The sequence below is a fragment of the Pinus tabuliformis genome, chromosome 1_1 (genome assembly GCF_031772625.1).
Source record: "Pinus tabuliformis cultivar Carrire ecotype Pingquan chromosome 1_1, CPIR1, whole genome shotgun sequence".
NCBI lineage: Eukaryota > Viridiplantae > Streptophyta > Pinopsida > Pinales > Pinaceae > Pinus > Pinus tabuliformis.
This window is the reverse complement of record NC_142297.1, coordinates 485,208,289-485,496,646: the sequence shown is the minus strand read 5'-3', so window position 1 is coordinate 485,496,646 and position 288,358 is coordinate 485,208,289. Positions and strand designations below refer to the sequence as shown.

At 38.3% G+C, this 288,358-nt stretch overlaps 1 protein-coding gene and 1 pseudogene across 1 annotated transcript; one reads left to right on the top strand and one right to left on the bottom strand.

The window, feature by feature from the left end:
* The first annotated feature begins 66,185 nt into the window (after nt 1–66,185).
* LOC149213886 (alpha/beta-Hydrolases superfamily protein) lies at nt 66,186–249,557 on the top strand. The gene is made up of 5 exons (XM_089392124.1): nt 66,186–66,643; nt 125,831–126,069; nt 209,193–209,305; nt 248,648–248,797; nt 248,980–249,557. The coding sequence occupies exons 1-5, from the start codon at nt 66,349–66,351 to the stop codon at nt 249,236–249,238; spliced, it is 1,056 nt and encodes a 351-aa protein (XP_089248250.1). The 5' UTR covers nt 66,186–66,348; the 3' UTR covers nt 249,239–249,557.
* On the bottom strand, nt 154,035–156,265 carry LOC149213887 (NADP-dependent D-sorbitol-6-phosphate dehydrogenase pseudogene; annotated as a pseudogene).
* Nucleotides 249,558–288,358: the final 38,801 nt, after the last annotated feature.

Here is a 288,358-nt window from a genome sequence, read left to right as displayed (position 1 = left end):
AATAATAAATGGAAATTGATTTAGATGTAGAGTTTTTGAATTAATTAGAATTGTTTCGTAAAATTTTATTGGTGGGTGTAAGTTAATGATGATTTCTTATAATACATTAGTGACAGTATGATTTTGGAAAAACAATAATTTGTTAACTTCAAAGAATGTTTAGATAAGTTCAAATAATAAATTCAAAAATAATCTAAAAAGATGAAATGTAAGCAAATGAATTAATTTTTCAAATAAATATTTTTAGTTATAGAAATAGTATTTATGTGAATTTTGAGTATATGTTATTTTTTTATTTAAAATATAATACATTTATTTGTTAGTACGATTTTTGAGTATCTAAATGATGGAATCTTGTTACAAAAATTTGTACAATTATAAAGAAGAGACTTCACAACTATTTTTTTTTCAAAATTAATAAATATTAATTTTGTATAATTTTTAAACCCAAAAGTTATTTTATCCTTGGAATTATTTTAAATGAATCACTTTCTTGAATATCTATTATTTCTCTTAAACTTAACTAGCTCTATCATTATAGAATATTTAGGTGTCATAACACCATTAAACCTCTATGCCAAAATCACTTTTGTTTCCATAAAAGAAAGTTTCATTCCATCTTGTAAATCCTTCTGTATATCCAAATATATTAACAATTCACAATCATTGGGCATGCTACTAATTACACAATTTTACGTTGATGAGCCTCTTGCAAAGAGAATATGGTGTAGACATAGATGTAAAAATTTTTAACAATCTAAAATTCTTTTGTATAGCTTTATCAGTAGGTGCAAGTTAATGATGATATCTCATGATACATTAGTGGCAATGTGGACCGAAGAAGATACATGTTTATATTCATATAACCCTTTTGGACGGATCCGCGATCGATTCCGGAGATGGCCTCGACTGTTTGCGCCTGTTGTTCCTTGGGCTCTCTAGAGGGTTTAGCGCATGGAGGATCCAGATCCATAGTCGATCGTCCGCCTCTACAATCCCTGGCTCAAACGAACCCGGATCAAAACGAACCCCCTGTCCGCCAAGATCTGACAGATACGGTTAACACCCTGAAGACGAAGATCGCCGACAATCTTTGGGTTGAAACAAGCGGTTCGAACGGCCACTCAGGATACCACCAGGACTCAGCTGACGAGAACAAGCTCGGCGGAGAAGCGGTCTTCTGCAATAATGGAACTCGCAGGATGGAAAATCGTAGTTTTTGTTCAAGGTATGGAAGAAAAACCCCTTTCATTGAATTTCAGAACGCTGCTCTGTCCATTATTGGCGTAGATCTGGGTTCCCTCCTACCATGGAGCTCGAATTTGGAGCTTTTCCCACCGATCCGTGGCATCCTGTACAGAGCATGCCCTGAACTAACAGATCTAGACCCTATTATGGCATATCGACCCCATTTTGTCCCGATCCAGGGGAATATGCGCAGATCGAGACCTGGGATCGTCAAACCAGATACCAACATGGCAGATCGGACCCATCGGACTCAAACCATATCAGATCTGGTCGCCCATCCATTGATATGGGACATGAAAAAGCCACAGAACAAAATCTCTGCATCAGATCCATCAATTACAAGAGTTGGAACTCCGGCAAGAGGGTTCCAAGTATTTTTAAAACTACCTGAAGGAAAATCGAAATTTATCTGGGTACAAAAATCGGATACTGTTAAGCAAGTGCAGGAAATGATCATGAAACAATTAGGATTCCCCATCAGATCACAAAATCTGATATATGAGGGCAGAGCCCTTCAAGATACTAAATATCTCTGGGAATATCAGATTGAACCCCTGTCAACAATCATACTCAATCTGAGATTGAGAGGGGGAGCATCTGTCAATGGCAGAAACAATAATAGAGCTGAAGGGAGTGGCACAGGTGCAGGGAAAAAACCAAGTAACACCTCCTTCAAAGACATCCTGCAAGGGAAAAACAAAGAAGGAACAACGCCAAATCAAACAGGGATGGTCGCCAGGCCATATATTGTGGAACAGCTGGATCATACCCCAGTATATAACATAGACACACCAGAAACAGAGGAGTACTGTAATATATATGAAAGGCAAGCAGTTATATGCAGATTTAACAGCTTTTGGCCCAAACCAGTTGATTTATTCCACTGGATCTTCACGAACTGGACCATGCAATGCGAAATACACCTCTGCTCCAAAGGATTCTTTATAGTAAACTTCTTATCAGCATCTGACAGGGACACAGTAATGCAGGAAGGACCATGGTTCTGGGGATCCACAGGACTTTTCATCACACCTTGGTTTCCAGAATTTGACGCAAATTCAATGGTTGTTACAAAAATGCCGGTTTGGGTGCATCTACACAACCTCCCAATACATCTCTAGACTGATCAAGTACTAGCTGGAATTGGAAATACCATCGGACGCTACATCAAATGGGACACACAGCGATTGGAGGAAAGAATTTACACATATGCTCGGATATGTGTAGAAGTAGACCTCAGCAAAGGCCTGCCAGACCAGATTCAGCTGAAGCATGGGCAGAGGAGCTGGACTCAAGGTTTAGACTTCGAAAATACTGCCTTCAGATGTCGAATATGTAGACAAACAGGACACCTACAAAGCACATGTCCATCAGCCAAAAAAGACAATCGAAGAAAGAAGAAAACAGAAAAACAAGTGAAGGGATGGCAATTCTCCTCACCTGATTCAGATGACGAGGAGGAAGAAGAGATGGAGACCACAAATCCCAAACAGCCCAGCCAGACGAACGAAGTACCAACAGCGGAAGACAAAAGACCACAGGAACAATCAGAAATAACACAGGCAAATACAATAGATACTATGGACATGAGCAGAAACAAGCGACATCACATATCAGATTCTTCAGACTCTGACAAAGAAAATCCACAACCTGTGGCTGAAACTGCACTGGCATTGATAAGTCCAACAGAACCACAGGGGGTTTGGAAAAAAGTTGAGAAGAAAAAGGGGCGAAAACTATGATTTTCCCCCACATGTACATAATCATATATGCATAACATGATATTTTCTTGCACTCGTACACCCTGCGTGGTGTTGACGGATCACTGCTTTCTTTTAAAAAAGCACCATTTTTGACGGATCACTGCTTACAGCATATGCCGATGTCATCTACAACATGTAATTTTTCAATATTAATGAAAGATTACGATTTTTCCAGTGGAAAAAAATTAGTGGCAATGTGGACTTGGAAAACAACAATCTATTAACTTTGAGAAATGATTAGAGATATTTACATAATGAATTTGAAGGTGGTGTAAAATGATGAAATATAAAGGAATGAGCTTTCCAAATATATATGTGTGTGTGTGTGTGTGTGTGTGTGTGTGTGTGTGTGTGTGAATCTTTAATTTTCCTAATAGTGGTATGTTATTTTTCATTCAAAATATAATGCATCTGTTTTTGTCAGTGCAAATTTGGAGTATCTAAATGATGGGATCTTGTTACAAATTTTTTTAGAGTTATATAGAACAAATTATTTTTGTGGAAAACTATTTTTTTCAAAATTTATAACCTTAATTTTATATATTTTTCTAAACATGAAAGTCATTTTATTCTTCATAGCACCTTAAATGAAACACTCTTTTCATTATTTTTTATTTCTCTTACACTCACCTATATCTATCATTATAAAATATTTAGGTGTTACAACACCATTAAGATTTTATGCTAAAATCATTTTTCTTTTCATAAAAAAAACTTCATTCCATCTTGTAAATCATGTTGTACATCCAATTATATCAACAAATTCACAATCAATATGCACCTTACTAATTACACAATTTTATGTTGATGGGCCTATGGCAAAATGAATATGATTATTTTTCATATATGTGTTTTATGTTGTGTTAATGTGCATGTACACCAACATAGAGCTCTATTCAATAATAAAATGATGATTGGTAGACATTCAATGCATTGTTGTTCTAGACATCCATGTTATTCCCATCCATGACCTCCAAACCATTGTTAGAAAGCTATACTATGCAAGGATTGGTCATCATTATGGGTTCATAGAGGGAGTCCCACATGCATCTGATAACAAGGCAGAACAACAAATTTTAAATTCAAATGGGCACCAGGAGGGGGTAATATGCATTAAAACTTTGCATGTGAAGTATGACCTTTCAATTATAGATAATAAATTAGAGGTACTCCAAACTTGGCGAACCCTATCCATTCTCATGCATAGAATGCATCATCAGAAAGCAATACCATGCACTAAGTCAATGATTGGTTTAGTGCATACAGAATAATCTTAGAGTTACTCCAAACTTGCCTAACCATATCCATTCTCATGAATGGCATCATGCACTATGTTAATGATTGGTTTAGTGCATAATGAATAATCTTAGAGGTACTCCAAACTTAGCAAACCATCCATTCTCATGCATGGCATGCATGATTATTCTCGATACCTTATCGTCACTAGACACATGTATGACTATCCATCAGAAAGAAATACCATGCACTAATTCAATGATTAGTTTAGTGCATAGAGAATAATATTTACTAGGAAGCACACTATGCATGACATGCATGATTATTCTCAAAACCTTTTCCTCACCAGACACATGTATGACTATCCATCAGAAAGAATTACCATGCACTAAGTCAATGATTAGTTTAGGGCATAGAGAATAATATTTACGAGGAAGCACACTATAGGTATGATATAGCTTGTAGCTATTGGCACATTTGGAGGTTCTTTCAGTCATACTCTATCCATTATACATTTTGGAGGTTTTTTTATATATTTTCTCGTATAATTTGCTAGGAATCCAACATGGATTTGTTGGAATCATAAATTTAAGCTATGAACTCTCCACACTTCAAGTTCCCCAAGAATTTTTTAAGGTGTCGAATCCATATATACAATCAACAACTAATTTTAAGTAACAAAGAGTCAACAACTAATTTTAAGTAGATCAAATTTAACAAAAACAAATCAATAAAATTTAGTAAAAAACTCTAAAATGCATAATGATTAAACAATAGTCCACTACTAACCAGGCAACCAAAAAAAATGTCCATCATATTTTCATTTAAGAGTCATTTTCTATACCTTTTTATTTCCATTTTTGACAAATTAAGGACTAAGTGATGAAACATAATTCAATTGATCAATTCTAATTATCGTATATTATTAAGAGATGAAATGTAATTTAGTTGATAATTATGTTCTCTATATATTCTTTAAATTAAGAATCAAAATTGAAGTTATCATTATTCTTCCCACCCCTTTTTATTTTCTTTACTAATTAAAGACCTAGAAATAAAGCATAATTCAATCGATCAATTATGTTCCCTCAAATATTTAGTGGATCAATTCTATTTTCCATAGGTTTTTTTCCTTAAACGAACGATCAAAATTGAAATTTTCTTTTTCTTTTTAGTGTTAAATTATTTTATTATCTTTCAAGTCCATAGTGTAAAATTGTTTACCATATAAAAATGATTCATCACCTTTTAAATGAAAATTATAAAATTATTTACCATATAAAATGATTCATCACTCTTAAAATGAAAATTATATTATAACACATATTTTTTTATTCATGATGTAAAAATGCATTAAAAATTACATTAGATTCTAATTAAAATTATAGAAATGTAGAACATACCATAATAAATTTAATAAAAACTAATAAATAAATTAACCTAATTTATTTTATTTTCGAATGTACCAAGAGCAAAGAGGGATCAAATTTCTTCACTTTAAAAGAGATTTGCTACTTCAAGAGATTTCATCCTTCTTTACTCTAAGTAGATCTGAGATTAAGATAGATCTAAGCTAGTTATATTTTGGTTAAGTTTTAGCAGATGGAGAGTGGTAGAATATAAGTTTCAAATCTAGTTGGTTAATTATAACAAGATTTAAACTCAATTATTAAAAAATAGTGTAATATAATGATAATGTGTTTTTCCCTTATAGCTTTTTCTCTCTCACACACCACTTTCCTCAATTGAATCTACGTAGAAAGGTGTTGAAGGCTCGAAAATCGGGTCGACAACAAGGGGGATACCCACCCGGTCCGGACCTTGGTTGGCAGCTCCTTATCCATTTGGTATAGCGGGTCCGACTGGGGATAATGGGACCAGTTTCCCAATCTAAGGGTGTGTGTGTGTGTGTGCAGAGTTGGATGTTGCTGATCTAAGAATACTTAAAGCTAATCTAATTCAAACTTTTAAACTAACTTTATGCTATTGTAATCTAATGAAAAACAGCACATCTAATCTATGCTAACCCGAGATGTATTTCTTCTATTATGAGATCTAAAAAGATTTCAGACAATAACTAGTAATAAAGATCATTCAGCTATCATAAGAATGGAAATCAATTAAGATAAACCACTTTGCATAAAAAGTTAGGAAAAACAGTTGTGAACAGCATATCGCATAATAAGTTATTCATATATCAGACATAAATAAATGGCTCCACCGTACAAAAGTGCCAAATGGTAACTCACACATTCATGCAATAACATATAAACAACTACAGACTGTATATCACTTTAGGAATATAAGCAGAAATGGCCAAGAGATAAAAGTACCATTTATGACTGGTTCTACTCATAAGCTTCAAGCAACAATGATCTATCTCTCCTTGCTCTAACATCTACTAAGAGTACAGAAGTGCAACATCAGTAGCAGATATCAAATGCAAGCATTAATAAACCTTGATCCATCCATTCATCAAAACCCCCTCCGAGGGTGCAAAAGTGCATGTTCTGAGGACAAGTTTTTGACAAATTTCTGGACCCTTCTCCAAATGCATGAGAAGGGTTTAAATACTGCTAACTAAAATAACTTAATTACATAAATTTCGGATACGGTTTAAATGACCGCCCTTTTTCTTAAGAAAAACTATTTCTAAAAATTGAATCTAATTCCTAACTATTTCTGTATTTGCTCCTCAGTGCTGCGAGCATGCAACATTCGCCTGGGAAGAGTCGGCTGGTCATCTTCTGCTTTTGTTTAAGCTATGAAAATAGAAATGGCAAGCGTTGGCACCACTTTCTAGTAAACTAGAAGATATTTTTGAGAATCTTCCTTTGGCTGGGTGGATTTACTGCGTGTATACTTGGTAATAACCCAAATTTCTCTCAAACTGCTTCTGCTTTTGCTATTTCGGTTTCCGGCCTTGCGAATGACTAAGCAAGTTAGGGACTTTGCTTTCTGAACAATTTTCTTAGCGATGCGCGATTAGCGCTAGGCGCTAATCGCGCATCGAAAACTGCCTCTGTTCTTTGTTCCGGGCTTTTCTGGTGCATTTTCCGCCTTTAGCGCTTTTTCCTTCACCGGGTAGAAGTTTTAGGATTTTTTGTAAACATGCTGCTTGTTTGGTCAATTTAGTGAAGTCTAAATTGCAACTTTTAAATGTCAACCCCGGGCTCGTAAGCTGATGAAGTGAGGTGTACTATATGTACTTAGATAACCGTTTTCTTAGTCTTTTGTCGTTTTTAGCTTTTTTAAGTTTGTTTTCGAATGTATCTTTCCTACTGTGATGTGATGGAAATGTAATAAAGCAAGTGAAATGTGGATGATTGTGGTGATCTCTAAATGATTTCTCAAAACTTAAAAGTATTCTACAAGAAATCTTGAACAACAACTGCAATAAAATCAACTCTTAAAGGAAAATAAAGACATCAAATAAAATACTAATGACATCGGCCCAGTATCTCTGCTGCTGAGTGAAAATGAAAATGAAATCTATATTAAATCCAACTAAAAGTAAGAACAACTATCTCACACTATTTCAACTCTTCAACTTAATCTTCTCTATGAAAAGATATCATGAAATGTTAAGCAATGTGAAATCTAAGTGAAACTACATAAAAGAGACTAGTCACAATACTTTAACTTTCTCTTAACCTTTTGCCTTTCAGCTAAATTTATCATGTAAGAAATAGTTATGAATAAGTCAAGTAATGTGAGTTCTAAAGCAAACTAAATCAAGCTATACTAAGTGATATTTTGGCTCCCAATAAAGTTATTTGATTATGGAAAAGGAACCATCAATAGATGAACAACTTGATATCTAAGAGCAGAAAGTAAATATGCAAGTTAAAGAAATGACAGTAAGGAAAACCAAAACTGCAAAACAATGAAGGTAAGGAACATAGACAAGATGATCACGCATGCCACTAGTTATGAAAAGAAAAGAAGGAAAACTGTCCCGGGCTTGCCTAAGAAACCTGCATAACACACTGATCAGTCATGAACATAAAAGTGCAGAAATATAAATCAACAGAAATCAAAGTTTATGTACAGCTAATATACATGTTGAAAAGAAATAAAAACGCAGCAATTTAAAAGACATCTGTACAGCTAATATACATGAAACAAGAAAAACAAATGCAGGAAATTAAAGGTTATTGTACAGGGCTTCAGCAAACAGGGGCCCTCTGCCTACTTCAGTCGGTTCAAGGAGCAGTTATACGCTTAAATGCAAAACAGTCTTCTCATGTATTGACAGCAAATGTAAAAGTACAGTGGGGAGCTCAAAATTACATACAAAAATGATTACCAAACGACTAACTCTACAGCGTTCAAGGACGCTTTATTTATAAGGAGAAAGCAAACTACTTTAACGAGATCTATGCTATTCAACCAGCTGTTTAAAAACACGTGAATCCTCTGCGTCCCCGGATTTAGGTAACTGTCATCGTGTTCATTCAATCTGGAGAGTATGGCTGTTGGATTCGTGCTTCTAGATTGTCTCCGTGGCTGAGGATGATGCCACCTAGCTTCTCGTGCCCAAAAACAGAGCAACGCAGAGCCGTGCCACCGCTAAACACTTCTGTTGACCGGTATTTGCCTCCTCGTTGACCGCGGGCTTTTATGGCTATTCTGGGTGATCTGGAGGGACACGTGCCATGTCCTTGACCCCTGGAACTTGCCCATGTGGCTCATCTTCTCAGAGGACACCTGTAACATATCGTTTAATAAAACAGCTGCGGAATCCTGTGCTAGCTGCAGAAACCTGGATCAGCTGCGGAAACCTGTGTTGGCTGCGGAAACGCAGCACCCTAAACCAAAATTCTAAACCAAACAACAGTCACTTAGCATAGTTAGAAAACCATGTAAAAAGTCCTAAAATACAATGATTTAATCAACTTGGTGGATGAAATGAGTGGGAAAAGAAGGAAATGAATGGGAAAAGAAGGATGAGAGGGTGTGTAAGGAGGTACAGGTTCAAGGCTCTACACTGCTTTTGTGAGCTTTCTGACCCTGAATGTTGAATCACCTATTAACATCAGCATCTGTTGAGTGATACTCTGGAATCTGCGGTTCTGTTGCCTGCGGCATCCGTTTATGGGGGCATGTCTTCTCCGTTCTCCGAGCATTGACGCTTTCCCCTTTTCCTTAGATGTTTCCTGCTCATTGCTTCATATTGTTTCCTGTTTTTCATTCCTGCAGTTCACGCAAAGGAAAAGAGTAATGATAATAAATACTGATACGAAAGCTCTAACCTCTATGAATGTATAAAATCATGACACTCATCGTGAACTGACTCTTCGAAAAACACAAAACTGTCTTTCTTGAATACTTTGGGGTACATTCATTAATTTCTTTTAAGGTGCACGCCCAATTTTGGTTTATAGACAGCTTTTCTTGAATGTTGAGCCGAGGAAATTTGCGATGGGCGATAGCAGCATCGCGTCATCGCATTACCTAGATGTGTCATCGCAACTTTTTCAGATTAGATTATCGCAGATCGCAGATCGCGACGAGTCGTTAAATCATTGGGTGCTGCTTATGTGATATTGCGATATGCGACGTCGCACATCGGCCGTCGGAGATTTCTTAAGATTTTCATTTAAGAGCGCTTCATAATGTACGCGATGCGATGAATTTCACGTCGCCTCTTTGCAGTTTATTATGCTCATAAGGAAATGCTTTATTCTCTTCTCGCGATGCGATATAGTTTTAAGGAGTTAAATACAAAAGTTTTTATAAAAATGTTTTTTGGATTTGCTTAGTGTTATTGCTAATACTAAACAAAGAGGGCAGTTGTTGGTGGCCACAACAATGGCGATTCACCTGGAAGAACCAGTTATCTCTGTTTTTCTATTGAATTCTAACTTCCAAAACAGAAAAAATTTCATAAGTCTAAATTTTGTTATGGACAGATAGAGTACATTATGCCTTATCTTATTAATGATATTTTGTTTCAACCTTTTTCTATTCTAATTGCTTGCTTCCTCAGACTTTGTCCTTGTATTTACATCAGCCATTACTTGGTCTTGTAAAGGTAAAATAAAGTCTTCTCTGTGTGCCGGCTTTTAAAATATGCTCATTTGTCGTAGGTAGAGCCTCTGATGCCAGCATGCGTCCATAGCCTCGACAGGGTTACCTTTTACCCAGCAATGATCCTTTATCCTGCCTAAGGCTATCTACAACGTTCGAAGAAAAATCCACATTGACACTTTTTCCTTTTTTATTCTCTAAAGAACAATGTCTTGGTTTGGTAGCCAAATTATGACACAGTCATTCACTTGATTTACACTTTTGCTAAACAAGCTTGCTCGTGATGAGACCCCTTGTCTTTTGATTGCAACAATCTTGAGTCATTGCCCTGTTTTGGTAGACAGTATTGGCAAAGTCAGCAAGTTATAATATCTGTGATCATGATAAGCCGGCTCGTGATGAGACCTCTTATTCTTTTAAGAAATAGTGTTTCTTGGATTGTTCCTCTGAATGCTGCGATTTTCTTTAGCGGGGAGGAAGTCATTGTTTTTCCTTAAGAAAGCTCTGGACGACAATAATAGAGTTTGAAAACAGCAGTTTTACAGAGAACCCTTATTTTGCTATTGATACCTTTCATTGTGCTGATATAAAACAATTTCTTCGCTAAAGGTTGCTTTCATCAAATTTTTGAAGTTGAAACTAGCATCATATCTAGGCTAAAGTTTTTTAACTCTATCTGTCTATAATAAAGATCAGATTTATGAAAATTTTTGTTATTTATACAAGCGAAAAGCTCAAAATCTGAAAGAGAATTGGTGTCTTTTCCGTGAATACCTGTAGTAACCATTTACAACTGGTTTTATTATGCAAAAGAAAAGAAAAACCAAAACTATTCTACAAAATAGAAGAATAATATTCTATGGAAAATATTTTTTGAGGATTTGTCCATTAACAGGCAAAGAATCGCCACGGTAGGGGGAGACCTTCGAACCGGTACCTGAGGAACTTCAAACTGGTACCTGAGGAACGAGGACATCGGGAACGAATGATGAATTGAGTAACAGAAGTAGGGAAGCGCGATGCGAGGGTAGATCTCATCGAAGTTCTTGGATTTCAGCGGATTTGATCCTCTTGGGTTTACTTATTGGGGGGGGGGCTGACGGTCGAGCACCCTAAAGGGTCCTTAACAGTCGAGCCACTAGCAGGGAACCTGAACCGACTACTGAGGGCCCAATTCTAAAGCCCTCTCTTTAACAGTCGAGCGTACTTACGTACCCTTTGATGATGGTACGCTTTCGCTCCTCGGAGGAGCTACAGCGCTCCGGGACAGGATTTCGAGAGAAGAGTGACTCGACCTGGATCTAAATTTGAGTGATCGAAATCCTTGCCCCTCCGACCTGATGTCTACAGTTCGGCTCGAGTGGATCACCTCTTTGGCCGGCACTTTACCTCATAGCCGAGCCGATCATGCTGGGGTGAAGCGATGGGCTTGACCGAACTCAAGGTCCGTTAGGCCCCTCCCATAGCGATTCTATAAGAATTCCTATGACCAAGGTAATTGATAATGAAATGACGGCGGGGAGGACGGATTCACCGAGGGCTAGGCACTATGGGTAGCAACACAAACGTTGATGGACCTATGACTTCAACAATCTGAAAAGGACCAAGCCACATCTTTTGAAAGTTCGTATGTTTGCCCTTTTCTTCATGAGCCTTATCCCATTTCAAAACTAAATCTCCCATCTGAAAAAAAATTCTGGTCATTATGCTTGAATCAAAAGAGGAATTTATCAGCGCTTGGTGATGAGCATGGGTTTTCTTAGCTTGTTCTCGTTGTTCTTCTAATTTAATTATTTCCATTTGTCTTAGTTGCATGGAGGAAGTAGATACTTCATCAATGTATTGTACTAAAGACAAAGAGGGGATGACTAAGTGAGTTGGAAGAACCACTTCCTTCCCATAAACTAAATTAAAGGGAGAAGTGTCGATTGAAGCTTTCTTCGTTATTCTATCTGCCCATAAAGTATTTACCAAAGCTTTGTGCCAATTCTTTTGGTTCTGGTCAACTGTTCTTTTAATAATCCTGATTAGGGTTTTATTTGTTGACTCAGCTAACCCATTACCTTATGGATAGTAGTTGGCCGAATATTTCAGTTTGAACCCTCTTTTAAGTGCAAACTCAGTCATTGCATTCCCAGAAAAGTATGATGCATTATCCAACATTAAAGCCGTTGGTAATCCAAACCTAGTGATTATAAATTGATCTATGAATTCAATAATATTTTCAGAATTAGCTGTCTTGAGGGGAACTGCTTCTACCCATTTAGTAAAATAATCTATTGCCGTGAGGATGTATCTATGCTGCTTAGAAGAGTGAGGAACGATCTCACCTATTATGTCCAAGCCCCACTGACTGAATGGTTGCTCGATGTTTACTGGCTGTAGTGGCAGGGACGACTTCTTTTGTCTTCCAGCAGTTGTTTGGCAGACTTGACATTTCCTTACGTAACTGTGTGAGTCTTTGAACAACGTAGGTCAGTAATATCTTGCACGTAAGATCTTATGTGCAGTAGCATCTCCAGCATAATGTCCACCTGCTGGTCCGTCGTGGAGTTCCTGCAAAACTTTTTCAGCTTCAGTTTTCTCAAGACATCTAAGAAGAACAGAATCATAATTCTTTCTAAAAGAACATCATTTATGAGCTGATATTGTTTAGCTTTCAATCTCAGAGCTCTTTTCTTAGTGTGATCTAGGTGTGATGGAGCATATCCGTTCTTAAGATAATAAATGATGTCAGCATATAATGATTCTGCATTGTTTAGGCTTACCTCATACAGTTGTACCTCTTCAGATGGGACTTCAGGAATTTGCGGTGCTCCAGCCAACATTTTGCAGAAGCCTTGACCTCTTACAATGTTTGTTGGTTTGATCTCAAGGTCGTATTCTTGTAAAGCAGTGATCCAATTTGCTCTTTTCTCACCCACATCCTTCTGTACTAGAAGATTTCTTACCACTGGAAACGGTACTATGATCTTAGTATGGGTTTTAAGTAAGAAAGGTCTAAAATATTTGACCGCTTTGAAAACAGCATAGGCCTGTTTCTCCACGTCTGAATAATTGAGTTCAGCACCTTGTAAATTTGAGCTAAAAAACGCAATTGGAGCTTCCGCTTTTTCTTGATTTGCTTGAGTTAGAATCGCAGCATAAGATTTCTCTAAGGCAAATGTGTATAAGATAAAAGATTCTGAAAAATTCGGGGTTGCTAAAGATGGAGCATTAATAATAGCTTGTTTGATCAGGTTGAATGCTTCATGTTCATCTTGACCCCATTTAAAATTTGAATTCTTTTTAATCATGGTTTGCAAAGGAGACACAATTCGTGAAAAATCTGGGACAAATCTCTTTACAAAATTGATTTGACCAAGGAAAGATTGCATGGATTTTTTATTATGAGGTAGGGATATTTCATAAATTTCTTTGATTCTATCAGGCTCAATGTGAATACCGGATTTTGACACTATGAATCCTAGAAGTTTTCCTTCACTTAATGCGAAAAAATATTTCTTTGGGTTAAGTGAAATCCCATACCTTAAACATCGTTGAAAGATCTGTTTTAAGTCTCTGAGATGGTCGCTTCGCTTCTTGGAGTACACTGTTATATCATCCAAATAAATTACTACGGATTTATTGACTAAACCCTTAAATGCGATGTCCATGGCTCTCTGAAATGTAGCGCCGGCATTGATCAAACCAAATGGCATCTTCCGATATGCGTATGTGCCCCATTTAGTTCTGAATGTGGTTTTCAACTGATCATCGGGATGTACCAGCACTTGATTATATCCTGAAAATCCATCCAAGAAAGACATCAGTTCTGAGCCTGCTACTGCCTGTAATATCTGTTCCATAGGTGGGAGAGGAAAATTGTCTTTTTGACAGGCTTTGTTGAGATTCCGAAAATCGATACAGATTCTAATATCTCCGCTTTTCTTTCTAACGGGTACCATATTGGAAACCCATTTGGAATGTCTGAAGGGGAAAATTATTATGGCTTTTAATAACTTGTTTAGCTCAGTTTTTATCTAATTTTCTAAATTGGGGTGGATCTTTCTCAGTTTCTGTTGGACAGGTTTTTCGTTGTCAATCATAGGAATAGTGTGCTGAATGATAGAAGTGTCGTACGTCTTCAGCTCATCGTAATTCCAGGCAAAGACATTTTTATATTGTCTCAAAAGATAAATATACGCTAGTTTTTCTTCCGGGGCCAGGCCTATGCCTAGAGTAACGTTTTGTGGTTTATCATCGGTCCCTAGGTTTACTAATTCATAGTTCAGAGTTGAACTGTAGAGCTTTGAATTGGCAGGCCTTTTAAACCGATTTTTCAAATCGTATAAGTCTTCTAACTTAACCACCGATTTAGGTATAGCATTATCAGTGCCATTTTGTTGTATTTGTCGATCGTGATGGTCTTCGTCAATTATCTGATTGGAGTAGGATCCTTCGGAAGTGAGGAAATTTACAATATCAAGATCGTCGTTGAATACTCTCCAATTTGTAATGTTGTCAGGGATGGATGGTCTAAAGATCAATTCTATTGAGAATCTATCTGGACTAAACTCTTCGGAGGGAATAAGCCTAGAGGCTACGTTAGCCAAAAGGTCTGCGCTTGCGTTTTGGAGTCTTAAGATTGAAGAAATATTGAATGCTATGAAATGCTCAGTCAGATCTTGTACTAAAGATTGATAGTGTTTTAAATGACTTGATAGGCAATGTATAGTATTACGTACCTGTTTGACGACAATCTTAGAGTCTCTGAAGACTTGAAGATACTTGACATTCAACCCGATTGCTTTGTATAGGCCTTGCACCAAGGCTTCATATTCTGTTGTATTGTTTGTGCAATCGAATTCGAGTCTGCACGTAAGCATGGTCTTATTTCCTTCTGGACTAATCAAAACGCATCCTGCTCCTGCTCCTTCGTTAGATTTAGAGCCATCAAAATATAATTTCCAAAACAAAGATGTATTTACAGGTTTATCTACAAAATTAACACACTTTGAATTATCAGTTTCGGAAAAAATTTCGACTTGGGATAAAACTGAATTTTCTAAGTAAGGTGATGTATGAGCATTGAAATTGTCGAGAAAAGAATCTACCGAGTAATTGCCTATGATACTGCTGTTATACGCTATTGCTTCATTTTCTCCCTCCAATTCCGTTACTATGTACTTCTGGTGTAATTCTCGTTCAACCTTTATTTGATTCGGTTTGCCATTATAGGGTAACCACATGTGTGACCAGTCGGTTGAAAAGTACCCATGGAGTTTCTCGGACCAATCCCTGCTAAGAATCAAGCCAAGAATTCTGGGATATCAGCCACTAGAATGTCAATAACCTGACATACCTTCGAGTTAGATGACAATCTTATGGTTACTTGATTAAGTTCACCAATCACTTCGAATTGAGATCGATCAAGCTGAACTATGCGCACTGCGGATTTTTGTGGTTGAACATTTAACTTGGCACATATTGATCTGGATAAAATATTCGTTGAAGCACCAGAATCTATCAAACAATTGTGCACATTTTTATTGAAAATTTCATAAGTGAGAAGAAAAGGGGGAGTGTGAGATCTTTATCTTCCTCCAATCAAGGCGATGTCATTCGGATCAATCTTATTGGTCGTGTTGGTTGGAGGTCTTCCCATGTTGTGGGAAGCTACAGCTGTAGGCAAAGATGTAATAGGCACAGCATGTAATTCTTTCATCATTATCTTCTGTTGATGTTTCAATTTGCTCAATTCGTAAAGGGTAATATTAGCCCTAGTCTTTTTCATGTCGTCAATAATATTGTATTCCATTTCATCTGACACTATCAATGTTCTTGATGGAGTTGTTTGATCTGGTTGGACTGGGCTAGATTGAGTCGCTTTAGCGGTCGTTTTTTTTGTTGCGACTTTATCTTTTATTGCAGAGCTTGCGCTCTTCTGCTTAGGGGTAGTTTGGGGAGGATCAAGTTGATTTTTGCTTCGTGTGCTAACCGGAAATGCTTCTTGATCTTCTTCTTGTGGGAGGATGAAATCCCACATTCCTTGTAATTCCACAACTTCTTCGTCATCAGCCTGTCCTTCAGTGGTACTGTCTTCTTCTTCCTCTTCTTCGGATTCGACATTTGAAATAGCATTGGGTGGTTTCACATCCATTGAAGAACCTCTTTTAAATGCTCTGTAGGGCTTTTTTGAAGAAGTTTCTGCTACTTGTTTTTTTATGTCAATCATCTCATTGGACATGGTCTTTAATACTTTCTGCAATCCTTCCAAATCGAAAGGGTATTTTGTTTGTTTCTTCTTGGAGTCTTCTTTGAAGGTGACTTTTTTAGACTTGCGTTCCTCTAACGCAGATCTTTTTTCCAGGGCTATTACGCATTTCTCTACTGCTATCACTTCTGTCAAGTTTTCAACTAAGGTTGTTTTATTTGCCCTATCCACGAAGATTGCTAAGTTTGATGGTAAGGCCGTAATATACCATTCACATCGTACTTCTTCGCTGGTTGGGAAGCAGTGGGAATTTTGTTGAGGATCTTATTGAACCGTAAATTGAAATCTTTGATGGGTTCTCTAGCCTTGGCTTTAAGGTTGGATAGGTCATTGATTAACGTTGTCGTTGATCTATCATCACCAAACTTGGTGAGGAATTGACTTTGAAGAATGTCCCAACTTGTGATAGACCCGAAGGGTAATGAAAAGTACCATGACCTGGCTGTTCCTTGCATTGTATAGGGAAAAAGCCAAACAACAGCATCTTCGTTAGTAACTCCGTTGAGATTGACAGAAAGCATGAAATTGTTTATGTGTTCTTCTACTAGCATGCCTGCTTCTGGATTGAATTTGGGTAGCCATTTCTCAGGATGGGCTGGTATTTGACTCAAGGGTGGAGGCATTAAAACTGCCCCAGGATTATTCCATGGAGACTGGGCCATCGTCGAGTTGCTAGTGAATGAAAGCGCAGAAGATGATCCCTGTGGCTGGGAAGATGAGGATACTATGATCGTAGATGATTGAAGAAGGGTTGTGGGAGTTCCAGTAAGCGGATGAATGATGGTTTGGAATGAAGATGTGGGTGGCTGACTTCGCGGTGAGGGAGTTGAAATGGACGATGTAGATGAAAGAGTCTCACTGTCAGACTCTTGTGGTGTTTTCCTTGCTCTTTTCCTGGTGGGGAGAGGGAATTCAGTTGGCTGGATGCCAAATTTTTCACTCTTTAATCTGGTCAGGGGATGAGCAGGATTGTACTGCGAAGTCACGCTGCTTTGAGATTTATCAGACCTCTGAGTAGAAATGGAAAATCCCTGGAGTTTGTGAATCAGAGTTTGAACTTCAGGGGGTTCAATGGTAGATTGGTCTGAAATATTAGGGTGTGTAGCAACGGTTAATACTCGAGCGACTTCTGACTCAGGATTTAAACTTGCTGGGGAAGTCGGGGGAGTTGATGAGGGCGATTTACTCTTAGAATGGTATTCAGATTTTGATTTAGGTGCCATTCATAGTTCGGGCCCTCCTTCTAGCGCCAAATATGTTGAAGGCCCAAAAATCAGGTCGACAACAAGGGGGATACCCACCTGGTCCGGACATTGGTTGGCAGCTCCTTATCCGTTTGGTATAGCGGATCCGATTGGGGATAATGGGACCAGTTTCCCAATCTAAGGGTGTGTGTGTGTGTGTGCATAGTTAGATGTTGCTGATCTAAGAATACTTAAAGCTAATCTAATTCAAACTTTTAAACTAACTTTATGCTATTGTAATCTAATGAAAAACAGCACATCTAATCTATGCTAACCCGGGATGTATTTCTTCTATTATGCGATCTAAAAAGATTTCAGACAATAACTGGTAATAAAGATCATTCAGCTATCATAAGAATGAAAATCAATTAAGATAAACCACTTTGCATAAAAAGTTAGGCAAAACAGTTGTGAACAGCATATCGCATAATAAGTTATTCATATATCAGACATAAATAAATGGCTCCACCGTACAAAAGTGCCAAATGGTAACTCACACATTCATGCAATAACATATAAACAACTACAGACTGTATATCACTTTAGGAATATAAGCAGAAATGGCCAAGAGATAAAAGTACCATTTATGACTGGTTCTACTCATAAGCTTCAAGCAACAATGATCTATCTCTCCTTTCTCTAACATCTACTAAGAGTACATAAGTGCAACATCAGTAGCAGACATCAAATGCAAGCATTAATAAACCTTGATCCATCCATTCATCAAAACCCCCTCCGAGGGTCCAAAAGTGCATGTTCTGAGGACAAGTTTTTGACAAATTTATGGACCCTTCTCCAAATGCATGAGAAGGGTTTAAATACTGCTAACTAAAATAACTTAATTACATAAATTTCGGATACGGTTTAAATGACCGCCCTTTTTCTTAAGCAAAACTATTTCTAAAAATTGAATCTAATTCCTAACTATTTCTGTATTTTCTCCTCAGTGCTGCGAGCATGCAACATTCGCCTGGGAAGAGTCGGCTGGTCGTCTTATGCTTTTGTTTGAGCTATGAAAATAGAAATGGCAAGCGCTGGCACCACTTTCTAGTAAACTAGAAGATATTTTTGAGAATCTTCCTTTGGTTGGGTGGATTTACTGCGTGTATACTTGGTAATAACCCAAATTTCTCTCAAACTGCTTCTGCTTTTGCTATTTCGGTTTCCGGCCTTGCGAATGACTAAGCAAGTTAGGGACTTTGCTTTCTGAACAATTTTCTTAGCGATGCGTGATTAGCGCTAGGTGCTAATCGCGCATCGAAAACTGCCTCCGTTCTTTGTTCCGGGCTTTTTTGGTGCATTTTCCGCCTTTAGCGCTTTTTCCTTCACCGGGTAGAAGTTTCAGGATTTTTCGTAAACATGCTGCTTTTGTGAGCTTTCTGACCCTGAATGTTGAATCACCTATTGACATCAGCATCTGTTGAGTGATACTCTGGAATCTGCGGTTCTGTTGCATGCGGCATCCGTTTATGGGGGCATGTCTTCTCCGTTCTCCGAGCATTGACGCTTTCCCCTTTTCCTTAGATGTTTCCTGCTCATTGCTTCATATTGTTTCCTGTTTTTCATTCCTGCAGTTCATGCAAAGGAAAAGAGTAATGATAATAAATACTGATACGAAAGCTCTAACCTCTATGAGTGTATAAAATCATGACACTATCGTGAACTGACTCTTCGAAAAACACAAAACTGTCTTTCTTGAATACTTTGGGGTACATTCATTAATTTCTTTTAAGGCGCACGCCCAATTTTGGTTTATAGACAGCTTTTCTTGAATGTTGAGCCGAGGAAATTTGCGATGGGCGATAGCAGCATCGCGTCATCGCATTACCTAGATGTGTCATCGCAACTTTTTCAGATTAGATTATCGCAAATCGCAGATCGCGACGAGTCGTTAAATCATTGGGTGTTGCTTATGTGATATTGCGATATGCGACGTCGCACATCGGCCGTCAGAGATTTCTTAAGATTTTCATTTAAGAGCGCTTCATAATCTACGCGATGCGATGAATTTCGCGTCGCCTCTTTGCAGTTTATTATGCTCATAAGGAAATGCTTTATTCTCTTCTCGCGATGCGATATAGTTTTAAGGAGTTAAATACAAAAGTTTTTATAAAAATGTTTTTTGGATTTTTTATTAAGGGTCCCCATTTGCTTAGTGTTATTGCTAATACTAAACAAAGAGGGGGGTTGTTGGTGGCCACAACAAAAGGATAATAATCATTCCTTTCAACCAATAAGAGAACATTCAGAATGTAGAAAACTACAAATTTCCTAAAAAAATTGCAGGATTGGGAGAAACAATATTATATATTTTAAAATATAAAAATTATTTTGAACCTTCACCGAAGCTAATAAAAAAAACCCTATTTTTACAAAATTCTTTATTTTATACCCTCTAATACCTATAATTCCTCTCTGTCCCGCATCTCTCCCTTTGAATACATACAATTTATTGACTTCATTTTTGACGATTTAAAAACCCCTTATAAATAAATGAAATAAAATATTTATGAACATAATGAAATTAGTGTGAAATATTAATTTATAAAATGAATATATATATATATATATATATATATATATATATAAACTTTATAATTTCACATATAAAAACTTTAAATATATTATTCTTCTAGATTGAAAAAATAAAACACAAAATACAATTACGTCAATAATATAAAAATACAATAAAAATCAACTATATAATTATTTGATACCAATAACTGATCTGAAATGGGGCACTAAAGGCTTCTTGTAAGCTTACAAGAACCTTTCGCACTCCAAAGCTTATATATTCCCAGATCTATGCTTATAATTGACAATTTGCGGAATAAATAACTTGAAATAGGTGTATGCTTGTGTTTGTACTTTAACTGTTAAGTGTTTATGTTCATTTGCTTAACTGATATGAAATGCATATAACAATAAATAAAGCAGCAAATAAGCAAACCATAGGAGACAACAATATAATATGGAGTTCACCCTGATATCTTGGGCTACGTCTCGTTGAGCACTAATCAACTCGACTAGCCTCTTTGGGATTATGGTAATGCTTCTTTTACAAGTTCCACACTTAAATCCATAGGTTTACCACTGTACGTATGGGCTTAGAATATCGTCTTACCCCTGGCTGTCCTTACTCTGCAGACAGAAATAGGCTTCTCTGGACTAGACTCCTTCAATCAATGCTCTGTGCTATCTTGAGCTCTAGCTTGAACCAACTCCCTCAGAATTCTTTTACTGTCTCTGGAATTCCTTCTTATATCTTCAGCACACTTTGGACATCAGCAATAGCTTGATCATTTGATCTCTTTGTTGTTCTGAAACTTCATTACCGCTCCATGGCTCTTAGAAGTCTTCAGGATTTTTTGAACTCCATCTCAATGGATTCAGCGGTCCCCTACAGTCACCTTGACTATTGGAACCTTAAGAATGAACATTGGCTCTATTCTCTGCAACTACCTCCAACCTCTGGCAGCCTCTGCTTCTACTCTCGGCTCTGGCTCTCACAAGCTTCTGGTTTCACTCGACCTCCAAGCGACTCCAAAACTTCCTCTTTCAATTGTGCTCTCTGGCTTTTGTGAGGCATCCCTCCAGCTCTGCGGCTTCCTGTCTATTTCTCTGTGTGTAATCATTCCTCTGTCTCTTCGACTAGCCCTCTAGCTCTCTAGCTCTGTGGCTTTGCGACTGGCCATCTGGCTCTGTGGCTCTCTGCGTATAATGCATTCATGTTACCACGCATCATTGTTACAAAACGCCCTCTTACAGCGTGGCACAAATGATTTAAGAACAGAGACAATTTACAAAGGAATCGACGGGCACAGGCAACCCGGTCGTTTTTCCTTCCTCTGGCCTTCACTCTCGGATTAGCCAAATAACGGAAATACACAGGAAACGCATGAAAACACATCATGAGCTTTAAGCCCGGACTTCAAATGGCCTTCAATCACATCTATATCCCTCTCAAGTCCATCCTGTCATCACAAATCATGATCGCACAGGCATATGGCCAAAAACCCAATACACGGGAAAATACAAAGAAATCCTGTAAATTTGGATTTCAAATGATATGAAATCGCGCTTATAAAACTATCGGGTCTGCGCCCTGATCTCAAATCACAATCACATATGTCAACGGCCCTTTATATTGGGGATCCACCAATCGTCGATATGGCCGCATCGCATATCGTTATCGGTCCCATCGCATCGGCGTATTGCTATCGGCCCCCTTGCATCGGCACTATTTCTGATCGGCGCAATCGCATATAGCAATCGCAACGGCCTGAGGCCTATATATATTGCCGATCCGCTTTGTCGCAATCGCTCTATCAGCTCACCCGGGTTTCGATATCGCATGGCAGCCTACCTCCGATGCGATACGTCAGAGATCGCAATCGGGGATTCTTAAGGCCCACTGCTTCGCCCTTTATCATTGCGGTGCGATTCCTTTAAGGAGCCCTTAAGTCCCATTTAGGAAAAATTGCCTCATTTTCAAAGGACAATGGACAAATTTCTTTTTACAATAACTTCTTCATCTGAAGTCCGTTTTCGTCCATTCAAATTGCGTTAGATTCAGAATGAAGAAATCTATGCAATGAGACTATTTCCAAGAGCATCCTTTGACTTTCATTTTTCCTCTGTGAAGAAAATTCATAAACTTAAAACTCTATGTTAGATCCATTTTGGATCAATAACACACTTGAATATTAATTTATTTTCGCATTGATTCCTAAATATTTGAAAATCATATGCTATATTCTATAAAGGTCTAAATAATTCCAATAATTAAAAACGTTTAGTTGCCATTCCTAAACTTCCAAAAACATTAAAATTAATGAAAATGAAGTTAAAAAATATTATAAACGATTCTCTTATTTTAATTTTTTTTATATGCAAATAATTTTATATCTTTATTTAATAAATTAGAAATTTCTTACTAACACGGATGGCTTGAAATTTATTTGTAATATTATAAGACTATTATCTAATATAATTATATATATACATTATATTTATAAATATAATAATATAAAAATATTTAAAATTGTGAATATATATTTTGTTGTTAGGTGTATATATATGAATTTTAAATGGAAGGAGGTTTGTTGACTTTTTTTTAATTGAAGCCCACATTGATTCTCAAGGGAATATGTTCAACATATGCTTATTCTTAATTTGTATCAACAACTCTAGTGTATTACAGAGATTGTTAGGTTGCATTGACTTTTAATAAATTTAAAAAATTAAATTGTACCACATGGCTCCCCACCCCACCAATTTCCTAGAGATTTGAGATTATTCCAATTCTAGTAAGTTCCTTATTATTATTTATAACATTCATTTATGTATAAAACAATTTTATTTAGTAAAATGGTCCATTACTTTTAATATATTAAAAAAAAAAAATTGTCAGGTGGCTCCTCACCCACCAATTTCCTAGGGATTGGAGATTATTTCAATTCTAATAAGTTCCTCCATGTTGAAATTATACCAATTCTAATAAGTTCCTTTTTATTATCTATAAAATTCATTTATATATAAGCCAATTTTATATAGCAAAATGGTCCATTACTTTTAATAAATTTAAAAAATTATATTTGTGTCACATGGCTCCCCATTCACCAATTTGCTAGGGATTTGAGATTATTCCAATTCTAATAAGTTCCTCCATGTTGAGATTATTTTAATTCTAATAAGTTCCTCATTATTATTTATAACATTCATTTATATAAAAGCAAATTTTATTTAGCAAAATGGTCCATTACTTTTAATAAATTTAAAAAATCATATTCGTGCCACATGGCTTCCCATCCACCAATTTCCTAGGGATTTGAGATTATTCCAATTCTAATAAGTTCCTCATTATTATTTATAACATTCATTTATATATAATAATAAAAAATTATTTAGCAAGCAGGTCTTTCCCCTATTGAGAGCCTAGCTATGATTAGGTTTCTGTTGTACAAGCACAAACTCAATAACATAGACGATCATAGACTTCCTAAGCTAGCTTTAAATTCCAGCCAAAACCACCTAAGGCTCAATCGGGGGTGGCATAAAGACACAAGGGCCTGGTTAAACTATTGGGAGATCAACGAGAATGATGCGTTGCAAAACATTAATAACATTTAAGATATTGTTACTTCTAAGTTCAAAGAAAAAATGTGGTGTGAGAAAGATTTAGCAGCTAAAAGAAAATTAAGTTATTATAAGAAGGTCATCAACCCCACCCTAGAAGATCAAAAGTATCTCTCTATTTTAACTAGCTCAAAGAAGAAAATTAATATAGCAAAGATTAGAACGAATTCTCATGAGCTCCATAGTGAAACAGGTCGTTGGGCAGTTCCTAAAACACCATGGATGGAAAGGATCTGCCATATATGTGAGACTAGGAACATCGAGGATGAAAACCACTTCCTCTTAGCGTGTCTCGCATATAATCACATTAGATCTCAGTTTCACAATCTTTGTTACAATACTGACCTTCCTAGCCTTTTACAATGTCAAAATTATAGTGAGCGCGGGAGGCTTCTCTCCAAGCTTTTTGAGCATAGGAATAAAATCTTAAATCAAAATAAATAATTTGTTTCTTTAGGTCCGATAGACCAATGTTTGGTCTCAGTGGACGTTAACCACCATCATCATCATCATCAATAAATTTAAAAAATTAGATTCATGTCATGTCCCTCCCCACCCAACAATTTCCTAGGGATTTGAGATTATTTCAATTCTAATAAGTTCCTCCATGTTGAGATTATTCCAATTCTAATAAGTTACTCATTATTATTTATAACATTCATTTATATATAAGCAAATTTTATTTAGCAAAATGATCCATTACTTTTAATAAATTTAAAAAATTATATTCATGCCACGTGGATCCCCACCTACCAACTTTCTAGGGACTTGAGATTATTCCAATTGTAATAACTTCCTCCATGATAAGTTCCTCATTATTATTTATAACATTCATTTATATATAACCAAATATATAACAAGGTATTTTCCTACGTCTTCACTATGCTGCAAATAAATTTCATCCATTTCGGTGTTAAGATGTCTGTCAATGTATTCGAAGATCATATTGTCTACTCCAATATTCTGCCCACATTGGAAGAATGTGGGCTAAAAGTTGTGAATGCTACGTCTTCTTCGATTAATAACAATTTTGTCCATATCATATATAACAAGGTATTTTCTTATAATCGTGGCAACAACTTACTTCCATGTTTGCTTTATAAGTATCTAAACATACATATATTTGTACACTTCCACAGCCATATGATAATGGCAATTTTAACAGCCCCACGGGGGTAGGCGAGTTGGTAATCACATCGCGGGAAGTCATTAGAAAGGCGACTCCGCACTGAAGGTCACGAGATCAAATCCCCCGGACTAAAACGGTGTTGTGGAGAGGGGCGGGCGCATGCTCCCAGTGGTTATATAGGTAGCGGTCAGAATCGACCCCGTGTAACGCGAGTCGCGAGGCTGCCCCTGTTGCCGATTCCACTGCATAAAAAAAAAAAAGATAATGGCAATTTTAACATGGACAACCTTGATGAGAAGCTTGCGCATTTGATATTGGATCATGAGGCTAACTTACGGGCCCTTGAATCTCTAGAGGAATATGTGTCGCCAAACAAATGAGGAATAAATGAGGAGTAGAAGGTTTGACCGGCTTATGCCACAAATCTCCACGAGATCAATTATGTGTCCATTATAAATTTAGTAACTGAGTGTGGTTTAGATGTTCCTGATTTGGAGTGCTTTATGGAAGATTGCTTTACTTTTCAAATACAAATGTATAAAAGTATCTCAACTGTGAATTTGGTATGTCCTAGGTTTTCAGTGTAGGATTATTGTAGAATTAAGTAAAGTAGCATGAATGAATTTGTGCTCTAAAATTAATTAGCAATCATTCAATAAAAAAAAAAAAAAAAAATCAAATTGCAAGATCATCTTATTAGTTTTTTCTTTAAAGATCAATATTGATCTATTTTAATCACAAATCTAAGAAGTGTTTAGAGTGATATAATTTCTTCTTGTGTAATTCTTTTTTTAAATGCAAAATTTGAAAAAAAAAATGTTTTGCATTTCAAAGATAAAATTGACAAAAAAATATAGCCCAAATATAAAATAATAACATTACTTGAAATGCTTTAAAATATTTTAACCATGAAAATATATTTCTTTTCATTGTACATATTAGTTGACATTGAAATATTTTACTTATCAAGTGCATTGTTTATATTAATAAGTTCTATGATAAGTTCCTCCATGATTAATAAATTATAAAATTTATTAATCCCCTCGATTTATTATTCCCTTTGGGTTTATAATATTTATCTTAGGGTTTATATACCTTGGGTTTATTGTATTATTCCCTTGAGTTTAATATTATTCTCTTGGGTTTATATTATCAATCTGTTGGATTTTTAATCCCTTGGGGTTTTAGTATTAATCCATTAGATTTATTATTCCATTGGATTTATTATTCCCTTGGATTTATAATATCAATCATTTTAGGGTTTATATACCTTGCATTTATAATGTTAATCCCTTGGGTTTATAATACCTTTGGGTTCAATCGTGGTCAACCATGGTCACATTGTGACAAAGACTATCTCTTGGTCCAACGTTACATTGTCACAACCATGGTCATCCATATTCAACCATGGTCCAAGGATGCATTATGACAAATATTGTCTCAATATGGAGATCGACCATGGTCAGCCATTGTCCAACATCGCATTGTGAAAAGCGTTATCTCAATATGAAAATCAATCATGGTCAACCATATTTCAATGTCGCATTGTTAGAAATATTTATCTTAGAATTTATAATATTTATCTTAGTGTTTATATTCATTGGGTTTATAATATTTATCCTTGGGGTTTAATATTATTCCCTTACATTTATAATCCCATGGGTTTATCATATTTATCTTATGTTTATATACCTTGGGTTTAATATTAATCCCTTGGGTTTATATTATCAATCTTTTGGGTTTTTAATCCCTTGGGTTTATATTATCAATCCCTTTAGGGTCTATATACCTTGCATTTATAATATTAATACCTTGGGTTTAATATTATTCCCTTGGGTTTATAATACCTTTGGGTTCAATCATGGTCAACCATGGTCACATTGTGACAAAGACTATCTCTTGGTCCAACATCACATTGACACAATAAAGGTAAACCATGGTCCAACGTTACATTGTCACAACGATGGTAAACCATGGTCCAACGTCGCATTGTGACAAATATTGTGTCAATATGGAGATCAACCATGGCCAAAGATGGTCAACCATTGTCCAACGTCGCATTGTGACAAATGTTGTCTCAATATGGAAATCAACCATGGTTAACCATATTCCAACGTCGCATTGTGACAAATATTTGTCTTGCACTTTATAATATTTATCTTAGGGTATATATCCCTTGGGTTTATAATATATTTTAGGGCTTGGGTTTATAATATTATTCCCTTGGGTTTATATTATCAATCCATTTAGTTTTTAATACCTTGGGTTTTTAGTATTAATCCATTGGGTTTATTATTCACTTGGGTTTATTATTCCTTTGGATTTTTAATATCAATCTATTTAGGATTTATATACCTTGCATTTATAATATTAATCCCTTAATATACCTTGCGATCTGTGGTATAATTCAAATTCATGTTAATACTTGTGCTGTCAATTGAACCCCGCCCAAGAACCTTGGGATTGTAGAGTTCTGGGCACATATTTCGGACTAAGGACGGCCCTTCTTTTCGATTATCTCCCTGAACTGCTATTTCATGTGGACTAGAATTCAATTGTTTCCAGAAGTCTACAACCTACTTGTATCCCCTGCTCTGATAGAGCTCCTGGTCCGCGTTCGCTATCTGAGACACTCTTCCCTCAATCTACCATGGGGGATCTCTATCCATTTATATTTATTGTTGCTTTTAGCACAGAGTACATCTTCATTAGCTAAAATGTCCGCTAATTTGTTGGTTGTACGGCGCACATGAGTGAAACTTAGAGTTCTCATGTTCTACGGGTGGGATTGAATCCTTTGATAGACTTGAAGAAGCCTCCAATGTCTCGAAACTTTTTCCGGAGCTAAGCCATAGCAAATTTTCTTAATCTAATTGATAATCAATTTGGAATCAGCTTCAATTATAATGTTATGAAGATTTGAGTCCCGCAAGATTTCTAAACATTGCTCGAGGGCCATGAGCTGCCATATTGTTTGTGGCTTTCCCCAAATTACTATGAAAGATGATTTTCACACAACTCTTTTCATCCCTTATCACTCCTCCATAACCAGCCACGCCCGGGTTTCCTTTTGAGGCCCCATCAATATTGCATTTCATAAAACCTTGAGGGGGAGGTTGCCAGAAATATTTATCAGCAATTATGTGATTTGCATTTTTGTTTTTTTCCCTTTGGGGTGAGCCCCTACAGACCCAACTGTATTAGTATCTTCACATCAGAATATTTGGGTTGGTTCTCAGGAGGGTTTTTAATGAGGGTTCCTACCGTCTCATTGAGCTGTCTTAAAATCTATGCCATGATGCTCTGGGAAGAACCTTTCCTGTTTTTGAATATTATGTTGTTGCGTTCTTTCCAGACATCCCAGATTAGAAAGCTTGGAGCTAAAGCCCAAGCTTTGTTGACTATTTCATTATTAGAGAAATTTTTCCTCCACTTCTTTAAGGTGTTTGTAATGCTACCCATGTCCCTGTCTATTTGTCTGAATATTGAAGCAATCCAATTCCACAATGTGGATGTGAAAGGGCAGAGATTGAGAAAGTGATCCATAGTTTCTTCTTGTAATTCACATATCTAGCATTTAGATGGACTTGCTACCCCTCTTTTCCTAAGGTTTTCCCAAGTTAGAATTTTTTTATGCTACACTAACCACATGAACAGTTTGATCTTCATCCAACTTTGGTTCTGCCATAGGTCCTTCCAAACCCAATCAAGGTTTTGAAAGTCAAGCCCAAAGGCTATGCGCTTGGCCTCTTTGAGGTTAAAGGTGCCTTCATTATTATTGCCCCATCTCAGCTGATATGAATATGTTGATCCCATAAGTCATTTACTTTGAGTAACCTTTTGTTGTCAGTATTGTTCTTGAGATTTGCAAATTCTTCTCTTAACAATTTGGGTTCCTGTTGCCACCTATCCTCCCAAAACCATGCAAGTTTTCCATCTCTAATTTCCTAGAAACTGTGTTTCTGAACAATGGCTCTATTCTCCCAAGCTTTTTTCCAAATGTGGGATTCTTCGATGATCCCGGACATTCTAATGTGATCCCTGTCTTGCCAATTGTTTGCATATTTCTGTTTCCAAATTTGGGCCCAAGGCGAAGCTGAATCTTTTAGCCATCTCCACCATAGTTTTTCCGCCAAAACTTTGTTAGCACTTCAGGATCATCCAGTCCCAAACCTCCATGTGACTTAGGTTTACAGATTTTTTCCCAGGCTACCAAGGCCCATTTTTCTTTCTCTTCCCCTTTGCCCCAAAGAAAATATCTTTGGATATTTCTACATAGTTGCATGACTCCTTTAGGAGCTGGAAGGGTTGAAAACATAAAGATGGGGACAGTTTGTAGGACAGCTTTTGTGAGCACAAGTCATCCTGCTAAGTTCAAAGACCTACTTGTCCATTTCCGTATTTTGTCCTGTAGCTTATTAATCACAGGCTCCCACACCTTCTTGCTCAGAGGTTTATCAGTTAGTGGTACTCCCAGATATTTGGAGGGTAGCATATCTCTTTGAAAGCCTAGAATTCTGGATATATTTCTCTGAATAGAAATGTCAATATTAAAAATGAAAATCTTTGATTTGGTAAGGCTTACCTCTGTGCCCGCAGCCATTACAAAGTCTTTCAGGATTTGTTTGTAGGCTAGAGCTTCCCTGGCCATAGGTGTACCTTGTAGGATAGTATCATCCACAAATTGTTGATGGGTCAAAGCATCTCTATTCATGGTGAGTTTGAGACACTGGATTTTGCCTTCTGCTTTGGCAGATTTGATCGCTTTTCCTAGCCCTTCCATCATGAGAATAAAGAGGAAGGGTGAGAGAGGATCTACTTGTCTAAGCCCTCTTGTCGGATTAAAGGGCTTGGATGGTGAACCATTCACCAGGATTGGAAAACTAGAGGTATTTACAAGGGCCATCACCCATCTTACCCAGTTATGGTCAAATCCATAAGCTATAAGAACTCTCCTTATGTAAGCCCAACTTATCTTATCATAAGCCTTTTCTAGGTCCAGTTGCATAATCATTCCCGCCTGCCTATTGCTTATCAGTGAGTGAACCACCTCATGTGCTTGAATGATATTGTTGAGAATTTGTCTTCCTTCCACAAACCTCGTTTGTTCCTCAGAAACAAGAGTTGGAAGAAGGGGTTTAAGCCTGTTGGCTATTATTTTGGAAATTATTTTGTACACCACATTGCATAATGCTACTGGTTTGAGTCTGTGTGGTGTCATAGCATTATCCTGTTTTGGAATTAAGGATATGAAAGAGGTATTTGTTGGGTTGTGTTATATTCTTTCCATGTAGTTAATAGGGGGTTTGAAGGGCACCCGTAACCCCACTTTATGGGGTTCGGGGCAGTGCCTCGGAAAATTTTGGTTTTGGACCATATGTTAGGTTGGGCGGACCCACCTATGGTTTTGTGCATGATTTTCGCACATGTTTTTTGGACGCGGTGGTTTTTGGTCCATGGTATTGGACGCGATGGTTTTCGGTCCATGGTATTGGACGCGATGGTTTTCGGTCCATGGTATTGGATGCTTCGGCATGTATAAATATGTATTGTAACATTGAAAGGAAAATAATGAAAAATCAAGCTGGTAGTCCCAGTTTTGGGATCCAGGGAAAAATCTCTGTGCATATGTGTTTTATGGGTTATGCTCTCGCATTGTTTATTTTCTTTGATTAAGAATTCGTATGCAGGTAATTTCTGTACAGGGTTAAAACCTACATTTGGTATCAGAGCTGTTTTGGCTTCAAGGGGACGCCTTTGTTGCTGAGGGGTTTCGCTCGGGCCTGTGGTAGACCCTGTTCAGTGGGAGATCTGCGAGATCGATTCTGGTGGTGAAAGAAGATGGCGAGCAGTGGAAAGATAGAGATTGAGAAGTTCAATGGTCAGAATTTTGAGTTGTGGAAACTCAAGATGGAGGATCTGTTGGTGGATAAAGATCAGTGGATCGCGGTAGATCCGGGTACTAAACCATCAGGAGTGACCGATAAAGAATGGAAGAAGTTGGATCGGAAGGCAAAGAGCACAATATGATTGTGTGTCTCGGATTCAGTATTGCTGAATGTATCAGGGGAAGCTACGACAAAGGCTTTGTGGGTTAAGTTAGGGACTTTGTACCAATCTAAGTCTCTGGTGAATAAACTGTTCCTGCGGAAAAAACTATATAACCTGAGGATGAAAGATGGAGACTCGGTGAGAGAGCATCTGAATGCGTTTAATACTGTGGTAGGTCAGTTATTATCTGTTGATATTAAAATTTCAGATGAAGATAAGTGCATCAGTATGTTGTGTTCTCTACCAGATTCGTGGGATAGTCTGGTTATTGCAATAGGTAGCAATGCAACTGCTTTGCAGTTTGATGAAATAGTCTCAGCCTTGCTGACGGAGGAGATGAGATAGAAAAATATGGACAACCAGAATGGTGATGCCTTGTCTGTACGAGGACGGTCCCAGAACAGAAACAAAAATAAGTCATCGAGTGGGAGATCTAAATCTAGAGGGAGATCTAAATCTCCAGGAAAACCTACAAAGGTGGTGTGCTGGAAATGCGGAAAGGAAGGGCACTTCAGAAGGGATTATAAATCTAAAGCTCCTGATAAAGGAAAGGGATCTGATGATGCTCCTTCTGCAGAGGCGAAAACCACCTCAGATGAAGGTGGGGATGTGTACTTGGCTTCTTCAAGTACACATGTAGATCATGAGGCATGGTTGATTGACTCAGGTGCATCCTTTCACTTCACTCCCCATAGAGACTGGTTCTGCGAGTATGAGAAATACGATGGTGGTGATGTCTTCTTAGGAGATGATAGGAAGGCTAGAATCATTGGTCGGGGAAAAGTAAAGTTGAAGTTGCAAGGTGGAAGGGTTAGAACACTTCCGGGTGTTCTACATATTCCTGCATTGGCCAGAAATCTGATTTCTGTAAGCAAGTTGGATGATGCAGGTGTAAAGACGGTGTTCGAGAAAGATACCTGCAAGATGGTTCGAGGAGCACTGATATTAATGCGGGGAGTTTGGATTGGAACTATGTACAAGCTGCAAGGTAGCACTGTTGTTGATGGGTGCAACAGTTCTATGGTTCCTGAAAATGGAGTAGAGAATCTAGTGGTCTCTGGAGAGAAGACCATGTTGTGGCATCAAAGGCTTGGACATATTGGAGATAAGGGCCTTCTAATACTTCATGGTAAAGGTATGGTAGAAGGTATGAATAACAGCTCTTTGGATTTTGATTTCTGTGAAAATTGTGTATATGGGAAGCAGAATCGGGTGAGTTTCCCCTCTGGTGGTAAGAGGACGAAACATATATTAGAGCTTGTGCACAGTGATGTGTTTGGACCTGTGAAGGTTCCATCACTGGGTAAGTCTGTGTACTATGTATCATTCATAGATGACTTCTCAAGGAATACATGGATATATTTTCTTAAGAAGAAATCTGAAGTCTTTGACAGGTTTAAAGAATTTAAGGCTCTGGTGGAAAACCAGACAGAGAAGAAGATAAAGGTGCTGAGGACAGATAATGGTGGAGAATTTTGTAAGAAGTGTGGTATAGCACGGCAGAAGACTACTCCATGTACACCTCAGCAAAATGGAGTCGCAGAAAGAATGAACAAGACGTTGATGGAAAGGGCAAGAAGAATGCTCAGTGGTGCCGGGTTAGGACAGGAATTCTGGGCAGAGGCGGTGGATACTGCATGTTACCTGATCAACAGATCACCTTCATCAGCGTTGGAGGATAAGACTCCACAAGAAGTATGGACTGGTAAGAAACCCTCTCTTTCACATTTAAGGGTATTTGGATGTGATGCATATGTACATGTTCCAAAGGAGAAACGAACCAAGTTGGATAGTAAATCTGAAAAGTGCATCTTTATTGGGTATAAGGATGGTTTAAAGGGTTATAAGCTTTGGAACCCAGTCACACGGAAGGTTGTGTATAGCCGAGATGTGTTGTTCAGAGAGGTAAAAGATGTTATTCAACATGAAGTCCAACCAAAGGAACCTGAGAAGATAGAGTTTGAGCCAAAGGAGGAAGAATCAGACTCTGCAGTAGAGGAGGAATCAGAAGATGAAGAGCCACAAACTCCGGCTGTGAGAAGATCAGTTCGAGAAAGAAGGCAGCCAGAAAGGTGTAGTCCATCTGCTTTCAGTTCAAATTTTGCTTTGTCTGTTACCGATAATGATCCCAGAACTGTGAAGAAGCAGTGGATTCAGAGGATGGAAAACTCTGGAAAGAGGCCATGGTCGATGAAATGGCACCTTTGCACAAAAATGAGGCTTGGGATCTGGTGGAGTTGCCGGCTGGAAGGAAACCCATTGGCAGCAAATGGGTGTTCAAGAAGAAGACAAATGCAGAAGGAAAGGTGGAGAAATACAAAGCTCGATTGGTAGCAAAAGGTTATTCCCAGGTGCCGGGAATTGATTTTGGTGATATTTTTTCTCCTGTTGCCAAGGTAACTTCTATTAGATTACTTTTATCTGTTGCTGCTGCTTTTGATTTTGAGGTAGAACAGATGGATGTGAAGACAACATTTCTTCACGGGGATTTGGAAGAGGAAATCTACATGAAGCAACCTGAAGGCTTTGCGGTGAAGGGTAAGAAAGAACTGGTATGCAAGTTAAAGAAGTCTCTATATGGGTTAAAACAGTCACCAAGGATGTGGTATCAGAAATTTGATACATTTATACGGGGACTTGGCTTCACCAGAAGCAAAGCAGATCATTGTGTGTATTTTAAATTAATTGGTGACCGTATTATTTATCTGGTCTTGTATGTGGATGATATGTTGCTGGTTGGAAATGACAAAGAAATTATCCAGGATTTGAAGACCCAATTGTCCTCCAAATTCGACATGAAAGATCTTGGTGCTGCAAACTATATTTTGGGCATGGAAATTAAAAGAGATCGATCAAAGAGGAAGCTCTGGTTAAACCAGAGGAAGTATGTCGAGACAATACTCCAGAGGTTTAATATGCAGGATAGTAAACCGGTGAAGGTTCCTATTCCTGTAGGTGTGAGGTTATCTGCTGAACAGTGTCCCAAGACACAAGAAGAGGAAGAGGACATGTCCAGTGTTCCATATGCAAGTGCAGTGGGTAGCCTGATGTATGCAATGGTCTGTACTAGACCAGACATTGCACATGCAGTGGGAGTATTGAGCAAGTTTATGTCAAAACCTGGGAAGGAGCACTGGACAGCAGTGAAGCGGGTTTTCAGGTATTTGCGTGGCACTAGTGATTATGGTTTGTGCTACCAAGGAAGACCAGGATTGGACAGAGTGTTGGATATTCATGGCTTTGTTGATGCAGACTGGGCTGGAGATCTGGATCAGAGAAGATCTACAAGTGGGTATGTGTTTAACCTATTTGGAGGTGCAGTCAGTTGGATGAGTAAGAAACAATCTGTAGTGGCACTATCAACTACAGAGGCAGAATACATGGCAGCCACTCATGCAAGCAAGGAAGCAGTTTGGTTGCAGAGATTGTGTTCAAGTATGGGGTTAGTACAGGGAGCTATAAGAATAGACTGTGACAGCCAAAGTGCAATTTTCTTGGCAAAGAACCCTGCTTATCATTCAAAGACAAAGCACATTGATGTTCAGTATCACTTTGTGAGGGATATGATAGAAGACAGAAAGGTGTTGCTGGTAAAGGTGGACAATTTGAAGAATACTGCAGATGCATTGACAAAATCTGTGAGCTCTGAGAAGTTCTCTTGGTGTAGAGAAGCAATGGGAATCTCAGGGCTAAAAAAATGACTAAGCTCTCCTGTGGCCCCCTGTGGAAAGAAAACAAAAAGTGGGAGATTGTTGGGTTGTTTTATATTCTTTCCACGTAGTTAATAGGGGGTTTGAAGGGCACCCGTAACCCCACTTTATGGGGTCCGGGGCAGCGCCCTGGAAATTTTGGTTTTGCACCATATGTTAGGTTGGGCGGACCCACCTATGGTTTTGTGCATGATTTTCGCACATGTTTTTTGGACGCGATGGTTTTCGGTCCATGGTATTGGACGCGATGGTTTTCGGTCCATGGTATTGGATGCTTCGGCATGTATAAATATGTATTGTAACATTGAAAGGAAAATAATGAAAAATCAAGCTGGTAGTCCCAGTTTTGGGATCCAGGGAAAAATCTCTGTGCATATGTGTTTTATGGGTTATGCTCTCACATTGTTTATTTTCTTTGTTTAAGAATTCGTATGCAGGTAATTTCTGTACAGGGTTAAAACCTACAGTATTGAGAACCTTCAAAACAATTCTATTTTTCCTAGAGTCCTCCACCACATTGAGGATATCCTGCTTGATTATTCCCCAACATGCTTTAAAGAAGTCAACATTAAAACCATCTGGACCTGGTGCCTTCCCATTTTGCATTTCTTTGATGACTTCGCTGACCTCCTCTTCATTCACAGTCCTGTTTAGATTATAATTATCTTCTCTTGTCACGATCTTAGGAATGTGCTTTGTAAAGTCTTTGATGAATTGTGATCTGTCTAAGAGAGGTTCCTCTGCTATGCCTTGGAAATGTTGAACCAGCTCAGCTTCTATTTCTTTGTGGGTATCGAGTTGATTTCCTTGAGAATATTTGATTTTTGAGATTCTGTTATGAGACCTGTGATCCATGGTAGATTTGTGAAAAAACCTTGTGTTCCTTTCTCCTTCTTTTAACCATTGTACCCTTGATTTCTGTTTCCATAATATTTCCTCTTGTTTGCATAATTCTTCCCATTCCTGTTGATGGTAGTCAGCTTGTTCCTTTCTTCCCCCATTGAAGCCATCTGTAATGAGGATTTGGTTAATTTCATGTAGCTTCCATTCTGCCACTTTTTTGGCTTCAAAAATGTTGCCAAACTCATTCTTATTCCAATCTTTAAGCCTGATTTTGATATGTTTCAATCTTTTATGCAGGAGGAACATTTTAGTGCCCTGAACTTGCATATCCTTTGTCCACCATTTTTCAATATTGTTGATAAAGTCCGGATGGGTAAGCCAAATGTTTTCAAACCTGAAAGGTCTGTTTCTTGGAGTTCCTATAAAGGACGCTTCAAGTTGAACAGGCCAATGATCTGAGCCACCAAAAGGGAGTATCATCACTGACAAGTCAAGGCCTATTAGGATAAGGTCCTCCGAGATAATAAATCTGTCTAGTTTTGAGGCCACCTGAGACTCTCCTCCCCTTTTGTTATTCCAAGTAAAGATGCCATTACTTGTCTCTGTGTCTACTAGCCTCATATTGTTTATAAAATTCTGAAATGCTATGGAGTCTCTGCCTAGTGATCTGGTTCCACCTTTTTTTTTCCGAGAGGGACCTAATCATATTAAAGTCCCCTCCCAAAATCCAGGGGATGCCCGAATGTCTGTCTCTTAGATCCTCCAATGAAGTAAGAAGTATTAGTTTGTCTTCAGGCTTCTATGGACCATAAACATTTGTGAATAAATAAACTTCCCTGTCCCCCAAAGGTTGAATCACCACTGATAAGTAGTTCCTAGATGCTTCAACATCTAGGATTCCTAGTTTTTGAGGGTTCCAAAGTGTGAGAATTCCTCCTGCTGTTTTTTCTGCTTTAACTTCTAGATATTCATATTTAGTCAGCCATTTACTGTGTATTTCTCTTATTTTTTCTACTGAACATTTTCTTTCCTATATAAAAATCATTTCTGGTTTTTCTTCATTCATTATATTGTTAAGATTCCTTTGTTTCCTTTTACTCCCTAGACCCCTAATATTCCATGTTGTGAGCTTCATTAAGAAAGATTTGTAAATGAGTAATTGGTTAGGTCCTTCATCTTACTTGAATCGATCATGAGTTTTCCACACTCTATCAGCAGCTCATTCTATTTTCTCCTACCTCTTTTCTTGCCTGGGTTCCTAGGAGCTAGTCTTGATGCTGCCTTTATTGTTTTCACCCCTTCATTGTCCTAATTATCATGGTTTCTTTTGACTCCCGAACCTTTTTCCTGAGTTCTCCATAGGAACAATTGTTGCACTCTATTGAACTCCTCTTGTGGTAACAAATCCATTCCTTTGGTGGTTCCCTACTCTAGGAACTTTTCCAGATTTAGATGCTCCCTATCAAGAATATCCTGCAGTTCATGATCCTCTGTTCCCACCTCGCTCGGGGTCATCTCTTGGTCCCTATCAAGTTCCATAGTGTTCAGCAGATCCTCCTTTTGTTGGTTGTTGTCATGTGTGTCCTCCATACTCACTTCCTTTTCCTTCTCCACAGGGCTTACCTCCAGAGTCTGATTTGCTTTATCTTGCTCCTCTTCTTCTTCTAGTACCTTGTACCTATTCTGACTTGGCTGCTTTTCCTCGTTGATTTTCTTTTGGTACTTTCTCCCTCCTTTACCTCTGTTTCCCACTTTGCTAAAGCTTTCAGTTTCTTTCCTTGAGGTAGCTTTAGTTATGTTTTCCATTTTTTTAAGGGGAGATCCCTGAATAGATGCCCATGTTCTTGGCATTTGCGGCATCTGAAAGGAACATGCTCTTAGTCCATCGTTTGTACCCATTCTTCATCAAAAACTTCCAAAATTACTTCATTCGGTAGAGCTCCAGAGAAATCCATCTCTACGCAAATCCAGGCAAAGGAGGTATACTTTCCCCGCCTAGTGGCCTATGATATTTTAACAAAATTCCCTAGTTTATTTCCTATTGCTTTTAATGATTTCGGCTACCAATAATCTAGTGGTAAGGAGTAGAGCCTTACCCAAACCGGGACCGAAGTGAATCTCTCGCGCTCCGGGTCAAAATTCATCACCCAAGGTCGCATATAGAGGCCTGCAACAGCATAGAAGTAGGGCCCTCCTTCAAACACCCTGTCTTTATCCTCAATGTTAGTAAAAACTACAGTGAAGAAACCCTTTGATCCAAGGTGTAGATCTATATCCCCCTTAGGTTTCCAATGATTCTTTATCCATGCCTATAAAGCCTTCTCTATTGGCCATAACCCCATGAATTTACAAATGACTGCGTAAGTCGCCATGTGTTCCCTATGCGCCTGTAGTGCTGGATCACTTAACACCACTCTGGGTGTGATAGTTGCCCTAGGCTTACACGGTCCAGTTCGATTTCTGGTATCCACATTCTGATTTTCTCCTTCTATTCTTTTTTCTTTTCTGACTTCTTCCTGCATATTTTCCTGCCCCTGTGTACCCCTGTTTTCCTGTTTCCCTCCTCCTAAAATTCTGATTTCAGCCTCCAGAGGTTTCTTGAATCGATTGGAGACTACCTAACTGTAGGAGGGAGTGGGACTCCCCCCCTCTCGCCTCTCCATGGTGCCCAACGCTTAACTTCTGCTGCAAACCCTAGCTCTCTCCATTGTTCTTCCAACTTCTTTCTCCCCTCCCATCTCTATAACATTCATTTATATATAAGAAAATTTTATTAGCAAAATGGTCCATTACTTTTAATAAATTTAAAAAATCATATTCGTGCCACGTGGCTCCCCATCCACCAATTTCCTAGGGATTTGAGATTATTGCAATTCTAATAAGTTCCTCATTATTATTTATAACATTCATTTATATATAATAATAATAAAATATTTAGCAAAATGGTGCATTAATTTTAATAAATTTAAAAAATTAGATTTATGTCACGTTGCTCCCCACCCAAAGATTTCCAAGGGATTTGAAATTATTTCAATTCTAATAAGTTCCTCCATGTTGAGGTTATTCCAATTCTAATAAGTTACTCATTATTATAATTTATAACATTCATTTATATATAAGAAAATTTTATTTAGCAAAATGATCCATTACTTTTAATAAATTTAAAAAATTATATTCATGCCACGTGGACCCCACCTACCAACTTTCTAGGGATTTGAGCACCTGCCAATTTTTTAGGGATTTGAGATTATTCCAATTGTAATAACTTCCTCCATGATAAGTTCCTCATTATTATTTATAACATTCATTTATATATAACCAAATATATAACAAAGTATTTTCCTACGTCTTCACTATGCTGCAAATAAATTTCATCATTTCGGTGTTAAGATGTCTGTCAATGTATTCGAAGATCATATTATCTACTCTTATGTTCGAAGATCATATTGTCTACTCTAATATTCTGCCCACGTTGGAAGAATGTGGGCTAACAGTTGTGAATGCTACGTCTTCTTCAATTAATAACAATTTTTTCCATATCATATATAACAAGGTATTTTCCTATAATCGTGGCAACAACTTACTTCCCAGTTTGCTTTATCAATATCTAAACATACATATATTTGTACACTTTCACAGCCATATGATAATGGCAATTTTAACGTGGACAACCTCGATGAGAAGCATGCACATTTGATATTGGATCACAAGGCTAACTTACGGGCCCTTGACTCTCTAGAGGAATATGTGTCGCCAAACAAATGAGGAGTAAATGAGGAGTAGAAGGTTTTACCAGCTTATGCCACAAATCTCCACGAGATCAATTATGTGTCCACTATAAATTTAGTAACTAAGTGTGGTTTAGATGTTCATGATTTGAAGGAGTGCTCTATGGAAGATTGCTTTACTTTTCAAATACAAATGTATAAAAGTATCTCAGCTGTGAATTTGGTCTGTCCTAGGTTTTCAGTGTAGGATTAGTGTAGAATTAGGTAAAGTAGCATGAATGAATTTGTGCTCTAAAACTAATTAGCAATCATTCAATAAAAAAAAAAAAAACAAATTGCAAGATCATCTTATTAGTTTTTTCTTTAAAGATCAATATTGATCTATTTTAATCACAAATCTAAGAAGTGTTTAGAGTGATATAATTTCTTCTTGTGTAATTCTTTTTTTAAATGCAAATTTTGAAAAAAAAAATTGTTTTGCATTTCAAAGATAAAATTGACAAAAAAATATAGCCCAAATATAAAATAATAACATTACTTGAAATGCTTTAAAATGTTTTAACCATGAAAATTTATTTCTTTTCATTGTACATATTAGTTGACATTGAAATATTTTACTTAATATGGGATTGAAATATTTTACTTATGAAGTGCATTATTTATATTAATAAGTTCTATGATAAGTTCCTCCATGATTAATAAATTATGAAATTTATTAATCCCCTCAGTTTATTATTCCCTTTGGGTTTATAATATTTATCTTAGGGTTTATATACCTTGGGTTTATAGTATTATTCCCTTGAGTTTAATATTATTCTCTTGGGTTTATATTATCAATCTATTGGATTTTTAATCCCTTGGGGTTTAGTATTAATCCATTGGATTTATTATTCCCTTGGATTTATAATATCAATCATTTTAGGGTTTATATACCTTGCATTTATAATATTAATCCCTTGGGTTTATAATACCTTTGGGTTCAATCGTGGTCAACCACGGTCACATTGTGACAAAGACTATCTCTTGGTCCAACGTTACATTGTCACAACCATGGTCATCCATATTCAACCATGGTCCAACGATGCATTATGACAAATATTGTCTCAATATGGAGATCGACCATGGTCAGCCATTGTCCAACATCGCATTGTGAAAAGCGTTGTCTCAATATGAAAATCAATCACGATCAACCATATTCCAATGTTGCATTGTGACAAATATTTATCTTAGAGTTTATAATATTTATCTTAGTGTTTATATTCATTGGGTTTATAATATTTATCCTTGAGATTTAATATTATTCCCTTGCATTTATAATCCCTTGGGTTTATTATATTTATCTTATGGTTTATATACCTTGGGTTTATAATATTAATCCCTTAGGTTTAATATTAATTCCTTGGGTTTAATATTATTCTGTTGCGTTTATATTATCAATCTTTTGGGTTTTTAATCCCTTGGGTTTATAATATTAATCCCTTTAGGGTCTATATACCTTGTATTTATAATATTAATACCTTGGGTTTAATATTATTCCCTTGGGTTTATAATACCTTTGGGTTCAATCATGGTCAACCATGGTCACATTGTGACAAAGACTATCTCTTGGTCCAACGTCACACTTACACAATGAAGGTAAACCATGGTCCAACGTTACATTGTCACAATGATGGTAAACCATAGGTCCAACATTGCATTGTGACAAATATTGTCTCAATATGGAGATCAACCATGGTCAACAATGGTCAACCATTGTCCAACGTCGCATTGTGACAAATGTTGTCTCAATATGGAAATAAATCATGGTTAACCATATTCCAACGTCACATTGTGACAAATATTTATCTTGTGGTTTATAATATTTATCTTAGGGTATATATCCCTTGGGTTTAATATTATTCCCTTGGGTTTATAATATATATTTTAGGGCTTGGGTTTATAATATTATTCCCTTGGGTTTATATTATCAATCCATTGGGTTTTTAATACCTTGGGTTTTTAGTATTAATCCATTGGGTTTATTATTCCCTTGGGTTTATTATTCCTTTCGCTTTATAATATCAATCCCTTAGGTTTATTTGGTTCATATTCATAGGGTACAATATTATTTATAAGGTTTATAATATTAATCCTAGGGTTTAATATAAATCCCTTGGGTTTACAATCATGGTCAAAATGGTCCAATATCACAATGTGCCAAAGATTGTCTCAATATAAAAATCACCATGGTCAACCATGTTTATTTTAGATCTCTATGGGGGTGTCCAATTAAGGAGACAGGTGGTTGTGGGTTGAAGCATGGAGCTAGTTGCGCCTCCACGTGCAACACGTCCGACTTAATGGCTATTGGGAGTTGGGCTCTCCCGTGAGAGTTACTTAATGCAGGAAAGAGACAACAGGGTGGTCATTTGCAGTAGGTGGTCGATGAGGAGGGAGTGTTGGGTGAGGGAGAGCAACGAGGTATTGGCATCCTGGCTCAGGCGAAGGCTAGGGGCGACGGTGGAGGATGGGTTCAAGATTGAAGGGTGTGTGGGGGACTGGAACTGGTAAGATCTTTGGCCGTGGGATCTGGGAGAGCACAGGACAAACTACATCGACAAGAATTGCAGTCCCGGGGCTGGTATGAGTGGGTGGTGGGCTTTTGCTTCCCCTGCCTCACTCTGGGTCTTCTTCCAGCAAGGAATTGCCCCTCTAGAGCAGCAGTTAGGTGGAGAACGTGGGGCGTGGCACTTCCACGGGAGTGGCTCATCTACCTTCGTGACCTGCAACGTGCCACCTAGCTCACCAACAAACAGTGGGGAGGTGCATGGGAATTGCACTAGGAAATCTAAGAACTTCAACGCAGGGGAGGTAAGCCATGTTTTTTTGTGTTTGGTTCATATTTGATTGGTGCGATGAGTTGCTCTAGGCAGCCAGGTTCATGTAACGGGCGGAGGAGGATTTGGTTGCATGCCGCGACAGCGAGGTCGTGCCCGCAAAGGAGGAGTCGGTCATTGTATGAAGAATCCTCTGCCACAAGACATACCTAGCTCGGGCTCGGAGTCAACTGAGAGTCGCCACTCTGATGCAGAGGAAACCATATCCCCAGATCGCTCCTAGGGCCACATAGAGGCCCCGACTACCTTGGACTCCATAGCGGCTCAACTGAACACTCTCCATATGAGCATGGAAACTCTGAGGGAGCAGTGCTACGATGATCAGAATGAATTGGTGGCCTACATCAACGACCTCCAACACATGCAGAATGAACTCCTGGACTCTCTAGATGGCCTTCAATAGTAGCTTCAGTGAACAAATGACCACCTCCATGCATTGGAGACCCGGTAGAGCATATCAACTACCACACGCATGAGAGGGCAGCGTTCTTTGCAGCCCTGCCACCTTTCCCCCCAACCCTCCTCCGTAATGTTGGGTCCCTATAATACTAGTGATTACCCCATTACTATTGTAGTTATACCCCTTATTTATATTGTTGTGCCCCTATTACCCCCATATTGTTATTTATGTGCCCCATAGAATCCCTCTATTGTTATTTTTGTGGCTTTATATTATTATTGTTAGGTCGGCTGGCTTATATTGTGACTCCTTAGACTCCTATATATAGAAAGGAGGTTTTGTCATTTGTATCATCCAAGAATTGTTCATTTATGTAATGTAAAGGAGGTTGCCCCCTCGAAGAGGCTGAATTCTAAGGCGTTGATCTATCTTTTCTATCTTTTCTTGAGCTGGTTTCATAACATTTGGTATCAGAGCTTTGGATTCTAGGGTTTCGCTACTCCAAACAGGTCATCGTGGCATTTTCGCTATAACTTTTTTTTCTGTGACGTTTTATTAGTCGCAAAAAAAACCCATTTGAGAAGAAATCGCGCTGAACCTTGGGTCCGAATTTCAGACCCTTTCGCGCGATATTTGCGGAGATATGATCTGAGGAAGTTGGTCTTTTTGTAGACTCCTGAATTACATTCAAAACAGGTGACCTGGGGAAAATCGTCCTAACTTTCTCTCTGGGGATCGGATTGAAATTTTGTAAGAAGGTACAGAAAGAGGACGGATTGTGGTTTCTTGTGTGTGTGTTTCAGATTCAAAGGTTGAAATAGTGACTCTTGGCATGTCGTACAAGTTCGCTCTACTGAACTAGTCTAAAAGCAAGTCACTGTGGGAGATTTCACATAACTCTTCCTTGGAGAATGCAATTTGGCTCAGACTTGTGGCATTGGAAAGAGGACGCAGAAGGCTACTACAGGTATCAATTTCAGAACTGGATGATCCGAAATTACAGAGATACATCAGATTCAATATTAGGCTTCTATAAAGTGAAAAAAAGGTGTGTAGTTTTTTTTTAAATTTTTGTGTAAGCTCAGTTTAACGGAATTCAAAGGGCATAGTAAAGCATTATTATCGGTAACTGATGCCCCGAGGAAAGAAAATGAAAGCACCTAGTAAGGAACCTGAAAGCTCTAGCATGACTCATGAAGAAGAGGAAAAAATGCTACATGATATATCAAAATTACAAGAACAAGTGCAACAAATGTCACGCTCACAAAAGCTAACAGAAGCTAAGATAAGTGGCGTGGAATCTAAGATAAAGGGCATGGAAGCTAAGATGGATGATTCGAAGACAGATTTGAAGAGAGACATGGCAGATTTGAAGATAGATTTGAAGACAGACATGGAAGAATTGAAGAAGTTGCTACAAGAAAGGGTCACTAATGGTGAAAAGGTAGTAAAGGAAACTCATGATGAGAACAAAAGAAATGTTAATCATGATTCCATAGACGCTAATGTTGGATCGAAGAATCACCATATTCCAAAAATCGATATGAGGAAGTTTGATGGCAAGGATCCCGCCACATGGATATTACAGATGGAGCAATTCTTCGATCTCAATAATGTGCAAAACGCACAAAAGGTACGTATGGAAACTGTATATTTGGAACCAAATCAGTTTGTATGGTATCAATGGCTTTTCTCTCGTAAACAATTTATCACTTGGGCAATTTTTACGGAAGAATTGATAGCACATTATGAAGATACAAAAAGCAACACTTTTTTTAGCCAATTGATAAGTCTCAAACAAAAGGGTTCAGTAATGGAGCACATTAGGAGTTCCAAAAATTGAACATAAGGGTAAAAGATATTCCAGAGGAGCATAGGATTGATGTGTTCATAGGGTCTTTAAAGGATAATATCCAACATGATGTTCGCCTTTGGGAACCTGATTCATTAGAGAAGACATTCAGGTTAGCAAGAAAAATGGAAAGCAAAATTATGGCAACCAGGAAGCATACCACTCACAACTATAAAGACGGAAGTGTTGTTGCCCCTAGTCTTCCACAACCTATAAGGTTGACACCACAACAATTGGAAGAAAAAAGAGCAAAAGGGCTTTGTTACAGTTGTGATAGCAAATACACTAAAGGTCATAAGTGTGCTGAGAAGAAATTATTCTACATAGATTTTGAAGAGGAAGAAGAAAAGGAGCAAGAAAGGTCAAAAGAAGAAGATATACTCCAGGAACAAAGCCTAGATGAAGAACAATAAATCCGACCATATCTTGTAATGCATTGGCGGGAATTACCACTCCTCAAACCATCAAGATAGAAGGACAAATCAAGAAGAAAAAGGTAATAGTGTTGATTGATTCAAGAAGCACCCACAATTTTATTCATTGTAGGGTAGCAAAAGAATTGAATTGCTTCCTATATCCAGCACCAGAGTGTCAAGTGATGATTGCAAATGGAGGAACAATAAATTGCTCTGGAAAGTGCCATAATATCAAGCTATCCATGGGAGAATATCTATTGACTAGCCCAATGCTTTCCATTCCAATGGGAGGTGTTGATGTTGTACTAGGAGTTCAATGGCTACAATCCTTGGGTACAATAGCTTATAATTTTCAAGAACTTTTCATCAAATTTTCTACGGAAGGAAAGGAAGTTGAATTAAGGGGTATTGCAGGGAAACCAGGAAAGATAATCAGCTCTAATGGCATGACAAAGCTTCTAAAAAAGGAGCAAAGAGGTGTAATTGCACAATTATGTTCGCTAGATGTTTCCACATTGGAATCATCTATTTCTCCAGATCTCCAAAAAGTCCTGGACAATCATTCCAAGGTATTTGAGACTTCAAAAGGTCTCCCACCTATGCGTGATCATGATCATGCTATTCATCTGATTCCAGGAAGTGTTCCTCCAAACATTAGGCCATACAGATATCCCTATGTCCAAAAAAGTGAAATTGAACGTATGGTTGCAGAAATGCTAGAGGCTGGTATAATTCAACCGAGTCAAAGTTCTTTCTCAGCTCCAGTAGTATTGGTGCACAAGAAGGATGGATCATGGCGCATGTGTCCGGATTATAGGGAGCTCAACAAGCTCACTATTAAAGATAAGTTCCCCATTCCTGTTATTGATGAATTACTGGATGAATTGCATGGATCAATTTACTTCACCAAGTTGGATCTTTGTTCGGGATATCATCAAATCAGAATGAAGATTGAAGACATTCCGAAAATGACATTTAGAACTCATGAGGGTCATTATGAATTTTTGGTCATGCCTTTTGGCCTTACCAATGCACCTTCAACATTTCAAGGTTTGATGAATTCAATTTTCAAACCATTCCTTAGAAAATTTGTGTTAGTATTTTTTGATGATATACTAATCTACAGCAAGTCTTGGAAGGATCATGTTGAACATGTTGACAGGGTGCTACAACTATTGGAGGAGAAACAATTATATGCAAAAAGATCCAAATGTTTCTTTGGAGTCCAGGAGGTGGAATATTTGGGTCATATTGTATCTCATGAAGGAGTTAAGGTAGACCCTAGCAAAATTAAAGCCATTAAGGAATGGAAAATCCCCACATCCATAAAGCATCTGCGAGGATTTCTTGGGTTGACAGGGTATTATCGCAAGTTTGTTAAGAATTATGGGAGAATAGTAGCACCTCTAACAACATTATTGAAGAAAGATTCATTTTCATGGACTCTGGAAGCAACAAAGGCCTTTGAACATCTTAAAGAGGCAATGTGCCAAGCACCGGTCTTAGCTACACCGGACTTCACAAAAACCTTTATTGTGGAATGTGATGCTTCAGGAAATGGAATTGGTGTTGTTCTAATGCAAGATGAAAGACCCATTGCTTTTGAAAGTCGTCCAATCAAGGGAAAGTTTTTAAGCAAAGCTATTTATGAGAAGGAAATGTTGGCAATACTCCATGCACTTAAGAAATGGCAACCCTACCTAATGGGAAGACACTTCAAGGTAAAAACGGATCATGATAGCCTTAAATACTTTTTAGAACAAAGATTATCCTCTGAAGAGCAACAAAAGTGGGTCACAAAGATGTTGGGTTATGACTTTGAAATCATCTACAAAAAAGGGAAGCAAAATGTGGTGGCAGATGCACTCTCAAGAAAGGATGAGGATGTGGAAGCATTGTTGTGTGCCATTTCTATTATCCAACCAAATTGGATAAACGAAGCAAGGGAGGAATGGAAGAATGACGAAGAAGTGTGGGCATTTATTCGAAAGCTACAACAAGATTCCAGTACTTCTGATACATTTAGCTGGCAAAATGATTCGTTATGGTACAAAGATCGCTTATACCTTTGTAAGAATTCCCAGCTAAAACAAAAGATTCTTATGGAATTGCACACTTCTCTCTTAGGAGGGCACTCAAGATTTTTAAAAACGTACCACAGGGTTAAGAAGGAATTTTTTTGGGATGGCCTTAAATCATATATTCAAAAGTTTGTGGCGGAATGTTTGGTTTGCCAGCAAAATAAAGTTGAAACAATTAAGACACCGGGTCTATTACAACCTTTATCCATTCCAAGCCAACGTTGGGAGGAGGTTTCAATGGATTTTATCACAGGTTTACCCAAGTCTGAGGGAAAGAGTGTCATCATGGTGGTAGTTGACAGACTTACCAAGTATGCACACTTTTGTGCATTATCACATCCATTTAAAGCCAGTACAGTTTCTACTGCATTTATGGAAACAGTTCAAAAGCTACATGGAAACCCAAAGATTATTGTAAGTGACAGAGATCCCATTTTCACTGGAAATTTTTGGACAGAATTATTTTCTTGTCTTGGTACTCAGTTAGCTCATAGCTCATCTTATCATCCTCAATCTGATGGGCAAACTGAGATAGTAAACAAATGTTTGGAAGGATATCTTCGTTGCTTTGTATCTGATAAACAGACACAATGGGTCAAATGGTTGCCTCTGGCTGAATGGTGGTATATCACTTCCTTCCATACAACAACAAAAATGACCCCATTTATGGCACTTTATGGGTATCAACCACCATCCATCACATCATATTTAAGAGAAAATTCTAAGGTTCAGGTAGTGGAACATCACATCGAACATCAACAACAAGTCCTCCAACTCTTAAAGGATAACCTTGTGTTGGCACAAAATAGAATGAAACAACAGGCAGATCAACATCGCAGTGAAAGAAGTTTTGATGTACGTGATGGGGTATTCCTACGGCTACAACCATATAAGCAAATGTCCCTAAAGCAAGCTAAGAAGGATAATAAATTATCACCAAAGTATTATGGTCCATACAAGGTGTTGCAAAAGATTGGTACTATGGCATACAAATTGGAGCTTCCTGCAGCTTCTCGATTGCACCCAGTTTTCCATGTTTCATGTTTAAAGAAGGTTATAGGTGACAAGCTCCCAATTCAAACAATATTGCTAGAACTTGACGAGGAAGGAAAAATTATATTGGAACCGGAAGCAGCCACAGAAACAAGAACTCGAGAGCTACAAAATCGATCAATTTCAGAGTATCTTATCAAGTGGAAGAACTTATCCGCTGAAGATTCCACATGGGAGGATGAGAATTTTGTGCAGAAGTATCCAGAACTACTCAAGCGTTGAGGACAACACTTTTTTGAAGGAGAGGGGCATGTTGGGTCCCTATAATACTAGTGATTACCCCATTACTATTGTAGTTATACCCCTTATTTATATTGTTGTGCCCCTATTACCCCCATATTGTTATTTCTGTGCCCCATAGAATCCCTCTATTGTTATTTTTGTGGCTTTATATTATTATTGTTAGGTCGGCTGGATTATATTGTGACTCCTTAGACTCCTATATATAGAAAGGAGGTTTTGTCATTTGTATCATCCAAGAATTGTTCATTTATGTAATGTAAAGGAGGTTGCCCCCTCGAAGAGGCTGAATTCTAAGGCGTTGATCTATCTTTTCTATCTTTTCTTGAGCTGGTTTCATAACACGTAATGTGTAATTCTAGAAAATTCTCTTATTGTGCTACTTTTGTTTTGGAAATAACCAAAGACATGGGTTCTCTTGGCTTTCTTACAGGGTCAATCTTGTTCAGAGCAACTCGCTTGTTAGCTCTTAAGCCTGTTATTTTGCCTGGTGTGGCAACAACGATGTATACAGTTCAACTGTTGATATACGATGTTTTTGAATTTTTAAAATATAATACAATTACCTTGACTAATAAAAAAAACCATGTTTATTTCAGGGTTTATAATATTTATCTTAGGGTTTTTATACCTTGGATTTATAATTTTTATCTTTTGGGTTTAATATTATTCCTTTGCAATGAGCTATTGTCGATATTGGAGACAGAGAGAGGCAGGGTGTGACATTTACAACTATATCAAGAGTGAAATCAATAAATGGTTTGCAGATTTCATCGCCTTTTCCTTTTCAACATTACGCAAAAATGCAAGATAGTGCGAGAAGAGATTCGTTGGAAAGTGTGAATGGTCAAGATTATTATCTTGTTGATTTGAATTGGTGCATTTTTTTTCATTGATCTCGGAGTGTTTTAAAAGAAGCTAGGATTTAATAACTGTGTTTGGCTCAAATGTTCAAAGTTTAAATGGTTGTTTGATTTTTATTAAATGTTTATTTCATAATTACTTCATTATTATTTATTAATATAAATTATTATAATAGTAATAATATAATATTAATTATTATTTATTAATATAATTTATTAAATTATTATAATAGTAATAATATAATATTAATTATTATTAATATGGTTATATTTATATTATTGATAATTGATCCATGTATTTGATATGGATTTATCAGCCGTTTTGAGCGAAATTGATATAATCGCATCCCATAACATATTGGGTTGCTTCTTTTTGTATATTCTAGCTTGTACACAAATTTTTAACTTTTTATATAGTTAACATTACTTCTATATATAATTTTTTTGACGCCGCGCATGCCCGCTTTGTTAGTCGATGCATGCCGTCATTTTTTTTCGTCCCTCCATGCCCTTGGGTTTGTTGCGGCATAAATGTGACCAGTAAGCTTGCTGCTACATAAATGTGACTGGTAAGCATGCCTTACTCAAGGCCCGAGGTTGTCGTCAACCGTTGATCGTTTATGTGTACGAGAGAACGGTGCGATCTACATGTGAGATCTATGTGTGTATGGGAGATTTGTGAGATCTATGACTAGGAGATTTCTTCTTCATTACTCGGTTTCCAGCATGACCAACTTGGTCAATTGGTGTCCGAAATTTCCCTAAATTGGAGGTTGGAATATGTTTTCAGTCTTCAAAAGAAGGAAACCCTGTATGAAAAAGTTGCACCGTAGCAAAAAGCGACTTATCATGCAAGAAACTCTAAAGAGGAACACCATTTTTGTTTTTGCTTGACAACGTCGGGGTTGCTTGGGTGCTCGTAGATTTGAGCAAGAAAATGATTGTTGTAGTTAGATCAGATGGGATTTTCTACATTTGTCTTAAACAATTTCAAAAGGATCGATTCTTACTTGGTTATGCAATTCGTAGGTTGCAACTTTTAATATTTTATTTGCTCTGTGTTTATCTCTACTGTTGAGGGCTTGGGGAAAAGAATGAAGCTCGTTCATTTGGGCTCACAGGTTTTGGCATTGAGGAGATACTGTCTGAACTCTGCTGCTGGAGCCTATTTATCTACATCTGAAGCAAGGTGTGTGTGTCATCTTTGTATTCTAATCTTCAATTCGCATGTGGGTTGGGTTTTAAATTTACTGCTCAACTTACGCAAACTGCAATGTAATGTCATGTGAACAAGAAGCAACAAGAAAAATGAATCTCTCTCGGCCTTGCTCTTCCGCTTCGCTCTTTACGTAACTTTGTGCAAACTTCTTCTGTACTTTTCCCAATTTTTTTATTATTACCATGTCAAGGATCAAGGAACTATTATTATGAATATCTGTGTCGTGTTGTTATCGTTCACCTCTGTTTTTATTTTGTGGATTATAATGATCCATCTGTAGTAGTTTGCATTGTGTGCTATTTAAGAGAGATGAAATCCCTGGACTATTTTTTTTTTAATCATTTCTTACTGTATTTTGCTATTAAGAATAATTAACGCCATGGAGTCTTTCTCTGTAACCATTTATTTTATGATGCGAATTTTTAGCTGTATGTGTAATCATTGGACCAATTAAAATGAAATCGGCCTGGCCGAAGAATAAGGATTGCATTTAACGTTACAGCTAAGTTTCTTCCAATTGAATTCGGTATCCCGATGAGACACATTTAAATTTTTGTAAACCTGACAGGAAGTCATGTTAGTATAGCCTCCAATGTTGTAAAAATCTGTTGGCTTCGGCTATATGATGATTTCTCTCTGAAAAAATAGCCTCCAATGCAAGTTGTTTGCATACATTTTTAACATTTTTGTAAACCTAACAGTAAGTTTTGTAAACCTGACAGTAAGTCATGTTAGTATAGTTTCCAATGTTGTAAAAATCTGCTGGCTTCGGCCATATGATGATTTCTCTCTGAAAAAATAGCCTCCAATGCAAATTGTTTGCATACATTTTTAACTGGCGGGATTGTAAAACTTTGCTTTGAAATTGTCTGCAAACTTTCCCAGAATTCTTAGTGTAACGAGGTCATGACCATTGTGCGCGGACGAGAGCATAATACTGATATTAGATTAGTTTGTGTATCATAAAATTATTTTATGAGAGTGGGAGAAAATATTATGTTCCAGTCCAGTTTGCAGATTATCAGTCTGACACTGTTCCATAGTAAAATTTCAAATGCTACGCCGTTTCATTATCCTCACGCGTCTGGCTTGCATATGGTACCATATATAATTACATTATCAGCCTTGGCTTTTTCTCCCTTGGTGGGATTATAATATTTTACAGAATCTAAAGTAATTAATTGAAATCCGAAAAGTTGGAAACTGAAATGCTTCTGAGACCATTGTGCGCGGACGAGAGCATAATACTGATATTAGATTAGTTTGTGTATCATAAAATTATTTTATGAGAGTGGGAGAAAATATTATGTTCCAGTCCAGTTTGCAGATTATCAGTCTGACACTGTTCCATAGTAAAATTTCAAATGCTACGCCGTTTCATTATCCTCACGCGTCTGGCTTGCATATGGTACCATATATAATTACATTATCAGCCTTGGCTTTTTCTCCCTTGGTGGGATTATAATATTTTACAGAATCTAAAGTAATTAATTGAAATCCGAAAAGTTGGAAACTGAAATGCTTCTGAGGCCAGTGTCTTAGTTGTTTAAACGTTAAAAATTAGATAATCAAGGAATGTATATATTTTTGAAAGTATTTTCTTTTTTAAGTTGGGTAACAATGTTGGTTAAGATTGTAAATTGTTAAATATGTTTTTAAATGTATACATATGTTTTAATTTTAAATAAGTTTTTTTTGGATATTCAAAATTTATAAATCACACCGTTATAAATTACATTATTTATTTTTTTAATTTAGATAAATATCTTAAAAAAATAAAAATGATCAATACTCAGATTACAGTTATTGGATAAAATTTGGATTTAAAATATACCAAAAAAAATCAATAGTTAGAGTAATTTTATTCGATACATTGATATAAAATGTATTTGATAAATCTTTAAGTCTTTCAAATTTTACAAATTACTTCATTCAAATTTACAATTTTAAGTCTAAATTACATTATTCAAATTTACAATTTTGAGTCTATGAGGTCTTGGATAGATAGTGATATGATCATCCATTGTATTGTTAAAGCACTCTTTGATGTGAAGTCACGGATCTGGGTGATACATTGGACATGATGAAGATATAGTTAGGCCAAACTTACAAAAAAAATACAATTTTAAAATATAAAAATTAAATTAAATTAACCTGAAATATATAAAAAACAAAAAAAATTGACCATAAATATTACACTTATTAGAACTACCTATGTATTATAACTCAATTATCAAAATAGAAGCATTATCACACAAATGAAACCACACCACATAAAATTTAATATTAAATAACACATAATAATATATTTATTTAATAATTTTACATAAACTTTAATGTTAAATAAGATATAATAAAAAAATTAATAGTTAAATTATATTTATTTATTTGATAAATTAACATAAAATTTTACCTTATATACGATATAAGAAAGTCATTCATCTATGACCATTTCCATGAGAGGTAGTCGTAACTGACTAATTTCTCATGTTTCTTGAATAGTCCACTTAGCACTCATTGCATCGAGTGATGCTCACAAGGGTGAAGAAGTGGGATTGAAACTAGTGAAATGAATCACATAGCGTGAATCATTAATTAATTAACAGAAGATAAATAAACTAAATCAATTAGAATAATAGTTTCTAGTTTATTACAATTGTGGTTTTTTCACACTTCTGAAGCTAGATAGCTTCACATGTGGCCATGTTAGCTACCATGTATTTTACCTTTGCAAAACTCAGTTCCATGGACTTCTACTTTGTATTGCACCAAGAGAAAACTCCTGATCCAATGTTGAAGCAACACCCCAATGTGTTTTTCTAATCTACTGAATTCTCTGGCCAGTTTGCATCTTTATAACCACATAACCTAATACCATCACCTCGAGTATATCTCAACCCATACTTGAATTTGCCATGCAAGTACCTCAATATATGTCTCGTCATTTTCTAATGCACTCTCTTAAGTCCCACCATAAACTGGTTGAGAGTGTTGTTTGTGAAACAAATGTTTGGCCTAGTGTTGACGAGATACATGAGTGAAGCGATGAGTTATCTATACAAGGTTGGGTCAACATCCTTGTCCTCCAATGCATCTATCTCCCTCAAGTTAGCAATCATAGGTGTGGACATAGGTCTAAAAATTTGGCATCCTAAACCTCTTCAGGATCTCTATAGTATATCTCCCTTGACAAAGAAAGATCTCCTCGTCCTTCTGCCATACCTCCAAGATAAGGAAGTAATGCATCAGACCCAAATCCTTAATGTCAATTTCTACTGCCAAGTTCCTCTTGTAGTCCTCTATGAGCCTTAATGACTCTATCAAGAAGAGGGTATCCACATACAACACTAGGATGAGTATCTCATCATTTTTCATTAGATAGTAAAGGTTGGGATCCACATCACTCTTCACAAATCTCATTTGCTGCAAGTAGCTATCAATCTGGCCATACTGTTCCCTGGGAGCTCGTTTGATCCCATATAGTGCTCCCTTTAGCCTACACATGTGTGTTCCCCTCTCATGTGTCTTGAAGCCCTTTGGTTTTTTTATGTATACCTCCTCCTCTATCACCTTGCTCAAGAACATTTTCTTGATGTCCATCTAGTGAATTTTCCATCCCATTTCGCTGCTAGAGATATCATTGATCGGATAGAAGTATATTTGGCTACTGGGGCAAAGATTTCCTCATAATCTCTAGCTTCTTTCTGCACATACCCCTTGATCATGAACATAGCCTTGTACTTCTCCATATTGTTGTCTGCAACGTACTTGATCTTATAGATCCACCTCAGGCCTACAACTAATGTATTCACAGGCTTAGGCACTACCACCCATACATCGTTTGTCATTATGGAGCTATACTCCTCCACCATGGCATCCTACCACACATGATGTTGTGCAACCTCTTGATAGTTGGAAGGTTCAATAACATGTGCCACCAATGCTTGGTACCTTTTTGGATATTTGCGCTCCCTCTTACCTATACTAGGAGCCCCCATAAGCTCCAACACATCCTTCAACATCTGATGAATTTCTTTGCTGGTTCAACCGCTAGTGGTGGGTGGTTAAACTAGCTCCTCATCCTGCTTTTGTTGCTTTGTCTACTGCAAACTCGTTGGATCCTCTGCACTTGTGTTAGTGCTCGTACTAGTGACTATACTAGAACCTTGTGATTGTCCTTGTTGTTGGAATAATGGAGCTTCTACTGGCTCACTCTGATCACCTGTCGACATCTCGCAAGACCTCCCAAAGGCCTTCTCCTCCATGAACTTCACATCCCATCTCACGATAATCTTCCTACTACTAGGAATGTAGATCTTGTATGCCTTTGAGATTTTTCTATACCCATAGAAGTACCCCTTATCTATAGTCTAATATAGTTTAGTGCATTTCTCATTTGGCACATGGCAGTATGTTATACTACCAAAGATTCTAAAGTGATTAACTCTAGTTTATTCCCTGAGAAAACCTCCTCTAGTGTTATCTTTCCCAACGCCCTGTGAGGAACCATGTAATTAGTTGTGCTACACGCCTCAACCCATAAAAACTTGAGCAAGTCCTAATCATATAGCATCGTCTTTACCACCTCAATGATACTCTTGTTTTTCTACTTCGCTACTCAATTATGTTGTGTATTGTATGGAGATATCCACTCTCCCTTGAGGCCCTACTTCGCATAGTAATAAGTAAAACCATTGTCTGGGTGCTCTCCTTTGTTATCCATGCAAAGTACCTTGATCTTTTTCCTTGTTAGGCTTTCCACTAGAGCCTTGAACTCTTGGAACTAACTGAAGACCTCATCCTTGGTCTTCAAAAAGTAGATCCAGGTCTTCCTGGAGTAGTAATCTATGAATGTGACAAAGTACTCGTACCCTTTGAGAGATCTGGTGGACATTGGCCTACAAATATCTGAATGTACAAGTTGTAACACCCCATATAATATACTATCAATTCTTGGGAATGTTGCCTTAGCATATTTCCCAAGTATGCACCTCTTGCACACATCATCGTGTTTCATGTTTAATTCAAGAACACCCGTCACTGTCTCCTTCAACATCCTCAGTGCTCCATGGTGTAGATGACATGTTCTCCTATGCCAAAATTCATTCAGATCTCTCCCATTTCGATTGGTGATGTTGATTAGTGTCTTTGGAGAATCAAGCTACAACTTATACAACATGTTGCTTCAAACCCCAATTTGCTTTACCTTCTTCTAGTTTTATTGTTTGATGAACACCTTATTCCCTACAAAGTGGACATCATATCCATTGTCTTGTAGTTTTGAGACTGAAATTAGGTTCATACCTAAGGCTAGCACATGCAACACATCTATAGCTCTAGTTCTTACTCCTGAATCTGTTTAAATCTTAGTGGTACCTATCCCAACTGGAGTACACAGTTTTGTTTCCCATATGAATTTGGAAGTCCATCTGCTCCTCCCTATAGTTGTAGAAGTAGTCTCTAAATCATGTCATGTGCATTGGTGTCCACTATATATATATTAGACACCCTGTCGAGTCAAGCTAAAGAGGCAAGTTATTTGAGCGAATTCATTTTCCACTCTTGAAGTTAAATCTGTAGCACCCTGTTTTCTGAGTCTTTTTGTGGCCATATTGGAAAATATAAGAAACTCAAATACACTTGAGAAGTCCTAGGTATAATTCTTCGTGTGCTTTCTCTTCCTTTGCCCTGTGTTGATCGACTACTACAAAACCCTTATGTTGCAAACATTTGTGTTGGATCTACTATGTGAATCTCTGATTTGCTCATTGGAAACCCTTTCTGGCAATCCTCACAACCTGCTGCTACTGCTATGAGACAATCCACACTTTTCCTCTGAACTTGACTGGAATTCGAACTACTGCCTTTCTACAATTCACAATACCTAGCTAGTCCTATGCAGATATGGAATTGTGTGCTTCAGATCTCCCTTTGAACTGCACAAATCTCCCTTCCTTCGCTCTAGAGCTTCTGATCTAATCTTTTTTTTCTCGAATACCATGTGAAAATTCCTTGAATGAAATAACCAAATATTTATCTTCTAACTATTAGCAATTTATTTGTCTTCTGAATTATTATTCAGCAAATAACGATAAGTTCATTACTGCATTCTTCACAAATAAAGCGCTATGGAATATAAAATTGGAACTGAGAAAATATGCACACACACAAAGATATAACATCGTTGTTTTTGGACAATTGTCACTGGAAAAACCTGAAGGGAAAACTAGTGCAACAGATGAAGGTTTTATTATTTTTCTTCAACAATTCTATAGTACAATGATCTGCTTGCCAAATTGGCAAAGCTTTAGCAATATCTATTGGTAAAATAAACCGAAAGACACCCTATCTCCTTCTACAATTGATCTGGTTCTCTCTCTTGGCAACTTGCACTTTTAGGCTATCTGCACTGCTTGGCTGGAAATGTGCACTACTGCTCATAGAAAATTCGTACATCCCCAGAATCACCTTCCTACAAGTCGTCTTACCTCCCTCAGCCCCTAAAACCCACTCAATTTACCTTCGAGACACTGATATGGAAACTAACAACAACAACATGGCTCATCTAGCAACTTGCACTAGGAAATCTACATAACTCGCACTATTGTATTTGGCCTCCTCTGCAGATAAATGTAGCCTCCTATTTCCTATCTCTGGACACTAGAAGATATCAAGGAAAATTCCTTTGAAATCCTACTCTTGTATCTCTGTTGAAACCCTTGCTCTTATGCTTTCCCTAGATTCAACTATGCCCATGTTGAATACCTACAATTGTGTAGTCGAACTACTCAACTCACACATTATGTCTTCTCCAATCCCTTCAACCTACTCTTCTAATCTCTCGTTGGAGTCTCAATGGCCACAATTACATCTCAACTAATGGTTAAAATCAATTTGACTTCATAAATAGAATCCACTAGAGAAAAATGAAACTTCCTTGATTAATTCCATTTAATTAACTAATTTTCCTAAATTAGACTTAGTAACTTTTTAATTATTAGCTGATTAATTTAATTAAGGCGACTCTAAGTCTTTTCTCGTGAAACCTTTTATGGGTTTTGGATATCTCATGTTCCTTAGCCTCTTAGACACACTCTGAGACTAGAACACATGTATGTTGTTACCATATTAGAAAACTAACATAAATATGAGTCAATTTAATTGTACCAAGCTCTTGGAGCTTGCTTCAATCCATATAAGGCTTCTTCAACTCGTACACTTTGTACTCTTTACTTTTTGCTTCAAATATTGGTGGCTGATGAACATACACCTCCACTTCTATTTTTCCATTCAATAATATTGACTTCACATCCATCTAGTAAATTGGTTATTTTTTTTGGATTGCAATGGCTAACACAACTCTAATAGTATTCAAACTTGCTTCTCAAGCAAAGGTTTCACCATAGCCAATCCTTAGTTGCTAAGGAAATCCTTTGGAAACTAGCCTTACCTTATATTTATGTATCTTTCCTTTCTCATCTAGTTTTGTTTTATACACCCACTTAACACCACTATTGGTTTTTATCAGCTAGGAGTTCAATAAGTTACCATGTATCATTCCTTTCAATAGATTCAATCTCTTCATTATGACTTGTTGTCGCTCAAATTATACATGCAATGTGTGACAACACTCAGGGTGGAGGTTGTCACTATGATCCACGCCCTCTCCATTCTAGTTTTCACTCTACAACAAGCTATGGGGGGTGGTCCCTATGAAATGTGAAGATGAGAGACTTGTTGGCAACCAACAAGTCTGGGAGACACAACTGAATGGCCTAGCAACTTGTTTAAATTAGCAAGTTAAATGATTTGATATGATTATCGTGGAAGACCAATGCCTTAAATGGAGTCAATTACTTGCTTAAGATAGATTATTTACCAAGTCACCGAATGAACAATTGTTGTTGTTATGCTCTTGACCTGCGAGAAATTCCAGAATACCAAATATGCGAAGAAATACAACCCAGAACATAGAACAAAATGAGAAAAACAGCAAGTATTTTATTATTAAGAGATGAAAGCAATGTTCACTTGCCTCTTTGAGGGAGCAACCTCCAACAGAGCAGAGCTCGATTACAAAATAAGACTCGATATGTCTCAATGGGGAGTCTCTATCCTTTATATAGGATTCATACATACAATACCATGGGTCATTACCATGGTTCTCTCAATACCATCTATCTAATACCATGGCCCATTTGCAACTAATTGTGGTCCCTTTCTTAAATGCGGGTCAACCACTTACAATTATTAATACAGGCTTTATTGACTCTTTAACTAACTATAACTATGACTTGACCCTATTACATAAATAAAGGGGTTAGGGTTGGACCCTAACATGCCCTCCCCCATCAAAAGCAGCCTTGTCCTCAAGGCTGAAGCTGCGGAAACTGCTGAAGAATAGTGGTTGGTTCCCAGGTCGCATCTTCTGGAGAGGTGTCTTTCCACTTGACGAGGACTTCCTTGATCGTGCGACCACGCAGATGTCGTTCTTGCATATCGAGGACTTGTTCAGGTTGGAGCTAGAGTGAACCTTCTTCATCCAATTCAGGTAGACTGGTTTGAATTCTACAATTATTCCCCACCACTTTCTTGAGGCATGATACATGGAAGACTGAATGGATTTTTGAAGTTGGTGGCAAGGCTAGCTTGTAGGCTACTGCTCCAATGCGTTGAAGTATTTGATAAGGTTCGTAGAATTTTGGAGCTAGCCCTTTTCTTTTAGCGATGTTTGCTTATATGGTTGCAGTTACATGAATATCTGATCCCCTTCTTGAAATGTGTGCTCTGAACAATGTTGGTTTGCCTGTTGCTTCATTCGATTATGAGCTTGACGAAGATTAGCTTTGAGACAAACTAGCATGGCTGCACGGTTCTGTAGGAGTTAATCCACAGCTTGCACCTTAGAGCATCCAGGGATATAAGAAATAGGTGAAGGTGGGAGTTGGCCATACACTGATTCATATGGAGTCATCTTGGTGGCTTCATGATAGTTAGTATTATACCACCATTCAGCTAAAGGTAGCCACTGTACCCATTGATGTTTCTTTTTTGAAGTGAAACACCTTAGGTATGTCTCCAAACATTTGTTGATTGCTTCAGTTTGACCATCAGTTTGGGGATGATAGGAAGTACTTAGTTGGAGTTGGGTGCCTTGTAGCTTGAAAAGTTCCTGCCAAAAGTTACTGGTGAAAGTCAAGTCACGATCAGACACAATGGAAGTGGGCATGCCATGCAGTTTGAAGATCTGGTCCATGAAAGTTTGAGCCACCAAAGTAGGGGCAAATGGGTGGGGTAAAGCGCAAAAATGAGCATATTTAGAAAGTCTGTCCACAACCACCATGATGACTAATTTGTTGCCTCACTTCGGGAGACCTGTAATGAAATCCATAGAAACATTCATCCAGACAAAGGTAGGGATTGGCAATGGTTGTAAGGTGCCTGGTAACTTGATTGTTTCTCCTTTGTGGCATTGACACACATCACATTCAGCTACAAAAGTAAGAATGTCAGTTTTCATGCCTGTCCAAAAGAAAGAACGATGAGTGCGAGCATAAGTCTTCTGAAAGCCTGCATGGCCTGCAGTGGGAGATGAGTGCAACTCTGACAAGATGTGCGTTTTAAGGTTGGATGTCGGTGATATAACTACTCTATCCCTATAGTGAATAATCTCATCGTTCCAAGAGTATCCAACTGAGGAATTAGGATCTTCTCTCAAGTTATTAATGAGTTGGGAGAGAGAGGGGTGTGAAAGCCATTCCTTACAGGCTTCTTCAATCCAATCTGGTATGGGAAGAGAAATTGATAGCAGGGTGCTTTCATCCTCAAATTGGCATGATAAAGCATCTGCTACTACATTGTCACACCCTTTTTTGTAAATTATCTCATAATCATATCCCAACATTTTGGCCAGCCATTTATTTTGTTGGGGCGAGGATAGACATTGCTCCAAAAAATATTTGAGGCTTTGATGGTCTGTGCGGATTTGGAAACGTTGCCCCAATAAGTATGGTCGTCAGGTATTTGTTGCATGTAAGATGGCCATCATCTCCTTCTCATAGGTAGAGTGTCCTAGATGTTTCCCACTCAGTTGTTGGTTGGCGAAAGCCAAGGGCCAACCTTCCTACATTAAAACAACACCAATACTGGTACCTGAAGCATCACATTCAATCACAAAAGATTTGGTGAAGTCGGGCAGTGCCAATACGAGAGTGGAACACATGTCTTGTTTGAGAGCCATAAACGCATGTTATGCTACATCAGTCCAGAGGAATGAGTTTTTCTTGAGAAGGTTAGTGAGGGGTCTAGCAATGTGACCATAATTGCGAACAAATTTGCAATAGTAGCCGGTGAGACCCAAGAATCCCCTCAAAATCTTCATTATTTTTGGTTGGGGCCAATCTTGCATTGCCTATATCTTTTTGGGATCCACCTGGACACCTTCGCGACCCACAATGTGTCCCAAATACTCGACTTCTTTCATGCCAAAAGAGCACTTGGAAAATTTGATGAATAATTTGTGAGTCTGGAGCATTTTAAAGAGCAGGTCTACATGCTGAAGATGTTTTTCCCAGGTTAGGTTGTAGATGAGAATGTCATCAAAGAAAAAGAGGACAAATTTTCTGAGATATGGTTTCAGCAGGTGATTCATGAGGCTTTGGAAAGTGGATGGGGCATTACAGAGACCAAATGGCATGACCAAGAATTCATAATGGTTGTCATGAGTTCGAAAAGAAGCCTTGGGAATGTCTACTTCTTTCATGCATATTTGGTGATAGCCTGAGCAAAGATCTAGCTTAGTAAAGAATTGGGCCTGATGTAGTTCATCAAGCAGATCATCAACAACTGGGATAGGGAATTTGTCTTTGACAGTGAGCTTGTTGAGGGCCTGGAAGTCTGGACACATGCGTCATTCCCTATCTTTATTAAGCACCATGACCACTGGTGATGAATAAGGACTGATGCTAGGACGAATAACAACGGCTTCAAGGAGTTCCTTGATGATTTTTTCAATTTCATTCTTTTGGGCAAAAGTATATCGATATGGGTTCACATTTGGCGATTGTGCCCCTGGGACCAAAGTGATGCTATGATCATGTTCCCTCTAGAGGGTGGAAGCTCTTTAGGTTTTTCAAGTACCTATTGGTGGCAGTTTAAGACTTGTTGCATCTCAGGATGAATATGAGGAGTAGTGGGTTCTATGGCCTGTATGGAATTAAACTGGGCGATAACTCCATGATGGCCCTTTTTCAACAACTTTTCCATTCGATGTGAGCTGATGATAGAAGGAGCCCCTGCCTGGAGTCCATGGAGGGTATGCATGTGGTCATTTTGCTTAAAGCTCATATATAACTCTTGGAAATCGATTGTGATTGGGCCGAGTGTTCAAAGCCATTCAACACCCAAGACAACATCACAACCACCCATGTTAATCGCAAACATGTGGGTCTTTAGGTGGTAGTCTCCCATTTGAAGTTTGATATTTTCGCAGTGGCCTTCACATTTCATTGTCCCCCCATCAGCAATCTGGACCTGGAAATTAGAGACTGCCCTGACAAAACAATGAACAGCTTCAGTGACTCACTAATGGATAAAGTTATGAGTGCTAATACTATCAATCAATACTACTACATGGCGATGTTTAATAAAGCCTCTGATTTTGAGAGTTTGGAGCACAGAAATGCCCACCAAAGCATGTAGCGAGATAACTGGTTCCTTTGGCGTAGCTGGGAGCTCATTGTCCTATTGGCTTTCCTTAATTTTGTCCTCTGGTCCCTCAAGGGGTGGATCTTCCTCAGATGAGTTGTGATCAATAACATCAATTTGAAGGAATTGGGTTCCTTGCATTTATGCCCCGGGGAGTATTTGTCATCACAGTAGTAGCACAATCCTTGTTTTCTTCTTTCAGCCATTTCTTCTGGAGACACCTTTTGAACCTTAAGTGTTTGGGTAGGGCCCTAAGCCTGGGTGGGGTGTCCCTTGGCTATGAAATTTGGACGAGGAGACTGGGTATCTAAAGCATGTTCCACTTCAATATCTTTGTTGCAAGCGTCTATCCATGTACGTGGGTGGTGCATCCAGACATGTGCTTGGATGGCTTCTTTGAGACCACTTATAAAACATTCCAAGTAGAATTCGTCTCCTAGACCTTCTGTGCAGATGGCCGATGTCTCAAAGGCTACAATGTATTCTTTTACTATGCCTGTTTGTCGGAGCTTGGTAAGATGGCCCAAAAAATTAGAGTCTCTGACAAAGCGATCACAAAGAGATTTTGAGAACACCTGCCAAGTTATGTTCCTGGGATAGAATTTCCTATGCCATTGCCACCATTTCCATCTCTCATGGTCCAAGTAAAGGGCTCCCACACGTAGCCTAGTTTGATCATCTCGGATATCATTAAGAATGAAATATTGTTCCATTTGTGCTACCCATACTGCCAGATTAGAGCCATAAAATTTATACATGTCCAGCTTGGGTGGCCGAGGGTGGGAATGTTGGTGATTTCCATGGAAGTGAATATGATGGTTATATTCTCCTTTAAGGTCTTCATTAAGACCATGTGCCTCTGGATGCAACGCCGACGTGCCCACTTTGAATTGATCCATGAATTTTTGCATCTGGTCTGCTAGGTCCTTGAAAGAATCCAACTATTTTTCAAGGCGCTCGATCTTCTCGTTGGCCATGGCTTGAGCTCTGGTTTCTACCATACACAGATCTTGGTCACTTGTCGTCACTTTGAAAAAAATTGGGACCGCCCAAAAATTGAGGTGACAAGTGAATGGTACCACTGCGATTAGCTCGTCGTCCTGAATCTGATGGGCTAAATCTCTTGTATTTTTTTTTTTGTTTTTTTGTTTTCTTTAATCTTTTAATACTCCAAACGAAGTTTTACTCCCCATTGATCAATACGGCAATGGCCAACTTCCAGAAAACTTGATCTTGCCCGAAAATTGACACTGACAACTTGAATGGTACCACTATGATCAACACGTGGTCCTGAATCTGATGGGCTAAATCTCTTGTATTTTTTATTTTATTTTTATTTTTTTATACTCCGAACGAAGTTTTACTCCCCGTTGATCAATACTGCAGTGGCCAACTTCCAGAAAACTTGATCTTGCCCAATGTCCTATGAAAATCAGTCCAGACTATAGGAACCACAAGCCTCACTGCGCAGATGGTCTAATCTGCCTGCGAAACCCCAATGGCTGAATGTGAGTTGGAATGCGACGACTACATAACCCCAACTACTAGATCTGAATGTTATTGTTGCGGTAGAACCTCAACTGGTGGATTTGATTGTTGCGACGACGATAAAATCCCAACTGCTAGATCTGAATCATACTACGGTAATAGAACCCCAACTAGTGGATTTGATCTGGCAAATAAAATAATGGGCGATCTTTAGAGGGTCCAGGGAGCTATGGTCATAAAGGAGTGCCAGGTGCTACAGATCGCAATATACATAAGGGTCCAACAATAGTACTCGGCCCAATCTTTCAGGGCACTAACTAAGGAGGATCAACCGTACCCTTAGCCGTACTACCCAACTACCCTATCGTACGTGCGAGTAATCTCCCCGAGTGTTGTTCTCAGTGTACTGTAGCAGCAAGACGGTCGACGACTTATCTAAGGTGAGGTTTCAGGTGAGCCTAGGGGGCTTTCGATATACCCAGAGGGTACGTGGAAGGCAGTCCATGCGCGATTCTGTCTAATGTGCTACTACTCGAAGGGATACACACATGGGTTATAAGGGAGTCCAACAAGCGTGACCACCTCTTGTATTTCCTACGTGCATGCCTCCCCAAATCCGCAGGTTATGTGCTCAATGACAGATCCCATGGTTTAAAGACGCCGGAACACGTCTCTAGCCTAAAAACATTCTGGCAAAAATGGAGGTACCATCGGCCCTGGAAAGTGCTCTGATACCACTTATTATGCTCTTGACCTGCGAGAAATTCCAGAATACCAAATATGCGAAGAAATACAACCCAGAACACAGAACAAAATGAGAAAAACATCAAGTATTTTATTATTAAGAGATTAAAGCAATGTTCACTTGCCTCTTTGAGGGGGCAACCTCCAACAGAGCAAAGCTCGATTACAAAATAAGACTCGATATGTCTCAATGGGGAGTCTCTATCCTTTATATAGGATTCATACATACAATACCATGGGTCATTACCATGGTTCTCTCAATACCATATATCTAATACCATGGCCCATTTGCAACTAACTGTGGTCCCTTTCTTAAATGTAGGTCAACCACTTACAATTATTAATACATGCTTTATTGACTCTTTGACTAACTATAACTATGACTCGACCCTATTACATAAATAAAGGGGTTAGGTTTGGACCCTAACAGTTGCTTAGGGATGCTCTCCTATCCTAAATGAGATGCAAATCCTATAATCTAGGTGAGATGTAAAATCTTGGTTTATTTTAATATATATGCCTATTCTAAGTGTATCCTTCAGCTTAACTGTTTTGAAGCTAGTCTCTAGAGTAGGTTGTGAGAGAGAAGCAAAGGGGAAGCAACCTAAAGCTTTATTAATGATACATCCCCTTAAGTTCTAACCACCCAATGCCCCCGACGTTGCAAAGATTGTGGCTCTAACGATTGCAAGGTCATTGTGTTAACCACTAAAGAGATGTTAAGCTCCTCAAGCTAGATGAGAAATGTGGGTCTATCTCTCTATCAGCCAAGCTTATGTCTGGAAAGTTGATTAATTAGTGCAAGCGTTTATTCCTTAAGTGAAAATGCAATGTATGAGTGATCTTAAGGTGAGATTATTTAAGTTTATTAAGTACTTTATTACAAGGATCTTCAATTATGAACAATGGAGTACTTAAACAATACATGAATGATGATCTCAACCACAAGAGAAAGTGCTCAAACTTAACGGTGCCAGAAAATGTTGCCAATAACACAAATAGACAATTGCTTAAGAGACAAAACATATAAGATCAATGCTACTTAATACAATTAGCAATCTTCAAGATTTTAACAATGGGTCACCAATATGCCAATTAGATACCATTAGATCTGTTATCCCAATTACAATCAAATTTAATTAATGTGCTTCAAGAGTGATTTAGATCATAAAAAAATGAAGAGAAATGTATCACCTAAGCATGAATTCAAAGAAAAATTTGTAAAAAAAATATATTAGTTTAAATTTAGGTTGGTTTAGTTTCTTTTTTTAAATATGTTATATTTCGCATAAATATTATGGATTATATCATAAAATTATTTTTATTTTAATGTTATTTTTTATGATTTTTATTTTATTTTGGTAAAAAATATTTTTAAGTAGAATTATTTTTATTCTATTTTATTTTTACCTAATTAAAATGTTTACATTACTTTACCTATCTTTATTTTGTTTTAGTTAATTTTATTTTTAAACAAAAGAGTTATTGTAAGATTAAATTATGTTATGTAATGTGATAATCTGTTTGAAAAAAAAAATGATATTATGTAAACATTTTGATTTAATCAAATTACAAAACAATAAAAAAATTATAAAAATAAAATTAATAAATATAATGATTAATTAAAATATTTTAATATTTTTTTTTAAATAAATCAAAAATTGAAATAAATCTAACTAAGTATAAATTATTTTTAATTTAATTTTAAGAAATCAAAAAATTTACAAAACATAACTCACTAAATTATTTTTAATGTAATTTAACGAAATCAAAAAATTTACACAACTTCCAACATCTCCGCCCTAAAATAATTTTAAATTTAATTCAAAACGAGAAAGAAATGCAAATTTAATTCAAAACGAGAAAGAAATGAAAGTAGACTATCAAGGAATTTTCATCCAAACAATAGCGAAATGCAAAGTGTAGTTAAACTAGCTGCTTCAATTTTATTGGTTAGATTGCTTGATCTATATGGTAAACGGGTATAGATTCTAAATTCAAATCTCTGAAGCATCAAGGAGAACGAGGAACATGTATTCCAGAATTGCCTGTCGTCTCAGAGGCAATGAGACCCGGGTTCGAACCACGTTGCCATCTATTTGGCCTTTCTCCACATGCTTTCAAAGCGAAAGAAAAATGGCGACTCTCGCATACGAGGATATCGTTGTGAAGCCCTCTGAGGAAGAAGAAGCAGCGACGTCAAATGTCAGCCGCAGTTTCAGAGCAATTATATTGCACGGTCTCATGGGGTCTGGCAGGAACTGGAGGAGTTTCTCCCATCAGCTTGGATCTGCAACACTCCAACGGAATTCTCGGGGTTCTGCAGGTTAGATTTCAGTTCAAGAACGAATCCTGGGAATATTTGTTATTCATCCTCAAGGAAATTAAATATGGTTAGGGTTTATTTCTTTTCTTATTCTCACTGGCTGTAGTCTGCCTTATCTGGATGATAATATGAAGGCCGGGTGCAAACCACGGTTGACTTTGGGTAATTGATATTCCTCAGACACGGATCTGTCATCGAAGTTGTAGGAAGTCACTTTTTACTGTGCAGTTCTGGAGGCTAAATTACCTGATTCATGTCTGTGTTTGGATTCGTAAAAGATATCAACAGTGGAAAAGAATAAATATACTAACATTTCGAATTAAATTTTAAAAAGAGAGTAAATTTTTTTTGTTATACTTTGATTTGCTTTATTTTTTAAATTTACAAGGAAAAAAAGTCCTCTAACTTTAGTTATGGATACAAAATTATATTGTCAGATGCAGTAGAACATTCCGGTTTACTTCAGGTCCGCAGCACATAGTACCTGTAACTGTTCCTTTATATATGAACAACTAAAAACTTTAGAGTCTAGACATGATGACATTACACTATTCTTTCCCTCCAAAAATATTTTCCTCCCATTTTTTCAGAGATTACATCCCTTTTGTTAAATTCATCAAAAAAATATCAGACACCATTCCATAATTGTCTCATTCACCACCCATGAGATATATTCAAAAAGTGATCCACAGAACTGGGTTGGATGAGTAAAAATTATATCCAAGGATCATGCAAATATTTTGAATTTAGCCCTCAGTGATTCTTGAAGACTTTCTAGACTTCTCTGTCCAGCTCTAATCTTGCTTTGATAAACCGTTTGCTGTTTTATTTCAATCTTGGAGACACGTTCAAAGGAAATATGAGTGAAGGCTGACTGTAAAAATATAACATCAAGAAAAAATGTTACAGCCTGAAATTTTTCAAGATCGACTCTTGTTTCATCCACTGAATTACAAGCAGTGAATCCCCAAATATCTGAATATGTGTTACTCCATGTTCTTGAGTCAGCATCAAAACCAATTTGGATGCCATTAATTCACAGAAGTTATTTGATGCTTGGCAAACTCCAGCTTTGAAAGATATGCTATGTAACATAGAAATATGAAGGATTTCCCCTTTGAAGCTTTCATTTCCACTTGATTCCTTTAATGATATTCTGAGACCTTCTGCAACTAGGAAGGAAAATGAGGGGGAATAATTGGCATCCTTGTCCAAGCTCTCTTTCTAGCTTGAAGAAGGGAGATGCTGCACCATTTATAAGGATAGCAAAAGGGGCAAAGTTGATACAATTCTTTATTCAAACAACAAGAAGAGGACAAAAATCTAGATGGCTAACGATTAGACTTACATATTGGCAACATAACTTGTCATATGCTTTGGATAAATCCACAGTTATTTCCATAGATTTTAAGGTTCTTACCTTTTAATAGAATGTAATCATTCTTGCACAACCCCTGCTGTCTCATGAATTTGTCTCCGCCAAAAAATGTACTGTTTAACGGAGATTTGCTAAGACAGGACCCTTTCAACCTTCTAGCAATAATATTTGATAATAAATTTTAGATTCAATGACATATTGATATAGGTTGGAAATTTTCAAAGCTTGTCAGATTATTAGTCTTGGGAATCAAGGCTGTGAATGTTGTGTTGAATGCTGCCAGAGTTTTTCTAGTGGTTCTTGATGATTCAACTACCCTCCTTTAATACCCTTCAATAAAATCATAGCACCCTAGGAAGAATTCCACTAGAGTCCATATGGACTTGTACCTTTATCCTTTTCAAAGCTTTGAAGTATCATATGTAAATCCTTACCTACTTCTTTCATTAGTGCCTGATTGTCTTCTAGATTAGCGAAGATTGCGAAGGAATTGGACAATCTAATTACCTCGGGTATTGTAGCTTCATTCTCAACCTTAAATAAATATTTGAAGTAGTTAACTCCTGTTGATTTGGGGTAGCATCAAATGTGCTCTAGCCATGAAAATTGGTGGAGAGGCTAAAGCACATGAGATCTCCAAGACCCATAAATGGTTTGGGCAGATTCTAACCGGTTTGAGAGATATTAAAATAATTAATATTTTTAATGGAGTTGCTAAGTCTAAATTTAGGAAAAAAATAAAATATTAATGGGTATTAATATAAAACTGGGTTAGAAGGTTCCAAAAGTCATGGATCAAATCAAATCTAATCTTAGCCGTTGATTAGAGATTTAATTTTGGCCGTTGAAGGACCAACGAGAAAAGTATAAGAAGAGGCTTGGGGGTTAGTTGGAAGACACACTAGAGTGATCAGTCATTCGATTTGTTAGAGTGGGGTTGTTAAACAAAGTCGAGTTAGTGATCAGCGGCGAGGGGTAGTGTGTACTAGACAAAGAGGCAGAGATAGTGCCGAGAGACTAGCGGAGACACAGAGAGCGAGAAGCAACAACCAGAGCAGGCCACGCAAAGCCCAGCGGAGACAGTGCAGAGCCCAGAGGGACTACGTCATCCACGTAGAGGGCAGAGGGAGTGACGTAGAGGGTCCCAGAGGCTGCGCAGTGCCTCAGAGGGTTGACACAGAGAGGTTTGAGGCTGACGTAGAGGCCAGAAGGGCCAACGCAGAGCTTCAGATTCGCTGGAGAGGGTTTCGTGGGATAGGTTTTTTGAATACCTGTTTCTGAATAGAGAGGTATTGTTGCCATGTATTTTTTTCTCTGTCAGGTAAGCCGGTTAAGCACCCAGTTGTACTCATGGAAATACTGTATAATAATAAACCCTCAGAATAGCTGCACCGGTTTTCCCGCATTGGATTTTTCCGGGGACATTTGTCCAAAAATAACAGTGTCACTTGTGTGTTTGTTTTCTTTTAGCTGATGATCTGTAGATGTTGAGACTGTGTTGTTTCTTCCGTTATTTATATGTTTTAAATAACTTGTTTAGAATTTACAAGTAGAAGAAATAAACCAGCAGAATTGATCCGAATTGGATCCATGAAAATTATTAGAGTTCTATGACTGTATCAAATCAGGACAGACTTCAAAAACTTGTGAACAAAGAGCTATCAGGAAGACCTCTGGACAGTGGCAGTTTGTAGCTAGCAAGGAACGACGAGGACCTCGGTCAAAGTGTGCTGACCAAGGCCCATGGAGACCGCGCAGGACGCAAACTAGCAGTTAGGAAGTCTGGATCAGAAAATGGAGGCCGTTTCTGATGCGCGATTAGCGCATCGCTGGGCAAAACCCCTTGAAATGGAAAGGCCCCGAGCGCTCGGTCACAAGGAAAAGCCGAAAACTGTGGGAAAAGCGCTAAAGCAAAAGGCGGGCCATGTGCTCCAAAACTGGCAGAATATCGGAGGCATGTTGGGCGGTAAGCAGATTTGGCAGGAGAACGAGCGATTCCATACATTGCACGACGCGTGTCTAGCGAATGAGAGAGAAAACCGCCTCTCATCGCGGGCTAATGGTTGAGCAAGTCAACCACGCGATAAGAGCGAACACCATAGGATCTCGGGTTCCAGATCTGACGGCGGAGATTGCGCCTGATGAATGACCGAATCTGGAGGGAGAATTAAGTTGTGGCGTATAAAAGTCTGAAGTCCGATTTGACTACTGAGTTGGCGGATGAATCATTACATAGCGTAACCGAAATACCGAACTGTTTGAGGAAGAGCTGGTGCAGTTCGTGAGAGGACAAGTGGCCACTTCCCTGCAAGACGTTACACAGTGGCGATGACGCAGAGGCAGGGAACTCCAAGCAAACAGCAGTAGGCGATTCGAAGGGGCGGAAGAGGAAGTGAACAGTCATGAGACAAATTGGCTTTAAGCCATGAATAGACAGAGACAGAGATAAGGAGAGTGCGAAGCGAGCACTGTAAGAAAGAAGGAGACAGTGAGACAGAGAGACAGAACAGAGAATAAGCAAGAAGTAGAAAACAAAGAGCTGAGCTAACCTGCAGAGCAAGGTAGCATCAAGAAGACAAAAGGCTTGAGAGGTTCGAGCAATCCTTGAGAGGATATCTGTCGGGAACTGGGTACCAAATTGGACTCATCCCATTCAAGACCAGTTGAGGTCGAGACTTAGTAAGGAAGAGTCTGTGCACTCTAGTGGCTTGGGGAATCCAAGAACCACCCTGCTAAGCATCATCTGTTTCAGGAGACTCAAATTGAGCTCCTCATTGTAAAAACTCTGCTTTAAAGACACAATAAAAAAAGGCCACCATTGAAAGCTGGACCAGAGACATAGCCTTGGAGGATTGGGTGAACTCCTTGTTAATTTGTTGTGTTCTTGTATTTGCTTACTGTGTTTCTCTTACTGTTTTCCATTTTCTAGTGTTTGTGTATTTTGCAATCTGATCGATCCGTTGCCTAAGATAACATAGACACACACCAGCACATGAGTTTGTAATACCTTCATTCATTAATTAATTAACTGAGATCACTCACGAGTGATTTTCAGATCAAGTGGTATCAGAGCTCAAGGCTGTTAAGGTTAGACAAGCTTGTGTTGGGTTTAGCTGTTGAATGCTAACTAGATCAAAGCTCAAATTAGGAGAAGGAGAGTTGGTCGAAACTAATCTTGAAATTGGGAGAGTCTATCCTCAGAAGACAATGTCAGAGGAAGGTTCTATGGGGCTAGACCCTCAATTCATAGATAGTTTCCTAGCCATAAAGTCCATGGTAGAGGAAATGTATAGGGATTTTAGAAAACACAAAGATGAAGATTCATCAGGCTCCAAACAAGATAAAGGAGAAGACGAGTTTCACTTCCATGACCACTCAATAGGTAAGGGGAAAGAAGAAAGCTTTCTCACACTTCCTAATAGCCCTGAACATAAAAAGAAGGCATCTTTGATTAAACTGGATGTTAAATTTGATTTACCTATATATGATGGAGAGTTGAATGTAGAAAAGCTGGACAATTGGATTAGACAAATTGATGTTTATTGCAGAGTGCAAAATATCGATTCAGACAAGAGCAAGATTCAGCTGGCAAGCCTACGCCTTGGAGGCACTGCTTTAGTTTGGTGGGAAGGCAGGACCCAAGCTGACATGAAGAGACATAGTAAGACTATCTCTGTCTGGAGTGAATTTGTTTCTGCAATCAAAAAGCAATTCTATCCATTGGCCTACATGCAACAAGCCATGATGAGCTGACAAACTCTTCGACAGTTGAAAGGGCAAAGTGTACAGGGATACACTCAAGAATTTAGAAAGAGAGCATTGATTATAGGAATCTCATTACTCACCTGAGACTCTGTTGATGTACATTGGTGGTTTACACAACTACATGAGGCACACCATCCTCATGTTTAATCCCACTAGTATAGATGAGGTATCTGTTCAAGCTACTCATCTAGAAGCTAGAGGAAAGAATGGAAGTCCAGAAGTTGGGGGATCATCCCAACCCACTACAAGCAAGAATAAGGAGAAAAGAAAGCAGAAATGGAAAGCAAGGAAGGCTAACATTGCATAGAAAAGCAAAACTTCATGCACTCACTGTAAAAAGGATGGGTATGATGATGAGCATTGCTGGATTCTGCATCCGGAGCTGAGACTTAAGAAGTTCGAGGGCAAGAAGAAGAAGACTGCTGCAGCTATTCAGAAAGATTTGGGGTCAGACTCAGGAGATGAAACAACTATTGCAGCCACAGGTATAAGAGGTAAGAATTCTGAAGCATCTACTAGTAATTCTGCACAATCTACTATTGATGAAGAAAATGAGAGAAAAAGACATGAGCTTTTCCATATTCGAGTTATTTCCAAACATCAAAAGATTGATACTTTGTTTGATAGTGGCTCACAAGTAAATTTAATTTTTGAGGCAATTGTAAAGAAGTTGGGATTAGTGACTACACCTCACAAGAAATCATACCCATTAGGATGGTTAAATGATAAAGCACAACTACAAGTGACTAGACAATGCAAACTCAAGTTTTCTTTTGGGTCAGCATTTGTAGATGAGGTTGAGTTAGACATAATTATTTTGGATATATGTGGAATTGTTTTAGGAAGTCCTTACTTGTATGACAGAAAATCTATTTTCTATAGAGCTGAGAACAAGTATCTACTTGTTAAAGATGGAATCGAATACTTTGTAAGAGCTCATAAGCTCAAGAACAATTATACTCTCATAAACTCAGGGCAGATGAAACGAATGATAAATTCATGCAAACAATTCTTATTGATGGTTGTAAAGGAAAGGAAACCTGATAAGACCAATGTATTTGAGGGCTGTAATGCTAAACAACAAGCTGATTTAGAAAAGGTTGTTTCAGAGTATGATATCTTGTTTCAAGAACCTAAAGGTTTGCCACCCAAAAAGGAAATAGTGCATGATATTATTTTGCAGCAAGATGCTCCATTGCCTAACATTGGAATGTACAGGTTGTCTGCTTTAGAGAACGCATAAATCAAGAAGCAGGTGTAGGAGTTGCTCGAGAAGGGGTTCATCAGACCTAGCACATCACCATGTGGGTCACCAATCGTTTTGGTGAGAAAGAAAGATGGCTCGTGGAGAATGTGCATTGATTACCGAGCACTGAATAAGATAACAATAAAAAATCGTTATCCCCTTCCTCGCATCGATGATATTTTAGATCAATTGAAAGAAGCTGTTTATTTTTCCAAGCTAGACTTGCATAGTGGATACCATCAGGTCAGAGTTGCAACACAAGATGCATAGAAGACTGCTTTCAAAACAAAGCAGGGATTGTATGAGTGGCTGGTTATGCCTTTTGGCTTAACTAATGCTCCTGCTACTTTCATGAGATTAATGAATGATGTACTCAAACCTTTTCTTGATGATTTTGTTATTGTGTATCTGGATGACATTCTGATATTTAGCAAAACGTGGGAAGAACACTTAAAGCATGTTAAGCAGACACTAGATGTTTTGAAAAGGGAAAAACTTTATCTTAAACTCTCAAAATGTGAATTTGGCAAAACATCTTTGAATTATTTGGGTCATATAGTAGGGGTGGTGAATTGAAGATAGATCCCTCTAAGGTGGCAGTCATTGTGAACTGGCCTAAACCCAAATCTGCTACAGAAGTTAGAAGCTTCTTAGGAGCAACACAATATTGGAGGAAGTTCATTTCTAACTTTTCCTTAATTGCAGCTCCCTTACATGCTTTAATAGGATTGAACAAGGTGTTTCAGTGGGGAGGCAAACAGCAGAAAGCCTTCGACACCTTGAAAGAAAAGATTAGTACAACACCTGTACTAGCACTGCCTGATCTTCAAAGACCATTTGAGATCCAAACGGATGCCAATGACTATGCCATGGGAGCAGTGTTGACACAACACAGTGAACCCATATGTTATCACTCTGAGACATTTAATTCTGCAGTAGTTAACTATCCTACATACGATAAAGAATTGTATGCATTAGTACAGAGTGTGAAAAAGTGGAAACATTACTTAATGGGAAAATAGACAGTAATACATACTGATCATCAACCACTTCAATATCTACATTCCCAAACTAAGTTGCAACAATCAAGACACTATAGATGGATGGGTTTTCTACAACAGTTTCATTTAGTTATCAGATATAAAAAGGGCATACATAACAAAGTTGCAGATATGTTATCTAGACCCATTATAAATGCATCTACTATAGTTAAGCATAATTCTGTGTTACATGAGAATTACATTGAACAATATGCTCAAGATATAGACTTTAAAGATGTATATGCAACTTTAAGTCAAGGCAAACGAGTAGAAGAATTGGATTATCATGTAAATGACCGACTCTTATATCATTGTGGGAAGTTATGCATTCCACAAACTGAAAGAGTAAAGATAATTCGAGAAGCACACACTTCTCTAATATCAGGTCACTTTGGGGTAGTAAAACAGTTGCACAGCTGCAAAAATTTTGTTATTGGCCAAAAATGAACGAGACAATTTCTAGATATGTAAGAGGTTGTACTATGTATGCAAAAAGCAAGCCCAACAACAGAAAACTAGGCTTGTACACTCCATTACCAGTTCCTTCTCATCCTTGGGAAAGTGTTTCCATGGACTTTATTGGAGGACTGCCTAAATTTAGGAAAGGTCATGATTATTTTTATGTTGTTGTGGATAGGTTCAGAAAAATGTGTATTTTGATACCTTGTAATAAACAGATTATAGCTGAACAAACTGCAAAACTGTTCTTTCAACATGTATGGGTTCATTTTGGATTACCCACTTCCATTGTATCTGATCGAGACAACCGATTTGTGGGGAAGTTTTGGTCAAGTCTGTGGGAACTGATGGACACCAAACTGAACAAAAGCACAGTTTTTCATCCACAAACTGATGGCCAGACAGAGGTAGTTAATATGACAGTGATCCAGTTACTCAGGGGATATTGCAGCAAGCATCCTAAGCTTTGGGATGAACATTTATGTTATGTGCAACATGCTTACAACAGAGCAAAACATTCTTCTACACAAAGATCTCCTTTTGAGACCTGTTTTGGTTTCACCTGAAGGTTTCCTTTGGATTTCATCTTTGGTAAAGACACCATAGTTTAGGGACACAATGATGTGGATAGGGCAACTAGGTTCATTGAACAGATCCAAGAGATCCACCAGGCAGTACAGGAACAATTGGAAAAGGGCTAAGCCAAATACAAGGCAAGACATGACAAACATCGGATGGAGCATAGTTTCCAAGTTGGTGACCAAGTCTCGCTGTATATCAGCAAGGACAAGATGCAAGGTGAAGGTAAAAAGTTAAAGTCTATCAGGTATGGACCCTTCTAGATACTTGAGAAGATTGGTGAGAATGCTTTTCGCCTTGATCTACTAGCTTACATGCACATCTACTCAGTCGTAAATGCAGATTGCTTGAGATTGTTGGAACCTTCACTAATTGAAGATCCCGAAGAGCAGAGTCAGTTGCCTTCTATTGATGACCTGTTACTTGAATATCTTAATGAATTGCAGGAAGACATAGTTCTAGACAGAAAGGTGAGGAAGATGCGCAGGGGAGATGTTGAGTACCTCAGAGTTGGGCTCATGGGTTCAAAGCCGAGCAGTGAAAAGTGGATAGGGATTGGACAAGTGAGACAATTGTACCCTCACTTAGTCGATGCTTGAAAACCAACTTTTGGTGGTCCAAAAGCTTTTTCAGTGGGAAGGCCGTGATCCGAATTGGATCCATGAAAATTATTAGAGTTCTATGACTGTATCAAATCAGGACAGACTTCAAAAACTTGTGAACAAAGAGCTATCAGGAAGACCTCTGGACAGTGGCAGTTTGTAGCCAGCAAGGAACAACGAGGACCTTGGTCAAAGCACGCTGACCAAGGCTCATAGAGACCGCGCAGGACGTAAACTAGCAGCTAGGAAGTCCAGATCAGAAAACGGAGGCCATTTCTGATGCGCGATTAGCGCGTGCTAAAGAGGGCAAAACCCCTCGAAATGAAAAGGCCCCGAGCGTTCGGTCACAAGGAAAAGCCGAGCGTTCGGTCACAAGGAAAAGTTGAAAATCGTGGGAAAAGAGCTAAAGCAAAAGGCGGGCCTGCGCTCCAAAACTGGCGGAATATCGGAGGCATGTTGGGCGGTAAGCGGATTTGGTAGGAGAATGAGCGATTCCATACATTGCACGATAAAACCGCCTCTCATTGCGGGCTAACAGTTGAGCAAGTCAACCGCGTGATAAGAGTGAACACCGTAGGATTTGGGGGCTCCAGATTTGACGGCGGAGATTGCGCCCGATGAATGACCGGATCTGGAGGGAGAATTAAGTTGCAGCGTATAAAAGTTTGAAGTTCGATTTGACCGCTGAGTTGGCGAATGAATCATTACATAGCGTAATTGAAATACCGAACCGTTTGAGGAAGAGCTAGCGCAATTCGTGAGAGGACAAGTGGCCACTTCCCTGCGAGACGTTACACAGTGGCGATGACGCAGAGGCAGGGAACTCCAAGCAAACAACAGCAGACGATCTGAAGGGGTGGAAGAGGAAGCGAACAGTCATGAGACAAATTGGCTTTAAGCCATGAACAGACAGAGACAGAGATAAGGAGAGCGCGAAGCGAGCACTGTAAGAAAGAAGGAGACAGTGAGACAGAGAGACAGAACAGAGAATAAGCAAGAAGTAGAAAACAGAGAGCCGAGCTAACCTGCAGAGTAAGGTAGCATCGAGCAGACAGAAGGCTTGAGAGGTTTGAGCAATCCCTGAGAGGATATCTGTTGGGAACTGGGTACCAAATTGGACTCATCCCATTCAAGACCAGTTGAGGTCGAGACTTAGTAAGGAAGAGTCTGTGCACTCTAGTGGCTTGGGGAATCCAAGAACCACCCTGCTAAGCATCATCTGTTTCAGGAGACTCAAATTGAGCTCCTCATTGTAAAAACTCTGCTTTAAAGACACAATAAGAAAAGGCCACCACTGAAAGCTGGACCAGAGACGTAGCCCAGGAGGATTGGGTGAACTCCTTGTTAATTTGTTGTGTTCTTGTATTTTCTTACTGTGTTTCTCTTACTGTTTTCCATTTTCTAGTGTCTGTGTATTTTGCAATCTGATTGATCCATTGCCTAAGATAACATAGACACACACCAACACGAGTCTGTAGTACCTTCATTCATTAATTAATTGAGATCATTCACAAGTGATTTTCAGATCAAGAATACAGATTAATTTTCTAACGGATAGACTTAGAAAATTCAACATGGGATCTGTTGACCACTACCAGTCAACTACCCATGCAGTACACCCCCTTTTCTTTGCAAGAAAGGGGCAGCACCTGATCAGCGTGTCCGTGCCATCCAGCAGTCATCAGCAGCTTGATCAATCTAATTGTAAACCCAGTCTGCATGTATTAATTGTAAATAATCTTAGCAAATATGAGTCGTGTATGTGAATTGCTTAGGTGGACCTAACTTTCTAGTGGTAATCTACGTCCCGGAAGGTTTTTCGTCTCACTGATCCATGGATCGGCAGAGTTTTCCTTCAAACCTGACTCCAAAGCCGGGATGGATTTTGTCATTGGAATTTTAGGAGAATCCTAGTGTGTTGATCTGCTAGATTATAGTTGTGTTGCAGAACTGGGTGTTTTGTGAGGGTCTGTATTAAGTGGGTTTGTCCCCTTGAGATGTAAATTGTAAAAAGTCATCATGAAATGTGTCTTGAGGGTTGAAAATGTTTTAAATCCCCTCGTGAGTCCTAAGTCCTAGGTCCTAGGTGATGTTTCCGAAGGCTTAGTTCGATGATCCATTTAAAAAATGAAATAAAATAATAAAATAAATAAAAATTAAGAAATTTAAAAATTTAAAAAATGAAATAAAATAATAAATAATAAAAAATTTAAAAATTTAAAAAATGAAATAAATAAAAAAATAATAAAAAATTAAAAAAATAAAGCAAAAACCCTAACTAATAAAATAATAATATTTTAAGTGAATAAATCGACGGATGAGATCAAGAGATGTCTTGATCCTCATCAACGATCGAGATCATTTCTACATGGATCATTCGAACTAGCCGTTGGGATCATTTCCTTTATATAGGGTCTTAGGTGGTCATTTCAGATGATGGGATCTGTGAGTCTAAGACTGAAGAAGCTCTCTTGTAAATCTTTTTCTGGTTAATAAAAGAAGACTTTGGGGTCCATATCTTGCTGGTGTTACTCTCTTGAAATGCTGTGAGATTGTTTAAATTTTCTGCATATTTTCTTTTCAGCCATTAATAATAGCTTTTTTGTAGAGTAGTGTGGGCACATGTATCTTGTCCACTTGCTAGGGTTTGAGTGCTGTTAGGGTTTCTGAAGTAATGGCAGGTATCTCCATTACTGTTTGAGATCTAGCAGCATTTTTGCCCTCTTTATTGACGGTTGTTTTGAGCTGTGCAGAAAGCATGTTCTGAAGGAATTTTGTGGGCGTTCGGGGAAGTTCTCGGCTGAACCAGCCAACTCCCGCAAGCATTTTTTGCTGAGCCCAGTTGGATTTGATCCTGGGTCTATCATTCGGTTTATTTTTCTAATTTGCATGAGAGATTTTCTGAAGTTCCTCACAGTGAAAACCTCAAATTTTTATTCTTAAAATATTTTCTGTGCTTACTGCTAAATCTGGCTGTTAAGGGGCCAAATTTGTAAATTAATCAGCTGTTTTAGGGTTTCAAAATTTTCTGATCTAGGGTTTCAAATTTCAAGAGTTTGCTTTGTACAGTTTTCATTAGGGTGTTGTTTTCTTGTACAGGGTTTTCAGAAACAATCTGTCAGAGCATAGCTGCAAATCAGTTTTCAAAGGCTGTCAGCGTGGGTAATATACGTGGATCTGGTCAAGAGATTCAGTGTCACAAATAACGCAGCCGTCAATCTCCAGTGCGGCCAGCATATGCATCCGTGTAAGATTTAAAACCCGCTGCCATCAAGGGTATCCCATGACAGAGCTGCCCTCAGCGTGAGTTCCGGGTTTGATGGTGCGTTCGGAGTTGTGAAGCTTGATTGAAAACGCCAGCAAATTGAATGCAATGCTCAGTCGAAAATCGAAAGCCCAGATTTGACCGATCCATTTACAAGCGTTCAGATCGAAAGCAAAAGTGTGGTCTCCAAATCGACTTCAAATATTCCCTGTCCGCCTGTAGCAAGAACGCCTTCCTTCCATTATGCAGACGTTTTTCAAATCGACGTTCAGTTTAGTCACAGTTGTATTTCACGCAGAGCAGGGTTGCTAACGCGCTTGAATGAGTTTCGATTTCTGAAAGGTGATTCGCCAGGGTTACGTCGAGGCCTCATGGGCAATACTCTTCATGTATCGTGAGAGCTGCTCTCTGCGTGCACCTGAAGGGTTATTTTCGGTGTCCTCAAACGTGACTGCGGTTTGTGGCGTGCACCCGAAGAATTTTTCCTTGTATTTCATGACTGCGTTCCAGCTTTGGCCTTTCAGGTATGCGGACAGGTATTTTCATTCAACGCTGATTCGGGTTCTTTCCCTGCCGCCGTCGAGTTCTAGAATAGTGCGTGGGTTCGATTCAGGTAAACGTATTGTACAGGTAAGCTTCAAAACCAATCCGCATTCTGTCCGCCGCTCAGCAGGTAAATCGAATCTGCGTATTTGTATCGGATTTTTGACTGTTTCATTGCCGCCGTCTTTCGATTTTTTGGGTCGCCGCGTCTCACATTTTCAATCTCCTGAGCCATATCGCGTTTATGCAGTGGACTGTTCTAATATATGGTTGCGTTTTGGTTACTTTAGGGTTCCCTTAGGTTAGCAATAGTTTTTATTTGAAATTCGATTTTAGTTTAGATTTGTTTTATAAATTTTTTAAAGTTCAGTAAGTTTAGATTTAAAATTTTCATAGTTTTGATTTATCTTTAAAATAGATTTTATGTTAAGTTTTTTTTTTTAGATGTAAATCTTGTATAGTTTTCTTTTATATTTAAAATAGATTTTAGATTTAGATCTTAATTAGATTTGAATTAGATTTTTTTTGATTTTGTTTTGACTTAGATTTTAATTTAGGTTTTAGGTTTTATTTTTTAGTCTTTTAAATTTAAATTAGATTTTAAATATAGTTTGATTAATTTTTTATTTTTAGGTTTTGCTTGATATTTAAAAAAAAAAAATTTTTTTTTGGGAAAAATTTCTTTTTCGGATCCAGTTTCAGTTGTTTATCACGTTATATCTTTCATGCTGAGATCTAAAATTTTCAAGTCGAGATACGAATACGATATCTGGTTAATGATTCTTGTGGTGGTTTTAAAGTATTCATCTTTTCGAAATTTTCAGTTTGGATATCGTTTTGGTCATTTTAAGAGCATTGTGATTTAGCTGATGATAGATGATTGCTGTTCATGGTCCATATTTTTTATATCATTTAACAAGTAATCGTTTTAAACACAATCTCTTAAGGCACTGGTCTGCTAAATTAATCAAATCCATCTAGTGCTTTTCATATCGTGTCTCGTGTCTCCCAACCAACTGGTCGACAGTTGGTCTCATCATCTCACAGGGACTACCCCCCTTAGCCGCGGGAGACAGGCTTAAAAGGAGGGATCGGGGATCAGAGTGACAGCCCCTGGTCTGAGCGTTGTCGTGTCAATCTGCGCGACAACAGGATCAAAGCGTGGTTGCAGATCACAGGAAAGCTGAAGCCATCAACTAAGCAGAGCATTTGCAGCAGAATCAGCTGTCCCGAGTAACAAAAGCTAATCTTTGCAAGCAACAGTGGAAGGGTTGAGCAGAGGAACTGCGTCATCAGTCCGGGCCAAAGAGAGGCCAACACAGAGGCTGAGGAAGGCAGAGAAAGGCTCACGCAGAGACTAGGAGGGTTGACGTAGTGGTTGAGGGAGCTGTTTTTGCCAGTGCCGGGATTGCACAGAGCCTAGAGGCTCATTTATTCAGTTGTTAGGGCATAGGTAGCTGTGGGTAGTTTGTGGGGTATTGTGGTCAAAACAATACCTAACAGGGCAAAACCAAGGTAGAGGGAGTTGCTGCCGAGGTAGATTTCTAGCCAAGGAATCTAGATCAGTGTTGCGGGTGCACAGACGATTGGAGAGGGGCAACTTGACGATTGGCAGAAGGATTTCCAGGAGGGAAATCGAGACTCAGAGGGAGTCCAGTAGAGAACTTCCAAGCGGGAAGTAGAGAGACTCAGCAGGAGTCGAAAGGAGAACTTCCAGAGGGAAGTAGAGAGACTCGGAGGAGTCGACAGAAGAGCAGCGAGATGGCCGTGAATGGGCTGAGGGATCAAGACAGGCTGGACGGGGCGTCCAACTTTGTGGTCTGGAAGGCCAGGATCTTGTCCATTCTAGATAGACATCGCATCAAGGGCTTCACCTTGAGAGTAATGGCTATCCAAGTTGACCCGGTAGCTAATGAGAAGTACGAGGAGGCAATGGCCAAGGCAAAATGCATCATCTTTGATGGGGTCAAGGATCATGTGGTCCAACATATTGCCGAGAAGGAGTCAACAAGGGAAATGTGGGACACCTAGAAGATGTTGTACCAACATACTTCTGTGCAGAGGAAGATGTTACTAGAGAATCAATTATGGTTATACCAGATGCAAAAGGGGGAGGAGATAGATCACTTCCTCGTTCGGTTGAAGGAGATCTGGGACCAGTTGACTTCCATAGGAGCCACACCGGATGAAGAGATGATGGTAAGGACCGCACTTAACGCAGTCTTCGAGGATTGGGAGACATTTGTCTAGGGCATACTGGGCAGGACGGATCTTCCAGATGGGGAAGAAGTGTGGGTGGCTCTTCGCCAAGAGGAGATCAGGCGGTTGAGCAAGGCGGGAAGTAGCAGCAAAGGAGTTCGAATCAAGAAGGAAGAGGAAGAGGATGTGGCTTTGGCATCTGCGAGAAAGCAGGAGAAGAGGAAGAAGAAGGACCTCTCCAAGGTCAAGTGCTTCCACTGTGGGGAACTGGGTCATTATGCGAACCAGTGTCTGAGGAAGAAGAACAAGGGAGAGGTGTCTGACTCTAAGGCAGTGCCAGCGAAGGTGGAGAAAGAAGTCAAGGAAGATGACGATTGTGCCATGAGTGCTCATATACCTCTAGAGAAGAGGTGGGGAGACATCGAGTTGTAGTCAGGAGGACTACAGGTGATGAGGGGCAGGATCCTTGAGGTACCCAACCTCTTGGATTATACCTTGCTATAGGAGCCCCAAAGAGGAGTAGCAGGACTGGCAGATGTCGGTAGAGACGGATGCGAATGAAGCGACAGAGAGTGCTACAGTGCAGGAGTCCCCGGGCAGCGCGAGGCTAGCAGGCTGCAACAATGTGAGAGGCACAGAGACTGTTGCACCAGTGCATGATGGCACAGAGAGGTGTGCAATGGTGCGAGATGCAGGGAGTTGTTGCAGCAGTGCAAAGGTCAGAAGAGGGAGCACTTGTTAGTGATAGAGGGAGCTTCAACATCGGGAGTGTTTCTAGCCTGACAGGGATGTCAGAAGTTGGGAGGATTAGTTACTTACTTTTCAGTAACTAAGTTGTAGTGCAGTAGCAGTTAGCAGTAGCTCGATGTAGCATGATGAGAGGGGGTTGCAGTGCAGATGCAGTGTTGGGAGGATGGACTAGCAGTAGCACGGATGCAAAGGGAGCTGCCGTACGGATGCAACAGTGGTAGTGGCAGAGCCATGGGCAGCAGTACAGGATGCAACAGTGTAGAGGATGTTGGGCGGGGAGGCCTAGCATCAGCACAGGTACTGGTGCCGTATAATCAGAGTGATGCTCAATGTGGAGTATTACTAGGGCATAATCCTCGCTAAGAGGGAGTGTTGATTTGGGGTAGCATCGAATGTGCTCTAGCCATGAAAATTGGTGGAGAGGCTAAAGCACATGAGATCTCTAAGACCCAGAAATGGTTTGGGCAGATTCTAACCGGTTTGGGAGATATTAAAATAATTATTATTTTTAATGGAGTTCCTAAGTTTAAACTTAGGAAAAAATAAAATATTAATGGGTATTAATATAAAACTGGGTTAGAAGGTTCCAAAAGTCATTGATCAAGCCAAACCTAATCTTAGCCGTTGATTAGAGATTTAATCTCGGCTGTTGAAGGACCAACGAAAAAAGTATAAGAAGAGGCTTGAGGGTCAGTTGGAAGACACACGAGAGTGATCAGTCATTCGATTTGCTAAAGCGGGGTTGCTAAGCAAAGTCGAGTCAGTGATCAACAACGAGGGGCAGTGAGTACGAGACATAGAGGCAGAGACAGTGCTGAGAGACCATTGCAGAGGTAGAGAGTGAGAAGTAGCAACTAGAGCAGGCCACGCAAAGCCCGAAGGGACTGCGTCATCCACGCAAAGGGCAGAGGGAGTGACGCAGAGGGTCTCAGAGGTTGCGTAGTGCCTCAGAGGGCTGACACAGAGTAGCAGGAGGTTGACGCAGAGGCCAGAAGGGCCAACGCAGAGCTTCAGAGTCGCTGGAGAGGGTTTCGTGGGATAGGTTTTCTGAATACTTGTTTCCGAATAGAGAGGTATTGCTGCCGTGTATTTTTTTCTCTGTTGGGTAAGCAATTAGGCACCCAGTTGTACTCAAGGAAATACTGCATATTAATAAACCCTCTGAATAGCTGCATCGGTTTTCCCACATTGGATTTTTCCGGGGACATTTGTCCAAAAATAACGGTGTCATTTGTGTGTTTGTTTTCTTTCAGCTGATGATCTATAGATGTTGAGACTGTATTGTGTTTATTTCGTTATTTATATGTTTTAAATAACTTGTTCATAATTTACAAGTAGAAGAAATAAACCAACAGAATACAGATCAATTTTTTAACGGATAGACTTAGAAAATTCAACAACTCCTTCTGCCATATCATTAAAATTTGTCATTATTATCCATCTTCCTTTTCAATCTTCCATAGAGTTTATGTTTTTCCTACAATTGGAATATCTATGAAAAAATGTGTGTTTTCATTGCTCCTTTAGAGCCAGATAGCCTTCCTTTTTAGTTTCTTCTCTTTCTCTTTGTCACTAAGGATTTATCTCTTTTTATCTTTTATATGTTTTATTTTGGCTTTTGATTCTTTGAGTTATAACCAAAACCCTCACTATCATAGTAAGATGCTATAGTTTCCTCCACCTCCCAGAAGATATTGTCATCTCTCTATTTTCTTTCTTTTGACAATATCACTACAATTTGCTCTGCCATATTTAGATTCTGTTAAAATTGAGCAAGGGTTGATTCGCTTCTTTCTCTTCCTTCCAGGGCTTCTTGTCCGTTGGAGCTTCCAATTAATGCAATCCACTGACATATTTTAAGAACATTCAAAGACTGATGTTGACATCAATGACAACACTATTCAACAGACTCCCCACACTCAAAATTGCTGTAGATAAGAAAATTAGATAGATGAGATGTGTTAAGTGGCCAGCAGATTATTTATATCCCAAAATAGCGTTTGGAGACCATCGATTACATGATACAATTTATTGACATACGATGGTTCTATGTTGCTTTAAATGCTTTCTCTTGAAACAGCGATGTCATTCACATAGAGTATTCCAATACCGTGTTATTGTATTCTCAAGTATGAGTAGATATGGTCACTGAATTAGTGCAAAGTAATCACGAACTTATGTTCGAAAACCTAACGTGAATAATAAATTGTTAAAGCAATTGAGTCTGACAATTATGACAGTTATCAGTTTGATTACTGTAAGACAAATTCAAGCATGAATTTGATCACTGGATGTACAGCAATGTATCCATTTACTTGTCATGAAATATTTAAAATCTCAGTGCCCAGAAAATTCAATGTATACTGCCAGCAAGCATTAAACCAGAATTAGGTGCATTCAAGAGATATAAAGTGGGTCGTTGATGGACCTTCAAGTCTGTCTTAGTGAAATAATTGAGAACCTCAGATTAGTGAACATTTAAGAAATATTGTGATGCTTATTTATAAGCGGACCATTTAAACCTTACACAATGAACTGTAGATAGGCTAACCAGTGAGTTGTCATCATAAATTGTTCAAGGGATTAAAAATATTAATACGTGTATATCATATTACCAAATGGCTTGGATCCAATGAGTGTGAAATCTAGATTGATTATGCTTAAAAGTGTTCATCTCATGAGAGGTATCCACTTCAAACAACTTTTGTGAACTTTTAATACCAGCTTTGATTTGATTTTTCTAGCTGTTTATTTTATTCATAGAAATCAATTCACCCAGAAAAATGATTTTCTGAAAACTGCTGAAAATAAATACACTGGTTTTTCAAATTTAAAATTAACTTGCAGTGGAAAATTAATGGGAAACCAGTCACATAACACAGCAGAAAGATATGCTCAACAATTTTTCCTTCACTTTTTATTACTTTGGAAAATCAGGGCCTCCTTTAACAAGGAATTCGACCCACAGAGAATACACAAAAATTACAGCAATAGATCCTGGCAATTTGGCCTGTGGAAACTTGATCTGCATTTATGTTGGTTGTCTCCACAATTTTGGCACACCTGAAGCTGTCTGCCCCCTCTGCAAATGCTGTCCCAACCTTCACGGCCTCCCCACATTCACTGTCTGCTTGCTGGAGTTCGGCTTCAACACTCTCAGCCACCTGTGCGAAGCAAATTCTTGGCCTTGACCCCAAGCAAACTCGGCCCCTTCACCTGTGTGCTCAATCTGCAAAACTCTTGCTCGTTCAAACAGTGTCCTTGAACCTTTCTTTTCTCTTCAGTTTTGACTTTTGAGTCTCTCACTCTCTTGAGAAAATCACTTTCTGTTAATTTTAGGTAACAATGGTATGTTCTATGCTTAAGAGCAATTTACTTCAATTTCTTTATTAGCCCAGTATCAATATCCAGTTTAGCAATCACATCAGCGTGATAGTAAAGTGCAGATAGAACATAAACATAAACAGTAGAAGACAAGCCAAGACAAGAGGACACAAGATGTGGCACTAGCCAGGGACAAACCCCAATGTGGGGAAACCCTTGATCAATTCTTCTTATATTCTTCAATAGTTCAGCAGAGAGAGATAGTACAATTTACAAATTTGATAATTTATGACAGCAGTAGAAAAGCCCTAACCAAAAAAGTCAATGCTGGTCAAACGGGGCAGAATTCTTCCTCTAATCAGCTCGGTGCAACCCAGTCAACTTTGGCCTCCAACAGCAAGTTCAATCAACCCAAAACAGTCCGAAAAAGTCCAGTCAAAAACTGGTCAACGAAAGTCAAACTGCGGCCAGCCCTAGGGCAGTCAACGTTGGTCAAATGAGAGGTCAGATTGCCTCGATTTCAGTGCCCAGATCTGCGGCCTGCTAGGACAGAGACACCTCACCCAAACGCAGTCAAAGCAGGTCAATGCTAGAGGTCAACGCAGCCAAACGACAATCCTGCAACTCGGTCAACGCAGTCAACAAAATCCGTCCTTCCTTCGCACGTGTGAGAGACAGCTGCCCAGATATGCATACCCAATCAGAAGAGGAGAGAGAGATGAGTGAAGATGAGATGATGATAAAATGACTTGAGGTCTCCTTTTATATGCAACGTTGAGGATGAGTTGGGTGTTTGAATACCTGTTTTGCTCGCTGGCTGACCTTGACAATTTGTCCATAATATAAATAAATTCATATCTTCATTTGTACATGTCGGAATCGGATGATCTTTAGATCAATTCTACACCTCTTGGAGAGAGGAATCCAAAAAAAAATCAGCTGTCATAAATAAGATGACCCATGTGGAGTTTGGCCCTAGTTGCCAATTTTAACACTCCCTCTCAACTAGAGAGAACTCCATCTGCCAATCTGTACTATCTCTGCCATCAATGCACTGCTCTGCTGAACTATGAAGAAAAAAAAGTGATCGAGAATGTATCATACCATTCTCCACTGACCCAAAGTCAGTCCCAGATAAAAGAGAATGTCTCATACCACTCTTATTGACCTGAAGTAAGTTCCAATTGATCCCAGGTCAATATCGGTCATCCTAGCATAAGGAGTACGGTAGCACACGATGCGTCCATGTTAAATTATGGTATGTTCTATGCTTAGAGCAATTTACATCAATTCTTCTTATTAGCCCAATGTCAATTCTCAATATAGTAATCACATTAACATATAAGTAAAACGCTGATAGAACATAAATAAAATCGACAGAAGACAAGCCAAGACAAGAGGCACAAGATGTGGCATCTAGCCAGGGACAAACCCCAATGCGGGGAAACCCTTTGATCAATTCTTATATATTCTTCAATAATTCCGCAAAGAGAGAGAGAGTACAATATCACAAATCTGTGATTTATAACAACAGCAACATAAATCAAATCAACAAGGTCAAAGCTGGTCAAACAACTCACCAATGACCTTAAGATATCCTAGGAGAACTCGGCCTCCAACAGCAAGTATGTGCAGCCCAAAACAATTCAAGTAAGAGGGACAAATCAACAATGAAAGCTACAACAACCTGTAGCCAGCCCTAACTAGCCAACGCTGTCCCAAATCAACCCTCCAAAAGTCAACGCAGCACTTCGTCTAGCCTAGGAGAGGCTGCCCATGTAAAGTCGCAGTCAAAGAGGGTAAGACGCTAGTCAAAGCAACCCTAAATCACCCCAAACAGATGGCTGTACCCTCCTGTGTCCTCGCTGCCCTAATCTGCGTCCTCACAATGATGCCCTAGAGATCTGCGTCCTTCTTCAAAGCTGCCCAAGAGATCTGTGTCCTCCTTCCTTGTGTATACCCAAGAGACAAGGAAGAGATGAGAGGATGAGAGTGAGTGAAATGAGACACAATGTCTCCTCCTTTTATATGCAACATTGAGGTTAGTTGGGGGTGTGCAACACAACTTAACTCGCTGGTCGACCTTGACAAATTGTCAAGAAATACAAATAAATTCATATCTCCATGAATACATGTCGGAATCAGATGATCGTTAGATCAATCCTACACCTCTTGACGAGAGGAATCCAAGAAAAATATCAGCTGCCATAAATAAGATGACCCACATGGAGTTTGGCCCTAGTTGCCAATTTTAACACTCCCTCTCAACTAGGGAGAATTCCATCTGCTAATCCATCTGTCTGTCAGTACCATCTCTGCCATCAAATGCACTGCCCTGCACTGCTCGGCTCTGCCCTGCTGAACTATGAAGAAGAAGAAATGATCGAGAATGTATCATACCATCCTCTACAGACACGAAGTCGGTCTTAGATAAAAGAGAGTGTCTCATACCACTCTTACTGACCCGAAGTAAGTTCCAATGAAGAGAGTGTGTCATACCACTCTTACTGATCCCATATCAGATCCAAAAGAGAGTGAGTTATATCACTCTTACTGATTCAAAGTCAGTTCCAATTGATCCCAAATCAATGTTATCCTAACATAGGGAGTACGGTAGATACACAATGCGTCCATCGGTACTACTATGGTCCCTATCCTCATTTCTCTATTCATTGGCCAGATGAGAGGTACTTCCCATGAGTCCCAGACTGCATGGGTAGGATGTCTCGGCAGGAGAAGGATGAACCACTGATCTTGCCTACATGTCGCCATGGGGTATCACAGGGGAGGGCTGAACCATTCACCCTGTACACAGCGCACCACTAGGGGAGGTGAGTCACCAATCCAATGTGAGTGATGAGGCTCAACCATATATTGGTTCAACGTGTTGACTGCAAAACATATATCCGGACGAGAGTTCACCAAGAACATCAATGCTCCTATGAGTTGATGATACTCAGAAGCATTTCCCAAAGCAGGTTCGACAACACTACCGCATAACTTCTTGAAGTTAAGCTCCATCGGGGTAGTCACAGGCTTGTAGTCCACCATACCGAATCTCTCCAATATCTTCACCACGTATTTTCCTTGAGATAGGAAAATCTCTCCTGACTTTTGCCAGACCTCCAACCCTAGGAAATAGTGCATCAGTCCTAGGTCCTTCATCTCAAATTCGGAAGCCAACTCCCTCTTACATTTGTGAAAGAGATGGTCTACACCTGTCAGGAAGAGGTCGTCAACATACAACACTAGTATGAGAGGCTTATCATCCTTAACTTTAAAGTAAAGGTTTGGATCGACTTCACTCCTAGTGAATCCCAACTTCATCAAGTAGCTATCGATCCTCTCATACCAAGCTCAGGGTACTTGCTTCAACCCATAGAGAGCTTTCTTCAACTTGCATACGTGAGATTCCCGATTATGAATCTCCTCTTTAATCGAACCATGCAAGAATGCGGTCTTGACATCCATCTGATGTAGGTTCCATCCTTGCGAAGCAACAAAGGTTATGATTGAGCAGATGGTGGTGTAACGGGCAATAGGTGCAAATATCTTGTTATAATCTACACCTTCCTTTTGAGAGAAGCCTTGAGCAACAAAGCGAGCCTTATATTTTTCAACACTCCCATCAGCTCCATGCTTTATTTTGTAAAGCCACTTCGAGGTGACAACTGTTTTGTCCTGAGGTCTGGGGATCACATCCCAGACATCGTTCTTCATGATGGACTTGTATTCCTCATTCATAGCATCCTTCCATACTTGATGCTTCACGACTTCTTCGAATGATGGAGGCTTATTTTGAATGATGGTGCTCATAATGGTCAAGTATCCCTAATACCTGGTCGGCTTCTTACATTCACGGAAAGTCCCTGTGGGTGCAATATGTCCTTCGACATCATCAAGTGTTCCCCTAAGCCATGAGGGCCTCTTCCTAGAAGAGGAAGGCTCTTGCGGAGGGGGATCAATAGGATCCATAGGTTCTTCCACATCGGGCATCATCTCATCTTCCTTTTCATCCAGCTTCCTGGTGTCAACTTCTTTAGTTTTCCTTAGAATAGGAAGATTGTCAACCTTGCTAAGAGCCATATCTTCGTCAAAGGTGACATCATGACTAATCTTGACTTCATTTTGACCAGCCACATAGCTTCTATAATCCTTAGAATTTTTGCTATAGCCCACGAAGAGTCTCTTCTTTCCAGATGCACCCAATTTGCTCCTTTTCTCTTTCGGCACATGAAAATATACGGGACTTCCAAAAATTCTAAAATGAGAGACATCAGGTTTCTTACCAGTGAACATCTCTTCGGGAGTCTTGGAATCCAATGCTTGATGAGGACATCGATTTTGAACATATACGGCGGTATTCGCAACTTCGGCCCATAGAAACTTCGGAAGCCTTTGATCATGGAGCATGGCACGAACAACTTCCACAATCGTACGATTCTTCCTTTCTGCCACACCATTCTGCTCAGGAGTGTATGGTGTTGTGGTCTCCCTCTTAATGCCAACCTCTTTGCAAAAGTCATGGAACTCATTGGATTCATACTCGGTCCCTTTATTAGTCCTTAAGATCTTGATCCTCTTCTCGGTTTGATTCTCGATCAAGGCTTTGAAGTGACGGAACTAGGAGAACACTCCATCCTTTTTTTTCAAGAAGTATATCCAAGTCTTGCTAGAATAGTCATATGTAAAAGTGAGATAATATAAATATCCTCCCAAAGAGTTCACAGGCATCATATCAGATATGTTGGAGTGAACCAACTGCAAAATGTCGGAGGTCTTGCTGTGGCTTGAGGGAATGGTCCCCTTTCGAGCTTTCCTTCGGCACATCCCAAACATACACCTTCATGCTCTATTTTGAACTCGGGCATCCATGTCACCATTTGTTTCACATCCGGTAGAGCCTTATAATGAAGGTGGGCAAACCTCCGGTGCCATAGTTTAGACTAGAGAGATGTGTCGCAAGACATGTCTCCCAACAGACTTCCTCCAACTCGATATAAAGAGTGAACTCGAAACCCAAAAGTGAAAGCATCTTTAAAATTCTTTTTCCACACACATACCTTGCCATCGATGAAGGCCACCTTGTAGCCTTTGTCTTCCATTGTTGAAATGGACACCAGGTTCTTCTTGAGATCAGGTACATATAGGACTTCTTGCAAATGAATTGTGTTACCCTGATTTAATTAAAGAGTAACATTCCCTACACCATTTACGGGATAGATGGAATTGTCTCCAAGAATAATCTCCATGTTTGTCTCCTTCTCTATCAGATTAGAGAGAGCTTCCTTGTAACCAATGAAGTGCCTTGAGGCACCACTATCAATAAGCCAATTGCCCAACGAGTTGGAGGAGAGGTAGTGGAGAGGGCTGATATCAAATAATATTCATCTTGCTTATTGTTAACAACATTTGATTCATACCTAGAGTTCCTTGCTTTCTTGGAGGGTTAACCACTTCCTTGATTTCCGACATTCCTCTTTCCTTTGCCATTGAACCTACCATTCCTTTGATTGTGGTTGGAGTTGCCCCGGGAGTGATTTTGATCATCGCCATGAGATGTGTCCTTCCTATTTGGACACTCCCTCGCATAGTGGCCAAATTTATTACAAGTGAAGCATCTTCCCTTTCTTCCACGCTTCGATCCGGCCTTTCCTTTGAATTTAGACCCATAATTATTTCTCCTTTTAGCTTGAGAGGAGAAAGCAGTGGAGTTGCCTTTGCTTGAAGGCATTTCTTGCTCCACCATCCTTGTCTCTTCTTGAATGCATCTTGCCATCAATTCCTCAAATCCTGGAATTCGATCGTTGTTGAGAATAGTGGTTCTAAATACATACCATTCGGATGGGAGCCCTCCAAGAGTAGTGATAGATAGTTCCCTGTCAGCAATGACTTCTCCAATCGATATGAGATCATTCTTGATCTTAGTGATCCTTAAGAAATAGGATTGACTATCCTCATCCTTACCCTTCTTAATATCCTTTAGCTTATTTTTGAGGAACAAAACTTGATTTGCATCAATAACTTTAAACAAGCTTACCAGTGTATTGTAGATCTCCTTGGAGGTGTTCAACTCGGAAACGTAGGCCACCAGACGCTTGTCAATAGAGTCCTGGATGATCTTCTTCGCTTTGACTTCACCCTTAGTGTACTTGTTCCTTGTAGCAGTCGATGCATTTGATGGAGGCTCCGTAATTCTGCCTCTCACATAATCCAACACTTCCTACTCTTCCAATGTCAGATCAAGAGACATCTTCCATCCGTGATAGTCAAACTTCTCACAGAGCTTGTCTTCGGCAGGGAAGTGTGATGAGGAACCCATAAGTCTTTTGACTTTTCCAATTGTCTTCAGTGATTTCTCTTGCTCTTGCTTGGGCTTTGTCTTCACCTCAACTCTGATACCATGTTAAATTATGGTATGTTCTATGCTTAGATCAATTTACTTCAATTCTTCTTATTAGCCCAATGTCAATTCTCAGTGTAGTAATCACATTAACATATAAGTAAAATGTTGGTAGAGCATAAATAAAATCGACAGAGGACAAGCCAAGACAAGGGACACAAGATGTGGCGGCTAGCCAGGGACAAACCCCAATGCGGGGAAATCTGTGAGAGAGAGAGAGATAGTACAATATCACAAATCTGTGATTTATAACAGCAACAACATAAATCAAATCAACAAGGTCAAAGCTGGTCAAATAGCTCACCAATGACCTTAAGATATCCTAGGAGAACTCGGCCTCCAACAACAAGTATCTGCAGCTCAAAACAGTCCAAGTAAGAGGGACAAATCAGCGATGAAAGCTACAACAACCTGCAGCGAACCCTAACCAGTGAACGCTGTCCCAAATCAACCCTCCAAAAGTCAACGCAACACTTCGTCTAGCCCATGTAAAGTCGCTGTCAAAGAGGGTAAGGCGCTGGTCAAAGCATCCCTAAATCACCCAAAACAGATGGCTATACCCTCCTGCGTCCTCACTGCCCTAATCTGCATCCTTCTTCAAAGTTGCCTAAGAGATTTGCGTCCTCCTTCCTTGTGTATACCCAAGAGACAAGGAAGAGATGTGAGGATGAGTGAGTGAAATGAAACACAATGTCTCCTCCTTTTATATGCAACGTTGAGGTTAGTTGGGGGTGTGCAACACAACTTAAGTTGCTGGTCAACCTTGTTAAATTGTCAAGAAATACAAATAAATTCATATCTCCATGAATACATGTCGGAATCAGATGATCGTTAGATCAATCCTACACTTCTCGACGAGAGGAATCCAAGAAAAATATCAGCTGCCATAAATAAGATGACCCACATGTAGTTTTGCCCTAGTTGCCAATTTTAACAGTCCATTGGTAGTACTATGGTCCCTATCATCATTTCCCTACTCATTGGCCAAATGAGAGGTACTTCCCATGAGTCCCAGACTGCATGGTAGGATGTCTCAGCAGGAGAAGGATGAACCACTCATCTTGCCTACATGTCGCCAAGGGGTATCACAGGGGAAGGCTGAACCACTCACCCTGTACACAACAAACCACTAGGGGAAGGCTGAACCACTCACCCTATGGTTGCTCATTGCTCCAACAAGTACCCAAAGCCCCTCGGAGCTCCCAGAGCTCAGTGTCCATATCATACAGGACCCTCATGAGAGGGTCTCTCCATGACTCCAATTCGTTCTCGGAAGGCCAAGAACTTGACCTTCCCCAGGGGCTTTGTCAGAATATCGGTGACCTGCTCATCAGTCCCATTATGATGGAGCCTTATTGCTCCTCGTTGTACCATATCCTGGATAAAGTGGTACCTGATATCTATATGCTTGGAGCGATCATGAAACACTAGATTCTCTGATAATTGGATCCTACTCTGGTTGTCGCAGAGGATCACAGTGGTATCTAGCACATGTCCAAATAGCTCATTGAAGAGCTTCCTCAACCAGACAGCTTCACAGGAGGCCATACTAGTAGCTATGTATTCGGCCTCAGCGGTGCTCAAGGCAACCAATTTCTGCTTCCTGCTTATCCAGGATATTGAAGCAGAACCCAAAGAAAAACAACACCCAGAAGTGCTCTTGTGATCCCTGCCGGCGCAATCAACATCAGAATAACCATGCAGCCTCGCATCTCTGTCAATGTATCTTAGTCCATGAGTGATTGTGCCCCAAAGATATCTCAGAAGATTTTTGGCACGAATCCAATGTATATGATGAAGCTCAACCATATAGAGTTCACCAAGAACATCAATGCTCCTATGAGTTGATGATACTCAGAAGCATTTCCCAATTCAGGTCCGACAACACTACCACATAACTTCTTAAAGTTAAGTTCCATCGGGGTAGTCATAGGCTTGCAGGCCACCATCCCAAATATTTCCAATATCTTCATAACATATTTTCTTTGAGATAGGAAATTTTCTTCTGGCTTTTGCCAGACCTCCAACCCTAGGAAGTAGTGCATCAGTCCTAGGTACTTCATCTCAAATTCAGAAGCCAACTCCCTCTTACATTTGTGAATGAGAGGATCTGCACCTGTCAGAAAGAGGTCGTCCACATAAAGTACCAGTATGAGAGGTTTATCATTTTCAACCTGCAAGTTTTAACTCTGTAAAAAAATTACCTGCATACGAATTCTAAAACACATAAAATAAAAATGCGAGAGCATAACACATAAAACACATATACACAAAGATTTTCCCCTAGATCCCAAAACTGGGACTACAAACTTGATTTTTCATTATTTTCCTTTCAATGTTATAATACATATTTATACATGTTGAAGCATCCAATACCATAGACCGAAAACCATCGCATCCAATACCATGGACTGAAAACCATCGCGTCCAAAAAAATGTGCGAAAATCATGCACAAAACCATAGGTGGGTCCGCCCATCCTAACATATGGTCCAAAACCAAAATTTACCGGGGTGCTGCCCCGGACCCCATAAAGTGGGGTTACAGGTACGCCTCAAACCTCTTGTGACCCCCCTCGGCTACACAATCAGTGCAACGAAGGGGGGCTCTACCCCCCCTCTAAGCCCCCGGTTAACTACGTGGGCTAGTCGTGGAAAGAATATAACACAACCCAACATTCTCCCACTTGTTGTTTTCTTTCCACAGGGGGCCACAAGAGAGCTTAGTCATTTTTCCAGCCCTGAAACGCCCATTGTCTTTCTACACCAAGAGAACTTCTCAGAGCTCACAGATTTTGTCAATGCATCTGTAGTATTCTTCAAAGTGTCCACCTTTACCAGCAACACCTTTTTGTCTTCTATCATATCCCTCACAAAGTGATACTGAACATCAATGTGCTTTGTCTTTGAATGATATGCGGGGTTCTTTGCCAAGAAAATTGCACTTTGGCTGTCACAGTCTATCCTTATAGCTCCTTGTATTAACCCCATACTTGAACACAATCTCTGCAACCAATCTGCTTCCTTGCTTGCATGAGTGGCTGCCATGTATTCAGCCTCTGTAGTTGATAGTGCCACTACAAATTGTTTCTTACTCATCCAAATGATTGCATCTTCAAATAGGTTAAACACATACCCACTTGTAGATATTCTCTGATCCAGATCTCCAGCCCAGTCTGCATCAACAAAGCCACAAATATCCAACATTCTGTCCAATCCTGATCTTCCTTGGTAGCACAAACCATAATCACTAGTGCCACAGAAATACCTGAAAACCTGTTTCACTGCTATCTAGTGCTCCTTCCCTGGTTTTGACATAAACCTGCTCAATACTCCCACTGCATGTGCAATGTTTGATGTAGTACAGACCATTACATACATCAAGCTACCGACTACACTTGCATATGGAACACGGGACATGTCCTCTTCCTCTTCTTGTGTCTTGGGACACTATTCAGTAGATAACCTCACACCTACATGAATAGGAACTTTCACCGGTTTATTATCTTGCATATTAAACCTTTGCAGTATTGTCTCGACGTACTTCCTCTAGTTTAACGAGAGCTTCCTCTTTGTTCGATCTCTTTTAATTTCCATGCCCAAAATATAGTTTGCAGCACCAAGATCTTTCATGTCGAAGTTTGAGGACAATTGGGTCTTCAAATCTTGGATAATTTCTTTGTCATTTCCAACCAGCAACATATCATCCACATACAAGACCAGATAAATAACACGGTCACTAATTAATTTAAAATACACACAGTGATCTGCTTTGCTTCTGGTGAAGCCAAGTCCCTGTATAAATGTATCAAATTTCTGATACCACATCCTTGGTGACTGTTTTAACCCATACAGAGAGTTCTTTAACTTGCATACCAATTCTTTCTTACTCTTCACCGCAAAGCCTTCAGGTTGCTTCATGTATATTTCCTCTTCCAGATCCCCGTGAAGAAATGTTGTCTTCACATCCATCTGTTCTACCTCAAAATCAAAAGCAGCAGCAACAGATAAAAGTAATCTAATAGAAGTTACCTTGGCAATAGGAGAAAAAATATCACCAAAATCAATTTTCGGCACCTGGGAATAACCTTTTGCTACCAACCGAGCTTTGTATTTCTCCACCTTTCCTTTTGCATTTGTCGTCTTCTTGAACACTCATTTGCTGCCAATGGGTTTCCTTCCAGCCGACAACTCCACCAGATCCCAAGCCTCATTTTTGTGCAAAGATACCATTTCATCAACCATGGCCTCTTTCCAGAGTTTGCCATCATCTCAATCTACTGCTTCCTTCACAGTTCTGGGATCATTGTCAGTAATAGATAAAGCAAAATTTGAAGAGAAAGCAGATGGACTATACCTTTCTGACTGCCTTCTTTGTCGAACTGATCTTCTCACACCCGGAGTTTGTGGCTCTTCATCTTCTGATTCCTTTTTTGCTGTAGAGTCTGATTCTTCCTCCTTAAGCTCAAACTCTATCTTCTCAGGTTCCTTTGGTTGGACTTCATGTTTAATAACATCTTTTACCTCTCTGAGCACCACATCTCGGTTGTACACAACCTTCCGTGTGACTGGGTTCCAAAGCTTATAACCCTTTAAACCATCCTTATATCCAATAAAGATGCACTTTTCAGTTTTACTATCCAACTTGGTTCGTTTCTCCTTTGGAACATGTACATATGCATGACATCCAAATACCCTCAGATGTGAAAGAGAGGGTTTCTTATCAGTCCATATCTCTTGTGGAGTCTTATCCTCCAATGCTGATGAAGGTGACCTGTTGACCAGGTAACATGCAGTATCCACTGTCTCTGCCCAGAATTCCTGTCCTAACCTGGCACCACTGAGCATGCTTCTTGTCCTTTCCATCAACGTCTTATTCATTCTTTCTGCAACTCCATTTTGCTGAGGTGTATATGGAGTAGTCTTCTGTCGTGTTATACCACACTTCTTACAGAATTCTTCAAATTCCTTGCTGCAAAACTCTCCACCATTATCTGTCCTCAACACCTTTATCTTCTTCTCTGTCTGATTTTCCACGAGAGCCTTAAATTCTTTAAACCTATCAAAGGCTTCAGATTTCTTCTTAAGGAAATATATCCATGTATTCCTTCAGAAGTCATCTATAAATGATACATAGTACATAGACTTACCTAGTGATGGAACCTTCACAGGTCCAAACACATCACTGTGCACAAGTTCTAATATCTGTTTCGTCCTCTTACTACCAGAGGGGAAACTCACCCGATTCTGCTTCCCATATACACAATTTTCACAGAATTCAAAATCCAAAGAGCTATTATTCATACCTTCTACCATACCTTTACCATGAATTATTCGAAGGCCCTTCTCTCCAATATGTCAAAGCCTTTGATGCCACAACATGGTCTTCTTTCCAAAGACCACTAGATTTTCTGCTCCACTTTCAGGAACCACAGAACTGTTGCACCCATTAATAACAGTGCTACCTTGCAGCTTGTACAGAGTTCCAATTCGAACTCCGCGCATCAATACCAGTGCTCCCCGAACCATTTTGCAGGTATCCTTCTCGAAAACTGTTTTTACACCTGCATCATCCAGCCGGCTTACAGAAATCAGATTTCTGGCCAATGCAGGAATATGCAGAACACCCAGAAGTGTTCTAACCCTTCCACTTTGCAATTTCAACTTTACTTTTCCGCGACCAATGATTCTAGCCTTCCTATCGTCCCCTAAGAAGACATCACCACCATCGTATTTCTCATACTCGCAGAACCACTCTCTATGGAGAGTGAAGTTGAAGAATGCACCTGAGTCAATCAACCATGCCTCATGATCTACATGTGTACTTGAAGAAGCCAAGTACACATCCCCACCTTCATCTGAGGTGGTTTTCGCCTCTGCAGAAGGAGCATCATCAGATCCCTTTCCTTTATCAGGAGCTTTAGATTTACAGTCCTTTTGTAGTGCCCTTCCTTTCCGCATTTCTAGCACACCACCTTTACAGGTTTCCTGGAGATTTAGATCTCCCTCTGGATTTAGATCTCCCACTCGATGACTTATGTTTGTTTCTGTTCTGGAACCGTCCTCGTATAGACAAGACATCACCATTCTGGCTCTCCATATTTTTCCGTCTCATCTCCTCTGTCAGCAAGGATGAGACTATTTCATCAAATTGCAAGGTAGTTGCATTACTACCTATTGCAATAACCAGACTATCACACGAATCTGGTAGAGAACACAACAAACTGATGCACTTATCTTCATCTGAAATTTTAATATCAACAGATTCTAACTGACTTACCACAGTATTAAATGCGTTTAGATGCTCTGTCACCGAGTCTCCATCTTTCATCTTCAGGTTATATAGCTTTTTCCGCAGGAACAGTTTATTCACCAGAGACTTAGATTGGTACAAAGTCCCTAACTTGTCCCACAAAGCCTTTTCCGTAGCTTCCCTTGATACATTCAACAATACTGAATCTGAGACACACAATCGTATTGTGCTCTTTGCCTTCCGATCCACAGTTTATTCACCAAAGACTTAGATTGGTACAAAGTCCCTAACTTGTCCCATAAAGCCTTTGCCGTAGCTTCCCCTGATACATTCAACAATACTGAATCTGAGACACACAATCGTATTGTGCTCTTTGCCTTCCGATCCAACTTCTTTCATTCTTCATCGGACACTCCCGTTGGTTTAGTACCTGGATTTATCGCGATCCACTGATCTTTATCCACCAACAGATCCTCCATCTTGAGTTTCCAGAACTCAAAATTTTGACAATTAAATTTCTCGATCTCTATCCTTCCACTGCTCGCCATCTTCTTTCACCACCAGAATCGATCTCGCAGATCTCCCACTGAATAGAGTCTACCAAAGGCCCGAGCGAAACCCCTCAGCAACAAAGGCGTCCCCTTGAAGCCAAAACTGCTCTGATACCAAATGTAGGTTTTAACCCCGTACAGAAATTACCTGCATACGAATTCTAAAACACATAAAATAAAAATGCAAGAGCATAACACATAAAACACATATACACAGAGATTTTCCCCTGGCTCCCAAAACCGGGACTACCAGCTTGATTTTTCATTATTTTCCTTTCAATGTTATAATACATATTTATACATGCCGAAGCATCCAATACCATAGACTGAAAACCATCGCGTCCAATACCATGGACCAAAAACCATCGTGTTCAAAAACATGTGCGAAAATCATGCACAAAACCATAGGTGGGTCCGCCCATCCTAACATAGGGTCCAAAACCAAAATTTTTCGGGGCGCTGCCCCGGACCCGATAAAGTGGGGTTACGGGTATGCCTCAAACCCCCTGTGACGCCCCCGCTACACAATCGACGCAACGAAGGAGGGCTCTGCCCCCCCTCTAACCCCCCGATTAACTATGTGGGCTAACACAACCCAACACAAACTTAAAGTAAAGGTTCGGATCGACTTCAATTCTAGTGAATCTCAACTTCATCAGATAGCTATCAATCCTCTCATACCAAGCTCGGGGTGCTTGCTTCAAGCCATAGAGAGCTTTCTTCAATTTGCATACATGGGATTCTCGGTCATGAACCTCAAACCCCTCGGGTTGTTCCACATAGACTTCTTTTTTGATCGAACCATGCAAGAAAGCGGTCTTGACATCCATCTAATGTAGGTTCCATCTTTGCGAGGCAGCAAGGGCTATGATCGAGCGGATGGTTGTGTATTGGTCAATAGGTGCAAATATCTCATCGTAATGTACACCTTCCTTTTGAGAGAAGCCATGAGCAACAAAGCGAGTCTTGAACTTTTCTGCACTTCCATCAGCTCCATGGTTGATTTTGTAAAGCCATTTAGAGGTGACAACCAATTTGTCTTGGGGTCTAGGAACCACATCCCAGGCATCATTTTTCATGATTGACTCGTATTCTTCATTCAAAGCATCCTTCCATACTTGTTGCTTCATGACTTCTTCGAATAATGAAGGCTCATTTTGAATGATAGTGCTTATGACGGTCAAGTATCCTTTATACCTGTTTGGCTTCTTGCTTTCACGGAAAGTCCCCCTTGGTGCAATATGTTCCTCGACATCTTTGAGAGTCTCCCTAAGCCATGAGGGTCTCCTCTTGGAGGAGGAGGGCTCTTAAGGAGGAGGATCAATAAGATCCATAGGTTCATCAACATTTGACATTGTTTCATCTTCTTTTGCAACTTGTTTTCTGGTGTTAGATTTTTATCCTTCCTTGGGATAAGAAGGTTGTTGATCTTGCTGAGGGCCATATCTTCGTCAAAGGTGACATCATGACTTATCTCAACTTCCCTTTGACCATCCACATAAATTCTATAACCCTTAGAATTTTCACTGTAGCCCACAAAGATTCCTTTCTTCCTTGATGCACCCAATTTGCTTCTTTTCTCTTTTGGCACATGAAAATATACGAGACTTCCAAAAATTCTAAAATGAGAGACATAGGGTTTCTTACTAGTGAACATTTCTTCGGGAGTCTTGCAGTCCAATGCTTGATAAGGGCATCGATTTTGAACATACACGATGGCATTTGCAGCTTCAGCCCATAGGAACTTCGGAAGCCCTTGATCATGAAGCATGGCACGAACAACTTCTACAATAGTATGATTCTTCCTTTTAGCCACACCATTCTGCTCAGGAGTGTATGGTGTTGTAGTCTCCCTCTTAATGCCAGCCTCTCTGCAATAATCATGGAATTCATTTGATTCGTACTTAGTCCCATTATCAGTCCTCAATATCTTGATTCTCTTCTCGGATTGATTTTCGATCATGGCTTTGAAGTGACGAAACCAGGTGAACACTTCATCCTTCTTTTTCAAGAAATAGATCCAGGCCTTGCAAGAATAGTCATCCGTAAAGGTGAGATAATATAAGTATCCTCCCAAAGAGTTTACGGGAATCATACCAGATATGTCGGAGTGGATCAATTGCGATATATCTGTGGTCTTGCTATTACTTGAGGGGAATGGTCCCCTTGTTAGATTTCCTTTGGCACATCCTGGACATACACCTTCATGCTGTACTTTGAACTCGAGCATACCTATCACCATTTGTCTCACATCGGGTAGAGCCTTATAATGAAGATGGGCAAACCTTCGGTGCCATAGTTCAGATCATAGAGATGTGTCGCAAGACATGACTCCCAATGGACTTCCTCCAACTTGATACAAAGTGTCAACCATGAATCCAAGAGTAAAAGCATTTTTAAAATTCCTTTTCCAAACACGTACCTTTCCATCGATGAATGCCACCTTGTATCCTTTGTCTTCCATTGCCAAAATGGACACCGTGTTCTTCTTGAGATCAGGTACATATAATACTTCTTGTAAATGAATGTTGTTACCTTGATTCAATTGAAGGGTAAGATTCCCTACTCCCTTCATGGGATAGGTGGCATCGTCTCCAAGGATAATCTCCAAGTTTGTCTCCTTCTCTATTAGATTACAAAGAGCTTGCTTCTATCCGATGAAGTTCCTTGAGGCACCACTATCAATAAGCCATTTCCCCAAAGTGTCCGGTGGAGAGATAGTGGAGAGGGCTGATATAAGATAGTACTCCTTTTGCTTATTGTTAACAACATTTGATTCTTCATACCTAGAGTTCCTTGCTTTCTTGGAGGGTCGACCATTTCCTTGATATCCCACATTCATTTTTCCTTTGCCATTGAACCTGCCATTCCTTTGATTGTTGTTGTTGAAGTTACCCCTGGAATGATTGTGATCATCAACATGTGATGTGTCCCTTCTATTTGGACACTCCCTTGCATAGTGGCCAAACTTATTGCAAACAAAGCACCTGCCCTTCCTTCCTCCCTTAGATACAGGCTTTCCATTGAAATGACCTTTAGACCTTGCATTATTTCTCCTTTTGGCATGAGCAAAGAATGCAGTGGTGTTGCTTCTATTAGAAGGCATTTCTTGCTCCACCATTCTTGTTTCTTCTTGAATGCATCTCGACATCAATTTTTCGAACCCAAGAATTCGATCATTCTTGAGAATAGTGGTTCTAAATATATACCATTCGGGTGGGAGTCCTCCAGGGGTAGTGATAGTAAGTTCCCTGTCAGGAAAGACCTTTGCAATCGAAAGTAGATCATTCTTGATCTCAGTGATCCTTAAGAAGTAGGATTGAATATCCTTGTCCTTGCCCTTCTTAATATCCTTCAACTTATTTTTGAGAAATAAAATTTGATTAGCATTACTAACCTTGAACATTCTGACCAATCTGTCGTAGATCTCCTTAGAGGTGTTCAACTCGGAGATGTAGGCCACCAAACGCTTGTCAATGGAATTTCTGATAATCTTCTTTGCTTTGACTTTAGCCCTATTGTACTTGGTCTTTGCAGCAACTAGTGCATTGAAGGAGTCTCAGGGATTTTACCCTTTACATAATCCAACATTTCTTGTTCTTCCAAGGTCAAATCAAGAGACATCTTCCATCCATGATAGTCATATTTTTCATGGAGCTTGTCTTCAGCCGTGAAGTCGGATGAGGAACCCATTGAGCCTTTTGACTTTGTCCAACTGTCGTTGGTGATTGCTCTTTCACTCTTGCTTGGGCTTTGTCTTCACCTAAGCTCTGAGTCCATGTTAATTTTAGGTAATAATGGTATGTTCTATGCTTAAGAGCAATTTACTTCAATTTCTTTATTAGCCCAATATCAATATCTAGTTTAGCAATCACATCAACATGATAGTAAAGTGCAGATAAAACATAAACATAAACAGTAGAAGACAAGCCAAGACAAGAGGACACAAGATGTGGCACCAGCGAGGTACAAACCCTAATGTGGGGAAACCCTTGATCAATTCTTCTTATATTCTTCAATAGTTTAGCAGAGAGAGAGATAGTACAATTTACAAATCTGATAATTTATGACAGCAGTAGAAAAGCCTTAACCAGAAAAGTCAACGTTGGTCAAACGGGGCAGAATTCTTCCTCTAATCAGCTCGGTCAAACCCAGTCAACTTTGGCCTCCAACATCAAGCTCAATCAGTCCAAAATAGTCCAAAAAAGTCCAGTAAAAAACTGGTCAACAAAAGTCAAACTGCGGCCAACCCTAGGGCAGTCAACGTTGGTCAAATGAGAGGTCAGATTGCCTCGATTTCAGTGCCCATATCTGTGGCCTGCTAGGACAAAGACACCTCACCCAAATTGTAGTCAAAACAGGTCAATGCTAGAGGTCAACACAATCAAACAACAATCCTGCAGGTCGGTCAACGTTGGTCAACAGAATCCGTCCTTCTTCCTTCGCACGTGTGAGAGACAACTGCCCAGATATGCATACCCAATCAGATGAGGAGAGAGAGATGAGTGAAGATGAGATGATGATAAAATGACTTGAGGTCTCCTCCTTTTATATGCAACGTTGAGGATGAGTTGGGGGTTTGAATGCATGTTTTGCTTGCTAGCCGACCTTGACAATTTGTCCATAATATAAATAAATTCATATCTTCATTTGTACATGTCAGAATTGGATGATCTTTAGATCAATCCTACACCTCTCGGATAGAGGAATCCAAGAAAAATATTAGCTGTCATAAATAAGATGACTCCTGTGGAGTTTGGCCCTAGTTGCCAATTTTAACACTTTCTCAATCACAATGTGTCTTTCACTTCTCCTTGACTTATTTTATAATTTCATTAAGCCAAAACCCTAACTGTAATCTCCTAAATGATGAATGGCTAGGATTAGATCCTAGGCCTTGCTTGAGATCAACCATAGAGATTAGATCTAAGTCACTTAAACATTTAAGTTATTTGTCATTAGAAACTTGAATCAATAGTCAATATCAATTAGTAAATTAAATAATGTACTTTCCCTAAGTTAAACCTAGGAAAGAAATCATAATAATCACTTACTCCTCATTAGCAAGCACCTAAAGAGGCACTCTGACATCTTCTACATGCTTGACACCTAGCCTATGGAAAAGCACTTGTTTGAGCTATAAACATCAACACTCACTCCTAACGAGGAAGGTGTTTTGCACCACCTTCGGCTTATCTCTGTAAAACACAAACTTGCCCTTCAACAGGGCCTTGGTGATAATGTTTGCCACTTGCTCATCTGTGGAGATATACTTGCGCTCCACAACTCCTCTGTGGACGCTATTTTTGATGAAATGATATTTGATCTCTATATGCTTGGACCTATCATGAAACATTGGATTTTTCGAGAACTTGATGCAACTCGGGTTGTCACAGTGAACCATTGTCGGATCCAACTTGAGACCAAATAACCTTGTGAGCATCTTAAGAAGCCATAAGAAGCCAAATGACCCACAACTCGCCAAGCTTGCTGCCATATACTCTACCTTTGCTGAACTAAGTGCCATGGACAGTTAATGTTGAACCATGAGATCACTACTGAACCCAAACTGAAACAACACCCAAAGGTGTTCTTCCTGTCCAGTGCACTACTAGCTCAGTTTGAGTTTGTATAGCCTATTAACTGCATTCCACTTGGCACTAATCCTTATATACCTGAGTCCATACTCCACTGTACCTTGATGATATCTGAGCGCATGCTTTGCTGCCATCCAATGAATTCTCCTCGGTTCCACCATAAACTGTCTCTGTTGTTCACAGCAAACCATATATATGGTCTGTAAGCTTTTCATACGTTTCAGATTGGGTTGATGTTCGAATAAAATTTATGCTCAGGTTTAAATATTTTCAGCCAATAAATATTTTAAAAAATTTGATTTTGATGAACAACAACATATTGAAAACTTATGCAGAGGAAAAATAGAAAACCACACACAATAAATAAGACAACTTTTATCTCGGAAAACCCCAAGGGGAAAAATCAACTAACAGATGTTTATTATTTTCAGCTCTTATAGAAATCAGGAAATTAATTACAGCAATAAATGAACCTAGTAGAACTCATAAATTTATTGAGAAAACTGCCTAGATTTCAGCCCAACAATCTTCCAACTTTGTTCAGCCTCGTATCTAAGATTAATGATACTCCAACATGCAGTTGTAGGGCTGTCCATATGACTGTATGAACTGTAGGGAATACGTATGGTACAAATCTGTACAGTATGGTACAGTTGCCTTGGGATGCATGCATTGCTAAAAAACTTGACCTCAATATGATTTGTAATCTTTTGACCTCTGCCATTCTATTTTCCTTCTCTATTTCTCCTTTTCAGCCTCAAAACACATCTTTTCTCTCTTGTGTGTTCAATGTTGAGATTTGGTAACTTGGGAGGTACTCCATGCCCCAGGGTTCAAGGATTGGAGGAAGGAGCCCAAGGTGGGCTTAGAACCCAAGGTGCGGGCTTTGCACCCAAGCTTGTGGGTGTGAAACCACAAGTTGTTTGAGTGATTTGATGCTTGGAGGTGATAGAGGACCCCTAGAGGAGCAAGGGGCAGCTTCAAGCACTCAAATCTGAGGCCTAGAAATGGAGATATAAATTTATTTATGTTGCTGATGGGTTTTGTGACACAGAAGTCAGGTTGGCTGGGGTTAAAGTGTGCCGATGAACAGTTTGTTACACCACATGAGAAGTGTATAAATAAAGGTTATGTTGGAGGACGTTCAAACACATCCTAAGTGCATCAAATCATAAGTGAAGGAGCCCTGAGGCAGCCGCTGACTTCAGGAGGACTAGCGAAGAGGAGAAAAGGTAAGGTTGTGTTTTTTCTTGTGACTGTCTAGGCCGGAGTGAAGGAGGGTGCTGGTCGAGTTCATTTAGACAAATTCTGGAAGGTTTTTTGGGACTGTTATAGTGTGCTATATCTCTTGGAAAAGGGTCAAGTTTTTCTGAGATGCTACAGGTTAGGTTGAGCCCTAGATTAGGGCTGGTTTGTGGCCTCAAGAAGCAAAGACAACAGGCTAGAAGAGGACTAGTATCAACACAGGAGAAGGGCAGCCAAGAGGAAAGAACAACGCAACATTTGGAGCAATCTGAGGTCAATTTGGAGGGCTGTAGCAGAAGCTAGAACAACCCTAACCAGGGCCGAAATTGCAAAACTAAGGTACTTTCAAGTTCAGAATTTTGTGGGCAAAATTGAAGACCCAGGTATGGCATGTCTCCTTCTAAATTGATGGTTGATGCTAAGTGGATGAGGGTCCTAGTATATGACAGATTTGAAGGACACTTGTGCACTGTTGGAGGGCAGTGTGAAAGTGTTCTTGTGTGCCATGAGTGCGGATCTTAGGAAGAATACTAGGGCTGCTAGAAGAGGAAGAGCTCAAGGTTTGATCAGCCAGGAAGAGCAGAGTTATCAGCGCAAGTTCATTGTGCAAAGAATGATGTTTGACAATGATAGGTGACAACCTTCCTGCCCTATGTTTGTCTTCATTAGAGCAGTGCAAGAAGACAATAGTGGGAAGAAGTCCCTAAGTAGTTGAGGAGCAGTAGTGGGAAAAAAGACTAGTAGTGGGAAAAAAGACTAAGTGTTGTGGCTTTGAAGGACTAAGGAGCAGCTAGTGAGCATGAAGACCCTATGTGTTGGTTGTAGATGGACTTATGATTAGCTAGAGGGCAGATTGGAGAGCTGAGTTCAGTGACCTAAAGGACCAGGACCATTGATAGAGGCAGTGCTGCCGAACAGTAGCGAAGGACCCGCAGTGTGTTCAGGATACGACAAAGAAGCTGTGATTGTGCACTACATCAGCTAGATCGTTTTTGTATCTTGTTCTTGTATTCTCGTACTAGTGAATGTACGAGGTCCATTATCCCTAGTGCGGGAGCCCTAGACTATTGTATTATTAGTTGATTAATATAACGAAGTTGGGTTATTGTAAAATTGTAAAAAGTTGTTTATATTTTGTGCACTAGTAGATTTATTGCTGTATATTGTTCCGCTGTGCAAAGTAATTTGCTGTGATACTTGGATTGGTAGTGTCAGTGACTGTAAGATTCTAAGCTAGACTCCAACATCGTGGAAAAACAACATGGAACCAAAGCTACTCTGAGGGCTAGTGAATTAGGGTGTGCACAACGAAGTACAACTTAAGAGGGAGTTGGTCACGTTGTTGTTGAAGGGCTCGCAACAATGTTGAAGTTGTAGGTTGGTCTCCGGTATGAGGACAGGTTGGAAGGCATGTCCAACTATAGTCCTTGGAAGGAAAGGATCAAGTTGATTTTGATGGTCAAAAGGATCTGGGACTTCACCGAGAAAGAGATCTAGAAGCCAGCAGATCCTAAGGAGCTATAAGTGTACGAGGAGTTGGATAAGAAGGTGAAGTTGATCATCCTAGATGGTGTTAAGGATTCCTTAATACCTCATTTGTCCAGGAAGAACACTGCCCATGAGATGTGGGAGGCTCTTCAGAATTTGTTCCAGAATAAGAATGAGAACCAGGTATTGATGTTACAGGATAAGTTGAAGGCCACCAAGATGATGCAGGGTGAAGGGGTGACTTTGTATCTAACGAGGTTGTCTCAGGTTCGAGATGAGCTTGCCACCATCAGTGAGACTGTTTCAGATTCTGAGATGGTGAGGATTTCCTTAAAGGGGTTTACTTCAGAGTGGAAGCCGTTCATCAAGGGGATCGTTCCCAGGGAGGAACAGGTTGTGGGATGACTTCATTCAGGAAGAATTGCGAGACGAGGATCTTCATCTGAACAAGAAGGCTTCAGATGATGATGTGGCACTTGCAGCAAGAATGAAGGGCAAGCAGAAGGACTTGAGTAAGATCAAGTGTTTCAACTGTGGCGAGATGGGTCATTTTTTGACGAAGTGTCTGATGAAGAAGGGAGACGACGAGAAGAAGAAAGGGAGCAGGTTGCAAGTGTTGCCACTTTTGTCGGGATAGTTGGTCTCTCTAGGAGATTGGAGAATGAGGACTTTGCTTTGATCTCTCATTTCTCGCAGGGCACCATCGACAAGGATGCATGGTACGTGGACAGTGGAGCGTCGAAGCATATGACAATGTCTTAGGAGGTGTTCGAGGCTCTAATTGAGTTGGATTAGAAGTTGCACATGGTGTTGGGTGACAAGAGTCAGAAACAGATCAGAGGATTAGGGTTCATGCCATTCAGGATGGAGTCAGTTCATGTGATGCGAGTTCAGGATGTATTGTTTGTACCAGGACTCAGATATAATGTGATGTTTGTCTCAATGATCAAGCAAAAGGGGTTTGAGGTGCTGTTCCAGTGTGGGAAGGTGACACTCAGGGCCAAAGGCTCTAGCTCCGCAGGCGTTGTGATTGTAGTTAGACAGCATGGTCTATGGGGGCTGGCTGGAAAACCTATAGATCATAAGAAGAAGAAGCAAAAGCAGGTATAGGTTCGAGGGAATTAGGTGCAGGTTTTAGAGGAGCAAGTACGGGTTCCAGAGGCTCAAACGGAGCCAAGTTCTAGAGGGAGTTTGCATGTTCAAAGGGAGAATATGCAGCCTAAGAAGAGTGTGTGGTTAGTGGGAAGCAAGGGTGCTTCTACAGCTGGCAAGAAGGAACCATGGAGAGACTTGAAAGCATTTCAAGAGAAGAAAAGAAGCATGAGGCTTCCAGTGGCAGTGACACTTCCAAAAGAGGCGTTGGTCATACTACAAGATTTGTTGCAATGATGAGTGCTAAGAGTTGGGGAAGTGTTGCGAGCAGTGACAGTGATGATGATGAGTTACTTCCTAGTCTTGGAAGTACCTCCCTCGCTAAGAGGGAGTGTTGAGATTTGGTAGCTTGGGAGGTACTCCAAGCCTTAGGGTTTGGGGATTTTGGAGGAAGGAGCGCCACAAAAGTGGTTTGTGGGCTTAGAACCCAAGGTGTGGGCTTTTCACCCAAGATTGTGGGTGTGAAACCACAAGTTGTTTGAGTGATTTTATGCTTGGAGGTGATAAAGGACCCCTAGAGGAGCAAGGACAACTTCAAGCACTCAAATCCGAGGCCTAGAGATGGAGATATAAATTTATTTATGTTGGTAGTGGGTTTTGTGGCACACAAGTCAGGTCAACTAGGGTTAAAGTGTGCTCATGAACAGTTCGTTGACACCACATGAGAAGTGTATAAATAAATGTTATGTTGGAGGACATTCAAACACATCCTTTGTGCATCACGTCATAAGGGAAGGAGTTATGATGTAGCCGCTGACTTTAGGAGGACTAGCGAAGAGGAGAAAAGGTAAGGTTGTGTCTTTTCTTGTGACTATCTAGGCCGAACTGAAGGAGGGTGTTGGCCAAGTTCATTTGGACGAATTCTAGAAGGATTTTTGGGACTGTTATAGTGTGCTATTTCTCTTGGATAGGTGCCAAGTTTTTCTGAGCTGCTAGAGGTTAGGATGAGCCCTAAATTAGGGTTGCTTTATGGCCTCGAGAAGCAAAGACAACATGCCAGAAGAGGGCTAATATCAGTGTAGGAGAAGGGAAATCAAGAGGAAGGAACAACGCAACATTTGGAGCAATTTGAGGTCAATTTGGAGGGCTATAGCAGAAGCTACAACAACGCTAACCAGGGCCCAAGTTGCAAAACTAAGGTACAATCAAGTTCAAAATTTCATGGGCAAAATTGAAGACCCAGGTATGGCATGTCTCCTTCTAAGTTAATGGTTGATGCTAAGTGGATGAGGGTCCTAGTATAGGACAAATTTGAAAGACACTTGTGGACTGTTGGAGGGCAGTGTGAAAGTGTTATTGTGTTCCCTAAGTGCATACCTTGGGAAGGATACTAGGGCTGCTAGAAGAGGCAGGGAAGAGAAGAGCGCAAGGTCTGATAAGCCAGGAAGAGTAGAGTTACCGACCCAAGTTCATTGTGCAAAGAAAAACATTTGACAATGATAGGTGGAAACCCTCTTGCCCTATGTTTGTCTTCATTGGAGCAACGCAAGAAGACAATAGTGGGAAGAAGTCCCTAAGTAGCTGAGGAGCAGTAGTGGGCAAGAAGACTTAAAGTGTTGTGGCCTTGAAGGACTAAGGAGCGACTAGTTGTTGAAATTCTGATGTTCTATGCTGTGACAATCACTTAAATCCAAAACTTCTTTATGCTGCAAAATAAGTTAAGTAATTGTAGATAGAACATAAACCATATAAAACATATGCATAATGGAAGACAACCAAGGACTCAATGAGACACAGAGAAGTTAGGTCATTGACTAGGGAAAAACCCACAAGGGGAAAACCCAACTATATCTTCTTCTATTAGAAATCAATTGTTCAGCAAAGATACAAAGTAAAATGAGAGAATGAATAAGTTCACCCAAATCTGAAGAATATATTCGATAAGTCTAGTTGATGCAAACATTGAATCACATTGGCTCTCCAAGACCTGTTCTTTCTCTTCAAGACTCTCTCTCTCTCTCTCAATCTTCCTCTAAACTCTCCAACTCTCTCTTTCTCAAGTTCGAATTCTCCTTTCATAAGCACAAGTAAGTGTATCAAGTGAGGATGAGAGGCACAAATATATAGGAAGAGCAAGGAGGTCGAATTCATGAGGGAGTAACTCTTATGCCTTGAGGAGTTACATATGCCAAAATAGGAGTGTAACTTATGCCATAAAGGAGAGGAGTGTAACTTATGCATTAAAGAGGTGTAAGAGGAATCTTTTTATGACGAGTCATTAAAGTGTGTAAAAGTGTAAGAGGTGTGTAAGAGCATTAAAGAGAGATAGGAATGAATCCATTAAGAGAGAGAGAGAGTAACATATGCATTAATTGAGGGGAGTTACATATGACATCATTAAGTCGCATGATTGAGAGACTTGATTTTTTTATTATTAATAATATAATAATAATATAATAATAATAATAATAATGTCAATGATAATGTTGATGATTGATTTGAAACTGAACTATTAGGATTGATTGATGATCAGAGGGGATTTTCCATCAACAATACTTGATGATGACACCTATTCAAGCTCTTCAGTTCACTATATAAAGGCACTCAACTTCTTCCTTAAAGGACGCAATTCGGATCACACACATAACATCTTCTGCTCATCGATGTGAAGGAGACACAAGAAAAGAAGGTCGAAGTTGACCAGGATAGTCCAACATTTGACCAAGCTCTTATTCTCTCTCTGTTTGACCTTGCACATGTGGAAGAGGCTGAAATTTTCTGTGAATACTTTTGTGCAGTAGACCAAATTTTTGTGGAGGATCAGGAGACCGAAATTTGGCCTAGTCAACCAGAGTCGACCAAAACCTTTTAGGAAGTAGTCTGGCTGTTTTGAGCGCAATTTGATTAGGTTTGACTTGGGCTTGGTTATTGATTAGTTTGACTGGAAAGTTCAGATTGTATCTCTTGTTGAATTGAATAATTTGTCTAAGAAAAGGTTGCTAGGCTTTTCCTAGGGTAAATTTTGTGTCTCGTGTTTTGTTGTTTCTTCATGATTCTACTATCATTATTATTTTATAGTTGATATTTTCTATGTGTAATTGCTTAATGATAAATGTGACATAAGAAGAAAAAATTAAGAAATCATTGGAAGTAATTATCAATCTAGAATATCACGAAAAATCAACAAATGGTATAATAGAGAAACCCTAGATTACCAATACATTACATACATTAGACATAAAATGAAAAATTTATCCATAACAAGGCTCACGTACAATATAACATGCATGAACAATCCTTTGATTAATCCAAGATAACTTCTCCAAAGATAAGAAAGTAGCTCCAATATGCAAAGTACTCCATAGATCACATCTTCTCCAAGATACAAAGAGGCCGAAATCTCCCAAGGAGGGCCGAAATAGTCCAAGTGATGATGATTGAAAGGAATGATCCTCTCCTCTATTTATATGAGGAGGATGAGTCCTAATATTGGCATAAAAGCCTCTAATGACAAGTTATGTCACAATACACCCTTGGGTTACAAGTCAACCTACTAGCTTTAATCATAAATGCTCAAATAAGGCCACACGTGTGAGCCGCTAGGATTCTAGGGCTGACGTCAGGCATAAAGTGGCTTCCAAATGCTATTTCCAAGTGCTAGGAGTGCAAAATGTGATGTAGAAGCATGTAAAAATCGTGATTTGAGGGTTGGGCCTCAAATCCACCTCAAAGCCTCTCACTAGTCCCAAGATCCAACTGGGGCAGCACAAAGTCTTCTCCATGGGGCTCGAACTACTCAAAGTCTCCATCTATGATCCGACATTGGTGGCTTTTTAGGTGAAATTAACCCTTCCAAGTCTTTGAAGGTGAGACCATCCTCATTTGGGCCTTGAATCAACTGCCATCCATTAATTAGTGCGAAGTTTGACCTGTTGGCATGCTGGTCCAGGTGTGTCATCTTGAAGAATCATCAAATCTAGTGCAAAGTGGCACGACATTCTGGGTGCAAGGGGTGTCCTGGAACATGTGTGACATGCTGCTATTGCTAGGAGGTCGATGAGTCTCAATGCTTCACCTATTTGTGCCAATATACTTCTCTAATGGCCTGGGTACATGTGGAAAGGTGCCTAGGACATGGGCTGCTGAACCCCTTGACAATCACAACATAGGTTCTAGTGAAACCAACGAGTCATTAGGGACAAAAATCATTATTACATCTAAGTGAACCAAGCTTGAGAGTCATGGGCTATTTAATACTTCAAATAATGACCCCCTTCCAAAATGAGGGCCTTGAACTCACAATGGTGTTTCCTCCCTAGGTAGGAGTGGTTAAAGGACAACCCTATTAGGTGTTTCCAACCTCTAAGGGGAAGTAACATTTCCTTGGTCCACCCTTCAATTGATAGGTGTTAGTGAATGGTAATGATGGTAATGGTGGGAGATGACTTCATGACCAAGTTCCATGGTCAAAAGGACCAGCTAATATTTGATTCCACTATAGAAAAATTATGAACTATAGTCCACTCCAGTTTCAATTTGTTTTTCTCATCATGTTTAATGCCTGAACCCATGTTCATTCCACATTTAAACATGACTATAAAAGTGAACTGAAACACTAAAGACTACCACTACATGTTCACTTTCACTTTCAGCTGATAAGAAAATTAGACAAGCATGCACATAATTTTGGACACTGATTTTTGGTTAGTTAAAAACCCTGGAAAAACCCCAAAGGGAAACCCAATTAAAAGAGGGACTTTATTTTGCTTTTCTCAGAGGATTTATCACAACATTAAATACATCAGAGGGTACCTATCTCTCCCCTTGAAGTTCGATCCATGGTCATACTTTTGTTGAGAAAAAGGGCACTGAGGAAGTGTTTCCTAGTGCTTTTTGCCTTCAGCCTAGGAAAACACATGAGACACCTTTTTAGTGGGTGACTTCGTGAGTTATTAAAGTCATGTGGCTTTTAGTCACATTATAAAGTTTAAAAACTACATCGTACTTTATATTATTAAAGTCGCTTTATGTTTTTAAATTGACTTTATGAGAAAAAGGTACGAGGAACGAAAACAAGTTATAAAGTGATTAGGGAGGCTCATTAATGGAGGGGGAGACATAAGAGGGGGTCAATGGGAGATTAGATCTACACCCTTGATCAAGGAGAGCTAAGAACTAATCTCAACCCTTGATCATAGGGTTAGGCTTCATTTCATTAGAGAGACTAAAAAGGGAGAAAAGGAAAAGGAGAGCATTCATTCTTCAAGTGTAGAGTTGGAGAAGAGGAGAAGAGAAGAGGAGGCTAAAACAACTTCTAGAAGAGGCTCAGATAACAAAGAAGCTGAGATAACTTCTACAGAGGAAAAGAGGAGGAGGCTGTGAGAACACATTTTGCTGAAGGAGAAAGGGGCTGTGATAACCATTTGAAAGAGGAGAATGAGTTACAACAGCTAGAGAAGAGAAGGCTTAACTCATTTTTCAAGGAGAACATAGGCGCATAGACCGAGGCTCAATAGGATTTCGATCAGCATGATTTTCGAGGGCTGAGAGCACAGTTCCAACGCATTAATTGTCGGAAGAGATAGTAGTCAACTCAGTGCTGAAATCAAGGATATTTGACACAATTAATTTGAGTGTGACTAGCACGAAAAATAAGGAGAAATAAGAGGTTTCTTAGCGCACAAATCAAGGAGAGATTTCTGGTGTTCTACACTTTTTTTGAGGCAAAAAAAGGGTAGCATGTGGTTGTTGAGATTGGTAGCTTGGGAGGTACTCCAAGCCCTAGGGTTCAGGGTTGTGGATGAATTGGCAACACAAATCGACTTGTGGGCTAAGAACCCAAGCATGCGGGCTTTGCACCTAAATTGGGTGTGAAACCACAAGGAGTTTTGGACATTTGACCCTTTGATATGAAGGGGCACCCTTAAAGGAACTAAGGGCCACGAAGAACATCAAGAGAGGAGGTCTATAAATTGAGATATAAATATTTGTATGTTTCTAGTGGGCTTGTGGCACAAAGAACAAGTCGGATAGGCTTAGAGTGTTCCCCAAGGGCTAATCGTTGGCACCCAAAGAAGCATATAAAAGGAGGTGACATTGAGGCTAGAAGAACACATCCAAAGTGCAACAATTCATAAGATACACATCTGAAATAGGTTGCAGATCAGGAGCAGCTCAAGCGAAGAAGAGGAGGACGTGATTTAGTGCTTCTTGTGACTGTCTTGAGGGTCGAGTGGATCAGGAGTAGGGTTGAGCTGATTTGGACTAGTTCTGGGCTGGTTTTTGTGTAAAAATTGTGTGGATAGACCTCTGTTTGGGTTGCAGACTTTCCTGAGGTGGACGATTGTTTTGTGAGGGCTGAAAGGCTTAACAGTGGGCTGGAAATAGCCCTAGCAGTTAGTGAAGGGAAGAGGAGCCAAGGAGGAAGGAAGCCACAACTGGAGTAAGGGTTTTGGGAGCAGGAAAAGGAGCTGATGAGTACCGATATTAGCCCTAACCAGGTTGAAATATGAAACAAAAGGTACAAACCTAAAACCTTGAAAAAAAGATATGTTATTGATGTGTATAAGTTTGATTTGTTGCTAGTGGATGAGTCCAGGTTGTTGAAAAATCGAGGGCAGTGAGATTAGGAATATTTCTCTTACTTTGATAATTGCTTGTGATGCTCTTTTAATTAACTTGATGTACTTGTAGTTAGCTTCTTCTTATCTTGATTATTATAGTGTTCTTTATCTTCAAACAACTACCAAACAATGAAGATCAATGAGACAAGAGGACACAAGATATAGGCTACAAGCTAGGGCCAAAACCTCTCCTCTTGAGAGGCAAATCCATAAGAATTCTTCTCTTCTTATAGAATCTTAAAATGATGAATTCCAAGACGTAAGTCCCTTGTCAAATACCCCTCCAAGACCAAGTCAAACTTCTACTTGATGAGCTCCTCATTCACAAAGTCAACCCAAGTCAATACTGCTTCACACTTCATATTTCGGCCTCACTTCAAGATTTTGGCTACTGCTTCAGATATGCACTTTTCAGCCCTCTTGCAACCTCTGCAATTTCGCACGTGTGAGTGGTTTAGTGGCTGAAATAACCTTCTCTCTCCTTCCCTCAAGGTGCTTCCTCTTCCTTAATAACTCGACTTCCTTCCTTGATCTTCTTTCTACCAAACTTTGGCTTCTTCTAGGTAGGTCTGCAATTCGGTCTTCTTGCAACAAATTGATGCTGTAACTCTTCACACGTGTGGGAAGATTTAGCCCAAAACAATGCTTAAAATTTTTGGTTTCTTCTTCCTTAAATCTCCTTCTTGCCAAACCTATCATTATTCCATCATATTTGCAAATGCCTGAAGTGATTTTTTTTAAAATCTTTAGATCTTTTAGTTGTTATGCTAACATTTTATTTTGTTAAGGGTGTGTATCCTAGATCTATGCAAACTATTGAAGCAAATACATTAGATCTAACCCATAAATGCATATCGATTTAAGTTAGAGCTACTTCAAAGAACAATTTGCAATAAAAATCTGAAATCTCTAGCTAGATATGAGACTATTAGCTCAAATAAACTTGGCAATGCAACCTAGCTTAAATAATTAGCAACGGTAAAACCCTGGATTGCATGTAAAAAATAAAAACAGGGAAGATTTAAATGAGATGGCTAAAAATGCAAGGAAGAATAGTGCCTTAACCACGTGGGCTATGGTGTCACTTGATTGAATTTTGAGTGATATTCTTCTATCTTTAGTACTCGAAGTCACTAGCACTATGAAGGATTGCTAAATGATCTTCTAGCTTAGATACTGTTGAAGAATCTAGGGCAAAGTAGTGTAGTGTGATTCTTCGGTTACTTGATAAGAATTTGTAAAGTATTTTTACTTTTCCTTATTAGCTTCTTCTTCTTCTTCTTATTATTAGTGCATATGTGTGCACTTCATCAAACTGCTACCAAAACAAAATAACAAGAACACAAAGTTTGGCTCTCTGTCAGGGACAAAACCTCTCCACTCTTGAGAGGAAAACCCTTGGTAAGTTTTCTCTTATTGAAGCTTCTTATTTGAACAACTGCCAAACCCTAGACCCTTGACTAGGATATCCTCCAAGCATAAGTCAAATCCTTCCTCTTTCTGCACTATAACTTCCGGCACATGGACCTCTTTCTTCCGACACTTTGCTCCTCAGCACTTCGTCCTTCTTCTGCTGCTTGTCTAAGTTAGACTCTCTTCTTCTTAGGAGAAACCCTAGAAAATTAGGGCTTCTTTACTTCGCTTTAGAGAGAACCTTCTTCGCTTTCCTTAGGAGACCTTGTAGACCTAGTTACACATCCGAATGAGGCTTCTAAATGTGTTGCCTTCAACTGCTGTCAAATCCGCAAAAAGTACACTGCTGAAATCTTCGCACGTGTGGACAGAAACCCTAAAACAGTCCCCTTATCTTCGCTGTCTTTTCCTTCCTTCTTCGCTGCCTTAGAAGGCTCCTTTTTATTGACTTCTACTTCTTCTATTCTCGGCTAGTTTTTGGCTCCTTTTCTGCGCTGAAAGAGAGATATGATTGATGATCAAATGAGGAGTGGACAACCTCTATAAATAGAGGTCTGTCCCTCCTTTTCAGGCCGACTTGACTGTTCATTAGGCTGACTTGACTGTTTCATCATAATTCATCTTTTATTCATTATTTGGCTGCTTGGAGACTTCGTTGAAGCTAGGAGAGGATTTGACTTGACTTGGAGGTGTTCCCATGACCTTGTACATTGACATACATGATGTAACATGCCCTCAAAGGGTCTCATCATAATTACATTTTGACTTTGACTCTCTAGAAGCACTTTAAAATGTGCTTGACCTATTTTCAATGAGCAAGAAACTCATTGACAAATAATATAAAAATAATTTCTCTTTTCTTGAATAAATACAAATATCAAAATTACATTTATGAAGACCTAGCCTAGTTACATTTTCTTCAACAGATACTTGATGCACTACAAAATTCTAGAGAAGACTAATTTATTAAGACTTAGCCTAAGGACTACAAGATGCAATCTAATTAAGCACAAAGTGAGAGCATAGAATCCTATGATATCTATGCCATAACCAATAATTCAAGTTTAGAGATTCACAAAAGACAAGAGATAGGGGACATCCATTACCTCAAAAGTGTTTGCTATAAGTTGTAGTAGCTCCTTTCTTTTTGGAAACCTACAATTTCAAAATATCTTCTTTTGTAACAATAGAAGATATACTTAAAATTAAGATAAGACTCACACAAAAGCTTTGGCAAGGGAAGTAGGTCCTTCGAATTGATTTTCGACAAATACAAGTGAGAGAGGAGCCCTAGGTACTTCACAAAAGCAAGAGTAGCAAACTGTTTGCCGATACAATGTGCTCAAGTAAAACCATTTGTGCCAATTGTTGTCACACAGATTGTCACGACAACGCTCAGACTAGGGGCTGTCGCTTTGATCCTCGATCCATCTGTTTAAGCCGTCTCCCGAGGCTAAGGGGGGTAGACCCTATGGGATGAATGAAGACCAACTGTGGACCAGTTGGGTTGGGAGACAGAACAAGGCAATTTAGCACTTGATTGATTTTAGAAATTAATGGACTAGTGCCTTATGGAGTTAATGATTAAATAATTGTTTAAATACTGCAAAAATATGAACTTTGTAATTCCATCATTAACAATCATTTATCAAATAACCCAAGCAATGCAAGATATCCAGTAAATTCACAATGTTTTAACGATGATCCAACAATTAAACTTCAAGAAAAATTAAATGCTTTAAATGATCATAAAATTTAAATGCTGACTAGTTACCACTTTCACATAGCTAACTTCAAAATAAACATTAAGTGCATTTAACTATAGAGAAATGGAACATAGAGACACCAAATATGAAATTTTCAATTTTTTGTTAAGCTTTTTCAAAATATTTTTTATTTTTATTTTTATATTTTTATATAAATAAAACAAAATTAAACTAAACTAAACTCAAAATGATTAAAATTAAATCCTAAAAACAAAATATCAACCCATTAAAATCTAAAAATTAAAACTTTTTATGATTTATTTATTTATTTTATATATATATATATATATTTTTATGATTTTAAAATTTTTAAACAAAACTAACTAAATTAAAAATAAAGATTAAACTAAACTAAACTAAAAGATAAACCAAAAATAAAGCTTAATTCTAATTCTAAAACTACATAACAAATTGAATTTTTATTTATTTTTATATATTAACATACTTCACAGAAAAAGGAACATACGCTTTTAAATCCTAAAAGAATTTTTTTTTTTTACTTTTTTTATGATTTAAAAAAGAAAAAAAACAAATCGAAAAATTTTAATTTATTTTAAATTTTTTAAATTTTTTTTAGTTATTTTTAAAATTTTATTGTTATTTTTATCTATTTTTTAATTTTTATTTTTGGATCCTCGAACTTAGCCTTTGGAAAAATTACCTAGGACCTAGGACTTAGGACTTATGAGGGGATTAAAAAATTTTCTAACCCTCAAGACACTTTACATCATGACTTTTACACTTTTACATTTCAAGGGGGAAAACCCATTTGACATAGACCCTCATAGACCACCCAGTTTTGCGACACAAATATAATCTAGCAGATCAACACACTAGGATTCCCCTAAGATTCTAATGACAAAATTCATTCCGGCTTTGGGGTTAGGCTGAAAGAAAACTCTGCCGATTATGGATCGGTGAGACAAAAAACCTTCCAGAACGTAGATTATCACTAGAAAATTAGGTCCACCTAGGCAATTTACATACATGACTCAGATCTGCTAAGATTATTTACAATTTACACATACAGACTGGTTTATAACATAACATGATCATGTCGATTAAGCGCTATCCCTTTTGCGGAAAAAGGGGGTGTACTGCTATGGGTAGTTGACACGTAGTGGTCAACATCTGGCTCCACTTGGGGATATGTTGCTGCATTGTAGGAATGTGAGAATCCAGAATCTGCATCGACGCAACACACAACAAAACATAAGTAGCATCCATCCAAAAATCATCATATAACATTAAGCACATGAAAGATATAAGCTCTTCATTTATTAACTATCTAGTAACAAGGAAAGTAAATCTAATCCTAAAACAGAAATGAAAATGCTGAAAAAACAAGGAGTAGGGTTAGAAATACAATACAAAGGATGCCCCATGGCATCAGATGTGTTCAATATAGTGTATACTGAGCATTTGCCTGTTTTCAGGCAAATCTGTCGGCTGCTTATTGGATGTGCCATGTCCAATTCTGCATATGGTAGGACTTTTTCCTATCCGAAAGTCAAGCTGTTTGCAGCCGTATAATGCATCAAATCTTCTTCTCGTTCTCTTTCTTTTGCGCTTTTTCTTTGTGGCAGGCTGTATCACTGATGACGTGGAACTTTCTACTTCAAAGCTCTCAGATGAAGTATGTAAGATATCCGTGACACGTCTTTCTTCATTCTGCATCTGCCTTGCCAAGGATGATGAATCAATCTCACAGGTGCCATGAGTTATAACTTGATCTTCTATGACCGATGGATTAACCGTGTGAGCATCAACCTTATTATTAATTTCTCTTTTATCCAGGTCACCATCAATTATCCACTTTTCAGTGGAACAAAGGACCTCATAATATGATGGAGCCTGCTGTAACAGATAAGGAGGTTCCTGATCTATTGACGTTCCCTGGTTTCTTTCATCTTCTGACCACTGTTGAAATTTTTGAACCTGTATTTTAATGGCATCTATCTGACTAGAGTGTTCAACCTTTATAGCACTGATTTCCCTGGCATGGTCTTCTTCCATGGTCAGTAACTTATTTTGCATAGAATTAATTTCCCTATCATGATTAGCTTTCATGATCGTCATACTTTCCTCTAAGCCTGATAACTTGCTTTGCATAAAACTAATTTCTGTGTCATGATTAATCTTCATGGCCTCAATTTCCTTAGCATGTTGATTTTGCATGATCTCCATCTCCCTATTATGTTTTTCCAGGTGGGTGCATAAAGTTCTCACATCATTGGCGTAATTAGTTTGATTGATCTCCATATTTTTTACCAGCCGCATTAGTTCTTGTATAATTTGCTTCTGATCTTCCTTTTCATTGTCAACACTGTTTTTACAATTTGTCCCTGCTTTTCCACTATCATGGATTTGATCTACAATGGTACATGTGCATGGCACATTTTGATATGAAGAATTGTCTTGAAATCTTTCATCGACAACTGGACCTTTTACAAGATTACTTTCATTCTGTTGCACAATTTTAGGGGCACAAGGCGAGCTATCTGGATCACCATATCTATCTTTAAAAGCATCGACAATGTCTTGTAAAGAAGTGAAAGAATCTTCAGGACAATTATTAAACCAGTTCAAAGCATCACCCTTTAAAGAACGGACAAATAGACGCATTTTGACATCTTCATGATTATATTGAGGAAGTCTACAATATATGATCATTACACAAGTAAACTTGTTTAAATGCTTTCTAACAACGACTGAATCACCACCTGAGAACAAAAATAATTTAGAAATGGCCTCTTCCGGAAAATCATGGAGATTATCAGTAAAATGACATGGTTTAAACGAATAATCCATGATGAATAACGAGGGACCAAATGGATGATAGAACGAGATCTCTGCTCAAGAAAATCAATAGATGAAAGAAGTGGAGTCGCCACTTGAACAATGAATCTAATTCTAGGATCCAAAAAGCAACAAACAAGCTAATATGAGAGAGGCTTCTTGTCTGGGAAAAATAAAGAAAAGAAATGGAATCGCCACCCAAACAAGAAACAAACTGAAGAGCACTTGCTGATATGACGAAAGATAAGGCGATGAAAAGATCCAAATGATGCCAAAAAATGTTGAATCTGCCAGCTCAAATGAGAGATGAGAAAGATGAAAGAATGATGAGAAATGAGAATATGAATGTCGTTGAAACGCAAGGGACAGAAAAACTCTATCCCCGGCAATGACGCCAGAAAATGTTGGCGTTGCCGGGTCAGATGAAAAGATAAGAAATGAGAAGGATGATTGTTGTTGAAATGCCGAGAATAAAATGTCCCCGGCAACGTCGCCAAAAAATGTTGTCGCACAGATTGTCACGACAACGCTCAGACTGGGGGCTATCACCCTGATCCTCGATCCCTCCGTTTAAGCCGTCTCCCAAGGCTAAGGGGGGTAAACCCTATGGGATGAATGAAGACCAACTGTGGACCAGTTGGGTTGGGAGACAGAACAAGGGCAATTTAGCACTTGATTGATTTTAGAAATTAATGGACCAGTGCTTTATGGAGTTAATGATTAAATAATTGTTTAAATACTGCAAAAATATGAACTTTGTAATTCCACCATTAACAATCATTTATCAAATAACCCAAGCAATGCAAGATATCCAGTAAATTCACAATGTTTTAACGATGATCCAGCAATTAAACTTCAAGAAAAATTAAATGCTTTAAATGATCATAAAATTTAAATGTTGACTAGTTACCATTTTCACATAGCTAACTTCAAAATAAACATTAAGTGCGTTTAACTATAGAGAAATGGAACATAGAGACACCAAATATGAATTTTTCAATTTTTTGTTGAGCTTTTTCAAAATATTTTTTCAATTTTTATATTTTTATATAAATAAAACGAAATTAAACTAAACTAAACTCAAAATTATTAAAATTAAATCCTAAAAACAAAATATCAACCCATTAAAATCTAAAAATTAAAACTTTTTATGATTTTTTTATTTTTTATTTTTATGATTTAAAAATTTTTAAACAAAACTAACTAAATTAAAAATAAAGATTAAACTAAACTAAACTAAAAGATAAACCAAAAATAAAGCTTAATTTTAATTCTAAAACTACATAACAAATTGAATTTTTATTTATTTTTATATATTAACATACTTTACAAAAAAAGGAATATACGCTAAACTAAATCCTAAAAGTTTTTTTTTTTTACTTTTTATGATTTAAAAAAAAAAAAAATCGAAAAAATTTAATTTATTTTTAATTTTTAATTTTTAATTTTTTTAGTTATTTTTAAAATTTTAAAATTTTATTATTATTTTTATCTATTATTTAATTTTTATTTTTGGATCCTTGAACTTAGCCTTTGGAAAAATTACCTAGGACCTAGGACTTAGGACTTATGAGGGGATTAAAACATTTTCTAACCCTCAAGACACTTTACATTATGACTTTTGCACTTTTACATTTCAAGGGGGAAAACCCATTTGACATAGACCCTCATAGACCACCCAGTTCTGCAGCACAAATATAATCTAGCAGATCAACACACTAGGATTCCCCTAAGATTCTAATGACAAAATTCATTCCGGTTTTGGGGTTAGGCTGAAGGAAAACTTTGCCGATCATGGATCGGTGAGACAAAAAACCTTCCAGAACGTAGATTATCACTAGAAAATTAGGTCCACCTAGGCAATTTACATACATGACTCAGATCTGCTAAGATTATTTACAATTTACACATGCAGACTGGGTTTACAACATAACATGATCATGTCGATTAACCTCTATCCCTTTTGCGAAAAAAGCGGGTGTACTGCTATGGGTAGTTGACACGTAGTGGTCAACACCAATAAAATAATATATCATGAAGTAAACAACTCAACCAAATCAAACATGTGAGTGGACTAGTCAAAGAGAAGAGGTGTGCTTGACAGGATGCTCTAACGACCCACATGTGTGCACATCGTGTGGTCAAAATGTGCTGTAATTTTTCGGTGGCTGATTTCAATAACATCATAACTAGGTCAATTTTTGCTCTATTTTTAAAATTTTATTATAACCCCATTTTGGAGATCTTATGGCCATTATGGATCTAATGACATTGATCTAGTAGAATTCTGGGCACTTTGTTAAAAGATAACTACTTTTGAGGTTGGCCACCTTAAAAGGATGTGCTAAAATCACCCAATAACCACATCTAACCACCCACACATGTGACTCCAAGAAGAGAAGTGCGCCCTCCATGAATGTGCCATGTGGAACATGATGATGATGTGGAGTCCTTGTCATTGTCTAATGCATTGTCATGGATCTCAATGCAGTGTCATTGATCTTAATGTAGTGTCATGTATTCTAATGTGGTGTCATGGATCCAAAGATAAATGGCATGGATCCCATTGTGGTGTCATGGATATGATTATATATAAGTACATGGATCCCCATGCAATGTCATGAATCTTGAGGTATGGTACACAGATCCGAAGGCGTATATTCCAATCACAATGCATGTACACGGATTTCAATACAAGGCACCGACTTATAGTGGTCTAACCCTTTTACAAGTCATTAGGTAGTGCAAATGAGTGATTTCCTCTAGCAACATCATAACATAAGCTAATTTTAATATTTGCATAGGTTTTACCATGAGAGCACAACCTTTACCCTTATTACATTTAACAAATCCTAAGATGAGGTATTTCCTAGATCGCTAAGTTAGAAATAGGTAAATACAATGGATAGCTTATGGAAGCGGAAGGGAAAATTATTTTTATTGTCCCCCAAAGTCATGCATGATGATGTAAAACTTCTATGTCTTAGATATACCACCTTGACACTTTATTTTACTACCCCATTTCTTTATATTTTCATTATTTCTTTGATTTCTTTGTCCTTTCTTTAGATATGCATTATCAAGCATAAGACTTGGGGGTGAGGGGGACTTTTAATGAGATGGCATAGCTCTAGCATCATCTATACAATAGAGTTTATACAGTGGTCTATATAGTGCTTCAGTGGTGCTGGAGAGGGTTTTGTGGGATAGGTTTTCTGAATCCCTGTTTCCAAATAGAGAGGTATTACTGCCGGTTGTTTTTCTCTGTCGGGTGAGCTAATTTGGCACCCAGTTGTACTCAAGGAAATACTGCATAATAATAAACCCTCAGAATAGCTGCACCAATTTTCCCGCATTTTGTTTTTCCGAGGACGTTTGTCCAAAAATAATGGTGTCACTTGTGTGTTTGTTTTCTTTCAGCTGTTGATTTGTAGATGTTGAGACTGTATTGTGTTTATTTCGTTATTTATATGTTTTAAATCACTTGTTCAGAATTAACAAGTAGAAGAAATATACCAGAAGAATACAGATTAAATTTCTAACGGATAGACTTAGAAATTTCAATACCTAGAAGCTGAAATCATCAAGAAATCAACCACCGTGCTCAACAATTGTCAAGCCAAGAAAATTCCCTAAGTCACCCATGAAAGTATAATTGATGCTCGTGTATGAGGAGCAACAAACCAAACACCATACAAGTAGTGGTATTCTTGCATCTGAAAATAATTGTAGAACTCACCAACAAGGAAGATCCAGGGCACTAGTTGGAGACTGTTGATGTCTTAAAGGAGAAGAAATGTTTTGCGGGAAGGGGGGGAAGGTACTTGAAAGTGACAAATCAAAATTCTTTCTCAAGTGTTTTGTCTCTCACTTTACAGAGAGAGAGAGAGTTAATGTTATTAATTCCAAGTCCTTAACTTTTCTGAGATTGGGTTCTTCAAATCAATTATTTATTAATGAATTTACATTTCATCTTTTCTCAATATGTTGTTTGCATATTATATGTGCGTGTGTTAGAGATGCAACCCTGTACCCTGATTAACCTAGATTTAAAAGCTGTCTTTCCCATACCAACACTTGCATTGACACTTTCACACTCGCATAGATAGCTAAGAGAACTTGCATCGATAATTCAGATCTTTGATGTTATTGTTTTACTTTCCAGATTGTCTTTTATAAATACCTCCATTGCGGAATTCACAAAGGAATTGAACAGGTCATCTGAAGCTAAGGCTATTACTTAGGTGGATGCCTGGGAGGTTTCCAAGTTCATGATTGGTGGCGCCTCCAACACATTTTTGACCTTAGCTATTTTAGATATCATGGAAATTATAATTACTACATTGGGCATACAACAATCCTCCAAAACTTAGGAGACTTTATGCAACCACTAGCAGCCTTAGAAAATGATTACACGGACAATTAACAAAAGTTGCTATGTATATCAACCCTCAACATTCTGAGAGGGATCATTTATTTCATATGTTCTTTTTGCTGATAAAACTTTAATTGAGGACTCAGCCTGTATGCTATTTCCCCATTTTGATGTTTCCATGGTCCAGATGCAGTCCTTTCCTTTGTAATGCTTCTCAGATTAGACACCTTGTATTGTTTTAGTCAGGCATGGTATGATTGGCTAGTTTAAACTTCATCTCAATTGTCTTTTTGCAATTTTATGCTTCAGTGTCATTTCTGGGCTTGCATGACATAAGATCAGCATCTGTGGTGGGCATGCCTAAAACGATATATCTGGGAGATTGTCAAAGGAGGGGGGGTGAACTGATGCTGTTTTGGTTTGTTTGCACACAGGATGGCATATGGTTCTGGTGGATCTAAGGAACCATGGACAATCTGCAGGCCTCGAAGGTTTTGATCCTCCTCATGATATTTCCTCTGCTGCCAAGGATGTAGCCAATTTAGTGAAAGCAGAAAAGTGGGATTCACCATATGTTGTGATTGGACACTCCATGGGTGGAAAGGTTGCACTTGACTTTGCAGAGAGTTGTTCCCGTGGAGACTATGGAGAGTCTTTTTTGTTGCCAAAACAGGTATGTTTGAAACTGGTCTGAGAGGATTTTATTTATATTGATAGAAAATATGTGCAATTTGTAAAGTACGACATGCCATTATAAATTGAAAATTCTGGACTAGGTTTTAAACATTGAGGATCATTTGTCCAATGCTAGAAGAGTGGATATTGCAAGTTAGCAGGCATCAGGTAGAACAGTATAGCGGAGATGAGCATACTTCCAGAAAGTTTCTGAGTTCCAGTTCCAACCCAATTGTAGTTCCTTTGCACGGCCCTCAAATTGGAGCTTTGTACTTGTGGGCTTATTTTTATTTCTAGTGAAGCTTTACAGATGTTAGGAATTCAATAGTGTCATTGCCTATTGTTATTGCAATCTCTATACTGATCTGACAGTATGCAAATACATGATGTAAAATACAGTATAAACTTAGAACAAAGTAGTCATTGCAAAGGGAGTGAATGTGAATGCCCAAATTGATAACATATTGATCTGATTGCCAACTCATTAAAGAGTACTTGATTAATCCTCAAGAGTATATAATGAAGAACTTGTTTTTCAAGGTAACATAGTGTGATACTGATAGCCAAACCTGGCTCACGGGTTAAATGATCCAGAAGATTTGGCATATAAAAGTATTTATTTTCTTTCTTTCTTTATTTCCGCCGAAAAATTGTAACCTTTTATTAAGATATAAAAAGTTCCATGTGTACATGCCTAAAGCATTCATCAACCGTCCAGCATGTAAGCAAAAAACAGAAAACATTACAAGCGGGCTTTTGCACATACAGCCCTCAGATCAAAAAAGTATCTGTTCTAGTAGTCTGTCGACACATACATCTCTATAAAGTCTCAAGTAGATTACAAACTACTCTGTAAATATAATATTGACAAAAAATAAGTCTGATAACTGTCCCAAAGTTCTGATAAAACAAATTGGGGCAGAGATAAACAAATATGAGCCTGCGGTTATATATCATAAAAAGGCTGATGTTGATAATCCATTACTGTCCCATCTATGCTGTCGCTGAGCTGCCAAGAGCCTGGATCCTGTCTAGCACCTTCTTTAAAGAGGATATCTGCGTCTGAGTTTCGCTCCATACATATATGATGGCAAGAAACAAAATCAAATGATGCTTTTAAATGGTTAACTTCTTCTAAAATACGCAGCAGAAAAAGACTGTGACACCTCTGAACAGCATTGAACCAATTTATCACATTTATGGAATCCCCAAAAATTTGTATGGAATGGCACCCCAGTTCCATTGCCCAACAAAGGAGGAGTTTTAAGGAAAGGAGTTGTGAATAGTTATTAGTCCCTCTTCCCAGCCCAATTTTTGATTTTAAGGAATGTTGTCTGTTGAGATGAAGAATTAGGCCTCCACCACAGACTCAGTGCTCTTCTAACGCACGTTCAAAATAGGCCCACGGGATTTGTTGATTTATTTCCTCTGCTGCTATCACTCTAGGGGTTGGAGTAGAATCCTTGGAAGGCATGAGTGAGTAGATAGCTTCAATCTTGGAGGCAATGATTGCAGGGGTTGAGGAGTAATTTTTGAAAATTTCTTTGTTTCGAGCTGTCCAAATTCCCCAGTAGAATCAGGGAGGAATGTTACTGTGCCTCTTGTCTTGAGCCGCTTCCCACCATGATTTCCATGCTTCCTCAAAGTTATGCTCTCGCCAATCCAGGTTGCATCCCAGGCCCTGCTTGATGAGTTCCAGAGTACTGAGAGGGAATGGGCAGCTGAGAAATATGTGACAGACCGATTTCTCTGTGTTTTTGCTGCACAAACTGCACCATTCGGGACCTTCATTCCCTCTTTTTTGTAAGTTATCCCATGTCGGAATTTTGTTTGTGATAACACACCACAAGCAAATGTGAAAATTCCGTGATCTCGAATCCTACTGCTGTAACTAATAATATTTCTTCTATTTGTTAAATTACTTTAACAAATTATTTGCAGTTTTCTACGGCAAATATCAAAATACATACATTGCAACCTTGACAAATAAAATTCTGCGGAAAGTAAATACAAGGAAAATACTAGCACATATATAACCACAATGACAACTATTTTTGGACAATTGTCCCCGGAAAAACCCAATGTGGGAAAACTAATGCAGCAAATGAGGGTTTCTTTTATTGATCTTCAGCAATAATTTATGTACAAGACAAAATAGTGAAAGAGTCACTGAGAGAAATTTACTGATGAATTTCTCACACTCCACAGCGTTTCTCTAACCCCGAAGAGTACCTCCTGCCCCTTTCGCTGGCCTTTCTGCCCTCTGTGTAGTGACTGCGTAGGCCCTGCGTCAACCCTTCTGCGCTGTTGATTTGCGTCCCTCTTCTTTGTTTCCCCCTCCAGATTTGTCCTGTACTCTCATACTATGCTAATGCCCTCTCTCTCCCACCTGCAACACACTCTCTGATTGGATTTTCTCTTGCCGAACTTCAGACATTGAGAAAATTGACCTGCTTGAGCAATTGAGTATCTACTCTGGTGTATTCTCCATCTACCCATCGACTTCTTCTTATAATATTCTATTGGAGCACCAATAGCCAAGATTAAAACATAATCGATAGCTAATATTAACTAGATATCAATCCATGTCTTCTTCTAGAAGATTCTCACTATGACTTAATGAATACCCTTTAATTAATCAGATTTCCTAAGTTTAGACTTAGGAATCATTAAAAAAAGTTAATTATTTTAATTAAGTTGTCTCTAGGTGGAATTTCCAGAAACGATTTTTGGGTTTTGGAGAATACATGTATTCTAGCCTCTCCACAAAATTTCGTGGCTAGAACACATCTGATGCTACAAAAATCAACAGAAAAGTCTAGCTTTGGCTGGACATGCCAACTTCCAAAGACTATTTCATCACCAGGCCGGTTTGTTTTGTCAAAATTGACAATTAGGGCCAAATTCCACTTTAGACAACTCATTTGATGGAGATGGAGGTGGTGATTGCATTGAATTCCTCTTTTCGAGAGGACGAAAATTAATCTAAAGATCATTTAATTTCGACAAGCAGAAGTGTGTTTTTGAATTTTTGTCCACACATGTGCAAATTGTTCAGGTTAGCCACATCATCATGCAAGCTCATGAAGCCCAATGGACATGACACTTCACCCTTAACGACTTGTATAGATATAAGTGACCTCTCACCTCATTTGGCATCATCTTCATTCACACATTTCTTCTCTCTCCTCTCATTGGTTCGTACAACTATTGGGTAGATCTTCTCTCTCTCACACGTGTGGCAGGAGGACGAATTTTCTGGGCAAATTGCAAGGCCGAATTTCAAGACTGTTGCAGGGGTTTGACCAACGTTGACTAGACACTTTGACTCATCATTTGACTACAATTTTTGTGGGAAAATTTCGTTTTTGGCAAGCTGTACAGATTGGCACAGAAACCAAGGTATTCTGGGCACTTTGACTGCAGCAGAAAATTGCAGGTTGACCGCAGACTTCAGGGTAGAGTTTGACCAAGTTTGATCGCTAACTTTGTGACTGTTTTGGGCTGATTTTGACCTCCTGTTCAGGCCGAGTTTGATTGGGTTTGACTGAGCTTCAAAGGAGACATTTTGCTGTTGATTTGACCACTGTTGACTTTCTGGTTTTGGCTGAATTTCGCTGTAGATTTGACAGTGCTGTTTTGACTTGTATTTGGAAAGTCAACTTTGACTCTTTGTGTCAGACCAGGCAGTAACTCCATAAGGCAAAAATGATTCCACTGATTTATTCCATCAGGTAGGTGTTTGTTATATACATGAGGGAGAGACTATTCAGTTCATCTCCCGATGACTGTTCATATTTCTAATTTATTTATTTACATAAATTCACCCAATCACAAGGATTAGGTGTCAACATTCCCCCCCTTAATCTGAAGGGATGTTGTTGAGTCCAATCATCATTCTGAATCGTTCAAGCTTTTCTCTTCCAAGCGCTTTGGTGAAGATGTCTGCAATTTGCTCATTTGTGGAACAATGACGGAGATGGATTGTTTTGGCCTCAACATGATGTCGAATTAGATGATATTTAGTATTAATGTGCTTCGTTCGATCATGGAATTTTGGGTTCTTGGCCAACTTTATTGTAGAGGTATTGTCAATCATGAGTGGAGTTGATTGTACTTTTTTTCACTGCAAATCTTCAAGAATTTTCCTGAGCCACACAATTTCTTTTGTTGCTTCAGCTGCTGCCATGTATTCTGTTTCTGTTGTGGAATCTGTTGGAACTGATTGTTTGCGTGATCTCCAGTAGATAGCTCCTGATCCAAGACCCATAGCATATCCTGAAGTTGATACCCCCGTTTCTTTGTCTCTATCGAATTCTGAATCAGAGTATCCAATCAAGCTGAAGTCGTCCACCTGTGTATATTTGATTCCAAAGTCTTGAGTTCCCTTCAAGTACCTTAGAACTCTTTTTGTAGCAGACCAATGTCCCTCACAAGGCTTTTGCATAAACCTAGAGAGGATTCCAACAACAAACGAAATGTCTGGTCTGGTAGTAGTTAGGTAGTTGAGACTTCCTACAAGCTTTCTATACTTTGTTGCATCCTCAAATTCTTTTCCTTCAGTAGATGTGAGCTTTAAGTTTTGTTCCATTGGAGTAGTAAGAGGATTGCACTTTATCATGCCAAACCTGTTCAACAGATCTCCAATGTATTTCTTTTGAGAAAGAAATATGGACTTCGGATGTTGGGTTACTTCAATGCCAAGATAGTAATGAACATAGCCCAGATCAGTGATTTCAAAACTTTTCCCCAATTCCTTCTTTATGGATGCAATGTAGCTTTCATTGTTCCCTGTCATCAAAAGATCATCTACATATACCACAAGATATACAACTGTTTTGCCAACTTTCTTGACAAATAAATTTGCATCATCAAGATCAAAATGTTTGAAATTGAGTTTCAGAAGATGCTTAGTTAGTTTTTCATACCAGAGGCTCGCGGTGCTTGTTTGAGGCCATACAAGGACTTCACAAGTTTGCATACTTTATGTTCATGTCCTTTCACAGCAAATCCTTCAGGCTGGGACATAAAAACATTCTCTTTTAAATTTCCATTTAAGAAAGCAGTTTTTACGTCCATTTGGTGGATTTTCCAACTGTTCTGAGCTGCTAATGCAAAGAGTGTCCGGATGGTAGCTTGCTGTGGGGGCAAAAGTCTCCTCATAATCGACCCCTTCTTTTTGTGCAAAACCTTTTGCCACAAGCCTAGCTTTGTACTTGTCAAGTGAGCCATAAGCTTTATACTTGTTCTTGTATACCCACTTGCAGCCTGTTGTCGCGCAGATTGACACGACAACGCTCAGACCGGGGGCTGTTACTCTGATCCCCAATCCCTCCGTTTAAGCCTGTCTCCCGCGGCTAAGGGGGGTAGTCCCTGTGAGATGATGAGACCAACTGTCGACCAGTTGGTTGGGAGACACGAGATACGATATAAAAAAACACTCGATGGATTTGATTAATTTAGCAGACCAATGCCTTAAGAGATTGTGGTTAAAATGATTACTTGTTAAATGATAATAAAAATATGGACCATGAACAACAATCATCTATCATCAGCTAAATCACAATGCTCTTAGAATGACCAAAACGATATCCAGCAATTGAGAATTTTCAAAAAATGAATGCTTTAAACCACCACGAATCATAAACCATTAACCAAGTATCAATTTCGTATCTCGGCTTGAAAATTTAGATCTCAGCATGAAAGATAAGACAATTTCCGAAAATAACTGGATCTGACGAAGAAAATTTTCAATTTTTTTTTTTTTTATTAATAAAATCTAAAAATAAAAAAACTAGAAAATATTCTAAAAACTAAACTATATTAAAAATAAAACTAAACCTAAATTAATTTAAATAAATGCTTTTTATTATTTTATTATTTTTTTTATTTTTTTATTTTTTTAAACTATTTAATCAAAGTTAATTCCTAAATTTAAAAATTTCCTGAGCCTAAATCTAAAAAAAAAAACTAACTATAAAATAAAACTATATTAAAAGCAAAAATCTAAATAAACCCTATCTTGAACTCAGAACATAAATTAAAATCTAAATAAAACTTAAAACTAAAACATAAATTAACAAAAACTATTTTAAATATAAAACAAAACTAAGAAAATTTAAGTCTAAAGCCTAAAACTAGTCTGAATTAGTCTAAATAAAAAACCAAAATATACCTACGCTATTAACATCAAAACGCATCAAAATTTTATTTTTTTCGTTTGAATTTTTATATATATATATCCAAATGGAATCAACTAAAATGACTTACGTTAATGAAAAAAAAAAAAAAAAAACAAACAAACGAAAAACGACAAATCCTTACCTGATGCCCATGCGTGAAAATGTTTAACGCACATTCAGAAGTTACCTTAAGCCAAACTCATGAGACATTTTGCCCGCGCGGATTGTTTGAAATTTGCAGACGGAGGTGTGTTCGAAGGATTCACGCAGGTCGACGACAGAGGACGTAACCCGGCGTAACCCTGACGTGATGAAATGTTTCAATGCGTAATCAAGGTTGCCTCGTAGCTCGTTTTGCCTCACGGACTTCGGATTACCTGAGCGATCGATTGCGTGATTGGTGATTGCTACCTGATAAAATTTGGTGCCACTGTTCATCTGTGTGAGGGGGGACTGGGCACGATTCAGCCAAAGGAATTTGGATGGTGATTGCAGGCCCACAAAAATTTTGCAGTGGCAGTTTCACACAACGATCATCCAACGTTTTGTCCAACCAATGCACCGTCGCGTAAAATGATTGCCCAGACTTGCGGCCTCATATTAGAAGTGCACAATGAAGAGATGATTAATGAGTGACTCGTTTGTTGATGGCGCGTTTCTTTTTTCTTGAATGATAGGAAAGTGGCTGCGTTAAAATGATTTCTCAAGACAGAATTTTGCATTTGCAGGGCAGCGTGTTTATATCGCCTTTCTGTATAAAACCAAAACTGAAAACCCTAATCAAATATTTAGAAGAAACCCTAATGAAAACTGCAAAAATAAATTTGAAACCCTAGAACAACTAATTAATGTACAAATTTGGCACCTTAACAGCCAGATTCAGCAATGAGCACAGGAATATTTTAAAGAAATAAAGATTTCAGATTATCACTGTGAAGAACTTCAGAAAATCTCTCATGCAAATTAGAAAAATAAACCGAATGATAGACCCAGGATCAAATCCAGCTGGGCTCAGCAAAAAATGCTTGCGGGAGTTGGCTGGTTCAGCCGAGAACTTCCCCGAACGCCCACAAAATTCCTTCAAAAAATGTTTTCTGCACAACTCAAAACAACCATCAGTAACGAGGGCAAAAATGCTGTTAGATCTCATGAAGTAATGGAGATACCTGCCATTACTTCAGAAACCCTAACAACACTCAAACCCTAGCAAGTGAACAAGATACCTGTGCTCACAATACTCTACAAAAAGCTATTATTAACGGCTGAAAATAACATATGCAGAAAATTAAACAATCTCACAGCATTTCAAGAGAGTAACACCAGCAAGATATGGACCCCAAAGTCTTCTTTTATTAACCAGAAACAGATTTACAAGAGAGCTTCTTCAGTCTTAGACTCACAGATCCGATGATCTGAAAATGACCCCTAGCACCCTATTTAAAGGAAATGATCCCAACGGCTAGTTCGAGTGATCCATGTAGAAATGATCTCGACCGTTGATGAGGATCAAGACATCTCTTGATCTCATCCGTCGATTTATTCACTTAAAATATTATTATTTTATTAGTTAGGGTTTTTGCTTTATTTTTTTAATTTTTTTATTATTTTTTATTTATTTCATTTTTTAATTTTTATTTATTTTATTATTTTATTATTTTTTATTCATTTTTTAATTTCTTAATTCATTTTAAAATGGATCATCGAACTAAGCCTTCGGAAACATCACCTAGGACCTAGGACTTAGGACTCATGAGGGGATTTAAAACATTTTTCGACCCTCAGGACACATTACATCATGACTTTTACAATTTACATCTTAAGGGAGAAAACCCCTTTAACATAGACCCTCACAAATCACCCAGTTCTGCGACACAACTATAATTTAGCAGATCAACACACTAGGATTCTCCTAAAATTCCAATGACAAAATCCATCCCGGCTTTGGGGTCAGGTTTGAAGGAAAACTCTGCCGATCCATGGATCGGTGAGACAAAAAACCTTCCGGGACGTAGATTACCACTAGAAAGTTAGGTCCACCTAGGCAATTCACATACACGACTCATATCTGCTAAGATTTCTTACAATTAATACATGCAGACTGGGTTTACAATTAGATTGATCAAGCTGCTGATGACTGCTGGATGGCACGGACACGCTGATCAGGTGCTGCCCTTTTCTTGCAAAGAAAAAGCGGGTGTACTGCATGGGTAGTTGACGGGTAGAGGTCAACATCTGGCTCTATTTGGGGACACGTTTGTTCTTGCAGGAATGTGAGAATCCAGAATCTGCATCCATACAACACAAAAATAAGTAGCGTCCATCCAAAATCATCATATACATTAAGCACAATAAAGATAAAAGCTCTTCATTTATTAACTATCTAAAGCAGAAACAAAAATGCGGAAAAAACAAGGAGTAGGGTTAGAAATACGATACAAAGGATGCCCTACGGCATCAGATGTGTTCAATATAGTGCATACTGAGCATTTGCCTGCTTTCAGGCAAATCTGTCGGCTGCTTGTCGGATGTGCCATGTCCAACTTTGCATATGGTAGGACTCTTTCCTATCCGAAAATCAAGCTGCTCACGGCCGTCTGATGCATCAAATCTTCTTCTTATTTTCTTTCTCTTACGTTTTTTCTTTCTGGCAGGTTGAATTACTGATAACCTGGAACTTTCTGTTTCAAAACTATCAGATGAAGTATGCGTGATATGTCTTTCTTTAGCCCGCATCTGATCTTTATCATTCTTAAGTCTATCCGGATCACCTTCAATTAACCATCTTTCAATCGAATCAATAACCTCCTCATAATAAGATGGAGCTTGTTGCAGCAAATGAGAAGACTCCTGATCTGTTGATGTTACCTGGTTTCTTTCATCTTCCAATTGCTGAAACCTTTGAACCTGTATTTTAATGGCATCCATCTGTCTAGAGTGTTCAACCTTTATATCACCGATTTGTCTGGCATGATGTTCTTCCATGTCTTTTATCATTTCATTGTTCTTTTCCTTTATGTACATCAAGTAATGCTGCATGAAATTTATTTCTTCTTTATGATTCGCTTGCATGTCAGCCAACTGATTATTATGATTGAACGTCATGATAGTCATTTCCTCTTCCATAGTTAGTAACTTGTTTTGCATAGAGTCAATTTCCCTATCATGATCAGCTTTCATGGTCACCATATTTTCCTCTAAGACTGACATCTTGCTATGCATGTTTCCAATTTCTGTTTCATATTTAATTTTCATGGCCTCAATTTCCTTAGCATGCTGATTTTGTGTGACCTCCAACTCCCTATTACGTTTTTCCAGGTGGGTGCATAAAGTTTTAACATCATTGATAAGACTAGTTTGATTGCTTTCCATATTTCTTACCAGCATCATTAGATCTTGTATAATTTGCTTTTGTTCTTCCCTTTCACTATTATTTGTCCCTGATTTTTCACTATCATGAACTTGGTCTGCGATATTTCCGGTGGATGACACATTCTGATCTTGAAAACTTTCTTCAACAGCTGGATTTTTTATAAGATTACTTTCTTTCTTTTGCACAATTTTAGAGGTAGAAGGCAAGCTGTTTGGACTATCATATCTATCTTTAAAAGCATTGAGAATGTCTTGTAAAGAAGTGAAAAAATCATTAGGAAAATTATTAAACCAATTCAAGGCATCACCCTCTAAAGAATGGACAAATAGATGCATCTTGAAATCTTCATGATTATATTGAGGAAATCTACAATATAAGATCATTACACAAGTAAACATGTTTAAATGCTTTCCAACAACGACCGAATCACCACCCGAGAACTTAAATAATTTAGAAATGGCCTCTTTCGAAAGATCATGGAGATTATCAGTAAAATGACATGGTTTAAAGGAATAATCCATGATGAACAATAAGGGATCAAATGGATGATAGAAAGAGATTTCCCCTCAAGAAAATTAAGAGATGAAAGAAGTGGAGTCGCCACTTGAACAATGAATCTGATTCTAGGATCCAAAAAGTAACCACAAGCAGATATGAGGAAAGCTTATTGTCTGGGAAAAATGAGAAAGTGGAGTCGCCACCCAAACAAGAAACAAACCGAAGAGATGCTATTGATATGGCGAAAAATAAAGCAATAAAAGATCCAAATGATAACCCAAAAGGTTGAATTTGCCAGCTCAAAATGAGAGATGAGAAAGATGAGAAGGTGAATGTCGATGAAACCTCCAGGAACAAAAAAACTCTATCCCCGGCAACGACGCCAAAAAATGTTGGCGTTGCCGGGCCAGATGAAGAGATAAGAAATGAGAAAAATGATTTGTCGTTTGAAACACCGAGAAAAAGTATCCCCGGCAACGGCGCCAAAAAATGTTGTCGCGCAGATTGACACGACAACGCTCAGACCGGGGGTTGTCACTTTGATCCCCGATCCCTCCGTTTAAGCCTGTCTCCCGCGGCTAAGGGGGGTAGTCCCTGTGAGATGATGAGACCAACTGTCGACCAGTTGGTTGGGAGACACGAGATACGATATAAAAAAACACTCGATGGATTTGATTAATTTAGCATACCAGTGCCTTAAGAGATTGTGGTTAAAATGATTACTTGTTAAATGATAATAAAAATATGGACCATGAACAGCAATCATCTATCATCAGCTAAATCACAATGCTCTTAGAATGACCAAAACGATATCCAGCAATTGAGAATTTTCAAAAAAATGAATGCTTTAAACCACCACGAATCATAAACCATTAACCAGGTATCAATTTCGTATCTCGGCTTGAAAATTTAGATCTCAGCATGAAAGATAAGACAATTTCCGAAAATAACTGGATCTGACGAAGAAAATTTTCAATTTTTTATTTTTATTTTTATTTTTATTTTTATTAATAAAATCTAAAAATAAAAAAAATAGAAAATATTCTAAAAACTAAACTATATTAAAAATAAAACTAAACCTAAATTAATTTAAATAAATGCTTTTTATTATTTTATTATTTTTAATTTTATTATTTTTATTTTTTTAAACTATTTAATCAAAGTGAATTCCTAAATTTAAAAATTTCCTGAGCCTAAATCTAAAAAAAAAAACTAACTATAAAATAAAACTATATTAAAAGCAAAAATCTAAATAAACCCTATCTTGAACTCAGAACATAAATTAAAATCTAAATAAAACTTAAAACTAAAACATAAATTAACAAAAACTATTTTAAATATAAAACAAAACTAAGAAAATTTAAGTCTAAAGCCTAAAACTAGTCTAAATAAAAAACCAAAATATACCTACGCTATTAACATCAAAACGCATCAATTTTTTTTTTTTTTTTTTCGTTTGAATTTTTATATATATATATATATCCAAATGGAATCAACTAAAATGACTTACGTTAATGAAAAAAAAAAAAAACAAACGAAAAAACGCCAAATCCTTACCTGATGCCCACGCGTGAAAATGTTTAACGCACATTCAGAAGTTACCTTAAGCCAAACTCATGAGACATTTTGCCCGCGCGGATTGTTTGAAATTTGCAGACGGAGGTGGGTTCGAAGAATTCACGCAGGTCGACGGCAGAGGACGTAACCCGGCGTAACCCTGACGTGATGAAATGTTTCAATGCGTAATCAAGGTTGCCCCGTAGCTCGTTTTGCCTCACGGACTTCGGATTACCTGAGCGATCGATTGCGTGATTGGTGATTGCTACCTGATAAAATTTGGTGCCACTGTTCGTCTGTGTGAGGGGGGACTGGGCACGATTCAGCCAAAGGAATTTGGATGGTGATTGCAGGCCCACGAAAATTTTGCAGTGGCAGTTTCACACAACGATCATCCAACGTTTTGTCCAACCAATGCACCGCCGCGTAAAATGATTGCCCAGACTTGTGGCCTCAAATCAGAAGTGCACAATGAAGAGATGATTAATGAGGGACTCGTTTGCTGATGGCGCGTTTCTTTTTTTATGAATGATAGGAAAGTGGCTGCGTTAAAATGATTTCTCAAGACAAAATTTTGCATTTGCAGGGCAACGTGTTTATATCGCCTTTCTGTATAAAACCAAAACTGAAAACCCTAATCAAATATTTAGAAGAAACCCTAATGAAAACTGCAAAAATAAATTTGAAACCCTAGAACAGCTAATTAATGGACAAATTTGGCACCTTAACGGCCAGATTCAGCAATGAGCACAGGAATATTTTAAAGAAATAAAGATTTCAGATTATCACTGTGAAGAACTTCAGAAAATATCTCATGCAAATCAGAAAAATAAACCGAATGATAGACCCAGGATCAAATCCAGCTGGGCTCAGCAAAAAATGCTTGCGGGAGTTGGCTGGTTCAGCCGAGAACTTCCCCGAACGCCCACAAAATTCCTTCAAAAAATGTTTTCTGCACAACTCAAAACAACCATCAGTAACGAGGGCAAAAATGCTGTTAGATCTCAGGAAGTAATGGAGATACCTGCCATTACTTCAGAAACCCTAACAACACCCAAACCCTAGCAAGTGAACAAGATACCTGTGCTCACAATACTCTACAAAAAGCTATTATTAACCGCTGAAAATAACATATGCAAAAAATTAAACAATCTCACAGCATTTCAAGAGAGTAACACCAGCAAGATATGGACCCCAAAGTCTTCTTTTATTAACCAGAAACAGATTTACAAGAGAGCTTCTTCAGTCTTAGACTCATAGATCCGATGATCTGAAAATGACCCCTAGCACCCTATTTAAAGGAAATGATCCCAACGGCTAGTTCGAGTGATCCATGTAGAAATGATCTCGACCGTTGATGAGGATCAAGACATCTCTTGATCTCATCCGTCGATTTATTCACTTAAAATATTATTATTTTATTAGTTAGGGTTTTTGCTTTATTTTTTTAATTTTTTTATTATTTTTTATTTATTTCATTTTTTAATTTTATTTATTTTATTATTTTATTATTTTTATTCATTTTTTAATTTCTTAATTCATTTTAAAATGGATCATCGAACTAAGCCTTCGGAAACATCACCTAGGACCTAGGACTTAGGACTCATGAGGGGATTTAAAACATTTTTCGACCCTCAGGACACATTACATCATGACTTTTACAATTTACATCTTAAGGGAGAAAACCCCTTTAACATAGACCCTCACAAATCACCCAGTTCTGCGACACAACTATAATCTAGCAGATCAACACACTAGGATTCTCCTAAAATTCCAATGACAAAATCCATCCCGGCTTTGGGGTCAGGTTTGAAGGAAAACTCTGCCGATCCATGGATCGGTGAGACAAAAAACCTTCCGGGACGTAGATTACCACTAGAAAGTTAGGTCCACCTAGGCAATTCACATACACGACTCATATCTGCTAAGATTATTTACAATTAATACATGCAGACTGGGTTTACAATTAGATTGATCAAGCTGCTAATGACTGCTGGATGGCATGGACACGCTGATCAGGTGCTGCCCTTTTCTTGCAAAGAAAAAAGGGGTGTACTGCAAGGGTAGTTGACCGGTAGAGGTCAACACAGCCAATTGGTTTGGTTCCTAATGGAGGATCAACCAACTTCCAAGTGCCGTTTTTTATGAGGGCATCATTTGCGTCGCTTCTTTCCATTCATCATGAGAAGCAACTTCTTTGAAGGAAGTTGGTTCAAAATCTGTAGACAAGTTCAATTCACAATCATAAGAAACATCCATATCAACAAGTGAATTAGAGTCATCTACATCATCTCCATTTTGCTGGTTTGAATTTCTGGTTCCTGTCTTTCCAACTTCATCAGGATGAACACTTTCAAGTGTCTTTGTCACCCACTTTGGGGGACCTTTTTTTGATGGTCCAGGCTGCTCCATTGATGGAATTGGGACAGAATCAAGATTGAGTCTCCCAATTTTATCAATCACATCACTTAAAGTATCATCCGTTGTTGGATTTTCATGCGGGGGAGAGTGTTCTTCAGAAGAAGATTCCACATGTTGATCTAGTATAGGAATCCCCCCTTATGACAAGTGAGTGGTCAGATGCTTTTCTTACCTCAAGCTTGCCATCAAACATATGAATGGAGTGACCTTGCTGGCGGATGTGGACCAAGGACAACAAGTTTCTCTTGAGCTGTGGGAGATACAGAACATGATGCAGAAGAAAGTCTGGAAGACCAGGCAGTTTAAACCTGATTGTGCCAAGCCCTGATGGCTTGATTTTTGATTGATCTGCAAAGTATACTGCTCCATCAACATTGTCAGTGAAATCTTCAAAAAAATATTTTCTATGAGTCATGTGGTAGGTTGCTCCGGAATCAAACAACCAATCATTTTTCCATGAAGCAAGTGAAGCATTAAACAAATCTTCATTTACTCCAATGTTACATTGTGCCACAACATAGTGAGCGGATTCAGGTGCTTTACCTTTGTCTGTATCATCAGTTTTACCTTTCTATTGGTTTCTTTTCTGCTCAATTTTGTCCCATGGTAGCTTGCATGTAGAGGCATCATGTGATCCATTTCTCTTGCAGCGAATGCAGTGCAAATTTGCTTTTTCTCCTTGAGAATGTCTGCCCCCCTGCCTCTGAAATATCTTCCTCTTCCTCTTCGATCACCTCTTCCTCTTGTAGAATCTTGAGCAGGATGCTTTTCTTTATGAGCAAGGCACACAGCCTCTTCAGAAGATTCAGGGGTTGTCTTCTTTCCAAAAGCTTTCTCTCTTTCAACAAATTTTTTCACAAGAGAGTCAAAGGTTATATCTTTGAGATTTCCATTTGCTTGCAATGACTCAAGATAATTAGAGTAAGTAGGATAAAGTGCCTTGAGAAAAGCAATAAGAGGAATATCCAATTCAACTTTAGTGGATTTGATATCATGCATTATAGAATTTACTTCAGATGCAAGAGCAAGAGGATCATTATTTTGCAGTTCAAGAGTGAAGAGTTTAATCATGAGTTGAACAACTTTGAGTGTAGAATGTGAGTCATAGAGTTCTTTCAGCTTTTGTAAGGCTTCAAAGGCAGTTGAATATGACGAAATATGGCGACTCACCTCTTCATTTGCAGATGCTGCGATTAATGCATAAGATTTGCTGTTCTTGTTTTCCCAAATGACGAGCTCTTTGTCTGAGGTAGGCTGTACTGGTTCATTGTCTCCGTCTCCGACACACACTCCTTTCCACAACTCATTGAAAATGAGGGTGTGTTTTATCATCCGGGACCATTCAGGATAGTTCTCCTTGCCAGTGAGAACTATTCCCACCATGGATATGATTGAATGCATTCTGTAAAAAAATTATTTCTGCTAATAGAAAAAATATTTCTGCTGGGGAAATGTGCTTCAAAAATGATACAGCCTTATTCTTCCTTCAAAAATCAAAACCATATTCTATGCATATAGAATATCACCATATTATTTTTTTTATTTTTTTTACAATATGGTTGCAAAGGGAAATAGTATCAACTGCTCAAAAGCGAATCAGAAATCTGATGCAAATCAGAATTTGCCAAACACTTGGACGGAAATATAAATCTCTATGCTCAAATCCTATGCTTTATACCTTGACTGCATACTTTCTCTTTGGAAAAATACATTTCTTTCCTTTTCTGTCTCTCAGTCATCAATGATGCCTGATGCTTGGTAAGGCGTCACGTGATAATTGAATAAGTGTTCAAACTCAGCTTCTGGCGAGTCTTGAAGGGAGCAGCGTATATCCCACTTCTGAATGTGGACGGATTCCACAAGTAGCAGCAGCTGTCCGCAGGTCAAAAGCTTAGGCCAGCTTCGCCATGTAGACATTCTCCTCCCGCGATGACTCCACCATCGCCGCTGCCGCCATTTGTACACAGATATTAAAAAACTAACTTCACCTCTGGATCAAAGAAACGGCCACTGCAATGCACAAACACACTATAAAATGGCAAAACCAAGAATAGTGACTGGATTTTCGGTGAAAGCAGCAGCGCAAGACAATGAAAGGCACTACAGGCGGAGCGAGAGCGTATACTATCAACAGGCATGAAAATCAGTCCTTAAAAGCTCTCGGTACAGTGTTAAATGGAGTTCTAAATGCAAGGGTTACAGACCCTCATAATCGAACAACGTATGTAAAATATACAACAACTCGTTCTGATAGTTTGCAACAGCTCTATAAAATATACAATGTATAATTGCAGAAACTATGCCGCCTGGAGCGCTGTTCTACCAGCGTGGAGGGAGGTCGTTCTTATTGATTGAGATACAGGCAATGAATAAAGCGGCACCTCGTGCCATACAAACACACTCCCGTCGCCATAAACCCTCAGACGTATTTTACATGGAAAAAAGAAACAGTCGCAGCATTATTCAAACAGTTCCACGCTCACCGCCCCAGCGTTCATCACAAACGCTGCTATACTCAACGACTTCTGAATTTAGAGAACAGTGGGTAGACTGCACAGTAGACAGAGAGGACAGAGAGCACAGTAGACAGTGGACAGAGAGCCCAGTAGACAGACTCCACAGGGACAGAGGACAGGGAGCAGTAGGCAGAAGGGAGTTACAACTATTTTGGGAGCTGGCTCTGATACCATGTCAGACCAGGCAGTAACTCCATAAGGCAAAAATGATTCGACTGATTTATTCCATCAGGTAGGTGTTTGTTATATACATGAGGGAGAGACTGTTTAGTTCATCTCCCGATGACTGTTCATATTTCTAATTTATTTATTTACATAAATTCACCCAATCACAAGGATTAGGTGTCAACACTTTGTACTCTCTCTCTTTGCTAAACATTTGATATAATAATAAGAAGAATTGATCAAAGGGTTTTCCCCACATTGGAGTTTTTCCCTGGCATCTGACAAATTTGGTGTCCTCTTGTCTTGGATTGACTTCTACATTTTATTTTATGTTCTATCTACAGTTACTGTAAATGTGATCTATAGTTAGTGTGTTGCTATTGGAAAATTAAATTGGAAATTGTCATTGGGCTACTAAAGGAAGAAGTAATTGTGCTAAGCATAGAACATACCATTGTTAACTAAAATTAACATATTTGAAGTTGTGATTCTATTTGAAAGCGATATCCGAATTTTGGATGCGGAGGGTGCGTGAACCCATCTGAGGGTGTCTTCGTGATTGATGATTTTGATATGGGATCTTCTTAAAGCTGTTATATACTCTTGCCAACTATCTGTAAATGCATTGTTTAGATGTCACTGCTCTGCACTCATCCATCCTTGTGACAAGAAAGAGGACCTTCTGTTATCCACAACGTGATTCAAATAAATAATCCCTTGCTCATTCAATACAACTACCAATTTTGGAGGAAGGCCAAAATTTCTTGGCCCTCCTACCCATGGATCAAGGCCAATTCTAAATTTTTCCCCGTTGCCAATGTACCAAGCTAATCCCAACCCTACAATCATAAATGAGTCCATTGTTGCTTTCCATATTGTTGACGAGTTGGGGACTCTTTTCACTGGTTTTCTGACCCATTCGTCTAATGAAAGAGGAAAAATGTATTTCCCGGCAAAATATAAAAGTATCTATTATAGGATAAATAATAATATATAAATTGCATAGGTAAAAGTAATATGTTTGGTGACAAACGAGGGCCCGTATAAATACTAGGCTTGTGGTTTCATGAATAGTCATGTAATAACAAACAATGTTTTAAAACTAGGTCGGTCCAAATTGGATTTGGCCTGGTAGACCAAGCCAGACCCCTGCTCTGGTCGGCTAGGTAGAAAAACCTATCCAACAGTCGCTCCATTACTGAATCAAACACAGATTCGGCTGGTTCGGTAATGGAACGACTTATTTGGCCGAGCCTGTCTTAAACCGATTGAGCTAGTTTGTAGGGAAAAAATGCGGCAACTCGGACTTCAAACTCAATTTTCTTTTGTTTTTTTTTCTTAATGCTTCTACCCCTCTCCCAAGCCTATAAAAGTGACCCAGCCCCCACACATTTACTCACAACTATCTGATTGCATTTGTGTGAGCATTTGTGAGGAGTTTGTGAAGAGTTGGAGTTGGTTTTTGGAGCAGTAGTGAGGAGGAGCCATGGGTTTCCTCGTCTGACTCTGATTTAGAGTTTGAGCCAGATGATCTCGCCTTGTTTAGCAATAGTGACTAGTGATGTTTTGTTGTAGAGGCCATTTAGAGCCTCCTTGGTTATTTGTTTTTGTTCTGATCTCTATATATTACATGTATTGGACAGTGCATTGGGTGCCATTTTGATATAATAGATATATTCATGAGCATACTTTGATCATGTGTTGTCTTCTGTCTATATTCTAATGCATTGAGTTTGGAAACATGAATGAAAATCTTTAAAAATATGTTTTTTCATAAAAAATTAAATATTTAATGTATTTTTTACAACAGCCGAGTCATTGAAATCAACTAGGTCGAGTCGATACCAAGTCGGAGTCAGAGTTGGAGTCGACCCTCGACTGGTTCTGAATTCGAGTTGGAGTTTTAAAACAAACATGTTCTTTCATAATTATTATTTATAATTATTGTTATTATTTATTGATATATTTATGTTCATAACATTGCCTTCTTCCTTAGAAATGTTTTTTGTCCTCAAAGAATATTGATGAAAAGGCTTGATATCCTTTTTTGTCCTGTGATGTCTTCGCGTCTTTCCCAATTCTTGGAATCGTCATCTTTGATGATACAAGACGATATAAAGTTCTGAGTGCTGAGAAAAATCATTGAATTGAAAAATGATCTAACGATCCCAATTGGATCTTCTGTGGAACCTTACACTTGCTCAATAAACGAGATGAATTGTTTTCATATGACTTAATTGTGTTGGCATCAATATTTTTTGGAACGTAAGAATTGTTTTTGTCTTGATTGATATTGATATGTTGATAGTTTGAGATGTCTTCTCTTATGATTTGTATGTTGATAAGGTGTTCTTGTGACCTAATCTTTTCTTGTTATGATTTTAGCAATTTCTTGATTTACTTAAGGTATTGATGTTCCTGTGTTCATTACAGAATCTTCAATTAGAATTTCCATTATTTGTATTGCAGCATCTGAGTATGTTTTGACTTCAATTGGATTTGCATTTTTCTGAATCATAAGATTAATGGGATTTGTATTTGTTTCCTTCTTCTCTACTTGGACATTTTTACTTGAAGACGTTGATGCTTCTATCTAGATAAGTTGTTCTATTTTGTTTTCCAACGATTGCTTCGTATCCTTGGACTTCTTGACTTGTGCAAGTAACTTATGGCCATGATCTTTTAAGCAAGAAGTTTCTTTATTTTTAATGAGATAACTTCATCAAATTCCTTCTACATTTTTGTTATTGACTTTTGACTTTGCTAACTAATTGCCTTTGATATATTGTTCAGGGCTTTGAATGAAAGTACTATCCAATTTTACATTACCGTAATGTCTTGAAATGTCACGCAATTTTTCTAATAGGGAAAAGTCAAAAAACTTTTTTTCTGTGTTTAAAATGAAGGTAACCAGTGTTCCAAACTAAGGTAAAACGAAAATTATGTCGATCTCTTCTTTGTACATAGTAGCAACATTGATTTGGGATACATATTTATACTCACCAATTGTCACTTGCAAGTACTTAATTTCATATTGTTTCTCGCAAAAAAAATCTTCTTTTTCAATTATATTTGACTCTGAAATTAATAGTTGATTTACCAAATCTATATTGATATGATTTTCTTTATGGTTCATGCTAATAATGATGTTAATCTATTTTCCTTAAATGCTTCCTTTTACTGTAAATAATCCACAACATGCAATTGAGCAAGCTTTATAAGAAAATATTTCTTCTTTATTCATCTTATTAAAAATTGATGTTAGGTCTTCGATAATTTTTTTTGACACCAATGAGTAGTGATTTTATTAAATCTGCACCTTGTTGCAACAAATACATAGGGAATTCAATACATTGCCATTTTTCTATGGGATCTTCAACTGAGGTAATGACTAAATTCATGGGAGACAGATCCCAGTATTTTCCATAGGTACTACAACTGAGTCCTTCTACATGTTTACAAGAGTAAATTCTTACATATTGTGAACATAAGAGTATGCAAAAACAATACATCTATTTGGGGGGATTTATGAGCAGAGAGTCCATGCAACGTTGGGATCCTGAAGCCAAGTTAGAATTCGTTTCGGTTCTCACTTTTCATTATTGGATTTCCTACCTCTTGTGAGAGGTGGTTCCACTGCATTCAAGGAGAAGGATTTTTTAGCGTTGCCTCTCGTGCATGATTTTGCATGAGTTGCTCTAATTTCCATAACTTTTTGGTAAAACTTTGGGTAGACTTCTTCATCTCCGCAAGAGTGGAGGGTGTCAATTCCAATGCTCTTTCCTCAAAATATGACTCTAGACTTGGAGGGTCGACCCGTGAAGCTTGCTCTTCATTTTTCATCGACACTTCTATATTTCCTTGATCCTCATTTAGGGTTTCATCCATAGGGGTATCTTCATCTTGTTCTGGATATTGAAGAACCTCAAAGGAGTTTTTGCTGAAGGAAGGTTATGGTATTAGTTCTACTTCATCAGATTTCTTTGGGGTTGCAACCCTGTTTTGCTGGTTTGTTCTTTGCTTTTGTGCTGGTTGGAAACTAGCCTCTTTAGAAATAGGAGCTTAGGCCTGCTTGTCTTTTTTTTGTTGGGGGCAATTTTTGGCAAAGTACCCATGAGCATGACGATCGCTGAATTTGAAAGTAATTTGGTCATAGTCCAATTCGTGGATATGGCTCCATTCTCCAAGATTTATCTTTAGGGTTTTTAGTAAACCTTCATAGAGGCTTACCTCAACATAGATGCGATCACAAGAAATTGCCCTCTTTTTGGTTTTGCTTTATCCACATAGGGACCCAACTTGTTTCCAATGTATTTTAGTGTATCAAGCCCCCAAAGATAAAGAGGGAGGTATGGCAGTCGAACTAACATCGACATGACAATGATCTCAAAATTTGCATTGAAATCCATAGCCCATGGAGTGATGAAGAGGCCTCTAGACCTAATGAAATACACTCTTGATCTGAAAATCAAATCTCTTTTCATTTTATTAAGAAATAAACAGACATAGAAGCCCCTTCGTACTACAAAGAAAGTTACATGACCTTGAAGCTTGGGTGCCCATTGTTCTGCCATCCAAGTTTCAATAGCTTTTGGATTCGGTCACAAGCCCATAAACTTGTCGATCAACGCTTTCTTTGAGAGAGCTAAGGCTCTCTTGCATTGATTTGAAGGAGAGAGTTCCACCACAAGGATCTCAACGAATTTCTTCACAAATTTTTGTGGGGGGAGAAGAAGCTATTGGAAATTGTAACTAGGTTCTATATTCATTTAATGTATTTGAGTCATCATGAAATGTACTTGTCAAAAGAATAAAGAAAAGAATTATTATTATTATTATTGTGACTTATTAAAGCATGGGTTTCATGCTTGGGTCACCATGTTTTAGGTCAAAGTCCCCATTGACGACTTCTAGGATTTATTCCGAGTCAATAAAAGAGACCCTTCTTGGGCTTTTGAATCATGTAAAATGGTTAAGTATCGAGTCAAATGGAATTTATGTATCCTCCACACCAATTTGACCTAAGGACACTTATTCAACCTCACATGGAGCCTATAGATACAAGCTAGTCGAAGTCATTTGGAGCATCACATATCAAGCTAGTTTGATATCTCAAGAGTAGCCGGGGAAGTGCGAAGTCTGATGCCGAGAAGCCAAAGGAAGTGCGAGTTTGGGGATGTCTAAGGAGAAGAAGAAAATTGAACTTTTGGTTCCTCTCTCTCTCTCTCTGTTTTGTGCCCTAGATTGGCAGATCGAAGTCTTCCAAGTTTCACTGATGCCAGAAGCTGCTGCCTAGTCAAAATTGCTGGAAGGAGGTCGAAGATCTAAGAGGTTGACTTGGTGTGGAGGGAAGGTCTGGTCTTTGTCTAGGGTGAAGAGTCTCAAAGAATACTACTGAAAGGAAGAATTTTCTTTACTGGGTTTTTCCCCTCGAGGGGGTTTTTGACTTGGCATAGTGCCTACATCTCGTGTCTCTTGTTTTGTGATCTTCATACACACATAATATGGTAATTACTTGATGAAAGATAAAATAATAAAGAAATAAAAGAAGCGAACATACTCACAAGTAATTATCAAGAAAGGAGAATCAAACCCTAATATAACTGCTTTGATTTTCCAACATGGTATTAGAGCTAAGGTTAGGAAAAGTCGAAGATCACTTTGTTGGCATGGATTCTCCCTCTTTGATGAACTACATAAGAATGGGTATCAACACTACTGGAAGATGGATCAAGAAGGTCATCTACTACTTATTCAACAAGGTCAAAAGTCAAGGACTCTTGGCTGCTCTTATAAGTTCTCTTAATGATGACAATGCATGGATCATTGATAGTGGAGCATCGAGACACATGACAGGAGAAAGTAAACAACTTCATACAATATCAAAGGAGCTATTGTGCCCTAATTGTTTAAAATCTATTGAATAGAATCTAGATGTCATTATTGCATGCATTACTCATGAATAACATGTGAATGATAATCCTAGTGGTGAACTTAAATCAAGCTCTCCCTTGAAACTTCTTGATCCATTACATAGGTAATTGCTAGGGTGTTTGGTGTTAGGGCATCAATTATCCTTCCTCCTTAGCAACTTTTTGGTCATCCAATCAAATCATAGACCGCATACTCCCAATGAATAAGGCATTGACCATCCTCTCTTACTAATCAATCTCATAAATATTGCCTCTTCTTTTCTTGACCTAATTCGGGCCCTTTAAGGCTGAGTGACCAAGCTAGGGCTTGGTGCGAATCCCTAGGGAGAAGTTATTTTAGGGATTGGAGAGCCTAAACATCAAGAGAATGGTATTTCACACAAAATCTCTTCCTTTGGTGGGAATCCACTTCAATCTTGTCCATAAATTTCTTTGCCCCAGTTTGCCCTGGGGTAAAACCCTAGCTAGGTTTAGCTTCAACTTGGGGGCTTTATGAGGGTTTCATATGCCTTGTCCTTTTTGAAATACATTGTTGGAAACCCTTTCTCCTTGCCTTTATGTTTGGCCATCATAACACTCAACAAACCCTAGGTCTTGTGCATCATTTAATAGGCCTCTATAAGGAAAGTGAATTGTCTCCTATTGGAGCCTTGAGCCTAAATTGTGTCTTTCTTGTAGAATGCCTCATCAAGTCACCTCTTACCCTAGTCCTAAAACATCTTTTAGGTTACCTGCATACATACTGGGACTCCTCCCATTGGTGAAAATCCGTAAAGAATAGGGGATAGTAGCTTTGGTGACAATGGACTTCTATCCCATTGTTGTCACTTGGTCTAATGTTAGCCTTGTAGGGTGCCCCTTTCCAAGGCCTGCTAGATTTTGTGGCAACAGGGGTCACCATAAAGGTTCTGGGAACTATTGAGGGGGATTTATGACCTCTGAAAGACTACAATCTGGAACTGCTACAATGGTTGAAAGAAAACAATGGTTTGGCTTGTGGCAAGAATATCACATTGCTTAGGCAACCAATTGAGTTTACACTTGAACTCTTTGAATAAGAATTTCAAGATCTTTTCAGAAAAGGGGTCACGATAGAGGTATCGGGCAGTAATGTTGGAGGTATAATTTTAAAAGTTGACCTCTTGGAACTGCTCACTTTGCTTATTTAAAACAGTAACTTGCATTCAGAAAAGCGTTTATGCCTGCTCAGACATTTATTTGTTTCCCTTCAAAAGGGTATTGAAAAAGCACTTTATGATGCATCTCAGCTAAAATTTCAGGTTTCCATCCTTTCTGAATCCTCTGGAGTATGCCCAACCCTAGAACTTTAAAAGCATTGATTCCACCAACTATATGATATATCGTAAAAGGCTCTTTAATGCTACCCACGTGGACAACCTCCTTTATGCAATATTCAACACGAACCTATAATGTACCTGTTTTGGTGAGTGTGGAAGTTACTAAGGAGTTTGTCCAATTTTGATGATATTAATGAAAATGGGGGCAAATATTATTTTATTAGATAAAGGGAGGCATATATTATTTTGGTGGCAAATATTATTTTATTAGAAAAAGAGAGGCAAATATTATTTTATTAGAAAATGACGGCAAATTCTATTTTATTAGAAAAAAGCGACAAAAACCACTTAGTGGAAATTGGCCCCCACTAATAAAATAATATTGGAAAGGGGAATCTAGAAGCTTGGAAGAAGGCTCGATGAAAATTTATAAAAGGAGAGTGGTCTCATTTGCTAAGTATTCTATTTGATCATATCTCATTGTTTTTGAAGAGAAACTCAAACAAGTTTCAGATTGAGGGTTTCAAGCGAAATCCTTACCCTAGTTTCGGTGGATCTTATTGCCACCCTAACTTGCCTCATCCAAGTTCGGTGGACTCTCTTGCCACCCTAGTTGGAAATTTTATTATTGGATTTTACTGCTAATTTTGTTGCAAGTTTGAAAGAATTGGTTTCTGCAGGAGGTCAAAGTTTAAATTATTACTGGGGCCAATAAATCGAATTTCCTCAAGGTTTTAATGAGGCTGATTTGATCATTTATGTTGTAATGTTTCTCAAAGGCAGTTTTTGGTTGTGAAACTGCGCCGAGAAGCCAACTCAACCAACTTTAGGTTCGAGCTGGCCCTCGAACCAGAGGGGGCTCCCTTAAGTGTCGCAAGGCTTTTAATGTTGTTCACTGTCACTGAACAACAACCTATGAAGCATAATGGCCAGATCTAGGTTTTATTGTATAAGTGTAAGGACTATGAATAATTTGATCAACTATTCCCTATGAACAGAGTATGACTTAACAGAGTATTACAGCCTACAACCGTTGCAGAGATAGTAAATGATTCTAAAATTACCCATCAAGAAACTGTGATAATAATTCCTGCATTTTATAAATTTAATTGACATAACCAATGAAAGTACTTACCTGTAATCCTACGATCGATGAGGCCTCAAACTATTCCTGCTTAGGTTACCAAAAGACCGAAAACACCCAGCCAAACTGAGCAGAACCTTGCTACTCAGTCCAGTAAACTTCTCAGTTGACGCAGACTGTTCCCCCGTGCCGAGAGACCTCAGAACAAGTAAGGCCCAACTCTTCTTGATGATAAACAAACTCTGTGTATAAGTTTTTCCCCTGTTTTTCCTCCCCCTGCCTCCAACCGTCCCTTCCTTCTTATATGTTTCCATTTGCCGACATCCTCCATCACCGTGTCAAAATTATGATACGTGTTTGATTTTTATAAAGAAAATCTGATTTGATTTTATTTGAAGATCTTAATTTGAAATAAAATTTATTTATTTATTTTAATGATTTACTTTTAATTTATTTAATTTATAATATTTTTTTTTTAATTTAATTAATTTTATTTAAAACAATAATTTTTTTTTTTAAAATTTATTATAAGTGGGTCATTACAATAAGTGGTTGCTAATGAGTCGCAGATCCCTGCTTCACAAACAAGGCTCTCTCTTGTCGAGGTCTTATCAAAGTGCCATCATTCAACTATGACAGAATAACATAGCTTGAAAGGTTTTGATAGAGGAATAGAAGAGAAACTAAATAATTAAATATCCTCCCTGAATATCTAATAATCTAATAAAGAACTGAAATGTGGAGAAGGATCTTTACAGCAAAACATCAATACATTTAAGCAGTGTTGCGGGGGAGCGCCCCCCCCCCCTCGCTCCCGCTCCCGATCCGCGCTCTGGGCGGGAGCGACTCGGGAGCGGGTCGGGAGCGCGCTCCCTAAAAAAATTTTCGCTCCCTGCCTTTTCGGGAGCGTTTTCGGGAGCGTTTTCGGGAGCGTTTTGCCTTTTTTGCATTTTTTTTTTTGTAGTAATGTTCGAAATGCAATTTTTTTTGAAAGAAACAAATAGTTTTTGAGTGGGGCAACTTAATGATCAAGTCTAGGCCCTAGTATTGATATGCTATTCATGGTAATGTTAAATTCTTAAAGTAAAAGTGACATTTTCTTTAATTTTCATTTTCATCCTTTTACTTAAATTTTTAACATTACCATGAAATGACTCAGGATGTTTGAGAGTGGTTTCGTCCTCATTGGATTTCATATGGAGAAAGTAGAATTTTAGATTTCATTCAAAATCCAGCAGACTTATCAGTTTTTCAGGATTTCAGGATTGGGGGATTGCAATGTTTCCATTGAATTTTGTCATGTATTAGGGTATGGAACTCATATTTAATCAAGAGTACCAATCCCTCTATGTACCTTGATGTTAGTGACATTGGTTGTCGAACTCCTCTATCATGACCCTTCTAAAAATGTACGCATCACTCAAACAAAATCTTGACTTGACATGCTATGCTTTTTCTATCTTATGTTAATGCTTAGAGGGTGATATTAATGACAAAGATCCCTATACAGATACAAAGGTAATGACAAAGATACCTCTGGATATTAATGCTTGGAGGGTGATATTAATGACAAAGATCCTGATTTTGCAACAAGACTAAAAAATTAGACATTTCTCGTGGTGGCAAGAGGCCCAAGCATAAGAAATAGATAATAGATTTACTTCTCTTTTCTAGTTTCTAGTAGCTTTTATAACTATTGACTCTTTCATATTTATTATGATATTTTTTTAAACAATATATGACAATTTAAGTTTGAAGTTGGCAATTATAACTCATTAGTAATGAATTATGAATATGATGCTTCATGAAAGTTGAAAGTTGTTTCATTTCATTTCATTTTATAACATTTCATTTCATGTTAGATGTTATTTGTTGTAATGGTTACACTTAGCTTACAAGTACAACTTTGGTGATCAATGATGATAAATGTTATATATTGAATTTTGAAAGCTTGAAACTTTAAGATTGATGAATCATGAGACTCAATATGTTGTATGTTACTATGTTACTAACTTGCGGACGTGGTTGATGAAGATTATAACTTCTAGATGATTGTTGTTATATGGTTCAATCTAAGCTTTTTTATGTTTTTTATATCTAATTCATCATTCTACATGTTTTTGTTGACATATGTATCAAAAATTAAAAAATATAAAAAATATATATATTTTTAAAAAATCGCTCCGGGATTCGCTCCCAAACCGGGAGCTTCTGAAAATGGTCGCTCCCGCTCCCGCTTCCGCTCCCGCTCCCCGCTTCCGCTCCCGCTCCCAAGTAACATTGCATTTAAGTATAGCATGAGAGCAGCAATCTATTGATTCTGAGGGATTAGGAGTGACACACTGTCACCTTGATATACTCAGTAAAGAACATAACTCTGCGGAGGGATGTCAGAGGTGCTGATGCTCAGCCTAGTCCTTCCCAATGTTCTATACTACCTCAAATATATGCAGAAACAGATTGTGAAATTACAGGAAAAACATACATAAGAAACAAATTCTGTCATTGATTGGAGCCAGAAGCCCTTGATTAAAAATCTGTAACGGTAGACTTTACAAAAAGCTCAGGGTTTTGGCATCAAAAGCCAACCCTTGTTTATTACAAATCAAAGAATATATAAAAATTACATTTCAAAGCTATCACTAGCTTTCTGGAAATAAAATCAAATAATAAACTAAAATAAAACTAAATCTAGAAATTGATTGCATAATGTCTCGAATTATTGAACTGCTTGAGTCAAATTCCTTGGATTTGGAATAATTCTCTGCTGCTGAAAATGTGAATATGCAGATCTTGATGCACAAGATATGCTCAACTGACCCTATATTGCTGATTTTCTGCCATTTGTCTTTCAAATGATTATTTTGTGCCTTAAAATCTGGGGTTATTGAAGCTGTCCCTGAAGATCTGTCAACTTCCCTTCAAACCTGGAACTGCTAGTTTCATTTTCCACTTATCCTTTGACTTTAATCCCCAAAATCTCCCGTTCTTGATCTGATCCTTGAACCCTGAATAGGCTATTGACTGCTGGGTTCTTTGCTTGAAATCTGGAACTGATTTTCCTTCTAATATTGTGCCTCAAGATTCAAATCTGTTCCCTGAAAATCTGTGAATTGCTCAGGTTTATGTGCAATATGAGAGCTCTTAGATTCATTGAGCCTTCACTCTCTTTGCTTACAACTTGCCATCCCATTATTTCATTGAATCCTCTGTATGCATTCACATAATCAAGCTTTGAGCCTATCAGAGACACCTCCTCTCCTTGGTGTTTCATTATGACTAACATAAGTCAGAAGCTTCTCAAAGTAATTAATTCTTCTAGTAGAACGACCTCTTGTTGTAAATGAGCCTATTCTGTCAGGATCTAAACTTGTTGAAATATCATTGTGCCCTGAATTAGACCTTGATCTTGTAGATTCATAAAACTAAATATCCTTTTTTTGTTGTGTATTATGTTTCTCAAAAGAAGATTACATACAACACCACACTGAAAGTAGATGGCACCCATAATTTACAAGAAAATTTAGTCTTTTGGATAAGCCTGCCAAATCCCATCTCATTAGCCAAAATAGCTCCTCTAATTCCTTTCTGATGTAGCAACAACAAAAAATTAACCCCAATAAGCTGGTAAATCTTCAAAAATGTTTGAAACATAGAGATTTTTAGTTGCAGGCAGTGTCAATGTTCCCTCATGTTGCAATTCTTGCTGCACTGGTATATACTTCTGGACATCTACCACAACACTATCTGCCCTTGTCTGATCTGAAACACAAAAATTTCAAAAGTACTTTCACCTTCAATATTTTTCCTTTGAATGCCCCACGGTAGTGCAATTTGTGCTGGAGTTTTTTAATATATCTTGGATAAATTCTGAAGACATAGATCTTCCAAATAAGACACAGAACCAAACCATTCTATATTGGCTGCAGCATCTCCAAGTGGTGTATGAGCGGTGACTGCAATTTTTTGCTTCTGACAGAACCTTACTAGTGATTCCCTCTGGAAGTAGGGATGTGTCTCAATCTGATTGACAACAGGCTTTATTGAGTTAGCCAGGGAATCTCGAGTTAAAAGAAAAATGTCATAGTTGCTGATCCCAAGGCTTTGTACCAAACATGCAGAAACCAAATCCTCCATGGCATGCCATGTCTCCTCTCATGAGACTCTGGTGCCCATGTCGAGAACGCCATCTTCATCTAAAGCACTATCAGTTGTTCCAACCCCTGTATGTCGTGTGGCTATGGGAAAATCGACCAAGTACGAATAGCAATTACCATGCATAATTTTCTCAACTAAGAAAAGCCCATTCTGCGCTAAACATTTTGGCAACATTATTTTCATGAATAAACTCTAAAGGTGGTTCTTTCGCATCTGGATATAATCCTCAACAATTTTTAACCAATAAGAATACGATATGACTCTTTGATGTTAGGTCAATGCTTAATATGTCATTTGAAAGCTGAGCTTACATGACATATTTTGTCTCTGCAAACCCTTACGAACTCTTCGATGCCCTTAAGATCTTTAAACACCTTTTCCTTTTGTCACATATTCGTAGTCTGCTAGTGTGTATCTGTTATATAAAAATTAAACAAGTCTGTAATTAGTAAATAATTAGGCAGAGGGCATGATCATGCCCATTCACCAAGAGGCACCCAACCCAGTATTTAAGCCAGTGCCTCCCACAATTTTAATCATCATTAGATCATTCAAGTATAATAAAATTATCTTTTCTGTCAATTACTGAGAGGTTTGCACCATCTGGTATCAGAGCCACGGCTGCTCTTACTATCTCAATTGCATCCACTGCTCGTAAAATCTGCTGTCACTGCATTCCACCGCTGAATCCTTGCTCACCCTTTGACGCCATCGACGCCAGCGATTCTGCTGTGTATGCATGAATCCTTGTTCCGCTATTCCCTACCACCAGTTCAACATCCCTATCGCTTCATCGTGCTCCAGCTGGTATCTGTTCCTTGTCCCCACCGTCAGACATTGCAACTGCTGTTCGTATTAATCATTCTCCTTTATTCCGTACCACAATTCCCATTCTGCTGTCTGTTGGCTGATGCACCCTTTCCCAAACATCTTTTGAGCTGCTGGTTCTTTGCCAATCGATTCATCAGTTGAGCTGCCGATTCTTTGCCAATCGATTCATCGGTTTGGCCGGATCGACCTCTGTAAACTACAGTTTGACCCTCGATTCTCTTTTTGGCTCCACGGTATTAATTACTATATAGTTTTATTACTAAGTAGCAGGAAACGCTGGGCAGGGAAACGAAACGGAAACGGGTTTCCCCGTACCGTACGGCGTGGAAACGAGTTTCCGTCCGTACGGGCGCGTTTCCCGAGATGGAAACGCGCCCGTACGGACGGAAACTCGTTTCCACGCCGTACGGGCCCCGTTTCCTGTAAAAAAGCACTTGTTTTTAAAAAAAAAAAATTCCTAATTAGTTTAGGGTTTAGCTTAGGGTTTCTAATCACTTCTAGAAAGCGTTTCTAAAGTTATAAAAGAGCTGTGCCTCTCATTCTCTCATCACACTATTCAGCAAGGAGTTTCTCTTGGAGATTGGCAGTTGTTTCAGTAGCTGGTGTTTTGAGCATTGAGCAAAGTAGATTTCAGCAGCGGGAGAAAGAGATTTCAGCAGCAAGAGAAGGAGATTTCAGCAAGAGATTTCTGTAGCAGCAGATTTGGCTCAGCTACAGCCATATTTATCTTCTCTTTTCTGGCATTTTCGGGTAGTTTCAACCACAGAAAATTAATTTGGGTAAGCCACATTCATTTTGTTAGTTTTTTCTTACTATTTCTTCAAATTTTCTAGGGTTTATGCAGCTAAATTGCTGAAAAACGTTTTTTATTTATAGATTTGTTTTTTAAATTTATTTTTGCAGCAGATTTGGCTCAGCTACAGCCATATTTCTCCTCTTTTCTGGCATTTTAGGGTAGATTCAGCCACAGATAATTCATTTGGGTAAGCCACATTTATTTCTTAGTTTTTTCCTTACTATTTCTTTAATTTTTCTAGGGTTTATACAGCCAAAAATATGAAAAACGTTTTTATAAATTTATTATTTACAGATTTGTTTTTTTAATTTATTTTTGCAGCAATGGCTTCCAACCAAAGTGTAGCTGCAACTTCAAACCCTAGGGCCAACCCAAGGGCTGAATATTATCCTCTTTGGAGGCATGTGGTGAAGCTTCAAAAATGTGGAGGTGGTGGCTCATGGGAATGGCGATGCACTCTTTGCAATATTACGTACAAGGGCTCCTACCCAAGAGTGAAGGCGCATCTGTTGCATGGAGGAGGACAGGGGATTGTGGGTTGCACAAAAACAGCAGATCCGTTGGTAAGGAGGGCATATCAAAGAGAGCAAGATGAGGCGGATGGTACTAAGAGGAGGCATGATGAGCATACTCAGGCTACATCTAACGTTGAGCCAAGGATTGTAGTTGAAGCAAGAAAGAGGAGAGGTGGTCTGGGTCACAGTCAAGAACATGAACAAGCAGCACCCAAACATACCAGAGGCTCAGGGGCATCCCAATCAGTTCAGGATAGCAGAATTGCTAGATTGGTGAATGTGCAAGCAAGAGAAGAAGCTGATTCCAGAGTTGCCAGGTGCATTTATGCATGTGGTATCCCATTCAATGTTGTTCGCTCTCCTTACTGGCAAGATATGTTGAGGGCAGTTAACAAAGCTCCTCAAGGGTACAAGGGGCCCAACTATGAGAAAGTCAGAACCCAGCTTCTCAAAAATGAGAAGGAACTTGTGGAGGACGTTTTAGCTCCAATTCGTTCTTCCTGGAGTAGCTCTGGGGTTACCATAGTCTCAGATGGTTGGACAGATATGAGGCGCAGACCATTGATAAATATCATTGCCACTTCCCCCAAAGGAGCAATGTTTATCAAGGCAGAAGACTGCTCAGGAGAGGTGAAAGATGCACAGTTCATTGCTGATATTATTATAAAAGCTATTGAACAAATAGGGGCTAACAGGGTGGTGCAAGTTATCACGGATAATGCACCAGTTTGCAAAGCTGCAGGTTTGATTATTGAGGGGAGGTATGACAACATATTTTGGACACCATGCATTGTCCATAATCTGAATCTGATCTTAGAGGAGATCGACAACAAAGTTTCCTGGATAAAGGAAGTCACAGGGGATGCAAGGGAGATTATCAAATTCATCACCAACCACCACCAGTCTCAGGCCATATTTCGAGAGTACTCCAAATTGGAGTTGTTAAAAGTTGCTGAGACAAGATATGCCTCAAACTTCGTGATGTTGCGCCGCCTTGTTGAGGTTAAGCATGCATTAGTTTCTATGGTGGTGAGTCAACTGTGGATTGAGTGGAGACAAGCAGATTCAGAGCGGGGATCTATGGTGCGTAGATTGTGCCTTGATGAGGATTGGTGGAGCAAGGTAGATTTCTTGCTAAAGTTCACAACCCCTGCATTTGAGCTTCTCCGGAGTGCTGACACTGACCAACCTTTCTTGGGAGAGGTATATGATGGCATGGATTCCATGGTTGAGAAAACTATGGAAATCATTTCGCAGGAGTCTCCACAACTTCTGTTTGTTGATGATCATTTTGCTGGTTTGATCAAGAAAATCATTGTTGACCGGTGGAACAATTTCAATACACCATTGCACACTTTAGCACATGCTTTGAACCCCAAATTTTATGATGAGGAGCTTATTGCTAAAAGCAATGGGAAGAGGAAGGCACCCCATAAGGATAGAGAGGTGGCTACTGGGGTGAAAAAAGCACTAATGAGAATGTTTCCTTCTCACCTACATAGGGAGGTAAAGGAGGAATTTGCCAGTTTTGCTGCAGGAATAGATGATTATGCAGATATATCAGCTTTGGAGGAGAGAAGCACCATGAATCCAGTTAGGTGGTGGATTTGTCATGGAGCAAATGGTGTACATTTGCAAAGCCTTGCCATTCGTATTCTTTCACAAGTGGCAAGCTCTTCATCAGCAGAAAGGAATTGGAGCACTTATGGTTTTATTCATTCTGTGAAGCGCAATAGGTTGGGCTCACAGAAAGCAGAGGATCTTGTTTATGTGCACTCCAACCTTCGCCTTGCATCTCGTAGGGGTCCAGAATACAACAGTGGTCCTTCTAAAGAATGGGATGTGGATGCAGAAAATCCTGATTTGGATCTCTCTCTTGCTGCCCTGAATATTGAGGAGGATTCTGGAAGTGGAATTGGTGCATCATCTTCTTCAGCACCACCATCCACTGTTGAGCATTTTGCTGCTTCTATTTTTGATGAGGATTGTTATGATGAGGATTAGTCTTTTGTGACTTGTCTCTATAGTTCTTGCAGCCTTATAGTCTTTATTGTACTTGCAGCCTCATATACTAATATAAATAAAGGCTGATTTTGGATTTTCCAGTTCCTATATTTTTATTTTCATTATGTGATGACTCATGAGTAAATGTGATCATTGTGATGTAAATTTAATCTTAATGTTAAAATGTTTAAGTAAATGTATCATTAATGCTTTATGATTGCAGTCTTGCACATATATATATTAATAATTTTTAAATGTTTTTAATATATATATATATATATATATATTATTATATATATTCGCGTTTCCCCGTTTCCAAAATTCGGGGAGGTCGCGTTTCGTTTCGCTTCCGCGTTTCGTGTCGTTTCCCCGTTTCGTGCAACTTAGTTTTATTATTAATTGTTATATGATTTATAATAATTAGTATTTCAATAACTATACATGTTAATTAATATTTAGAATTTAATTATAAATAAAGTGATTTAAATAAATATTATTTAATTAAAAAAACATAATAATAATAATACATAGTATTTAAAAAAATAAAAATAAAATTTAGTAAAATAAAATAAAATAAATTAGGATCAAGTTAAGAAAAAGAGTTAAGCTGGATAAGTATACTCCACCTCATACCCGATCAATGTCTTCATCCATGACGATGGCTGATTTTAATAAAAAAATAATAGACCTTGAAACTAAGGTCACTGGACACGACGAAAAAATCGAGGAGCTCCAGAATAAAACAAAGAGAATAGAAAGTCAGCGTGAGCAGAACCATAGCGAATTTAAAAAGGATCATGCAATCCTTTCAAATAAGGTGGGTCTAAATCATAGTCAAGCAATGGTGATGTTGACATGTATTTGTGACAAGTTGAAGATTACACTCGATCAAATACTTCAGAATAATGAAGCTACTCAACATCTCAATTCTCCGGACTCGTCAAACTCGTCAGATTCACATGAGAAATCCAAGTCTCCAAAAACATCGTCCATACCCCATCAACAAAATAGTAACACTAATTTTCAAAATATGCAGCTCTGGAATCAATACTCAAATATGTAGCTCGTGAATCTGTCAGGCCAGGCAATAACTCCTCAACCAAAAATTGATTCATGTTTATTCCTTCAGGTAGGTCTTCATTAAATACATTAGGGAGAGACTGTTCAGTTCATCTCCAGATGACTATTCATATTATTTATTTATCTATTTACATTATATTCACCCAATCATGAGGATTAGGTGTCAACATCCCCCCCCCTTAATCTGAAGGGATGTTGGTGAGTCCAAGCATCATTCTGAATCGTTCAAGCTTTTCTCTTCCAAGCGCTTTGGTGAAGATGTTTGCAATTTGCTCATTTGTGGAACAATGACGGAGATGGATTGTTTTGGGCTCAACATGATGTCGAATCAGATGATATTTAGTATTGATGTGCTTTGTTCGATCATGGAACTTTGGGTTCTTGGCCAATTTTATTGCAGAGGTATTGTCAATCATGAGTGGAGTTGATTGTACTTGTTTTACCTGCAAATCTTCAAGAATTTTCCTGAGTCACACAATTTCTTTTGTTGCTTCAGCTGCTGCCACGTATTCTGCTTCTGTTGTGGAATCTGCTGGAACTGATTGTTTGCATGATCTCTAGGAGATAACTCTTGATCCAAGACTCATAGCATATCCTGAAGTAGATACCCCAGTTTCTTTGTCTCCATCGAAGTCTGAATCAGAGTATCCAATCAAGCTGAAGTCGTCCACCTGTGTATACTTGATTCCAAAGTCTTGAGTTCCCTTCAAGTATCTTAGAACTCTTTCTGCAATAGACCAATGTCCCTCACAAGGCTTTTGCATAAACCTGGAGAGGATTCCAACAACAAACGAAATGTCTGGTCTGGTAGTAGTTAGGTAGTTGAGACTTCCTACAAGCTGTCTATACTTTGTTGCATCCTCAAATTCTTTTCCTTCAATAGATGTGAGCTTTAAGTTTTGTTCCATTGGAGTAGTAAGAGGATTGCATTCTGTCATGCCAAACCTATTCAACAAATCTCCAATGTATTTCTTTTGAGAAAGAAATATGGACTTCGGATGTTGGGTTACTTCAATGCCAAAATAGTAATGAACATAGCCCAAATCAGTCATTTTAAAACTTTTCCCCAATTCCTTCTTTATGGATGCAATGTAGCTTTCATTGTTCCCTGTCATCAAAAGATCATCCACATATACCACAAGATATACAACTGTTTTGCCAACTTTCTTGACAAATAAAGTTGCATCATCAAGATCATAATGTTTGAAATTGAGTTTCAGAAGATGCTCAGTTAGTTTTTCATACTAGGCTCGCGGTGCTTGTTTGAGGCCATACAAGGACTTCACAAGTTTGCATACTTTATGTTCATGTCCTTTCACAGCAAATCCTTCAGGCTGAGACATAAAAACATTCTCTTTTAGATCTCCATTTAAGAAAGCAGTTTTTACATCCATTTGATGGACTTTCTAACCGTTCTGAGCTGCTAGTGCAAATAGTGTCCGGATGGTAGCCCATTTTGCTGTGGGGGAAAAAGTCTCCTCATAATCGACCCCTTCCTTCTGTGCAAAACCTTTTGCCACAAGCCTAGCTTTGTGCTTGTCAAGTGAGCCATCTGCATTATACTTATTCTTGTAGACCCACTTGCAGCCAATTGGTTTGGTTCCTAATGGAGGATCAACCAGCTTCCAAGTGCCGTTCTTTATGAGGGCATCATACTCCTTTTGCATTGCTTCTTTCCATTCATCATGAGAAGTAGCTTCTTTGAAGGAAGTTGGTTCAAAATCTGTAGACAAGTTCAATTCACAATCATAAGAAACATTCATATCAACAGGTGAATTAGAGTCATCCACATCACCTCCATTTTGCTGGTTTGAATTTCTAGTTCCCGTCTTTCCAACCTCATTAGGATGAACACTTTCAAGTGTCTTTGTCAGCCACTTTGGGGGACCTTTTTCAGATGGTCCAGGCTGCTCCGTTGATTGAGTTGGGACTGAATCAAGATTGAGTCTCCCAATTCTATCGATCACATCACTTAAAGCATCATCCGTTGTTGGAGTTTCATGCGGGGGAGAGTGTTCTTCAGAAGAAGATTCCACATGTTGATCTAGTATAAGAATCCCCCCTTCAAGATGTGGAATCTGATTATCAAATTCTTGAAATGATTTTGCTTTTGCGAATCTATCCAAGTGATCAAGTTGCCACTCAACAACATTGTCAGTTTTGGATGATTCAAGAAAAATTACATCTCTAGATACAACAAACTTCTTATTTACTTCATCAAAGAGGCGGTATGCCTTGGAGGTGTTTGAATACCCCAGAAAGATACACTTACGACTTCTAGCACCAAGTTTGTTTCTATGTACCTTTGGTATCAAGGCGTAACAGGTGGAACCAAAGACCCCGAGATGCTTTACCAAAGGAACATGTCCATACCACATTTCATATGGAGTCTTGTTTCTTATAGCATTAGATGGACATCTATTCTTTATATATGCAGCACATAGAACAGCATCAGCCCAAAACATTATCTTTACATTTTTGAAGAAGAGCATGGATCGTACCATATTTAAGATTGTCATATTCATTCTTTCAGCTACACCATTCTGTTAGGGATTATAAGGCACAATTGTTTGATGTTTGATCCCATCTTGGCGAAGATAGTTTTCAAATTCATTTGATGTGTATTCTTTTCCATTATCAGTGCGAATAGACCCAGTATGAGATTGTGCATCATTTTCAATCCATTTATGAAAATTCTTGAATGTTTGAAAAGCATCAGATTTGTTCTTCAATAAATAAACCCAACACATGCTGGTGTAGTCATCAATAAATGTCATGATATATTTATTTCCATTTGCAGAAGGAACAGGCATTGGACCACATAAATCTGAATGAATGAGTTCAAGTTTTCTATGTGCTCTTGAATGTGAATCATGAAAACATTGTTTGCTATGCTTTCCTAGAATGCAAGCATCACATTGCTTAAGTTTCCTAGGAATTGTAGGCAAACTAGCGACACCATTTTTCTTCAACACGCAGAGACTGTCATAGTTCAAATGTCCAAATCTAGCATGCCATAATAAACTTGATGGAAGTGTACCTTTTTCATAATAATAATTGTATGAGAAATGTTGTGCACGAGCAGAGGTTCCTTGCAGCTTGAGAAGCCTTTCTTCTTCTATTCCCCTCATGACAAGTGAGTGGTCAGATCAATGTTACTTGGGAGCGGGAGCGGAAGCGGGGAGCGGGAGCGGAAGCGGGAGCGGGAGCGACCATTTTCAGAAGCTCCCGGTTTGGGAGCGAATCCCAGAGCGATTTTTTAAAAATATATATATTTTTTATATTTTTTAATTTTTGATACATATATGTCAACAAAAACATGTAGAATGATGAATTAGATATAAAAAACATAAAAAAGCATAGATTGAACCATATAACAACAATCATCTAGAAGTTATAATCTTCATCAACCACGTCCGCAAGTTAGTAACATAGTAACATACACCATATTGAGTCTCATGATTCATCAATCTTAAAGTTTCAAGCTTTCAAAATTCAATATATAACATTTATCATCATTGATCACCAAAGTTGTACTTGTAAGCTAAGTGTAACCATTACAACAAATAATATCTAACATGAAATGAAATGTTATAAAATGAAACGAAATGAAACAACTTTCAACTTTCATGAAGCATCATATTCATAATTCATTACTAATGAGTTATAATTGCCAACTTCAAACTTAAATTGTCATATATTGTTTAAAAAAATATCATAATAAATATGAAAGAGTCAATAGTTATAAAAGCTACTAGAAACTAGAGAAGAGAAGTAAATCTATTATCTATTTCTTATGCTTGGGCCTCTTGCTACCACGAGAAATGTCTAATTTTTTAGTCTTGTTGCAAAATCAGGATCTTTGTTATTAATATCACCCTCCAAGCATTAATATCCAGAGGTATCTTTGTCATTACCTTTGTATCTGTATAGGGATCTTTGTCATTAATATCACCCTCTAAGCATTAACATAAGATAGAAAAAGCATAGCATGTCAAGTCAAGATTTTGTTTGAGTGATGCGTACATTTTTAGAAGGGTCATGATAGAGGAGTTCGACAACCAATGTCACTAACATCAAGGTACATAGAGGGATTGGTACTCTTGATTAAATATGAGTTCCATACCCTAATACATGACAAAATTCAATGGAAACATTGCAATCCCCCAATCCTGAAATCCTGAAAAACTGATAAGTCTGCTGGATTTTGAATGAAATCTAAAATTCTACTTTCTCCATATGAAATCCAATGAGGACGAAACCACTCTCAAACATCCTGAGTCATTTCATGGTAATGTTAAAAATTTAAGTAAAAGGATGAAAATGAAAATTAAAGAAAATGTCACTTTTACTTTAAGAATTTAACATTACCATGAATAGCATATCAATACTAGGGCCTAGACTTGATCATTAAGTTGCCCCACTCAAAAACTATTTGTTTCTTTAAAAACAAATTGCATTTCGAACATTACTACAAAAAAAAAAAGGCAAAACGCTCCCGAAAACGCTCCCGAAATCGGGAGCGATTTCGGGAGCGCGCTCCCGACCCGCTCCCGCCCGGAGCGCGGATCGGGAGCGGGAGCGAGGGGGGGGGGGGGGCGCTCCCCCGCAACACTGGGTCAGATGCTTTTCTTACCTCAAGCTTGCCATCAAACATATGAATGGAGTGACCTTGCTGGCGGATGTGGACCAAGGATAGCAAGTTTCTCTTGAGCTGTGGGAGATATAGAACATGATGCAAAAGAAAGTATGGAAGACCAGGCAGTTTAAGCCTGATTGTGCTAAGCCCTGATGGCTTTATTTTTGATTGGTCTGCAAAGTATACTGCTCCATCAACATTGTCAGTGAAATCTTAAAAAAAATCTTTTTTATGAGTCATGTGGCAGGTTGCTCCTGAATCAAGCAACCAATCATTTTTCCAAGAAGCAAGTGAAGCATTAAATAAATCTTCATTTACTCCAATGTTACATTGTGCCACAACATAGTGAGTGGATTCAGGTGCTTTACCTTTGTCTATATCATCAGTTTTACCTTTCTGTTGGTTTCTTTTCTGCTCAATTTTGTCCCATGGTAGCTTGCATGTAGAGGCATCATGTGATCCATTTCTTTTGCAGCGAATGCAGTGCAAATCTGCCTTTTCTCCTTGAGAATGTCTGCCCCCCCTTGCCTCTGAAATATCTTCCTCTTCCTCTTCGATCACCTCTTCCTCTTGTAGAATCTTGGGCAGGATGCTTTTCTTTATGAACAAGGCACGCAGCCTTTTCAGAAGATTCAGGGGCTGTCTTCTTTCCAAAAGCTTTCTCTCTTTTAGCAAACTTTTTCACAAGAGAGTCAAAGGTGATATCTTTGAGATTTCCATTTGGTTGCAATGATTCAAGATAATTGGAGTAAGTAGGATAAAGTGCCTTGAGAAAAGCGATAAGAGGAATATCCAATTCAACCTTAGTGGATTTGATATCATGCATTATAGACTTACTTTAGATGCAAGAGCAAGAGGATCATTATTTTGCAGTTCAAGAGTGAAGAGTTTAATCATGAGTTGAACAACTTTGAGTGCAGAATGTGAGTCATAGAGTTCTTTCAGCTTTTGTAAGGCTTCAAATATTAGAATATTCCTTTTTAGTATTTAATGCTCATTCTTTTAGCTGTTGCTATTTTTTATTCTTTTAGCAGTTTCTTAGATGAAACTGATTGTCTCCATATTATACATAGAAACTTGATGTTTCTATTATTGTAAAATATCTCTGTATTATTATTGAGCTTCAGCTTGCTCATGATTAATTAATTCATTTGGAAATCCATATGCGTTGTTCGCACTGTTTTATGGTATCAGAGCACAGGTTTCTTTCGAAATAATTTTTCACTGTTTGAAAAATTTTGTTTTATTTCGAAATTTCTCTTTAGGGGTCTGAATTTTTTATCGCGGCCACATTCGAATTTTTTTTTTTCTCCAAGGGTTTGAGTCCTGTTGGCTCGACTCTCATGTAACGTGGCAACACAGTCTTCTTCCGTCACGATTCTTGGAATCGCACGCCAAACATATCAAGCTACAGTAATCTATTGACTGTCTCCTCCACCAGATCGAGAGCCTGAGTATCAGAACCGGAAGCGGAACCAGGTCGAGAAGCGGAAAACCGTTTTTTTTGCTTACGAATTTTTGGCTCACGTATTCGACAGATCGAGATCCTCCAGAAACTTATATATCAATTCTCGAATCTTCTCCGTCGGCTCCACTTACGATTTTGGTTCTGTTGCCAGCTTCCAGCTTGTATCGATTCATCCTCGATTCATATATTTTGGTTCCGTTGCCAGTATCGATTCATATACTACATGCGCTTCCAGCTTGTGCTGCAGGCAGCGAAATTGATACGCAATCAACGGCATAGCCCTTCTGTCGGTCCACGTTGCTCAGCCAAATTAATTTTTTTTAATACAATATAGAGAGTCCTTTATCAAACTGCAAATTTCATTGTGGTTCGATTTCATCCTCGATGCCCTGAACCGTGACCGAGAAAGCCATCGCGGAAGTATTTGGAACCGCGCAGAAATAATTGCCCGTCTTCCTGTCGGCACAGCCATTGGTGAAGAAAACAGCGTAACGAAACAACGAATTTTTTTTTCTGAATTTCTTTATCTATATTTCTTCTACGCAGACGTGTGAGAGTCTGCAGCGTGGTGGAGCAGTTACAGCAGATGACTTAAATCAGGTGTGAGTACTTTCGTTTGCTGTAGCGTTTGTCAGCCTCTTCAGCTATCGGTTCAACATTTCTTGGTCCGAAAGAGGTGACTTTGGATTAGTAAAGGCAGCGGAAACCATAGAGAGCATCCATACTGCAAACAGCCGGTATTTCTAAGAACTGATATTTGAATTTCCGGTTTTTCTAAGAACTGATATTTGATTTCGAAATAATTTTTCATAGTTTGAAAAATTCAGTAGTTCATTTCGAAACTGCTCTCAGGGAGATTTCTTGATCAGCTAGCTTCTTCGCATCTTAATCTCTTGAGTTCTTTCATTCCTTTCTAAGGTCGAGCCCTCTGTAAGCCAGGTAGCCTTCACTGAGTCTTAGCCTCGGCTTTGCTCACTGTGATAAAAGCTTACAGTCGTCCATCTCGATACAGAAATCGATTCTTCTCTGTCTTGTGAGATCTCCACAATTTGTTGATTCTTCCTATCTAGTGTTTGTTTAAGAAAATTGTGCTTCTTACAGTAAATCAGCTTCCTTTGGAATCATTCCATATTTATATCAGCATCTGTCAATTTTTGTCTGGATCAGCCAGCATCCTCGTTGAAATCCGTGCAGGATTTTTTTGTATTTTTTCCATATCTTGGGAAACGTGCAGATGGCTTCGTTAACCACTCTCATGTTGGAAGGCAGTCAGAAATATTCCGAGCAGACAGAATCTGCCTTTTACGCCTTTATGGCTAAAAGGTTGTCAGATCATGTACCGTCTTCTGCTTGGTACATTGACTCTGGTGCATCACGCCATTTCTCTCACAGGCGTGACTGGTTTATTGACTTCTCACCTTTCAGTGATTCCGTGGTATTTGGTGGAGGTGAAAAATACACAGTGGTTGGCAGAGGTACCGTTCAGATCCAGTCTGGTGGGCGCACACTCATCTTCTTGAATGTATACTATGTTCCTGGTATGGAAATTAATCAGCTGTTTGTCAGCCAGATTATGAGGAATTCTCCTCAGCTTGATGTAGTGTTCAGTGCGCACAAGTGCTCCATTATTGACAGGGAGACTAATCTAACAATTGCTGTTGGCCTAGAGGACCATGGTCTATATAGGCTACTTGACACCGGTGACTCTCCAGAAGTGGCTCTAGCAGCACGTGTCTCTCCCATCAGTACTCTATGGCATCAGCAATATGGGCATCTAAATATGCAGTATCTCTCTCAGCTCTCTCGGGAGGGACTTGTGTCAGGATTACCTGATATTCAGACTCAGCAATTGGGGGTATGCGGCGCCTGTCAAGCGGGAAAGCAACATCGGTCTCCATTCAAGGATGGAGAATCTTGGCGAGCATCTAAGGTACTTCAGTTACTTCATGCTGATATTTGTGGTCCTATGAATACAGCCTCTATCACTGCTTGCAAATATTTTTTACTTATTGTAGATGATTTCAGTAGAAAGATGTGGGTGTATTTTCTAAAAAATAAATCTGATGCACTTAGTACCTTTCAGAAGTTTAAAACCTTAGTTGAAAAAGAGTCTGGCTGTAACATCATGACTCTTAGGACCGACAATGGGGGGGAATTTTGTTCTTCAACTTTTGCCAACTTCTGTGATATTCATGGCATCAAACGTCAGTTAACCACACCCTACACTCCTCAGCAGAACAGTGTTGTCGAGCGTCGCAACCGCACGGTTGTTGAAATGGCTCGTTCCATGTTACAACACAGGAGTGTTCCAAACAGATTCTGGGCTGAAGCAGTATTTACTGCTGTTTACCTTCTTAACCGATCACCCACTCAGGCTGTTACAGGGAAGACTCCTGAAGAGGTTTGGTCTGGCCGTAAGCCTAAGATCAGTCATCTCAAAGTATTTGGCTCAGTTGCATATGTTTGGATTCCAGCTGCTAAGCGCTCTAAGTTGGATTCCAAAAGCCAGAAACTCATGATGACAGGGTACAATGATCATCACAAGGCCTATAGGCTGATAGATATAGCCACTGGTCGTCTTAGCTTCAGTCGGGATGTAGTATTTGATGAAGACAGAGGATTCTTTCAGTCTTCTTCTTCTGAGCAGTGTTCTGAGGATTAACCTCACAGTGTTCTTCTTCCGGTCGGTCCACTTGATGGGAGGGATGATGTAGCATCAGTATTTGATAATACTCTGTCTGAGCTTCCTCCAGAAAATAACCCTCCTCTTGCGGTCCCTATTGCTCTTGAGTCTTCTCCACCTCTTCCTGATATTGGTTCCTCTACTCCTGATATTGGTTCTTCTACTCTTCGGCCTAAATGGTGGGCTAAAACCATTGGTGATCTCCGGGATGATGAGCTCCTTGAAGGTAGAACTTCTACACATAAGAACCGACAACAGTCTACAATCAATTTTGCTCCTATGGCTAACCTACACAGTATTTTTGAGCCTGAAACCTATTCAGAGGCTAAGGGTACATCTGAGTGGGAACAGGCTATGGAAGCCGAATTCCAGAGTCTTCAGAAGAATCACACCTGGACACTTTCTGATCTTCCTGCAGGGAAAAAGCCCATAGGCTGCAAATGGGTGTATAAAGTGAAATACAAAGCTGATGGAACCATAGACAAGTATAAAGCTCGGCTTGTGGCTCGAGGGTTCTCACAGAAGGAAGGCATCGACTATGAGGAGACTTTTGCTCCTACATCCAAGATGAGTACCATAAGGCTTGTTCTTGCCCTAGCAGCTCAGTTCAAATGGAAAGTTCATCAGATGGATGTCAAAAGTGCTTTCCTAAATGGTGATCTCCAAGAAGAAGTCTACATGACGCAGCCTCCAGGATTCAAGGTTGCTAGTCAAGAACAGAAAGTGTGTCGGTTAGCTAAAGCAATCTATGGATTGAAACAAGCTCCTCGGGCTTGGTACATGAAAATTGATCAGTACCTGACAGATCAAGGTTTTCAGCGAAGCCCATCTGATGCAAACCTGTACATCAAGCATACTGGTGATGATATCTTGTTTGTGGTTGTCTATGTGGATGACCTTATCATTACTGGCAGCTCTGCACATTTGATCCATGGGATCAAACAAGATTTATGCAGAACTTTTGAGATGACAGACTTGGGACTTCTTCATTACTGTCTGGGGGTTGAAGTTTGGCAGACTGAAAATCAGATCTTTCTATCTCAGTCCAAGTATGCCAAAAATCTTGTGGACAAGTTCAGAATGCAGGATTGCAAACCGGTCACGACTCCTATGGAACCAGGGCTCAAACTTTCAGCACAGTCATCCTCTCCCCTTGTGGATGAAACGTTATTCAGGCAATTAGTGGGCAGTCTAATCTATCTTACTGCTACCAAACCTGACATCAGTTTTGCAGTAAGCTACATTTCCCGCTTCATGTCAGCTCCTAAAGCTGATCATTGGAACGCAGCAAAGCGTGTGCTACGATATGTGCGTGGCACTTCTGATTATGGCCTCCTATACACTCGAAGTTCCAATCCTATACTCAGGGGTTACACTGATTCTGACTGGGCCGGTTTGGTTGATGACCGTAAATCTACAGCTGGGTATGTGTTTAATCTAGGATCCGGTGCTGTTACTTGGACTAGTAAGAAGCAACAGGCAGTGGCTCTCTCCTCAACAGAAGCAGAATATCGGGGAGCAGTTAAGGCATCATGTGAGGCAGTTTGGCTTCGACGTATGCTGGCAGATATGCATGTTTCCCAGACCGGGCCTACTTCTTTGTTTTGTGATAATCAGGGAGTGCTCAAACCTGCCAAGAATCCAGTCTTTCATGAACGAACAAAGCATGTGGAAACTCATTGCCACTACATTCGCCAGCTTGTTGAAGATGGCTCAGTTCAGTTGCAATATGTTCCCACAATAGAGCAGCCCGCCGACATTTTCACCAAGCCTCTTGGTCCTGATAAATTTGTAAGATTCAGAGGGTCTATTGGTGTTGTAAATAGATTGAGCATTAAGGGAGGGTATTAGAATATTCCTTTTTAGTATTTAATGCTCATTCTTTTAGCTGTTGCTATTTTTTATTCTTTTAGCAGTTTCTTAGATGAAACTGATTGTCTCCATATTATACATAGAAACTTGATGTTTCTATTATTGTAAAATATCTCTGTATTATTATTGAGCTTCAGCTTGCTCATGATTAATTAATTCATTTTGGAAATCCATATGCGTTGTTCGCACTGTTTTATCAAAGGCAGTTGAATATGACGAAATATGGCGACTCACCTCTTCATTTACAGAGCTGCGTTTAATGCATAAGCTTTGCTGTTCTTGTTTTCCCAAATGACGAGCTCTTTGTCTGAGGTAGGCTGTACTGGTTCATTGTCTCCGTCTCCGACACACACTCCTTTCTACAACTCATTGAAAATGAGGGTGTGTTTTATCATCCGGGACCATTCAGGATTGTTCTCCTTGCCAGTGAGAACTATTCCCACCATGGATATGATTGAATGCATTCTGTAAAAAAAAACTTCTGCTGATAGAAAAATATTTCTGCCAATATACTGTAAAATTGTACTTCTGATGGTAATTTTTTTTTTTTTACATTTCAAAAGGGCATTCTCTCCATGTATTGTCTTTGTCTTTAATGAAAATATAAAACATAAATCAGCTAGGCATTCTCAAAAGATTTCAAATCTCTTCCTCATATACCAATATGGACGCCAATACCTCACGCTACATCTTTATGCAACAAATTTTCTCCAAACGTATTTGCTCCAACATGTTTTCTCTAAACGTATTTGCTCCAACATATTTTCTCTAAACGTATTTGCTCCAAATGCCTCCAATGTGTTAACATACTAATTCCTTCAACATATTACATGCATGATCCAACGTATTAAATGCTCCAATGTTTAATACAAATGCATCCAACATTATATACAAATACTACTCCAATGGTAATTTTATATAATGTAATATATGCCCATTAAAAGCATCACATATAATGGAACCAAAAAGTATCATGTACGTGAAGCACGTTACCACACAATGAAGCACGCAGGTGTGCTTAAATTAAATTCGCAGGCAGTTTCTGCAGGAGCATATCAGGCGTATGTTGCAACAGAGGAATGGCGTTGATGGTAGCCAGTTATTCAATCGAGATCACCCAAGTGAAGTCAAACTGTGGCGAAGGTCTATTAATGTCGACTCCAGCAGCACAGTTTCGCACCAATCTGCTCCCTATAGGGGTGATCGTGAACAAAGCCGAGAAATGGTGGAGAAGAATGTCAAGTTTATGGAAGATCAGCCGCTGCCCTCAAAAAAGAGAAAGAATGGGATGATCGATTCATCCATTGAACAAACGGAGCAGGTCATTTCGTGCTGATAACGGTTCAGGCTACTGCGTGGAGCAGGTCATTCAGGCTACACAAATAGCAATTGGGACAGACATTAGACAGGGAAAATGGCAGTATGGACAACGCTTTTGAATGGAGAGCAGAGGAGCAGAATAGGGAGTTACAAAGGACATAAAAGCTAAAAAAGGAGCTGGCTCTGATACCATGTCAGGCTAGGCAGTAACTCCTCAACCAAAAATTGATTCATGTTTATTCCTTCAGGTAGGTCTTCATTAAATACATGAGGGAGAGACTGTTCAGTTCATCTCCCGATGACTGTTCATATTATTTATTTATCTATTTACATTATATTCACCCAATCATGAGGATTAGGTGTCAACAGAATCAATACCCTCTGTTTACTCCAACAGTTGCGACATATCAACAAAGAGCAAAACTTGAACTCTCCAAATTTGACGGTAACGAGAAGTGCAATGTTGCGTGGTTCAATAAAGCAAAAGAATATTTTGAGATTTACAGTATTGATAATGATGATGAAAAGATCAGGCATGCATCCATGCAAATGGAAGGCGAAGCATATAATTGGTATGTGGTGGAAAAAGTCGACACTTGCTATTAGTTGGAGGAAATTGAAAAATGCATTCTTTAAAATGTTCCAAGGTGTCAAGGAAGAAGAGTTCTTCTTGGCACTCACTAGACTGCAACAAAAAGGAGATGTGGACAAATACACTCGAGAATGGGAAAATTTAGCTACACTAGTACCTGGATTATCAGAAACTTGCCTCATTCAGTCATACATCACGAGACTTAAACCCCATATTCAAGCTGAGTTTGAGCTTCATGACATCACTTCTAGAGAAGTAGCAAGACAAAAGGGAAAAGTTGCTAAAAAGAAGCATGAAAAGATGCAGTGGCCAAAAGTTGAAAGAGTATATTCGAGACGAAGATTTTCCCAAGCTACGAACACAGATAAAACCAAATATGTTCCACCACATCTTCATGAAGCAGAAAAAACTAACTTGGAAATGCAAAGAATGAAAGAGGGCAAGTGCAAACATTGTGGCGAAAAATGGGAACCTAAACATAGATGTGCTAAAGGAAAAGAAACCAAGAAATTGTATAAATGTGAAGTAACTAATGATTCAGATGACGAAGAATCACATGTAGAAAAAACCGAATATTCTCCAGAACTAGATAACGAGAATATTCTGTAAGTATGATTATTGGTCATGACAGGTATATCTCAACCCCATACATGAAAGTTAAAAGGACACATCAAAAAGAGCAATGTAATGGTTCTGATTGATACCGGAAGCACCCACAACTTTTTGGACTTGAGTATGGCGAAAAGACTCAACATTTTTACATTTCCCATGCCCAACATCAAGCTTATGGTAGTTGACGGTAAGAAAATTGAAAAGGTAGGGAAATGCCATAAAGTCAAATTATAGATTCAAGACTATAATCTAGAATCTCCGTTCTACACTGTACCGTTAGGAGTGGATGTGGTCCTAGGTATCCAATGGCTTCAAACCCTAGGTACTTACTCTGCCAACCATCAAAAGCAATTTATAAAATTTAAATGGGAAGGGCAGAAATACAAGTTATATGGGTTCCAACCCCTTGAGAATCAAATTGTATCATCATCCCAGATGATGAAAATGATTCGGAAGGGAGCACCAACTTATTTAGTACAGTGTCATCAATTAGAAATGTTAACTTCAAATTTGGTCAACGAAGAAGCACCAGAAGTCCAAGAGCTAATTCAAAAGCACGAAAAGGTATTCCAAGATCTTCCAATGAAGTTGCCTCCTAAAGGAGAAATTGGGCATATAATCGAAGTCAAATTAGGATCAAATCCCATCAACATCAAACCGTATCGATATCCACATAATCAAAAAATCGAAATTGAAAGATTAGTCCAGGATCTTTTAAAATGTGGCATTATCACAATAAGTAGAAGTCTGTACGCTGCTTTAGTTGTATTAGTTGAAAGAAAAATGGATCGTTCAGATTATGTGTCGATTATCAAGGATTAAACAAAATAACAATTAAAAACAAGTTTCCAATCCCTTTTATCGATTAAATGTTGGATGAACTACGTGAAGCTAAATGTTGATTTTTGTAGCATCAGATGTGTTCTAGCCACGAAATTTTGTGGAGAGGCTAGAATACATGTATTCTCCAAAACCTAGAAATCTTTTCTGGAAATTCCACCTAGAGACGACTTAATTAAAATAATATATATATATATATATATATATATATATATAGATATATTTTAAAATGGTTCCTAAGTCTAAACTTAGGAAATTTGATTAATTAAAGGGTATTAATTAAGTCATGGTGAGAATCTTCTAGAAGAAGACATGGATCAATTTCTAGTTAATCTTAGCCATCGATTATGTTTTAATCTTGGCCGTTGGTACTCCAACAGAAGATTATAAGAAGAATTCGATGGGTTGATGGAGAATACACTAAGGCAGATACTCAGTTGCTCAAGCAGATCGATTTTCTCAGTGGCTGAAGTTCGGCAAGAGAAAATTGAGTTAGAGAGTGAGTTGCAGGTGGAAGAGAGAGGGCATTCGCAATAATCTGAGAGTGCAGGACAAATGGAAGAGGCAACACAGAAGAGGGACGTAGTTCATCAACGCAGAGGAATGATGCAGGCACTATGCAGTCACTGCGCAGGGGGGTGACACAGAAAGGCCAACGAAAGGGCAAAAGGTCCTCTTCGGGGTCAAAAAAATGTTGTGGAGTGTGAGAAATTCATCAATAAATTTCTCTCAATGATTCTTCCTCTATTTTGGCTATCCGTATCTTGTACATAAATTATTGCTGAAGATTAATAAGAGAAACCTTTATTTGTTGCACTGGTTTTCCCACATTGGGTTTTTCTGGGGACAATTGTCCAAAAATAACTGTCATTGTGGTTATATATGTGCTAGTATTTTTCCCTTGTATTTATTTTCCGCAAAATTTTATTTGTGAAGGCTGCAGTGTATGTATTTCAATATTTGCCGTAGAAAACTACAAATAATTTGTTTAAGTAATTTAACAAATAGGAGAAATATTATCAGTTGCTGCAGTAGGATTTGGGATCACCGAATTTTCACATGTTATCAGAGCGCTGGTAAAGTAGGAAGAGTTGGTTGTAGATGAAAGAAGGATTTCGAAAGCATTGTGTAGGCAGCAGTTTGAAACCCCAGAGAGGCTGCACAGTCCATTGGCTAAGTGGGCAAATTTTCGTGGAAAATTAATTCTCTGAGTGAGTTGACAGAGAATAACACTTTCTGGATGGAGATTTGTCAGAGGCAAAGGGAGCAGCGCAACAATTTCCACGCAGAGCAGGATGTGTACTTTTGCAGCTGCAAATTCAATGTTGGGAAGGAAAAATAGCACAGGAAGTTATGGATAGTCACTTCCTCAAGAAGATTGGAAGATGAGTTTGCGTGTCTGTCAGGATCGACATCAGCCGGTGTCTGGTATATTGATAGCGGAGATTCAACTCACATTACTGGAGTAAGGGAATATTTGTCGAGCTATCAAGAGGAGCAAATGAACTTCCAAATCACTATGTACAACATAACTAAGTGTACTTCAGTAGGGAGAGGAACCAACACTAGTGCCATGAATGTACTGCATGTGCCAGGATTGGGTATGAACCTAATTTCAGTGTCCCAGTTGCAGGACAAGGGGTACGATGTATACTTTGTGGGAAGGAAAGTATATGTCAAGCATCCCACTTGGAAGAAGGTGAGATAGATTGGAGCTCAAAGCAACAGGCTATATAGATTGCAGATCGATTCTCCAATGGCACTGATAGGTAGTGATAACAATAGTAGGAAGGAGCTGAACGAACTATGGCACAAGAGGATGGGACACTTGCACCATGGAGCACTTAGGATGCTTAGAGAGACTGTAACAGGAGTTCTAGCTCTCAGCACTGAGCACGATGATCTATGCCGAGGATGTGTACTTGGGAAGTACGCAAAAGCAACGTTTCCCAGAAGTGATAGTAGAGCCAATGGCGTGTTGGGATTGATACACTCAGATATTTGCGGCCCTATGTCCACCAGAGCTCTTAGTGGTGGCAAGTATTTCATCACCTTTATTGATGACCATTCTAGAAAAACCTGGATCTACTTCTTAAAGACCAAGGATGAGGTCTTTGATCGGTTTCGAGAGTTCAAGGCTCTCGTAGAAAACATGATAGGGAAAAAGATCAAGGTACTACGTTCAGATAATGGTGGAGAATACACAGATAAAGACTTCACAAATTTTTGCGCAAAGGAAGGTATCAAAAGAGAGTAGATAACTCCCTACAATCCACAGCATAATGGAGTAGCGGAATGGAAGAACAGAACTATAGTCGGGGCAACAAAGGCCATGTTGTATGATCAGGATTTGCTTAGATTTCTATGGGCAGAAGCATGCAACACAACAATGTACATTCAAAACAGGACACTTCACAAAGCTTTGGGGAAGAAAACACTAGAGGGATTGTTCACCGAGAAGAAACCTGAGGTAAGTCATTTGAGGATATTCAGGAGTGTGACCTATTGTCATATACCATATGAGAAGTGCAGTAAGTTGGATCAGATTGTATAAAAGGGGTATCTTGTAGGATATAGCGAGACCTCAAAGGCATACAAATTTTACCTTCCTGGCAGCAGGAAGATTGTATTGAGGCGAGATGTAAAGTTCATGGAAGACAAAGCTTTTAGAAGATCTCGAGAGATGCTTGCAGGTGATCAGTCATCAGATGTTCCATTAGTCCAGCAACAGCAGGGACCGCAGGTAGAACACACAGGGGGCAGTCACATGAGTCAATTACAGGGAGTAGTACCAACATCTCCTTAGTAGTAGGAGATCCAGGAAGTTCTCAGCAGACAAAGCAGCGGGAACAGGTGGAGGAACAGATTGAACCTCCCACCACAAATGGTAGGACCAGTAGGGAAGTGCGCCAGACCTTGAAGGACGCAAAAGAGTTTGTCAAAGCTCCTAGAACCGACAAGAGGCAGCGCGAGCAGCTTGATGGATACCAGGCCTTGGTGGCTCAGATTGCAGAACCTCCAGTTTTCAGGAAACCACACAACATCAGGTGTGGGTGGATGCCATGGTAGAAGAGTACAGTTCTATCATGACAAATGATGTTTGGGAGGTGGTGCCTAGACCAGAAGATAGATTAGTTGTGGGTTCCAGATGGATCTACAAGATCAAGTATATTGCAGATGGTAGTGTAGAGAAGTATAAGGCTAGATTCGTGGCAAAGGGGTATGCACAAAAAGAAGGAATAGACTATGAGGAGACCTTCGCCCCAGTTGCCAGATATACCTCTATCAGATCCATCATATCCCTAGCAATGCAGATGGCATGGGAAATTCACCAAATGGACGTCAAGACAACATTCTTGAACGAGGTGATAGAAGAAGAGGTGTACATAAAGCAACCTAAAGGCTTCGAAACTCATGAGAAGCACACTCATGTATGTAGATTGAAGAAAGCCCTGTATGGGCTCAAGCAAGCACCCAGGGCATGGTACGGTCAAATTGACAGTTACTTGCAGCAGTTGGGATTCATCAAGAGTGATGTAGATCCCAATCTCTATTATCTGATGGTGGAGAATGAGCCTCTCATTCTGGTTTTATATGTAGATGATCTGTTTTTTACAGGATCATCGAGGCTCATAAAGGATTGCAAAAGGAACCTTGCAACAGAATTCAACATGAAGGATATGGGGTTGATGCACTATTTTTTGGGGTTGGAAGTATGGTAGAAGAATGGGGAAATCTTCCTTGGACAAGGGAGATATGCTACAGAAATTCTGAAGAGATTCAGAATGTAGGATTGCAGACCCATGGCAACACCCATGATTACCAACTGGAAAAAGATAGATGCCTCAGGGGACAAGGAAGTCGACCCCACCTTGTATAAACAACTAATTGGGTCACTCATGTATCTGGTCAACACCAGGCCAGACATTTGTTTCACTGTCAATACCCTTAGTCAATTCATGGTGGAATTGAAAAGGGTACATTGGGCAACAACTAGGCACATTCTCAGATATGTGTGTGGAACAGTCGGACTTGGGTTGAAATATACTCGAGGAGATGATGTCAGGTTGAGCGGATTCACAGATGCAGATTGGGCAGGTAGTTTAGTGGACAGGAAAAGTACCTCCGGGTACTGCTTCAGCATTGGATCAGGGATGATCTCTTGGTGTAGCGGGAAGCATTGAGCTCAGCAGAAGCTGAATATATGGTGGCCAACATAACTACATTCGAAGCCATATGGCTTAGGAAATTGCTGGTGAGTTTGTTCAGGAAGAAAATGGGAGCGACCAATGTTTACTGTGATAATCAGAGTTGCATAAAACTCTATGAGAATCCAGTATTTCATGATAGGTCGAAGCACATTGATATCAGATGTCATTTCATCAGAGATTGTGTTCAACGTGGGGCAGTCCAACTGTAGTATGTCCCCACAGGCGATCAAGTAGCAGACATACTCACAAAAGCTCTAGGGAGAGCTAAGTTCATCCAGTTCAGAGAATAGATGGGTATGGTGGAGAATCCGTTTCAATAGATTCTCAGCAACAACAGTTGAGAGGGAGTTGCAGTGCAGATGCAGTAGTTGACAACAGTTCAGTAGGGTCAACAACAACAACCAGACGTCAACAACGTGACAGGAAATGATGCAGAGACAGGATGTTGTTTCAGTGGGTTGCAACAGTAGAACACATTCCTCGCTAAGAGGGAGTGTCAATTTTTGTAGCATCAGATGTGTTCTAGCCAGGAAATTTTGTGGGGGGGCTAGAATACATGTATTTTACAAAACCCAGAAATCTTTTTTGGAAATTCCACCTAGAGACGACTTAATATATATATATATATATATATATATATATATATATATATTTATGGTTCCTAAGTCTAAACTTAGGAAATTTGGTTAATTAAAGGGTATTAATTAAGTCATGGTGAGAATATTCTAGAAGACATTGATCGATTTTTAGTTAATCTTAGCCATCGATTATGTTTTAATCTTGGCCGTTGGTACTCCAACAAAAGATTATAAGAAGAAGTCGATGGGTTGATGGAGAATACACTAGGGCAGATTGCTCAAGCAGATCGATTTTCTCAGTGGCTGAAGTTTGGCAAGAAAAAATCGAGTCAGAGAGTGAGTTGCAAGTGGGAGAGAGAGGGCATCAATAGTAGTCTGAGAGTGCAGGACAAATCTGGAAGGGGCAGCACAGAGGAGGGACGCAGTTCATCAACACAGAGGAGTGACACAGACACTACGCATGGGGTGACTCTGAATGGCCAACGAAAGTGCAGAATGTCCTCTTCAGGGTCAGAAAAATGTTGTGGAGTGTGAGAAAGTCATTAATAAATTTCTCTCAATGATTCTTCCTCTATTTTGGCTATCTGTGTCTTGTACATCAATTATTTTTGAAGATTAATAAAAGAAACCCTCATTTGATGCACCGGTTTTCCCACATTGGTTTTTTCCGGGGACAATTTTTTGAAAATAACTGTGTCTTTGTGGTTATATATGTGCTAATATTTTTCCTTGTATTTATTTTCCACAAATTTTTTTATTTGTGAATGTTGCAGTGTATGCATTTCGATATTTGCTGTAGAAAACTGCAAATAATTTGTTTAAGAATTTAACAAATAGGAGAAATATTATCAGTTGCTGACAGCTGTAGTAGGATTTGGGATCACCAAATTTTCACACTAAATACTTCTCAAAATTGGACTTAAGGACAATGTATTACCAAATCAGAATAAGGTTGGAAGACATAGCAAAAACTGCGTTTCGAACACATGAAGGTCATTACGAGTTTAACCAATGCACCAACAAGACAATGCCTTTTGGTTTAACCAATGCACCAACAACATTCCAAGCTACAATGAATGAGATATTCCGTCCATATCTAAGAAAGTTTGTGTTAGTGTTATTTGGCGACATTCTAATTTATAGTAAAACATGGAAGGAGCACCTACAACATTTGGAGCAAGTTCTTACTGTATTAGAAGAGCATCGGTTCCAAGATTACTTGGGAGTGGGAGCAGGAGCACATTTTCAAAAGCTCCCGGTTTGGGAGCAATTCAGGGAGTGTTTTTATATATATATATATATATATTTTGATGCATATATGTCAACAAAAGCATGTAGAATGATAAATTAGATATAAAACACATAAAAGACATTGATTGAACCATATAACAACAATCATCTAGAAGTTATAATCGTCATCTACCACGTCCACAAGTTAGTAACATACAACATATTGAGTCTCATGATTCATCAATCTTAAAGTTTCAAGCTTTCAAAATTCAATATATAATATTTATCATAATTGATCACCAAAGTTGTACTTGTAAGCTAAGTGTAACTATTACAACAAATAATATCTAACATGAAATGAAATGAAATGAAACAACTTTCGACTTTCATGAAGCATCATATTTATAATTCATTGCCAATGAGTTATAATTGCCAACTCCAAACTTCAAACTTAAATTGTCGTATATTGTTTACAAAAAATATCATAATAAATATGAAAGAGTCAACAATTATTAAAACTACTAGAAACTAAAAAAGACAAGTAAATCTATCATCTACAACTTCCTCTTGCCGCCACGAGAAATGTCTAATTTCTGAGTAGGTCGTGGTGGTCTTCTAGGAGTCTGCTCTCGCACAGTCGCAAGACCAAAACCAGAAGGCACATGCCCTCCACGTGAGGATGTACATGGAGGCGATGACAACAAAGGAACAAGACTTGGAACTCGAGCACTGGCACTGCTACTGGATGGTGGGGGTGGCATGGTTGTTGTTGCTTCATCTTCATCTCTCATAAGTTCTGCTTCCAGTTTTTCAAGATATATAGTGCCGTCCGCCAAATTATCATCCTCTGGGTGGATCCTCATAAGCCCGATCACAATAATGACTCAACAATCTCAAGTTGTAGTGCACATAAACCAAGCTTTCTACGTGGTTTTCATTGAATTTGTTTCTTCTCACATTATGTATGAAGCTGTAGGTGCTCCAACACCTCTCTGCAGAAGAAGTATTTACAACCTTTGAGAGAACTTCCATGCCGCCATATGCTTCCCACCATGTGAGAGCATCAAATCTGTTTCTATCTTCCATTGCATGCAAAGAACCAATCAAACCAGTGCAACTGAAGTATCTGCTTAATTCAAGACACAGATTTACACACTCCTCCTTGTTAGGTACCAACTTGTCTAATGCTTGCATATATCCTGTAGATACCTCTGGATCTGTATGGGTTTTGACCCTAACCCCACCCCCAGGTGCAGGTTGGCCCAACCAAGATAGGGAGTAGTATTTTGGCATAAGGATATATGCCAAGGCATGTAGTGGAACATTAAGTTTATTCCAGTGTTCCACGGGGACGCGTCCCCCAGGGTGGGGTGCGCGCACCCCTCGCACCCCACGCACCCGGGACGGGGAGACTCTCGGGGGTGCGTTTCCCCACGTCCCCCTTTTGGGGAGACTCGGGGAGACGCAAGGGGGTGCGTTTCCCCAATGTGGGAGACTCGACTCCCTGAAAGGGGTACTTCTGGGCGTCCCCCCCAAAAATGGGGTTCTTCTGGGCGCCCCCCTTCATTTTTGTCTAATTAACCTTTATAAATAAAAAAAATGAAAATTAATTTATTAAAAAAACATAAAAAATAAAAATAAACTAAATTAACAATTACAAATAAAAAATTACATGAACAAGTTAGGGTTAACTCCACTTTTCAAGTTTTCATTCTGCCGCCATTCATTATGCTCTTACCTTAACACATTTTTTTCTTCCATCTGCTCTCACTGCGCCCACGAGAGCTTCAGCGCATCCTCACTCTTCTCCACGCAGCGGCTTGCTGTTAGCACTTAGCAGTCGTTGCCCAACAGGTGTTGGCAAAACAGAATTAGCTAAGGCTCTTGCATCCTACTTATTTAATACTGATGAAGCTCTAGTGAGGGTTGACATGAGTGAATACATGGAGAAGCATGCAGTTTCAAGGCTGATTGGAGCACCACCAGGGTATGTGGGTTATGAAGAAGGGGGACAATTGACTGAGTCTATACGTAGAAGGCCTTATGTAGTTATTCTGTTTGATGAAATTGAGAAGGCGCATAGATGCCTTCAATATTCTACTTCAGATTTTAGATGACGGAATGGTCACTGATTCTCAAGGTCGAACTGTAAGCTTCACCAACACTGTCATTATTATGACTTCAAACATTGGTTCTCAGTACATTCTAAGTAGGCTTGATGTTGAATCTGGCTCAAAAGAGGAACTGTATGAGAGAATGAAGAACAGGGTTATGGAAGTGGCTCAAACGACATTCCGCCCTGAGTTCATGAATCGCATTGATGAGTATATTGTTTTCCAACCTCTACATCGTGAACAAATTAAGAGCATTGTAAGATTACAGGTATGTGGTTCATCTCTCGTCATTCTTTTAGTGAAAACCAAAGCGAAATAGCAGAGGTTGGTCAGATATATTAGAAGTTAATTTATTTATAACTTTTTGATTTAATCATATAGAAACAACTGTTTGGAATATATGTTAGTTTCAGTTATTATTTTGGTTTTCAATGTAAATTATAGAATGATGATTGATGAATGATAATTGATATGGATCAATGTACATTGTATTTGAATATTTGAATTTCATATTGAATTTTATCATTGAATCTTATGGTATTGAATCTTGATGAATTAGCATTATTGAACAATGAATATGAACATGAAAATTTCAAAATTATATACATATATATAAATTTATAATATATATAATTAAAAATTATATTATATATACCTCGACGTCTCCCCGTCTCCCCTAAATTTCCCTAAAATTTCAGGGTTCTCCCACACGTCCCCTTTGTGCGTCTCCCCGCACCCGCGTCTCCCCGTCCCGGAGACTTGGTGGAACATTGGTTTATTCCACCATGTACACACACAATTGTGAATCAATGTATACAAGTTGGGATCATCTTTCTGAACAATATTTTTTATTTGCCCCAACATGGTATCTATCTGCTCATACACCTCCCCAATCATTGGTTTATCTGTATCTGCAAAACAAATCATGTTATAAATGGGCTTGGTGAATTCCAATACTTGCCTCACACGTGCCCAAAACAGACCATCAAGAGCGGTCTCCTCCACCTGTTCAAAACCTTGCTTGTCAGCTGCATTTGTAGCCCTTTCCTTTAATACCTGCTAGTGTGGACTTGATACCATGCTAGCCAATGACTCTCTTACCTTCAAAAGGCGCCTGAAGGTGAGGTAATAGCTAGCAAATCTAGTCTTCACAATCTTCAACAACTCCAATCTTGAGTGACTGCGGAAAAGCCCATGGGTATTGCTATGATTTGTAATAAATTTTATCATTTGTTTGCCTCTCTTGTACAAATCACCAATCCATTTGTATTGTTGGTTTTTGTTCTTAATAATATCATGCATCAAAAGGTTCATTGTGTGAACCAAACACCTAGACCAAAATATGTTGGGGTATTTATCCTCAATAATTGCTCCCGTTGCCTTACAATTAGGAGCATTATCAGTGATGACTTGGATGACATTGTATGGCCCAATATGTTCAATTTTTTCAAGTAATGGTTCTGCAATGTTGATGCCAGTCTTGAACTTCTCTGAGTAATCATATGCTAAAAGAAAGATGGCACCATTAACGGACACAACAAGAACACTTCTCAATGGCTTGCCTTTTAAATTTGTCCATCCATCAGATACAATGTACACCCCATGCCCAGTCCAAAAATTTGTCATTCTACTCAACGAATGTGATATTTTTGTTCTTTTATGATCAAGTCCACCAGTTCTAGCCTTGTCATACCTAGGGCTCTTGTATCCTTTAGGGGCATCATTTATGGCAGAAACCATTTCATGCCAATAAGGTGAGCGAAGAACATTGAATGGTATTCCACATGCATAGAGAAATCGGTAAATTTTTGAATCCACATCATTCCTACACCCTTCATCAAGGAAATTTGATATGGTTCTATGCCTTAAAGAGATATTTGGTCCTATGCCTCCATATTGATTGCCATGGGAGGATGCTGAAGGAGTTCTTTGTGCATGTTGATGTGATTGTAAGCTATGTTCAAAGAAACCCTTTGATTTTTTAGATTTGTATTGGGCTTCCTCCTCTTCCCTTGGCTCTATTTGTTGCTGACACATTTGCACAAGTTTTGATTCCTATTGGTTTATCTTCATCCCATGGCCTTTTCCCACAAAGGTGCCTTCTGGCACGGGTGTATGAACTTGTCTAAGTTTTGTTGCAATGGGTGCAATCAAATTTAGTGGTTCCACCCCCTTTCCCTCCTTCAAGGTATTTCCACAATGGGCTTTGGTCTTGTTTAGTTTTTTGGGCTGAATCATGTTCACTCTCTTCTTCACCAAGGTACTCCTCTCCGGGGTTTTCATCAAATTCACTATAACGCACTTCTTCATCCTCTTCTTCATGATCAACCCTCCTTCTACCCTCCAACACCATAATAACCAAAAAAGGAACTAAGAAAAAGAAAATGCCAAGCCATATAACCATGATGTTTTAACTTTGAAGTTTTGAGTCTACAAAAAAATGGAGGAATGGGAATGGGAAATAGAGAATTTATTTATTTAGCAATGAACATAAAAAAAATTGCTAGATTAGAGTGTAGATCCTACCTCTTTGGCCTTCAATCCCAAGCTCCAATCTCCCCTCTCCTCAAGCTCCCCCAAGCTCCTCTCTCCAAGCTCAAAACTCTATCTTGCTCCAAACTCTCTTGCTCCTCTTGCTCTCAATGCATGAAGTGAATAATGGGAGGGGTGAGGGTCTATTAATCTTTCCCCCCTCATCTTTCCTTCCCTTTCCTCTCTCCTCTTCACCGTCGGCCGTCGCCCTCCCTCTCGGTCGCACGACCTTTTTTTTGGCGCCGGTGGATGGGAGCTTTTTTTCAGAGGGGGAGCATTCGAGAGCGATCACTCCCTGACCACTCCCTCCTCTGAAAAAACGCTCTCGAAGCTTACGAGAGCAGTCAAGGAGCGAACACTTCCCTAAACGCTCCCGAAAAACCAGGGAGCTTTTTTTGTCAGGAGCGCGAATTGGGAGCAGGGACGTGGGGGGGTGCGCTCCCTTGCAACCCTGATCAGTTCTATGCCAAGAAGTCCAAATGCACTTTGGAAAAGAAGAAGTAGAGTATCTCAGACATATAATATCCAAGGAAGGAGTAAAAGTAGATCCTAATAAGATCAAGGCTATAAGGGAATGGCCCAAATCAGTTAATATCTCCAAGCTAAGAGGATTCTTAGGATTGATTGGGTATTATCAAAGATTTTTTAAAAAATATGCCCATATAACCGCACCTCTAACGAGCCTTCTAAAGAACTCATTTCGATGGAATGATGAAGCAAAAAAGTGTTTTGAAGACTTGAAGGAAGTTATGTCTAATGCCCCTGTATTGGCAACTCCAAACTTCTCAAAACCATTTGTAATTGAGTGTGATGCTTCAGGTTTTGGCATAGGAGTAGTACTAATGCAGCATGGTCACTCAATCACGTTTGAAAGTAGGAAGCTCAATAAGCAAGAACATCCCATATCCACATACAACAAGGAAATGCTTGCTATTATGCATACATTAGCCAAATGGAGACAATATCTTTTGGGAAGTAAGTTTTTAATATGAATAGATCATAATAGTCTTCAACAACTCCTCCAACAGAAAACGCTATCTACAGAACAACAAAAATGGATCGAAAAAATTGTTACCTTCGACATGGATATATTACATAGGAAAGGGAAAGATAACGTAGTAGCTGATGCTCTGTCTAGGAAAGACGAAGAACCATCATTACTTGCAGTTTCAGTTGTTGTTCCCGAATGGCTTAATGAGATTTGAAGTGAATATGCAAAAGATCTAGAAACAAGTGCTATAATCAATAACCTTCCTCAGAATTCAAAATTTGAATGGAAAAACGATATTCTATGGTACAAGGGAAGAATTTATCTGAGTTCAAATTCCAAATTTAAAGCCAAGTTTCTCAAAGAGTCGCATGATTCAGTGTGAGTTGGACATGTACGATTCTTTAAAACCTACTATAATGAACGCCAATAATTCTTTTGGAAGGGAATGAATAGTGATATTCAAAAATATGTAGCAGAATGCGATAAATGCCAGAGGAATAAAAATGAAAATATTATGATACCTGGACTACTTCATCCTTTAAATATCCCAAATCAGAAATGGGAGGAGATATCAATGGACTTTATTGAAGGTTTACCTGCGTCTGATGGTAAGGATAAAATTCTTGTAGTAGTCGATAGACTCACCAAGTATGCTCACTTTATTGGAATGAGGAAATCAGACTCGACAAAACAAATCGTTGAGATATTTTGCAAAAATGTTTACAAATTACATGGATTTCCCAAGGTCATTGTGAGCGATAGAGATGCCAAATTCAAGGGTGATTTTTGGAGGGAAATTTTCAAACTTATAGGAACCTACCTCAATACGAGTTCAGCCTACCATCCTCAAACAAATGGCGAAGAGGTTGTCAATAAATGTTTAGAAACCTACCTACGTTATGCCACAAACAAATAAAATAAGTGGCTTAGTGGTTACATCTCACTGAATGGTGGTACAATTCTACGTACCAGACGTCAATGAAAATGACTCCATTTCAAGCGTTGTATGGTTATGAACCTTCAAAATGGAAGGACTTTGCTATCATTGAGACGAAACTTCCAACTGTTAAAGACCAATTAGAAGAAACCCAAAAAGTCATCCAAACTCTAAAAGAAAATCTAAATAATGCAAGAAATCGTATGAAGCAGCAAGCTGAAAAAAACATAATAGAGAGAGAATTTGAAGTTGGAGAATGGGTATTTGTTAAACTTCAGCCTTACAAGCAGTTGTCCTTAAAACAAAAGGGAAAAAACAAATTGGCACCAAGGTTTTATGGACCATACCAGATCAACAAAAAGATCAACCAAGTAGCATACAGTTTAAGCCTTCCTAATAAAAGTCATGTTCACAATGTTTCCCATGTATCCTGCCTTAAAAAGGTACTTGGCGAACATCAATCAACACAAACAACACTTCCGACTTTAGATGACGAAGGAAGGGTCATTCTAGAACCAGAAGGTATTATCTCCATCAGGGAAAAAAAGCTGCGATCACAAGTAATCAAAGAATACCTGATCAAGTGGAAGGACTTACTAGAAGAAGAAGCTTCTTGGGAGACAAAAGTGTTTCATCAACAACACCCGTTGTTACGTATGCTTTGAGGACAAAACATCTTTTCAAGAGGAAGGCAATGTTATATAAAAATTAAACAAGTTTGTAATTAGTAATTAATTAGGCAAAGGGCATGATCAAAGATCATGCCCATTCACCAAGAGGCACCCAAGGCAGTATTTAAGCCAAGGCCTCCCACAATTGTAATCATCATTCAATTATTTAAGTATTAATAAAATTATCTCTTCTATCAATCACTGAGAGGTTTGCACCAGTATCCTGTGCTCTCTGCTTGGTAGGCTCAACTATTTTCTAAGTTGTAATATGAGGTCCTTCACTTTCTCAAATGTTGGCTCCTCTGACCAATAATTCGCACATCTAATTCTATTTCCCAAACTGCCATTTTCTTCTAGATGTTGGACGATGTCTCTCTGTAACAAACTCTTATCTAATAGAAGCTTGGCATTGCCACAAATGGCCTGAGTTGTATGCAATCACCAATAAAAATGAGATGCTTCATGTTGGGATGTAAACATCTCAGAATTTGGACCTCTAGGACCTCTGTAGCTTGAAACGAACTAAATGCTTCCTTAAATTGTCGGACCACACAATCTTAATACAAGTAGATTGAATGCACTGCTATGTGTAAGTTTGATTCTGTGGTGCATTTTCAACAATAGTCCCTTCTTAAGGATAATGCTGCTTTATGCTCTTTTGAAATAAAAAGATTTGAAGTAGGTCAAGCACATAATGTCAAGGAAATAAACATTTGGTTTTTTTTTAACAAGCTACTGTCAGCGCACACTTTCTCTGTCCCTGTTGTTCTATGTGGATGCCTTTGAAACCCTTCAAAACCCTTGATATTAAACAAAGTATCTATTTTGTTTCCGACCAGATTGAAATTTTTTCCTTGTTTAATCACCTTTGGTTTATAATACAAAAACACAAAACCATAGGCTGTTTGCGCGGGGAACATGATGGTAATTGGTTTTATAGAAGGGGTTGCGCAATCGACCTGGAATTGACACGTCAATAAAAATGGTTTTGAAGAAACCAACAATCGTGGACCCCATTAAATGTTGAAAAGCTTGAGGGGTCCGCAATTCATATTAGCCGTTGATTCTTTGAATGCCAACGTTGACCATTAGAAATTGCCTATATTTTATGTCCTGTTACTCCTGCCACCTACACCTACCTATAAGTCAGTGAGAAAAGCCTTCAACCCATAAGATGTGGTTGGTGGCAAGGATCTAAGAGAAGGGGCTGTCACACTAAATCCCTTCTCTCTCCGTTTAAGCTATCTCCTAGGTTAGCTATGGGGGGTGGTCCCTAAATGGGAAACTAAGCTAAAAAAATGTGAGGTTCTAGGAGAGGTGTTAAAGTGAAAGTGGATTACTTCTATGAATTATGAGCAATATGATATGAGTAATGAAAATCATTAACATGATAAAACCATAAAATTGCTCAACATTAATGAAAGATACATTTTCTCAAAACAAAAGTAGAATGCTTCCAACAATGAAAGCAAAACAATCCTGAAAATGAAACAAAGATGTTAGCAAGATAATCAATACAAGATATAAAATGCTTTCAAAATATAATCAATGTCTAAATCAAAGCATATAGAGATATCTTGCAAAAGGAAAAACAAGTAGTGTTCTATTTGCAAAATAAAATAAAATGAAACAATGCTTGCCAACATAAAATATTCAACAATGACAAGTAGAATGAACAATTGCAACTAAAACCATAAGATGTATTAGCATGATATGCACTTACACTAGATTTGAATGCAATTAGTCTTGGTTATTTTTAATCTAAAATGCTTAATCTAATCGAAAAGTTCTCCTCTTGAGCTCTTACCAAAGGGTAAAAATTGGGGTGACTGTAAGAAAGAGAGGGCGAGGGCACAGAGGTGTCATTAGCGATACCTGCCCCCTCACTCTTACGAGCGAGCGTGTGCTTTCGTTCTTACAAAGGGACAAGCCACCTTCATAACAGCAGGGTCATAACACTTTTACCTTACTTCGTACCAAATGGAAGAACTTTCCAAGAAAGCCTTTTTCCCTATACTTTCTATCAACCAAGCTTATGCTTGGAGGTTAATTTTAGTGAGGCTTTAGAAGCCTAGCTTGGAAGCCTTCCTATACTAAAATGCCTAGATGAGAGTGCAGATTGTGTTAATTCCCCAATTAAAATATACTTACATGCAAATGCTTCATAAATGGAAATTGAGATAACTTGTAAGACTTTGAAAATTTAGCATGTAAATGAACTCATATGTACTTGCATGGAAAATAAGCAAATGAAGTAGATTGTTTTAAAGCTATGATTGTTCCAATGGAATTGCTTCAAAAGTTACCAATGTGTATAATAAAAAAGTGAAACATGTACTTGAAGGAATAATCAAAACTTGCCACAATGTTAAATGTTTGCACATAAGATAAAATTTACTCAAAATCTACAAGTTGAAGCTTATGCATGTAATAGATTTGAAATTATGATAAATTGTATGTGGATTGGAATGAGTAAATCCTTAAGCATGAAATTAAGTGTTTAGAAGTTAAGAAAACTAGAAGCAAGAAATTAGTCAAACAATAGGAATTCTCTCAAATGAGGAAGGGAGATGCCATGGGAAAAATCTCAAGCTCCTTCAAAACATAAATTTTATTTTATTAGTGATTGAGTGGGTTAAAATGCCTCTAAAGGGCTGTCCACAATATGAAAGAGATCTTTACAAAGTGCAGAAACTTAACAAGGTTAGACTCTCTCTCAAAAATATACAACAAGAAGCTACAAGGCTCAAAAGGCCCTTCAAAAGATAGTTGCAAGGCTCAATAAGACCCACGGCCTAAGTGAACTTGCTCCTTCCCCTGAAATGCTTACGGCTTCCCTTTAGTGCTCACGGTTTCCCTTAAAAAAACGCTCCTTGAAATGGGTGAGGGGATCTTGCATGCACACAAGGAAGTTGTTTCTGAATGTCTATCCTCAAAGCTCTTTGTTGTCCAATGCTTGAAGCTCATGGGCTGTAAAATGAAAGTCAAGAGTTAATGAAAACAAATGAGCTAGAATACAAATTTAATGTACAAAAATACTAGCTCAAGTATTGGGAGTAAACCCCCATATTTGCCTAGTTTTGATGATGACTCTTGAAAAACAAATATGACTTTGAAAAGCTAAAATAAAAGAAGTATTTAAATGATGATCAAGTAACTATAGAGTGAAAAAAACTCCCTCTTGCTTCGTTGGATGAAATACTTTGGAGTGGACAATGACAAAGTCTTGGATCGCTATGGCTCCAGGAGTTGGTTGATTTCGTGAAGATTTCCCCTACTTCTGGATGGATTCCTGCACACAAAACAAAAATATTTCCTACACACTTGAAAGAGATATTAGTTCATACATGGATTAGAGCAATATAATAAACATGATAACCAAACATTTCTCCTAAAATGAGTTGGAAAACCTATTCTTAGAATATAACTCTAAATCAATGGGTGTGCAAGATAGCTTGCACACACCAATCCAAATAAAATGGCAAAATACAATCTAATATTCATTCAATATGCAAAGAAAATGAACATAAAAGCATTAGCATGAAAATAAGTCACCTCATTACGCCAAGAGAACATAAGCCATGTATCCCCAAAGTCTTGATTATATAAAAAATATGCAAGTACAAACAGACAGAGTCTCCTCAAGCCCAATAGCTCATAACATGATACAATATGAGAGCCCATAGCTTCATTATATAGAGAATTGGGAGAAAATCCCAATGTAGAAGTGATTAAACAAATGGCACGATGTGACAATCCCAAAGAGAAATTCGATTTTGTTGAATGGAGCTCCAATGCCAAGTGTAAAAATCGATTTCTAGCAAGTGGACATCATTTTCTTCTTCCATTATGTGCCTTTTTCGAATTTTATGATGAAATACAAGTGTGGATGGGTAGTAACTCATGTGGGGACAATTTCCCACAAAAATCTCCACCAAATATTCTCCAAAATCCTCCCAAATGTGCATTAACTTCACAAATTTGAATTTCCATGTAAGCAACTTTCTCATTTAATGCTAGAAATCTGATTTTATTTGAGCACGTCCTTTCCTTGATTTTCGGAGTCCACATCACCTTGGGACTTCACTTTAACTCCTCCATAATTTTCCACCTCATTTCCACAACATTTAACATGTGTGGATATTTATTTTTCTCTATTTATTTAATTTCAGGCTTAATTAATTGCCAGAGTTCCCATTAAACTTAGGGAAAGTAGGTTTTGAGGGTTCAAAACACATTTTTAACCCCTCAAAGTGTGTCATAGTAGAAAGTTGAGGGTGATAGGTGCAAATTTTATTACTCATACCACATACAACTTCTCTAAAAATCACTTATTACATTACAAATACAGTTTTTGTTGCAATTTTCGTAGTGCGGAAAATCTAAAAGATTAAAAAATGACTACCTAGACCTAACCGAATTCCACGGAACTTTTTGTGTGATCTAGTATGGTAATATACATCGACTCTAGACACTAAGATGTGTTAGGGGCTCAATCTTGAAATCGCCACTTCGACTTTGGGGTAAAAAGTGAGTGAAAAAACCTAGAAAATTATATGCCTTTAAAAAAAGAAAGGATAATTAACCAGATAAAAAAACACTCCAAGTGTACTCGTTTGCTGATCGAGTTCCAACATCCTAAGCGTGTTACAGACTCAAAACTCATCATTACTAGTATCACTTATTACAATTTCCCGCAGGGTGTGGAATCTGGGTACAAGAAAGATGATGAGAAATAGAACTAGAGTTTAAAAATTCTATTCACTGATTATATTTGATGGTACAAGTGTCCTTTGGTACATCCTTCAGCATGGAGTCTTCATATAATCATCAGGTGCCACTCCAAAGGTCAACATGTCCAATGGACCTTTGAGATAAAGTTTTAGCAAGAGCTTGCAAACGATTTTCAGGAATTTCAACATCAAAATTTAAGATCACCACATCAATGTCACTGGAAGGTAAATAAAGCCCTCTCTCAAATGAACCAAATAATTTAACTTGGTAGTTGGGCCATATAGATTTGATGACTTGTGAAACACGTGATGCTGCAGCTGTGCGTGCTATTTGCTACTATTGTTGATTTGTGTAGTATCGGATGTGCTCTAGCCATGAAAATTGGTGGAGAGGCTAAGGCACATAAGGTCTCCAAGACCCTGAAATGGTTTGAGGAAATTCCACCTTGTTGAAGAGATATTAAAATAATTAATATTTTTAATGGGGTTCCTAAGTCTAAACTTAGGAAAATTAAAATATTAATGGGTATTAATATAAAACTAGGTGATAATGTTCTAAATAGCATGGATCAAGCCAAATCTAATCTTAGCCGTTGATTAGAGACTTAATCTCAGCCGTTGAAGACTCAACAGGAAAAGTATAAGAGGAGGCTTGAGGGTCAATTGGAGATACACCAAGATTGATCAGTCAGTTCGATTTTCTGGAGCGGGGCTTGCTGAGAAAATTCGAACAAGTGATCTGTTGCAGCGAGGGGCAGTGAGTACATAGCAGAGAGGCAGGGATAGTGCCAGAGGGTCAACGCAGTGATTGAAGAGGCTGACGTAGAGGCAGCTGGGGACTGCGCAGAGGCTGAGGGGCCTGCGTGGGTGACGCAAAGGGCTAGAGAGCTGACGCAGAGGGTCTGAAGGCTGACGCAGAGGCTTTAGGAGCTGAGCTGAAGCTAGCAGGGCTGATGTAGGGCCAAGAGGAAGCACTGAAAGGATTTAGTGGGGCAGACTAGAGTTGAGAGGCTGAATATCTGTCTCTGAGAAGAGGTATTATTGCCATGTAACAATCCCTGTTGGGTGAACCATTTTTGGCACCCTAGTTGTACTCAAGAATCTGCATAATAATAAAACCCTCAAAACTGCTGCACTGATTTTGCTGCATTGGGTTTTTCCGGGGACGATTGTCCAAAAATAACGGTGTCCCTTGTGTGTTTGTCTCAATATTTCAGTTGCTGATCTATATATGAGTTAAGGCTACATTTGTGTTTATTTCAGTATTTATATTTATAAATATCTTGTTAATGGAATGAACAAGTAGGAGAAATTAAACCAGATAATGCAGTAGGGATTTCTAACGTCTCAGACTTAGAAATTATTTCAACAACTCTGAAGTTGGTAAAAGAAAATGGCAAAAGGTTGTACTTTCATGATGTAGCAGAAGATGAGGGCTTCGAATTTGCTTTCGAGCATGAGTCGAGCGGAAAGAATCAATCCCCTTGATCTCCTCTTGCTCAGGAGTTGGAGCTTGAAGTGGGTAGATTTTCTCGGGACTAACCCTCGATAGTAGTAGGTTCAGAGGTTTTAATGGCAGACACGAGGTTCTTGGACTTCTTGATTTTGTTAGTGTGAACAGGTGAGATGTTTGCCGCTTCATCGAGCCATATGTTAGCTGGACAAGGGGGATCGCAACTTGTTGGGGTCGGGTCAAGCAAAGATATCACAATGATAAACATTTTTGTCTTGTTATATAAACTAACACATTTCACTTTCTTTGACATGTTGTGTGCTCTTTATGCTCCTCACTTGGCTTGGCACGTCATGTGTTGAACTTGGTGTTATTACATCCGACTACTCCATGTGCATTTTTTGTTTTCAGGTTATGGGATATATCCCACATTTGACAGGAGAAAGGAGTTCCGTGGTGTTTATATACAGCAACAGTCCCAACTCATGTCGACGTGTTGAGCACTACGCCCCTTGTGGGCTCCTTACTTGGCTTGTCATGTGGTATAGAGCGCTGGATTGTAACTTGTGATGCTTGGTGGACTTTCAACTTGGTTGGTTGGTGAATAGTGGTGTTCAATGACATATATAATAAATCGTGAACTTGGAGATTGGGCTTGGCCCAATAAAATTTAAAATCATGCTATCACCAAATATGGGTCAGAAAGGTGTACAAGAACCATTTTGTCAGGGGAGAGTAGATCTTCATCTTGTTTGCATACACCTGAGAGTTTTCCCCATTGAATAAAATGGAGAACTTAGAAAATTTTTGTAACATTTTAAAGGTGTCAAAAAATGTTAGAACAATTTACACTCAGAATTGGAGGTCGAGTTGTAGGAGAAATTTTAGTAATTTGTTATGCCAAGGTTGAGGCCGAATTGTTTCTTATTCTGGTACTAAACTCATCAATTCTCTAGTGGCCGAATTGGATTTCTTCTTTGCATCACAACTTCTAGATCATAGGAATCACTTTCAGGATTTTTAGTGCCAAGGAGGAGGTCAATCTTTTCATTGTTTGTAACCAGGGTTTGCCAATACCAAAGGAGGCCAAATCTTGTAAACTTCCAGCACTATAATTTTCTAGAGGTCGAGTAGTTTTAGTGGACAAAATTGCTCAGAGTTCGTGGAGCATTTTCAGAGGTTGCCGATGGCCCGATGCCAAGAAGGGGGCCGAATTCTCCATTTATTGCTGATTGAGTTTCATGTGCCAAAGACCAAATTTGTCATTCTTGAGCAGGTTGCATTTCACCAAGGAGAAGAGCCAATTGTCACGCATTCCCAGTTAAGTTCAGATCAGAGATTTATCAGTGAGGTCGAGTTCATTCCTCTCATAGCCTAGGACGAATGGTTAATGGGAAAGATGTGCTGTAGCAACTTATCAATTGGGGGGAAAGACTAATTCTCTAGAAGGTCGAATTGATCCTTGTGCATCAAAAGAAAAATCACCATTGAAATTTGCCAATTATACCAGGTTCCACTGTGTTATTTTCCAAGTTGCAACTCTGTCATATATTTAATGAAAGGCTGAATATTATTGGACTTGCATTGTATGAATCTGGGTGTTGGAAAATCAGAAAGGGAAAATATTTTCTCTATGTTAATAATTACTTGTGATATTCTTATGTTCTTGTTAACTTTCTTGTGTTCTTCTTTTATGTTAGTTCATCAAGCAATTACAAAAACCATAACACGAAGATCAAAGACACCAAGTCAACAACTCTTCTTTCAATAGTTTCATGAGATGATCCAAGACTCCTTGACCTAGACTCAGACTTCCTCCAGTCACCAAGTCAGCCCATCCTTTCTTCTGCAGATGATAACCTTCCAGCAACAACTTCGACCTAGATGCAGCAACAAATATTTGACCTTGATGTAGTAGTACTTCGATCTAGAAGTAGCAACAGTGCTTTGACCTAAAAGTAGCAACAACATTTCGACCTAGAGACAACAGAAATTTCGACCTTGATGCAACAACAATAACTCAACCTTGATGCAGCAGCAGAAACTCGACCTTGATGCAACACTTCAACCTTCCATTAGTAGCCCAGTAAATTCACACGTGTAAGAGAGATGACCTAGAAACTTCGATTTTCTTCTCCAGTAAATCTCCTTCTACTTCTCCTGCAATTTTGTATTCTTCTGCTTCTCTTTCTTGAATATCGAACTTGTGATGGTGATCCTCCAAATGAATCAAACTGCCCTTATTTATAGCCTGTTTTGTGGGTCGAATTTCCTTGATGTATGCCGACTTGATCTATTGAGGGCCTACTTGGTGTGGAGGTGACAAATGACTTATTTGACTCAATAAAAATTCTTTTTACATGATAAAAAGGGTCTCATAAAATGGACAATGACTCTAATGACTCGAGACAAAACCTGGAAGTCCTCAATGGGGACTTTGACTTATAACTTGGTGAACCAAGCATGAAACCCATGCTTTAATAAGTCATAATAATAATAATAATAATAATAATAAAGTTCTTTTCTTTCTTTTGATAAGTACATTTCATTATGACTCAAATACAATTATGAAGACCGAACCTAGTTACATTCCTCAACACTCCCTCTTAACTAGGGAGGTATTCATAATTACACATATATATACAAGTGCATGAAAGATCTTAAAACACATGAATCACGAAGAGTTTAGGCGCACACGGTGCCACAGACTAGATTCCTGACTAGGGCAATCTATCCGAGTGGGACTAAGATGGACTAAAGCTTTCAACCATTTTAGGTACCATTAGGCTTACTTGCTAACAATCAACACAGGGAACTAGGTGCATAATGCAAGGTCAAAGCTCTATGACCAACACCACCCTTCGTACTTCGGGAACTAGACACGACACACAGGCCGACCAGATGTCTTCCCAGGCATACACAATGTCTCAACACTCCCGATTATTCAAATTGGTAACAAATCTCTCCCGATCAAACAGATTGGTAACATCAAGCATGCAAAACATGCTTCCAAAACTCCGAGAGATTTACCTGTACAAACACAACCCCAATCAGTAACAACCTTTCAAATATACATAAGTAAACACAAACCTTCGGGGTCTTCAGACATCTTGATGTTGCTTTGATTGACTCAATTAATCACAGTAGGACTTAGAGGTTTTCCAAACAAATCTTTGCAGAAGATTTCTTAACCATACAACTTCCTTCCCTACCTCACACGCAACGACGTATTCTGCATCTAGATCCTGCTTTCCTTCTTTCAACAACACCTCAATATGCATTCTCCAATTTCTTCTTCAAGGTATCCATCATGACTATAATATGCCCTCCCTCTCAACTTGGGAGATATACTCTTTCCTTTATCCAGACTCCCTCTTAACTTATGGAGATCAACTACTTTCTATGGCATCGAAGAATCTTTCATGGCTTCAATCCTTCTTATCAAAGTCATCTTGATTATCATCATTCATATAACTTCCTTCATCATGCTTGCCAATTAAGTCAACCTTCTTACGAATATCTTCAACATCTTGAAGATTATGTAACTGCACAACTTAGGGAGCAAGTACAACCAATCACATATATAGAATCATGAAATTGACTATATGGAAGCATAAGACATCAAACACATACTTCTATACTTCAACTTCTTGCTTGGGTTTTTGTTACAAACCCTAGATCACACCAGTAACTTAGTCAAGATATTCGTCTCATTATATCTAGGGTTTCAATATTTCTTTCAGAGATATGACATACTCTTCTATAGAGCAAACCCTAGAAGCAAGTCAAACAAGTGTAGTGCTACAATGCATCTAACAACTTTCAGAATTTATATGTTAGACTTCTACTAGGTTTTTAATGCAAATCTTGATTCCATCTTTGAGACACTAAGCCCTAGATATCAACAATCAAAACCAAGCATAATACAATCTAAGGTTTCAACAATATGATCAACTCCTACTAGGGTTTGTTGTAAACCCTAGATTCATCATCAAGGCTAAACAATATCATTATATCCTAGAATATCAAACTTCTACTAGGGCTTAGTTACAAACCCTAGAATTTACACACTGTAAACATAAAAAATTAAGTTAGCACATATACATATCTAGGATTTCCTAATTGTGCATAAGCATATCACAACAACATATATCAGGGAAACCCAAGACACAAATATCAATATATAACAATCTTGAAGAGGCTAGGGTTTTGATCAGATGACCAAACATACACCTAGGATTTCATTCCTAGGAGCTTACTCTAGATGTTATAAGGGTTTTTCTCATAAACATAATTTACCAAAGCCTCAAGTTCTAGGAAGTTTATACATAGTCATTACCATTTAAGGTTAACAATACTAAAACTCCAAACATGACATTACCATCAAAACCCCAAACATCAAAAGAATAGAATTTCTAGGTTTCATTAGTAACCCTAAGTAGACTAGGGTTTTTCACATTTACATACCCTTAGGTTAGGGTTTTATAGAGAACCTTTTAGGGTTCCACAAACATGATGTTTTAATGAGGGTAGATTTAATCTAATGATCAACCCAAATAAGAATCTTTATGATTCAAACGTCCTAGACACAACACTTGTTAGTAATGTAAGGCAAATTTATTAGAATGAATTAATATACCTTTATCACGAAGAAAACAAAGCTTATGGTCTAAGACATACCATTGACTCGTTTTCTAGACAAACCTTACAGGACATCAATTCCAATTGAACTACTATCATGCTTTGTCTTTGTGAGGTCTTCCCCATAGCCCTTGAGTATTTGGCAAGCCTTTCCTAAGAAAAAAATATGAAAAGAAATGTTATTAGCATCTAGTACAAACTCATCTAGATAAGAGAAGGAAACCAAATATAAAAGGATAATACAAGGAATAAGATACTTATCTTTGAAAAATGCTGAGGGCTCCCTCTTAATCCAATCTTGTGGGATACCTATAACTTTATCAAAACAATTCAAAAATATTTTTCCAAAGCATGATGGATCAGGTGCATCTTCCTCGACCGATAAGTGAACCACGAGCAATCTTTGAATAATTGTGGGGATCCATGAAGTGCAATCTATTGTTGTGGAGGCCCATGGCTCTAAACGCTCACCCTATATGTGCCAATGTAGCCCTCTAGAGGATTAAGACCTCGTATAGGGAGACCAAACCCCAAATGGAAACCATCTGCAATCCTGCATAAGATCCAATGCGTCCTGTAGGCTTCCAGTACAATAAGTCATTAGAGAAATCGAGAAGATGAGCTTACCTAATCATGGACCATAGGTGGGGACCTAAGTTGCAGGAAACGTGGCCCTAGGGGTCGTTTCCTCCTGGGAAACGAAACGAAACGCGTTTCCGCGTACCGTACGGCCTGGAAACGCGTTTCCGGCCATACGGTCACGTTTCCCGAAACGGAAACGTGGCCGTACGGCCGGAAACACGTTTCCAGGCCGTACAGCCCGCGTTTCCCAATTGAATTGTGTTTTTTTTTTAATTTTTTGTTTTTTTCAAATTTGTTTTTTAATTTTTCTAGATGTGTGTCTAAAGTTATAAAAGTGAATTTTTGCCCTAGTGTTGACATGCAGTTCATGGTAATGTTAAATTCTTAAAGTAAAAGTGATATTCTCCTTTATTTTTCATTTTCATCCTTTTACTTAAATTTTTAACATTACCATGAAATGACTCAGGATGTTTGAGAGTGGTTTCGCCCTCATTGGATTTCATATGGAGAAAGTAGAATTTTAGATCTCACTCAAGATTCAGCAGACTTATTTGTTTTTCAGGATTTCAGGATTGAGGGGGTTGCAATGTTTCCATTGGATTTTCATGTACTAGGGTATGGAACTTCTATTTAATCAAGAGAACCAAGCCCTCTATGCAGGGGAAACTCCCAATAATCAAAATCATGTAGGGTACTAGGGTATGAAACGTGTATTTAATCAAGAGCACTAAGGTCGTTTGACTATGTAGGAGGAGACTCCCAATACAAAAGTGGTCCTTCTAAAGAATGGGATGTGGATGCAGAAAATCCTGATTTGGATCTCTCTCTTGCAGCCTTATAGTCTTTATTGTACTTGCAGCCTCATATATTAATATAAATAAAGGTTGATTTTGAGATTTGGATATCTAATAAAGGTTGCTTTTGGATATTCCGATATTTTTATTTTCATTATGTGATCATTCATGAGTAAATGTGATGTAAATTAAATCTTAATGTTTAAGTGTAATAAATTATAATGTATCATTTATGCTTTATGATTGCACACACACACACACACACACACACACATATATATATTTAAATATTTTATATATATATATATATATATATTCGCGTTTCCCCGTTTCCAAAATTTGGGGAGGTCGCGTTTCGTATCGCTTCCCGTTTCGGAAACTCGTACCCGTTTCCCCGTTTCGTGCAACTTATCATAATGGCTTGCCCTTCCATAATGGGCTTCGATATGTGCCAATGTCTCCTAAACTCCTAATGGGGTTAGCCAAGTACCCTATTAGGTGATTTTTGCTTCTAGAAGGGGATAATATAGTCAAGGTATATCCATCAAAAGGTGGTGGCATGTGGCAGATAGGTGAATGAATTAGGGAATGAGAAGGGGCAACCCTGGGTCACATGTTGGGGTATAAGGGCAGCTATCAAGCAGGAATCCCACACTTGGGTTTATAGTGTGTAGGAGGGAGCAATCGTGGTACATGAGGTGCCCTGACCTTGATTTTTCCACCTTATTTATATGCCTTATGCCTTTTTATGATTTTCTTTGATTAACTGCTTGGGGCTCAAGGGGTTAGAGCATGATGTACAAGATATAGCAGTGAGTTCCCCCCTTTAAGGTTGGGCGGTTCATCGCTCACCAGGGGTTGGGACAATTATGGGTTCCTATATGATGAAGAAGGCTGATAAGACCTTTTGGGACCAGAGTGATGGCCATGATGATGGGTTAGAGCTCATGTATTGGCTTTTGCCCACGTGCTAAATGTTTTTGTCCCTACCATCTTTTGCATTTTGTCGTACTTTTCTTGTTGAATGTGGCCATTTATGCTTTTAACTTTCTTTTTAGCTGCATCAACCTCCCGGCTTCATTCCAAGCCATGAACCAAGATGTGGGCAAGGGGAAGGGGCAAGCTGACCCTATGTGAACCCGATGGAGGACAGTGGACCCAGGTGGGAGAAATGATGGATGGGGTGATAATGAGTGGAAAGAGGGTAATATAAGCGGATAAGGGAGCGGGACCACACAATTGAAATGGGGGTTCCCCGTGAAATGCCATCCCTGAAACCAAATGGTCAGCAAAATGATCCCACGAGATTAGAATCCAAGGTTAATTCCTAAAAGGGGTCTAGGGGACAGAAGCACAGACCTAGCCCATTCTTTCTGCCGAATCCCCCCATTAATCTTTGCCCAAAAGTGTCAATGATAAGCAAACTAAAAATACTCAATTTCAAAATGACAATGCATACCTTTAGATTCAGGAGGTCCACCTTCAAACATAGATCATGGTAGATGGGAGAGGGACCACATGGCTGGCTCAGTTGGCGGAGGAATGACACAATGAGCTAGTTGATGGTTGCAAGGGGTTGCCGGTTGAGGACCATCTTGGAGAAAAATATTCTCCTAGGGATATTACCCACAAAATGGTGGGTAACAGGCCATAAGTAAAATATTTCAATTTCCACCTTAATTTTATATAAACTTTAAATAGATAGAGAAGTAATTGAAAGTAAAGTTTTTTTAATTTAGTTTATAATTGCTTTCTACTTTTTAGTACGAGAGGGATTAGTAATTCCTTCACTTCTCAATATCGAGTTGACACGCGGCATTTAAAAGTAATATATTGATATTACAGTCCAATATGAAGGATATGAATAATCCATAATGTCTTTAGTTGACAGTTTGTATTTAAAACAAAAATATATAAATCATAAAAAATATTTTAGTGTCGTTGATAAATAAAATATTTTGACGCCCATATTAAGTAACATAATTTTATATAACTTTAAATAGAGAAAAATAAAGTACTTGAAATTAAAAAATTTCTTATATTTTCACTTTCCTTTGTGAGGTTGATGTGTAATTTGTTCAATTCTTAATTGAAGTTGTGTAACATTTATAAAAATATGAATAACAAAAAAACATTCAATGCGGGCTATAAATAAAATATTTCAATATGCATATTAAGTAAATAGGTGCTTTATTATTCAAGTCATGAGGGAGATTTGTAATTCCTTGAATTCTTAATATGGAGTTGACATGAAACATTTAAAAAAATATTAATAACAATATATATATATATATATATATATATATATATATATATATATATATATGAGTTGACTCAAGAATGCATACATCTATCAAATCCCGAAAAATGGAGTTGTGTGCTATGAGGATTGACCTGATTAAAGCTTATGAGTTGTGATAGTGTGGACTTGAAGTTCTTAAGATTGATCCTTCACAATATTAGGCTCAGAGTCCAGATAGTAGACTGCATTATGGCATGTATTACATCAGTGAATTTTGCAGTCATCATAAATGGGCTTCCAATAGTTTTCTTTAAGGCTTCAAGAGGTCTTAGAAAGTGTTGTTCTCTGTCTCCTCTTTAGTTTCTATTGGTTATGATCGATTAAGTAGGAGGATTATTGGTTGAAGTAAAAAAACTTCTGATACGCAGAAAATATGTATAAATATTTTATTAAAAGATGAAATTGCAGATGATGATATTTACAATTGTGGGTGCCTGGCTTATATACCGCCATGACACCCTTTGGGAAAGGGCATGATCTTATGATCGTCCCCTTTCGTCTAATTAAAATTAAAATTAAATAATAAACCTAAGTTAACTAATTTTTTACATAACATTGCCTTCCTCTCGAAAGAATGCTTTGTCCTCAAAGCATAAGTAACGACGGATGTTGTTGAAGAATGACTCATTCTCCCAGAAAGCGTCTTCTTCGGGTAAGTCCTTCCACTTGATCAGATATTCTAAGATGATCAAGGTCGCACATTTTAAAAGGTCTTGGATTAATCTCTCAAGTTCCGTTTTTTGGTGATGTGGATATCGGTATGGCTTGATGTTGACAGGGTGTGATCTTGCCTTGACTTCTATTGTATGCTCAATTTCCCTATTAGGCGACATCTTCATAGGTAGGTCTTGAAATACTTTTTCATGCTTCCGAATCCGATCTGGTATCTCTGGTGACTCTTCTCCGGTCATATTTGCAGATAACATTTCTAATTGGTGACATTGTATTGCATAAGCAGGTGCTCTTCTTCGACTCAGCTTCATCATCTGAGATGATGATACAACTTGATTTTCTGGTGCTTGGAATCCGTGTAGCTTGTACTTCTGACCTCCCCATTTGAATTTTATAAATTGTACTTGATGGTTGGCGGCATAAGTACCTAAAGTTCGTAACCATTGGATACCTAAGACTACATCTACTCCTCCTAACGGTACTGTGAAAAACGGAGACTCTAAACTGAAGTCTTGAATCTGCAATTTAACCTTATGGCATTTTCCCACCTTTTCAATCTTTTTACCGTTAGCTATCATCACTTTCATGTTTGGTAAGGGAAATGAAAATATATTGAGTCTCTTTGCCACAGTTGTATCTAAAAAATTGTGTGTGCTTCCAGAGTCGACGAGAACCACTACGTTGTTCTTCTTTATGTGTCCTTTTAACTTTAAAGTCTGAGGTTGTGATATACCTGTCATAGCTGATAATGATACTTGTGGAATACTTCCATCATCTAGTTCTGGTGAGAATTCTGGGGCGTCTTTTGTGTCTTCTACGTCACAATCTTCACTGTTTGAATCATTGGTTGCTTCACAATTATATAGGTTCTTTGGTTCTTTTCCTTTAGCACATCTATGTTTGGGGCCCCACTTCTCACCACAGCGTTTACATTTACCCTCTTTTATCCTTTGCATTTCCACATTAGATTTTTCATCTTCACGACGATGTGGTGGAACATATCTTGTATTATTTGAGTCCACATACTGGGGTATCCTTCGTCTTGCATAAGCTTTTTCCACTGTTGACCAAAATATTGGTTCGGATTTCTTTTCGGCTGTTTTTGCTTTTCGTCTTGCTACTTTTATAGATGTAATGTCATGCATCTCAAGTTCTGCTTGTAAATGGGTTTTGAGTCCCGAGATGTATGACTGAATTAAACGAGATTCTGATAACCCAGGCACTCGAGTTACTAAGGTCTCCCATTCTTGAGTGTATTCATCCACACTTCCTTTTTGTTGTAATTTGATGAGTTTTGAAAAGAACTCTTCTTCCTTTACACCTTGGAATCTTTTGAAGAATGCATTTTTAAATCTCCTCCAGCTAATGACGTGTGTTGTCTTTTTCCACCACATATACCAGTTATATGCTTCTCCTTCCATTTTCATGGATGCATGCCTGAGCTTTTCGTCATCGTCATTGATGTCATTTATCTCAAAGTATTCTTCTGCTTTATTTATCCATGCAACATTGTTTTTTTTGTTTCCATCGAATTTAGGCATCTCGACTTTTGCCCGTCGCTGGTATGTTGCTACTGGTTGAGCAAAAAAAGGGTGTTGATTGGTAAAGTTATCCCAGAGTTGCTTGTTTGTAAAGGCTGTGTTACTCGCTTCTTGGTGGGGTGTCGCTGATTTTTTTGGGGATTCAACTTTGTCATGAGAGTCTGTGGACTTAGTTGAATCTGACGAGATGTGTTCTTGATTCTCTTCACCTTCTTTTAGTAGTTGTTCGGGTGTACAATTCGACCTTTTACACAGACTTTTCAGCATTGTTAAGACCTCTCTGATCCCTGCTTCTGTCTGGACATGGTAATTTTCCATCTTTATTTCTATTCGATTCGTCGTATCTTGAAGATTTTTGATTTTGTCTGCTTGCTCCCCAAGCTTGCTCTCGACTTCATTTAATCTTTTACTGACCTCGTCGTGGTTGTTATTTATTTTATGCTCTGCGTCAACCAATTTTTTCTGGAAATCCACCATTGTCATTGTCGACATTGAGCGGGTTTGCGGGGGCGTGTATTTATTTGCCAGCTAAAATATTTTTCCTCCCTTTTTTTTTTTAGCTAAAATGAATTTTATACATATAAATTCTAATTAATTAAAATAAATTTAATTAATTAAATTAAATTATATATATATATATATATATATATATATATATAACTTTTAATTAATTAAAATAGATTTAATTAATTAATTAACTAACTTATATATATAACTTTTAATTAATTAAATTAACTTTTATAAGTATATATATATATATAATTTTTAATTAATTAAAATTTTTAAATTTAATTAATTAAATTATATGTATTATATATATATATATATCACGTTATATATATATATATTATATAATATAAAGCACGTTATATATATGAGCTATATATATTATATATAAAGTAGTGTTAAATGTCACTTTATATTTATTATATATATATATATATATATATGTTATATAACGTTAGTTATATTAAAAATATATATTGGACCGTTTGTAAATAACGTTATTAACGTTATTTATGTTTGACCGTCACGACCCCCCTGCCGAGTCACGTCTCTTTTCACACTGTTCTGAAACTTTTCGAATACGTTATAATTAACGGAACCCTTTAATTGATGGTCGAAATTTTGGTAACTCGCAAAATTACGGACACAGCAGGGACGGGGTGTATGGGACGGCAATGGGAGTGGAATTCTGTGGGCAGCGAATGGACGGCAAGCGAATGGACGGCAGTGTGAGCAGCGGGCGGACAACTGTAGACCGAGAACGAACTGCTCTGATACCAGATGAAGTAAAAAAACTTCTGATACGTAGAAAATATGTATAAATATTTTATTAAAAGATGAAATTGCAGATGATGATATTTACAATTGCGGGTGCCTGGTTTATATACCGCCATGGACACCCTTTGGGAAAGGGCATGATCTTATGATGGTGCCCTTTCGTCTAATTAAAATTAAAATTAAATAATAAACCTAAGTTAACTAATTTTTTACATAACATTGGTGCTCGATCTATGGACATAATATCAGTTTGTAGGGTGACTGGGAACATTAAAACTACACATCTAATGTTTGTAGATGATGTCCTCTTCATAGGGGAGGTCTCAATAACAGAATCACGTGTCTTACATCATATTCTTTACAGCTTCGGGGACATGTCAGGCTTATATATAAATCGATCTCTATGGACGCCGGTTTCAGATATTTAGGTTTCTTTTTGAAACCAGACAACGAAGGGATTAAGGATTGGGATCAGCTTATAAGAAAATTTGAGAAGATGACTCTTTGGTCGCATAAATGGTTCTTGATGGGAGGTAGGCTGGCACTGACTAAGTCTGTCTTACATTATATATTAGTATATTGGATGTATCTATATAAGCTGCCTAAAGACGTCATAAATAGAATTGATTCTACCATTGCCAAGTTCCTTTGGGCCAGTTCTGGGAATGCAAAGAAAATTTATTTTGTTCACTTTGAAGTGATCTCACGGCACGTGGATGTTGGTGGATGGGGCATTAAGGATACAAATTGTTTCAGTTTGGCTTTATTAGTCAAGAACTTATAGAGGGATATAAGTGGCAAAGGTATTTGGTTGCAGATTATTAAAGAGAAATATCTAAAAAGTAAACAGGCAGTGGGATGGATCAAAGCAGGGGCTTCGGAAAAGAAATTTGCATCATAGATCTGTGAGGAATATGATGAAGATTCAGCATTGGTTACTCAGAATTTTGTGACGGGAGGTTGGTTTGGGAACTATGGTCAAGCTTGGGTTGGATGCCATTAAAGGGATGGCTAGAGATCATTCTCTATCCGTTCCAATTCTCAGGTATATTCACAATAAGGGTTTCTTCTTCCTAAACGAATTCTATGTTGATCGTTATTCATTTCCTTTAACACATTCTTGGCTTAATGCTAGGGAGATTGGCCTCTCCGGGCCATTAGCAGCGGAATGGGATCAATATATTTTACAGTTAAGCTTAGCAGGTATAGTCTTGACAGAGAAAGTGGATTATCTGACATGGGAAGGATGTCTGAATAAGGTTTAGATCTCGGTTAAAGACATTTATAGTCATATTTTACAGGATCAAAGTCCGGTGATTGAATGTTTGTGGTTTCAAAAGTCCTGGAAGTGGGAGATCTCACTAATTAAAATGTTTTAGTTGGCTGCTTTTGTACAACATGATTCTTAAGTGGGAAAATCTTCTTAAAAGGGGATTTAAGGGACCCAGGAGATGTGCATTATGTAGATCAGATAATGAAGATGTGGGCCGTCTTTTTCTTACTTGTCCATACATGGTCTCAGTATGGTGTGTTGAATTCCATTTGCTTAACTTATATGCTGTATGGGATAAGAATTCCATTGAGAAATGCCCCTTGTAGTGGTTTGACGACTTTAAAGAATATCGTACTTCACCTTTCTATATTCTATGGGGAATTCAGAGAAGCATGAACACAAAGATTTTCGACCATGTTGAGTCAGATGTTAGAGGCACATGTTTGAAGATTACTGCATTCTTTTTGGAGATAGGGCCAAAGAGGAAGGTGTTATCAAGGAGACATTTACATATTAAGGTGGTTTTTGTTTAGATCCCAATTGGTTTCTTTGAGGGGACATCATCAAATAGGGTCTGTGGTAGCAGGGCATATATTGTTTTGAAACCTGGAGTGTTCTATCATTTTAGCTGGTACAATGGTGTAGGTTCAAACAATAGAGCTGAGCTTATTGTTCTTTGGGGGGTCATATTTTGTGAAAAATGACTTGATATTGGAGAGTTAGATGTGTTTGGTGATTCTAAAGTGATTATTGAATGGGTTCCGATGAGATCAAAATTCAAGCCGCCATCTCTCACTTACTGGATGCGTCAAATTAGATCACTGATCAATACTTTCCAGAGGTTATCTTTTGCACACATTTACAAGGAGCAAAACAATGTTGCAGATTACCTGTCAAAGGAAGAATGCTGTGGATCGCTGGACAAGATTAAATTTTCTGCTTTTGTCAATGGAACCTTGCAAAGTTCAGGGAGTATAAAAATATATTGCATTGTCTTAGATTCTATAGACTTCTATTTGATAATGTTAATGTTTAAAAAGTTTTTTTTTAAGAAAACTTTCAGATATTGAAGAAGGACCAGAAAAGGAAATAATACTTATGTAGATGGAATGCATTAGATAGACAGATCTTCTGAATAGATAGATGAATTTAGATGTAAAGATGACATAAGATACAATTTTGAGGGACATAATCTGGGTATTAAAGATGTATGGGGATGAGACAAAAAAAAATGCATATGTAACTGCTTTTTGATTAATGAAAGTGTTTCAGTTTTTTCTTATATATATAGATAGATAGATAGATAGATAGAGAGAGAGAGAGAGAGAGAGGGAGAGTCTATCACATGAATATATGCTTTCTACTTCCCAATATGAGTAAAATATTTCAATGTCAACTATGTATAATATTATATAGAACAAATGAAAATAGATAATTTCTTATAGATAAAACCTTGGGAATGCAATTTACTAGTGTGTTGCTCAAAATGAAGGAGATTTGTAATTCCTTCCATAATTCAGAGTTGACACATGGTGTGTGTGTATATATATATATATATATAGACACACATAAACCAGCATAGATGCATGTTAACCCCAAATCTATCAAGTGCCAAGAGGGATCAAATTCTCGAAGTGCAAATCTTTTTTCAAGTTTTGCATTCTAAAAGAGGAGGTTCGCATCTCAAGAAATTTGGTCCCTCTTGGAGATTGATAGATACAGGGTTAGCATGGATCTATGCTGGTTTACAACACACAGACATTGTTTCTTCAAACATTCATTGAAATAGTACAATTATTTGGTCGCAGACCATTGTTTCTGTATACATTCAAGGCATAGGCACATAACAAATTTGTTTCAAGGTTTATGCAAATTCTACAATTTTTTTGATGTTCAGCTTGATGGAATGGCTCTGCATGAAAGTCTACATTTTTCTACTCTTTTGGTAATGATAATGTCCATGAATAATGCAAAGAAAGATACAAGTGTATACTGGAAAATTCATGACTTACTAAATAAAAAACTACTTGTATTTTATTGGCATAGCTCCAGGGTGCATTCTGATTGAAACCTATGGTTTAAATTTTTATATTTTGTTACATTCCACCTCCTGAAAGTTCTGATTTCTTTTCGTTAAATGCAGAGCAGTTGTGGGTGCTGGATTCTGTGCCTGGTGAAGTAGTAACTGACGATAGTGATGGTGAAGTGGAAAAGGTGTTGAGTACCCTGAAATTTATTCCAAATCCCATTCCATCTCGAAGGTATTGCACTTGTTCCAATTGTATGTTTGCAGATTTTTATTGAAAATTTGAATTTTATATCTAAGATGACCTTTCTAGAATTCGTGTTTATGTCAAAGTTGGTAATTGAATTTTTTCTATTCTGAAGTTTAAGAGAGCCACTTTTTTTCCATTATGTCCATAATATGTTAAAACTTGGTTACTCTATTGATTGTTGAGTGCTTGCTAGGCAACTTTGAGTTCCCGTGATGTGTGAATTGAATATGCTCAAACGTTGATCTAGGTGGCCATCGAGGGCCATCTCAGAAATGAAGGATTTACTCCTAGCTGTGATGATAATGTCTAAATTATATGAATTAAACCACACATAATGGTTACATATGAATGAAAGATGAGGACAATGAGAAAAGCTAGGAATGAGGATTTCATTGAATCAGTTGACAGATTCATGGAGAGATTATGGGAGATAGCTATGCATATGGTTCCACCAAATATTTGTTTAGAAGATTTTGTAATCTGCTATGGTCATCTATTCTAATTTGGCCTGTTTTGCAACTTGGAAGTTTGAGCCAAGTTGCAAGGACGACAAGCTTAAGTCAGCTAAGTAATTGATCAAGCTATACATCTAGGGAGTCGGTCAGAAAGACCACATGATTGGGAAAGATAGTTAACTCCCTCATTGATATAGGTTGGCAGAACTTGCTCTTTAGAGATGCATTTAACATGCTTTTTTGGAATTGGAAAGTGACCTTTCTTGAACCATTCCTTTGTCTCCTTTTCCCATAGAAGATTTTAGGTGTTTCTGTTACCTCTTCCACCATGATATCTTTTACCATATCAGGCTGGCGAGCAGGCATGGATATAGCTAGTGGGAACTTGTATTCCTTCCCTCAAGTGACCATTAGGTTAGGTTTCAAAGCTTGATGCTCCACCAACTTGAACTACCTTTCAACCCCACAACAAGAAGAAAGTCTTATAGCAGCAGTAGATCGATGCTTCTTGTGGGAGATGAGGGAGCTAGTATCCTTCTTTTCCCCTAAAACATTACATAGAAAACCTCTAGCAGTTCTTGTCACCGCTCAAACTCGCAGGGGTCCTAGGAGGGGAACTTATAAAGCAACTACTAGGTCAAGTGGCAACAATGGAGGGGAACTTATAGAGCAACTACTAGGTCAAGTGGCAACAATGGAGCAATAGCCCACTGTCACCTCAGCTAAAGCTCCTTGCTCTTTATGGACTTTCACCAATGGGAGGAGACCTGATATAAGAGGAATCACGAGGACAAATAGATCAATGATGGAATGAGGATTGATTCCTGAAGCCTATTCACAAGAGGCTTAGATAATTAGCTTACTTGCTTTAGAAGGAAGGTGATTGTGTAAGGGCTCAACTAATTTAAAGAACCATTTCTGAACTATAAAGATTCACTGAACTGTAAATATTGTAAAGGAGTTTTATAGAGCTATCTATCCTGAACAGAGTATGAAACCTTAAAAAATAAATTCTGTTCTAAATTTATACAAAACTTCATATAACTAATTGATTGATTCGATGATAAGTACTTACTTGGTCTGTTGCGGATGAAGGCGTTTCAGAACTTCTCCAGTTCGCTCCCGTTTACCAAAAGATCGAAACCACCCAACCAAACTAAGCAGAACCTCACTACTCAGTCTAGTAAGCTTCTCAGTTGAAGCAGACTGTTCCCCCGTGCCCAGAAACCTCAGAACAACCAGCTCTCCTTCTGTTGGTAACTCAAGTTTATAAAGTTCCGTACTTCTTCAGTATCCCCTTCGTTCTTTCTTCTTCTTCCCGATGCCCCTCCCAAAACTGTTCTCTCTGGTTTATAAATTGTTTCTTGGCGGTGGCCGCCCTTCCTCCAGCAACCCACCGCTTCATCTCCTCATGACACCCTTCCCATGTCACGTCATATATATTTCTTTTAAAAGGTATATTGATTTTTGATTAAATATCCTTTTGTTTGATTTTAATATAAAGGTTTAGGCTTATATTAAAATACTTTAGCATTAATTTATTTTTATTATTTTATTATTTTATTAATTGATTAATATAATTTATTTAATATTTATTTTATAGATAGGTCGTTACAGATTGGCTCTCTAGGAAGGGCTAACGGGATACCTAGGCCTAGGTTTGGAAAATATTCCTTGAGAAGAAGTATCCTAGACCTAAGAATCCTTAAGGAGAAGTGGCTTCTATGTAATCCTTGTAAAATTTGAGTTACAAAGTTGTGGGACCACAAAGAACGCAAGTGGACCCAAACTAGGTCAAGGGTGTGGGGTTGATTGTCAATAGATGGGCTTGACCAGGTTTTGGAGGAGAATAGGATCAAAAAGAATAATTTTCTTTTGGAGTTTAAATGCATTGTTCCAAATGAAGACACTAACCCAAGGGAACCTAGGGAGAAGAACGGTCTTTGGGCTAGGGATTGCAATACCTTGGGATTCCACCGTTGGATTGAGCTCAAAATTGGAGGACCACTCAAGAAGACCCAACGCAGAAGCTCATCAATTTTCAAGGATTTTCGTTGGATAGAAATGATTTTAGGTGATGCCCTAAGAGGCCTACTAGGTTAGGTCTTAGAAAAGAGGAGAAAAGGAGGTGAAAAAGATATTCGTTTGATGATCACCTAGTACTAGACCAATACCTCTCCTATTGGGAGAATGGAGCCAATGCAAATCAATGTTTAGAGATGTCCTATACCCAATCAAGGAGTCTCCTAGCAATTTCACATAGCCCTAGAGGCAACAATAGGTCACTAGGAAAGTTTATTCTTCTTTGATGTTGCAACTGATGACTTATTAAGGTAATAATGAACAATCATATACCTCTACGACATTTATTCACCATACTTTTGCATGAAACATATGAAAAGCCCTCACAAAGATGAGTTTTACAAATTTACATTTCTTAAAGGCAGCGACAACTTCATGAGCGAAAAACATTCATACATTACACAAGTGACAATACATGTAAAGAAGAACATGAAAATGACACTTACAAGTATAGTGAAAATCCTCCAATCATCAATGTGCAAAAATATCGAAGCTCCAAGACAAAAGATAAGCTTTCCAAACATTGAAATGCATTTAGAAATCCAATTCATCCATCAAAGAGGCTAGCCAAAATTCTCAAGAAGAGATAGTCCAATCCAAAATGTGATGAGAGAAATGAATGAGCCTCTCATCAATTTATACAATCCATAAGGGGGTTCGAATAGCTTAATTAGCCTAATAATGCCCCAAGTAATAAAATAATACACAATAATGACATGACTTGGTGACAAGCCCACCAAGATAGCTCAATAATACAAAGATAAAGCCTCTTAAGAGGGCAAATAATAGATATAATGAGTCCTTGGGCCATTGAAGAGGTCTAGTGGAGTCCAAAGTGTGCCAAAGTGAGAGAATAGGCTCCAAACATAGTGATCAAGGGGTTGCCTCTTTGTTGATTTGGGGTAGCATCAAATGTGCTCTAGCCACGAAATTTGGTGGAGAGGGTAGGGAACATAAGGTCTCCAATACCCAGAAAGGGTTTGGGAAGATTCTAAACAGTTTGGGAGATATTAAAATAAATAATATTTTTAATGGAGTCCCTAAGTCTAAACTTAGAGAAATTAAAATATTAATATGAATTAATATAAAACTGTGTTAGAATGGTCCAAAAGACATGGATCAAGCCAGATCTAATCTTAGCCGTCGATTAGGGACTTAATCTCGGCCGTTGATTTGTCAATGAGAAAAGTATAAGAGGAGGCTTGAGGGTCACTTGGAGAACACTCTAGAGTGATCAATCATTCTATTTTCTAGAGCAGGGTTTGCTAAGAGATAGAATGAATGATCTGAGTTGCAGCTGAGGGGCAGTGAATACAAAAGCAAAGAGGCAGAGATAGCACCGGGAGGATCAGCGCAGTAGTCGGAGAGAGGGATGCAGAAGCAGCCAAGGGTTCAAGTAGAGCCACCCAGGGCTCACGCAGAGGCAGCCAGGAGGTGTGCAGTGCCTCTGAGGGCTAGCATAGGTGACGCAGAGGGCTAGCGGACTGACGTAGGGCCTCTAGAGACTGACGCAAGCCAAGTTAGGGTGACGATGGGCTAACGCTGGGCCAGAGAGAGGCTGACATAGTCCAGAAAGGCTGATGCTGGAGTTTCGTGGGGTAAATTGGAGTTGTGGATCTGTCAGAGTGTTTATCTGGGGTTTCAGCTAGAATATTTGTCTCCGACTGAGAGGTACTACTACCGAGATTATTCTCTGTTGGGTGAGCCGGGTTTGGCACCGAGATTGTATTTTGAAACTGCTTAATAAATCAAACCCTTAGATAGCTGCACCGGTTTTCCCGCATTGGGTTTTTCCGGGGACACTAGTCCAAAAATAACGGTGTCATTTGTGTGCTTGTTTCTGTTTCCTTTGGTTGATAATCTGTAATGTGTTGAGCATATACTTGTGTTTATTTTCAACATTTACATGGTAAATAACTTGTTAATTAATTAGAACAAGTAGGAAGGAATAAATCAGAAAGTACATGGAGGGTTTCTAACTGTTAGACTTAGAAACTTCAACACTCCTTGATATCCAAGCATGTCAAATGTGGTGTCCCCAAGTGGGTGTGGGGGCACAATGACATCTCCATCTGGATCGATAATGCCTGTATACCATCTATAAGGACTAGAATGATGCCATATGCCCTGTTTCCATGGTGAGACACGTCCTCATTGGGCCCTAGAACGTCTGGCAAGAGTATGGTGCAGGTGTGAAACCCACTGGGCATGGCAGTCTAGGTGCATCGGCGTCATCTTAAAGGTGGAACACTAGCAATCAATGAATAGTGCTGATGGATCCATGAAGTGGTAATCTGCTCTCTACGATGGTGGAGGTCCATGGCTCTCAACGCTCACCCTACAAGAGCCAATATAACCCTATGGAGAGCTTGGACCCCGTATAGAGAGACCGAACCCCAAATGGAGACCTACCCGCAATCCTGTACAAGATCCAATGCGTCCCCTCACCTTCCGGTACAACAGATCATTAGTGCAACTGAGTAAACAATCTTACAAATCATGGAACCAAATGGATCCTTCATGGTGGCATGCCCTTCCATAGTAGGATTTAGAACGTACACGTGTCTCCAAGTTCAAGAAGAGGGTTAACCAAGGACCTTATTACATGGTTTCAGCCTCCAAGGGGTGACATGTCCATGGTACACCGATCAAATGACAAGTGGCATGTGAGATAATGATGGAACGAAATGGGGCATCAGGGGAAAGGCTCCAAGCCACATGTCACAACACAAGGGTAGCCATAATAAGGGAAGGCCACATTTGGGTGTATGAATGTTGGAGGGAGCAATCGTGGCACATGAGTTACCTCGACCTTTGTTTTTCCATGCTTCTTCATATGCCTTTTTCCTTTTATTGATTTTTCTTTTGTAACTGCTCGGGGCTCGAGGGGATGAGAGCATGATGTGTAAGATATAGTAGTGGATGCCCCCTTTAGGTTGCGCAGTTCATCACCCACCAGTGGTTGGGACAATCATGGGTTCTTTAATGATGAAAGGGGTCAATGAGATGGACCCTAGGAACTGGGGTGATGGCTATAATGATAGGGGTAGAGCTCATGTCTTGGCTTTTGACCACGTGCTAAGGTGTGTGTCTCAGCCATCTTTTGCATTTTATGGTACATTTCCTGTTGAGAGTGGCCAAATTATGCTTTTTCTTTTCTTTTAGTTGCATCATCCTTCGGGGCATCATTCCAGGCCCGACCAAAAGTGTGGACAAGGGGTAGGGGAGGCTAACTTCTTATGGACCCTGTTGACCACTACGTGTCAACGACCCATAGCAGTACACCCGTTTTTTCGCAAAAGGGATAATGCCTGATCTATGTGTTCGTGTCGTCCAACTATCATCATCAGCTTGATCATCATCTTATAATGTAAACCCAGTCTGCATGTGTATAATGTAAATAATCTCAGCAAATCCGTGTCGTGTATGTAATTACCTAGGTAAACCTATTTTTCTGGTGACGATCTACATTGCAGGAGTTTTTTTGTCTCACCGATCCATTCTTGGATGGTCGATAGAGTTTTCCTTCAGCCTTACCCCAACGTCGGAATGGATTTTGTCACTGGGATCTTAGGGGAGTTCTAGCGTTCTAGATCGAGTCTATGTAAAAGTGATTTGGGAATAATCCTAACTATTTGGTTAGGTTATTTTATTACAAATTGCTTGATCTGCTAGATTATATTTTATGTCGCAGAACTGGGTAGTCTGTGAGGGTCTTTTGCAAATGGGTCTTCCCCCTTGTAAAAATCATGATGTAAAGTGTCTTGAGGGTCAGAAAAATAATTTATCCCTTCATAGGTTAATTAATTAAATTTTCTGGCCAAAATTAATTAAAATCCTAAGCCAGAAATTTAATTAATTCTAAGTCCTAGGTAAATTTAAATTCTCTGAAGGCAAAATTCGTTGGTCCTTAAAGATTAAATTTTAAGAGGTCCAAGGACTAAGGTATATTGATTATTTTGCTAAATTTTAAGTCTTTGGTCCTTGGGGTTAAGTCAAAGTCAAAATTTTGAGGAAATTAATTCAAAAATTAAATTTTTGAATTAATTAAAATGCATTTAACTGAAAAATTTGAATTTCCTTAATAATTTAAAATTTCAACGGATGAGATTAAAAGAAATTTTGATCTTCATCAACGGTTGAGATTGCTTTGACGAGGATCACTCGAACTAGCCGTTGGAGGATTTATCTTTAAATAGGAGGTCATTTGTCAGTCAAATGATCCGATCTCTGGATCGTGTACTAAGCTCTCAAGCTCTCTTGTATACTTTTTTGAATTAATGCAAAATTCTTTGGGGTTTCAACATGCTGTAGTGTTCTTCTTCATGAATTTATGGTAACATTATTTTAATTTCTGCTTAATATTATGTGAAAACTATCAATCAATAGCTCTCTTAGAATAATTTGAATACATATATCTTATTCAGTTTGTTGGATCTAGGGTAACGTTTATAATTTTGATTGAAGTAGCAGGTATCTCTATTTCTTCAGGATTTTATTGTTGTTTTATTTCTCTATTTGATTTGATGGTTGATCTAGTGTTTGCAGAAGATCTCTCAGGTTTTCATTGAGTGTTTGGGGATAGTTCTCGGTTGGACTAGCCAACTCTCAACACATATTTTCTGAAGAACCTACTTCATATAAGTCTCAGGAGTTATCTAACGATAATTAATTAATTAATTTATTTTTTTTAATTTTATTTTATCCTGCAGGGTGTTTTTGGGCTAGTACCTCTTTAAAATTTCAAAATCTTTTCAATATTTTGTGGAAATTTTGATAGATCTGGCTATTAAGAGCCTTAGATTATCAGATTTGGGAGCGGAGTTGGACTCATATTCCTCAGATCTGAAAATTATTTGTATACATCTGTTATTTACTCATGTAGATCTGAAATTTTGTAACATAATTTTGAATTTTAACACTTGGGTTTTTTGGGATTTTCTCTATTTTTGTACATATCGGGTATTGGGTTTTTCTCTTTTCACTTGTGCAGAAATAGATCTGAGAAATCAGCCAAAAAAATCTTTAGATCTAAGCTAGATCTAGACCCTGGAGGGCAAGATCTGGGCTCAAAGATTGTTTGCAAGAATAGGTTTGAGAAATCAACCAAGTAAATCTTCAGATCTGAGCTAGATCTAGACCTTGAAGCGCAAGATCTGGGCTCAAAGATTGTTTGCAGGAATAGATCTGAGAAACCAACCAAGTAAATCTTCAGATTTGAGATTTTTCAAGCAGATTTGGGGGTTTTGAGACAGATCTAGGCCTTGGAGGGCAATATCTTATCCCAAATCTTTTTACAAGGCCAGTGATTAAATATTTTGCAATAAATCTGAAGATCTGAAGCAAAATAAATTTTTTTCGAACAAGGGTTTCAAGTTTTGGGGCTCTTAAGCCCAGATCTGCCTTCTCCTAGCCCAACGCTAGTTCTATTGGGCCTAATGCTAGCTCTCATTGGCCCTAGATCCCCTTGCTCCATTTCTGATTTGAATATTTGATTTTCTGAAGCTAATCATTGGTGGGTTTTTGCAGAAAATTTGGTAAAAAATTTGTGTTTCAGATATTGAATTTTTTTTTAGCAACTTGGGCAAGTGATCTTCAAGGCCTAGGGTCTAAGGGTTTGATCTCTAAACCATCATTTTCCTCACTGTTTGCTACAAAGTCATATACCTTTCTAATAGTGGTGAAAAATACAAATCTAAGTGTTTTGAAATTAACTAAAAAATTGCTAAATACATTAATAAATCATTTATGTTTGATGTGTATCAAGAATTTGGCCTATATCTACATTTTGGGTCACTGTTATCTCTGAATAATTCTGTTTCTGAAGTCTGAAATATAATAGTGGAAAAATTTCATGTGGGTTAGCTTAAAATCAGTGCCTGAGTTGTCTAATACATTAAGGAATTAATTTCTTGAGTTGGGCATTCATCATTAAACTTATTTCAAGTTTTAATTGTTGGCTGTAATAAGTATATCGGATCTGATATAATTCCGAAAATCACATCATAACAGGCTGAAAATTTTTGATAATTCATGTGGGCAAGTTTGGAAAAATTTCGGTAAATTTTTGGCATAAAGATATCATTGATAGCTCACTGTTTTCATTGTCATATTGCTGTTGTCATAAAGTTTTTTCTTACTGTTGTCTTAAAAATTAACTTTTGAAAATTAAGTACTTTGTCATGGAATTGTGATAAAATGCATATCCTTTGTTTCATAAATTGAGTATTTTTTGAGCTTCTGTTGATATTAATTGCAAAGAAGTTTTTTTTTCTCTTTGAGCTATAACTGTATCAGAAAGATTTGAAATAAGCTTGTGCTCTAATTGTAATATCTTCAGGGGTTTAATTTTGAGTCTTCATTTAATAAAGCACACATTTCATTTGGGTATTGGAAGTTTTTGCGACATAAGCATCTTTTCATCCTTGAATCTAACTTCATCTCATCTTCTCATCATCTGGTGCATTTGCATATAAGTTAGTTTTGGATAAATAAAATTTACTTCCAAGCATAAGCTTGGTCGATAGAGAGATAGGTATCCATCCATCTTTGCTTGAGTAGCCTGTTTTTAATAGTACTTAGAACTGTGACCTTGCAGTTGTCAGAGCCATAGCTCTCTATAGCGCCTGAGGCACCAGGTATGTTAGATTTTCAGGAGAGGTATCGTTAATCACATCTTAGTGTGCTTCACCTTATCTTCTTTTTGCCAATTACTACGAAATCAGGCTCAATATAGAAAGGATCGAAGGGTTAAAACTTAGATAGGCATTTAACTAAAATTAACCAAGATTCTTGCATCTCACATTAGTTTTAGGGTCTGCATTTCATATAAGATAGTCATTCATCTAAGCAGCGGTTGCTAATCGATTACTTGGTCTTCATTTCCCTAGCAAGATTGTTGATTCCATAAGGCACTGGTATCAATCGTTAAAAATCTAATCAAATCCTATAAGTCTTGCTAAATCTTAATCAAGTACTTGATCGCTTCACTATGTCTCCTGAACTGGTTGGTTCCCAACTAGTTCTTCTTCATTCCATTTTTCCATAGGGTCTATCCCTCTTAGCCTGTTGTAGGGAGACAACTTAAATAGAGAGATTGGGGTCAGGGTGACAACCCCCGATATGAGCCGTTGTCGCGATGCCTTGACATTCTGTGCGACAACAGATCCAATGGACAAATGTGGACCTGGATGGGAAATATGGTGAATGGTATTACAATGAGCAGAGGGGAGTGGTGTATATGGTGTTGGGAAGTGGGACCACGCAACCAAAATTGGGTTTCCCATGTAGTGCCACCCCTAAAGCTAATAGCCAATAATGGAGATCCCACGGGACTAGGATACAAGGCGAACCATCAAATTAGATAGAGGAGACAAGAGTACAAACCAAACCCACTCTTTCCTCCGAATCCCCTCACCAATCCATGCCCAAAAGTGTCCATGATAAGTAAAAAAAACACACAACTATACAATGAAAAACCTTACCTTCGAGGTTGGGAGGCCCACCTTCAAACATACAATCATAACAGATGGGCGAGGGACCACATGGTTGGTTCAGGTAACAGAGATAATGGCACATCGAGCTTTCTGGTGGCTGCAAGGGACCACTGGCTCCCGGCTGAGGACCATCTAGGAGAAAAATTTTCTCCTATGGATATCACCCACAAAGTGGTGGGTAACAACTCCCACCTGATTGAGGTGATTGCTATCATTTTCTACCACATGACCAAGAAACTCTATTGAGCTACATGAGGGGAGGGAACAACCCTTCTCGAATGCACAGATAGTGAGGGGAACCACTCAAGCATAGTGTAGGGGTAAGCTATGTTGTCTACATAATTGCTTTCTTTCCATTGCTTGAGTGATCCTTGACCAACCCTTGCTGAAGGAAGGTTGAATGGAATGATGGGAAGGAAAGGAAAGGTTCCAAATTATTTGCTTGGGCCTGTTACCTGTCATATCAGCAAGGGTACATACAATTTTTTAGCAGTATATTTCATGACCGTTGTAAGCCCAAGATCAGAAGTTAAAGCCTTGTAACAATCATGTAAGGTCCCTTATAAGGTATCCTGGATCTTGCGGATGGTTGGACCATGGCCGGTCTCGTTGAGTTCATGTCTGGTTCCTTTTGTCCTGGATAGGAATGGAGGACCGTAGATGGGCTTACTTAAGGACTTATGGTTTTAGAGGAGTCTTCTTATGTAGGGGTGATCACCAATGTATGGGCTACTGCAAGCCATGTTGTGTGTACCTATGTCTTATCGCATGGTTATGAGTTTGTTGAGTTTGCCTGTGGCCTTAGCTTTGGTGCAATACCCTTAGATGTTTCTCAACATGGAAATATCATAGTTAGAAATATTTCATGCTTCCCAAAGTAGTTCACATTTCCCAATGCAAAGTGGTCCCAGAAGTAAAATAGTCAACTTGGTCCTATTTTGTTTACTTTGCCGAGAGGATGACATGCCATGTGGAATTTTTCCAATTAGTGAAGGAATTTTCAAGTTATGGTTGGTCAACAGGTACTGTTACCCACCAAAATGGGTAATACGAAAGGAGAAAATTTTCTCCCATTCATCTACATCGAACTGGCTACCCATTAGCCCTTGACAACCACCACTACTTGATGATGATGTGTCATTATTCATCACCACCTCTTGCATTAGCCATATGCTTCTCATCCATTCGGCAAGAGCACATGGATGAAGGTGGGCTTTCGATCAAAAGATACTTTATTCATTTTGCAATCAGGTGCTTATGCTTGTTTGTACTTTTGGGCTTTGGATATGGATTATATGGGGTGACTTGGAAGGAAGAGGGGCTTTGACCATGATCTTGTTCCCTCACCTTAAATGGGGGGTTAATCTTCAACTCTAGTCTAGTGGGACCTCCCTTAATAACCCAATGGGTATCAGAGGTGTTGAATTATGATGTTCTATGATGTAACAATTACTTGTTACAAAAATTCTTTAAACTGCAATATTAGTTAAGCAATTGTAGATAGAACATAAACCAAATGCACATTACAAGACAACCAAGAACATAATGAGACGTAGAGAATTTAGGTCCAATTACCAGGGCAAAACCCACAAGGGGAAAACCCAACCAAATTCTTTTTCTATTAGATATTTATTAGATAAAAATTATTTAGTAGAGATATAAAGTATAATGAGGGATCAAGAGAATGAGTAAGTTCACCCAAATATCAACAAGCTGTAATATGAAGATCACTGGTAGCAACAAGTGATGTAAACACTGAATCAACCTTCAAGTTTTTCTCTTACTCTCCAAGTGTCTCTCTTTCACAATCTTCTTCAAGTCTCTCCAACTCTCCCTCTCAAGTTCGAATCCTTCTTTCACAATGAACATGTAGTGAGGGCAGAGGGGAGAAGATATGCGAAACATATATATATATAGGAGGAGCATCAAATTCATGCCATAAAGGAGGAGCATGCCTTAGAATAACTTGTATGCCAAATAGGGAGGAGTAGCTTAAGCCATTATGGAGAGAGGCAACACATGCCTTCAATGGAAGAATCTCGCATGCCTTGAGGAGTGTAACTCATGCCCTTTTAGGAAGCGTGACTCATGCCATTTAAGGAGAGAGGATAACGAATGCCTTTAAGGAGAAGTACACATGCCTTTGTAACTTATTCATTTAAGAGAAAGTGTAACATATGCTTTAAAGATCGTAAGAGAAATCTTTTATGACATGCCCTCAATGAGTGTAAGAGGAGTATCCCATGTCTTTAATGAGTAAGAGAGAGTGCAACATATCCATTAAGAGAGAGAGAATAACATGTGCATTAATGGAGAGGAGTTACATATGTGATTGAGTGACTTGAATTTCGTTCTAATAATAATATAATAATATCGTAAAGAGGATAATAATAATAGTAATATTGATGATTAGGTCAAGATTGAACTAATAGGATTGATTAATGATAAGTTAAGTGATTTTCCACAAACTATACTTGATTACAAATTGATGCAAGGTGATTTACTATTTTTGTAAAGTCATGCTTGAAATGATAGACATGACTTTCTATTTTTAGAAAATCACTCTAGAATAGTCAGAAATGAGATTTTATTCAAGGAAATTCATTCCTTAGCTGCTACTCTGGAATAGCCAAAAATGAGATTTTATTCAAGGAAATTCATCTCTCAGCTGTCACTCTAGAATAGTCAGAAATGAGATTTTATTCAAGGAAATTCATCCCTCAGTTGCCAATTTTCAACAGGAGGGGCACTACTTGGAAAACATTGATTGAGATAACATAGTTCCATCTATCCCTATCCCATACTCACCACTTTCCATCATAAATTACAAGCACTTATCTCACATCCACTCGTTGGATTCCACTAACCATTGGTTCTTTGGGATTTGGCAGCCTTACATCCACCTACCTAGGTAGGGCCCAAAAACATTGCCCTGGGATGATGTAGCTAAAAGAAAAATAAAAAGCATATAATGGCCACAAACAAAATAAAAAGATAAGAACATCAAAATGCAAAAGATGGTTGGGGCATACAAATCAGCATGTAGGCAAAATCTTAGCATGAAATCTACCTCATTCATATGGCCATAACCGGTTTCTGGGCCAAAGTTGCCCTATTACATCATGGAAAGGAACCCTTGCATGCCCCAATCCCAATGGGAAATGAAATGACCCATCTTTAAGGGGTAAAACAAATGCTATACATCATTCAAAGCAAGCTCTAATCCTTTAAGCTATGAGTTGTAATACAAGGAAAAATCAAGAAAAAGTAAATGACGCACAAGAGGGGTGGAAAAACAAGGGTCATGATGGTAACTCATGCATCCACGATTCCTCCCTCACATTTATACACTCAGGATGTGGATCCCCATCATGTTGGTTCTTGTGACCATGGCACTTGGCCATGAAGTCTTCTCCCCTCCATATCATTATTATTATTCACTAACACTTGTCAAATTGAAGGGTGGATTGAGGGGCTGTTACTCCCCTTAGGTGCAAAAACTCCTAATAGGGTGGTCCTTTAGCCACTTTTCCATACGGAGGAAGCACCATTACGAGTTCAAGACGCCATATTTGGAAAGAATACCTTATGTGAAGTATGAAATAGCCCTTTCCATTCAAGCTTGGTGCACTTAGATGCAAAAATGATTACTGTCCTTGATGATTTGGTTGCTTGCACTAGGCTTTATGTTATGATTGTCAGGTGGTTCCATAGCCATGACCTGGGCACCCACGGGTACCTAGGTCTCTAGAGATACATGTTGGCACCCATAGGTACCTAGGCCTCTAGAGAAACATGTTGGCACCCACAGGTGAAGCGTGGAGAGCCTTGGGTCTCTGAGTAGTAACAACACAACATTTGCACCCTTGGACACCTCCTACACCCAAGAATTTTTGGCACTTTGCACATTATTTGATAATTCTTCAGGATGGTACACTTGGGCCCAACATGCCCATGGCTGACCTTAGCACTCTTAGACATATGGTAGTTGATCCAGAGCCCAATGAGGATGATTTCACCTTCTGAGACATGGGAGGGTTAGTAGCATCATATGGAAAGCCCTCAACGTTAGAGCAGAGATGGGCACTTTGACCTATTGGAGACCTAGGAGACCACCTTTGGTGCCCCAAACTGGATTTTGGGGTCCATAGAGGGATTTTGGCAAAGATTTGAGGGCCAACACTCTTATCATGATTTTAGGAGGTTTCTACACCACGCATGGCACCTAAAAGCATCAACGCATGCCACATGGAGCTCAACGCATGGATGAAGTCAACATTTTTAGCCCTTATGGTTCACACATGTGGGCAATCATTATGTTTTATGTCTAAGCTAGTGGGTTGGCTTGTAATCCAACTCATCATTGTGACTACTTCTTTTTCTAGGGGCTTCTAGGTTAGTTAGACATTGTACCTCCTCATATAAATAGACGAGAGGATCATTTTCTTTATCATCATCATCACTTGTGAACTCAACCTCTCTTCTTGAGAATTTCAGCCTCTTTTCCTTGTTCGAAAGATGTGATCTATGGAGCAAATCTTGTCTTGGATCTATTGTCTTGTCTTTGGAGAAGTTATCTTGGATTGATCATTGGATTGTACATGCATATTATCTTGTAACTGCCATGTTTATTGCAAATTTTTGTTTTCATGTCTAATGTATGGAATAAATTGATGATCTAGGTTAAATTTGTGCCCTAATTTGTTGAAAATCAATTTTATTGGAGGCTAGGTCACATTATTGCTTGTATTTCTCATAGTATGATATGTGAATGGAAATCCCCTTGGTGATCTCGTGTTAGCTCTCCCAAGTGATTTTCAATCCCTCACAAAGGTAATAGCTAGAGTTTTGAATCTTGATGTTAGGGCATCAAAACATCCTTATTCCTTTGCAAGTTGTAGCCAACTTTAAGAGCTCATAGACTCCATCAACCCTAGGACTAGGCATTGGTCGTCCTTTGTTGGTGATCAATTTAAATTTGATCCCTAAACTCTCTTTTCTCTTTTTCCTAATTCGACCCCTTAAGGCCTGTTAACTTATACAACTAGGGTCAAATTCCACTTTGGACAACTTATTTGATGGAGATGATTATTGCATTCAATTTCTCTTTTTGAGAGGACCAAAATTGACCTAAAGATCTCTAAATTTGGACAAGGAGAGATGGATTTTTGAATTTATGCCCACACATGCAAATTGAGAAGGTCGGTCACATCATTATGTATGCTCTTGAAGCCCAAACGACATGTCACTTCACCCTCAACAATTTGTATAAATAAGAAAGACCTCCAACCTCATTTGGCACCTCACTCTCTCACTCATATCTTCTTTCTCGTCATTTGATTGGTTCGTACAACTATTGGGCAGCTTAATTCTCTCACACGTGTGGCAAGGAGTACAAATTGCAAGGCCGAAATTTCAGAGTGTGTTGCAGCTTTGATCAGTGTTGACCAGGGGTGTTTTGACCACAATTGACTGTGTTTTTTCCACCAAAATTTTGATCTTTGAAGGCCACATCTATTGGCACAAAACTGAGGAGTTCTGGGCACATTGACCGAGGTTGACCACAAGATTGACCGTAGGCAAAAGAGCAGACTTTGACCGAGTTTGACCATCCGTTTTGGGACTGTTTTGACTAATCTTTTACCAACTTCTAAGGCTGAATTTCACTATCCTAGACCGAGCTGCTGAAGGGATGATTTGATCGTGAACTGTTGACTGGTTAGGGCACACATTGTTGCTGTTACTGGGACAGATTTGCACTTGAGTTGAATTTTGTCGACTCTCTCTCTTTTGTCTCTGATTTGGATAGTTGATTAGATATTGGATATTGAAATTGATATTAGTTGATGTACTCTCTCTGCTGAACATTTGAAGATAATCTAATAAGAAGAAGATTTGCAAGGGTTTTCCCCATAGTGGGTTTTAACTTTTGCCTTGGTCATTGACCAAATTTGGGTGTCTCTTGTCTCTTGGCTATCTTTCGTTGTGCATTTGTCTAATTGTTCTATTTGCTTTAATGCCATTGGATAATGGAAGAAGTAAATTGTTAAATTAGATGCTATTGGATATTGCTGAAGTGATAGTTGCAGAATAGAACAAATTGATGAAAAATTAACATGGTATCAGCGCTGAGGTGAAGACAAGCCTAAGAGACATAGAACAAGAGCATCCATTTTGTAGCAGCTGTTCGAAAAGGGAAAATCTTTTGATAAAAATGTCTTCCTCATTCTTCAAGGAGCATGAGAGGTTGGGTGACTCATCTAATTTTACGACATGGAAAGTCAGGTTGGAGATTATAGTTGATAACACTGATGTTTTGGACTTTATCCAAGGAAGAGTACCCGAGCCTCTGGAGAATGCTTCCACTGCTGTCAAAAACAAGCATAAGAAAGGTGAGTTAAAAGCAAAGCAAATTATAGCTGATGGTTTACAAGATAATCTACTTGCGTATGTTGGAAATTTGAGAAGGTCTAAGGACATGTATGATAAGATAGCTGGCATGTATGAAGTCAACAATTTGAATGAAATCATCTCTTTGAAAGATCAACTCATAGACACGAAGATGAACAAAGGAGAATTTGTGCAATCATACATAATGAGGATATCTTGTTGTAGAGATCAATTGCAAAGAATTGGGGAAACCACAACTGACAGGGAATTGGTGATTGTAACGCTTAGAGTCCTCCCTGCCATTTGGGAAACCTTCATTACTACTATAAGCAACAACAATAATTTCCTGTCATTAGATGAGCTTGTTGGAAAGCTCACTCAATGGATGATATCTAGAGGAAGAATTCAAGGATCAAATGAAGGAGAGCCCTCTGCCTACGTTACTCAAGGAAAGAAAAAGAATGCAAAGAAAGGAAATGGAAAGCCATCTAAATCAAGAAGACCTCCTCAATCCAATTGAGATTCCAAGGATTCAAGAAGGTGAGATAGAGATGTTGAGTGCTACAATTGTCATCAAAAGGGTCACTATGCTCGAGATTGTCCTGAAAAGAGAGATGCTCCAAGAATAAACTCTTCAAGGTCCTACAACAATAACCATGGCTTCAAAAAAATGGGTCATATGAAAGAAGAGATGATAGAAGAAATGGAAGAAGGAATGAAAGAGGAAGAGACTCCCCCGATGATCATGATGATAGCTATCATCCTCCAAAGAGGTTAAGGAACTCCAGGTATGAAGGCAATGCTACTAATCAATCTGAATATATTCTTATTTCCACATTATCTAGTTCATCTCCTCTGGATTCTTGGGATAGTTGGCTGGTTGATAGTGGGGCCTCTCATCACTTTTCTGGATATAAGGAGGTTCTCTCTAATTTGGTAGAGAGGGAGACCAATTTGAACATTATTCTTGGTGACAATACCACTCATCTCGTAAAGGGTTTTGGTTCTGTCAAATTTCATTTGAACTCTAGGGAATCTGTCTTGCTTCATGATGTATTATATGTGCCGAGATTGAAGAAGAATTTGGTTTCGATATTTGCTTTGGAGGATAAAGGAATGAGGGTTAAAGGAAAAGTACTTGGCCTGCTGAATCCTACATGAGAAATGCCTTCACATTGGGATCTAGGTTTGAAGGACTCTATAGAGTCACTGGAAGACCTCTTCTAGCTATGGTCCATAATACAAATCATCAAAGCGAGTTGTGGCACTGAAGGCTGGCCCATCTACACTATGATGCACTTCCAAAATTGAAGAAGTTGGTTTCCGAGATCCCCGATGTTCAAGCTCAACATGATGGAGTATGCCCTGGGTGTGCAAGTGGAAAGAAGACAAGGGGACCATTCCCCTCTAGTGAAAACAAGACGAAAGAAATTCTTCATCTCATTCATTTTGATATATGTGGTCCAATGCCCGTGCATTCACTTGGGGGTCATATTTATTACATCACCTTCATTGACGATTTCTCAATTAAGACCTGGATATAGTACTTGAAGCATAAGTACGAGGCATTCGAAATATTCAAAGAATTCAAGGCTTTGGTTGAAAATCATACAAGGAAGAAAATAAAGATCTTTAAGTCCGACAATGACGGGGAATACATTTCAAATGAATTCATAAACTTTTGCAAGAAGGAAGGAATTAAGAAGGACACCATTGTGCCCTACACTGCCGAACAAAATGGAGTGGTTGAGAGAAAGAACGGGTCCATTATGGAAGCTGCCCGAGCCATGCTCCATGATCAAAAGCTGCCAAAGTTCCTTCGGGGTGAAGCAACAAACACAATGGTGTATGTTCAAAACAGGTTGCCTCATCAAGCTTTGGACAACAAAACTCCTAAGGAAGTATTCACAGGTGTCAAGCCCGATATTGGTCATCTCCGAACTTTTGGCTACCCCGTGTATTTCCATGTGCCGAAGGACAAAAAAACAAGCTAGAAGCTAGAGCAAGAAAAGGTACGTTTGTTGGATAAAGTGAATATTCTAAAGCATTTAGAATATATATTTCTTGTCAGTGGAAAGTTGAAATTAGCAGGGATGTAACATTCGATGAAGATGCTGCCCTTAGAAAAGCGAGGGACCTCCCTCTGCCTTCTCCTCCTAAAGACAAGAGTGATGATATGGATATTCTAGAAGGTGCTTCTCTGCCTGAATCCAAGAAGGACATCGTTGATGATCCCATGGAGCCTATGGACCCCTTAGATCCTCCTACTAGGAAAAGACCACTTTGGCTCAAGAACACATTACAAGATGCTGAGAAACATGCTGCTGCCCGTGGAACTTTCAAGGAAAGAAAGAAGCCATGCAGGTAGCAAGCTTATGTTGTAGCTATGAGCAAGATGGTTCAAGTTGAACCTAGTACCTTTGAAGAAGTCGTGAAGGAACAAGTCTAGAAGGATGCAATGGCCGAAGAATATGAGTCTATTATGAAAAATGATGTATGGGATATTATAGCGATACGGAAGGGAAGATCTGTGGTAACCTCCAAATGGCTCTATAAGATCAAGCATGGGACTGATGGAAGCATCAAAAAATACAAGGCAAGGTTCGTAGCTCGTGGATTCTCTCAAAAAGAGGGAGAAGATTACGATGATATATTTGCTCTTGTGGCCTGATATATAACCATTCGTTCGATAGTAGCCCTTGCTACAAGTCAGGGGTGGACTCCTCCATCAAATGGATCATGCTAACATTGCTGAAGAAGGAGATCCAAAGAAAGTCAAGCCCGTAGACATTAGGGACTTACACTACTAAGCCCTTTGCTTGTAGCCTTAAATATCTTATTTTATATTTTTGATGTTTTAGAATTTATAGGTTTTTAATATATTTTTGGAAAAGACATTTTAATTTTTTATAAGTTTATAGGTATTCCTCTAGCTTTGGAGGGAGCCCCCAACATCTCCCAAAGATAAGTATCTGATTTCCTTTCAGTTTTTGGTTTCATGTACTCATTTAGTTTTGATTATATTAAATACTAATCATCATTCTCCTATATTGTCTTGATTAGGAAGACACTTGCTATATCCTCAAGGAGTATGGAAGAAAGCCACCCAAGATAAGGTTTGTCAAGAAACAAAGGTATGCCTTAAACTACAAAACATTGACTTCTTTATTGTAAATGTTTATTCATTTGACAATCTATTACTAAAATTGTTGTGTCTAGCTATATTGAATCATATTGATTCTTGTTCTAGGTGATTCATCAATCGATAAATTTACCCCTCATATTCTTAGCTGATTTTATAGAACCCTAGATAGGTTCTCTGAAAAATCCTATGGGTATACTAATGTGAATGTCTAAAACCCTAAATTGCTTAGGGATATTGAGAAGTTCTATTTGAAGTCTTATTGATGATGTCATGTTTAGGATTTTGGGTATGATCAGGAAAACCTATCTTGTTAGGATTGAATGATAAAGTCTAAAATCTCAAACATTTGAAGCATTGATGATTTTGGGTTGGTATGTTTCTATATTGAAACCCTAACTCATTAGGGTTTGGTGGAATGTGTAAGCAAGACCTTTATAATGTCTTAGAATTGATTTCCTTGATATGTGTGTGTTTGTTCGATCAAAACCCTAGTCTAATCAAATTTGTTATATGTGCAACTTTTATTGATATTTGTGAAGTTGGGTTTGACTAACACATGATATGAAATGCCTATGAAGTCCTAGATGTATGAGTTGACTTGTTTGTCGGTGGTCATGAATCCTAGGGTTTGGAACTAAAGCCCTAGTCAAAGTTTGATGTTCTAGGATGATGTTGTTCGGTAAATCTAGGGTATTGCAGTGAAACCCTAGTAATAGTTAAATTCTTTAGTATGCGTGATATAATAATCTGAGATCTATTTATATAATGATTGATGAGATTGTGAAAATGAAATTCTAGGGTTTTGGAGTTAAACCTTAGTAGAAATGAAAATCTCTAATGTATAATGACAATATGATGATTTGAGATTTGTGTAAGGTTGTTGAAATCTGAGTTTTGGTTGGGATTTTTGTTTGATTGAAAATCTTGGGTGTGCAACTAATCCTAGTGGAAGCTGGTCATGATAGTGACTAAGCTATGATTGGTTTTGATTGATTCTTTTGTATGAAATCTAGTATTTGTATGAATCCCTAGTGGAAAGTCTAACATATGAATTATGAAAGCTGTTAGATGCCTTGTAGATCGATATTTGTTTGAATTGTTTCTATGGTTTGCTATATGTTGTAGTAGGGTATGTTACACCTTTGAAGACACATTGAAACCCTAAGTGGAATGAAAATTGTTATTAAGTAGTCTGGGCTTTTATGACAAAAACCCTATCAAGATGTTGAAGGGTATATGTCTCTTGTTTGTAATTAAGTGTGGGTATCTGATATGTATAAAGTTGAAATGCTTCTGTGATTCTGATATGGATAACTTCATGCTTCTACTAATTTGATTGTACTTGCTATCTAAGTTGTGCAGGTACACAATCTTCAATATTGTGAAGATGCTCGTTGATGTGATAAGCATGATGAGGATGATAAAATGGTTGGAAGCCACGAAAGATTATTCTCCGATGACGAAAAGAAGTTAATTTCCCTGAGGAAGCTTGAATAGAAGAGATCTCCCTAAGATTAAGAGGGAGTCTGGATAAAGAGATTCTCCTTGGTTGAGAGGGAGGGCATAACTTGGTTTTGACTGAAGAATGAATTTTGGAGGATATGTTGCTGCATGAGAAGTAGGAAAGGAAAGTGTATGATTGAGGAATCTTTTGTCAAGGATTCAGTTGATAGTCCTACTATGAAAAGTTGAGAGGCAACATCAAATTGTCTGAAAGACCCTGAAGGTTTGTATTTGATTATGTACATATGAAAGTATCTTATTGATTGGGGTTGTGTTTGTGTAGGTGAATCTCTCGAAGGTTTTGATAGCATGCTGGTTACCAATCGTTTGATTGGGAGAGATTGGTCAGCCTTGATCTGCTGGATCTAGGAGTGTTGAGGCTTTGCCAATGAAGCATTCCATGGGAGGATATCTGGCTGACACTGTGTTGATGTCTAGGTCCCAAAGTTGGAAAAGGTGGTGTTGATTATAGAGCTTTGTTTTTTCTTGGATACACACCTGGATTTTTGGGTTGGTGGTTAGCAAGTAAGCTTGATGGTACCTAGAGGGGCTGAAAGCTTGAGTCCACCTTATTCCCACTTGGATAGATTGCCCTGGTTAGGAATTTAGTCCATGGCATTGCGATGCCTAAATTGTTGATAGACCAATGGATAAATTGCCCTGGTCAGGAATCTAGTCCACGGCATAGCGGTGCGTAAAAGTTCTTCATGGTTCATATAGTTGAGATATTCCATTATATTTGTATATCATGAATACCTCCCTAGTTAAGAGGGTGTGTTGGAAAATGTAACTAGGTTCTATCTTTATTTAATGTATTTGAGTCACCTTGTAATGTACTTGTCAAAAGAATAAAGAAAAGAATTATTATTATTATTATTGTGACTTATTAAAGCATGCTTTTCATGCTTGGGTCACATGTTTTAGGTCAAATTCTCCATTGAGGACTTCTAGGATTTATTCTGAGTCAATAAAGTCATTGTACTTTTAAAGAGACCCTTCTTGGGCTTTTGAATCATGTAAAAAGGTTAAGTATTGAGTCAAATGTAATTTATGTATCCTCCACACCACGCTGGCCTAGAACTTAGAAGAGATCAAGTTGGCCTAAAGGCACCAATTCACCCTCCCTTGAAGCCTATAAATAGAAGCAAGTTGACTTCATTTGGATAACTTCATCTCAAGCAAGTTCAATATCTCTAAGGAAGCTAGGAGTGCAATTTTTGACGCCGGGAAGTCAAAAGAAGTGCGAGTTGGGTGGAGTCTAAGGAGAAGAAGAAAATCGAAATTTTGGTGCCTCTCTCTTTGTTTCGTGCCCTAGATTGGGAGATCGAAGTCTTCCAACTTTCCAAGTTTCACTGATGTTGGAAGCCGCGGCCTAGTCGAAATTGCTGGAAAGAGGTCAAAGATCTGGGAGGTTGACTTGGTGTGGAGGAAGGTCTAGTCTTTGTCTAGGGTGAAGAGTCTCAAAGAATACTATTGAAAGGAAGAATTTTCTTGACTGGGTTTTCCCCTCGAGGGGGGGTTTTCCTTGGCATAGTGCCTACATCTGGTGTCCATTATTTTATGTGCTATTGCTTTGGTAAATGCTTGATGAACTAAAAGAAAGAAGATATAAAGAATCGTAATAACAAATCAAGAACATCACAAGTAATTATCAAGAATAAGAAAATCTTTCTGCCTTTCTGGTTTTCTAACATATATGTCAACAAAAGCATGTACAATGATGAATTAGATATAGGAAACATAAAAACATGGATTAAAGTTTTAAACCATATAACATGAATCTTCTAGAAGTGATAATCTTCATCAACCATGTCCACAAGTTACAAGTTCTCATTTGTATAGCATGTAAGGGTGCACATAAACAAAATAACATCGAGTGTAGTCCATTTCTGAACCGAAAATACATCAACAAATAGGCTCTAGATGGCCTTTAACATCCAGAAAAATCATGCTATAACAAATAACTACATATCTTCAAAATCATTGCCTATCTTGGGATCTTTGTTATTAATATCACCCTCTAAGCAATTAAGATAAGATCCGAGTTTTGTTAGTAGTACATAACCACCAGTCCGTGTAGGAAGAGCTGCCCAAATCTAGTGTATAAGAACCACAGTCCTGTAAAGAGGGCCGAGAGACAATCCTGTAATGAATGATGAACACAGTCCAAGCTACTATTTAGGTGAATCTTCCCTGTCTGAGTTGCTGTGTGAGCACACAGTCCACAGTCCGAGCACCACAGTGCACAGTCCGAATTTTGTCACTGTAATAAGGTCGAAAATCTATCCTGTAACTATGTACCAATCCAATGTGTAAGAGTCCTAGACCCAATTTGAGATATAATCCACCAACCCGAGATAAATGTATTACTTGCAGTTTCCTTAAGATTCACGAGATGTGAATCTTCATCTCATTGTCTTTCCTCTGTGTGGATGATCGAATTAATGAGTGAAGAATGAATACGTATGCCTAATATATAGTGTTCATGTCTCTACAAATAGGCTGACATGAGTAGGCCAGTATAGGTCGGCTCATTGTCCAGAATAATATCCTTAACTTAAAAAATTTATATCTCCCAAACTATTTGGAGTTTTGGGCCAAGTAAGAGCTCATTGGAAAGGCAAAATTATGCTCTAAAAGATGGTATAGGTATCATATTGAGAGGTTGCCTCTAAGGTAGTGAAAAACATTTTTTAATGTGATTGGTCATCAATTAGTGTAGAATTGGAGGTAGGACAGAATGGCTTCATGGAGAGTAAGGCCATTTGGAAATGTAAGGCTTCATGGTGACATTTATTAGGAGAGCTCAACAATATATATTTAATCAATGACAATTATTGACCAACACCAAATGCATCGAGATGGATGACAAACAATATAATGATCCAATTTAGATCATTGAATGATTAAGTGTCCCTTATTGAATTGCCCTTCCTTGATTTGTCACCTTAGCTCTGATACCATGTTGAGAAATCTAAGCCAATAAAAGTAGGTGATTTCTCTAGCAATAATAATTGCTTGTGAATATCTTTTTACTTTTTCTTGATTTGTTCTACTTTACTTGATTATTATAGTGTTCTTTTCTTCAATTAGTTACCAAAAACGCAATGACCAATAAGACAAAGAACACAAGATATAGGCTATTAGCCAGGGCCAAAACCTCTCCAAACTTGAGAGGAAAACCCACCGGATTCTTCTTCTAATAGAATCTTCAATTGATGATTTCCAAGACCAAGAAGCTTGACCTACTAACCTCTCCAAGACCAAGTCACAAGGCTTCGTTGAAACAAATCTTGTTCCTTAAGTCAACGCTGGTCACACTGATTGTTCCACCACAGATCTCTACTTCTCTTTAGATTTTGGCCTTATTGTCACAGGCCTGCAATTTTCTGCCTCTTCAGAAACCCTAGTTGCAACACTTGTGAGAGATAAACAATGATTTATCTCTTGATTCCCTTCTTGCTTGGATAGTGACTTTTCTTTGGCAATTCAACTTGAAAGGTGACTTGGTTTCTTCCTTGCTTCAACCTTCTTAGATGACTGTGGTAACTTGGCTACTGCTGCAGCAGATAATACCTATCTTCCTTGCACGTGTGAGAGATATTTACCCTAAAAGCAAACCCAAGACACTTCGATTCTTTCTTCTCCTTTCTTCGCTAGATGAGAGGCTCCTTTTCTAGTGTTTCTCACACTTCTTCTATTTCGGATGCTTGAATGAATGATCTCCAAGTAAGGTTGGGTCCTGCTTTATATAGTGATTCGCCCCTATAAATAAGCCGACTTGTCTTTATGCCTAGGACGACATCTCCTAAAGTGATCTATATCTTCTTTGGATGGCTGACTTGTTGAGTACTTGTGGCGAGGTCTTGGAGGGTTTTTTGACTCTTATAATGACTCAAATACATATGTAAGATGCACAAGAAGGGTCTCTCATATATGACAAAGACTTATTTGATTTTATGACCAATCCTAAGAGCTCACATTGAGAGCATGAAACCCATGACTCAAGCATAACATAAATACTTTTATTTTTCTTCTTTACATCAATTACATAAAATCATGATTATACATGCCATTATGAAGACTGAACCTAGTTACATATTTCAACACCAGCTTAGTGAAGTAAATTGCTCCATGTAATTCATCCAACAATTCATCAATGACAGGAATGGGAAATTTATCTTTAATAGTGAGCTTGTTGAGCTCTCTATAATCCGGACACATATGCCATTATCCATCCTTTTGTGCACCAATACTATTGAAGCAGAGAAAGAACTTTGACTAGGTTGAATTATATTGGCCTTTTGCATTTCTGCAACCATATGTTCAATTTCACTCTTTTGGGCATAGGGATATCTATAAGGCCTTATGTTTGGAGGAACACTTCCTGGAATCTTTTGAATAGCATGATCATAATAACGAATAGGTGGAGGCCTTTGGGAGTCTCAAATACCTTGGAATGATTGTCCAAGACTTTTTGGAGATTTGGAGAAATAGATAATTTCGATGTTTGAACCTCTAGTGAGCATAATTGTGCAATTACCCTGTTGTTCTTTCTTCAAAAGCTTTGTCATGCCATTAGAGCTGATTATCTTCCTGGTGTCCCCGCGATACCCCTTAATTCAATTTCCTTTCCTTCCCAATTTTTTTTCCAAGAAAAGTTCTTTAAAATTAAAAGCTATCGTCCCCAAAGATTGTAGCCATTGGACTCTCAGTAGAACATCAACACTACCCATTGGAATGGAAAACATTAGACTATTCGATACATATTCCCCCATGGTTAGCTTGATACTATGGCACTTTCTAGAGCAATTTATAGTTCCACCATTTGCAACCATCACTTGCCACTTTGGTGCTGGATATATAAAGCAATTCAATTCCTTGGTTATCTTACAATGAATAAAAGTATGGGTACTACTTGAATCAATCAACACTATTACTTTTTTCTTCTTGATATATCCTTCTATCTTGAGAGTTTGAGAAATGGTAATTTCCGCCAATGCATTACAAGATATGGTCAGATTCATTTCTTCTTTTTTTGGGTTTGGTTCCTGGTGTATATCCTCTTCTTTTTATGTTTCTTGTTCTTTTTCTTCCTCTTCACAATCCGTGTAAAATAATTTCTTCTCAACACACTTATGACCTTTAGTGTATTTTCTATCGCAACTGTAGCAAAACCCTTTTGCTCTTTTTCCCTCCAATTGTTATGGTGTCAACCTTGTCGGTTGTGGAAGGCTAGGAGCAACAACACTTCCATCTTTATAGTTGAGTGATAGACTTCTTTGTTGCCATAATTTTTCTTTCAACTTTTGTTACTACCTTGGATGGTTTCTCTAATGAATCGGGTTCCCAAAGGCGAACCTCATGTTGGATGTTATCCTTTAAAGTCCCTATGAAGACATTAATCCTATGCTCCTATGGAATATTAGTTACCCTGATATTCAATTTTTGGAAGTCCTCAATGTGCTCCGCCATTGAACCCTTTTGTTTGAGATTTATTCATCGGCTAGAGAAAGTGTTTCTTTGTATCCTCATAATGTGCTATCATTTCCTTTGTAAAAATTGACCAAGTGAAACTGATTGAGTTCTAAAGATTAAAATGCAATGTAGACCTTTTGTGTGTGTTGCACATCATGTAGATCAAAATATTGCTCCCTCTATAGTACCCATGTCAATGTTGCACAAAGCGGGGACGTTTTTTGGAAGCGGGGATGCGGAAGCGTCATTTTCCAAAAATCTAGGAAGCAAAGCGTCTGCTATATATATATATATATTTATATTTTTTTTTTGCATTTATACTCAAAACAAACATCCCAAATACCAAATTAGTTGTAGAAGACATGAAAACATGCATATTTTTGCATAAATCAAGATAGATATAGCATCCATTGTACATTAATGATTAATTATTCAAGCATCAACCATTTAGATGCATCAACCATCTAGAATCTAGATTGTCTAGCCTTTGCCTCTACCTCGATTGTCTAGGGATATTAGTCAACATTGCCCAATTTTGATCAAGCTACCTAATTCAAGACTTAAAATATGGTAGAAAAAGCTTAACATGCTTGATCGATGATTTTGACTTGATTGAAAGGTAATTTTTTGCTAAGGGCGTGACAAAGGAGTTCAAAAATTAACACCACCAACACTAGGGTACATATAGGGCTTGGTGCTCTTGATTAAATGCTAATCACATATCTTCATACTTGATCTAATCTAATGACATGCCACAATCCCATTGATCCTGAATTCCTGAAAACTGTTAAGTCTGCTGAATTTTGAATAGGATATGAAATTCTATTTTCTCCATATGAAGTCCAATGAGGCTGGAACCACTCTCAAACATCCTTAGTCATTTCATGGTAATGTTAAAAATTTAAGTAAAAGGATGAAAATGAAAAATAAAGGAGAATGTCACTTTTACTTTAAGAATTTAACATTACCATGAGGGAGCATCTGCTATATTTATATTTTTTTTGCCTTCATTCCTCACCTTAACTCAAGGTGGACCCATAGAAATCGTACGGAACCGTACGGGAAGCGTGCGCTTCACCCTCTGAAGCGCCACGCTTCGTATGACCGAAGTGCCGTACGAAGCGCGCTTCAGAGATTCGGAAGTGCACTTCGGAGGAAAGCTTCAGAAATTTCCAGGAAGCGTCCAAAACAGGCGGAAGCGTGCTTCCGAATTTTGGAAGTGCGCTTCCGGGACGCTTCCTGAACGAATCCGCACGGGACGCGCTTCGGGCCTTGGAACCGGGGGGGGACGCTTCCTGCAACATTGATCCATGTTACTGGATCCTTGCCATCAAACTTCTTCATATCTATCTTTGGAATGTGGTGGGTCTTAAACCCAACATTGGAGCCTCTAAAATCATAATTCATATTCTTTTTCTCCTCATCATGATTTTCATGGATGGCCTTGTCACCACTGGGAAGTCTTTTTTCTAGCAACTTTGCCAAACTTTCCTTGCCATCAAACTTCCTCATATCTATCTTTGGAATGTGGTGGGTCTTAAACTCAACATTGGAGCCTCTAAAATCATAATTCATATTCTTTTTCTCCTCATCATGATTTCCATGGATTGCCTTGTCACCACTTGGAAGTCTTTCTTCTAGCAATTTTGCCAAACCTTCCTTCAATTCTTCTATCTTGACATTCATCATTGCTTCCATGTCTGCTTTTAAACCATCATTCAAAACCCCCTTGTCCCTTTTTATACCATTTATCTTAACATTCATCATGGCTTCCAATTCATTTTTTGTTACTTATATATATATATCTATATATATATCTATCTATCTATCTATCTATCTATATATATATATATATCTTACACAAATTCTCATTGATGATACAAATTCACTGATTTGAACATAGATCTTCATCTAGATGTAAATTTTACAAAGTAACATTATGCATACAAATACAATTTTGACATAAATGATAAATGATAAATTATAATACATATTCAATTCATCAATGATCCAATAGGAGAAAGACAAGATAGTAAGATAAAGATACTGTAGTTTTCTCATTAAGTCATCAAAATCAAAATGTGTTATTGTTTACATAGGTAGTGCAATGTCAATGGAAAATAGAAATAGCAAATACAAAACAAATACAACTACAAGTATACAAGCCTCAAGGCAGTAGGTAGCTCATGACTCATGAGTCATCAATCCTCATAGTCATCATCAAAATCAGCATCACTGTCCTCATCATCATGGTCACCACTGCTCTCCTCTGCTGCATCCTCTTCCCCTGTATCCAAAGTCATCTCTGCATCTGCTGGTGTGGAGGATGATCCCTCTACAATATCACCATCATCAAATGTGACAGGCATTAGCACTGGATCATTGAGATCCAAGTTGGCCAATGCCAACTCAACACTACTGTCTAGACCCATATCATCAGGCAAGACATCCCACATCTTTGTCTTTCCCTTCAACCACTCATCCCTCTGCCTCTAAATAAGACGAAGGTGGGTGTGCCATACACCATTGTCTCTGCCCTGGACTGCTCAAGCCTGCTCTTCTTAACACTATACAAATTCCCACATGTGCTCCAACTCCTCTCGCAATAAGAGGATGAACTCACCTGAGAGAGGAGCCTCATGACTAACTTCTATAGAGGAGGGCTTGTTGCCCCATGATTTGCCCACCAAGAATAGGGCTTCTTAGTCCACTGTCTCTAATCAGATCATATCCTGTAAATCGACTAGTTCGAGTGCAAAAACTCTGCAAAGGCATCCTCCACCTCATCAAGGGATGATCGATTTCGAAAAACCTGCCTAAATGCATCTTTCCTCCCCTGTGAGATTTCACCATCCATGTGAGGAGGGAATATGCGGGAAGGTCCACCATTCAACCACTCATGGCTGTAGTCAATGTTTTAAGACTCCGACTCGGTCGAGGATCGACTCCGACTCCGACTCCGAAACGGTAATGACTCGACCGACTCGATTTCAATGACTCGGTCGTTGTAAAAAATACATTAAATATTTATTTTTTTTATTAAAAAACATAATTTTAAAGATTTTCATTCATGTTTCTAGAATCCAAACACACAGCATTATAATATAGATGGAAGACTAGGGGGTTATTCCCCCAATCATGGAGGGATATGTTAATAAGCTAGCATAGAAAATATAACGGGACATTCCCAAACAAACCAATTCTTAGAGAGATTGGTAAGCACTACCAAAGTTTGTTGATGGAAAGTGTGGTTGTCTTGAAATAAAACTATTTTTCAACAAGAACTTGATAACCCAAGGATCACAACTGCAAAGGCATGTGGATTAATGATGAAAACCATCAAAGTGTGGGGAATTAAAGGCCATAACACCCTATTTCTAGATCAACAAGAGAAAGATTGGATAGTTGATCTCCTTATGGGGTAAACCACTTGATGAATCTCAACATTCCAACAACCCTCACAAAGACGAAAAAGCTAGCTTTGAAAGGAGGTAGACTTCAAACAATTGCAATAATCACCACACAATCATATTCTTCGTTTCATAAAGAGTTAAAGGGCAACCCAATGGTAACAATTGTTGAGACAATCATCCTTGATCCACATGAAGATCAAGAATTCAGCTTTGAAAGGACATCAAGAATAACATAACGTAACCATGTTGAAGCTTCGCATTAAAGGGCTAAAACTCCTGGACCCAAGTTGCATCAAGAATATAATTGTCATCAGGGATCCTTCTTTAGTCATCAAACTTATGAATAATGTGACTACTCTGACTGATGGCAAACTTGCTCGGCATATTTTGAGAATCCAAAAGGAATCATATTGCTATGGAAATGTAAGTATTTCCATGATCTAATGGGGCATAGTTTTTTGGTAGATAGCCTCATCAATGATTCAATAATGCTTCAAAATTGAATGGTGGAGTTTTAAAAACAATGAGGAATATCCTCCTTCCGATACAATAGTTTTTATAACAAAAGTCATCCTTGAATGCATGCCCTCCATGCTGCATTTTAAATGAGGTGCAGATCATATAGATGGGGGAAATTTTCAATTGACATTATCACTCCTGTACCTTTGTACACTGCTCAGTTAACGAATAGCTGGCACTTTGAATTGATCTTGACATCAAAGTGTAACGAAGGTGAGATTATGGAGCCATTCATAGGTTTTGGTAACTCTGGTTTGGAGAGTCAGAATTGGAGCAGAGCTCTGTAAAGCTTGCCACCCCTTCAACTGCTTTCTTTCAATTCAACTCCAGCATATCACCTGGGAAGTAACCGTCCCTTTAGGCATGTCTGGATTGGAGCAGAGCTCTGTAAAGCTTGTCACCCCTTCAACTGCTTTCTTTCAATTCAACTCCGGCAGATCACCAGGGAAGTAACAGTCACTTTAGGCAATGTCTGGTTGAACTTTCAGTAGTGAGATAAACGAGAAAGAAGCAGCACATCAAATGCTGGAAGAAGTGGCCATGGAAAATCAAGAATCACAGCCCGCATATGTCAGCTAGGTGAAAAATCCCAAAAAAATGAATATTTTAATGCGGTTTACGTGTGCCTGGCCGTTCCCTTGTGACTCGGCCGAGTCATATCGGAACTGGCTGGGTTGGCCGAGTCACCCATGACCTCCCTCAACCTCTTCAACATGATGTATGAAGAGGCAAATCGTGTATCCACAATCTTCAACAATGATAGATTGCTGTACTCCTTGTAGATAGTGAGGGCATTTGTATGATTTTGTACAAAGTTACGGATATGCCGTGCATCCTCAATAATGTTACCAATCTAAAGCACATCAGAAGCAATAGATTTTAGTGCAAAGTTCAATGAATGGACAATGCAAGGTGTCCAAAGCACTTGTGGTTATTTAGCTTCCACAATCATGCCAACAACCTTGCAAACAGGTGCATTATCTATAATGATTTGCACACAAGAATCAACACCTATATCTTCAATAAATTTAATGAACAACTCACCCATATATTGTGCATCCTTGTATTGTCCAAGTGCATCCACTACTTTCAAGAAAACTGGACCATTCAAGGAAGACACCATGAAGTTGATGAGTGGGTGTTGTGCTGGATCTGTCCATCCATCAGAAACAATGCTAACCCCAGTTGTTGGCCATGATGCTTTAATAGGATCAAACATTTTTTCTACCTCTTTTTTTTCCTTCGTCAACAATGTGGTTCTAAGCTTCTTTGACCCAGGAGGCACATACCCTGATGGAGCCCCTTGAGTTAGAGCTCAGAACATCTCAATAAATAGAGGTGAGCGTGCAACATTAATGGATTTGAAGTTTTGATAGAAAAAAAGCAATGGTGAGATCAAGCCCTTCACGTTTCTCCTTCTGAAAAATCTTGTCCATTGGACCAAATGAAATTGCCTTTCAAGTTTCAAGAATGGAAGGGGGTCATCATTCTTGGTTTTTTTTTTTTGATTTTGCAGTCACATTTTCCATACCAACATTAGACTCTCTTTCCATTTCTTTCCTCTTTGGTAAAGACAACTTTGTACAAGCTCCAATTCCACAACTTGGTAAAACCAACAAATGACCTTTCATACGGAAATATGTGCTTGTGAAAGTATTGTGGCAATAACTGCATTTCCAACTCACATTGCCTCCTCCCTTCACCTTGTTGGGTGGCCCTTGCTCTCTTGTGACATATTACCACAAGGGATATTTGTTAGCTTGAGGAGAAAGTCTTCCCTGAACATTACTTGCAATAGAGGGAACACTTGCAATAGACTCTGATGAAATTGGGAGAGGAGGGGCATATCCAATGGGGACATTCTTCCCCTTCCTTTGCCCCTTCCCTGCTGCTCTTGATTGAGCCATGAATGCTGTAAAAAAATAAACTAAAAATGCACAAATTTGTAAAAGAAATGCATATGCAAACCGCTGTAATAAAAATACAAAAAATAGAGAGAAGATGTACTTACCTGTTGCTTGAATCTCCTTGAAAGCGCTCCCACACCCTTTGCTCCTTGCTCCCAAACACCCACAGCAAACCCACAAAAAACTAAACAACTAAATGTGAAAGAAGAATGGAGAAAAGTCACTTTATAATGTCGTGCGGGTTCTTGATTTTCGAATTTGAATCTGAAAATCGGGATACGATCCAGATTTGGTTGTGTCTTGATCGGACATGACATGTCCTGATTTTAGGACTCGAGTGCGCTCGAATCGTGTCTGATTCGCCGGATTTGGGAGACGTCGGGCCTGGGGGACGAATTCGATTTCTCAGGATATTAGTCAACATTGCCCAATTTTGATCAAACAACTTAATCCAAGCCTTATAATATGGTAGAGAATTCTTAACGCGCCTGATCAATGATTTTGTCTTGAGTGCAGGGTACATTTTTCTAAGGCCTTGACAAAGGAGTTCAACAATTAACAACACCAACAATGGGGTACATATAGGGCTCGATGCTCTTAATTAAATGCCAATCACATGCCCTCATACATGATATAATCCTATGAAAGGGCACACTTCCATTGATCCTGAAAATTGTTAAGTCTGCTAAATTTTGAATGGGATATGAAATTCTATTTTCTCCATATGAAGTTTGATGAGGTTGGAACCACTCTCAAACGTCCTGAGTCATTTAATGGTAATGTTAAAAATTTAAGTAAAAGGATGAAAATGAAGATAAAGGAGAATGTCACTTTTACTTTAAGAATTTAACATTACCATTAGGGAGAATCTAGGAAGCATCTAGGGAGCATCAAGGGGCACCTTGGGAGTATTCGGAAAGCATAGTTCCTCACATAACAGTTCCAAATTTCGCAAAAAAAATACAAAAAATGCTACGCGGAACCATGTGAACCATCCACCTTCTCTCGGATCCACTCGCGATCTGCGATGCATACATGCTCGAACTTCCACGGATCTGTGAATCGGGTAGCTATAATTGCGGATCGGGCCCCTGCAGATCCAATTTTCCAGGATTTGCCAAAAAATGGTGGAACCGCGGATCCGATTTTCGGATTTGCAGCTTCGTCGAAGGATTGGTTATAGATTTGTACGTGATGCGGTTCCTTAGGGGGGTGGGGGGACGGTTCCTGCAACTATGGATATAAGCCCTCCCTTTGTCTCCTATGGTGAGACACATCCTCATTTGGGCTCTGGAACATCTGCCAAGTGTCTGCTGCAAGCTAAGTCACATGACACGAGGACACGAGACACAGAGGACACGTAAATACGAGTATTCAATACGAAACGCAGCGACCTTGAAACAGGACACGGGGGACACGTTTTATATATATTTAATAATATATATATATATATATATATATATATATATATATATATATGTATATACCGAAATATAGTTTTTTATCCATATTAAATTGCAAGTTGCAGCTTATCTCATCAAATTAAAATATAATTACTTCTCAAAGTTCATAGTTCACTTTAAAAAAAATAAATAGAATCAAAATTTACTATTTAGAAATTAGAATGTGATATGCTTGGTCTTGATTCTTGAATATTCAATGTTCATTGTTCATGTACAACTTACAAGCACATAAGAAAATAACTAAAGTCTAATCTTATTGATTTCCTCTGCCCCTCTTGCAAGAAAATGCCACAGCTTTCCCTTTCCCTCTAGATGTAAATGCTGGTGCTGGTGGAGTTGGCAGTGGAGTTTGCTATGCTCTAGAAGCTGAAGAACTAGAAGTAGGAGCTATAGAAGGTAGACCACGTCCTTTACTGGTAGCAGGGGTAGCCCAAGCAGGTGGTGTCACCTGGAAACATTACAATCTCCCAATCTTGAAATCCTGAAAAACTGATAAGTCTGCTGCATTTTGAATGAAATCTAAAATTCTACTTTCTCCATATGAAATCTAATTAGGCCGGAACCACTCTCAAACATCCTGAGTCATTTCATGGTAATGTTAAGACTTTAAGTAAAAGGATGAAAATGAAGATTAAGGAGAATGTCACTTTTACTTTAAGAATTTAACATTACCATGAATAGCATATCAATACTAGGGCCTAGACTTGATCATTAAGCTGCCCCACTCAAAAATTATTTGTTTCTTTCAAAAAAAATTGCAGCTTATGCAGGCAACGTTTTCTATCAACGGAATATGCGTTTTCCAGATGCAAGACACGACGAAAATCAACGAATACGTTTTACATTTTACAAGATATGATGAAAAACGTTTTCGACACGTTTTAGGGCCGTTTTCGTGTCCGACACGTAAAATACGGGACACGAGACCTTGGAGGACGTGTCCTGTGACTTAGGCTGCAAGTGTGAATCCGTCTGGGCATGGTGGTCCAGGTTCATCATCCTCATCCAAAAAAGTGGAACACGAGCAATCAATGAATGGTGCTGAGGGATCCATGAAGTGGAAATCTGCGCTTTGCTATGGTCGAGGCCCATGGCTCTCAACGCTCACCCTACAAATGCCAATATGACCCTGTGGAGGGCTTGGATCTCGTATAGGGAGACTACACCCCAAATGGAGACCCACCAACAATCTTGTATACGATCCAATGCGTCCCCTCACCTTCCATTACAACATATCATTAGTGCAATTGAGTAGATAAGCTTACAAATCATATAACCAAGTGGATACTTCATGGTGGCCTGCCCTTCCGTAGTGGGCTTTAGAACGTACAAGTGTCTCCAAGTTCAAGAAGAAGGTTAACCAAGGACCCTATTAGGTGATTTCAGCCTCCAAGGGGGTGACATGTCCATGGTACATCCATCAAATGGAAGGTTGCATGTGATATAATGATGGAATGGAATGGGGCATAAGGGGAAGCCTCCAAACCACATGCCACAGTACAAGGGTGGCCATAATAAGGGAAGCCCACACTTGGGTGTATAAGTGTAGGAGGGAGCAATCATGGTATATGAGTTACCCTGACCTTTGTTTTACCACCCTTCTTCATATGCCTTTTATCTTTTATTGATTTTTCTTTTGTAATTGCTCAGGGGTTTGAGGGGATGAGATCATGATGTGTAAGATATAACAGTGGATATCTTCTTTAAGGTGGGGCAGTTCATCGTCCACTAAGGGTTGGGACAATCTTGGGTTCCTTAATGATGAAAGGGGTTGATGTGATGGACCCTAGCAACCAAGGTGATGACCATGATAGGGACAATGCTGATGTTTTGGCTTTTTCCCACGTGCTAAAGGTGAATGTCCCGACCATGTTTTGCATTTTATGGAACATTTCCTATTGAGAGTGGCCAAATTATGCATTTTCTTTTTTTTTTAGCTGCATCAACCTCTAGGGCATCGTTCCATATCCGACCTAAAGTGTGAACAATGGGCAGGGGAGGCTAACTTCTTGTGAACCCAATGGACAAATGTGGACCCGGATGGGAAATTTGATGAATGGGGTTATAATGAGCGGAGGGGGTTGATGTATGTGGTGTCGGGAAGCAGGACCACGCAACCAATATTGGGATTTCCCATGTAGTGCCACCCTTAAAGCTAATAGCCAATAAAGGAGATCCCATCGGACTAGGATACAAAGTTAACCATCAAGTTGGACAAATGAGACAAGAATACAAACCAAACTCACTCTTTCCGTCGAATCACCCCACCAATCCATGCCCAATAGTGTCCATGATAAAATAAACAAAATACCCAATTACATAATGAAAAGCCATACCTTCGAGGTTGGAAGGCCCACCTTCAAACATACGATCATAACAGATGGGCGAGGGACCACATGGTTGGCTCAAGTGGCAGAGACAATGGAAAATCGAGCTATCTTGTGGTTGCAAGGGGCTACCGGCTAAGGACCATCTAGGTGAAAATTTTCTCCTATGGATATCACCCACAAAGTGGTGAGTAACAAATCACACATAGAAATATAATACAAAATAGAAAATTATGTTGGCTGTTGCCAAATGTGAAGATTGCACCCTTAATTCTTGCTATGGAATTCTTTTGTGTGCTCTTATACTCTTTGCTTCTCCTCTAGATATTGTGATTGCTTGAATAGGATCTGCTTGTAATCCACTGGAAAAAAGAATTCTTTTATCTTTGACATCATCTTGCTTCATCTTTTGGCTATTTTCCTCTCTTCCATGCTAGCAAACATGGCATATGATCCCTTGAAATTGCAACTGGACACTCTTGCTAATTTTGTGCTCAGTGGGTCTTGCATCTTCCCAAATTTAAATTATCTCCTCATCTTGTCCAATCTATGTTGCAAGAAATGCTGAAACGTCTAGAAGTTTCCGAAAAAGGGACGAACTGAAACACGACCCCCGGAAAATAGAAACGCAACCAAAACACCATATATATATACATAATAAATAGTCAATATTAAATAAACTTTAACACATTATTTTGCAAGAAAAGAAAGAATGAGACATATAAATGACATTTTAAAAGGAAATCCAAATTTATATTGACTCCAACAGATGATTACATGATGCAAATATCCAATATTAGCCTTTATAGATGAGGCGTTACATCCAAGACTCTAAAATCATCCTTTATATGTGAGGCTATATGTGCTAAAACTGAAATAAAACATGAACTAAAGACAATGATGGCTACAATAACATATCATTACTAATAAAACTCCAAATCCTCATCAACAAAGATAGAACAAGATGCTTGTTCAGCAGAAGAGGCAACTCTACTAGTACTTCCAGTTGCACTAGCATCACCACTGGCACAAATATCAAAAGCAGAAAGAGAAAGCTCTAAATCTAGACATTTTGCATCCACATCCCAATCTTTATGAGGTCCACTTGTATATTATTCACCCCTATGAGACACAAGGCGTAGGTTTGAATGCATATATACAAGGTCATTTGCCTTTTGCAATCCCAACCTATTGCGCTTCACACTATGAATGAAACTGTAGGTGCTCCAATTCCCTTCTGTGGATGAAGAGCTTGCCCCTTGTGATAGAATACGAGTGGCAAGACTTTGCAAATGAACACCACTTGCCCTATGACAAGTCCACCACTTAACTGGGTCCATTGTCCTCTCATCCAATGCTGATATGTCTGTAAAATCCTCTAATCCAGCAGCAAAACAGGAAAATTTTTGCCTCACATCAGTTTGTAAAGAAGCTGGAAATATCCTCTAAAAGACTTTCTTCACTACATTGGCCATCTCCTTGCCCATTGGTTTATTAGTGTGTTTTGGTGATAGATGGGGCCCACGCCCTTTTTCCACTCCTTGAGATGGCCAAAAAAGGCCAAAACAATTTAATTTTTCCTTTTCGGCCGCTGAAATTCGGCCTGTACCGGCTGAAATGCAGCCGGCCGTACTGTACAGCATTTCGAAATCGCAAAACGCTGTACGGTACAGACGGCGGTCTTTCAGCCCCGTTTCAAGGCTGTTTCGGGCCGTCCCCGATACTGGTATGCCACCATTTTTGGCGTTTCCTGCAACATAGTGTTGAATCAATGCATAATTCCTGTGTCTTCAGCCTTATTCTATAGCAAGAAACTTAGGTTTTACCTTTCAGCAACTTTGGAGTCTCTGGCATGACATCTACTATCTCTTATTTCTAGTTTCTGGTTTTGATTCATTTGCTTCTCTCTTTCTGTTTTGCTGTCTATTTCCAGCTCCTCTACCCATCTCTTTAGTGCCTACAAAGGTTTTTTTACTGCCATTTTTCCATCTCTTAGCTGCATTTCTTTACTCACATGAGTTCTCAGCTCAGTTCTCTCTCTTTCAGAGTTCAAGCTCTGCTTTAATACTAAATGAAACAGGTTAGTGTGGTGTCCCAAAATCACTAACTTTTCTGCACAACAACCTGCAACAATTGGGTCACATGGATGGGTGCCAATATGAACACACAATCACAAGCACAAATTCAGAACCATATATATACTATCTCTGGCTTAGATATACTTTTATTAATATATTACGTCAGAGTACATGGTTTACACAACTACAATCACTCAAGAACTCGTCATTTTCTCTTGTTGGATCTATTAACTTGGCTGCCACCCTATCACCTACTCTAGCTATTTATCTCCTGTACTCTTCATCTTTTGTTGTTCTAACTGATTGTTTGTGCTTTGTCTTCATTGGTTGTTATGGCTCCTTGTGTCTGTTTGGTTTCCTTTCCTTGTTTCCTTCACGCCTGTCCACACATTTTGTCGTGCCATTCTGTGCTTTCCCACCCCCTTCTATGTACCTCTGCACTTTGATTTATTTCCAAGCATTTCATCTTTCAGCACGCTTTTCTACTAAATGTGGCTCGTCCATTTCGCTGGTGCTCTATTCTTCTTTGTCCTCATGAAACTATTTATTGTTCCGCTTGTATGCTTCTGCACAAACACTCTCTGTCATGCCTGTATTTCCTTTTAGTGCGCTCTATCCACACTTAGAACTCTGTAGCTCCTGCATTGCAGTGTTTCTACCTCTAGCTAGGTGTAAAATAAGGTTTCATGATCATCTATATTGTTAATGATGGTTCATGAAAAGTACACCTTTGCTCATGGGGATCACAAAAGTTAGAAGGTTTCCATATCCATTTAGGTCTAACTACCCTATCTATACTATGGCTTCGAATATATGACTACTACACTTTTTCACCAATTGGTGGTCATGGAAGGCGGGAACCCTACCCATACTACAACTTTGAAAATAAACTTTTTCCGTCTGTTTGTAACAATGGGATGTAGTATGCTTCAAAGTTGAACCATGTTCTAAAATGTCAAAATTCTTTTGTCAAGGGTAAAAAGTACACTATACTCTAGCGTCATATGTATTGTTTAATTTTATTTTAAATGTACTCTAATGATGGTGTTAGTTTATGCTATTTGTAACCAGGTGGCTTGTTGATTACATGAGGAATCTAGGCTTTTCAAAGACTTTATCAGACTGGCTTGGTAGTAATCTTAAGAGAGTCGATACATCGAGTGAGGAGGTGACCTGGGTTTTTGATCTCAATGGAATAGTTGAGATGTTCAACTCTTACAGGTTTGTTGCCCATGTAGTCGTTACTGTATCATATTTAATATATGTGACACAAACGCGGCACTTAATAAGTAGAAAATAGACACATGCGAGTGCAGTGTTGATCGATTCATTAACGGCATTCAGTCCTTGGTTTGTTTCTCCTTGATTGTTTTATTTGTACTTTTACTACTTGTGGTTTACAGGAAGAAAAGCTATTGGTCTTTACTGCAACACCCACCTCAAGGACTAGAGATTTCCATTGTACGTGCAGAGAACAGTGACAGATGGAATTCTGCGGTACTTGCTCAGTTAGAGAGTGTTACAAATAAAGAGCAAAGTGCCGACAATGGAAAAGTCTTCTATCATGTTCTAAAAAATGCAGGGCACTGGGTGCACATAGACAATCCAAAGGGCCTCATAGATATAATGGCCCCCTCCTTGGCAAGATTGACAAGCTCATAAGAATAACGATCATTTGAAATTGTAGATACAAACGTTCTTGTTACGAATTTAGAGTGTATGCCACGAAGCCAGCGAGGTTAAGTCGAGCTCAGATTTGATGTGGAGTGGAAGTCTATAATTGGTATAAACTACCATATACTATATAGATAAATGGTCCATTGGCATTGTAGTTTACATGTTTGCTTGTCGTTAAAAGTTTGATTTTGATGGTGTACGTTTTAATTTTGGATATCCGGGAATAACTTTTCTGGTAACCACTGTTCAAGTACACTTGTTTCATTTTCTTTATAAATCTACCATGATCGATATTATTTTTGAAGTTGTGGTTCGTTTTAACCATATTATTTAATTCTTTTTTCCTATGAATTGTTTGAATATTGGTTTGATATGCTATTATCAATCAATTCTTCCAGTTTCTTCTGGTCGTCTTGAAATTTGAGTAAAATCTAAATCTGCAACAGCTCGTTTGAATGGTTTGAGCTCATATTTGAATGCAAATCTGTATTTTGAGTGTAAACTATTTATAAACACGGAAGAAATGGTTATTAATTTGGAATGCCATAGACTTGAGTTTAATTTTTTTTAAGAGTAAGCCGCTCCAGAACCGTCTGATGTGATCTTCAATGCTTGATATGCCCGGAATCCTTCAGAGACCAGTGTGAAAGTGCTTTGTAAGGGGGCAGGCCATCATAAAAATATATCAGGTTTAAGTGCGAAAGTGGTTTGTAAAGGAGCATGTCATCATAAAACTATATGAGTTTTCAGAGTAACAATAAATTTTGTATAGGAGGGATTGTGAGAAGGTAGAAAAACAGAACTGACAATGTTCTAACTTACATCTAAGCAATTGCAAGCATCTCAAGGGGTATTCAAAAGGTTCTGAAAATAACTTATTATGCATTCCATTTCGCAAAAATCTCCATTACGAACTCTTTCTTTTGCAAATATGGACGGATAGTAGACACAGGTTAATGTGGCGATTGCCAAGGGCTAAGTGGAAGCACCCTAACATGGACGGAAAGCTACTTTATGCAAGTTTAAAACTAGAAGTCAAGACCAAATTAAAAATGTTAGGTTCAAACTTCATACAATGGATGGTTGGCTTTCAAAGTGATTATCAAATCTTAAATAATTCCAAAATGTTTCAATACTACCAGAATATAAGAATGTAAGCCCTATGTAATTAGCATTCATCCAGCTAGGTGGAAGTTGCAAGGAAGAACACCATAAGTGAAAAATGTTAAACCATTCAAACTTCATTAGAGCAAAATGCGGAAGAATCCAACGTTACCAGAAATTGGACCACGAACTAGACACATGGAGTGCCTTCAAGGCTGTCCTAATGTGAAGGCTTGAAACATGTGTTTAGTACTTGTGTGAGGACACAAGAAATGAAGGTGGTTCATGTACGCTATAGCTTCATATAGAGCCTTGTGATAAAACCCAAAAACATAGAAAATGATTAACAAAAGGCCAACTCTATGCCGGCAACATTTTACTAGGAGGGTGATGTGTCTATACCATATGCTTGATTAATCATACCATTCACACTTCCGAAATGGCATATTGTCCCATATACACAAAACATAATGGGAAGTATTCTATAAATATCATTTATTTTGATCTACAAATAATAGTATTGGAGCTTTTACACATATTTCATTAATAATTTAGTATACTCTCCAAAATCATTTTATAAAATGTTATATATTAGAATATTCAGAAAGAAAGAAAGAAATTATTTTAATATCTATGAGGCTAAAATGTTATATATTAGAATATTCAGAAAGAAAGAAAGAAATTATTTTAACGTCTATGAGGCTAAAAATAGTCTATGGGATAGATTGCTTCTCCGTCCGGTTCTTGTATTCAACCCTTTTCTTGTGAAGCCTCATAATAAACGCTCACAACTTTTCGACAAACCCCTCGTTGAATAGATTATCCCAAGAGCTAGCTACCAAAATATCCGCATAACTATCCCTGCTGTCTTTGAAGGCCTCACATTTTAAAATGAAATGATTTTCTGTTTCCACTTTTCCACAAGAGCAAAAAATACACATTCTTTTCTCCCACACTTCTTTTGGTCTATTCCAGTGCCATGTTTCACAATGGAGTTGATGAAAACTAGTCCTTAATTGAGCAATAAGAATTTTGACTCTCCAAGAAATATTGACCACTATGTACACTATTTGTTGATGATTATGAGTGAGATTAAACTCTTCAATGTAGTATTTTTCTTTCTCCCTAGCTATTTACCCAAGTACGTTTGTGGAACTTATCCATAACAAAAGCTTTTATCTCTTTACTGTTTATGGGACTCAAGTTCAAACAAATACCCCATTTACTAAACCATTTGTTATTTTGTTGCATCCAAGTCTTATTTCTTTTGCACAACATGTCATTAAAGACAACCTCAGGCCTTCTGCCCTCTTCCATTTGCTCATTTTTTTTAAATACCTTATGACTCACACCATAACAATTGCTTCAATAGGAGCAACCCCTGTTTCGCTTAATAAGATAACATAAGGTATCACACTTTTAATTTTTAATTTGTTTGTAATCCAACGCTTTTGAATTTTCTCAATTTGTTTCCACTGCATGTCGGATGTACTGCTAGCCCACAGTTCACAACTGTAGAGAATCATTAGAATCACTAAAAGCCCAAAAAGAGTTAAGAGTGGTTTTCTAGTCCCATAACTCTGCCTCTCTACACCTATTTTGAAAAGCATAAAGTGCTTTCCAACCCCACAAAGTTCTTTTCTTTCTACAACCATCCTAGTTTAGATTTCTGTCGAAGTCAATTTCGAGGTATTTGTAATCTGCAACTTCTTCTAGAATGTTGCATTCAGAGTAGAACTTATGTTGGTTGTGTTTTCTTTTGTTAGAGAAACCCACTACTTTCATTTTGCTAATATTGACTTGCATCCCCACCCTTTTAGAAAAATGCTCTAGGGAAAGTAAGTGCTCTTGCACACCAAGAACAGATTTAACAATAAGTGCCCAAATGGATACTGTCACTCCCTTGCATATTTAGCTACTCTTAAAGCTTATTAATATATAAACCAAAAAGGGTAGGAGACAATGGATGACCTTGCTTGACCCTGATATTGCTTCTAAAACTTTCAGAAATGTCTATTGAAGTTCTAATTTTGGCTTTCACCTTTTCATACAACCTATGCACAACTGATCTCAAATGCCTAGGAACCCCAAGTTCTTCCATTTTGTGTGAAAACTTTTGCCTAGGAACTGTGTCGAAGACTTTTCTGAAATCAACAAAGCAACAAAAAACTTCTTCTTTTTTCTCCCAAACTTTTTCAATGATGTGCTTTAAAGTTATACCATGATGAACTGTGGAACGTTTAGGTCTAAAACTTGCTTCCCTTTAGCACATTTATCTCTTTCTTCTGCCGACTTGTTGATTTTATTTTCTAGCATGCTTCCAAATAACTTTGCAAACAAGGGGTTTATGATTATGGTCCTATAATTGGAGGGATTATTGACATCACCACTCTTGAAAAGAGGTATTGCCAGACTAGTTGTCCAATATGTGGGGAACCCCTATTGTATGATGATGTTGAAATTTTTTGTAATGTGAGGTGTAAGAATTTTTAAGCTCCACTTTAGATACTCTACTTGGAGTTCAGCTAAGTCTTTTTCATTTCCAAAACCCAACTTCTTGATACCCAACTCTACCTCTTTGCACCATGAAGAGTTCGATATCAGTGTTTTCCAAGGGAGGAGGGTTAGCCTTGTGATCTTGCTCATAAAGTTGTTTTGCATAGTCGAACCATTTAGAAGCTGCAATACTATTTTCAGTTTGCATCTTTCTCAGTTGGAGCTCATTCCAAAATAATTTGGGGTTATTTTTCCCAAGGAAGATTAGTTCTTCTCTCCTTGAAACCATGAAATCAACCTTTTTCTTTCTTACTATCTGCTTGTAAGCTTTGAGCTTTATGTTATCATTGTTTGACTCTTTCCACATTCTCCTTCCCTTTTTGCATTTCTCATCAACCAAGCATTAACCAGAAAGCAATTTGTTTCAGACTTCTTAATTTTTGCTCTTTTGCACTCTGCAAGTGCGCTTTGAATTAAGTGTGTTAATTTGTAACTATGAAGGCTGTGAATTAGGATTTTCTCCTTCTCGAGGAGCCTATCTAACATTACTGTGAAGGTATTACAATTTTATGGAGTCAAAAAAATTATGCTCTTTGGGAGATTTTGTTGAACACACCGAGTTTTTGACCCTAGTTGCTTCTTTCTAGTCCAAGCGAAACTTAAATAAATTGGCTTATGATCTGATTTTAGGTCCCAAAGTTGATCTCCAATCAAAACATTCTCCATTTTCTCACACAAGCCATGCGAGCAAATTAAATAATCTACTACATTTGCTCCATTGTAAGCATTGTAAGTGAAATTACCAGACTTTTACCATCTAGTCAAACCTTTACAAATGAGTAAATCGAAAGCCCCACTAGAGTAAGCGATTGTTCACCAAAGAGATTGCAACCCTTGTCCTCTGAAATTCTTTCCCCCTACTGATTACTCTCTTTTGTAAGACAGATAGCGTCACAATCTTCTTTACAACAAAGAATGCTAGCTTGCTCACTTGCAATCCTAGCATTGAAATCACTCACTATAAGGACTTTGCCTAGTTGAGAATATGTTGTAATATCTGCTTTTAAGGCTACAAAGGGATCTTTGTGGTTAAGCCCTCTACTTTTGTAGATTTTTGAAACTTGCGAAGCAAAATAGCATGTTGAAATTTTGATGTGATATCTATTTTTTAATATTTTAAACCAAATAAATTGTTTATTTGAGTCTTCTTTTTCTAATTGAATGAAACAACTTTATATTTTCCTCATTAATACCATGACACCCTCGTGTCCTTTGCCATTCCCTGCTGCCTTGTTCCACACTGCCATTTTCTAGTACCCTTCATGCTCATGTGTTTCCATGAGGCAAATTATAACTCTGTCTTCCACAATAGGCCCTAACCTAAGTCCTCGTCTCCATGGGTAACCTCTGCAGTTCCAACAAACTAATCTTGAGGAAACCTGAGTATGACTTGATTTCTATTTGTTTTGACATGCAAGACTCACAATTGAGTCTTTGACCCTGCTTGCCCATACTGACCTTGCTTCTTGATTTCCTCCTAAAGAGTTTGTTGTCTCTTCTTTATTACCAACTTGCTGCTCTGTTTTGGAAGGAGGTCGGAAGGAGGTCCGAATCGCGCTATCACATATTTACCTTTATAACTCCATGCTCTCTTGCCCTCATCTCTTGTCGCCCTAACCTTTGACATTTCCTCCCTCCTTTCCTCTTGTTGTCATGCAATTAAATCTTCTTCTAGAAAAAACGAGAACCCCTCAAGAGATGCTTCTTGCTTAGAATGATGTATTTATCATGCAAGCTAGGCATGATGACTTTTATGGGCGTGACTCTCTCACAGTTAAACTTACCCACCCTTTATGCTTGGCATATTTGTCCTTGCCATAACAACTTGTCTTTCAAGAAGTCCCTTGCAAGGTCAAAAGTACATTCATTTTTCTCAGTTTTTCAACCTTTTAATAATTATGTTTGCAGCCCTATCTTTCCTTTCCTTGCTTTCTCTATCTTTAATGTTGTTAACTCGAATGTTTGCCTCTTCTTCCCTATTAGCAGAATTGCTAATAACTTGGGCACACGTTTTGAAAACTTTTGTGGAACCTCATTTCCTTTCTTCTTTTGCTTTCTCTTTGTAGTTGTCTATTTGGGCAACTGCTTTCCCTTTATCCTGGGATGGTTTCACATTCACCACTTATGTACTTTCCATTACCGATTTTTTCATGTTTTGCACATCCGCCTTCATGCGTTGCCATTCTATCTTCCTTATTAGGAGATCTTCCTGTAACAATGCCACTTGCTCCTTCAAAACATTATTGCTTTTTGCTAAAACCTGGTTTTCAATTGTTATTACATGAATTTTTTAATCTCTTTCTTGCGCTTTAGCTTCTAAAACCTCCAACTTCTTTTTTACACTTAACAATTCTTTCACATAAAGATCAAATGACAAGGCGAGAGGTGTGGATGTGGGACTATAGAAGGAAAAATCATTAATGAATTTTCCTCTGTGCCTATTGTTGCCACATGCTTGCAAATGAGACTTATTTGAATATTGCTTATTGCGAAGGGCCCTAGTACTTTCCCTTTGAGATCGTTTTTTCTTTGCCTGATCCCATTTTAGACGGGCTAATTTTCGTTTTAAAATGTCCGATATTGTTTGGCATTGACCCAAACCCACTTCCCAGCTTTGGTTGATGAGGAAATTTTCACTTGTCCTAGATCATTTGTTTCCATAGGTTCTGAAATTTCTTGTCTCATTGTCATGTTTGAATACATTTCTGATGCACTATTATTTCGTCAAATGTCTCTGAAAATGTTGAAAAATGTGTCCAAAAAAACCTCAAAATATAAGTAACCTACAACAACTGGATATGTTAAGCTCTAACCCCTTCACCGTTGCAGTGCTGAACTCCTAATTCCTCCACCCAACTTCCAACATTGCCTCCCTCAAACCTAAACCCTCATTTGGACAAACCTTCATTTTTTTTCTAAAACTCGGAAAAACAAAAATGCAGACGCTGCCAAAGATCGTGCTGCTACTCAATGTGTGCTACAGTTTGTTGTTTATGCACGATAAACACGTCAACATGATTAGGCTTTGCAAAACTGAATAGAGAAGCACCAAACAAAAACCAAGAACATAGTAATCCAAACTTGAGGGATTTGTTGGACCATTGAAATTATTTCATTTAAGGTTAAATGTGAAATTTCCACGATTGCAATAACTGGGCATTTATCCCCTAACTTATGCAGTTTGTTTGTCTTCTATAACTTAACTCACGACAAATATTGATAAATTCACTACTGCAATTCTTCACAAATAAAAACACTACAAAATATAAAATATTAGAATTGAGAAAATTATGCGCACACACACATCATAATGGATGCCAATATTTTTGGATAATTGTGCTTGGGAAAAACTCGAAGAGAAAACCAGTGTAGTAGATGAGGGCTTTATTATTATTAATCTTCAGGTATTTGAGAGTACAATGATCTGATTTCTTGATCCTGATAAAGTGTCATGAATATAATTTATATAAAAGTAATTAAAAATGTAAACAATAATAAACATAATTAATGATTATTTTAACTAATAGTTAATAATAGAGAGGCATGTCTCTAAGGACATGAAGAGATGTCAAAAGGTATATGCCTAGAGTATATAAGTAGACCCTTACTCTCATTTCTATCATCATTCTCATTCATACATTTTTAATATATATTCTTGTATCTTTAATTGAGATCTTCATATTCAAAGCTTTTTAGAGTATTTAACATCTGAGTATACGAACTTTGTTCGTCACATTGGTATTAGATCTGTTCGATCCTTTGGCCGCTTAACTGTTGCACATCGCGGTTCAATCCTTTGGTTGATTAATCGCTACACAGAGTTGCGTTCTCTGATTAAAGTCTTTCACCGTCAAAATTCATTAACCTTGTTGTGGTTGAAGCGTTTCACTACAAGAGTTTGAAATTTATCCATTTTGTATATTGTCATTAAGACGTTCAGCCATTTAAAAAAAAATCGAAAAAAAAATAAAATTATTATTTAAAAATATTACATTAAAAAAAAAAAAATTAATCAAAACAAAATATAAAAACATAAAAGAAAAAATAAAAACCCGGCTACAACAGTCGTGCACTGCCTTGATCTGCCAGCGATCGCTGAAACACCAAGATTGCCGCGACATAACCGCTGCAGAATCGTTGCAGCAAAAAGCAAAACAACTCTACAGATTTTTGCAATTTTCGCAGAATAAGTTCCGTCGCCAGTGTCCTTCTCCATCCACAACGGTCTGCACCGCAACCACCGCCCACTTGTGCTACAATGTGCAATAGCCACCCACAACGCTGTTGCACAACGACATCACAACCAAAAACTTTGCACAATTGCTGCCATGCCAACTGCCATTCAACCCTTGACACTTTCTCCAGCGTCACCGCTGGGCTTCTGCGACTACATACAGCAATTTGAGCTTTTTCTAGCAATTTGAGCTTTTTCATATAAAAACCAAAGTTGAAATTCCAAGTCACCCATAAAATTTTATTGTTCAATTTGTATCGTTTGTGCATGTCCTCTCATCCAAAAATCGTGACTTGTGCAAAACAGGGCCATCAAATCCAAGTTTCTTAGTTGTGCAAAAAGGTGTTAGGAGTCATTTAATATATAAGATCATTTGACTCTTATATTGATATTATTAAAAAACAAAACCCCTGTAAAGTATATGAAGTAAATTTGGAGCTCAAAGAAAAAAAGAAATAATATTAATTGAAATTAATATATATATATATATATATATATATATATATATATAAAAGTTAAATAAAATTATAAAGTTATTGGGAAAGTTAAAACTATGTATTTTTTTATTTTTAAAATAAAATAAATTTTATCAAGTCTGTTTTGGGTAGTAGCTCAATTGATAGTGGTCGTGGAAATGAAGTTTCACTGAACCGGAAGTCTTGGGTTCAAATCTTGTGCTATCCCCCTGAGGGGTGAGAAGTTGGACATGATGAAGATATAGTCTTACCAAGCTTTAAAAAAAAGTTATAAAAAAAAATATTGCGGTATTTTAATTAAAAATACAATGGAGTCAATTGTTGAAGAAAAAAATGGAGTCTAATTCGGAATTGAAGGAAGGAAGATTTCCAAAAACCTCATGTAATTATACTTCAGTGCTATTTAGAATTAATGGGTCTATTGCAAGAAAAGAAGTTACTATTGCCATCTTGCCGAATGAAGATAAAAACTATATAAAACCTAAAATCACAAATCAATTTGTGATTCCCAAGTCAAACATAATAAAAAAATTAGACTGTTTCGGCAACAAAAAATATGACATTCCAATTTACAATTAAACGTTGGAGAATATACATTTATATCACAATTCTCAATTCAAACCCTATGGAACAATCAATGTGACATTATTTTGGGTTCACCTTGGATGGAAACAATAAAGTCTTTCATTCTACATATAAAAAATAATTTTTTGACATTTTCATATGAAAAGAAAAAAAATAACATTATAGGATGTTACATTCAAAGCCAAATTCATTAATACCAGAAGACGTACAAGATATTTCAAAAGTAATTTTTCAAGAAGGTAAAGAAGTGTTACAAAATATGCAAAGTTAAATTGACAAAATCACAAAATCACTGCTAATAGAAGTGAAGAAGTTTCTCGACTTAATGACCATAGCAAATTATTATTTACACAAATTAAGAAGCTTAAGAAGGATAAGAAATCATTAAAAAATAGGCTAGAACACCGTACTCAAGAGGAAGTATCGAAATCTCCAGTGGTAACAGTTTGCAGTTGAAGATAAAGGAACGAATACCGATCTAATCAATATCACAACTCAAGAAGAGGATAAACCAGTGGAAGTGAAGACATATTAGTTGTAGTTCAAGCAACGAAAATTTCAAGTGAAGATCCAGAAATTAACCACGCAACTTCCATAGCTAAACAAAATTAGATACTCCAAGTAAATTAAGAAAACGACACACATAAGGGAAAATCAAATCACTAGTACTCATTGTCGACATCCGAACCTTAAGAGCAAACATCCCAATTAGTTCGCATATCTGTATCACTCAAAAAAAAAAAAACTCATGTTTTGAAGAATAATGATGTCGACACAATCCAGACTGACGATAACAAATTACCCCAACCATCAAGTAATTGCCAAGTTCCATAGAAGATTAATTTAGGTTGATCCGATCGCTTCTTAGTGCAACAAGTTTGTTTATCACTTAGAGGATCTTATCATCTCATATCAACGAAGATGACAACTCCAAGAATTGATAAAGACGCAAGCAATTTACAAGACAAGAAACAAATGACACGCCTTGTCAGTTCTAAGCTTTGAGGATAAAGCTTTTCCAAAGAGGAAGACAATGTTATGAATATAATTTATATAAAAATAATAAAAAATGTAAACAATAATAAACATAAATAATGATTAATTAACTAATAGTTAATAATGAAGAGACATGTCTCTAAGGACATCACTGAATGTGAAAAGGTACCTGCCTAGGATATATAAGCAAGCCCTCATTCTCATTTGTATCGTCATTCTTATTCATACATTTTAATATATATTCTTGTATTTTCAATGGAGATCTTCATATTCCAAGTCTTCTGGAGTATTTTACTTCTGAGTATATGAACTTTGTTCTTTAAATTTATATAACAATTCACAGTTCAAACCCTATGGAACAATCAAGGTGACATTATTTTGGGTTCACCCTGGATAGAAACTCTAGGGTCTTTCAAACTAAACACAATTTTTTGTTGTTGTTGACATTTTCATACAAAAAAAAACATTACAAGATGTTACACTGAAGCCAAATTCAATAACACCAGAAGACATACAAGATATTTCAAAAGTAATTTTTCAAGAAGGAAAAAAAGTATTACAAAAATGCAAAGTGAAATTGACAAAATCATTGCTAATAGAAATTGAGAAGTTTCTCGACTTAAAGACTATAGTGAAAAATTACTAACGCAAATTAAGAAGCTTAAGAAGGACAATGAATCATTAAAAGAGAGGTTAGAACACCATACTCAAGAAGTATCGAAATCTCTGGTTGAAACAGTTCCAGTGGAAGATAAAGGAACGAATACCGATCCAATCAACATCACAACTCAAGAAGACGATAAACCAATTGAAGTGAAGATGTACTCAGCTATAGGGAAAGCAACAAAAATTTCAAGTGAAGATCCATAAATTAACCACGTAACTTCCATAGCTAAAGGGAATCAGATACTCCAAGTAAATCAAGAAAACGACACACATAAGACTAAGATAAGGGAAAATCAAATCACCAATACTCCTTATCGACATCCGAACCACAAGAGCAGACATCCCAATCAGTTTGTGTATTTGTCTCAAAACAAAAACAACAAACTCTTATTTTGTAAAATAATGATGTTGACACAATCTAGACTAATGATAACAAATTATCCCAACTATCAAGTAATTGCTAAGTTCCATATAAGATTAATTTACGATGGTCCAATCCCTTCTCAGTGCGGCGATTTTGTTTCTCACTTAGAGGATCCTATCATTTTTCATCAAAGAAGATGACAGCTCCAACAATTCATAAAAGACGCAAAAAGTTTACAGGACAAGAAATATATGACACACCTTGTCAGTGATAAGGTTTAAGGACAAAGCTTTTTCGAAGAGGAAGGCAATGTTATGAATAGAATTTATATAAAAATAATAAAAAATGTAAACAATAATAAACATAAATAATGATTAATTAACTAGTAGTTAATAATGAAGAGACATGTCTCTAAGGACATGGTCAAACGTGAAAAGGCACCTGCTTAGGGTATACAATCAGTCCCACTCTTATTTGTATCATCATTCTCATTCATAATTTTAATATATATTCTTGTATTTTCAATGGAGATCTTCATATTTTAAGTCTTTTGGAGTATTTAACTTTTGAGTATACAGACTTTGTTCTTTACACAAAGATCTGACAACTAATAATCTCCAATGGAAAAATAATTTACAGATACAAAAGTCTCCTCTACAAATCGAATTGACCTCTCCCAACAAACTCACACTCCTCCTTGGCGCTTGCACTACAACCCAGAAGGGCGCACTACAGTCCAGAAATGCACACTTCCTGCCATGGTAAATTCGCACAACCTCCGAGAATGGCTCCCTGCAAGAAAAAATACCTCCATTTTCCTCCTGAAGCTACTTGCGCCTCCTCTGGAAATTCTTTCAGCAATTGGAAGTGGAAATACTGCTCCTGCTACACGCACTGGGTGACTAACTACTCACACTAGTTGATTTTAGCCTCCTCTTGCAGATAAAATCAACCTCCTTTCCTATCACTGAGACACTGGAAAATCTGTGGAAATCCTCTCTGGAATCCTCCTCCCAAATATCTACTAAGACCCTTCTGCTAGTGTCTCCCTCTACTTCAACTACACCCTTGCTGAATCACTGCAACTGGGTATGTCAAACTTCTTGAATGTTTTGTGTGTCTTCTCCAAACCCCATCGAATTGCTCTTCTAATCTCTCTTTGAACAGTCAACGACCATGATCTAATCACAATCAACGGCTAAGATAATTTTGGCTCCATCATCTCACTTTTTCGGAAGTCTCTAGAGCAAAATTTATTTTCCACAATTAATCTGATTTAATTAACCAATTTTCTAAGTTAGACTTAGGAAATATTTGATTATTGGCTAATTAATCTAATTGAGGTGTTTCTAAGGAATTTCTTCTGAAACCTTTTCTTGGTTTGTAAGATATTGTGTTCCTTAGTGTCTTAGACACCATAGAGACAAAAAATCCTGTTAGTTGTGATAAAAAATTAATAGTCCCTTAGCGAGAATGTGTTCTCCACTACTCCCATCTTATCCCTAAAGTAGACAAACTTTTCCTTACCCAAGGATTTCATGAGAATATCCATAACTTGCTAATCTGTGCGAACATGTTGTAGCTGAAATGATCTACAATGCTGGTGTCCAACATCTATGATTGGAAAATATTCCACTCGTTGCCATAAATTTTCAAACCTTAGGTAAATTTATTCCCGCACTTCTGCTAGTTGATCTGAACTCTTGGAAGCTACTCGATCCCTCCCAACCAATTTGGCCTCCCTTTGATACTTTGAATCGACCTCTGCAGCTGCGCACTGGCAATTTACTGCATCATCTCTGACAAACTGGCACTACTAGAAAAGTAACTAAGCATCCACAGGAAATCAAACCATCAAACTAGGAATTGCTTCTCCTCTGCAAATCAATCTGACTAGCAAATTTTCTCTTTGCTCCGACATCTGGCTCTACTTCAATCAACTTACATTCTTGGAGAGACTGCGTCCTACCTGGAGCAACTCACACTCTTATTCTCCAGATAAAATCGATCTCCCTCTGCCACTGAGAAACTAGAAATCTCCATGAAGAAAATCCTCCAATAATCACTGTCCACCATGCTATTACTGCGCTACTCTAATCTCACACTGCTGATGCTCCTGCACTGCCTTTGTGTTGCTGCTATCACTATAATAATGACTCCCGATCTCACTGATACTTTAATACTTGCAATCCCAGAGAAAAGGCAATGGTCCAACCGAGGAATGACATACACATCAACTAGATTTGATCCAGTAAGGAAGCCCTTCTTGGCTATGATCTAGATCTCCCTACTACTCCTTCTTAGGACCCTGCTCAATTTGGAAAACTGGAGTGTCATGCTCCTTCTCCCGAGGACACTGTTGCTATAAGTGCGAATTCATCCTCTAGCCTATATGAAAAATCCTTGATCTCTACTAAAGCAACAATTTGCTTCTCCTTATTGTCTTTCTTTCAATTAGGACATTGGATTCCATGGTGTCCAAGTTCACCACAGTTAAAACATCTGACCTTCGACAAGTCCTTTTTCTTCTTTTCTCCTTTCAATTCTTGTACCTTGCTGGGACCCTTCTTCGCTTTGACTTTTCCTACTAGAGCGACATTCTCTTGTTCTTCCTTCACCTTCGGTCACTTTCCACTGTTGCTGGGAGTTCCCTCGACTAAGTTGAGCCTCAGATCCTCTTGAGTGAAATCACTCCATAGTCGATCCCAATATAGAAGCTTGTCACACCTAGAAACCACATGGACGCACGTATGCATTCCTTGGTGAACCCATTGAGTGTTATACACACTAGCTCGTCATCAACCAACTTCTCTCCTATTGTGACAAGTTCATCTCTGACACATTGAATCTTGATGAGACAAGATGTTACATCTTCACTCTTATTCATCTTGATAGTTCTCAACCTTTCCTTGAGGATCATTTTTCTGTTTTTAGAAGGATCCTCGTATAGTTTGACAATGGCATCCCACATCTCCTTTGTTGTTCCATTTTTTGCGATATGCATAACTATGTGATCCATGACTCCATCAAGAATCATCCTCTTTGACTTAGCATTGCCCCTCTTGTACTCGTGACACTGGATGTGATCTATTGGTACAACAACAACTATTGTAGAAAACTCCTTCAGACCATGCTTGTCTAATAAAAACAACATCTTAGCCTTCTAGATTCCAAAGTTGGAGGCTCCATCCAACCTATCCCGATCTCTCAATCTTGGTGAGCCCATCTCTGGAAAATTTGCAAACTCAAATACACTGGAGAAATTAATAAAATGGGTTATAAAACCCTATGTTCTTTCTCTTCCTGTCCTATGCTGGTTTACTCATGCAAAACCCTTTTGTGGAAAACCCACTACACTAGATTTGCTTTGATACCATGTAAAATTTCCATGATTGCACTAATTGGATATTTATCTCCTAACTTATGTAGTTTATTTGTCTTCTATAAATTAACTTATGACAAATATCGATAAATTCACTACTGCAATTCTTCACAAATAAAAAAACTGCGGAATATAAACTACTAGAATTGAGTAAATGATCCACACAGACATCAAAATCGACACCAATATTTTTGAACAATCATTCCTGGAAAAAAGTTGGAGGGAAAACCAATGCAACATATGAGGGTTTTATTATTATTAATCTTCAACAATTTGAGAGTACAATGATCTGCTTGCATGATATTGGCAAAACTCTGACAACTAGTAATCTCCATTGGGAAAATAGTCAGGAGACAAAAAAGTCTCCTCTACAAATCAAACTGACCTCTCCCAAACAACTCACACTCCTCCCTGGCACTTGCAGTGTAACCCAGAAATGTGCACATTTTCTCTGGTAAATTTGCGAAACCTCCAAGAATGGATCCTTGCAAGCAAAACTACCTCCCTCTGCCTCTTGAAACTACTCACACCTCCTTCGACAATTATTCCGACAACTAGAAGTGGAAATATTTCCCCTGCTACACAGACTGCGTGATTGGCTATTTGCACTAGTTGATTTCGGCCTCCTCCTGCAGATAAAATCGATCTCCTTTCCCGTCACTAAGACATTGGAAAATTTGTGGAAATTGTCTTTGGCATCCTCCCAAATATTTGTTGAAACTCTTTTTCTAGTGTCTCCCTCTACTTCAACTATACTCTTTTTGAATAACTACTACTGGGTAAGTCAAACTGCTTGAATGTTTTGTGTCTTCTCCAAACCACATCGACTTTCTCTTATAATCTCTCTTTGAGAAATCACCGACCATGATCTAATCATAATCAACGGATAAGATCATCTTGATTCCATCAACTCACTTTTCCAGAAGTCTTTAGAGAAAAAATGTTTTTCTCAATTAATCTGATTTAATTAGCCATTTTTTCTAAGTTAGACTTAGGAAATATTTAATTATTGACTAATGAATCTAATTGAGGTACTTCTAAGGAGTTTCTTATGAAACAATTTCTAGGTTTTGGAAATCTTGTGTTCCTTAGCCTCTTAGACACCATAGAGACTGTAACACATGTTCAATGCTACCAAAAGCTAATATTAAACATATTAGTTTTGATTGTGATCCCACTCCTATGTTCTTATGGGTAAGACCTAAAATTATTTATTGTTGATTCTTTAGCCTCATGATAAAATCGACACATATATCAAATGAGGCTAGAGCCTTAGCATACATATGTATTGTGGATATCGAATGAGGCTGGAGCCTCACCAATAAATAGGTTTAGGGTTTACCTCTGACCTCCCAAAGTGTGACACCACAATAACCATTAAAGTGGATAACCATAAATGAAGCAATCCCAATTGTCCGACAAATCCCTCACATTGGGGTTATAATGAATATTATCATATTGTCGTTTAAAAAAACTTGGAGCATCTATAAAGATGGAATTATCTAACCACCATCTTTTAAGGAAAACTAAATGCAATAAACATTACTATGACTTATCTTTTAAAATTTCTAAAGATATCACATATCCCATCATCCCCCCTGCTAAATAGACCGGATCTAGGAACACTGACATTGAAAATTCTTGATCATGATGAGGTATAGCAATCACCTCCACAATGCCTCAATCTGATTCTTTTTAGTGTGTAGTGAAGCAAACTTGTGCAAAATGACTTATAATAGAGAGTTCTTTAGAACTTGAACCTTCCAAACATTTCCATACAAAAGGTGGAGCAATAAGAGCCCATGCACAAATGGTTAGAACAAGTTTTCCAAAAATAACCATCAAGAATATGATACACTGAAACAAAGTATATTTAGCTTTCTTTGTTGAAAATCACTTTTGTTTTCACAATGACTATCAAAAAATAGTTATTTCATTCATCATTGATCCAAGCAGTCCTTAGCCTTCACCCTTTTTACTTCTACGAATTGTTTCATCATCAAACAACTTTGTCAATCTTCAAATCTAAACCATTAATGGGTTATAAATAATATCAAGTTGGGGTTTGACAATAAAACAAGCTCATTAACATTCCCCCATGAAGACAATGGGAGGGATCATAGCAGTGAATAAGGCTCACATACGAGACTCCAATCAATGGTGTCTAACATGCAGAAGATGTTGACATGCCAACACGATTGTCCAATAGAATAGTGCAACGAGTGTAACTATATTTGATCAATCAACAAAAATAAACAAGAGAATTGTATGAGTGTACAATGGACAATACACTTTTGTATGAAGTCCTTATCCCACTGTTCAAATGTTTCTAGGTCAAATCATTAGTGCAACCACAATCAATCTTGGGAGTTGGATTTTGTCCAAAATTTGGTCTCTTATGCCTCTTTTGCAAGGTCTGGAAGCATCGTTACCCTCATATCAAGAATTTCAACTCTCGGATGAACTCCAACAATCTTTTTGATGAGGTTGTCAATATGGAAAAGAGTCTTGTGCTTGTTGAATAAAAGATGCAAGATGTGATTTATACTCAACCAAAGGTGTAGGGTGTCCCAAAAAATCAATAAAATTGTCAAATGTATCGAAATCAAGCATACTATCAATCGAATCATTAGTGGCTATAGGTTGCACTCTTTGCAAATCAATAGAATGATCTTCAACAACAAACAAAACAACAATGGGTATAAAATATCCTGCATCCAAATTGATGGTAGATTTCCCTTCATTTTGGTAACGATATCTCACCAAATCCAAGTCATTCTCTAAATGGTATCATCTTAGTTCTATTGAACAACAATGCCTTATCCACCCCTTCTATATCCTACCTTTCGTCATAAATAGGGTTCAATACCTCTTGCATGTTTCTCCATTTTAAGAGAAACCAATGTATTAATGGAAAAAAATGCATGGGTAACATCAAGATGTTCTTATCATTACAATAATGACTACTACTATAAAATATCATTGTAGTTATGACTAAAAACATCTAGAGAAATGTAATCATCATGAATGCAATGTTGAGAAATACTTAACTTTTTCCAAACCATCAAATGATTTTTTTTCTTTCTAACCATAGTCATTCATGAGATTTTGACAAACCCCTTCACTGAATTCATTTATCTCTCTCTCTCTCTCTCTCTATCTCTCTCTCTCACACGCGCGTGTGCACACACACACACACACTAAATTGTTGATAAGTAATGATAATGTTACAATGAGCCTTTTGAGAATATACTTGTATGCATTGATTTGTCATGAGGTGAATGGGTGCGTGCCCTTTGATTTTCATTTTCTAGATTAATATTATTTATTACCATTATTTTTATTTATTTATGTTTATATTTATTACAATTTGTACAAACTATCAAGCTCTCAACAAGGTTAAAATTATTTTTAAAAGTAAAGTTTTTTTACTCACTAATGTAGTCTTTAACATTACGTTGGGTAATTATTTACTTGTGGAGTTCTTGTGTTGGAAAAAATGTGAAGGGGTGGGGGGGTGTGGGGGTGGGGTGTGGGTGAATCAATGTTTCACCATTTTTAATTAAAAACATTTGATGCACATAAATCATGAAACATAGACATTTACGTAAGAAATGCTTATACAAATTTTCTTTGTAAATACTTTGTAAAATTCCTTATACAAAGTAAGCATCAACTTACAAATTTCATAGGCACTAACCTACATGATATTTCATTCCCCTAGTTAAGCACCAACTCAACAAATGTTGGCTCCTACCTATAGGAGACACCAACCCCCCCAGCTGAGCATTAACTCAACAAACTATAGCCACCAACCTATGCCTTCAAGTTGTTCCTTGGATTTTTCATAAATAATTTCAAGTCCTCAATGGATTCTTTAGTCAATTGTCATCTAACTATGTAAATTTCAATTTTGCGCCTTCAAGCTTGATCACAACCACTTGACCTGTACACCTTAACTTTCTGCTCTTCAACTAGGTTTCTTGACTTGGCTCTTTAGACTTGATCTCTTACATGTCAGCTCTCTGTATTTGATCAAAAAGAGTTATTCCCATATGGCACTTGACTTTGTCAACTCTTGTTGTTCAGTATTCAACTATCACTGCTTAGGATTATTACATGTTCAAGAGAAGGTCTACCCACTTGGTAGCTTGTACTCAACATTGTATATTTCTTTATGCTACATAGGTATTTTCAACACACTTGGAACTAAACATGCCTTTACAACCTTGAAGGTTTGCGACTTATGACTTATCAACCTTTTCATTAAGCACTCACCTTATGCAACCCACATGCCTACAACAAAAATTGTCCACAATAACCTTGTTCTTACTGCACTTTTATCCACAATAGGGCTTGGTCCTATCATCACCTTAACATCATAAATACTTCAACTAATAGCTCCCTCACATTGTCTTAGCCTACCAAATTTAGTCTCAAAATATCCCTACAACAAATCTCTAACACAGCTCAACTACCTCAAAAATCAGACCAGAACTTGGTCTATATTACAACTGCAACTTCGACCAAAAATTAGATTTCAACTTGATCTTCAAAACACAACACTTGGCCATTAATGCACCATAATTTGGCCCTAAAACAAGAGTTTAATTCAACCTTCAAAACTATAGCACTAAGCCTTTAAACTAGGTCTGAACTCAACCTTAAAACACCAAAATTTGACCCCCAAAATAGACTTGAAAATTTCCCTCTAGAACAACTTTGCAACTTTCCTTCTTACTAGGACCAAAGACCCTACAAAATAGTGCTGAAACCCTTTCAAAAATGTTCCAAAAACCCTTCCAGCAGAAGACCTCTCCAACTTGGCTTCACTTCACTTGGTTTATAAGGTATGAACCTCAAAATGACTCCTTCACTTGCTTAGATAGAATTGAATTGGCCTGAGTGAGTGAGTCCTATGTTTCTCCATATAATGCCTATATATAGTGCATTTGACCCCAAAAAGTATGGTAACTTGTCCATTGGCTAGACTGAATTGTGCTTCGGCTAGGCTAAGTTGTGGAACTATCATAATATATAATGGATATTGAAAAACAATTTTTCCTCAATTGTGAGGAGTTAGAGGGAGTGCCATACACCGTTGGAAAGGTCTCAGAATAAGATTTCCAATCATATATATTATGCTCCCATTTGAGGTAGGTAATTGGAGTAAAAATGCATTCAAATTCAGGATATCTAAATGGGGCATCAAAAACCCAAAAACAATATTTCTACAAAGGCATGCTATCTATCGTTGGAAATGTCTTGAAATATGCTATTTGACTATGCAAATTTCTTTTTCTCTTGGACAACCTTTGAAATCAATAACAACTGTTTTCCACATCTTTAAGGAAGCCTTGATTGAGGTAGCACTAGTCCTTCTCATCCACTTGAGAAGAAGAAAATAATATTGTACCTTGAAATTATGGTACTTGTAAAAAACAACCATGATTTGTGATTTTAGTACATAAGGGTGAGGGATTTGCAAAACACTAGTTAAAAATTACCCAAGGATTAAACCAATATCCTCCCATTAAATTTTCCCCTCCTTCTAAAGTTCAATACTAATTTTAAGAAAAAAACATTTTCTTTAAAGCTAACATTACACATATATCATCAAATTATAACACCTCAAGCAAATAAAATCACTAATCATTATCAATAATACTTTACGCAAATAAAGTATCATGATCATCCTACAAATTAAGCTTTTAAACACTAGTCATTCTCAATAACACTCCAAGAAAATAAAGTGCCATGATTATCATACAAACTAAGGGGTAAAATTGATATGGTTGAGGTGAGAAAATTGCACTATCTTGGCATGGTTTTATATTAATTTCTTATTGTGATATGCGTTGAAGAATCTAGGGCATCTGGGTTATAATGAGATTCTTCTGACGATTATAACATTTTGTGAGTTACTTTTTACTTTTCTTATTAGCACAACCTTCTCTTATCATTATTGGTGTGTGATCTTCTTACTTCATCAAACAGTTACCAAAACAAAAGACACCAGAACACAAGATGTTGGCTCTTAGCTAGGGAAAAACCTCTCTCTCCTAGAGAGGAAAACCCTTTTACAAATTTCCCTTATTGAATCTTCAATTGACAAATGCCAAACCCTATACCCTTAACAAGAAGATCCTCCTTCTTTGTCCTTCTTGCGACAACTGATAGCTTTACTCCAGCAACCCTAGTTTGTATGCCCTAGAAGAGACATTATTTTTTCCTTCCTTCCCTTGAGATGTAGGTTTTCTTAATCAGGAAGAGGACCTTATTCTTAACCCAACCGAGCTCTTTTCTATGATATAGTTATAGATCTAGGACAATAGTAGTATGGCCCTAATTATTTACACGTGTGAGGGGATACCTTCAAGAATAACAGCTATGCATGCTCTCTTTCCTTCGCTTGAGTAGTCTCTTCCTTCACTGGAGTAAGAGGCCTACTTAGCACTCTTTGCTAGCCCAAACAAGATTCTTTGCATGACTGTAATAATAGGTCTGATGTGACAGCAGAATGAGTCTCTTCTCTCCGCATGTGCAACTATAATAAGGCCTGAAGTCATCCTTCCAAACTCGGCCTTCTTCCCTTCTTTGCTGAAGTAGATACACCTTCTCTTGCCTTCTTCTAGTCTGGTACCTTGCTGATTTCAGAGCTTACTTGCGGATGTGGAAGTGTGCCCTAATAAGGCATGTGTAACAATATTTCTTACCCAAAATAGAGATATCCCACTCGGCCTTCATTTCTCTATAGAGGAGACTTATCCTCACTTTTTCACACCTCTTCTTCTTATTTCAGAACGAATGTGTGTCTATCTAGTGAGCCCGAGCTGCCCTTCTTATAGTGATTCTATCCCTTCCTTTTGAGCTGACATGACCTTGTTAGAGGGTTGACTTGAGATTGAAATGGAGCCGACTTTCTAGACCAACTTTAATTCTTTACAAGAGGAGGCTTGACTTGCTTGGAGGATTTTGTCTTGACTCAATTTCATGACACTTTCATTTGAAATTTTACATAGACATATTTACATAGCGTAAGTTTCCCTCAAGGGGTCTTCAATACTTACATTGACTCTTTGAATTTCCTAGAAGCACTTCAACATGTGCTTGACCTATCAAATGGACAAGAAATCCATTCTTGATAATGACAAAAATAATAATTCTTTTCTTTTATAAGTACAAAGATCAAAATTAAATTTATGAAAACTGAACCTAATTACACTTTCTTCAACACTCCCTCTTAAATAGGGAGGTATTCATAAATCATTACAAGGTGTTTGGCCATTTTCAATCTTAAGAATGCACATAAGAGAAATCAGATTGGAAATCCATCCGTTATAGCATCATAGTAACCAATATTGTTTCCACAACAAGGCCTTGACTAACAACTCTCTCTCTCAATAGATCAGAGCACAATGTTGGCAAGACCAATTATTATAGACACATTCATCATTTTATCTCAAGGTACATGCCCACCCTGGTGTTCACTTAGTATGACATTCTAGGACTATTCTTATCTTGGGTTCCCAACCCTCAAATGATATCGGTCCTCTTGCTTGTTCTTCTCTTGGATGCCCTACACATCCTCAAAGAGAATCAGATTCCAGATGATTACCCAATCCTCCATTCTTTCTTCCCAAGTGAAGACAAGAGTGTTGTGTCTATCTCTCCCTCTCAACTAGGGAAGATATGCCCATTCCTACAAAGGAATGTACCCAAGCTCCCTCTGACCAAGGACTTGCCCAAGCTCCCTCTTAATTAGGGACTTGTCAGAGCTCCTCCTCAATTAAGGACTCTCCTTCCATCATAAAATTTTTCTTTGTGGGTCCTTCAACTGCTTGATCACTTTCTTTCCTTGATGTCATGAAATTCAGTCGAGCTTCTTATTTGTAGGGCATCAACCATCAATCACTTTCCTTCTTAGTTTGTCATGTCATTCCTTTCTTCATGGAAAGTGGCCTTCTTGATACATATCTAGAACCTCTGTCATGTGGCTTCTTCTTCCTCATCATGTTTCTTTCCGGAATTTCCATCCTCCAAATGAATGCTAGTTGTACTTACACTTGCAACTTTTGTTCCATTAGCCCTGCATGAAACTATCCAAATATTATTCAAGAAATCAAAGCATAGTATTAAATCAAATAGTACCTTATGAGATGGCTTTCCATCATGACATCTTGTTGGCTTGAATCATCAACATCCTCTATTTTCACATCTCCAAGGCCTTTCCAAGTGTCAAGGGTCCTTTGATCTTTTTCTTTCTTTGTCAGAATTCTTGAGCCTTTTTTCGGGAGATGACTTCAACAAATCTGTCGGATGTTGATTCCTAGTGTGCATTGTTTCCTTTTATTCCCGATCTATTTTCCCACATGATTATTTATAGGTTTTCTTGTCAATCACATCATACTCCATATGAGGACATTTCTAATGTTGACCTTTATCAGTGAGTGAACCATGCCTTCGAGCATTTTCTCAATGTAAGAGATCTACCTTGTTCTTTACCATGCTACCAAAGAAATTATCCATGCTCATTGATACAAATGATGACATGAATTTAACTGAAAACATAGATGCATACATACCTCATCTTAGTTCTTGATCATATCAACTTCCTTTGACAACTTCCTAGATTGAGATTACCTCAATATCCTTTTCTTTGCCACATATTTCCTTGCCTACATATCATCATTTTCTTGAATCCCCATAAGTGGAATTCTCATCAAGACATCTGCCTTTTCTGAAGATCATGAACCTTCTATTAATGATTTCATCGGAGGATCCTTGTAGTCCTCATCCTGCAAATCCTCCTTTCTACTGATGATAATGACATTCTAAGATGATTCTTCTTGATCATGATCATTTCTTTATGCATTGATGAGGTCATTCAATGGCTACATCCTTCCTACATGAATATATTTATCAGACTGTTATCTCTACATAAATCTCCTATATTCCTGAAGATGCTATTTTCATAAATCATGCAGTCTATCCTACTGCTACATGTTCCTATGATAACCAAAACTTTGAAGAAGACTTATGTGAAGAAGTTGATCTCAATCATAGTAAAGATCCAGAAGGTCCTCCTTCTTTTGCTTCTTATCTTCTTCTTTCAATTCTTGGGTAATGTGGGATTCTTATCGTTTCCTCTTATTCTTGTCCTTCTTGAACTTAGGACAATCCCTTTTATAGTGTCCATATTCTTGTCAACCAAAGCGTTGGACTTTGGAAATATCTCTTTTACCCTTTCTCTGTGGACCAAACTTGCCAAATTTCCATTTTCTGTTGGCCATAACAACAAATGCCTGCTCCTTTGATCCCATATCATCTTTGGCTTTGAGTCTAGTCTCCCCAATTTTTCATAGAGACCAAAGTTCATTCAACGGGGTAGCTTCCTTCTTGGCATTCCTCAGGTAATGCATTGAGGACCACATTTTTCATTTCTCTGTCTAACATAACTTCTCCTAGTCCTTGCAACTGGTATCTCATCTCAGATATCTTCATGAAATAGGGATCAATTCCTTCTTCCTTGGAGATCTTCATTTTATATAGTTCATTACGCAACGATATCACTTCTCCAACTGTACTAACTAAAAATAGCTCCACCAACTTATCATAGATTTCTTTAGATGTTTCAAGTTTGGAAACATAAGGAATGAGAGGGTCCTTGATGGATTCTATCAGAATCCTTTGAGCCCTTGTTTCATCCTTATTATACTTTTCTAGGGCTTGAGTTTGTTCCTTAGCAGGAACAGTGACACTCCCTTTGATGTAGTCCAAAAGTTCATTTTCTTTGAGAAGTAGATCAGTCCTCTTTTTCCATGCAAGGAAATTAGCAGTCCCAACCAATTTGTTGCTTTCCTTGCAAAAAGACATTTTGATATTTTCAAAAGAGGACATAAAAATACTTACTTGAGAGTGTTAGTGATGAGAAGATATTCCTACTTCCTTGATCAACTTCTTGGGTCCGAGTACCTTCGTTTGAAAAAAGACGAGTCTTTGATGTAAACCCTTCTTGGATGAATCTTCTTGTGGATGCCTTTAGGTGGAAGGTTTTCTTTTTTCTTTGTTCCCAGGATGGTAGTCCTTCTTGATGGATCTAAGAGAGGAGATAATGGTCCTTCTTGTCTTTGATGGATTTGGAACCATTTATTGTAGATTTGATGCTTCAACCTTGCTTCTTGATCTTATTGCTTCAATCTTATGTGTTCTTAAGATGCCCTTCCTTGTGGTGTCACCTTAGCTCTGATACCATGTTGAAGAATCTAGGGCATCTAGGTTATAGTGAGATTCTTCTGACGATGATAACAATTTGTGAAGTACTTTTTACTTTTCTTATTAGCAAAATATTCTCTTGTTATTATTAGTGTGTGATCTTCTTACTTCATCGAAAAGTTACCAAAACAAAAGACTAGAACACAAGATGTTGGCTCTCAGCCAGGGAAAAACCTCTCTCTCCTATAGAGGAAAACCCTTCTGCAAATTTATCTTATTGAAGCTTCAATTGACAAATTCCAAACCCTAGACCGTTGACAAGAAAATCCTCCTTCTTTGTCCTTCCGACAACTGATAGCTCTATGACAACAAACCTAGTTTGCATGCCCTAGAAGAGACATTCTTCTTTCCTTCCTTCGCTTGAGATGTAGGATTTATTAATTAGGAAGAGGACCTTATTCTTAACCCAACCGAGCTCTTTTCTTTGATGTAGTTGTAGATCTAGGAAAACAACAGTATGGCCCTAATTCTTTGCATGTGTGAGGGGATACCTTCAAGAATAGTAGTTATGCATGCTCTCTTTCCTTCACTTGAGTAGTCTCTTCCTTCGCTGGAGTAAGAGGCCTACTTAGCACTCTTTGCTAGCCCAAACAAGCTTCTTCACATGACTGTAATAATAGGTCTGATGTGGCAACAGAATGAGCCTCTTCTCTTTGCACGTGTGACTGTAATAAGGCCTGAAATCGTCCTTCCAAACTCGGCCTTCTTCCCTTCCTTCTTCGCTGAAGTAGAGACACCTTCTCTTGCCTTCTTCTAGCCTTGTCCCTTGCTGATTTCAGAGATTACTTGCGGCTGTGGAAGTGTGCCCTAATCTGGCATGTGTGACAATCTCTCTTACCCAAAACAAAGATATCCTACTCGACCTTCCTTTCGCTGTATAGGAGACTTCTTCTCCTCACTTTTTCACACCTCTTCTTCTTATTTCAGAGTCGATGTCCATCTAGTGAAGCCGAGTTGCTCTTCTTATAATGATTTTCCCCTTCCTTTTGAGCTGACATGACATTCTTAGAGGTCCGACTTGAGCTTGAAAAGAAGCCGACTTGCTGGAAAAAATTTATTTCTTTACAAGAGGAGGCTTGACTTGCTTGGTGGATTTTTTCTTGACTCAATTTCATGACACTTTCACTTGAAATTTCACATATACATATTTACATAGTGTAACTTGCCCTCAAGGGGTCTTCAACAACACTTCAACAGGTGCTTGACCTATCAAATGGACAAGAAATCCATTCTTTATAATGAAAAAAATAATAATTCTTTTCTTTTACAAGTACAAATATCAAAAATACATTTATGAAGATAGAACCTAGTTACACTTTCTTCAACAATATGGATTGGATCATTTTATTATTTTTCATCCATATTGATGCTTTTCGAGTGGAAAACTTGGAGGAATAAGCTCATTAGACCATTTTTTTTAGCAATTCCAATTTGGAAAATTTCGAGTGAAAAAAATTAGGAACCATTTTGAGGCGTTGACCAATTTTTATGGTCTCGACCCTATCATGGACCTAGATTCCCTAATATATACGTGGATACCTTTCCAATGGCATAAGAATCAACTAAGTCGGAGCTCGTATGAGAAAATTATGCCTCCTGGAAATTGTTATATCAAAATTGATCACCATAATTCAAGAGAATGCCGCATTAGCCCCCATTACTCATGGAAAAGGGGCTAGCCACGTGGAAACTATTAAGAACACTCTAGAAGGGTTGAGTTGTAACTCATATTGGGGGTTGAATGGGTTAAAAGTAACCACTAGTAGGATACTAAATTGTGTTATAAAAAAGCCATTAGGAGGAAAAGGGGTTCCATTATATTCGATTGCATTTTATTCCATTGATGGGAAGAGTAGATGAGAGTATATATAGAGAGAGAACATATAGAGTTTATGTATTGTAGCAGTCTGCAAATCATATGTCTCAATTTCTTTTACTTGCATCCATTTCCATTCATAGAAAAAGAGAGTAGAGAAACCTCATCTTCCATTTGGGTTTTCTCTCGTAAGGGTCTCCCACGTCATATCTTGTATTATTATGGTTGAGTGTTTGACTTTGTATATGTTCTCTATTTTTTGTATTTCATATATTGCATGCATAAGTATAAAATAATAATTAAGAAATATAGAAATCTAAGAAAAAATTAGCCCTCATAGTGTAGATTTTGAATTTTCATTATCTTTAGTAGATTTGCTGTCATAAATAGTCTAGTGTTTGGTATAACTTAATTTACGACCTTAATATCTTTTTTTCATAGAAATACATGTCATTTAGTGAGTTGATAATACATTGGTGAGAGACATTTCGAGTATGAGTTATTACAATGGATGTTGGAAGCTATACTTGGGAATTCACATGCCCTTCATTACCCCCTTAATGGAATTTGAATTTTCTTTTGTTGTATTGAGGACTTGTATGTCTTATTGGAATGGTTACATTGAGCTTAGGGAACATTTTGGTCCTCTAGTTGTGCTAGAATGGTCTATGCTTTGGATATAGATTAACTTATGTACTTAGTATATTACATCACATTATTATTTGTATTATAGAAGGTTATTATTGTGGTTTGATGTGATGAAGATTTTCAATTTTATACTCTAATGGTGTAGTTGAGATCATATCTTTAACTATCTATATTATTTTTCTTAGTTTCTAGATTTTAGGATCTTGTTGATATTTTTTCTCTTAGTTGAGTTAGTTTTCTTAATGTAAATATATCCATATGATTTGTTTAGTGAAAAGTGTTATGGGATTTCTTTTTGCATGTTATGTGTTGAACTCTGCTCAAACTTAATGTTCTTAACATTAATAATGGGTACATCGAAGGTGGCTACACCTAAGTAAAAAACAAGGATTTCCTTTTTTAGCTTGGATGGATTATGAATTTTATAAGCTAAATTTGTTGTTGTAGGTTCAATTATAATTCTAATTACATCAAGAAAAACATTGTTAATGAAATATTTAGCAACCTTCCTTTAGTATTTGTTAAATTATATGGGCATAACGATGATCACATTTTTGACATCATAATGCAGGTATGCTTCAACTATGATCTTCACTTTCATTATAATTACAAAAGATATCTCCTTAACTATGAGCCTCTACATCTTGTTTTCGTAATCTATTTGGATGAGAAGTTTTCCATTGTTCGTAGAAACCATAGTGAAGGGCTAGCCGATCATGTCATTATGTAGACAAATATCCTCAAATCACCTTCCAATGTGTCTCTTGGCATCATAGATGGTGTTTAGGGATATGTTGAAATATGATATTTTCACTATCTCAGTCAAGTCTTTATGAGAAAGTGAAAGCAACTATGGAAGGAGATAATTCACAATGATTTGGCTTCATTAATCATGCCACAGTCTCATGCCACTGTCTGTTTTTACTCATTTTATTTAAAGGGATTTGGTGTTAAGAACTACATACCTATATTTTTTTTATTTATCTCCATAATGAATTTCCCTTGACATTTGTGATCATTGTTATATTTCATAGATTGTATTCAACACCAACACTGTGGGTTACTTTGTAACACTACTTTTAGTGGTGATTTTGTTTGCTTCTTTATGCATTTTCACAAGCATGCTAATTGGTATGCATGACTCTAAGAGTTTATATGCCTTGTTTTGGTTTTTTTTGAACTCAATGGTCCCAAGCCAATTTTTTATTGGAGTGTCTTTTGGAGATTTCAAATACCTCCATTTTACTTCAACTTTTCCATTTGGATCACACCACTTTCAATGGTGTTATATCCTTTTAGCAACTTGTTTTATGGGAGAATTTGAGCATTGTTTTGTTCTTATTTGGATTTGTGTTCAATCATGTTGAATCAGACCACTAATACAATTTTTCTTCATTTGTCTCTTGTGGGGAAGAGTTTGGATTTTACAATTTAAATTGAGGGTCTTTGTCTCACTATATTCATGAGGGATCCACCATTTCCTAGTCACTAGGAAAGGTTGGCATTTGCATCATGCTCATTCAACATTGAGTACAACAACACTAACCCTCTTTCCTAAAAAGTGTTGAAGGTCAATGCTTCTATTGTTGGGATGAATGAGAGGGATTACCATATGTACATAGTATATCACATTATTATTTGTATTACATGAGATCATTATTATGATTTAGTGTTATGAAGCCTTTTGGTTTCTTGTTCTCATGGAGTAGTTGAGATCATATGTCTAACTATCTCTATTATTGTGCTTAGTTGCTAGTTTTTAGGATCTTATTGGGATTTTCTTAGTTTGTTGAGTTCATTCTCATGATGTAAAACTATTTAACTGTGTGGTTTGTCTAATGAAAATCATTTTGAGATTTATTTTCAGACATTGTGTGTTGAACTCTACTCATGAGTGGAATATTCCACATCATTAGCATTTAACACATTAGTTTTAATTGTTAGAATGTTGTAGTAAAAAACATTGGAACTAGTATGAGGAGAATTCAAGTGGCTCATTTCTTATTTATGATAATGAAATTGTTGCTCTACATCTGAATATACAAGTAAAAAAATTGTTAGGATTTTGGAATAGGATGTGTGCTAATAAAGTTGCTATAATATAATGTGTAGATAGGTAGCAATTGGGTATTGGAGAAATAAATTTAGAGCAAGTAATTGATATCATGGACATACCTTGTCTCCTAATTATGAAGTGATAAAGGTAGGTGTTGGATTTGAAGGAAAGGTGCTCATTTTGATAATTGAACAATCACCATCTTGCTTCTTGCATTTGATTGATGGGAAGCTTGAGTGTAAAGGTAGAGTGAGTAGAAAATAGAGTGCACCATTTAATTCACAATCTATAAGAGAAAGTTTGATAGGAATTTGTCTTTGTTTTTCATAAAAAATAAGCCCAAGCCTTAAAATCAAGAATCATAAGAATTTCTTGTATGCCTACTTGGTGATTAACAACAAAGAAACTGAACTCAAATATCTATTGATCATTGCATTTTCAACTGATTGTTTCATGTGCAGATTGCATGAGCATTAAAGCCTTGGAATCAAATTTGAAGAACATAGATTTGCATCATTTGAAGACCAGGGAGCATATTTTATTTCCATAGAGGATTCATGTTGGTGAAACATCAGGGATGTAAGTCCCACATTTATAGAGCATATTGGTATCAAAGTAATTGAATCCTTGATCATGACACAAACTCTAGCGATTTGAGGAGAAATCAAACCCAACATGGGTAAAGTAGTGATGAGAAAAAAATGGAATACTTAAGGGAAGTAATGTGGAAATCTAAGAGGAGAATCAACACTTGAAGGAGCAAGTACAAGGGTATGATTGAAGGATAGTAAAGTTGGAAAATAACCTCGAGACTCTGCAAAATTGTTGTCGTTTCTATATATATATTTTTTTGAATTTCATGAATCCCTCATCACTATTATGGAAGAGTGGGACTAAAGTATAATTTTGTTTGCACATTTTGGAGACTAGGTAATTCAAATGGATAATTGGCAAGTGGAGAGGTTACTCAAATGATGATTCTATTGTACCAATATTTGAAAAATAGGAGGAGGCATTGTCCAAGATATAAGTAGCTATCCAAGAGACCATGGAAGCATAGGATCTTTCCATCACTATTGCAAAGATAACATCATAATTGAGGCAAGCATGGTAAGCTCACATTCCTTATAAATTATCAAAGGATTTTTTGTGATTTTGAGCAACATAATAGAGGCATTAGTTCCAAGCTATTAATGTAGATGGGCTATGATGGTAAAGGGATAGGAAAATAAGTGAATGAAATCATAAGACCCATTGTAGTTGAACTGAGGGTCAAATATGAAGGCCCAGGTTTGGTGGAATATATGAAAAGGCCATGACCACCAAGAACAATCTTGTGAAGGAAAACAATGAGACAAATTTGGCATTTTCATTAAAAGAAAGAGAAACAATGAATGGAAATGACAACAAACTATCACTCCATCCTTTTTATGGTAGATTGTAGAAGGGAAACAATAAGGAAATCTCAAAGACTTAGCCTATGCTAGAGGAAGTAGCGAGCTAATAAGAAAGAAAAACCAAAAGAAGAGAAATAGGTGCACATAAGGCAAGCCATCCCTTGTGTTAGAGTCGGTCTAGTAGCCCTCCATCAGCGATCAAAGCTCTTTGCATTTGCATAAGTTGGTGTCTCATCAATGTCATTTTCTGCATTCCATTAGGCATGCCATAACCCTGATGGAGGAGCTGGTGCCTTTGTCCCCCTCTTGGCATTGCTGGATCAAGGTTGTTTCAGTCCTTAGACTCTTTCAAGCTTACTTGTCTTGTCTTGAAGTCAAATTCTAGGTCTAGGGTTTTGGTCAAGTTTGTCTTCAAGGTCAATGTCTCTGAAGGTCAATAAGTGCCCAGCAAGCCAGAGGGATGTTTTTCAAAGTGTTTCTTCGAAAATTTCTATCTTGTACAGTTAAATTTCACCTTGGATTTAAAAACCCTGTTTTTAAAGCCAAGGTCATTTTTCAAAATTTTGTAAAAATGATAAAATTTCAAAAGGCTTCAAAGGACAGCATGTAACCCTGGCTCCCTTGCCAAGATCCCTCAGATGTTATCCCTGCAAAAAGTATCGAGCAAAAGCATCAAATTAGTCAATTTCAGGACAAAAGGAAACCAAAAACATCAAGTTTATAAAGTGTCAAAGAAAAACATTATAAAGTGGGTTTGGGCATGAAATTAATTCAAATCAAGGTTATAAAAGCCCAATCTCCCTCCATCGAGCCTCATTGTGCATCCAAGTCATTGAGCAAGTGATTGCAAGTGAGTTCAAGGCGAATTTGTGAGTTGCAGAGGCGCGCGACCCGTCAGACTAGGCGCGCGACCCGTCAGAGGTGCGCGACCCGCCAGGCGCCCTCCGACAGTGCAAAATTGTAACGGGCGCGACCCGTTAGAGGCGCGCGACCCGTTGGGTGAGGCGCGCGACCCGTCAGCGCCCTCATTGTAAAAACTGCCTGTAAATTCATCAAGGAGCCATAAAATCGCCGAATTGTGTGAGGTAGGCCCTCCAACTCAAAAATTTGTTGCTTGTTATGGTTAAAAGTAATTATGAGTGCATTTTCAAAGGTATCCATTTGCAAATGAAAAACTCCACTTTGCTTTGGTTTAAAATTGTAAAAATAGCTAGGGTTTATATGCTGTTTTAAGGTATTCCCTTCTTATCATTTTTGTATCCCCTTGTTATCATTTTTTTTCCCCATTCCCATTTCTTTTTCCTTGACATTTCATGTAAATTTCCCTTGCAAAATTAGTGAAAAGCCCTAAACCCTACCCCTCTTCCCTAACAAGTAAAAATCAAACCCTAACCCTACCTCTAATAATATCCATGTTAATAAGTTTGTATAATGGTGTATATGCAATGATTTTTCCCAAAATCCCTGTTTTATATATTTATTCCCATTTTCCCTTTAAAGTGTCCCTCCCCTAACATTCCCCTCGTGCTCCTTGTCCCCTTGAAATAGCATTTTAATTAGCATTTTACCAAGCAGAAACAACAGTAAATTTCAACCACTTTGCTCCTTAAACAATGTCAGAAACCGAAACCAATTACGAGCAAAGTGATGACCAGGCATCAACTTCAGAGTTTGAGGTACAGAGGAGGCCTCATAAGGGTGGAAAGGGTGGTCATCATAAGAGAGAGGAGCCCACTTCTTTGACAGATTTATAGGCTTGTCCTATGGCAGTCTCATGTTTCCGGTATATGTCTTGTTATGAGTTTTGTGAGAGGATCTCTCGGATTCAGCATCACAGAGAGTTGGCTCGCCTATTTGTTTTACATTTGCATGATGGACATGTCAACCTTGCCGGGGTGGACTTTATATTGACACCCGAGATGATTGCACAGGCCACAGGGATACCTAATGTCGGGGAGGTATGGAATAAGCGCAAGGTGTTGGACAATGTTCAGTTTGAGACTTTCGTTAGACCCGCACTCATGAGACACTTGACATGTGTGTTTCCCTTCAGATTTCTCAGGAGTGAGTATGCTCCCATGATGAGGCTTATCATGCTCTATTTTACCTGTGAGGGCAGATTTTCACAGGTATATTCGTACCATATTCGCCTATTGATGCATTTCACACGGGTACGTATGATGAACATCCCTGTTTTCTTATGCTAGAACATTGAGAGGATGGTGCCTGTGATGCAGCGGAAGAGCCCGGCACAACAGTATAGGAGCCTTTACCATTATGGTTTGATTCAGCTTGTGGTCTTACATCAGTTGGCTCAGCAGGGCATCTCATGGGAGGAGTTTATCTCTCGTGAGCTTTTCACAGCACCACCACCGCCACATCCTGAGGTTATTCACGAGGAGGGAGGACCATCACAGCAGCATGACATCCCCGTGACTAGACATGTCAGCTCCTCACCATTGGTCACTTATCAGAGAGGCCAAAGGGCCTTATTTGCAGCAGCTCGGCGAGTACTTTCTCCACAGCATGTGGAAGGGGTCTCGCCTTCTTCATCGGCTCAGCGAGTGTTATCTTCAAATCAGGTGGAAGGGACCTCGCTTTCTTCAGCAGCACAGGTATCAGAGAGGGGCAAACAACCCAGGATTGATGAGGGGCCATCAGGTGTTCTAGATATAGAGCTTATTGATCTTGATATCAGTTCTCCTAGCCTAGAGTCAAAGGAGATCATTTAGCACCTTAGAGCTGAAAATGATGCATTGCAGAGGAGATTAGAGGGGGCACAATGGACAATCTCATATCTAGAGCAGCGCAACAAGCAGTTGGAGGATGAGCAAGCTCTTGATGAGTTGTGGAGGATTCGTGGAGACCGCATCTTGAATAGAAGAAGACCCGGTGATCTATTGCCCGCTGAGCGAGAGTCCATGCTTATCCGGCTTAATGCTCACTTGGAGAGGCTGTTGGCTAAGGCCAACCAAGATAAGAAATTTTTGAGAAACATGAAGAACCATTATTGGGCGCGGATGCACGTGTGCAAGGCGAAGATGAAGATGTTCCAAAGGCGGTTGGCCAAGGCACAAAAAAGGAGAAAAAGGCCCGATCTCCTCCACATCTTGGCCGAAGCTTCCTTGAAGGAGCAAGGCACTAAATATCTCAGCCACATCACAAATCCCAAGAAATTTTGAGCATTTTGGGTCAATTTTGGTTTTTTCAGGCAATTTACAGGTTTTGTCCTTTTAACGGGTCTCACCCCCCGCGCGACCCTTTCCCTTGGCAACTCCATTTTGCAAAAACTCGGCATTTCCAGATTTTTCATGAAAAGTTACACATGCTCATCCATTGCCAAGAGATTTTATGAAGTTTTGGGCCTCCAGAAAGTAAAAAAACAAGCAAAAAATGACTTTCTGCCACATTTTTGACACACAGAAAGCAGTCTTGGGAGATTGTAATTTTGGAGGGTCAAATGAGAACCAAATTCAGAAATTCCAGTTGGGTTGGAAAGTAGACTCACAGACCTTTCCAACAAGCCTACTCTTGCTCCATTTGGACACCTGGAAGTGCCCCAAAAGTGACCTCAAAGGCGCGCGACCCGTCAGGCAGAGGCGCGCGACCTATCAGGCAAATTTCTCAAAATTTCACTGTACAGCTCAGAAAAACGCAGTTTTGACCATGTTTGACTTTTTGGAGTGGATTGTTATCCTCCTTGATGTAAATAATGTAATTTTTTGACACTTTTACACTTATGTATCTCTTCTAGAAGATTCATTCATGAAATAGGTGAAAATTAAATGAATGAATTGGTTTCCTAGCTTATAGAGGCAAGTTGTTTTGACTGCCTAGTTTTCAGTGCTTAGTTTAGAAGTGGTTGAAACAGCTCCTAGGATAGTGAGCTCGACCCCTAGAGGCAGGGAAAGATGTTAGATGATCTATATTATGTACTTTCTTGCTCATTTTCATGGTTGGACTCTTGAGGGAGAAGCTATCATTGTATTATTCACTGTATCTTTGCAATTTTTGGCTAAGGAAGACCAGGGTTTTGCAGTCCTTTTTGGGATTCTTGTGGTTACATGTATTGATGGTGTGTTTCTCTTTGTACTTGTAAGTGTGTTATGTGAATCATTTCCTTTCTTTTTCTTTCTGCACATTAAGCAAATGAAGTGTTAAAGTAGAACTCATGACTGTCATGCTCTGCTTTTAAGTTTGTTTAATTTCAATGTTTTCTACTGTTTAAGGAGAATTCAAAGTTATTGTTTACTCTCCTTAACTCCTCATCTATCATTCTTAATCATCCACCTCAATCAAAGGCATCAATAATGTCTCCTACCTCGCCCCAAAGAACCCCCTGCAGAAACTGTGTCCAATCCCCGCACCCAAAATTGCCATTTCCCCAATTTTCCACCAAAAACCCTAAAAACCCCAAATCAACCCTTTTGATCAGTTTACTAGCCTAAAATCAGTGTTACCCTATTGTTTATCTCGCCCATTGAAGATCTTTCTTGAGATAGACCGGAGAGAGCCCTCTCCTGCCCCGTAGGGCTAGCTACGAGGCTAAGTGGTTTGATGTTGCCTTGAGGTTTACCTTTCTCAGCCTGAGGTGAAATTTCAAGCGCTAACATATTGGCGACCATACTGGGGAGAACAAACTAATCGTTTGCTCATTGACGTGTTATTTCATAAGTCTTAGACAGAGCCTGAAGATACGTCAGGTAGCCTTCGAAAACGCTCTTGTTTTACATTAGCGTTAGTAGATAAACGCTGCTTCAGTCAATCTCCGTGAGCTTGTGAACATAGCGCTTCATTGGCACTTTATCCCAGTATAATTGTTAACTTTGAGCCGTGGATGATAGGTTGAGAGTTTTCACAGGCTGAATGGTTTTTCTTTCCTAGTCTTTTTGAGAAAAACAAGCTGGCTACAGATCCTAGACCCATTTTCAAATCCCATTCATCTCCAGCTATTATCAAGTATTTTGAAGATCTAGACTTTGACGAAAGCTTTGAGTTGTCCCTGTTTAAAGCCAAGTCTGAAAGTGCGCTCGATTCTCTAGTCCTTGACCCTGATTTTGCAGCTGTCATTGAATTTGAGAGACACAACAAGTTGGTCGAAAATTTCATCTTGAGACATCTCCAGACACATATTCAAGCTACTACCCTTGCTGATTTTGTTGAGAATATCTCTGATCATATTGGATCCACTATCACGGCTCACGAAGAATCTTATCCTCCTTATGTTTCAGTTTCGCCTATAATCACCTATCCCGAATCCACAGTCGGTTCTCCTTCTACATCCCATACCCCTCCTACTTCTCCTACCCCTCCGACTCCCCCAACTCCACAAACTACAGCTCCTCTTATTATAATCCTTGCTATCACAGCTCCTCCTCCTCATACTCATCCTACTCCCCCTCCTAAAGAAATGGCTGCCCGGTTTGCCCCACTTGCTCTTCCCCAAAATCTTCATGATATGCCAGCCGACTATCAAAGTAAAATCCCCATGTTTGATGGTACTCCGCAAAGTATTTCTGCTCAGCAACATATTGACAAAATGACAACTTTCTTCGATCTATATGAGATAGATGAAGAAGATGTTACTATGCGGTTGTTCGTTCAGACATTTGGAGGAGAGGTTAGAAAGTGGTTTAGAGGGTTGACAGCTGGAAGCATTGCCACCTTGGAAGCACTTCAGAATCAGTTTTTAGATCGATGGGAAATCAGAAAGGATCCACTTCAGATTAATGCCGAATACAACAACCTCAAGCGTAATCCGGGTGAGTCCGTTCAAGATTACATAATCAGATTCAACACAGTTTATAATGCTATTCCCGATGATTTGAAGCCGTCAAGAAAATCAGCACTTCTTAAGTTCCCGGATGGCTTTGATCCGGAGATGGCCTACTCATTGAGAGACAGAGATCCTCCTACCTTGGAGGATATGCAGAAAATTGCTGTCAGTGTTGAGGCAAACTTAAATGATAAAAGGGCAAGAATGAAGGCCGAAAAGTGAGTCACAATCAAAGAGGAAGCATCCACCTCAAATCAGCTTCTTCGTGATGTTGAACAGATAAAGAGGGCACTTGAAAATGTTCGCCTTGACAAGCCGGAACCGCAGATCCGTAATCCTAATTTCCGAGGTGCACAGCAACAACAATATAGAATCAAGCAGCGTGAAACAAAGGCACAAGAGGCAGCAGTTCAGCAGCAAATGAAACCTCCTTTTCAGTAGAATTTTCTTAGCCAAGAATCAGAGGATGAAGGTGATAATGTTGGAGAAGAAAATCACTTCTTCACTCCTGATGATCTGCCCACGTATATTACAGAAGAGGAAGAGTTGGTGAGTAATTCCATCATTCCCCAAGATGAGCATTATATTTTGTCAAACGATGCAGTACTTCAAGAAGAATCTGAAGAGTATCAAAGAGGGTATTTGCATGCTTTATCAGCGCAGCAAGGTCAGCAAAGGCAATTGAGAAACCGAGTGGTTCCCATAAATCCCATCCAAAAGAGAACAGAAGATTCGGCAAAGAATGGTTCTGCTGTCCCGCAGAAAAAAGGGAAAGAAATAAGCGATCCTCCAATAGGCCAATCATTATCAACAAGCAAAATAGACCAGCCATCAAACGCACCAAGAGATAGAGGTGAAAAAAGAGATAATCCAGGCAAAGAAGGTGAGAAGATTTCAGCTTTCAGTTTGGAGAATGAGATTGCAAAGTTGAAGGTGTCTATTCCCTTGACAGAAATCATGAAGAACAACACTTACCGAGGCCAAATCTTCAAGATGCTGAATTTCGATCCAATGCTAGACATGGTGAATGTAGAAGATGATCAGCCTGAGCTGATCTTTGGGCCCGCTTTAAATGGTGAGTCTCCCGAGAGTGATGTTCCTCCGTTCTATATCAGTTTGCGATTACATGAGTATGTGCTACACAATGCCATGTTTGATTCAGGAGCTTCACATAATTTTATGCCCAAAGCGATTATGGAGAAGCTGGGACTTGACATCACAAGGAAGTATCATGATTTGTATTCGTTTGATTCCAGCCGGGTGAAATGTATTGGTTTGATCAAGGACTTGGTGGTGAGTCTAGATCAAATCCCAGCAAAGAATGTTCTGATGGACGTGGTGGTGGCGGATATTCCTCCGCGATTTGGCATGTTGCTTTCGAGGTCATGGGGAGCCAAGCTCAAAGGTACACTTCAGCTCGATTTTTCCTATGCTACAATTCCCATTTTTGGTCAGATGAGGAAATTGTATCGGGAACAAAAGATGAAATACATGATCACTAGTAAGGAAAAGCCCGTCAATCATCCTGTAAATTATGTACAAACAGATTTAGAATCTTTTGTTTTGTTTGCGGATAATTTCAATGAGATAGATAGTCAGTTAGTTCAAGCAGAAGATATACCAGATATTACAGAGAATTTTAGAGAAGTTTTGAGAAAGGAAAGTGAAGAAAGGTCTGCTATCATAAAGCCAACAACTGAAATAAATGGGCAGCAAACAGAGAATGCATCGACATCACATTTTCAGCACTTAGAAGACGATGAGGATGGTCTTTGGACCATGGATTTTGATGGTGCGGTGGGCAGCGATGGTGCTGGTATAGGTGTGTGGATTCGAAGCCCATTTTCAGTCCAAAACCAAGTTCCAAGTAAGGTAAGGGTATGTTCATATAAATTGGCATTTGATTGTTCAAATAATGAGGCGGAATACGAGGCTCTTATTGCTGGTCTGAAAATCCTTTGGAAGTTGAAGGCAAAGAAGATAGCGGTATATGGCGACTCCGAGTTGGTTATCAAGCAAGTGAAAGGTGAATTTCAGGCCAAACATCCTCGTATGCGAGCATATCGGAATGCTGTCCTAGATATCTTAAAACTGTTTTCAGAACATACTTTGACATGTGTGCCTCGGATTCAAAATGGTGTTGCGGATGCATTGGCTAAGGCAGCGAGTAATCTGAAAATACCCATGAATTCCAGCAATAAGTTTGAGATATATGTGAAGCATCGTCCTACAGTTCCATATAATCAAAGGTGTTGGCAAGTTTTCCAAGATGACGAAGAAATCAAAGATTTTATGCAAATTGAGGGTAAATTTGAAGACATCTCAATAGAAACGGAAGCTGAAGGAGTAAATCAGATGGATGTGTTACAGCTTAAAGACAATTACATTCCTAAAGGATTAATTCCGTTGGAAGAATTTTTCGATCAAGATGATGTGGCCCGCAAACCAACTTTGAGGCCAACAGAAGAAGGTGTCGAAGAAGTGAATCTCGGGACAGCCGAAAATCCAAAGATGGTGAAGCTCTCGAAAGCATTGTCGCCCAAGGTAAAGAAAGAATATATCAGATTGTTGTCTTCGTTTTCTAATGTTTTCGCATGGGACTATTCAGATTTAAAAACTTATGACACAAGTATCATTCAGCATACCATTCCCATAAAGCCAAATCAAAAGCCTTTCCGACAAAAGTTGAGAAGAATTAATCCTAAGTTGCTGCCATTGATCGAGAAGGAAGTCAACAGGTTATATAAGTCTGGAATCATAGTGCCAATCCGATT

What these genes read in the sequence shown, in the direction of transcription:
- LOC149213886 (XM_089392124.1), top strand. Translation starts at nt 66,349, where the DNA reads ATGTATTCCAGAATTGCCTGTCGTCTCAGAGGCAATGAGACCCGGGTT. An exon ending in AATCCCATTCCATCTCGAAG is followed by an intron (nt 209,306 to 248,647) that starts GTATTGCACTTG and finishes ATTTGTAACCAG; the next exon opens with GTGGCTTGTTGATTACATGA. An exon ending in GAGATGTTCAACTCTTACAG is followed by an intron (nt 248,798 to 248,979) that starts GTTTGTTGCCCA and finishes TGTGGTTTACAG; the next exon opens with GAAGAAAAGCTATTGGTCTT.